The sequence below is a fragment of the Engystomops pustulosus genome, chromosome 11 (genome assembly GCF_040894005.1).
Source record: "Engystomops pustulosus chromosome 11, aEngPut4.maternal, whole genome shotgun sequence".
NCBI lineage: Eukaryota > Metazoa > Chordata > Amphibia > Anura > Leptodactylidae > Engystomops > Engystomops pustulosus.
The window spans coordinates 39,116,977-39,379,205 of NC_092421.1; the positions used below are offsets into that span (position 1 = coordinate 39,116,977).

Here is a 262,229-nt window from a genome sequence, read left to right on the forward strand (position 1 = left end):
TGAAGGTCTCCTTCATTGCCCCTGATTTGATGAATACTGGCACACATGGTCTACGGGAAGTGGAGATGGCCTTAAACATGTGACCTGATGAGTTTGGCGAGTTTATGGGAAAGCAATGCTGTTTCTACATAGAAATAGCTGTTGCCGGGCACAGCTAAAGAATGAAGGGAAAGAGGAAATTCCTTAAAGAAGCTAGCTACGTGAGTAGGAGTACAAAAAGAGGGGCAGGTGAAAGAAGGACAAATGGGGTTACAAAATAGGGGGAGGCATGGTTGGCCAGAATAGAGAAAGTGGTAATATGGTGGGTCTAAACACAGATAGTTTGGACATGAGGGTGCATAATGGAGAAAGAAGGGGCACAGAGTGCAGAATGGAGAAAAAGAGGGACATAGGGGTACAGAATAGAGAAAGAGGAGGGGCATGGGAGTGCAAGCCAACATTCAGCTCCTGCTGCCCTTACAGAAGACCCCCAGTACTGGATTAATAAATATGCCCATTATCCTCTTACTTACACATATCACCACAGACTTTCACATTAAAGGGATTCTTTTCAGAAGATATGCGTGCATGAAATGATTGACATGTCTCTCCTTACTAATCTATAGTGGGAGACCTATCAATCATGCTGGACCGGGCAGGGAAAAACCAGAAGGAAGCTGCTCCACTGATTCTTCTCCACATAAATGTATCTTTTCTGTAAAACAGGATAAAAACTCTGAGATACACAAAGCTATAACGAATAGCCAACTCATATTTCACTGGATAGGCTTATCTCCTTACAGAGCAGAATCATCAAGTAAAATATTATTATATATTATAGGTATGTAATTATTATTATTATTCAATCATAAAGCACAATTCATATGGGGCGTGGCCTGGCTGTGGAGAGCGATGGACGCACACTGACAGCGCTCCTGCACTTACCCCACTTTCTCCCGTTATACCCAGCTATCCAGCGAACCCTCTCAAATCCCGATGGGTGCGAAACGGAGAGCACCATCCAAACCACCCGCGGTGCCAGCAGGCAAGGCGTCCGCCCGTGGAATTGGGAGATATTTGGCAGAGATGGCCACTACTGCAGTCGGGACCCGGGCCTCCAAGATGGCGGCGGGCCCGCCACATGCTGAGGAGAAACGCGCGGGACCCCCTGCTGCCGGACAGACTCCGGCGCTGGCACCGGAGCCAGAACAAGCTCTAAACTGCCCTGCGGGCAGGAGGGGAGGCTCGGAGGCACCCACTGGACCGGGCGAGCATGTGGCATCTACCTCGGTAAGCCACGTGGGGAAGATGGCGGCCGCACAGGAGACTTCCAGCCGGCCTCCCAACAGGTACTGTTATCTCTCCCCCCTGCCTCTGCAGATCCTACAGCTGGGCATAGAGGGGATCAGAAGCTTCCTGCCTGCCTAGACCCACAGTGCAGAGATCCCTCTCCTAGCTCCCCGAAACCGGGCCCTTCCTGGGCTGATGAAGTGGAAACCCAGCAGCGGGGGTACGGGGAACCGGGGACCTGGCCTGGGGAGTACATGTTGGAATCTCCAAGTGGCACTCAGGGGCAGGAGATGACATCAGCTCCCCAATCCCCCTTGCTGTGGCCTGAGAAAGGAGATAACTGGCCAGTCACACCAATGCATAATTCTCCAGCTCCATATCCTATGACTCCGAGTCCTTCCCAGCTCCCAGAAATGGATTCTAGCCTTAATGTTCACAATGGGCGACAGTTACCCCATGCAGCTTTCTCTCCGGGGGGCACCCCTACCTCTCAGCGTATGTTGCTTTCACAAGAACAAGGCGCTCTTGCTGAGCTGCGCGCTCTGAGCTCTTATCTCCGCACTATACCTACTAGAGATGATATGGAGAGCTATATGGCTAGATTGGAACAATCGTATACTATTGAACTTAATGGCGTGCGAGAAGAGGTCCGGCAGCTGGATGGTCGAATATCAGGGGCAGAAGCGGCCCATCAGGTTGTCAACGAACGCCTGGATTCCCATGATGCCACCTTATCTGCCCATGCTTACCAATTGCAATATCTGTCGGATCAGATGGATGATGCAGAGAACAGGGGGCGCCGTAACAACATCAGAGTTCGCGGCCTCCCGGAGACAGTGGAAAACTCTCAGCTTCATGAGACTCTGCGCCGAATCTTTAACTCCATACTAGAAGTTCCGGCTGATTCGCCTTTGGAGTTGGATAGGGCTCATCGTTCGCTACAAACACGGCCACAACCTCAGGAGCAACCTAGGGATGTGATCTGCAGGGTCCACCGTTTTCAGCTAAAGGACGCCATTATGTCTAAAGCTCGATTGGCAGGCAACATCGTGTATGAAGGGACTCAATTGCATCTTCTTCCTGACCTATCCCGTCTGACCCTTCTTAAGAGAAAAGCTCTTACACCTTTGCTAAATGAGTTACAACGAAGGAACATTGTTTATTCATGGGGATTCCCATTTCGCCTGCAGATAAGGAGAGGAGATCGAAGATTTGTTATTCGCCATCCTAGTGAGATTCCAGCTGTGGCCGAGGCGTTGGAAATTCTTGTCCCGGACATAGCGGAGTGGCCGGGCCTTCCTACAGTAGCACAGAGGGGAGCTCCTCCCCTCCCCGAGAGGGCACCCAGACGCCGAGTCCGAGGGGGCGTGGGGCGTGGGAGAGCTCCTGCCAATCGGGGCCCGGATCCTCGGCCTCCCCCTCTAGAATAGGCTAAGCCATATAATGCGTACTAATTATACTGGTTCTTCTTTTTTTCTCTTTTGTGCTAAGATTAATGCCTCAACCTAAGATTAATGGGCTTACGATATTATGCCCCTAGGGGCCTGTGATATAGACGATGTTTAACCGCGGAGGCTTATACTATACTATTCTCTTCCTCTTTCTCGTTTTTTTTTTCCTTCTCTTTCTTTCCTCCTCTTCCCCCTGACTCCTTCCTTTCTTTTCGCTGGATACCTTTAAGAATTCTCCTTTCCGTGATGTGTAATTAACGGGTTTGGTGGGGTGGGTTGGGATCTGTTCCACAGCTAGTCTACTACCCACCGGGGAATCCGTGGTCAGCAGGCTGCTCAAGGTATTGTTACTGTTGTTTCCCCAATATATATATATATTTGTCATTCCCTTTTTAGTGTGGTCTACTGTTTGTTTCCCCCTTGTCCTCGTTGAATTCAGTTTGTCCAAAAGAAGGGCCCTAGAGTGTATAGAACCTTACTAGGTCGGTCCTAGTCCGTTGTCTACCCCCTAGTTGCCTTACCTCTTGTGTTTCCCCCTGGCCGGTGGTCTCTGAACCTCAATATGGACACTCTAAAGATAGGGTCCCTTAACGCGAGGGGAATAAATGTCCCACAGAAACGATCTCAGATTTTGTACGATATGCATAAGCAGAGGGTTAACATTCTCTTTTTGCAGGAGACACATTTCAAGTCTACCAGCGTGCTAAGCATACGTGACCGATATTACACGCACTGGTTCCACAGCGCCAACCCAGAAGCAAAGTCAAAAGGGGTATCTATTGCCTTTCATAAATCGCTACCACATGAAGTGATAGACTCACGCGAAGACAACGAAGGTCGGTATGCTTTTGTGAAGGTTAAAATATGGGGACAAATGCTCACTTTGGCCACCTGGTACCTCCCTAATAACAACCCGATCCCTTGCTGCAGAGAGATGCTAGAGCGACTATCAGATTTTGCCGAAGGTCATTTAATAGTAGGAGGGGATTCTAACTTTACCCTAGACCCATCTGTAGACACCTCCATGGGGCGTAGTAGCACTCCTCTTCATCATATCCGCGCGCTGAGAAAAGACTTGCACGCCATGCAATTGTTAGATGTATGGAGAGTCCTTCATCCCCAGGACCGTGACTACTCTTATTTTTCCCCAGCACATGGCTCATACAGCAGGATAGATTTTTTCCTGTTAAGCCACGACGCGCTGTCATGGGACCCTACGGCCTCAATTGGAAATATAATTCACTCTGACCATGCTCCAATTTATCTGACTCTCACTCTTTCTCGGAGACCTCATAGTCCGTGGACCTGGAGACTGAATGACAATCTTCTTAGGGACTCCCTATGCACCGCAGACATTACAGAGCACATAACATCCTACATACAGTCATTAGGGGCTGAGGATTCATCAGGTTTACCAGATCGGTGGGAATCGCTTAAAGGTGACTTGCGAGGCATCTTCATCAGACATGGCGCCCGACTCAAGAGAGATAATTTAGCTCGGATAACTGATTTGACTACACATATTCAGACGCTGGAGACGCGACATAAGTCCTTTTTAACTCCGACGGACCTGGCCGACTTATCGGTGGCTAGGGAGTCTCTGAGATCACTACTCGACCAGAAATAACTTCAGCATAGGACACGCTTTCAGGGTTACCTATATGATCATGCCGATAAGTGCGGTAGACCCCTGACTCGCCTCCTTCACCCACGGAGTCAGGCATCATATATACCCAAAATTAGGGGACCAGGAGGGGCAGAAGTATATCACCCTGATGAGATGTGTAAGAGCTTTGCTTCCTTCTATTCCTCATTATATGCCATAGATAGGCCCACTCAGCCTCGAGACATCCCCCCCCTCGCGGCCCAAATTGAATCCTACATAGCGGACACTCGTCTGCCGACTTTGGATGAGGAGGTAGCCAATAACATGGAAAAGGAGATTGAGGGAGATGAAGTTCTTAATGTCATAAAAAACACGCCAACAGGGAAGAGCCCAGGTCCAGACGGCTTTACTCCTGCATTTTACAAGCAATTTAAAGACGCTCTCGCCCCGTTACTGGCCAGGATATTCAACGCTGTCTCCGTGGACTCGGGGTTTCCGGAATCCTCTCTGGAAGCACATATTAGTGTCCTGCCAAAGCCAAGGAAGGATTTATCTCTCCCAGCCAGTTACAGGCCTATTTCCTTAATCAATATTGATGTCAAACTTTACTCTAAAATCCTGGCGGACAGGCTAGCTCCTCATCTGCCTTCGATAATACACACAGACCAAGTCGGTTTTGTCCAAGGCAGAGAGGCTCGCGACAACTTGAACAAAACACTTATTCTCATGTCTCACGCTCATGCTCAGTCGATTCCTCTTGCTTGTTGTCAATCGACGCAGAGAAGGCGTTTGACCGGGTCCACTGGGGGTTTATGGAGGCAGCGTTGAAGCAAATTGGACTGGGCCCGAAGTTTCTGGGTAAAATAATGGCACTGTACTCCGGACCTACAGCTAGGGTGAGGGTCAATGGTCACCCGTCCATGCCTTTCCCTATAAAGAACGGCACAAGACAGGGGTGCCCACTATCTCCATTACTGTATGTACTCGTAATGGAGCACCTGGCGGTTGCTATTCGGAAAAATCCTAGCATCCACGGCATCCAGATAGGTTCTCGTCATTGTAAGACAGCCCTATATGCAGATGACTTACTGCTATACGTGTCTCAGCCCAGGATCACTTTCCCTTCCATCGTACAGGAATTTAAAAGGTACAGTGTAGTTAGTAACTTTAAAATTAATTACTCCAAATCTGAGGCCCTTAATATCTCACTCCCTCAGGACGAGGTGCAAGGTATCAGAGACAACTTCCCGTTTCAATGGCAACCAACCTCTATAAGGTACTTGGGGGTCTCAATACCACACGACTCATGGATCGTACCGTGAGAGACCTGCAATCGTATGACAAGCGGAAATTGTCCTGGTTCGGTAGAATCAACGTCTTAAAGATGGATGTACTCCCCAGGTTTCTGTATATGTTCCAAGGTGTGCCAGTAACTCCACCGGCGAGTTTTTTCCGCACCCTGCGCAGTGCTATGATGCGTTTCATTTGGGGGACGTCTCGTCCTAGAGTGGCGTGGAAAGTGCTGATTAGATCAAAAGCTATGTGAGGAGCGGGTCTTCCAGATCTTAAAATGTATCATCAAGCAACAATCCTTTTGCGTATTATAGACTGGAAACATCATACCGTAGATAAGCAGTGGGTAACGTTGGAACAGGCCCTATCTCCGGTCCTCCTTAAAATATTGCCATGGATCCCTATAGGATTAGACATTCATATCCCTCCTCAGGCAACTCTGTTAAAAGAGGCACTACGGCTTTGGAGGAGTCTGATCTCCAGAGGTACCCTGTCCCGCCAGTGCAGCCCGCTTACCCCGATATTTAGGAATCCAGCTTTCCCCCCAGGTATGGCGAGGCTGTCTTTTCTGGGCTGGAAACTCCAAGATGATCCGTGTATGTACGACATCCTTAAGGGTCATCCTCTACCGGCACTGGGGGATTTTCATCCAGGGCAGGACAATGCTGCTGTCTCTTGGTGTGAATACTCACAGTTAAGGTCTTTCATACTCAGCGCGAGTTCGAATGCAAAATACGCAGACTCCTTGACGTCATTTGAGGGACTTCTCTATTCTAAGACAGCTCCAACACACACTATATCGCAAATATATTCGCTTCTCTCGCAGGGATCAGACGTTTCAGAAATCCTGTTTGTTAGGAGTTGGAACAGAGAATTAGAGACCCCATTGGACCAAGACGAATGGGAACGCTCCTTTCTCTATACACATAAGATGTCCTCGGCATGCGCAGCGCAGGAGAAGGGGTACAAAGTAGTTGCCAGGTGGTACCGGGTGCCTACAGTGATGCATAGGGCCTTTCCTTCCATACCGAATTCTTGTTGGCGTTGTGGAACGGGTGTGGGCAACATGCTGCATATATGGCGGACCTGCACGAAACTTAAACCATTCTGGGATCGAGTATTTGAGGCATACAATCAAATGTCCGGAAAGCAAGTTAATCCCTCTCCTGAAATTGCGCTTCTCTCAGCCCTTCCTGGGCCGATAGGTACTCAAAAAAAAGATATTTTGAGATTCTGCTTGGTGGCTGCCAGAGCGGTGATACCACGCCATTGGCGCTCCTCCGTCTGTCCATCCTCCTCAGAGTGGGCCTGAGAAATGTCTCATCTTTTTCGCATGGAGGAGCTAGCGGCGGTGTCTCCGGATGCACATGCACGATTTTTGAAGGTATGGGAGCCCTGGATACGTCCTTCTCCTACTGTGCCCTTATATGTGTGGGTGCTTGTTTCATGTGAGTGTAAAGCAACTCTCTGTACTGACGGCATATGAGGGCCATTCCTGGGGCTTGCTGGAAAAGGAGGGAAAGGAGTGTTCTAATAACTGGTTAAAACAAAAACTTTTTTAGTGTTTGGCACAATCTGCTGCAAATTTTGATACATCAGATGCAAAAAATTCTAAGCCCCATAACATCCTAGAAAACTGAGAAGAAGGATGTACAAACCATGTACAAATAAAGCAGACATTCAGGAAATGTTAGTTATGACTAGAGCTGGGCGAATTTGTCAAAATTCGATTCTACAAGGTTCGCAGAATTTTTCGGAAAATTAGATTCAACCCAAATCGAATCATGGTGAATCTTGTTAAAAAACAGGTATTTCCTGGCTGCAGAGAGCCTGTAGGGTGTTGTAGAACATTGTGCCATGCTCAAAGATGCATAGGGAGCGTGGTTTGTCCGTCAAACAATGCTGTGTTTTAGTATGACACGCACATGACAGCCGCCGCTCTTAGAATCGCTTCACTCTTCAATTCTATGGGCACTTATAGAGGCCAACTTCACCAAATAAGTGAAGCGGGAACGCAGCCTGACAATGTAACGTCTGAGCCAGCTCGAAAATACTGAGCTGAGGGCCAAGATCCCAATATAACATCAAAGAGTGCACTCTTTTTACACTGACATCAGATGATTCCATAGATTACGACAGGACCTGTTCTGTTACATGTAGAAACCCCCCCAAAAGAGTGGAGAGGGTGTCGGCAGTAATTTTGCATTGACGCCACTGATCATTTTGCCCTTCATTTCTCCCATCAGTGTCCTCTTTCAAATCGGTTAATAATCCATCAGTATTGCTAAAGCCAAAAACAAACAGGAGTTGATCCACATCAGAGTGGTGGAGGGTGAAAACAGCATTATGGAAATCACAGGGTGTTCCAGGGTGCAGCAATGTTGTAAGCCACAGAGTGGCACAATGACAAAGTGTGGAGATGGCAGCAGCAGCAGAAGGCCACAGAGTGGCACAATGATGGAGTGTGGGGACGGCAGTAACCTGTTAGGCCACAGAGTGGCACAATGACACTGAGCAGCAAATGGGATACTTGCATGTGTTCTGTATCCACTCCTGCTTTTGGCTATCAATCCTGAGGCTTTTCATTCCTTCTGACAGATGAAATGAAAGGGAAAACCATACATAGTGGCAACATCAGAGTGGTGGAGGGTGAAAACAGCATTATGGAAATCACAGCGTGTTCCAGGGTGCAGCAACGTTGTAAGCCACAGAGTGGCACAATGATAGAGTGTGGGGGCGGCAGTAACCTGTTAGGCCACAGAGTGGCACAATGACAGAGTGTGGAGGTGGCAGTAAAATGGTAAGCCACAGAGTGGCACAATGACAAAGTGTGGAGATGGCAGCAGCAGCAGAAGGCCACAGAGTGGCACAATGATGGAGTGTGGGGACGGCAGTAACCTGTTAGGCCACAGAGTGGCACAATGACACAGTGTGGAGGTGGCACAGAGTGGTACAATGACAAAGTGTGGAGATGGCAGCAGCAGCAGAAGGCCGAAGAGTGGCACAATGACATAGTGTGGAAATGGCAGCAGCAGCAGCATTAGGTCGGAGAGTATCAGAATGATAAATTTTTTAGGTGGCAGCAACATGGTAAGCCACAGAGTGGCACAATGATAGAACGTGGAGGTGGCGGCAGCAGCAGCCGCAGGAGGCCACAGAGTGGCAGAATGAGAGACTGTGGAGGTGGCAGCAACCTGGTAGGCCACAGAGTGGCACAATGACATCGTGTGGAGGTGGCAGCAACCTGGTAGGCCACAGAGTTGAACAATGACAGGGTGTGGAGGTGGCAGCAGCAGCTGGTCAGAGAGTGGCACAATGACAGAGTGTGGAGCTGGGTGCAATTCCAGCGCCTAGTAAAGATGGTGAGGCAGATGGAGAAACTCGCAGCAGATGTGTGGCATCAGGCGGCTGGCCGCATCATAATAGTGGCTGAGGCAGGTAGTTAGAACCCAGACTCATTTCTCAACATTTGGGGAAGGCATCATGGCTGATCCAATCTGATGCATAAGGCTTTGGTGTGTTGAAATCCTGGCCGCGCCCACGTCTGATTCATCTTGTTAAAGGTCAGTTGCTCCACATTACGGGTGGACAAGCGGGTTCACCTTGGGGTAGCAATGCCCCCCGCCGCACTGAACACCCACTCTGATGCCACACACTGGCCGGGCAGGACAGCTTCTCTACTGAAAACTCCGCAAGTTGCGGCCAAGCATCAAGTTTGGCTGCCCAGTAGTCCATGGGATCTTCTACCTGGGGTGGTAGAGTGCTGTCCAAGTAGGCCACCACCTGGTCTGCTCCATGTCCTGCTGGTGGTGGCTACCCTCCTCACTAGGCAGGTGAAGGAAGCTGCTCATTAAGGACACCAGACTTAAGCTGCTGCTGATGGAGCTGCTACTGACTCATCTTCTACCTCCTCTGGATGCTCCTGCTCTTCCTCTCTTGTCACCTTAGCCTAAAAAACACTAATTTCACCAGACTCCGCTTGTGCTCCAATGTCCTCCTCTTCCTCCTACTCCTCCAGTTTAGCACCCACCGGACTTAAGTGGCCATGAGATGTAATTGCCACTTCTCCAGTACCCTGACCAGACAGATTTTTCATCATCAGTTCCAGGACATGAAGCAGTGGAATGACGTTATTCATCCCCCAGTCCTGGCGACTGACAAGTAACGTGGCCTCTTCAAATGGCCTGAGCAAACGGCACGTGTCACGCATGAGCTGCTAGTGGCTGACATTAAAGGTACACATAGGAGTACTGCTGTTCAGTTTGCATCATCAAAAAATCATTAAAGGCTTTTCTCTGTTCATATAGGAGGTCTAACATAGAGGATGGAATTCCAATGGGTGGAAACATTGCATAGCAGAAAATGTTGGAGGAGGCCATTCTGCCACTGCAACTCGAGGAGGGTGTGCTTTGCTTTGTAAGAATAGCTAAAGTGCATGCACAGTTTCCTGGCCATTTTTAGAATGTCTTGCAGATGGGTGGAAGACTTGAGCAACCTGTTGACAACCATATTGAACACATGCACCATGCAGGGCGCATGGACCATCCCTCCAGTGCAAAGCGGAAACCATGTTCCTCCTGTCACAGAACGCACTTGTAGGGACAAGTGTGTAAGGGAAAAGGGAGTTAATGCTAGCCGCAACCTGGGACTGGAGTATTAGTGGCACCTGGTTTCGCCAGAGCCCGCCGCAAAGCAGGATGGACTTGCTGCGGCAGCGTGCCACCAGGTCGTTCCACAGGTGTGACTAGTCCCGTGATGGCAGACAATGTAGGAAGCAGGACACAGTAGCGTATGGACACTGGAGACTGGACTCCAGGAAGGTACAGCAGGAGACACGGAGGCAGACTGAAGACACATATGGGAATGCTAGAGACATCAACACGGAGGAACAATGGTAACACTGGAGACAGGAACACGGAGGAACACTGGTAACGCTGGAGACAGGAACACGGAGGAACACTGGTAACGCTGGAGACAGGAACACGGAGGAACACTAGAGACCCAGGAGTGTATGGGAATGCTGGAGACAGGACCACAGGAGAGTATGGGAATGTTGGAGATTTCCCTAGTAAGCAAGGACGTGCGCAGCCTAGTCGGGGAAGCCGGCAAGCAGCCTAGACGTGACCGAGGCAGCATCAGGAGCCAGGAGAAGTAGTCCGGGCTGAGGGATGGGGACACCGCACCACATAGGAGGGCACAGGTGTACCCGCGATCCGTACCGAGGATCGCGGGTACAGCAGTAACACCTCCCATTGTCTGTCACCATGGTTCTGATTTTCAGTTGTTGCGGAGAAAGCCACAGATTGATTTCTTCTTGCATGATGGGGAGCCGTTCCTCTCCTGTTTGACTTTGTTCACCCAGGCAAGCCAGGTGTAGAACTGCGTGACACTACTATGCCCTGCACATGTGGTATGATGGAGCAGCACTTAGACTTGTGGAGGCTGAGGTGGTGGTGGAGAAGGAGGAGGAGGCGGACATTGGTGCAGGAGCAGCAGTTTGATAATGTGGAGGAGAAAGCGGCGTCTCCTGTTCAAGTTTTTGGTTCAAGGTTTTGCTGGGCAGGAAGCACATTCATCCAGTGGGCCGTAAAGGACATGTACTAGCCCTGACCTTAGTTACAGCTCCACACGTCCACGCTGCCGTGCACCTTGGTACTGCCTTTTTGGAAAAGAAATTTTGGCTTGGAACTCTCCACCTCAGTTCGGCACAAGCCATTAGTTCTCTAAAGGGTGCAGAGTCCAACGACTTGGAAAGAGAGGGACTGCAGTACCAACAACTTGACAGGAGCACGGTCAGCTTCTGCACCTTAGGATGGCTGGACGCATACAGTTATCTCTTTGTAATCGCCTGTGTCAATGACTGCTGGCGCCATGCGTAGCATCTGGACCTGGAGATGATGTCAGAAATGGCATGTGTGCCACTAGGTGCTGCTTCTATTGCTGTAGTGGCAGGATGGACCTCCACATCTGAGACACGTTACTCCCAGGCCATTGGATGGCGACGCTGCATGTGTTAACGAAGGGCCATGGTGCCAATGTTAACTCCCTGACCACGCTTCACTTTCTGCTCGCAGATTCTACATATATACACGCTCGGCTCCTCTGGTGTCTTAACAAAAAACTGCCACACCACAGAGTTGGTGATTTTACCGCCAACACTCTGCACTTATTGACTACTAACGCCGCTGCCTCGCTGAGCCCCTGTGCCACTGGTTACTTGGACCTGTCTTGAACTGCATCACAAAACCCCGCTACCTCAGACTCTACTGGGCCAAATCTTCCATATATGGTGCCTCGGATTGCGGGCAGTTCAAAAGACACACACCTAAAAAGGCTCGCTACATCCTGCAACATTGCATGGCCTGGATAAAAGTAGCAGGCAAATTGCAGGATACAGCCAAGATGGAGGACTTTATTAAATGCAAGAGGAGGCCAGAGCTAATCGGCAACTGCAGCAAGCCATGCTCCAGCAACAGGAGGAGAGGTCTCGCCAGCAGCAAGCCATGCTCCAGCAACAGCAGGAAGAGTCTCGAGCCATGTTCCAGCTGATGATGGAAAAGTTTTCTGGCATTATGACAGCACCGCAGACGACGACTACTGTAGGGTCCCATACTGGTATGCGAGGGTACCCGGTTGTCCAGCATTCCACACGGGCTGCAGTGTAGAAGGCCTTACAAAAGATGACAGCGACCGACGACGTGGAGGCGTATGTCACTGTGTTCGAGCGAGTAACTGAGCGAGAGGAGTTACCAGCTGAGCAGTGGGCAGATGTCCTGGCAGCGTCACGGATGCAGAACCCCAAGTGTGTATGGTCACAATCGGTGGTCACAGGGCGGAAGCCTTGCTAGACTCAGGGAGTCTAGTCACCCTGGTGCAGGGAACTTTGGTTGATCCATGGTTCGTATGTATACATGGGGACACTCGCGAATATCTCACTGCCGTCATCAACCTACATACACCTTGTGGTACTATGACCCATGAAGTGGGGTTGGTGGGGACCCTGTTTCATGAGGCTATTATCGGCATAGACTTACCAGTGTTCTGGGACCTCTGGAGAAGAAGACCCACCTCAGCTGCTATTGCAGATAGTGAACATCGTATATGTCCGGCCATGGCCCTCGAACCCTTTGAGTACCCACACCAGCAGTAGGGGTGACCCCAGGTGATGAATTCTCTCCCCTAGAGGTCCTAGCTGGTGAGGCCGGGGTTCAAAAGGAGGTGGCCGACATGCCGGAATTTGAGATTTCCTGTTGAAATTTTGGAGCTGCACAGCTCCAGGACCCTACCTTGTTTAAAGCACGAGAGAATGTTAAAGTCATAAATGGTGTGCTCCAAATACAAGGGGCTGACAAAATGTACCCCCGAATGGTTATTGTTGGGGAACTGTTGTACAGGGTTGACCAGATATGGGGCGAAGAGGTTGAGCAGCTGGTAGTACCCCAATCTCACCGTGCTAGATTTGGCACATAAACATGTGCTGGGAGGTCACTTAGGTGCTGAGAAGACCCGAGAGAGGATCCTGCAGAGATTTTTCTGGCCCGGGGTGTGGGAGGAGGTAAACTGGTATTGTAGCTCCTGCCCTAAATGTCAATTACTGCCCCGGTGTCCCACTTCAGGACTCCTCTGGTCCCGTTACCAATCATAGAGGTGCCGTTTGAACGGATTGCAATGGATTTAGTTGGCCCCATAGTAAAATCCACAAGGGGGCACCAGTACATCCTGGTTATCCTGGACTACGCTATGCGGGATCCAGAGGTGACGTAGTTAAGAAACACCTCCTCCAAAAAACAATGAATTACTCTTACCGGTAATGTTGTTTCCTCAAGTCACGACGGCACCACCAGAGAGAGATAGGGATCCGCCCTCCAAGGACAGGAAACCTGAGCATAAAAAGAGGCTCCTCCTACTCCACCTCAGTTAGGTTACAGAGAATTTCTTGGAAGAGCCGTTTAGTTAGTAGACAAAACATATACACATATTCATTCAGCATATATATATATATATATATCTTCTTCATGTCTCTTTTTTTTTTTTTGCGACACCCGTGAACCAAACCACATAAAAAAGTAACACCCGGGTGGGAATACCAGGTGCCGTCGTGACTTGAGGAAACAACATTACCGGTAAGAGTAATTCATTGTTTTCCCCTTCATCACGACGGCACCACCAGAGAGAATTGCAGAGAAAATACAAACAATTAGGGGGGGATAATAGAGGATAAGACTTTCCTCCCAAATGAAAGAGAGGAAGAACCCATCACATCCACCCTATAGTGTTTTAGGAAAGTGTGCGGGGTAGACCAGGTGGCCGCCTGGCAAATTTGTTCCAGCGTAGCATCCCTACACTCGGCCCATGATGTAGCTAATGATCTAGTTGAATGGGCACGGATGCCGACCGGAACAGGAATTTCCGCAATCTCATAGGCCATCTGAATAGTCACTTTAATCCATCTAGCGATGGCTGTGGAAGATGCTTTATTCCCCTTATTCTTTCCTGAAAAGAAAATGAACAAGCTATCTGATTTCCTCCAACTAGAAGTGGAATCCAAATACTGTACAATACTCAGTCTAACATCAAGACAATGAAAAGCCCTCTCTTTCTCTGTCTTAGGGTTACTACAGAATGATGGAAGGATGATGTCTTGAGATCTATGGAAATCAGAAACTACCTTAGGCAGGAACCCTGGGTCTGGTCTAAGGATAACCCTGTCATCCAAGACTCTACAATATGGCTGTTTATAGGACAGAGCTGCCATTTCGCCTACCCTTCTGGCTGAGGTAATGGCTGTAAGAAAAACCGTCTTAAAAGTGAGAAGCTTAATAGAAATATTATCTAATGGCTCAAAGGGAGGGCCTGACAAAATCTTGAGGACCATAGACAAATCCCAGGGAGGCAACTTACTCCTAATTGTGGGCCGAATTCTACCTGCTGCCCTAATAAATCTGGAAATCCAGGGATGTTTGGCTAACTCCTGATCAAATAAGGCTCCTAGAGCTGACACCTGAACCTTAAGAGTAGCCGGCTTGAGACCCTTCTCTAAACCTTTCTGCAGGAACTCAAGAATCTTACTAACATTAGGCTGAGTCAACCGCTCTGGGTCCTGACCAGAGAAGGAAAAGTAAGCCTTCCAGATCCTATTATAGATCCTATATGTTACTGGTTTCCTACTCTTTTGCAGAGTGGAAATCACATCACTAGACAAACCTTGCTTTTGAAGAATCATCCTCTCAATAGCCATGCCGTCAGATGCAGGGTTTTTATCTCTGGGTGGAGGATCGGGCCCTGCGACAATAATTTCCTGGATTCCGGAAGCACCCAGGGATCGGCAGCTCCCTCAGACTTGAGAACCATGCCCGATGAGGCCAAAAGGGAGCTATCAAAATTACTTTTGCCCTGTCCTGTCTTATCTTTCTGATAATCCTGGGCAGGAGGATCATGGGGGGGAAGGCATAAAGAAGAGGACTGTCCCACTTTTGAGAAAAGGCGTCCACAGCTAAGGGAAGGTCTGCCCTGTTGAGGGAAAAAAATCTTTCTACCTTGCGATTTTTCCTTGTGGCGAAAAGATCTATCAGAGGCATCCCCCAGAGCCTGACTATCTTCCGAAATACTGACTGATTCAGTTCCCATTCCCCTTGATATAGGGTCTCTCAACTTAAAAAATCTGCTGAAACATTTTCTACACCTCTTATGTGAATTCCTTTTAGAGATGTAAAAAAGGTCTCTGCCAGGGTTAGGATCTGAGTGGCTATGAGCATGAGGCCTGAACTTCTTGTGCCGCCCTGTCTGTTGATATAGGCAATGGTAGTAGTGTTGTCTGACATCACGGCCACCCCATGTCCCTGTAACAGAGGAAGTGCTTGTGTCAGGGCTTTTAAGACTGCTAATAGTTCTTTTTTGTTTGATGACAGGTCCCTTTCTGTCACCTCCCAAATGCCTTGAAAATACTGATTCTCCATGTGGGCCCCCCACCCCCACGGACTGGCATCCGTAGTGATTAACCTGTCCTGACTGGGGTTCCAGGGAAGACCAACCTCTAGATTTGTTAGATTTAACCACCAATCTAGGGAGTTTAAGATTCTTTGGGGGAGGAGAATTTTTACTTCTAAGGAGGCCTGATCCCTGTCCCACTTCTCTATTAGAAAATTCTGTAGACTCCTTGAGTGGAACTGAGCCCAAGGAACAGCAGGGATGGCGGCTGAAAAAAGACCTAGAAGAGACATACCCTTTCTTAAGGAAATCAGGGGATTTTGTTTTACCTCTAGCACTAGCAGTCTTATCTTCTCTACCTTTTCTACTGGAAGAAAGGTCCTCTGTCTCTGTGAATCTAACCATGTCCCTAAAAGAGCTTTCTTGTTGTGGGAACCATAGATGATTTTTCTTTGTTTATCAGCCACCCTAATTTCTTGAAGAACCCTGGATAGTTGAGTTTGTACTTCCTGACTTGATGACCCTACTAGTAGGAAATCGTCCAGATATGGAATGAACAACCCCTGTGTTTCTCGTATGTGGGCTGCCATTTCTGACACTATTTTCGTAAAGATTCTTGGGGCAATAGCAATCCCGAATGGTAGTGCTCTGTATTGATAATGATGAACCTCCGAGTCTACCTGAATGGCCACCCTTAAGTATTTCTGAAAGTCCTGATGTATGGGGATGTGGTAATACGCATCGGCTAGATCTATTGAGGCCATGAAACAACCGGGGAACAACAGGTTTACCGCTGATTTCAGGGTTTCCATCTTGAACTTTGGGACAATCAGGAATCTGTTTAGGGGCTTTAGATTTAAAATGACTCTTAATGAACCCCCTGGTTTCTTTACCAGAAACAGATTTGAATAAAATCCCTGGCCCTGTTCGGCAAGCGGAACTTGACACAGTACCTTTTTCTGGATCAGGGTCCGGACTTCTGTAAACATCGCTTCTCTGTTTTCTCTGGAAGCGGGATACGTGATGGCTAATCGAGAGGGAGGAAGAGATAGAAAATCCATCGAGACGCCCTTTTGAACTGTCTGAAGCACCCACTTGCTGCCTGATATCTCCGACCAGGCTTCGAAAAAGTGGGCTAGTCTTCCCCCTACGGGGAGCCTGGCGTCATAAAGCATTTGGTCTCTGACGCTTTGGGTTTCTGGGCTGATTGAACAGGAGTCCTCTGTTCTTTTGAAAGGGTCTGAAATTCTGATTCCTTTCTGTCCCCCTTCTTTGAGATCTCGGTCTCCGAAAGGGACGAAAGGAACTACCTTGGGTAGAGGGAAAAGATTTTACCCTACTCCCTGCATTCTCCAATAATTCCTCCAACACCTTCCCGAATAACAATTTTCCGTCACAAGGGATTCCACATAGTCTGTTCCTTGACCCTATATCCCCTGGCCAATTTTTTAGCCAGAGGGCTCTTCTAGCAGAATTGGACAATGCTGATGACCGAGCAGTAAGTCTAAGGGCATCGACAGAGGCATCTGCTAAAAAGGCAGCTCCCTTCTGCACATTAGAAATTGACAAGGCTAAAGCATCCCTTGGCACCTTATTTTGGATAGCTGTTTCTAGCTGATCTAACCAAAACATCATAGAACGGGAAACACACGCGGCTGCAATATTAGGCTTAAAGGCCGAGGTAGCCGAATCCCAAGACCTTTTAAGAAAACTTTCAATTTTCTTATCCATAGGATCTCTTAGAGAACCTAAATCTTCAAACGGGAGAGAAGACCTGCGACTGACCTTTGCTACAGACGCATCCACTTTAGGAGCAGAGCCCCATGTATTGGATACCTCTGAGTCAAAGGGATACTTCCTCTTCACTGATCTAGGAATATACGATTTCCTATCTGGCTTCTCCCATTCCTTCTGTATTAGGGATGACACTGTCTCATGAAGGGGAAAAGATAATTTATGTCTCTCTTTAAGGCCCTCGAACATAATATCCTGAACGGATTTAGATTGCTTCTTGACCTCAATGTCCATAGTCATCCTGACCAATTTAAGAAGACGATCCGAGTCGTCAATATTAAACAGAGGACGCCCTGCATGTTCTACTTCAGAGGCCAGGGAACCTGAATCGCTGACTGAGGCTACACCTTCTTCCTCCGATCCTGACCCTTCTGCAACATATACCGTGGAGGTGCCTGGCTGATCCTGAGTGGGTGGGGGTGGGTTTGACAACTCTCTGGCCTTTTGGACTTCTTCTCTAACCACGCTCCTTAATGATTCCATCCAAACGGGAGATTCCTCAGTTAAGATTTTGCCAATACAGGTGTTACAGGTGGCTTTTTCATAACTGGAAGGGAGTTTATGGGCGCAAATTTTACACTCTCTATGGTGCGTCTTACGGGTAGCCTTTTTAGGCCCCTCTTCTCCCTAAGATAGACAAACAATAACACCCGTTATAAGATCAGCACAAAGAAGTAAAAAACACTCACCGCCCTGCAGTATAGTTACCGGGGCTGGAGTCCTGGGTGTATCTGCAAGATCACGTTTGTCTGCCATGCTGCACTGCTGACTTGTAACCAGCACTCAGCAGTTTCCACCTTATCCCATTTAAACCTCCCGCCAAGTGGGCGTGGCCTCTGACCTACTTCCGGTCAGGCTGCCAGCGGCGAGAAAAAATATCAAAAGGTCAAGAAAAATAGAAAGAACACACTTTCCTTTTGACTGATTAAAAATTGTGCGCCTCACCGCTCTTGAAGACATGCGGCGCGCTTTACTGTTTGTTCCGAGCGCCACTTCGGGCGCTCGTAGTTGAAACCGGAAGTGACTACGCGTCACTTCCGGTGCGCGCTTAATCACTCACCCCCGTTGCCGGCAGCCGCAGGTTCCTATCAGCTCCGTTCCGACCGCGGTCCTGCACAGCCGGAGGGAGGAAAAAAACGCCACAACCTCATCCCCACACCGGAGGATAGAACTGCCGGCGTCCCACACTCCTTTCATGGAGAAGGGTAAGTGAGACACCGCAGGGACACCTTCATCACGGCGTGCTCAGGTCTCCTTCCAAGGACAGGAAACCAAACTGAGGTGGAGTAGGAGGAGCCTCTTTTTATGCTCAGGTTTCCTGTCCTTGGAGGGCGGATCCCTATCTCTCTCTGGTGGTGCCGTCATGATGAAGGGGAAACATTGATAGAGAGCTGTTCCAGGTATTCTCCCGCAGAGGCCTCCCCAAGGAAATCTTGACTGACCAGGGGACACCATTCATGGCTAGAGTAATGAAGGAGATGTGTAAATTGCTGCAGGTTAAACAGCTCCGCACCTCTGTATATCATCCTCAGACAGATGGCCTGGTCGAGAGGTTCAACAAGACCTTGAAGGGTATGCTAAAGAGGGTGGTCAGCAAAGATGGGAAGCACTGGGATTGTTTGTTGCCTTATCTGATGTTTGCCATACGTGAAGTTTCCCAGTCCTCCGCGGGTTTCTCACCCTTTGAGCTGTTATATGGCCGTTCCCCACGTGGGCTTCTGGACGTAGCTAAGTAGACCTGGGAACAGGAAAGGACCCCCCACCATAGTGTGATTGAACATGTCTCCCTTATGCAGGGCCGCATAGTGGCAGTAATGCCCCTTGTAAAGGAGCACATGACAAGGGCACAAGAGGCCCAGTGTCGGGTCTACAATAGATTAGCCAGCCTCAGGACCTTTAACCCAGGCGACAGAGCGTTGGTCTGGTGCCCACCGTTGAGAGTAAGTTCTTGGCAAAATGGCAAGGTCCATATGAGGTCATGGAGAAAGTGGTGGAGGTTAACTACAAGGTATATCAACTGGGGAGGAGGAAACCCAAACAGATATACCACGTGAACCTCCTAAAGCCGTGGAGAGAAAGAGAGTCCCTGATAGCCGTGGGAGTAGAAAAAGCTTCTGTCCCCAAGAAGGTGACACCCAAGGTAGGTGTACCCAATGCCAAGGTGCCTGAAATACGGATCTCGGAGTCCCTCTCCAGGGCCCAGATTCATGAAGCCAAGGAGTTTGTGCTCCGAAACGTTGATGTGTTCTCTAAGTTACCGGGTCGTAATACAATCATCAAGCATGACATCATAACCGAACCCCACGTCCGGGTACACCTAAAACCCTACCGGGTCCCTGAAGCGCGCCGGCAAGCTATATCCGTAGAAGTCAGGCAGATGTTAGACTTAGGGGTTATCGAGGAGTCTAAAAGTGAATGGTCGAGTCCTATTGTATTGATTCCCAAGCCTGATGGTTCCCTACAGTTCTGCAATGACTTTAGGAAGTTGAACGAGGTATCTAAATTTGATTCTTACCCTATGCCCAGAGTTGACGAGTTGATAGAGCAGCTGGGACAGTCTAGGTTCTTCTTCACCCTTGACCTGACGAAAAGGTATTGGCAGGTACCCCTCACAGACAGAGCTAAAGAGAAGACAGCTTTTGTTACTCCTGATGGGCTATTTCAGTATGTTGTACTTCCCTTTGGGCTACATGGGGCTCCTGCCACGTTCCAGAGGTTAATGGATCTCGTGCTAAAACCTCACCGTAGATATGCCTTGGCCTACCTGGATGACATCATAGTTTATAGTAACGATTGGGAGAGTTATCTAGCCAAGGTACAAGCAGTGATAGACTCTCTCAGGGCAGCAGGGTTGACGGCAAACCCCCAAAAATGTGCCCCTGGTCTGGAAGAGGCCAGTTACCTGGGGTACCGTATTGGGTGAGGTGTCATCAAACCCCAAGAAAACAAAGAGGAGGCAATACAGCAGTGGCCACGACCTGTGAGCAAGAAGCAGGTGAGGGCTTTCCTAGGCATAGTGGGCTATTTTGCGACAATAGCGGCACCCCTGACTGACTTGACCAAGGGAAACGGGGCGGTGATGGTAAAGTGGAGTGAAGAGGCTGAGGGGGCGTTTCAGCGACTAAAGATTGTTTTGTGCGAGGGACCGGTACTGAACACCCCTAACTTCACCTTTATTGTGCAGACTGACGCTTCTGATGTAGGCTTAGGGGCTGTCCTGTCTCAAGTAGTGGAGGGTGAGGAACATCCCGTGACATTCCTGAGCTGCAAGCTCACACCCCATGAGAAGAACTATAGTATAGTTGAGAGGGAGTGCTTGGCGATCAAATGGGCCCTGGAATCCCTGAGATATTACTTGATAGGGCGACAGTTCGCGCTGGTAACCGATCACTCTCCCCTCACCTGGATGAGTCAGGCTAAAGAGAGGAAAGCAGGGGTCACAAGGTGGTTCCTTATGTTACAGAATTTCAAGTCTTTTTTTTTTTAGTGCAGTTTCATGTTGCCTAGTGTGAACAGTGCTTGAAAGGCTCACTCACTTCAATTAGACGTCTAAGCAGGAACATGTGGACAGCAGATAGTAGATCTTCTGAAGAGTATGTCATAGGGCGTGTGCACACAATTCACTAATGCTCAAAAGACATATTATAAATAGGGTCTGTGCGTTGGGGAGAGACAACTCCATAATATTGCAGTGTGAAAAAATACGTTATTTCTCAAAGGAGGCAGTAGCTCCTCCACACACAGCCTGCTTCTTTGCAAAAGTACAACAATTATTACACAAGTTTTGTAGACGTGCACACTGGGCAACATGAAACTGCGCTAAAAAAAAAAAAACTAAAATAAAAAAAAAAACCTGTGCATGCTAGTAGCACATTTTTGCACATATCTATATGTCTACGATTGTTCATTCTTCAGCCACTGTGATGACACGCTTGGTTGGGCTCTGCCACTTTATTTATTTATATCAAATATGTGGTTATTACTTTGTAACATGTATAGATGTCAGATCAGACATATGTAAAAATTACCAACAAGAATTATGTGGCAACCACTTCATAATATTCATTAGTTTGTTTACAAAACTTGTGCAATAATCATTGTTTCTTTGTAAAGAAGCACACCGTGTGTGTATAATGCAGATAATTTTTATAATTTGTTTCTGTTTACTCTCGTCTAGTGTCTTAGGGCTTGCTCCCCATAGGCCCATGTTCACATTTGTATGATTAGTGATCTCTGTTTAACATAGTCCAGCAATTCAAAGGTTAATGTTGGTTTGCACCTTTTCCCCTCCCACTGCACATGACTAAGGCTATACGCCGAAACGCGTCGATCGCTAATATTACGATGTACCTGTATTTGTGATCGCTATGTCGGATTTTAACCAATAAAGAAAAGGATTTCTTCACCTAAATTGTGAGTGCCGGATTCTCTTTCCATTTGAAGTTCATGTAACACGTTGTTCTCATGCCCATTTAGCTAATAAAGTGGGAAAAAAACTTTGTTCCCACAAATCACCGTAAGCTTTGGATTTGTGACGAATCAAAGTTTTCCTGAAATTCTAACCAATTTCTGATTTGTTAGAATCGATTTGCCCATCTCTAGTTATGATGTTATTTGGGTGTTAGGACTATCTTCCTGAAAAGGCATGTTAGAGCTTGGTTTTTGATGCAATTTTGTTACACATGGTAAGATTGTTGGCTAATTCCTTTATAGAAAATATAAAAACTTCAGATTCTATATTTGTTTTGATGTTCAACTGCCAATTGTTTCAACCTTAATGTGTCAAAAAATGAACTTGAGATGATTGAGTCATTCTAAAAATAGCAATAGAAACTATACAACTCACATTCACGCTACATTAAACATTCAATGTATTGACGTTTTTGCATTAAATATACATATCCTCATGTCCAGCACGGCAATGCTGTGCACAGTAACGGATCCTGCAGCGATTCCGTGGTAATGTTGGATCGACATTGATCTCTTCTACAGTATATAAAGCAAGTCCTAAAAATAAATCTTTCATAAGGAGGTTATGATAATGCTTACATAACACTGAATGAATTATTCAAAAACATATATTTTTTATAATTTTCCAAAGCTTTGCTATATATCCATCTATGTGTACCCCTACATTGCCTGCTTATACAGTAAAAATATATGGTATATACTCAATCTATACCCTTGAAAAAATGAAATGTATTTGCATATTATTTTAACTTGGTGTATTTTTAATGACTATTCCTTTTTGGCGCTAGAGATATGATTGTTTCGGCATTTTTGCTTAAGAAATCCAAGACTATTTTTATATAGTATAAAGCCAGCAGCCCCCTAGTATATAGCCAGTGCCTGTCCCTCAGTATATAGCCAGTGGAAAGGTGAGTACCTATTGATCTGACAGGGGTTGTACATGCACGACAGGCTGTTTTTTATCAACATTTTTCAGGCTTTCACTTTTAAACATACTTTTTTTTAGTATTTGGCACTATATGTGTAATTCTACTGCACCGAGGGAATACCTAAGATGGACTAGGAGGACAGACAAAGGCAGTGAGGCCAAATCATCTCTCCAGGTGTCATTCCTATCCAATGCGGCAGGTAACAACTGGTCGACATTCTCTATGCGGGCCAAAGTGCTCCAAAGACTGGACTATTTTAGATATGGTTCAAAACCAGGAGGACAGTGCAATACAGAATTGATAGACAAAACAGATGGTTGGAAAACAGTTCTTGGAATTCAAAATATATCAAGATAAATGCCAGCTTTGCATTCTTTTGCGACACAATTTGAAAGTTAAATCCCGATCTCAGTCCACATTAGTTGCATGGTACAACGGCACGCCCCCTGATCTCTATTGTTTGAAAGCAGCGCAGCTGTGCCAAAATCCAATCGCATTCAAAACAATCTCAGTGCAGACACCTGTTAAATACCAGTCAAAGCCACCCAAATCCCGAAAACAGCACAAAGTCCGACGAAAGTGCGATCCGCGACCATTAGTAAATAAGCCCAGTTGTCTTATAGGTTACACATAGTGTAATGGCTGCAAAATTTACCCCAGCGCTAATTGACCTGCAGTAAAAAATCCACACATCAGAAACCATCTGACTTTATGCAGATTATCTGTGTTTTATGCAGCAATTTTGTAGTGGCAGGGGGGTGGAACTCAACAGTTCAACACTAGGATTCGCAATATGTAAATGACATGCAAATCTTAAATCTGCTATTCAAAGTGATAGTCAATCAATAAACAAGTGCAGTGTATTGCATCCAGTAAACATTTAAAGGAAATCTACCTTCAAGCATAATAAACACCTACTCTAGGCACCTTGACTGTGGTCATCTTCCATGGCCTCCTTCCTTCTAAAAGCAACTTTTAAAATTATGCTAATGAACCTGAAGTGTTCAACCCCCCAAGCCCGAGTATGGAGGGGCTCTGCTAATGCCCCCCCCCCTTACCCCCTAAATTTTAAACATTGATTTTAGGAGGAAGGAGGCCACAGATAACAAATTTAAGAAGATTACCATAGTTACAGTACCTGGAACTATGAGAAAATGTCGCTAGTTTAACATGCTTTATTTTGATGACTGATTTTCTTTGACATCCACAATAGCAACTGACCACATTGCAAATCATTATTTTATCAAATATAACACATAAGTTATCAAAGAAGTCATTGGCTTCAAGACAAAGCACACATCTAACACCTTAATGTCTTGACCCCCTTAATCTTAAATTTACTGCGGCCTGTGATTTATTATATTATAATAATTAAATTATATTTTCTCTGGAATCAATGACCTGGACTTCTGTCTTACATACTAATCTTGTAATAGAGGGAAGAAAGGCAATAATAATGGAAACTGCTCTCAGATTTCTAGATACAGGGAAGTTTAGATCAGAAATGTAAGTGGCAGAAGGACCAACAAGCGGGCACATTATATTATTAAAATTTGTAAGAGACCAAAGCTCTACATTAAGATAAATAATCTATAATATGTGTATAACAATGAATATTGTTGGCTGGAGGATGGGGGAAGGAAAGAAGAAAGGGAACAAGAAAGGAGGGATAAGGCTAAGCTTTCTTGTAGCAATGCACGTAGACTCAGAAGGCACATAACATATAGGAGAAAAATGTCATTTGTACATATATGGTTAAAAGTTGGGCATAAGAAGGATGTCAAAGAATAGATTTTTAAAGATATGTTACCACCTGATTATTATTACCAGGAGTTTTTAAAAAAGGTAAATTAAATATCGATGTCAGAGGCACCACACAGACTTCAATGTTATAAACATACAAATAGATCTATTGCTATTCATACACTGTACAGTTAAAGGGGATTGGCTTTTACATAAGTTGCCAATGTGCCTTTACTGCCTATAAATAATAATCCCTGAATGTTCATCAAACGATTCAGCAGTCCTGATACTTACATTTGTACTGTCTGCAAACTTTCTGTGGATCTTTGTTTACATGTCTGAGCACTGATGAATAGGAAGGGCTGTAACTGGAGATTATGACTCATCCTGCTCTCCCACTCCTATCTCCCCATATCCATCAGTGAGATGCACAAAGAAAGAGCCATAGCGGGAACGCCATTAGGATCGACTAAAGGAGTGAGAAACTTGAAGTTGCAGAGGGCAGCATGTTGAGAATATGGAATGGCTTAAACTAGCAAAGGAGGCAAAGACACAGGTACATATACATGCAGATATATGACTAATGAAAGAGATTTATTAAAAAGTGGCCAACCCTTTTAAGGGCATAGGTTAAATGGTTAGCCTTGTGGAGGTCACACGGAACACACACAACAGTGGCTCTGCGCCGTGTCTCTCTCTCTATATATATACATATATATATATATTAGGGAAAAGCATACCACATGTTGTTACACCTATAGTAGTAAAGATGGTATAGCAATAGTATCCACCATTGTATTAAAGCAGCAAACAGCATGTGCTCTATGACAGACTGTGAATTAGGCCTTAAGTAGGTTGACTACTCCATTTTATGGACAGGAATGTCTGGCTGATGAGGTTAAAGACATTTTATATATCAAGTAAGCGGAGCAGAACTTTTAATAGATGTATATTTGTAAATGACCTAATATCATAATTACCGAATGTCTCGGATGCACCCGCGATCCTTGTCGCGGATCGCAGGCACCCCCGTACCCCCCGGCTTGGCGCTGCACTCCCTCGCCCGGACTTACCTCTCCACGAGCCTGCTTCCCGACTAGGCCGCATCCTCGCTCCCAACCATAAAGGGCTAGCATCCTCCTGATTGGTGCTTGCTAATCCGGCTCAACCTCCCTTCCTTCCTCGCCCGATCTTCAGCATTGTTCCCTGTGTTCCTCTAGCGTTTCCAGATGCCTCCATGATTCCTGTCTCTAGCGTTCCATATGCTCCTGGTGGCTCCCAGTTGCCTCCAAGCCACCAACTCTCCTCCAAGGACCTCTCCGTTCTTGCCCACCTGGGTCCTGTGCCAGCTGCTGCCTGCTTGCCTGCCATGAGTTCCAGCTCATCCTTCCAAGCCGCATCCTGCTGTCATCCCAGGTTCGGACTGTGTCCTACATCCCGGTCATCCCTGGCTGCCACCGTGGGCCTAGTCGCACCCGTGGAACGACCTAGTTTCACCCCGCCGCAGCAAGACCATCCCGCCACCAGGATGCCACTTAGACTCCGGTCCCGGGTTGTGGCTAAGTACTCTCTCCATTTCCCGCGGTGGTCCAGAGGGTCCACTGGTCCACAGACTTCTCCCTCCGGACTCTTCCCATAGATTACAAAAAACATGAGGTAAAGTGGCCATCCCCTTCAACCCCTTGTTGCCTTTTGTAAAACCTATGTAACCATTACACCACCTGCTTCACCCTGAGTAAAATTTCACTTCACCTACTGTACTTGCATGACTGAAAGGGAACCAGTCACCAGATTTTTCTCCAATGTTCTTTCTACAATTCCCTCTTTTGATGTGAAATCTCATCCATTTACCCAGGGCCAGTGCCGGCACTGGGCATACCTGGGCATGTACTGGGGCCCCGAGCTGCTGGGGTCCCACATAATGCTGTACATAAGGAATCCATGAGAGTTAGGGGGCTGTATCTAATTAATCTATTAGGTGTGAAGGGGGCTTTGCATAAAAATTTCCATGAGGGTGGGGAACAGCAATTTTTCGAATTTTCATGAAAATTTTACAATCAATTATTTTAGGGACCATTTTATTTCTTTAGAGATTTTGGAGATCCTTTGAATAGAAACCCCTCACATATCACCCATTCTATTAACTTCACCCCTCAAACTATTCAAAACAGCTGGTAGGAAGCTTGTTAACCCTTTAAGGATTTTACAGAACATCAAACAAAGTGAAAGTTTGATAAAGAATTTACTAATTTCATCATTAATATGTTCATTTAGCCCTAAAATTTACCCACTTAAGCTGAATAAAAGTAGAAAATGTATCCAGAAATATATTGCGTGGTTTCTTCTGAGTATGAGGACAACCCATATGTGGATGTGACCTGCAGGCCTTTGGGCCTAGAAGGGAAGGAGCACCATCGAACTTTTGAGGGCAAACATTTGCAGAGCCCCTGAGGCCACATTTATACGTGGTTTTGGTTCCAATCCAAAGGCTCCACCTGCGAACACATGTTGAGGTAAGATTGCATTTCCTTAACATTTAGTTAACTCGTTAACATGTGATCACGGGTGATGCCCAGGGCCAGATTAAGGGTCCCAGCGGTATGGAGCACCTCATTTAAGATGGGGCCCCCCAGCTCGGCAGCCAACGCGGGGCCCCCTTCCACAACAATATATGTGAAAAAAAGATACCACATAGTTATCCTATTACAAATATCAGCGCCATACTACTACCAGATAATGATACCACAATACTGTTACCAATTAAAACTATCATAAAACCAATATTCCAAACTATTCCAAAAGATGCCTCGAAACTGCAACCCACAGCATCACCACAACATAAATAAAATACCAACATCCTGATACTGAACACAAGACTCTGTACACAGAGCAGTATTACCAATGATTTACCACATATAAACTCAATTTATTGATGAACTTGATGAACACCACCGAGCAAAGGGCAATATCACTAATGACACCTCTGTACCAGGCCCAAATAATAACATTACATCCTGATTATCCCCACTACATAATGACTGGATAATACTGCAATACTACATAATAACCTATACAGACAGACCAGTATGTACCAGCATATAGTAACTATATAGTAGTAGATCCCAGTCCTCAGGTGACGCCCCTGATGTTGTCTCTTCCCTCCTGTCTAATCTTCAGGGAGACTTCTTGCAGCCAAGACTCATCTCTGCAGGTTTATAAAACAGAACTGGTTGCCATCATCCTATATACATATATTTAATACCCCTCACACTACAACTGACCACACTATACCCCCACATATATATCATATATACCCCTCACACCACAACTGACCACACTGTGCCCCCACATATATCATATATACCCCTCACACTACAACTGACCACACTGTGCCCCCACATATATCATATATACCCCTCACACTACAACTGACCACACTGTGCCCCCACATATATATTATTCATACCCCTCACACTACAACAGACCACACTGTGCCCCCACATATTTCATATATACCCCTCACACCATAAATGACCACACTGAGCCCCCCATATATCATATATACCCCTCACACTACAACTGACCACACTGTGCCCCCACATATATCATATATACCCCTCACACTACAACTGACCACACTATACCTCCACATATATATCATATATACCCCTCACACCACAACTGACCACACTGTGCCCCCACATATATCATATATACCCCTCACACTACAACTGACCACACTGTGCCCCCACATATATCATATATACCCCTCACACTACAACTGACCACACTGTGCCCCCACATATATATTATACATACCCCTCACACTACAACAGACCACACTGTGCCCCCACATATTTCATATATACCCCTCACACCATAAATGACCACACTGAGCCCCCCATATATCATATATACCCCTCACACTACAACTGACCACACTGTACCCCCACATATATATCATACATACCCCTCACACCACAACTGACCACACTGTACCCCCACATATATATCATACATACCCCTCACACCACAACTGACCACACTGTGCCCCCACATATTTCATATATACCCCTCACACCATAAATGACCACACTGTGCCCCCCATATATCATATATACCCCTCATACTACAACTGACCACAATGTACCCCACATATACCATATATACCCCTCACACCATAAATGACCACACTGTGCCCCCACACCACTACCATTACCACTGCATCATGTCTGAATAATACAGCCCCACCACTACCATTATCACTGCATCATGTCTGAATAATACCGCCCCACCGCTACCATTACCACTGCATCATGACTGAATAATACCACCACACCACTACCATTACCACTGCATCATGGCAAATGGAGGGCTGGTGTTGGATGCGTTAATGTGGGGATCCACAGGTATGCATCAACGTGGCCAATAGGAGGGGGAGACAGAAAGCGCAAAGGATTCAAGTGTATTGTTTGATAAGGAAATATATATAATAGAATGTCTCTCACCTGGTTCAGTGAAAGATAGAGCGTAAAATAGATGGAGGGACTGCTGCCGACGGGACTCAGGTCCGGGCAAACCAGAGTTGACGGACTTGGCTGTGTGCTGAAGAACCACGAGGAGTTGTCCCGTTCTGGAGGCGCTGTCACACTCAGATAATAGACTGGGATGGTGTATCCATAAAATCAGTTTTAATAAAAGGTAAAACACTACGCGTTTCGGCCCCGGGCTGGAGCCTTCGTCAGGTGGATAATTATCCACCTGACGAAGGCTCCAGCCCGGGGCCGAAACGCGTAGTGTTTTACCTTTTATTAAAACTGATTTTATGAATACACCATCCCAGTCTATGAGTGTGACAGCGCCTCCAGAACGGGACAACTCCTCGTGGTTCTTCAGCACACTGCATCATGTCTGAATAATACCACCACACCACTACCATTACCACTGCATCATGTCTGAATAATACCACCACACCACTACCATTACCACTGCATCATGTCTGAATAATACCACCACACCACTACCATTACCACTGCATCATGACTAAATAATACCTCCACACCACTACCATTACCACTGCATCATGACTGAATAATACCAACACACCACTACCATTACCACTGCATCATGACTGAATAATACCACCACACCACTACCATTACCACTGCATCATGTCTGAATAATACCACCACACCACTACCATTACCACTGCATCATGACTGAATAATACCACCACACCACTACCATTACCCCTGCATCATGTCTGAATAATACAGCCCCACCACTACCATTACCACTGCATCATGACTAAATAATACCTCCACACCACTACCATTACCACTGCATCATGACTGAATAATACCAACACACCACTACCATTACCACTGCATCATGTCTGAATAATACCACCACACCACTACCATTACCACTGCAACATGACTGAATAATACCACCACACCACTACCATTACCCCTGCATCATGTCTGAATAATACTACCACAACACTACCCTTACCTCTGCATCATGTCTGAATAATACCACCACACCACTACCATTACCACTGCATCATGTCTGAATAATACAGCCCCACCACTACCATTACCACTGCATCATGACTAAATAATACCTCCACACCACTACCATTACCACTGCATCATGTCTGAATAATACCACCACACCACTACCATTACCACTGCAACATGACTGAATAATACCACCACACCACTACCATTACCCCTGCATCATGTCTGAATACTACTACCACAACACTACCCTTACCTCTGCATCATGTCTGAATAATACCACCACACCGCTACCATTACCACTGCATCATGTCTGAATAATACAGCCCCACCACTACCATTACCACTGCATCATGACTAAATAATACCTCCACACCACTACCATTACCACTGCATCATGACTGAATAATACCACCACACCACTACCATTACCACTGCATCATGTCTGAATAATACCACCACACCACTACCATTACCACTGCAACATGACTGAATAATACCACCACACCACTACCATTACCACTGCATCATGTCTGAATAATACCACCACACCACTACCATTACCACTGCATCATGTCTGAATAATACAGCCCCACCACTACCATTACCACTGCATCATGACTAAATAATACCTCCACACCACTACCATTACCACTGCATCATGACTGAATAATACCAACACACCACTACCATTACCACTGCATCATGTCTGAATAATACCACCACACCACTACCATTACCACTGCAACATGACTGAATAATACCACCACACCACTACCATTACCCCTGCATCATGTCTGAATAATACTACCACAACACTACCCTTACCTCTGCATCATGTCTGAATAATACCACCACACCGCTACCATTACCACTGCATCATGTCTGAATAATACAGCCCCACCACTACCATTACCACTGCATCATGACTAAATAATACCTCCACACCACTACCATTACCACTGCATCATGACTGAATAATACCACCACACCACTACCATTACCACTGCATCATGTCTGAATAATACCACCACACCACTACCATTACCCCTGCATCATGTCTGAATAATACTACCACAACACTACCCTTACCTCTGCATCATGTCTGAATAATACCAACACACCACTACCATTACCCCTGCATCATGTCTGAATAATACCACCACACCACTACCATTACCACTGCATCATGACTGAATAATACCACCACACCACTACCATTACCCCTGCATCATGTCTGAATAATACCACCACACCACTACCATTACCACTGCATCATGTCTGAATAATACCACCACACCACTACCATTACCACTGCATCATGTCTGAATAATACCACCACACCACTACCATTACCACTGCAACATGACTGAATAATACCACCACACCACTACCATTACCACTGCATCATGTCTGAATAATACCACCACACCACTACCATTACCACTGCATCATGTCTGAATAATATCACCACACCACTACCATTACCACTGCATCATGTCTGAATAATACAGCCCCACCACTACCATTACCACTGCAACATGACTGAATAATACCACCACACCACTACCATTACCCCTGCATCATGTCTGAATAATACAGCCCCACCACTACCATTACCACTGCAACATGACTGAATAATACCACCACACCACTACCATTACCCCTGCATCATGTCTGAATAATACCACCACAACACTACCCTTACCTCTGCATCATGTCTGAATAATACCAACACACCACTACCATTACCCCTGCATCATGTCTGAATAATACCACCACACCACTACCATTACCACTGCATCATGACTGAATAATACCACCACACCACTACCATTACCCATGCATCATGACTGAATAATACCACCACACCACTACCATTACCACTGCATCATGTCTGAATAATACCACCACACCACTACCATTACCACTGCATCATGTCTGAATAATACCACCACACCACTACCATTACCACTGCATCATGACTGAATAATACCACCACACCACTACCATTACCACTGCAACATGTCTGAATAATACAGCCCCACCACTACCATTACCACTGCACCATGACTAAATAATACCTCCACACCACTACCATTACCACTGCATCATGACTGAATAAGACCACCACACCACTACCATTACCACTGCATCATGTCTGAATAATACAGCCCCACCACTACCATTACCACTGCACCATGACTAAATAATACCTCCACACCACTACCATTACCACTGCATCATGACTGAATAATACCAACACACCACTACCATTACCACTGCATCATGTCTGAATAATACCACCACACCACTACCATTACCACTGCAACATGACTGAATAATACCACCACACCACTACCATTACCCCTGCATCATGTCTGAATGATACCACCACACCACTACCATTACCACTGCATCATGTCTGAATAATACTACCACAACACTACCCTTACCACTGCATCATGTCTGAATAATACCACCACACCGCTACCACTACCACAGCATCATGACTGTAAATACCACCACACCGCTACCATTACCACTGCATCATGACTGAATAATACCACCACACCACTACCATTACCACTGCATCATGTCTGAATAATACCACCACACCACTACCATTACCACTGCATCATGTCTGAATAATACAGCCCCACCACTACCATTACCACTGCATCATGTCTGAATAATACCGCCCCACCACTACCATTACCACTGCATCATGTCTGAATAATACAGCCCCACCACTACCATTACCACTGCATCATGACTAAATAATACCTCCACACCACTACCATTACCACTGCATCATGACTGAATAATACCACCACACCACTACCATTACCACTGCATCATGTCTGAATAATACCACCACACCACTACCATTACCACTGCAACATGACTGAATAATACCACCACACCACTACCATTACCACTGCATCATGTCTGAATAATACCACCACACCACTACCATTACCACTGCATCATGTCTGAATAATACAGCCCCACCACTACCATTACCACTGCATCATGACTAAATAATACCTCCACACCACTACCATTACCACTGCATCATGACTGAATAATACCAACACACCACTACCATTACCACTGCATCATGTCTGAATAATACCACCACACCACTACCATTACCACTGCAACATGACTGAATAATACCACCACACCACTACCATTACCCCTGCATCATGTCTGAATAATACTACCACAACACTACCCTTACCTCTGCATCATGTCTGAATAATACCACCACACCGCTACCATTACCACTGCATCATGTCTGAATAATACAGCCCCACCACTACCATTACCACTGCATCATGACTAAATAATACCTCCACACCACTACCATTACCACTGCATCATGACTGAATAATACCACCACACCACTACCATTACCACTGCATCATGTCTGAATAATACCACCACACCACTACCATTACCCCTGCATCATGTCTGAATAATACTACCACAACACTACCCTTACCTCTGCATCATGTCTGAATAATACCAACACACCACTACCATTACCCCTGCATCATGTCTGAATAATACCACCACACCACTACCATTACCACTGCATCATGACTGAATAATACCACCACACCACTACCATTACCCCTGCATCATGTCTGAATAATACCACCACACCACTACCATTACCACTGCATCATGACTGAATAATACCAACACACCACTACCATTACCCCTGCATCATGTCTGAATAATACCACCACACCACTACCATTACCACTGCATCATGTCTGAATAATACCACCACACCACTACCATTACCACTGCATCATGTCTGAATAATACCACCACACCACTACCATTACCACTGCATCATGTCTGAATAATACCACCACACCACTACCATTACCACTGCAACATGACTGAATAATACCACCACACCACTACCATTACCACTGCATCATGTCTGAATAATACCACCACACCACTACCATTACCACTGCATCATGTCTGAATAATATCACCACACCACTACCATTACCACTGCATCATGTCTGAATAATACAGCCCCACCACTACCATTACCACTGCAACATGACTGAATAATACCACCACACCACTACCATTACCCCTGCATCATGTCTGAATAATACAGCCCCACCACTACCATTACCACTGCAACATGACTGAATAATACCATCACACCACTACCATTACCCCTGCATCATGTCTGAATAATACTACCACAACACTACCCTTACCTCTGCATCATGTCTGAATAATACCACCACACCGCTACCATTACCACTGCATCATGTCTGAATAATACAGCCCCACCACTACCATTACCACTGCATCATGACTAAATAATACCTCCACACCACTACCATTACCACTGCATCATGACTGAATAATACCAACACACCACTACCATTACCACTGCATCATGTCTGAATAATACCACCACACCACTACCATTACCACTGCAACATGACTGAATAATACCACCACACCACTACCATTACCCCTGCATCATGTCTGAATAATACTACCACAACACTACCCTTACCTCTGCATCATGTCTGAATAATACCACCACACCACTACCATTACCACTGCATCATGTCTGAATAATACAGCCCCACCACTACCATTACCACTGCATCATGACTAAATAATACCTCCACACCACTACCATTACCACTGCATCATGACTGAATAATACCAACACACCACTACCATTACCACTGCATCATGTCTGAATAATACCACCACACCACTACCATTACCACTGCAACATGACTGAATAATACCACCACACCACTACCATTACCCCTGCATCATGTCTGAATAATACCACCACAACACTACCCTTACCTCTGCATCATGTCTGAATAATACCAACACACCACTACCATTACCCCTGCATCATGTCTGAATAATACCACCACACCACTACCATTACCACTGCATCATGACTGAATAATACCACCACACCACTACCATTACCCATGCATCATGACTGAATAATACCACCACACCACTACCATTACCACTGCATCATGTCTGAATAATACCACCACACCACTACCATTACCACTGCATCATGTCTGAATAATACCACCACACCACTACCATTACCACTGCATCATGTCTGAATAATACAGCCCCACCACTACCATTTCCACTGCATCATGACTAAATAATACCTCCACACCACTACCATTACCACTGCATCATGACTGAATAATACCAACACACCACTACCATTACCACTGCATCATGTCTGAATAATACCACCACACCACTACCATTACCACTGCATCATGTCTGAATAATACAGCCCCACCACTACCATTACCACTGCAACATGACTGAATAATACCACCACACCACTACCATTACCCCTGCATCATGTCTGAATAATACAGCCCCACCACTACCATTACCACTGCAACATGTCTGAATAATACCACCACACCACTACCATTACCACTGCATCATGACTGAATAATACCAACACACCACTACCATTACCCCTGCATCATGTCTGAATAATACCACCACACCACTACCATTACCACTGCATCATGTCTGAATAATACCACCACACCACTACCATTACCACTGCATCATGTCTGAATAATACCACCACACCACTACCATTACCACTGCAACATGACTGAATAATACCACCACACCACTACCATTACCACTGCATCATGTCTGAATAATATCACCACACCACTACCATTACCACTGCATCATGTCTGAATAATACAGCCCCACCACTACCATTACCACTGCAACATTACTGAATAATACCACCACACCACTACCATTACCCCTGCATCATGTCTGAATAATACAGCCCCACCACTACCATTACCACTGCAACATGACTGAATAATACCACCACACCACTACCATTACCCCTGCATCATGTCTGAATAATACTACCACAACACTACCCTTACCTCTGCATCATGTCTGAATAATACCACCACACCGCTACCATTACCACTGCATCATGTCTGAATAATACAGCCCCACCACTACCATTACCACTGCATCATGACTAAATAATACCTCCACACCACTACCATTACCACTGCATCATGACTGAATAATACCAACACACCACTACCATTACCACTGCATCATGACTGAATAATACCACCACACCACTACCATTACCACTGCATCATGACTGAATAATACCACCACACCACTACCATTACTACTGCATCATGACTGAATAATACCACCACACCACTACCATTACCACTGCATCATGTCTGAATAATACCACCACACCACTACCATTACCACTGCAACATGACTGAATAATACCACCACACCACTACCATTACCCCTGCATCATGTCTGAATAATACTACCACAACACTACCCTTACCTCTGCATCATGTCTGAATAATACCACCACACCACTACCATTACCACTGCATCATGTCTGAATAATACAGCCCCACCACTACCATTACCACTGCAACATGACTGAATAATACCACCACACCACTACCATTACCCCTGCATCATGTCTGAATAATACAGCCCCACCACTACCATTACCACTGCAACATGACTGAATAATACCACCACACCACTACCATTACCCCTGCATCATGTCTGAATAATACTACCACAACACTACCCTTACCTCTGCATCATGTCTGAATAATACCACCACACCGCTACCATTACCACTGCATCATGTCTGAATAATACAGCCCCACCACTACCATTACCACTGCATCATGACTAAATAATACCTCCACACCACTACCATTACCACTGCATCATGACTGAATAATACCAACACACCACTACCATTACCACTGCATCATGACTGAATAATACCACCACACCACTACCATTACCACTGCATCATGACTGAATAATACCACCACACCACTACCATTACTACTGCATCATGACTGAATAATACCACCACACCACTACCATTACCACTGCATCATGTCTGAATAATACCACCACACCACTACCATTACCACTGCAACATGACTGAATAATACCACCACACCACTACCATTACCCCTGCATCATGTCTGAATAATACTACCACAACACTACCCTTACCTCTGCATCATGTCTGAATAATACCACCACACCACTACCATTACCACTGCATCATGTCTGAATAATACAGCCCCACCACTACCATTACCACTGCATCATGACTAAATAATACCTCCACACCACTACCATTACCACTGCATCATGACTGAATAATACCAACACACCACTACCATTACCACTGCATCATGTCTGAATAATACCACCACACCACTACCATTACCACTGCAACATGACTGAATAATACCACCACACCACTACCATTACCCCTGCATCATGTCTGAATAATACCACCACAACACTACCCTTACCTCTGCATCATGTCTGAATAATACCAACACACCACTACCATTACCCCTGCATCATGTCTGAATAATACCACCACACCACTACCATTACCACTGCATCATGACTGAATAATACCACCACACCACTACCATTACCCATGCATCATGACTGAATAATACCACCACACCACTACCATTACCACTGCATCATGTCTGAATAATACCACCACACCACTACCATTACCACTGCATCATGTCTGAATAATACCACCACACCACTACCATTACCACTGCATCATGTCTGAATAATACAGCCCCACCACTACCATTACCACTGCATCATGACTAAATAATACCTCCACACCACTACCATTACCACTGCATCATGACTGAATAATACCAACACACCACTACCATTACCACTGCATCATGTCTGAATAATACCACCACACCACTACCATTACCACTGCAACATGACTGAATAATACCACCACACCACTACCATTACCCCTGCATCATGTCTGAATGATACCACCACACCACTACCATTACCACTGCATCATGTCTGAATAATACTACCACAACACTACCCTTACCACTGCATCATGTCTGAATAATACCACCACACCGCTACCACTACCACAGCATCATGACTGTAAAAACCACCACACCACTACCATTACCACTGCATCATGACTGAATAATACCACCACACCACTACCATTACCACTGCATCATGTCTGAATAATACCACCACACCACTACCATTACCACTGCATCATGTCTGAATAATACAGCCCCACCACTACCATTACCACTGCATCATGTCTGAATAATACCGCCCCACCACTACCATTACCACTGCATCATGTCTGAATAATACAGCCCCACCACTACCATTACCACTGCATCATGTCTGAATAATACCGCCCCACCGCTACCATTACCACTGCATCATGACTGAATAATACCACCACACCACTACCATTACCACGGCATCATGTCTGAATAATACCACCACAACACTACCCTTACCACTGCATCATGTCTGAATAATACCACCACACCACTACCATTACCTCTGCATCATGTCTGAATAATACCACCACACCACTACCATTACCTCTGCATCATGACTGAATAATACCACCACACCGCTACCATTACCACTGCATCATGACTGAATAATATGACCACACCACTACCATTACCACTGCATCATGTCTGAATAATACCGCCACACCACTACCATTACCACTGCATCATGGCGGAATCATACCACCACACCACTACCATTACCACTGCATCATGACTGAATAATACCACCACATCACTACCATTACCCCTGCATCATGACTGAATAATACCACCACACCGCTACCATTACCACTGCATCATGACTGACTAATAACACCACACCACTACCATTACCACTGCATCATGACTGAATAATACCACCACACCACTACCATTACCACTGCATCATGTCTGAATAATACCACCACTACCATTACCACTGCATCATGACTGACTAATACCACCACACCACTACCATCACCGCTGCATCATGACTGAATAATACCACCACACCACTACCATTACCACTGCATCATGTCTGAATAATACCACCACACCACTACCATTACCACTGCATCATGTCTGAATAATACCACCACACCACTACCATTACCACTGCATCATGTCTGAATAATACAGCCCCACCACTACCATTACCACTGCATCATGACTAAATAATACCTCCACACCACTACCATTACCACTGCATCATGACTGAATAATACCAACACACCACTACCATTACCACTGCATCATGTCTGAATAATACCACCACACCACTACCATTACCACTGCAACATGACTGAATAATACCACCACACCACTACCATTACCCCTGCATCATGTCTGAATGATACCACCACACCACTACCATTACCACTGCATCATGTCTGAATAATACTACCACAACACTACCCTTACCACTGCATCATGTCTGAATAATACCACCACACCGCTACCACTACCACAGCATCATGACTGTAAATACCACCACACCACTACCATTACCACTGCATCATGACTGAATAATACCACCACACCACTACCATTACCACTGCATCATGTCTGAATAATACCACCACACCACTACCATTACCACTGCATCATGTCTGAATAATACAGCCCCACCACTACCATTACCACTGCATCATGTCTGAATAATACCGCCCCACCACTACCATTACCACTGCATCATGTCTGAATAATACAGCCCCACCACTACCATTACCACTGCATCATGTCTGAATAATACCGCCCCACCGCTACCATTACCACTGCATCATGACTGAATAATACCACCACACCACTACCATTACCACGGCATCATGTCTGAATAATACCACCACAACACTACCCTTACCACTGCATCATGTCTGAATAATACCACCACACCACTACCATTACCTCTGCATCATGTCTGAATAATACCACCACACCACTACCATTACCTCTGCATCATGACTGAATAATACCACCACACCGCTACCATTACCACTGCATCATGACTGAATAATATGACCACACCACTACCATTACCACTGCATCATGTCTGAATAATACCGCCACACCACTACCATTACCACTGCATCATGGCGGAATCATACCACCACACCACTACCATTACCACTGCATCATGACTGAATAATACCACCACATCACTACCATTACCCCTGCATCATGACTGAATAATACCACCACACCGCTACCATTACCACTGCATCATGACTGACTAATAACACCACACCACTACCATTACCACTGCATCATGACTGAATAATACCACCACACCACTACCATTACCACTGCATCATGTCTGAATAATACCACCACTACCATTACCACTGCATCATGACTGACTAATACCACCACACCACTACCATCACCGCTGCATCATGACTGACTAATACCACCACACCGCTACCATTACCACTGCATCATGACTGAATAATATGACCACACCGCTACCATCACCACTGCATCATGTCTGAATAATACCACCACACCACTACCATTACCACTGCATCATGTCTGAATAATACCACCACACCACTACCATTACCACTGCATCATGTCTGAATAATATGACCACACCACTACCATTACCACTGCATCATGTCTGAATAATATGACCACCCCACTACCATTACCCCTGCATCATGACTGAATAATACCACCACACCACTACCATTACCTCTGCATCATGTCTGAATAATACCAACACACCACTACCATTACCACTGCATCATGTCTGAATAATACCACCACACCACTACCATTACCCCTGCATCATGTCTGAATAATATCACCACATCACTACCATTACCACTGCATCATGACTGAATAATACCACCACTACCATTACCCCTGCATCATGTCTGAATAATACCACCACACCACTACCATTACCACTGCATCATGACTGAATAATACCACCACACCACTACCATTACCCCTGCATCATGACTGAATAATACCACCACACCACTACCATTACCACTGCATCATGACTGAATAATACCACCAGACCGCTACCATTACCCCTGCATCATGTCTGAATAATACCACCACACCACTACCATTACCCCTGCATCATGTCTGAATAATATCACCACACCACTACCATTACCTCTGCATCATGTCTGAATAATATGACCACACCACTACCATTACCACTGCATCATGACTAAATAATACCACCACACCACTACCATTACCACTGCATCATGTCTGAATAATACCGCCACACCACTACCATTACCACTGCATCATGGCGGAATCATACCACCACACCACTACCATTACCACTGCATCATGACTGAATAATACCACCACACCACTACCATTACCACTGCATCATGACTGAATAATATCACCACACCACTACCATTACCACTGCATCATGACTAAATAATACCACCACACCGCTACCATTACCACTGCATCATGTCTGAATAATACCACCACACCACTACCATTACCACTGCATCATGTCTGAATAATACCACCACACCACTACCATTACCCCTGCATCATGTCTGAATAATACCGCCACACCACTACCATTACCACTGCATCATGTCTGAATAATACCACCACACCACTACCATTACCACTGCATCATGTCTGAATAATACCACCACACCACTACCATTACCCCTGCATCATGTCTGAATATTATGACCACACCACTACCATTACCACTGCAACATGACTGAATAATACCACCACACCACTACCATTACCACTGCATCATGTCTGAATAACACCACCACACCACTACCATTACCACTGCATCATGTCTGAATAATATCACCACACCACTACCATTACCACTGCATCATGTCTGAATAATACCACCACACCACTACCATTACCACTGCATCATGTCTGAATAATACCACCACACCACTACCATTACCCCTGCATCATGTCTGAATATTATGACCACACCACTACCATTATCGCTGCGGTATGACTGAATAATACCACCAGACCGCTACCATTACCACTGCAAAATAATACCACCTAACACATACTCAATAAAAAACCAGTACCAAAAAATGCATTAAAATTAAAAATGAAATGCTCTGCAGATAAACAAAAATATTTTAATATAATTATATCTGATTACTCACTGTTTACTGTCTTCTTCATTACAACCTCATTACAGCCTCTATAGCGCCCCCTGTAGACTGGGATCTCTTCTTCATCCGGTGTAACTCCTCCAGCTGTGATGAATTCACCCCTAGATGTCTTCAGCTCTTGGCAGCACATCTGTGCCCTTAAAGATACCTCAATTACTGACAATATCATGGATATATATAGACAGCACCTGCTTACTAAAGCTATATATGGCACCACCATTTATGAATGAACAGTACCCCTGCTATAGGCCACTCACTGTACACTGCCATTTACATTCATTTATATAAAGCTGCCCCTGGTATACAGCAACCGCCACTTAACAACTAAACCCAAAACATATAAATGACACCTACTCCCCTATACAGTGGCTCCTCTATATATAAATGACACCTCCTCCCGTCCCCTATACAGTGGCTCCTCTATATATAAATGACACCTCCTCCCGTCCCCTATACAGTGGCTCCTCTATATATAAATTACACCCCCTCGTCCCCTATACAGTGGCTCCTCTATATATAAATTACACCCCCCTCGTCCCCTATACAGTGGCTTCCCTATATATAAAAATTACACCCCCTCGTCCCCTATACAGTGGCTTCCCTATATATAAAAATTACACCCCCTCGTCCCCTATACAGTGGCTTCCCTATATATAAAAATTACACCCCCTCGTCCCCTATACAGTGGCTTCCCTATATATAAAAATTACACCCCCTTGTCCCCTATACAGTGGCTCCTCTATTTATAAATTACACCCCCTCATCCCCTATACAGTGGCTTCCCTATTTATAAATTACACCCCCTCGTCCCCCATACAATGGCTTCCCTATTTATAAATTACCCCCTCCTGTCCCCTATACAGTTCCTTCTCTCTCTCTCTCTCTCTATATATTACACCCTCTCCCGTCCCCTATACAATGGCTCCTCTCAATATAAATTACACCCCCCACTCCCCATACAGTGGCTCCTCTATATAAATAACCCCCCTCCACTATACATTTGCTCCTCAACATATATAAAATACACCCCCCATATACAGTGACTCTTCTATATATAAATTACACCCCCCTCGTCCCCTATACAGTGGCTTCCCCCCTCGTCCCCTATACAGTGGCTTCCCCCCTCTGTCTCCTATACAGTGCCTCCTCCATATATAAATACCCCCTCCACTATACATTTGCCCCTTAATATATATAAATTACCTTCTATCTTCCTTTCTGGGCCCCTGTAAAACAATAAAATAATAAAAGTTCACTCACCTTTCCAGACGATCCCTCGTAGCGCTGACAGGATGATCTGCACCCAGGCTCTTCATCTCCCTGCAGTGTGGAGACACAGACGGCGCGATCTATGAGTCATAGATCGGCCGTCTGTGGAGGACTGAAAGTGCAGGCAGAGGTCACTCTACCTGCACTTCTGCCACTCTATGGTATCTGTGCCTTAAAGGCACAGTACCATATAGTGTGTGCGTGTCAGTATGGGGCTGCTAATAGCGTTTAGCAGCCCCATACTTAGCAGCTGATACCTGCGGGGGCCCCTGTAGCATGTTCTTGTGTACAGGGCCGGATCTACAGCGCCAGATGCCGGGGCCCCATAGAGAGAGGGCTGATCCCGGGGCCCGGCGCAAGTGCTCCAGGAGCGCCAATGTAGATCCGGCTCTGGTGATGCCTTTGTATTTTGTTTCAAAACCGAACCAAAATGTGTGGTTGCGGCCTCAGGTACCACAAATACGTTATCCCAGAGAATTATGCAATTTTGTAAACTTTTTATCATGTGGTATAGAGTACATTTAACTCCTTGTCACTAATGGGTTTTTTTCATTTTATTGTTTATTGCTACCCACTTACAAAAATTCATAACTTTTTTATTTTTCTGTATAAAGTGTATAGCTGTATAAGGGCTATACAAATTGTACTTCCTATTTTCAGTATTTTAGGTCCCATGCCATGAACTGGGAAGTGGAAATGAAATGCAAAATGGGGTAAAGAACCCGCTTTTTCACCATTTTTGTGGTCTCTATTTTTATTTCTTCCACTGTGCCGCTAAATAACATCACTAATTTAGTTTTTGGGTCCGTACAATCACAGGGATACCAAGTGTATATCGGATTTATTAGGTGTTAATAGATTTTTTTTTTAAAAAATGAAATGAAAACCTTTCATATTAATTTTTTTTTTTTTATCATTTTCTGACACCAATAACTTTTTTATACTTTCATGTACAGTGCTGTGTAGAGTGAGCTGGGATGAGCTGATGTTTTAATTGTTACCATTTTGGGGACAATGCGTCTTTTTGATCACTTTGTATTCAATTTTATGGGGCACATTTACTAAGGGTCCGTCGGACGCATTTCCGTCGGGTTTCTCGATTTTTTTCCGATTTGCCCTGAACTGCCCCGGGTTTTTGGCGCACGCGATCGGATTGTGGGGCATCGGCACCGGCTTGCATGCGACATAAATCAGGGGGACGTGGATGTCAGACAACCCGACTGATTCGGACAAACTGCGGAAGCAACACATGAAGGAAATTGGACGCACGATCTTAGTAAATCACGGCTGCTCCAAATCCTTGTCGGACATTCCGGATCGGCGCCGTCAACGGGATGGGTAAGTAAATGTGCCCCTATGTGTTTTAAAATGGCAAAAAAGTGGTGATTGGGACATTTGGGTGTGTTTTTCCATTACAGGGTTTACTGCTGGGAATAACTGTGTTAATATTTTAATAGACTGGGAATTTTGGGACGCGGTTATAACTAATATGTTGTGTTTTTTTAATTTTTTCACTTTAATTATATATTGTTTTTATTTTTACTATAATCCTGCATGAACAAGTGATCTGATCACTTGTTCATACTATTGCACTGCAATAACCATGTGCAACATCCCCCTCTGGTGCCTAGCATTTCTTCGGTGGCTGTAGACAGCTGGGGCCGAGAATACTGGAGTGGCTGGCTTATGCAGCCTTGCGCACGCTATGGTCACTGTGCTTGGTATTGGGACCGGAGGATAGGTCTGGCAGGTCTCCAGCAGGTGGTGTGTGCAAAAAATATGGATCGAGATGCTGATGCAATAAGTTTATCCCTGGGGTGTATGTAGAAATCTCTGGATGATGGAGGTTGGGGAGACCATGATGGTGAGACACCCTGATCCAGGGCTTACACGAAGGCACAATGTGCAAATCAACTTACAGTTCTTTATTCAACAGCGGGCAACAGCCAAACAGTAACAGCAGATTCAGCAAGCTTGAAGGTTGATGGCGATATTAGGTCCGCAGGATGATTTGCTCACAGCCTGGTAATAACTTCTGTCTTTGCTGGTAAAGATGGGGCCGAGTCTGATTCGTGGACCTCTGCTCTGGGGGCTTAGTTTCCTGACTTGCACTGGGTGCTAGGCAGTGGCCTGAGGCACCGGTGGTTCCTGGTGGTATGTCTGGATGGCAACTCGGCAGGAACTGCACACTGGACCTGCTTCTCACTCTGCAGTCTAGAATCCAAGACGAAACTGCAGGACCTTGAAGACTTGTGATGCACTCTGACCGAGTCTGGCCTGACTCTTCTCTGAAACTGTGCTCCCTCCCACCAGGGGTTTTCATACTCCGTTGGTCAGTTCATAGCACCCTCCAACCAGCTTCCAGTTTGCTTTACAATACTACAAAGAATATCATTGGACAATAACATCTGGCATGCTTAACTCTTGCCTTACCAGGCAGTGCCTACGGCTGCAATTACATAGTTTTCCAATTTTTAGAGACTTCTTGCATAGGCTGACAGGCAGACTGCTAGGTCTAGCCCGGGGCTGGGTCGAGCAGGTACATTCCGTGGACAGACCCGTGGACCATTATTACGTCCCTTGGCAGTCCAACAGAGGAGACGGGACCACACAATGGCATCATGAGGTGCCGATAGAAGAGGGAGGGAGCCCCCTCTCTCACCAGGCACAAATATTCCTGGGCTCACAGCATTTACCACAGGTTCCAACAGATTAAACAGTCCAGATCGGGTTACGGCACTGACCATTGTGGTCTATGGCAACTGTTCACAGTGTCGTGAGCACACCATGCTTCAAAAAATAGGACTTGACCTACATTTTGCTAGATTTGCGGCTTCCCAGCTACTATGGAGAGGGGAGGGATGGGAAGGCGTGAGGAGAGCTCCCCTCCTCTCTTCTCCTTCCACCCATATACAATGGGGCACATTTACTCACTCGGTCCGCGGAGTTCACTGAAAGTGCATTGTCCAACAATAATGCAATAATGCCGCGATTCACTAAAATCTTGCGCCCAATATCCTGCATGTGTTGCTTCCCAACTCAGGTCTGCCCGACTTCAACTTCTTCTTTCTGGTGCATGTAAGTTCATTGGATTGCGACACAATTTGAATATTAAATCTATAGCTTGTTTTGGCACTATGGTCTAGGTGTGACTTCACAGAAGGTAATGCCTCTGGTCAAAATCCGCCATATAGATAATCAAACAATTTCTATAATCAAAAAGACCTCTAAATAATTCTGTACAATCTATTCACAATGGTAGAAATAAAAGCAGAAGCTCATGTTACAGTAAATTGTATGAATTTCACTAACAGTGACTGGTTTACTTCTAAGGCTCAGTTCAGCCTTGCTTTGTGTTTTTTTTTTTTTTTTTTAGAAAGGTGAAAAAAATAATTAAGGGAGGTGTACAGATAGTATTACATTAAACTTCCATACCCCATAGACTTTAATGTACCTACTGCTATCTTTCGTTACATATTCTTTATTAATATTGGCATAACATATTGTCTAGTGAGTGGAGCTCTACCCACATAACTCTCTCAAATTAGAGACTTAAAAGGGTTTACCCATAAAAGAAAGTGATGTTTACACAATAAAGATTATTTTTAACTCCTTACAATTTTACTCATTTTTATTGCTCCTTTCACAGAGCTCTCTAGGTGCGATCCCAGAGGAGAACGCACAGCAGCGTGCGCCCAATATCACCTATATGCCTCCCTTGGATAAATACCTTCTCTGTCTGTAGCTTGTAGAGTAAGTCTCTGCACACTGCTGCTTGCCAGCTGGAAGTACCTGTGTCTGAGCTGGTCTTGTAATGCAGGGGGACAGGCAGGAAGCAGAGAGCACTGCTGTGTGCAGACAGCAGAAGATATTCATGAGAAGTACATAATCTGAAGGTTCATGATTGGATCCAGGGCCAACCAAATTATAAATAGCAATAGAGACAGGTTGGAATTATATCTGTGAAATGCTGTAATTTTTAATAACAGTGAATTAGAGAAAGTTTTATTTTGTTATACTAAGTAAATTTAAGAATTGTGTCTTCATGGCACTGCAGCTTGTCCTTTTGAAGTGAACAGAACTTGCTGCAGTAATAGGTACAGCCACCATTAAATACAAGTCATTGTACCTGCTCAAACATTGATGAGAAATATCCGCTTGGGGAACCAATTTAGCCTTGCACTTGAAGTACTGCAAATCACACTTCTAGGGATCAAGGCAGATTGGGCGCCCACCAAAATTATGGACCTGGCCAAAGCTATTAGCAGGTCCGTACTGTAATAAAAAAAAAATCAATAGCATCTGCATCTGTAAGACACAGCGGCACAATGAGGTACATTTATTTATGTCTGAGAAATGGATCCTGATGATATGAACTATACACCCCAATGTCTCTTAAAGGCACCAAAACATATGAACATAGTTCTTGTAAGCACAGTGTGCAGTCCACAAAGGCTCACTATATATCTTATGTATATGGCATATCAAATCTGGCATACCAAATCTGTCAAAGTCTTCTAGAGCCAAGATAGAACAGGTATCTCCAGTTCTGTAGCATGCAGAAACACCATCATAATGTTTAAAATGACACCAAGATAGGGGAATCTGAAGTGACCCCCCTCCAGCTTCTGCAAAGGATATTTCATCCACTGCCTGGGAGTGTGGTAAAAGCTGGTGACAGGTGGTCTTTAAGGATGGCTCTCAGTCCTTCATAGGTACTTTCCCATAATTATCAACGTAAACTGTGGATATCCTGTTATTTTCACACACATTAGATTGTAGTGATCCTTGAATAGTTCCAGCTACAGAAACTGGCAGTAAGCAGGAGCCATCTGTGTTTTAGTGAGCCATTATTATCTTGTCTCTCCTATTTTAAGCTTATTCCCATTTCCTCAGCCTATGCGCTTGTAATATCGTGAAATTCAACAGTCTGGAATGGAATGGAATGGCATGGCACAGTAAAGCTGGTGCTAATGAGGTAAGGAGACACATGATTTCCAGATTTTTTGGATGACCTTTGAGGATTACTCTTGCATTTGATCATTTTGCCAATCATATCACAGTCATCCTCAAAGCAAGACAACATCATGGGTGCTTCAGTAACTTTAAAGTACAATCTCTTGAACTGGAAATGAACCGATGGTAATTTTACAAATTTATACAGGATATAGGAGCAGATGCCGTAAGACTAGTAGAGTGGTCGCTTTCATACAGGATTTATAGGAGGTGTTTGTGTGGAAGAAAATGTCAAAAATGCTGATACGAGACATAAAGAGATGCTCAGCTGCACTGAATTATGTGGAAGCTATAGCTAAACTGAAGAATAACAACTATATATTGTGTTGTGCTATCCATATTTTATAATATCATAATTTTAAAGCATTTTTTAAGCAATTCATAGATAAAAATTATAATGGTAAGTTTCTTCCACTTCTAACGTAGCTCTACTGCATACAGTTCATGCAAGTCATAATGTACAGTTAGATCCTAAGCTTCCCATAATGGTTGGAAAAACAACACTATGGTTGTTATAATAATTATATAAGGAAATTAATTTAAATAGGATATTGAATTTAAAAATGATTTGGTGTTTAAATATAGTAAGTCATGGGGGCGGTCTAGCCATGAAGCGGCACAGACGCGGGTGAACTCAGCTCCGTGTCGGGCCATAGTACTGGGGGCTTTTATGCACTGCTATAAATCAGGTTCAGATGTTCATCCAGGATCCTGCAAGGGAGGACACCGATATTTAACTTTTTTCACCGTCTCCGCACCTGCTCAGTTTTCTACAAAGTGCAAGTCCCTCCTGAGCCCACCACGCCGCCGGCCATCTTGCACACATGTGGCACCTGCACCTGACTCCAAGAAGGGACATCGAGGCACACTGGGGGGCAAAGAAAGTTAGCTCCTAGAAAGGAACAGGATCAGTGCTCCTTCCTCTCTGCCCCAGTACCTGAGCCAAGATCAGAACCCTCAGCTTACCAGCCTTGCGGATCTCCAGCAGCAAAAGGCCACCTTCAGCCCTGCCAGCCTGCCAGCCCTCCAGGACAGGTTAGTGATGTCGTCCCATCCATCATCCTCCGTCCTGCCAGAACACCGATTGGGCCCTAGGGATTGACGAGAAGCAGGGCACCACCTGCAGCCCCCCTCCCAAGAAACCCCAGCTGTGTGAAGACCCTTCATTGGCCACAGCTCGCTTCCTGCAGTACCACCTCGTACCAACACCATACAGTCAAGCATCACTGGGCATCACAGGGCACCCCACAACTTACTGAGGCACAGGTCACTGTTAGCCTCCCACAGCCTGATCTGCTCCCTCCAGAAGTGGCACTCACTATGCCTAAAGATTACCCTGAGCTGCAGGATCTCTTAGCCTTTCTCCACTCCAGGAGGGATATGCATATTTAAAGGGGGCCTGGAAACAGGACCTGCAACATGTCCAATCTAATCTCTCACAACTACAGGAAAACACAGATGACTTTGACCACTTCAGAGCTGATGTAACTTCTGCCATACAGTCATTCTATCGGAATGACTTGTAAAACCGCAATAGACCTAATAAGATCTGCTTCTGTGGGCTCACTGAAGCTACACACCCTAATGACCTCATGCCTACCCTCACAGGTATTTTCAACACACTATTAGGTCGCCCTGCGGACACTCATATTGAGATCGACAGAGCTAAAGGGCTAAAAACACTGACCCTTCTCACCCCAAGAGACGTCATTTTCCGCATCCCCTACTATGGCCTTAAGGAAGAAATTATGCAAAAAGCTATGGCCAAGGGAATTTTGGACTGTAATGGGGACACAATCTCACTGTTTCTGGATCTATCCAGAGGCGCTCACCACCAGTGTGCACAACTACACCTGCTCCGGTCTATGCTGCAAGCTAGAAATAAACCCTATTGCTGGGGCTTTCCCTTTACCCTTAATGTAAAGATTGGAAATAGGCAAGAATTTCTGCAACACCTGGAAGATCTTCTATCCTTTCTCCGGGCCCTCGACTTTCCACACAAGGACCTGCTGCACTGGGAATCACTTTCAATAGATCTGCCCCCACCAGACCGCTGTAGCGCCACCTGGGAAGCAGACTCACCTCCTGGTCCTTCTACCCCATGACCACAATGTCAAAGGAACCGAAGACCTCCTTCAGCTGAAGCTTCACATGAGACCTAGGAAACTGCTATCTGATGGCATGGCCAGTTTCAGCCCTTAATACCATATGTGTTTGTTGACCTTCGTATGGGAGGTGACATCACTTTGGCGCTTGAGTAGTCGCTTCCACTCTTTTTCGCAGATGGGGTCGCCTGCCCACCACCTACATTTTTGCCATATTCCTCAAGGCATTTGTTTAAGCCTTGATTCAATGCCAAGGGACTCAATGTTCTTGAAAAGAGAGACAAACTCTATACTCCTTTCACAAAAAAAATGTCAGCATTCTCTGCCTACAGGAGACTCAATTTCACTCTGCACACACCCCATCCACAAATAACAAATACTACCCTAAGAGCTACCATTCACCTAATCCCAAAGGCAGATCGAAAGGGGTTTCCATCTTCATCCACAATTCTCTACAATGTAGAGATGAAAATAGACCCCAATACCTGATACTTGTTCCTGGTCTTTATGATTGGCACTCAGGTCTTTAACATCACCAACACATATACACCCAACATAAATCAGGTGGACTTCCTTCTCCGCGCACTTGATGACCTTGGCGCCTTTGCATGGGGTTCCTTAGTTCTGTGTGGAGATTTTAATCTTCTGCTAAATCCACTCTTGAACACATCCTCTGGTCAGGGTGCCATATCCTACAGTAAGATTAACAGGCTGTGCAAGTCTCTCCATAATATGCAGCTGTTCAACGCGCCACACCTGTAGCACCCTGAAGAGGCACCATGCCTGCAGCACCCTCAGGAGAGAAACTACTCCTTCTACTCTGCCCCCCATAACTCACATAGCCATATAGATTACATTCTCATGGCCCATCCTCTCCTCTCTCATGTCACCACTACTAAGATAGGCTCCATTTTCATCTCTAATCACACCCTAATTTTTTGCTCCATCACTCTGTGCCCTGCTGCACATCAGCGCTGCACTTGGTGCATCAATGAGTCCTTCTTACAAGATGCCTTTGCTCAGCGGACCTGAAAAAAAAACAGGTTTGCCACTGACTAAGCAGATTCTCCTACCTCAGTGCCCATGAAATGGGAAATTCGGAAGAGCATGCTGAGGGGAACCCTTATTAAATATGGCTCCATACTCAAAAAAAACCCTACTTTTAAAACCTTTTTTAAAAAACTACTTTTTAAAACTTTTAAGTCCCTCCTGTCCAGGCTCCAACACCTGGAAGCTAAACATTAGCGATGTCTCCAAGAGGAAACCCTACGGGAGCTGACAATAGTATGCCATAGACTGTAAGAACACTTGAAGCATGGCCTGAGGAGGCTCCTACAATTATGAACCCGCACCTGTTACGAGTGGGGCAATAAACTGGGCAGAATACTTGCTAAGGCCCTACGAGATAAACAAGCCCTCTCTTACATACCCACCATCAAAGGGCCCGGAGAAAAAAAAACACCACAGAAGGCATTGCAAAAGAGTTCACTACTTTTTACAAAGCCCTGTATAACCTCCCTCCTCCTTCTGATCCCCCACAACTGCTACTGACCTCTCTGCCTACGTAGATAACACTGCCCTCCCCTCTCTCTTGAGCAGTCATTGCAAAGCTAGATGAACCCTTCACACAAAAGGAACTCTTCCAGGTGATCACATCCCAGTTGACTTGAAAAAGCCCAGGCCCTGGCTGCTTCACAGCTTCCTTCTACAAACTGCTCTCTGAGGAGTTCTCTCTGTACCTCTTAGGAGCATTCAAGACATAGTGCATGCTGGCCATATGATCTCATGCGAGGGATTAATATTGATGGCCACCAGTACAAATGCTCCACTTTTGCTGATGTAGGTGATGAGCTGTCTGTTGTGGCGCACACACAAATTCAGGTATGGTACATCGTGGCAAGAAAAGCATTTATTTGAAAATCTCGGATCACAACGTGTTTCGGAGTAGCGAAGACTCCTTTCTCAAGTCGTGTGAGACTGAAAATGAAGTACATGTACAAAACATACAAATAAACAAACAATAAAAAATAAAAAATGGAGCAAATTAAATTTTAGAAGGAGCTGGTAAGGGTGCTACATATCAGTAAGTATAAAATAGTAATATTAGTAATAAAATTGATAATAAAATATATAGGTTTATAAACAGATGATTGGAAAAATATTTTGGTAAATATAAAAATATTTTGGTATATAAAAAAGTAAAGGGGTATTTTGGAAGGTAGGATACATATGTAGACCATTGTTGGCTGTGTATATGATAAAAATGCATCACTAAAGAGTGTAGAAATATATATACAATATTAAAAGCTGAACCAGATCGTGATCTAAATAGATATATTAACCCCTTAAGGACGCAGGGTTTTTCCGCTCATTTCTCGCTCTCCAACTTCAAAAATCCATAACTTTTTCATTTTTTACGTGTACAGACCTGTGTGAGGGCTTATTTTGTGCGTAACAAATTTTACTTTCCCGTAATGTTATTTATTTTAACATGCCGTGTACTGCGAAGCTGAAAAAAAATTCCAAATGTGAAAAAACTGAAAAAAAAAACGCACGTTCTTGTGGGCTCAGTTTTTTCGACTTTGACTGTGTACTCCAAATAACACCTCAGCTTTATTCTTTGGTTCGGTGCGATCGCGGTGATACCAAATTTATATAGGTTTTATTGTGTTTTAATACATTTTCAAAAATTAAACGAATGTGTACAAAAACAAAAAAGACAAAAACATTTTTGCCATCTTCTGACGCTAATAATTTCATTTTTTAAAAAGGTATAAAAGTCACATTTCGGACATTTCCCGCCTCGGAGGTCACCGCCGCCGTAACCGCTTTTATATTTTGATAGATCGGGCATTTTGGGACGCGGCGATACCTAATACGTTTGTGATTTTTACTGTTTATTATGTTTTATATCCGTTCTAGGGAAAGGGGGGTGATTTGAACTTTTAATATTTTATATATATTTTTTTCTTTTTTTTCACTATTTTTTAGACCATCTAGGGTACATTAACCCTAGATGGTCAAATCATTCCTGCCATATACTACAATACTTCTGTATTGCAATATATGGCATTTTTGCACACTATACATTACAATGAGCCACAGGCTCATTGTAATGGATATGCAGAAGCCATGTATCCTCGGGTCAAACGAAGACCTGAGGCTACCATGGCAACCGATCCCCGCCCCCGCGCGCCGCCGTCTTTTAAATGCCGCCGGCAACTTTGGGGTTAATAGCTAAGGGGTTATTAGCGGTGGGGGTTTTCTGCAATATGCAAAAACCCCCACCTTTGTATGAAGAGGACTCAGCCCGTGAGCCCTCTTCATACACTCCTTATACCTCTGCGCCGTAGAGCTACGGCGCAGAGCGTTAAAGTGTTAATAAATGCATACACAGATTAATAGGTGAATCATACAACAATTGTGGCACTTAGAAAAGCAGGTAAGTTGGTTAATAAATAGATAAATATATATAAATAAACCAATAAATAAAAAAGCAAATAGACGTGACTTTCAAATTAATTGTCATATAGGAACCTGGTAATATGACAATTAATTTGAAAGTCACGTCTATTTGCTTTTTTATTTATTGGTTTATTTATTTATATATTTATCTATTTATTAACCAACTTACCTGCTTTTCTAAGTGCCACAATTGTTGTATGATTCACCTATTAATCTGTGTATGTATCTGTGTATCTGTGCTTTTAATATTGTATATATATTTCTACACTCTTAGTGATGCATTTTTTATCAGATACACAGCCAACAATGGTCTACATATGTATCCTACCTTCCAAAACACCCCTTTACTTTTTTATATACCAAAATATTTTTATATTTACCAAAATATTTTTCCAATCATCTGTTTATAAACCTATATATTTTATTATCAATTTTATTACTAATACAGGCAGTCCCCGGGTTACATACAAGATAGGGTCTGTAGGTTTGTTCTTAAGTTGAATTTGTATGTAAGTCAGAACTGTATATTTTATCACTGTAATCCCAGCCAGAACTTCTTTGGTCTCTGTGACAATTGGATTTTAAAAATGTTGGGTTGCCATAAGAATCAATATTAACACTAAAGCTTCATTACAGACACCTGTGATAACTGTTATAGCTGTTTATTGTAGCCTTGGACTAAAGTACAATAAATTACCAATATCCAGAGGTCCGTTAGTAACTAGGGGTCGTATGTAAGTCGAGTGTTCTTAAGTAGGGGACCGCCTGTATTACTATTTTATACTTACTGATATGTAGCACCCTTACCAGCTCCTTCTATTCTTCAAAAAATAGAATTTGCTTCATTTTTTATTTTTTATTGTTTGTTTATTTGTATGTTTTGTACATGTAGTTCATTTTCAGTCTCACACGACTTGAGAAAGGAGTCTGCGCTACTCCGAAACACGTTGTGATCCGAGATTTTCAAATAAATGCTTTTCTTGCCACGATGTACCATACCTGAATTTGTGTGTGCGCCACAACAGACAACTCATCACCTACCTCTGCATATTCCAATCGCGATCGTCTTGGCAACCGAGTCCCGATGCCTATTGTCTGAAGGCAGCACCTCATCACCCACCAACGTTATACCAAACGCTTATTAGTGTTGTGCCTAATATAGCACAACCCCATCTGGTGAGCCTCAATTGTTACTTTCTCTCTATTTGCTACCACCACTCATACTTGAATAAGAAATACTACTCTATGAGCGCTATTCGGTTTCCCCTTGTTTGCCTTTCTATCCTCTCCCACTTTTGCTGATGATATCCTCCTTTACCTTACTGATCCTCATCCGACACTGCCGTCCTGATGGATTGTCTACAAACATGTGTACATTTTTTTAAATTTACGATGATTTAGACAAAAAAATGTTAAATTGTACACAATTTTGTTTTGACCCCATTAAAACTATTAAAGGGTCAAAAAACTTCATAAACATTGCTTTACATATGTTAAGGGGTGTAATTTCTAAAATGGTATTATGGGGTTTTACTATTATTTAGGCCTCTCAAAGTAACTGGACAACTGAGCAGGTCCATCAAAAGTATGATTTTGCTTTTTTTAATGAAAATGTGAAAAATTGCACTTAAAGTTGTAAAGCAGGATGCACCACTGTAAAGAAGAAAAGTCCTAGATTTACCAAACAAGTGACTTTTTATAACTACTTAAATAGGACCTGTCACCAGATTTTGACCCCCCTGACTAACAATGCCTGCTGATAAATGGTTGCAAGTCCTCCCCATATCACCTTAAATTAGCTGCCAGTGGTGCACTGTACCTTAATTGCATTTTTTTTTATATGGAAATTAGCTTTTCTGATTTGTCTCTGGCAGCCTGAGAGAGGAGATGAGTCAGAGATACCAGTGGGCCACGCCCCATTATTCTGACAGCTCTGTGTCTCTTCAAATCACTGCTCTGCCTCCTTGTACTTAGGGACCGTCTGCTAATATTCAACTACAGACACATAAAGCTCTATGTACAGATGGGAAATATTGTTTCACTTTTTTTACACGGTGCCTTGTGTTACATTCATGACATGTGACCAGTGACATCAACTCGGGTCCCTCAGACTTCTAAGAATAGCAAACTGTACACCATGTATGTGATTACATGATTACACAGCAGCCTCCATGGAGGATGGATAGGGGTATAAGTGTAGAAGTCCATGGAGGTAGCTGTGACTTCATGTGGTCAGGTACATGCATGGGGAATGGGGCTATAGTTAAGAGGCTAAAGTACCGGAGATGATGTCACTCTGGTCACATGACATGAACTGTGACCAGTAAGGAAGTATAAGGCATGGGGAGGATTAGGAGGGAGGGGCCGAGCAGGACATGCCCCTCTGATGCCAGGGAATATAAGATAAAACGTGATTTAGGTGGACGTAAGCAAAACTTTTTTTTAGCGAAGTCTGTCAATAGAGCTATATGTCACTAACTGTGCAAATGTGGTGACAGGTTCCCTTTAAAAAAGTTTCAATATATCTTACACAAGCTTGAAAATATAGACTGGAATGAGTGACATAATAATGTAAACTTTAAAAATATTGACTAAACAGACATAATAACGTATTTGGTTACTATTGGCATGTAGAGCTTGATAAATTTCCTCGAGTGTATCAAAGCGATAGCATGACAACCAAGAATGCATGTTTTTTTTTATTTTTATATAACACATACAACATATAACAACATATACAGCTGATACAGATGTGGTACAGGGATGTGGTGCTTACTTATATGCAAGTACATTATGTATTATCATGCCAAGAGCTTACTCACATCCTTTATCCATCTCCCCCGGTCTATAGGTTGTACCTAAATGACATCCCTGTGTAAAACTGTTCTAAATAAATCCAGTGATGAAGTAAAGTATGCATGAAGGACACTACACGGTCCGGACATTATCGCCAATGACATGTTCAGGGATAGCTTTTCTGCTTAGGGTCCATACAATACAAAGACCTTGAGAACAACAATGACGACAAGCAATTATCGGCACATTCACACGTAACACAGCGAGAAGTAGTTCAAGGTTCTAAAAGAAATGTATGTTCCAGTTCTTTATGTGCAGCTGCAATAGTGCAGTGTGTCATTCATAACATCCGTGTAGGAAGCGGACAATACAGTATAAATCAAGAATAAACGGCAGTAGAAAACAACAGATAAATTTCATTCAAAAGGTAATAGCATTCATTTTCAGTTTCATAAAAATAAAGTCAAACTACATTTATAATTTTGGATAGACACAGGCTATGAAAGTAATTAATAAAGGAAAAAACTGCATTGTGCACCGTGAGACAGTACAACTTTGCTACAGAATCCATTTACAGAACTCTATGTGGGTTTGTTAATCTTTTTAATTTTTTTTTTTTTTCTGCACCGCATTATTCTAAGGCCAAAAAAGTGATGCGACAGAGCAGGTCCTATACACGGCACGGGCATCCGTTTTCAATGGACATGTCCTGCGGGCTGCAAGTGATGAAACACAGCTGTTGCCTGAAGGCTGGTAATTGGACATGGTTGATATTGCGTAGGTAGGTGAAGATACTATTATTTTGTAATAAATGGGCAAACGTCTGCCTTGGTTACAACAGTATGCAACAAACTGCAGCAAAAGCAAGGTGCCACACAGCAGAATTTTAGAACTGTTCCAACTGTCCCCTACTGTAGCCTACAAAATGGTGTGCTTCCCTTGTAGGGTCACCTGATGTGTCCAGCTCTTGGTAACATATACACATAGTAGTATAGTGTGTGTTTATGTGCATTAGCTAAGCAGTTAGATACATTGGGTGGCATTTATTAGGGTATCTACATCAGAAAACTGACATAGAAGCCCTGAAACCAAGAATCGGCAGGAATTGCAATTATTTCCTTTACACCACGGGCATAGAGGAGCATAAAGGTGGCGTGGGAAGCAATAGAGCGGGCCAACAGCGGGCTTTCCTGCCTCGACCCTGCACACATGGCCGCCCCGTCAGATACATTAGGAAGCTTAAAGGAAACCTACCACTTGTAGTGGCAGGTTTCTGATGGAAGTACCGGGCACCAGCTCAGGGTGAGCTGGTGCCGGAGCTTATTTTTGTTAGTGTTATAAACCGCGGTATCGCGGTTTAAAACACTTTTTAAACTTTATAACTGGCGCAGGGAGGTACGCGCATAGCGCGGTTTAAAACACTAACAAAAATAAGCTCCGGCACCAGCTCACAAGTGGTAGGTTTCCTTTAAGCCTGAGTGCCGACTCCCCCATTGTAATGTATGCAAAAGTGAGTACAACCCTAACATTTTTGGAAATGTATTTTTATTTATTTTCATGAGACAACACTTTCATACAGTGTAAAGTATGATTGGTATAACCAAATTTGATGTGCCCTCAAAGTAACTCAACACACAGCATTTTTTAAAGGGTAATTATTTTTTTTTTACAGGGTTCACTGTGCGGATCCAGTAATGATTCTGTTTTATTATACGGATTGTCACGGATGCAGCAATACCAAATATGTGGGGGCTTTGTGTATTTTCTTTCAGTTTACTGAATAAAAACTAATTTGGAAAAAAAAATCTTGTTCATTTTAGCATCACTATATTTTCATATTCATAACTTTTTTTATTTTTCAACTGACGAATCTGGTTAAGGGCTTATTTTTTTGCAAGAAAAGTTGTTCTTTTTAGTAGTCTAAGTAGTGCCTAACATTTTTTAATCACTTTTTAAAGCATTTTTTTAAGGATATTAATAAAAAAATTCTCTATTTGCGTGTTTACCGTACAGGTCCAGTAATGATTCTGTTTTATTGCACAGATTGTTATGGACGCAGCTAAATTAAATATGTGGGGGATTTTTTTGTGTATTTGTGGTTTTTCTTATACTTTCTAAAGTGTTGTTATGGGAAAGTGACATTTTAGGGGCTTATAATTGTATGAATGTTTTTTTTAAAGTTTATTTTAATGTTTAAACTTTACATTTTTTTAAACTTTTTTTAACGTATGAAAACTTGAACTTGAACCAGCGATGCTCTGACATTTAGTACCTTACAGGTTATGATCTGCTCCATCAGGAAGAGGACAATTTCTCCCGGACTTATTTTTTCTCTGCTAAATTCAAAATCAAATGTCTTAAGCTCAATGCAGCACAACTCCACACTGCCCCAGTATGCACAGCCTCTCTCTCTTCTGTATACACAGCCTCTCTCTTCCCCTGAATACACAGCCTCTCTCCTCCCATGCATACAAATCCTGTTTCCCCTGTATACACAGCCTTTGCCCCCTTTATAGACAGCCTCTCTCCCCTGCATACACAGCCTATCCCTACTTTCCTGTATACAAAGCCTCCACCCCCCCCCCCCATATACAGAGTAGATAGGAGAGTGGATGCAGGTGTGTATCAGAACATTCTTCAACTGCTCATGTTTCCTTCCTTGTGTTCATCACTAAATCAGCCAGGAATCTTCATGCAGGACAAATCTCCCCTATCACACTGGGTATAGAAGTTCCTTGAAAGAAAAAACATTGAAACAATGAAATGGCCAGCCCAAAGTCTTTATCTAAACCCAACATAAAACTTCTGGAAAATCCTTGGTGACAAAGTTATTGCCAAGAAACCTGTGACAACGGGTGTTATGGATAAATGATTATGATTAAGGATAAATAGACCCAAATGGCAAAATTCAGGTATGGTTACAATCCAGTTTAATACCCCGGCAGTTAACTATTTAAATGCTCCTGTCAAAGTCGCTGGTGACATGTAATTTATCTGGCACATGTGTGCTGCCATTTTGGGCAGGATGAGTGCTCCCCAATGACGTTTTAGGAATCAATTAAAATTTAAACAGTTAACTGGGGGCGTGATCCGAATTCAGTACCTGAAGCCTTGCCCAAACAGGATTTTTAAGATCTGGTCCGCTCATTCCTAGATATAATCTTTACCTGTGCTACAGTCATTGCTGCTCTAATTATGAGCATCACATTTTTTGGTAAAATGAAGACTTCAAGTTGATATACTTTAATAATCTGTTCTAGTGGCATTGTGTACTGCTTACAAAAAATCCATTAAATGTTGATCAATGAAGATAACTTTATTTCTGAAATAATCAAGTGATCATACATTGTTATATTACATCATACGTTCTTTATTTCATACATTTTTTCTTATTCATATTTATATAGATAGAAAAAACTAATAATTACATAAAAGAAAAACAAAAACTGAATTGTAGTCAGTTATACCCTAGTTCTAATGATGACCCATTTTCTGCTATACTTATAACATCTCCGAGTTGTGTCTGTCATTAGCCTTAATATTCAGGTTAGTTACCCAACTATTCGTATACAAGAGGATAGATTAATTATAAGTGATATTTTCTTCTCAGACAGAAGATTTCTATTCTAGATCAACATGTCTTATCAGTTGACCTTGAACCACATTAATACTAAGGCTCTGCACTGTGACATCTAATTTGCTGAGATCAGAAGTAGTGTAGACCTGTTGTGTCTGTGAGTGGCGGAATATAATTGAAGTATGAATGACTCCAGGCATGGAGTGAGCATGTGCGGACACTACATGCTCTTATATTTAAGGGGAGGTTGAATCTCTGCCTCCCAGCAGCACATGAAAACAGCTATCTGCAGCTGCACAGATATGAACTTCACATCTCAGCTTCAGACTGAGCTAAAAATAATTTAGACTTGATAAACACTGAAAAGCCAACAGTTCACAGATATTATCTTAATTCAAGGATGGACTATCTATCAGTTCGAAAGGGCATCACCTGCCCACCTTACGATGCTAACTGTACCAAGATACTAGAGTCTCTGAGCACCTGGAATGATTCCGAAGTCAGTTCATACAAACTTGTAGAACTGCCACCAATAGCAACCACGGTAAGTTCCTTATCTGATGCTTTTATACAAATTTATCTTCTTCACCAGCAAATAACTTTTTGTCTTTTTTACTTCTACTTTACTTTTAGCTTGTAAGTTATTTGATATTGTTGTATTTTTCTTCATATAAAATGTACCATTAACCTATTGATATCTCATTGAATTTTGCACAATAAGCAACAAAGGAAATGTTTTAAAATAATGTAATTTGTTAACATTTTAGTTAATTTTGATATACAATATAACAATTTAATGTAATATAATACAATATATTATATTAACACAAATATAAAATGAAAGTATATAAAAAAAAGGTAATGATGAAGAAATTTCTATAGCAGGAATGACAAATTTTACTGAAGGACTATAAGGATCTGAAGCTGTAAATGTGACGTTGAGGTGAAACATGCAGAATGAAATCTGTGAATACCACAGGATGTGCTAAGTGGTCAATGCTGCAAATCCAAAGGGAGGGGGGATGTAGGTCAGTGATACATGGGAGCATCCTGCACCGGCTTGTCAGTTTCCTATACATTAGCTGTGTGTATTGAGCCCTAAGTATTAATGAGATTTGGGGCTTTAAGGTAACAGTGCAGCCTGTAAGCCATGTAATACTAAGTAGTTACCAGAACCCTAGCGGAGGGAAGTTGTGTTAGATGAAGTAGCTACACATGATTATTGCTGGATTTATATTTATAGTTTTCACTATTTTATCAGATATTGGGGCAGATTTATCAAGCTGTCTGAAAGTCAGAATATTCATAGTTGCCCATGGCAACCAACTACAGCTCAGCTTTCATTTTACCAGTGCTCATGAATATTTTAAAGGGGAGCTGTAATTGGTTGCCATGGGCAACTAGGAATATTCTGACTTTCAGACAGCTTGATAAATTTGCCCCATTATGTTAAAAGGATCATTTGAATTCTTTAGTCTGACACAGCTGTTATCTTGCTTGTATCAAAATTTACTACAAAAATACTTTATATTAGGTTTTAAAGAAAATTTGAAATGATTGATGTTAGCCATAAAATACTATTGAGATTCAGGGGTTATATTGAATATAAAGTAATTTACGAAGGTGTAAAGAAGGTCCACAAACTACATCCTTATCCAACAACTCTTATAATTAATATTAAAAGTAAGAGATACAGGCGGTTCCCTAATTAAGAACACCCAATTTACAGACGACCCCTAGTTACAAACGGACCTCTGGAAGTTGGTAATTTACTGTCCTTTAGTCCCAGGCTACAATAAACAGCTATAACTGTTATTAAATATGTCTGTAGTTAAGAGTTATTGTTAATCCTGGTTCTTATGACAACCCAACATTTTTATAATCCAATTGTCACAGAGACCGAAAAAAATTTGGTTGGGGTTATAAAATATACAGTTCCGACTTACATACAAATTCAACTTAAGAACAAACCTACAGACCCTATCTTGTATGTAACCCGGGGACTGTCTGTATATGGGAATATTATAAGAGATAATGTGTAATGTACTGAAATAATGTATATGTTTTCTTCCTTGAGAATTCTATTTAATGAATTCCCTCCATTACCCAAAGAGAGGTGCAACTTTTGTAGGATATAGCAATAACCAATTGTAGTGTAAATATAGTATAGCTATATAAACTCAACACAAATGACGTAAGGTAATATAATGGGTAGATATAATAAATGGGTAGATTTACTATTATTTTTATATATATATTTGTGGTAGAATATTCACTGCCATTTTTAAATTAACTATATCACGGGTGAACCTAAACTTTTCCCATCCAGTAGTAATATATGAGGTTATTTTTTTGTAAGTGTGTTCTCCATGCAGTGTCTCACACCCATGCTGACATCGGGTGTGAAGAGACACTATTTTTAAGAGTCAAGTTCTGCTTTGTAGCAGGTGACTGCACCCCTCATGCTGCCCCTAATTTTGCTGCAGGTTGTACTGTCTAAGGCAAGAGGTTCAATTCGCCTCATGGCTGATGTACCCCTGGGTGGTATAAACCTCTTGTAAAGCATTGTGAGTGCAGTTATTTCACTACTCATTGTACAAAATTCCCTTTCTAAAGCTGTTCATATATATAATATAGCTGTTATTTGAGGGATCTCAGCCGATACTCACATACACGTATGCAGGTAGGCTGGGCTCAGCCAAGCAGTTAATCTGATACAAATACTCTTATTAGGGGAAGTAGATGATTCCAGACAGTTATATATAACTTCTTAGGCTACCTGCACAAAACAGTCTTTGGGAAACAGTTGGGAAAATGGCTGATAAAATAACGGGAATGTACAAAGATCCATAAAAATATAGTTTATTTAGTGCAGCTGTGTGCCCTCTGTTCCATGCCCATTTGGATCCCCTTAAATCTGTCAGTGAAGAGTCAGGTGGCCAATATACATATTAGATGGTTTACTAGTTCTTCTAAAATCGTCTAATAGGTGCTTATGGGTAATATGTAGGCGAGTCTTCATAAATTCTCATGTTTTTTAGTGGATAACCTGATGTTTCTAGCTGTCTGACAGATGATTAGAAGTGGCTTATATCTCTGAGAATAAAAGGATTGAGCAGTCAAAGTCCACCATCCACAGCTGTGGGCGAATTAGGAGGACCCCATAGGAAATAGATAACAATCATATAATAACTGAAAAGCCAAGTTAAATTTACTCTAATATTAATAGTGGACTAGTTACTTATAACCTAAATTGAATTTTTTGACCACTTTGTTCAGGTGACAGATATGTACTGGTTAGTAACATTTTTTCACCAAAATAATACATTTCTGCTGATATGTTGATCCTTGTTATTACATTTTAGAGAATAAGAATAGGAAATCCTAAATCAACACAAACAGAAAAGCAACACAAAATGTTAATAAATAAATGTACTCAATGAGATTCTGAAGCACTACACACTTACTGACACACACACATATATATATATATATATATATATTACAAAAAGTGGTACAGGAGCTTTATATACATGGCATTTGGCTACTATGCTAATAGTTAATATAAATACAATTATTACCCTTGGAAAGGTATACTGGCCCCCCGCCTTTCTACCATGTAGCCTCCGCGGTTCTCTAGAGAGAGCGGATCACAATAGTCAGGGATGTAAAATGGTGTTTTTGCTGTTCTAGTGGTGACACATATATGTCCACTGTGAAGAAGTAACCTTTTACATAGTGCTTATAATTCTGACTTTCCTTGTTAATCTGATTCTATAAAAATTAGCATTGTGACACACTAATTACTTAATTTAGGTGGAGTTTAAAGGGGTTGTGGTAATGATTTCGGTGTTAAAAAGGGATAGAAATGGTTTATTTACTTATTTATTTTTAGATCAGATTTACTTCACTTGTTCCTGGTGGCAACTATTCTGATACTTTTGGGTCTCCCGCTGGTTTGTACTTCCTTTCTTTGGCTCAAGAAAGCTTAGGTGGTTATTAAGAAACATCAGAAAGAAGTGGCAGGGGATCAGTGACATAATAGGATCATTTACATTTCTTTTTCAGAATTTTGAGCATTTTTTTTTCCAGACGAGCCCTAACAAAATATTTAGAACACACAGAAATATTGGGATAGATTCCATGTGGCAGATTAGTATTAATTCTTCACTGACAGACAGTAAATTACAGTAACTCATATAAATGCAGAGCTCAAAGTGTTTTAGGCAAATTTAGTGCCAGACTCAACATTGATTTAATATTGAGTTATCATATTAAATTCTAAACACTCTTAAAACTGACAAGTAATGGCAAAAGATGTATCCCCTAAGATTTCCTAGTTACCCTTTATGTTACTGAATGCTACACCATGCAGGTTAAGATGTACTAATGTCACTACCTGACCCAGCTAAGCACTGTTATAAAATGAAGCATTCATTGCTAGGGATGAGTGGTTGGTTTCCTGAATGCTTACCTCCGCTGGTAAAAGCAGTGATTGGTTCTGGCACTGATTGAGAGTGTCACCTTTTAATGTCCCTGGCAGCGCCATAAAAATGTGCCTGTACTGCAGGGATTTAAATGCTGGCGGCGACTTTGTTGAACAAAAAGTTAATTAACACTTGGTGCTGACACCTGTTGTGGTTGTCAACGGTCTGGGTGAGACCAAACTATGTTTGGCACGGACCTGAACATTGTGGTTCAGCTCCACTCATCACTATTCCGCAAAGCAGATTGGACTTGCTGCGGCAGGGTACTTACAGGTTGTTCCACAGGTGCGACTAGCCCCTGGTGGAAGCCGAGGTCGAGGTACCTTAGCAGGAGACAGACTCATGGTCAGGTCCAGGCACAGGGTCAGGGCAACGTCAAGTTGAATCCGGGGTCAGCAATGGGAGGTCCAGGCAGATGGGTACGGGAACACAGGCACGCAGGTCACAACAACATGGAGGAACTCTGGTAACACAGGAACGCAGGTGACACAGGAACGCAGGATAATCGCTATTTAGCTTTCTCTAATGCTGTGAGGCACAAAGATCCGGGAGGGGACACAGAAAGGAGCTGGAATTTAAGCAGTATGGCTGGCCGGCCAGCGCCTATTATCGTTTCACGAGTTGTGCCCAAAGTGAGGGACAAAAACAATAGTAGGAATAAAAGCTAATTAGAGTCACTGACACGTAATAAATTAGGTGGAGGTGATGGAGGAAAAAAAAGTATCCACCAAAAAGCTGGCTGAAAACAATAATAATGCCCCCTTCCATCCCATGTATTGGTGTACATAATGGTGTTTATTTACTAAGGGTCCGCAGATTGCACTTTTGCTGGATTTTCAAAGTTTTCGGGATTTAACTGGGGATTGTGTCGCACGCGGATTGTGGCGCAGCTGTGCTGGCTTTCATGCAACAGAAATTGGGGGCGGGCCATCGGACGTTCTGACTGATTCGGCAGGATTTAAGATTCAAATTGTGTCGCAAGACAATGCAATTACATACACCGTGAAGAAGGTGAACTCCAGTGGAGCTGTGCAGGAAAGCGACACATGCAGGAACTCCGTGGATGGGTAAGTAAATGTGTCCCATTGTAGTGAAATGTCTATTTACCTGCATAGAACTAAGCTTTTACCCTCGCCAGCCTCTATGAAGTCTCCAATATAAAGCAAAGTTTCAGTCCACTGTCTTTCTCCTTATTTATGCCATTAATAACCAAATGTACATCTAGTCCCATTCTTACCCAATACTATATTTTAGATTTAAAAGACCTTACACGCCATTCACTCATACCTTCAAAACATTTTAGATTGTGAAAAAAGGGCCATCAATTACCTAGTCCACCATTCGGACTGTGCCACTGCATTCTATGGCTCTGGGGCCGGCAGGTGGTGCCCCTAGATACGGTATAATAATGTCTTTATCATAAAATACAGTTCCTGGTTCATGAGTTAAGGTTTGTGGAGTGTCTATATAGACGAGAACACTAGTCACAATAACAAACTGGTGGTTTTTAGCTAGAGTCCTATGACCAGTTAATTATATTAGCTCAGCTTTTTATCTAAGAGAAGTTAGCGCAATAAAGTCACATGTGAATGGCAGTGAACTACTGTCCTATAAATCAGAATGATAAGAGCATTTTCTCTCTGTACATACATGAAAAACAATGTATAGTTTATAAGTGTTATTGACAGCCATGTCCAAGAAAAGTTGACAATTATAACATAAAATTATTAACATTGCTGGACATCAGAAGCTGTAGATGTGGTCAAGGAGCCTTCCAGGGACCAGATAGACATTACTTAAAGGTTGTGGTACTTATGTTCTGTCTGGCAACTATTTTTCTTGGAGGACCACTTTATATATTAGAAACCTTATCCTCCATATTTATGTGTATGAGAATTGGATCACTTTTTTCTTTTTTTTAATATCAAAATATTGTATATTTGTTTTTTTCCTTTAGACTGCTACAAAATCAAACAAGTACATATTCACAGAGCTGTTCGTTTTCGGTTATGGAAAATTCAAATATTTTCAAAAGTTACAATTTCTGTTTGCGATGCTGCTCAGAGAGGTAGACAAGGGTTAAAAGCTGGAGTAGTTTGTTTGGTTGCTCTCAATCATATCATTAACTTGCTCTAAAGCTTCCTGGGCTCTGGATTCCTGTGCCAGTTATTGGTTTACTTACTTGTGTGTTCATTCTAGTTGAAATGGATTCGAACTTCTGCTATGTTTTCTGACCACCTTTGGATTTTGTAATGTGCAGCCATTTGATTGTAAAGATATTTTAGTACCTCTAAATATTCTCTGGACTATGATTATGTCTATGACATACGCTCTCTGTTTGACTCGGCATGCTGACCTGGCATTTGTTTTCCCTTCTCTCTTTCCCTTACATTATTTAATGTAGAGAATAGCGCTCAGTTGTGTCTGACATCTATGGAGGATGTCAAATAGGCAGGGACAGTGATAGGGGGTTTTATATCAGGGCTCCATCTCCCCCTTCAATAGAAATGTCATGATAGGCTACAGATTCTCTTTAATATTACGGTTAGAATTTTTCATGTGCATATAGCAAGAATCAAATTAACTAAAAAAGAGAAAGCCTTTAATAGAAATGAGATTGAATCAGTGGTTATCTAATGAAATCCATCTCTCTGATTGCAGGGCACTGATCCCATCACATTTGATGAGTCAAAGACTAATTTTTTCAGGGCATAAATCTTCTTATGAGATCAGGGATTTACTTTCAGTGTCAATAGCGTTAAGGCGTCTAAATTCTTAAGATTAATATCTTTTGCCATATAATGTGTAATGAAAATAATTTGAGCTTTAAATAAGGTCTGCATTAAAAATCAACAAATAAGTAACATTTTTATTTCTTTAAAAGATTGATATTTATATAATAAAGCATTATTTGTGACATACATGACAAGAGACTGAAATGTAGATGAGTATTTAAGCATTTTATCCTCCATTGTTTTACAGTCAAATTCTGCCCTATTACAAAAAATTACAAGCCACCAATGCACAAACACCAATCTGTGTGTCACAATCACTATTTCCTCATATATACAGGTTTATACCTTGAGGTAGATGACTCACATTGACACTATTGCTCAAGGCAAAGTACAGGACAACAACAGAGGACTAGATGAGGATAAGTGAGTATTTCAAGAGGGAAAATATGCAAATAAGTTTTGCAGAATGGGATAAGGAAAACCACACCTCTTTTACCTACCTTATAAGGCAGCTCCCTTGACATCAAGCTTTTATCTTAAATCCCACATCATGTCATTAGGCTTCCTGAAAGTATTGCTTGACATCAAGGGAGCGGACTTATGAAGTAGCTAAAAGCTAAAAGCATGGTTTTCCTTTTCCTATCCTGGAATACTTATTTGAATATTTTCAGAGAATTCCATAGTGGAGCGTTAATGGATATAAGTCTCCACACACCTACAAGGTGGCCTTAATTTTCAAAGTCTTGGTAAAGGGACCTCTTACTTCCTAAACCTAGTCAAAAGCCTCTCTGTTCTTTCTGGAAAAGATATACTGGTTTGGTTTTAATACCGCATCATGTCATTAGACTTCCTGGATGTCATGCTTGATGTCAAGGGAGCTGCCTCACAAGGTAGCTAAACGAGGCATCTCATCCTGGAAACCTTATGTGGATACTTTCCCAGAATCCCATAGTTGAGCATCAATACCTATAAATCTCCACACTCCTACAAGGCGGCCGTAATTGGCTAATTCCCCGAAAGGCTGCATTTATACATCGCGCTGGATAGGAGGAGGGTGACCTCACCACTCCCCATAGAGATGCCAGCACAAGGCTGTGCACATGGGGAAAGATAGGATATGTCCTATCTTTTCCCCGTGTGCAGGGCAGTACTGTGCCACACATATATGGGACTGTATCACTCTGTGTGCCCATTAACTATGGGAGACTTATGTACGGCCTCAAGCTTGTCACACTCACGTTCGAGTAAATACAGCATAAGGAGAACACTTCCTTAACCTATACCAAGAAGGAACAGTAGAGCACAGAATTAGAAAATTCACAGTTGTAGACAAGCCATTTATTAAGCCACATGAGGGCAGGGAGATCTAAAGAAAAATAGACAATGGGGCTTATTTACTAAGGGTCCCGCAGCCGAAACGTTTCGGCGATCGTGCTGAGGATTGAGTCGCACGCGATCAGATTTAGATGCATCGGCCCCAGCTTTCACATGACAGACATCGTGGGCGGACCGTCAAACGATCCGACGGATTAAGACTAAGCGCGGGATTTAACATTTAAATTTGTGTCACAAGCCAAGCACTTACATGCACCGGGAAGAAGGTGGTGAACTCCGGCGGACCTGAGTGGGGAAGCGATACATGCAGGATATCAGGCACAGGATCTTCTTGAATTGCAGCAGGATCGGGGATCGTGCAGGACCAGGTAAGTTAATTTGCCCCAATAAGTTAGTTCAGGTATGGTAAATGGACAAGCTGTTGCTTTGCTGGCCACTGTTTTAGTGCTGAAACATACCAGTGCAAAACACCATTGGTCAGGCAAAGAGTGGTTAAATACAAGGCAGGGTCAGGCATGTGCAGGTCTTACAAATGTGTGACTCAAATTGTTGGTCAGAGTAAGCACCACAAATTTATGTCAGGATCAGTGGATCCTCTCAACCACCACGGGAGGTGGTACTAGCCGACACTTGGGACCGGAGTGGCACCTGGTCTTCACCAGAGCCCGCCACAAAGCAGGATGTTAAGAGAGTCTGGCTCTGTCCACCTCCATAGGCTCTTCTGCAGATGGTACAACTGGAGGCTGGAGCGGCCTTTGGAAAGCAGGAGACAGGCGAGGAAGACGTTGTTGGCGGACCTGGGGTTGTTCGAGGTGTAACTCATCATCACGCTCCCTAAACCGCACGTCAATCTGGGTTGCTAAGGTGATGAGACCACTCAGGGTAGACGGCAGATCCCGAGCGGCCAGAATGTCCTTAACAGACAGGGCCACATCGTTCCAGGAGAGTTCCGAGGCCAGGGTATGGAACTGAACAGCATATTCTCCCACGGAAGAGTTCCCCTGGCGCAGATTCAACAGTGCAGTCTCAGCAGAAGAGGCCCATGCAGGTCCTTTAAAGACGGACTGGAATTCCGCCTGAAATGCTGTGAGAGTAGCCACGACCGGGTTGTCTCTGTCCCAAAGAGGAGTAAACCAGGCCAGGGCTTTCCCAGAGAGGAGGCTGACAATGAATGTCACTTTGGATCGCTCCATGACAAATTGAGTAGGCATGAAATCTAGGTGCAGGGAGTACTGGGTTATAAAGCCCCTGCACAACTTGTGATCTCCATCATACTAGCCGGGCACAGAGACGTAGCCTGGGTTCAGCGGCAAGAATACAAGCCGGGGTAGCAGGAGTCGCAGGAGCAGCCTCAGGAACCTGTTGCTGATGCTGGGTAGCTAACATCTGTTGCATGACCATCTTGACCATGATGGTGGCAAGATCGGGCAGACCGCAAAGAGGAACCTCGGCGGGATCCATGGCTGGATCTTACTGTCAGGATCAGTGGATCCTCTGGACCAGAGCGGGAGGTGGTACTAGCCAACACCTGGGACCAGAGTCTAAGTGGCACCTGGTCTTCACCAGAGCCTGCCACAAAGCGGGATGGACTTGCTGTGGCAGGGTTCCACCAGGTCGTTCCACAGGTGCGACTAGCCCGTGGTGGCAGCCGAGGTCGAGGTACCTTAGCGGATGACAGTCTCGTGGTCAGGCACAGGGTCAGCGCAGGCGGCAGAGATGCAATGTCAAGTCCAATACGGTGTTAGCAACGGGAGGTCCAGGCAGATGGGAACGGGAACACAGGCATGCAGGAACACAGGAACGCAGGACATGGGAACTCAATAGCAGGAACACATGGGAGCAAGAACACAGGATACACGAGAACACACTGGAATGCAGGAAACACAGGAACGCAGTAATATCGCTGGGGAGCTTTATCTACGGCATAGGCACAAAGATCCGGCAGGGTTTGCAGGAAGAGGCAGGGTTAAATAGATTACCTGAAAATGGCCAGCACCAATAAGTGGCATTCTGGCCCTTTAAATCTCCTGAAGCTGGCGCACACGCGCCCTAGTAGTCGGGAACGCGCGCGCGCGGCCGAAAAGGACAAAGCAGGAGCCGGGACCCGTGAGTTGGCGGGGAGAGCAGGGCACAGGTGAGCCCACAACCCGCGATGTAGGTCACGGGCCACCCGTGACAATTTATAGTTAAAGCAAAGTGTGATCACACAGGAGGTGAGCACGTCAACTACAAGTGCTGTAAAAGAAAGGAGTAAAAAATAAACAAAATACAAAATAGTCAGCAAGACTGAAAAACCTTAAGAAGATCTACATTAGTAGGTTAGGTATGTCTAGTAACCCACCGCCACAGTAACGCCCACGATCAGTGCTCCCGGTTGTTAACTCTTTAAATTTTCCCGGCAAACCTAAATAGACACTAAATGAACATGTGTTTCTTCTAAGCCTACGCAATGCATATATTTTTATATTAATGAGGGTTTCTTCATCTTGACTTGATTCTAGACAATAAATAAATAAATAACATTTATTTATAAAAATATGTTTTGAGAAAATTATTGCTGGAATTTTATTTACCATTCCAAAGCTTTGATTGGAATATGGTTGTGCCTTCTGCTAGTTGGAAGCATTAGACAGGCTGCTCATTCATTAAAAGTCTTCTGTGGAAATTGGCCTAAGGCTTACTGGTCTACCACAAAGTCATGCTGAATATGACACAATGGTGCTTCAGTGAAAATACAGGATACATGTAAATGATACATTTAAGAAACTGACCATCTATTTAATAATTCTATTAGATACCTTTGCTAAAAAAAAATTATTTGGATCAGCAAGGGGTTACTTAAAGAGCTTTTGCCAAGTTGGACTGTTATCTCGAAAAACAGGATATGGGATAAAAATCTGGGGTCTCATTGGTGAAACCCAAAAGAATCACACGAACTCAGAAGAACAAAGGGATCAATCAATTGAATGTAGTGGCAGGTCACACATTCTGTTGCTCTATTCAATACTGTGGTAGCGTCAGAAATAGAGCACAGCACTGGGCTATCTCTGGCACACTGAGACAGTAAATGGGAGCACAGGAGATAGTTGTGCTTGCCAATCTTAGACGCTCCGAATGCTCAACCAGCTGCTCCACCAATTATCATACCTGCCAACCATCCCAGATTCAGTGGGACAGTCCCATTTTGTCCCGGAGATTGTCCTGGGCTGCTCCTCTCTCCCCCACATAGTCCTACCTCCTCCTGGTCACGTACAGCCAAAGCTATTGGGCCAGGAGAAAGCTGGATCAGCTCTCTGCTACCTCTGGCCACAGTAAGGAGGCAATATTACACAATGCTTGTGTCCCTCTTTGTACCTCTTTCTCTTGCCCAAAAGTTGGGAGGTATGAATTAGTGATAACAGGAACCCCCTTGTTGCGTTTGGCAGGAGTCCATTCTCATGATAAATGGAGGTTGTAGAAGTTAGACCACAGATCAGATTATTAGAACCCTATTCTTTGGCAGAAGAGGAGAGCAACAGAACATTGAAAAGCGACAATTTTTCCAATTATTGATGATATGTTTTTTTCTGGCTTCATTAGGAAACTCCTAGAGAAATTATACACCATGCCTACCCTACAGCTGATGTTCCAGATCATGTCCATTATACAATTGGAGCTGTGATCCTTGCAGTGGGAATAACTGGGACACTCGGTAACTTCTTGGTAATCTATGCTTTCTGCAGGTATTTCTATACTATTTCAATATATGCTGAATTAAATGAATGGAAATAAATTAATAAAATGCTGAAAGTGTACAGGTAAAAAATTAGCATATGATACCCTGTAGATTGACACTAGGGCCGCAGGGTAGATGCACATGGTCAGGAAAAAAAATCTGTAGCAGATTACAGTAGCTTTGAAATAGACAGGGAAGACAATTTCCACATATCTGCCATGGATTTCTCCTCTCTGTTTGGTGGGGGTCCTGCAGTCAGCTTTTCGAAGAGACCAGTTGAATGCTGCTGAATTAATTACATCAAATTTAGGCTAGAAGCACATAACTTTTGTCAGTCCATGAGTCACTGACCACATCCTGGCTGGATTTCACAAATGGACCACAGTGTTGAGGGATTCCTTGCATCATAGATCACTATGATACCCTTGGGTGGATTTAACAATGTGCCTCAGGTTCCACCAGTCTCTAGCTAGAAATCACTTGCCTTTTGCTGTACTAGATTTATCACTGTGATGATGAATTCTGGTGTAATATAAGACTGTCAGCTGCTTTAGACCTAGTTTTAGTTGGTTTAAACTGTGTGCCAGAATTTTTGGGATCCTCTTTTTCCCGAGCTATCAACCCTGAGGCAGCGATCCATACATTATTCATCTTTGTTAAAAAGAAAGCTATTGTGAATTGTGAGGCTAGGTCATCTGGTTCCTTTAGAATAAAAAGTCAACCTGTATAAATTGTCCTGGTTTCAGTTATTTTTATAAACCCAATGAAGGCTTAAGTCCTGTTCATCTGATACTGGAAGTCGTTCTGCCTGTGGATCTGTCTTGGATCTACACTTTTTTTTTTTCTTGTTGCCCATCCCCTTTTACAGGAGGCCAAACCCACTTTTCAACGGCCAATCCCCACTAAGTTGGACAAAGTGGAAAAGTGCCAAAAAAAAAAGTTCAAAAAGGTGGCAGAAGGAATTTTTGACAATTTTTTGGGCATACTGTAAATCTGCCATAATTCTGGCACAAGTTCGTTAATAAATTCTCCCCTGCAAGTCCCTTCTTACCCATAAAACAACAGTGCTGAACTTGATTACAGTTTGTCGCTGCTGTTCCTTTGGGAGGAAGGGTCACTTTGTATCATATATCACTATCATGGTTGGAGTCCCATCCTTGCCAATGTGTTTGTGAAATCTGGACAGTTAACAGTCAATGATTAATGTGTCAAGTGCTTCTAGCCTTAGACTACATTCACACGAGCGTGTGACCGCCCGGCTGTAGCTGGACAGGCACACATCCGGCACGCTGGAGAGGAGCTGTCCCCTCCCTCCCTTCTCCATAGAGATGCACAGCAGATGGCTTTGCACACGTGGAAAGATAGAACATGTTCCATCTTTTCCCCGTGTACGGAGCGGTATGGTGTCGCCCGTCTACTGTATCATTCCGTGCATCCCATTACTGTCTACGGGAGACGTATGTGCGGCCACAAGCTTGCGACCGTACATACATCCCCCAAACGTTCATGTGAATGGGGCCTTACTTAAACAGGTACAAAGGAACAGTGGCACAGTTAACTGTAACAGCCATCCAGGATTCGGCTATATATAATAAAAAATAACCTCTGACAATGCATGCATTCTGATATATTCCCCCATAGCAACACCATGAGCTTTACTGCTTACCCTGGAGACAGGGACTCCCTGCATCATAGCTCTCTTCCATCCACTGCACTGTGTATGCCATCTGACCAACACACAGGTTTACTTCCACAGCACCCTTGTGTGCAGGGGGGCTAAAAGTGAACACAAATATAGATTAAACTGCAACATACGGCAACAATTCCAAAGTCTGAGGAATAAGAAGTGGTCAGATACTAAAGCTACAGATTATTTCAGCACTAGATGTTATGTATGGTACTTTGAATCCAAGTCCAAAGATTAAAGTTGGACTAATTTGGAATCTTCATATTGGGAAGTAGTAATCTTCTGAAGCTCGCCATACGTTCAGCCCAAATCCTGCAAATGAATGAATGAGGCCAGCATTAATTTCCTCCTACGATAGAAGAAAGCCTGCTGTAAGGCAATACTCAGGCGGGATAATTAAAAACTGCTGAGTTGAGAAAACTAATGTGGAATAAATTTTGTAGCTGTTGCAGGATGTGACAACGTAGTCAGGTAATAATATACTGCATTATGTTCATCTACAGGAGTCGGAGCCTGCGATCACCAGCAAATATGTTCATCATCAATCTTGCCATCAGTGATTTCTGCATGTCCATCACTCAGGCACCGGTGTTTTTTGCTACAAGTTTACATAAAAGATGGATCTTTGGCGAAAAAGGTAATGGCGAAATGGTTTCTGAGCTTGTTTAAAAGAACAGTTTTATCCTAAATTAAAGTTGGCCATATCCAAACCTATCAACGATACTGTTGGACTTCTTTTATTATCGATATGACATATAAGGAAAGAAATTGTATGACTCCAAAACCAGGACCATATCTCTTGACAGGTTGTGTGTGGCAGCTCTATTGAAGTGAACAGGGTTGGGTTACAATGCTAACACACAACCAGGTATGTAATATTGTGAAACCATTAAATACCCCCAAAGGAGTATTTCACTCTAAAACATTGGATCAATGTATGGTCTACATAAATATATAGAATTCTTCATATTGATTTCACTTAAAAAGGTTGTGTGGGAACATAAAAATATGATCTCAGCTGCCAGACAGCCTGTTATTTGATCTCAAAAAAACTTTTTAAGGTTTTGCCCACATAAATGCATTAGAAAATAATCTGTTACAGATTTGCACTATATATTAAGCATAATTTTGCAGATTTGCAACTGTGTCCACAACGGTTTTAAGGCAGAATGCTTAAAATAAGCCTTTTAATAGCTCAAAAGTCTACTGTGTCAATCTTTATTCTGAGTTCCCTCAGGGCTGGTGGGAGCCTAGCTGCTATATTGGGGCATATTTACTCACCTGGTCCAGTCGCGATCCCTGATTCGGACGGTCCGACGAGGATGAAGTCCGACGCGATTCATGAAGATCGTGCACCCGAGTTCCTGCATCCGTTGTTTCCCCGCTAAGGTCCGCCGGAATTCACCTTCTCCTTTCCGATGATGTAAGTGTGTTGCCTTGCAACACAATTCTAAAATGTTAAATCTTGCACGTAGTCAAAATCCGTCGGGTTGTCCGATGGCACGAAAAAACGAAATCGTCGGGAAATGTTTTGCGTGTTCAGTGCTGGTGGGAGCCTAGCTGCTATATTGAGGCAAATTTACTTACCTGGTCCAGCCGCAATCCCTAATTTACTTACCTGGTCCAGTCGTGGTCCGATGAGGATGAAGTCCAGTGTGATTCATGAAGAATGTGCGCCTGAGTTCCTGCATCCGTTGTTTCCCCGGCGAGGTCCGCCGGAGTTCACCTTCTTCTTCCCGCTGCATGTAAGTGTTTGTCTTACTACACAATTCTAAATATTAAATCTTGCACGTTGTCTGAATCCGTCGGGTTGTCCGACAGCACGCCCCCCCCCCCCAGATTTCTGTTGCAAGCCGTCGCTGATGCTCAAAAATCTGATCGCGTGCCACACAATCCCTGTCACGAAGCAGCACAAAACAGAAATCGTCGGGAAACCAGATGAAAATGTGCTCCGCGGGGCCCATAGTAAATGAGCCCCATTATCTCCAATATACTTCACACAGATAGTAGAGAAATTTGGGGTAAATAAGTGTACAGAAATATATCTTTTATTTCTAGGATTTTTAACAGATCTTCCAATATTTGCCTGTTCTACGGAGTCTTGAAAAGAGGCTGCAGCCTCTTAGTAAATGTGTAAGGGATTTCCGTGGCTCTGCCCTGCTTTACACCAGGTTTGACTTGTTTAGACCAAATCAAAATTGCTCCAGAAAACAGGTGAAGTGTGTGCCATTCTATGGCAATATTGATTGCTGCTGGTGCTCCTATGTTGTAGAATTATGCTATGCAACAAGTGACTGGTGTTTTTTCAGCTATAGACTTACAATTCTTTAGGCATCTGTTTTGTTAGACCTCCTCTGAATGATTTAAGTCTGTCCTTACCATTTATGACAGTGAATAACACTTGCTATTTCTGTTTTGTAGAACAGCTCTAGTATTTTGGAGAATATGTTAAACGATTTGAGCCTTTTGAGGAGGTAGCATCTGGGGAATTGGGTGTGGTATTGGGAGTATATTTGCCGCATGTCTGTATATTGTATGGGATTTTATGTATGTGTGTATAATGTGTATATGGTCTATATGTGTGTGCATTTGCGATGTGTATATGTGATGTGCATATGGTGGATGTATCTGTGGTGTGTATATGTATGTACACACCACATATGTATGTTTACTCTGGATGTGTGTATATGGTGTGTATATGCTGTATGTGAATGCATGTATATGAGTTTATAAATGTGTGTGATTGTCACGCACATGTGTGAGCATACAAATAAGTATATTTTTTTAACAGGGAAGAGGGGAACCATTCAGAAGTCTGCAATTGGGCCCTGTCTCTACTAGTTGTGCTCTGACTCCTGCCCTTCCAGCCTGGCTTTGTGTGCTAGACCTTTTTGCGATAATTTAGGTGAGATAATTTAGGAAATGCTGCATAAAACTTGTCCACGGTGAACGTTGAAGGGAGATAGTCTTAAGCTCCAAAACATTTTTTATGCGCATGCGCCATGAAAAGTTGGAAATAAAGAAGAAACAGATAAAAATTTTACATTTGTGCCCCAATGTAGTCAAAAATTCCCCCCTGCTCTGGTCTAAGATACATTATAATGTTTTTTGTATTCATATGAACTATTATTTATGCAAAGTTTGTTGAAAAATGAATGATCACTGAAGTATTGGATACACATAATAAAGAATATGACTATTGCCATCTTTCAGCTTGTGATTTCCCCTTTCCTCTTTCCATAGGTTGTGAATTGTATGCATTCTGCGGTGCGCTTTTTGGAATTACGTCCATGATTACATTGATGGTGATTGCTGTGGATAGGTATTTCGTAATCACTCGACCACTTGCCTCCATTGGAGTGATGTCAAAGAAAAGAGCAGTGTTAATCCTTTTAGGTGTCTGGCTGTATGCTTTGGCATGGAGTCTCCCCCCCTTCTTTGGCTGGAGTAAGTTTGGATGACTGGTTTGACAGATAATTTTAACTTTGCACTATGATGGGCCTCTCAGAATCAGACAGGATTTGCATGACAGGTTAGAGAAGCAGATTATGCGCCTGTTATTCATTTTCTGATATTTTATCAAGGATTAGGCTTCTATTGAATATGGTCGTAACATTCTATTTTGAGATTCTCCTGTACAGAATAATTACAAAAGTGGATTCAATAAACGCCACCGCAATATATGTAACAATATATGAGAATCTACTGACATCAATGTGATTGATTTCAGAAATAGATTCATATAGTAATCCAAAAAAAGATCAGATATGAAGCCTCTAGGAATGTTCTAGTTAGTAAGGTTACATATGAGTAATATATTTATGAGAAGTAATGGTTTTATTGTGTTTATTTGAGATATAAAAAAACAAACAAATAAAAAACACATAGGGGCACACTTACTTTTCCAATCCCGTCGCGATTCTAGAGGTGCGTTGTCCGATGCGGATGAAGTCGGGAGCGATTCATTAAGATTGTGTGCCCGATATCCTGCATGTATCGCTTCCCCGATGAGGTCCGCCGCAGTTCACCTTCTTCCCGGTGTATGTGAGTGCATGTCTTGCAACACAAATTGAATTTTAAATCCCGCGCTTAGTCCGAATCAGTCAGGTTGTACAACGGCCACGACTTCCGATTTGTGTCGCATGAAAGTCGGCCCGACTGCGTCAATATTCGATCACGTGCGCCAAAAACCCCTGTAAAATGCGGCGCAAAACAGTGTGTGGACACTTAGTAAATGTGCCCCATATTGTTTAGTGCAAGAACTGCACCTATTTCAGAGCTAGTACAACTGATTTCAGGTGCACAAGAACTAAATTCTGCCCATTGATTTCTTTTTACTTCATTGACGTGACTGACTTTGTGAAGTTATTTGTGTTATAATTACATAATTATTTGCACGTTACATAACGTTATATAACGTTGCTTAAGAGCAAAAGATTTTGACCCACAGAATTGACACAGGGATTTTTTAGCATTCAATAGTAATAATAATAGTAATTAATCCCCTATTTCTTGGAAATATGCAAATACATTTTTTTAGAAGGAAAACCATGCTTTTTTTCGTACCTTGTAAGGCAGCAATCTTACCATAAAGTATGACATTCAGGAAGCCTAACGACTGCTAAACCAGTATATCTATTCCCGAAGGAACAGATTCATCACTGTTTCAATGTGGTTGTGTTTCTTCAGTACAGTGTAGGGAACTGGTTTGGCAGAGTGAAAGGCTTTTGATTAAGGTATTAGGCTTCCTGAAAATCATACTTTTCCTTGTTTTCCTTGTTCCATCTAGGAAATACTATTTGCATATTTCCCAGAATCCCCTAGTGGAGCATCAATGGCTATAAGACTCCACACTCCACAAGACTCCACGCCTGCATGGTGTTCTTAATTGGCAAGCTATTCATAATGAGAACTCTAAATCCCTGACTCCCATTTCTTGGGATCTTTAATTAACGGCGGCGCGTCAGAAGAAGATTTCGGGACACCGTGTCTTGCTGGTGCCGGTGTCGGGCTGGTGCCAGTGCGGATGCTACAGCCCAGACCGGGCACTAACACCCGGGATTGGAAAAACTCTGACCCCAGGTGTTTAACCCCTTACACGCCGCGGTCAAGCACGACCGCGGCGTGTAAGTGTGTCCACTGTCGATCGGACCCCCCGGTGTGCTTACCGGGGGATCCGATCCATTCTGCCTCAGCCCCGGGGTCCGGTGAGTGACCCGAGGCTGTCGGCTCTTCTTGCCGGGTTCTGCCTTCCTGGCAGGACCCGGCTTTAAGTATCTGAGCATGCTCAGCATGCTCAGTTACTTACACTTTACACTGCAATACATGTGTATTGCAGTGTAAGGGCTTGAACAAGTGATTGGATAAACGCTTGTTCAAGCCCAAATATGGTGATCAAAAAAAGTTATGTGCTCTAATATGATACGACTGAAAAGAACAGCTCTTTTTGCAAAAAATAAGCCCTCAACCGGAAAAATACAGAAGTTATGGCCCTGAAAAGTTGTCGATAGTAAAAACAATGCGATTTTCTAAAATATTGGTTTTGCTCAGTAAAATTGAGCAAAGATAAGAAAAACTATATAAATGAGGTATCACCGCCATCGTAATGAACCAGAGAATAAAGATATAATATTAGTTTTACATTATGATCATTATGATCACACTGATGTACGAAGCGCCGCTCTAGATAACTACAATGAATATCTATGTATATCAATTTTTTATGTTAAAATCATAAGAGAAGATAGAAATGACAGATTAATATTAATATGGTCTCTTTCTTTCCTTTTTAAAAGGTGCTTATGTCCCAGAAGGACTCTTGACCTCCTGTACATGGGACTATATGACCTTCACACCATCTGTTAGAGCATACACAATGCTCCTTTTCTGCTTTGTCTTCTTCATACCTCTTTTTGTCATTATATATTGCTACATATTTATCTTCAAGGCCATAAAGAATACCAACAGGTGATTTGTATTAAGCTGTTGAAATGTATATTGAGTGATAAACATATCATCCTATAGAAATTGGTTTTGTAACCGAAGACTACAAACATCAACACCAGCACTATGGCCAACCAAACACAGCAGCTTGTTCTATTGCAAGTTTAATGAATTAACTTTGCTCCTTGGAGATGGTTTTGGGCAAAAATAAAAAAATAGTAGACATAGAGGGCATTTGTCATGGCTTGTACAGGTTTACAAGCCATGAAAAAGTGGAGATTCCTGACGGATGGCCAGGAGTTGTGACTTCCCCCATGCCTTGCACCACTCAGGAACTACAGACTGATGGGTCCTGGAATACAGTTAGTGTATCTGGCATCAGGGCCAGCCCTTAGGGTGGCAAACTGGGCATTTGCCTCCTGCATGTGGACTTTTGTGGGCAGAGGATGTATTGATCTTTTAATACCTCTTGGTTGAATGTCCAGGTGAAGATGCTTATCGTCCATCTCCTGTCTATATATCTATTATCTATCTGTCTATTTATCTATCTACTATAATTTATCTGTTTTCTATCTATATATCTGTCTATCTGGCCATTTATCTATCAATTTTTTTTGTCTATTTATCTATATATCCTCTATCTACCCATTTATTTCCTACCTATTATCTATCCATCTATCAATGGATCTTCTATATCTCATATCCATCTTCTATTTATTTATGCACCTATAAATATATCATCTTTCTATAAATCTATATAATCTTTCATATTTATCTTCTATCATCAATCTACCTATCGTCTGTCCATCCCTACAAAATATTTCTACAGTCCCATGTCCTTGCTATACTACTTTTTGTTAAATGCAAAGTGTTATTACTGTGCAGGGATAAAGGAACCTCTTACTAAATGAGTCTGTTCATAATTAGTTTTATTTTGGGGCTCCACTTTTACTTTTGCCTAGGGTCCCACTTAGTTTAAAACTGACCCTTTCTGGCATGACATATGGGGAAGATGGAAGGGGCACAATGCGCCAGCTTTTGATAAGTTCCCTCCATAGAGATGCAACAGTTAAAGTGGTTTTTCCTTGAACAGGGGTTTTCTGTCTGCTCTATTACTCTGACGGAGTGACGAGGGGCCCCTTACGGAGGTACATGGGATCTCATCGGACCCCTCGTTATTGTGATCTGTGGGCGTCTCATCACTGAGACCCCCATCAGTTAGGCCCTATCGTGTGAATAGGGCCCAACTCGTGTTTAACTAGTTACTTGTTAACATGACTCCGTTGATAGATTTTGTCAGGTATTTAATGCTACCTTATCTATTACAGAGCTGTTCAAAAAATTGGCTCCGATGATAACAAGGAATCTCAGAAACAATATCAGAAAATGAAAAATGAGTGGAAAATGGCAAAGATTGCTCTAATTGTCATCCTCCTATATGTCATATCATGGTCTCCTTATTCAACTGTGGCTCTGGTGGCCTTTGCTGGGTAATACTATCCTTCATTAAATGTCATTCAGAATTTGGAGTAGTTACTGTTGTCTACACTCATGAGACCACGCCTTTCATACTTAAGTGTGCACCACATATCTGTTACAATACATTTTACTAAATAACGTCCAAATATTATTGGAACTTTATTATTTCAACTATATAAGTCAGCTACGTTTTACAAACTGATAAGACCCATATAATGTAAATAACAGCCTTAGAAAGACAAAAATATAATTGCTTCCTAGAAATGAAGCATAGCAAGGGCTAAGTTTACACAAGTTTTTGATACAGTTGTGAGTAATAAAATGAATAAAGAGTATTCCTTGTGTACAGTATCCTTAGATTGTTATATATAATAGAGTTGCCACTGGAATCTGTAAATCACTTTCTATATTGGTGCCAGGGGCTTCTTCTGGGTTCTGTACAGCAGACATACTGTACTGCAAAAATAAACTGTTGCCTTATGCGTTATGGTGCACCCTTACCAAGGGGTAACTGAGGATATCACCGTGGAAGGGATATGGCCTTCCAGGCAAAAAAAAAAAAACCTTACACTTGGTCACTAGGCCAGATGTTTCCCTCCCCCTTCTTCCTCTGCCCCACGAAAAGCAAATGCTAATTAATGTAGACATAATGGGGGAGATTTATTAGAAGGTAATCTGAGGTAAATCTGTTCTAGTTGCCATGGAAACCAATCAGAGCTCAGCTTTTATTTTATAAACAGCAGTAGGAAAAAGAAAGCTGAGCTCTGATTGGTTGCTGTGGGCAACTATAACAATTCTGGTCACAGACACTTCTGATAAATCTCCTCCAATGTCTTTGCCATCCCTTGTGCTGTATCTCAGGTCTTGGTAATGGCTGATTATGTAAAATCTATACTTCAAATCCATCTATGTCATAATTCATAGCTTTTAAGCACTACTAAAATTTATAACCGGGTCCTAAGCAACTTCAGGGGATCAGACACCAAGAGTTTCAGAGTCAGGAAGTCAACAAAATAAGAATTAGACAGTTGGATCAAAATTGATATAAATTTACCAAATGCATGTTGAAACTCTCTGACTAACATAATTGTGTTATTTCATCAATTTATGACAAAATATTGGCTAAATTTCAAATGTGGCCACACATGCACAAAAAAGATTTATAGTACATTCTCTGCACTTATGTGGTGTTTTATATGCTTTATAACAAATGGGGACTTACCTGTGAATTGGTTGTATCTTAACAGTTAAAAAGACCCTGTCACTAAACTAACAGCTCCCTCAGGTCAGGTATGAAATGTCCTTTCTAGAATGCCCTCTTTTTTGTGAAATTTCACACACATTTATCAAAAATCTCCCCCAAAATCTGTCAAATATGTCTCTTCCCATCCCAGGTTTACCCATGTGGGTAATTGGAGGGAGTCACTTCAGAAGCCCCTATCTTTGGTTCTTTAGTATACAGACACATGTTTTGTGACCTATAAAAGATAATCATCTCATTTTTCAGATCACATCAAGCTTATGGGGTCTGTAAGCTACAGAACTGGACATACAGATGTGTCTTTAGTTGCTCGTGTCTCTGGTTCCATAGCTAACAATGCCATGATCTGATCAGAAATATGACATGATTATCTTTAATAAGACACAAAAAGCATGTTTCTAGGTACTATAGAACCCAAGATAGGGCCTCTAAAGTGACATATCCCCTGCAACCACTAAACTATTTAATCTTACGTGCAAATGGGATATAAAGAAGATTATTTTCCAGACTTTGGGGGGGGGGGGTGGCTTTTTTTTTTTTTTAGAGGTAAACGGGTAAGATTTCACATAAAAGAGGAAATTCTATAAAGGACATGAGGGAACTAGCAGTAGTGGGGTACAACCTGGTGACAGGTTCTCTTTAAGGGATTGGGGTCATAAAATGTAAAAATGTATGCAAATTCATTCTGGTACAAGACATGATAGTATAAAGATGTAACAAAGTAATCTTTCACCGTCAACCACTGATCAGTATGGCACACTTTCTGTGTAGTCTAACTTTGGCTTCCAAGTATAATCTTGGCAAGATAAAAAAATTCATTAAAAATTTTTTTTTGTCAGATATTCCTGTCTGGAACATATTTCTTATCTGGGCTTATATAAACTGTAATTCATAATATATTACATTCAACTATTATATGAGGTTAAGATGTTGGAACACTACTATAAAACTACAACAACTATATTTGTTCACACATTTGTGATAATTGATTTATAACTTTATATATTCACATGTTTTTTTCCACAGATATGCAAATATGTTAACGCCATATATGAACTCAGTACCAGCTGTGATTGCAAAGGCATCTGCTATTCACAATCCTATAATCTATGCCATCACTCATCCTAAATATAGGTACGTCTCTTCAGAGAACATCACGTATAACAGATTTATTTAGAAATGCTTGTACAGTATATCCTATTTTATAACATTTAGACTATGCTTTTTATTTCCATGACAACATGTAGATTAGCCACATGTAATATGCATAAGTGGTGATCAGAAAATGCCTTTGAAAGTAGCCTCAAGTCAGATGGGTTTAGTGGCATACTGGGTAGAACATAACAATTGACTGTGATCACATGTGTATAAGTAAATTAAGACTGATGTTGAAATATAAAAGCAATGGTGCTTGATTTCTTAGGTAAGCAGTATAGACAGAGAATAAGTGCCTGAGCTTCCAACAAACTCTGTTCCTGCGCTAAACCACAGGCAACAATTGTGTGACCACCCTACCCTGGATTAGTGTACTGTACAGTAAAACAAGCAAAGAGACACAAGACTAACAAGCCAAGTTAGACAAACTGGGTAATAAAGCAAGAGGGCAGCGAGGTACAAAATCATTAGGCAGAAGAATAATCAAGGTTCAGGATAAAGTAATGCAAGGAAGGTGCAGAGGGAGTCAGTTCAAACAGTTTTGACGTAAGCATTTGCCACCTATTTCCCTTTGCTAGATTTTGTCATATCTCAGAAAATCTTTGCAATGTGATTTTTAGTGCTGGTCACCAATAATGAGTGATAAAGCCAAATGGCAACCTATGAAAATCCTACAAGAGAGTAATTCCTAAATTTTGATGCAACACTAAAAAAGTTAGCATTTATCTGGCATCTGCTTAATCTAAGACCCAATGATGGATTCACCTTTGCAGAGAAATTTTATCACATACTTTAATCTCTGATCTAGTCGGATATATACCATTGTTTCTGGTTTTCTATCAAATTGAAACCCATTTACGCCGCACAGCCTATAAGTAGCTGCTCACATCAAGGCATGGACATGTACAGTATACATACAGTTTCAGCATCAGGGTTGGTGTCTCTGGTTGTGAAATGTAAACATGAGATATAGATGTGTATGAGTCTATCTCATAAATATATTCAGCTCAGGTTAATTCCTTTCTGTTAGTTTTGGAGAATGTACTTTGTTTACACAGCCTGGCACAGCAGGTACCCCCTTATTGTCTGCCTGACGTTATGAAAATCTTTCTTGGCATTGGACCCAGGACAAAGACAATTGCTCATGTCTAATAGTGTAAGAGATGAAAACCAAAAACTATGCTCTTAAAATTTGGATCCATTTGTTACCTTCTTAGGACAAAAGATGGCTTCTTCTGATCTAAAAATAAGATTCTTAGTATGAGAAATAAATACACTGTACGCTGTATGCTGAGAAAGTTATACGCTGTATTAAAGTTATTAAGGCAATAATTGCAATGGGCTGAACACAGTTTTGACGTTTGCTGGGCATAAAAGGTATTTTACCCATAAATGCATCGCACTGCATAATGAAAAAGGGATGGTTAAATGCTTCAAGCTAATAAAATTACTGAAAAAATATATGTACAGTACAAAATTTTCTCATTATTATTATCTTTAATTTCATTTATTACATACAACTCTATGTAGCACTTAGGTTTTAATGCCACCAGAGATTGAGATTACCAATGATAACGACTACAGCTTCATGATTTCTCACCCCTTCCATGGTCATTGCCATTATTTATAGCTGCCTGGATGCTTCTTCATTACATGGTGTCGCAAAATGCTGAAACTATACACTATTTTTACATAAAACACTGATCCCAAATTGTCATGTTATGCACAATTTTGTGACGTAGAATAAAAAGTGAAAGCGAATGGGAGTGGCGATGAGGGCAATGTGCTGTATGATATTTCATGCAAAGTGGATGATGGCATGGACTGGGGTCTTTTTCCATCATTATCTACAGTACTAAGGGCAATAGCTCACAGTATTGTAGATAAGGATGGAAAAAGACACAAGTCCATCAAGTCCAACCTTTAAGTTAGGTAATAACTCCCTAGATAAACATCAAATATACAACGACCAATTTGCACCAATGATTATTGGGTCATTTATTGGAAACTACCATTCCTAGAAATGATTGTTGGCCTGTATAAAGGTGCTGGCGAGCAAAATACACATTCATTTGTGAGTGATGAACAATTTGTTGAATCCTGTTTGACAGTTGCAAAGGCTGCACATATATGCGGTCAATGAGGGTGCAATGATGAAGAACTAACCATCCTAAGAACGTTCCTACTCCCCATCAATGCTTTACTCCCCTGAAAAAGGGCTTTTATGCATCTTTCTAAAAAGGACAATATAAAAATCTACTAGATTTTTTACATTATACAACACTGATCATTACAAATTAGTAGTCCTAGGATCTGTCCTATTCAGCTTTTCACTTTTTATTTTCGTAAATTGTCTATTCCACTGTGTAGGAAGTGATTGGAAGGGTAACAACTTTAAAACTGATCAACAATTTTGTGTCCTAGGATGGCAATTGCAAAGTACATCCCTTGTCTGCGGTCAATACTAAGAGTATCCCGTAAAGACTCTAAATCCTACAGCAGTTATCCATCATCTAGGCGTTCCACTGTTACGAGCCATTGCAGTCATTCTTCTGATGTCAATGGGCATCCAAAACTGAAGGGACGTTTACCCTCTGTCTCAGACAGTGAATCAGTAAGAAATTTTAATTATACTACAATTAACACTGTATACTACAATAATTGCAGATTGTAGCCGAAAGCAGATGTAAATTTAACTGACCTAATATTCAGCGGTGGCCAATTCAATTCTCAGAGTCACACATGAGTCGATGTTTTCCACCCTTTCAACTTTTTGTAAAGGAAAAAATAATGAATTGTGAAAATGCAAAAACAAAAAAGAAAAACTTGAACTATTGGTAAATCTTGAGAACCTAAATCTTTAGTGTCTTTTATATAGCAGCATGACTGTGAAAAATTAATTTATAATTCATGTAGCTGCATTGGGAGAGTCTCCTTCAACAGCTGATCTCTGCATCTTAACCCCCCTCCCATCAGTTTCTAAACTTATATGCAACTTACCTTATGTGAGCCCAGTGATATTAATGGAGTCCCACATATAAAATTTTACTCACATGGCCCTGTCTCCTTGTTCCTGACAAGTCTCACTGCAAGGACATGCTTTTGTCTGGAACAATGAGAGAGCTTTGTTACATCATTGGGCATTTTATGTCATGTGACCAGGGTGATATCTTCTAAGGTCATTTTACCCAGTTACATTGTCTACCACATGTATATATCTGATCACATGAAATCACAGCAGCCTCCATACATGATGGAGAGGAGTAGAAATCTATGGAAGCTGATGTGATTTCATGTGATAAGATACAGGCAGTCCCCTACTTAAGGACACCCGACTTACAGATGACCCTTAGTTAAAGACGGACCCCTCTGCCCACTGTGACCTCTGGTGAAGCTCTCTGGAAGCTTTAGTATAGTCCCAGACTGCAATGATCAGCTGTAAGGTGTCTGTAGTGAATTTTAATTGATAATCCTTGGTCCAATTACAGCAAAAAATTTTGAAACTCCAATTGTCACTGGGGCAAAAAATTCTTTTGTCTGGATCTACAATTATAAAATATACAGTTTCGATTTACATACAAATTCAACTTAAGAACAAACCTATGGAACCTATCTTGTACGTAACCCGGGGACTGCCTGTACATACATGGGGTTGACGTTGCAAATGTAACTGAATAAAGGGACCTTAGTCACCCTCGTCACATAACATTAAGCACTGAATGCTGAAAAGTGGTATGGGACATAGGGAGGCCAATTAGGACACACCCCCTTTGATGCCAAGTGATATCAAATAAAATTGATTCATGGGTATGTAAAGGAAACAATTTTTAGTTAAAAAAAAGTTATGGGAACCTGTCAATAGCTGTATTTGTAAAAATGTGGTGACAGGTTCCTTTCAACAGCTGCTTTGGCTGTGCCTTCAAAGAGCAACCATTGCACATATTCAGAAATTATAGTCATATGAATTATCGAAGCAGTGACATGTGCTGTCACTGAAGTGCACCAATAACCGTAATTGATTGTCCCCCGGCCCCTATATTAGCCACGCACCCCCCATTAGTCAAATAACAGTTCTATGACACTGTTAAATGCTTTAGTATGTCTTTTCATAGTAACTGTGGTCACAGACCATCACTGCTAAAACTCTAAAAACAGGGTTGTCAAAGGGACTATGCTGTATGGTTAATATATCCCTGTTATTTCAGAATTCTTTCAATTCAAGTAAAAAAATCTCTGTTTAGTTTTAGTTTTTTGTGAGAATTTTTTAGCATTGCATACAATCAGAAAACCCATAGAATGACTCAGATGTGCCCACAGCCAACAACTGTAGATAAGTAACTAAAATGCATTAATTGCAGTACTGTATTTTATCAACTACAAGACAAACTTTTTAGCACAAAAAATCTTGCTAAAAAGTGCCTTCATAGTCCAAAGGTAAGAAGGATCCAGCACTGCCAGACGCTCATGACCGCTGCAATAGAGAGTGGGTGAGCTGCTGACATAACGCTTCACATGATCTCCTAGAGAAGAGACTACGCCCTTCTCTCCTGGGTGTCCTGACATAGACACTGCCTACAGGACCTTGGGTAATGTCAGAAGCATGTAACTGTAGAGAAACGTAGCACACATCCTGTGATGAATTTTAAATTATCATTTATTTCATATCATACATTTCATAATTACAGCTCCACCGGGTTTATGAAAATAAGGAACTTTTTTTAACAACAGATCATAAAGTTTCCTTGGTGACGTTTCGGTCTGAATCGACCTTTGTCAAGCAAGATCTGAAATGTGGACAGTAGCTGTGTTCCAGTTCGGGTGGAGAGAGAAGCACGATCTGAAATGTGGACAGTAGCTGTGTTCCAGTTTGGGTGGAGAGAGAAGTTTCTCTCTCCACCCGAACTGGAACACAGCTACTGTCCACATTTCAGATCGTGCTTGACAAAGGTCGATTCAGACCTTAACGTCGCCAAGGAAACTTTATGATCTGTTGTTAAAAAAAGTACCTTATTTTCATAAACCCGGTGGAGCTGTAATTATGAAATATATGATATGAAATAAATGATAATTTAAAATTCATCACAGGATGTGTGCTACGTTTCTCTCGACTGTCCATTTGGGCTAAGTGCCCGACGTAAGCACCATCCATATCCCACTAGGAGTGCGGTACCCCTGTTTCCTGAGAAGCATGTAACTGATCACATGCTTCTTATATTACTCAAGGTCCTCATACTGCTGAAGATGGGGCAGAGAATTTAGAAGTTAAGGACTGAGAAAGGCGAAGAAGAAGAAGAAGAGTGTATATGTTTCTGTGTATAGCAGTGCCTAGTCAGTGTGTGTGTTTGTGTGTGCAAACCAAAGCCAGTGTATGTAGCAGTATGTAGCAGTGGGTTCCTATGTATGTGTGTATAGCAGTGCTGAGAGTGTTCCTATTTCTGTTTGTGTGCATATAGCTGGGCTGTGTGCATGAATGGATGTAGCAGTGCTGTGTGTGCAGATATATGGATATAGCAGAGCTGCATGTATAAATGTATGGATGTAGCAGAGCTATGCATGCTTTTATGTGACCAACAGAGATATTTTAATTGGTGTAAAATATATTTTTCCTTTTTTGGAAGACTAAATCTGGGGTGTGTCTTATAGTAAGAAGCACCTTATAGTCTGAAAAATACAGTATTTCTCAATATATTATTGAGAAAGTTGCTAATAAATTCTGTCCATTCATGATCCATGTAAGCTTGTGTTCTTTACGCATCAGCCACATTATGAAATAATGTTTAGTATGTACTTATTACAGGGTTGGACAGATACTGAAGCCGATAGTAGCGTAACCTCCAGACCAGTTAGTAGACAAGTTTCCTATGAGTTGAGCAAAGACACCACCGACAGCAATGACATGAAATCTAAGGCAAAGCTAAAAAGTCATGATTCTGGAATTTTTGAAAAGGTGAGAACACATTATAGAATTCTGTGTGTATGTATCAATTTGTCTTTCGTTCACATCAAATCCATATTACTTGAAAATGGCTTGAAATATCACATAGCTTTTCTTGCTTAGTGAATATAGGGATCAGAATTTGGCTCTGTGAATAGTTTGGCTCTTAAGAATTACAGCAACATAATTAGCATCATTTTAAAAGTTGATTTTAGAAGGAAGGCCATGGATAACAAATATAAGATGATTATCACAGTCACGGTGCCTGGATCTATAAGTAAGTGCCCCTGGTTTATCAAGATGGATTTTTATCTCCTTTAACCCCTTCCCACCGATGCCCTTTTTCATTTCTGCTTTGCCATTTTATGTTACCCTTCAAAAAAAAATAAAAAGTTAGGTTTTTAAAGAACAGCCAGCCAGCCCCTTCCTTTGACCCTATGCCGGATCTTTGTGCTCTACGGCTCTGAGAAAGCGTTCCCATTATGCCTGGGTGATTCCCTTTGTGACCTCTTGCTACATTTCTGACTCTGATCCTTTGCCGCCTGTCCTGACCTTCCGCTATGTCCCTGTCTCTGATTCCGTGCTTCCTGTCCTGACCTCCTGCCTATCCACGACCAAGTTTCTGCTCTGTGATTCTGTACTTAGCCTTCGCCACCACCACGAGCAAAGTCGCGCCTGTAGAGTGACCTGGTGGTATCTCGCCGCAGCAAATTTAATTCACTTTGCGGCGGGCTCTGGTGAAAATCGGGTGCCACTTAGACTACGCTCCCAGGTGTTGGTTACGCCATCGCTCACGGTGGTACAGTGAGTATGCTACCCCTGGTTCCAGACAGTATTTAATTTTTAATGCTGTGTATTAGGAATCAGGAAAATAATTCCAAAAGCAGTGAGCTTGACAAAAAAACGTTTTTGCACTATTTTCTTGTGGGCTCTGTTTTTCCGGATGACAGTTCCCCCTTAATTCTTTGGGTTGGTGTGATTACGGAGATACCAAAGTTATATAGTGTTTAATACATTTTTAAAAATTAAAACTTTCTGTATAAAAAAAATATTTCTTAATTTTGCAAGGACTTGATAACATTTACAATGATAACATTTTTGGGACTGTAGGACTTGTTTAAATTTTTATGCCAAAAAGTGGCATTTCAGACATTTGGGTGCTATTTTCCATATGGGGTGATAGATCAGGACTTTTAGGATGTGGCGATAATCAACCTAACAAACATTTATTTATTTATTATTTTTAGACCCCCTAGGCCAGTGGTGGCGAACCTATGGCACGGGTGCCAGAGGGGGCACTCGGAGCCCTCTCTGTGGGCACCCAGGCCATTACCAGAGAGGACTCCAGGTTTCTTCCTGAAGTCCCAGACAACCCAGAACTTGCTGTGCACAGAGCTATTTTAAAGTGACAGAGCTACCTGGGACTATTTCCTGCTTTATTGGTGTCCTCAGGGTGCTTTTATCAATGAAAGTTGCGACAGAGCAGGGAGTATAAATTTCTCTGGTGGCACTTTGCGATAATTAAGTGGGTTTTGGTTGAAGTTTGGGCACTCTGTCTCTAAAAGGTTCGCCATCACTGCCCTAGGCTGAGCATCACAGGTGTTATTGCAGGGTGTTTGTTACAATATGCAGCATATTCCCGATCTGTATGGAGAGGGCTATTACGTTGGTTTGATAGTTTAGCCTATTCCATTCCTACAAATGGGTGGATTCCCAAACAGTTATAATCCAGGATTTTAAAGATTAGTGTATGGAAGGTATGAGATTATGAGCTTTTGCCGTGATACTGGTGACAAAAAATTGTGTTTTTGTGACATGAATTAATTTGTTTTACAAATAAATTTAATCTATTTTAATGCAGCCATCTACCTGAATTGTATCACCATACACAGTATACTTGATACTCTTAGATCATTTAAAGAGTTTCAGTACATGCCATCAAGACTTTCTTTATGTTATTATTTTAAAGAACTCCATGGACGCAGATGACATTTCATTAGTAGAAATTGGACCATCAGATCGAAGTTCTCCTCTTGCTGTAAGTATCATGGACAACCAAAAAAAAAGGAATCAGGAATTTAGTAAGACTGTTTTTCGTTCTAGTTTAAACAGAAGTGCACTACAGTACTATTGAGAACACTTACCATTGTGGTTGCCTATTTTTGTCAATCATACTTAACCCATTAAAGTATAGTATAAGACCCTAATTGGCTCATCTATATTATACTTACTCTGTTAAATTTTGTCATTTACCTGCAGGAGCCCCATGTCTAGTGACTCCTCTGGAGGTCTTATTCTCATGGGTGGAGTGGCAGGTTGAGCACGCTTCCTGGTGCTCCATGGCATCTCAGAAATTGCAGAGCACTTTGCTTGGTTTTGCAATCTCCTGTTCTCCCATAAACTGACTATGTGAGTGCCTGGGATAACTGAGCACTATTCTCTGCAGTTGCCGAAACCCCCATGATATTGAATGGAGTACTTGCTAGGCATGGCCAACATGCCATTCCAGCCACAATGGTGAACATGACCGCCCCTTATTCTCAAGATTACTGGGGTCTTTTCTCATGTTTGGTTGATGTCCTAGTAATAGGACCCTTACGAATGAGCTTGTTTTAGCTATTGTGTGAATAGAGGACAATCAGAAGGTGCTGGTAGCGTCATTGTCACAGTTTATTTGGTGTATAAATTGTTGTATAAGTTTTTTAAGATGAAAAATTTTTTAGCAATGAGAGCTGACAATTCAAAAACAAATATATGACTAGATAGATAATTAAAGATGAAAAGGCAGCACACAAAAGAGGAAAGTTGAAAAACTGTTTTTTTTAAATCCATAATTGACAAGATAAATCAATAGATAAGATAGAGGCCACTTTTATAATAAAGATATTGAAGTATTATAGAGAATACCTGAGACGCTGATTAGTGCTTACAAGTAGCAGCAGACTAGTCAGAAATGTGTCATTGTATAAATTCATATGGTAACTGTGAGCATTTCTTATGGCCACCAGTGGGGGCTATACCCTTAGAGAGATTCATATAGACAAAGTTGACGTGCTATTTCAGCTAAATTATGTCAGTCCTACATTAGTATATTAAGACATACCTGCCAAACGTTGCTGCATAATAAGAAACAGCTGTCATGTGTGTATATATTCTAAGACTCAGCTATAACTTAACTAAACACACTGAAGCAATGTGTTTAAATGTTCTTTTTACTTTTTTAACCCTTAGACAGGAAAGTATTTAAATGGCTACAGCCAAAGGAAAGGCGATCCTATAACCCGTGTAGCAGCGTCAAGAATTCCCAGTATCATAGTGACTTACAGCAATCCACAGGGAGGCCAAGCAGCAGCAGCAGAACATAGTTCAATCCTGCCTTGCCATCGAACAAACAGCCAAGATCGGGAGAAAGATCTCAGAAGACTAAAGCAGAACTCGACGATGGTCATTACTGACACTATACCAGAAAATAACCTTGAAACGTCCGCAGATCAGTCACCACCAAGTAATGCTTTATGAAACCCCCATAAATGTAACACAACTGGTTTATATATCAGCGTCATTGCTATCATTGCCTCTGGTTACACTAAACAAACAATAGCTACGAAAATGTGGCTAGATATAATATAAAGCCAATATATAGTACTATACATTCAACATAACCATCAAATACTCAGTAGTAGAGATTGGATTAAGACATTGCTTGGGAAGGATAAAACATTGCTTTAGAAAAGATATAAGAAAGCCTCTAAGGCTCTACAAAACTATATGTAAATAGATGAAAAATATTTTCATAGGGTGGACGTATTGTGGAAGATATAATGAAAGATGTCTACCAAAAAGCGATCTAAACACACATAATGAAAGGTGTAAATGATAAATAATATCAAATTATGGGCTGCAATATTCTAAGTGATATCCAGGTATAATGTTAGAATGTTAGAACCAATTGTTTTCATAAATAGCTTTTTAATGTCCACCATAGAAAACATGCAGAGGTGGACGCACATGCTCAATCCTGCTTCTCTCTCTCTGCTCTCGCGAGTATGCAGAGTATGCAGAGAGTTTTGTGGCGGTTGTTATCATCATATAGATGATATATCTTCTCTGCCCGTTTTCTCATGCTCTGAGCACTAGTAAGTAGATGTACCCACCTGTGTAGAAAATGTCTCCAATTATACAATTTTTTTCTGTTCTATTTTTCAGTTTTTCGTATTTATTTAAAATTTTCTTGCCTGGGCCATTCGTACCAATAAATATTCCCCTTGGGGATCAATAAAGTTGTATCGTATCACAAATGCGTAGCAAACAGAATTGCAACATCTCCCTTAAAGTAGACAAGAAAATAGATTGCTGTATTAAAACTTGCACATTGTGCACCAGATAAATATCATTGGCACAACCGGCACCTATTAGTAACTCTGTCACTTCCCTCCGCTCCCCAAGAGTTACACTGAGCAAAAAAGGTTTCTAGCCGCCTGTGCAAATCAGTCAGTAAGAGATGACCATGTGACTTCCGCTTCATAACAAACCCCATTGTTAGTATTTTTTAATAAAACTGCAGAGATCCAGATTCAGGCTGGATTCACATGACCGGTGCCCGCCGTACCGTAGCACGGCGGGCACACGGCAGCGCGCGGGGAGAGGAGGAGGGGGAGAGTGCTGCTCACCCCCGGCCCTCTCCATAGGGATATATGGCGCACGGCGCCGTATGCCCTGATAAAATAGGATATGTCCTATTTTTTCACGGGGCATGGAGCAGTACGGTGCCGCACGTGTGCAGCACCGTACCGCTCCCGTAGGGCGCCGCGCCCATTGCCGTCTATGGGGGACGTATATCGGCCGTATATACGTCGGCTGTATATACATCCCCCTTGCGGTAGTGTGAATGCAGCCTCATATGGACATTAAATACCCTAAAGTTAACTCCACATATTGCTGATCTTCATGTGGGAAACAATATGGAAAATGTACCCAGGTTGTTGCCAAATACTGATGCATTTCAATGCAGATTTTTTAAGTCAATATTGACTTGTGGAAGCTAATAAATCCACAACAAAAGTCAATTCCTGCACTAAAAATATGTACTTTATACATTAGATTCTACACACAAGTATTAAAAGAAGTCTACAATTCGTTTTTATGCATTGTGAACCAAACATACCTTGAAAATGCTGTAGCTACATTGATGCAGCAGCATATCTTGTTTAATCCCTGTGCTGAGTGGTTTTGCTGAAAAAGCAATTATAAAATTCAGGACCTTGGGAAAGCTCGCATGCATACTGGTTGCCCTTCATAAACACATTACACAGAGCTTTCTGAACTGTCCAGACAGGACTAATCAACCTGAGCTGGATGATACACAGCAGCTGGTGAATGGTGCAGTGATTGATAACTTCTGCCTGTCAGGGACAACTTGGTGAATACAGCGTTCTCTGTAGCAGTGCATAATTAGTGTAAGAGAAGACGTGCGGAAGCAGCCACAGTATAGACTGAGCCTCATTATCATAAATTTTATGATAATAGCAAAACCACTCTGTTCAGGGATTAAGCAAGATAGGTTTCCACATCAGTGTAGCTACAGCATTCTTAAGGTATGTTTGGCATAAAATCAATTTTCTTGTTTATAATAAACCTGGTGTGCAGGCAGTCATAGGTGCTCATACAAATTAGCTCAATAAATAATCTGATTTGTATATGCAGTTTCGGTATGCATGCACATATGTAGAGAGGAGCAAACTATTCACTGCCTTGTGGATTCTGTATTTTTCTGGCAACAAATTGAATCAGAATTTTTCCTACTTTTATAATGGCAGATAGTTACTGCTGCCAGTATTCATCCATAAATGAAGTAACCTAAAAAGCACAATCTCAGAAAGTCTGTCCTTTGCAGGGAGCATTGAACAAACTTTATGTCTAGTTTGCACGGCTTAAAAAGTCCCCAATTATCAAACTACTTCTAACCATTGTTTATGGTCACCAGGCCCATGGAGCACAGCGCATTTCCGTCGGGTTACACAACTATTTCCGATTAGTGCAACATTTAACATAGTTTTTGGCGCACGTGATTGGATTTTGGCGCAATCGTGACGACTTTCATGCGACAGAAATTGGGGGCGTGGCCATTGTACAACCTGACTGATTCGGACTAAGTGTGGGATTTAAAATTCTAATTGTGTCGCAAGACATGCACTCACATACACTGGGAAGTAGAAGGTGAACTGCGGCAGACCTCAGCGGGGAAGCGACACATGCAGGATCTCGAGCGCACGATCTTAGTGAATCGCGCCAGACTTCAGGACCGTTTAAGTAAATGTGCCCCTATAAGTCCTTTATTTGCTGCCTGTTGAACTACACAGGAAGTTTAGTTTTTTTTGTTTTAGTTCATTATATTACATTTTTCCAAGAATTTGAAAGGAAAGCCATGTTTGCAGGTTGAATCAGTGGCAGAGGCAGTATATGTTATGTCAGTTGTGTTACTGTAGTATGGTATGTGGTCATTATATGGTAGCGTTGATATGTAGAAATTCATTGTAAATTGATATGAAGAAATTCATAATAAAATTAAATTAATAGGAGTTAGTGATGACCTTTCCTCAAGATAGACCATCTCTATCCGATTGGTGGGGGCAAGCTTGGTGCATGGAAACTACTGCATCTGTTTCTGTCCTACTGAATTAAATGTGTTGTGCCTGTCATGATGGTAAATGGGCCACTAGTGCCCCCAAAACATACTGATTTGTCACCATCCCTCATAAGGATGTGCTTTTGAACAGGACCTCAAATTCTATATTTAGAAAATTGTATATAACTGTATTTTGACTTGCCTTTTTAATTGAGATCAGTCTAATGCATTTTGTGCAACTACAGTCTGTCTAGATCAGTAACTTTCTTGTGCTGTCACCAATTCATAAATTCCGGATTAAAAATAAAACCCTTTAGTTACCCACCAAAGAAAAGTAGCAAAAACTCCAACAAATGACCAGCCGATCTATTGAAATGTCAAACAAATATGCCACGTGTGAATGTACCATTATTTCCAATTGCACTGAATCAAATAAGGACCATTTGTAACTTTGTCACTGATTTCCTTACTTCCAGGTGTATGTGTGTTCAACAAAATAAACTTATTTATGACAATGCTACTAGGAACAAAAATAAACTCTAGAACACAATGTAAGATTTATGCCATTTAATCATTAAAACAAATTCCAAAATATTATTGAATTATAAGTGCAAAGCCTGCATGGCTATCAAGATGAATATTGTATGTGATCACAACATCTTTTGGAGCTTCTGCCTTAGATGTCATCACAAACTATAAAAAAAAGTCCTGCATGCAAAATGTTGGACATCAGAACTGAAACCAAGTAACACACTGTAGTTTTTGCGGGATTTTTAGTTGTTTTTGTGCAATCAAAAATGGTAAGTAATAATGTACTTGCAGATTGATTTCCATGATGACAACCCTGACTACCTGCATAAGCATTACAACCAGATCCAGCGGCACGTTCTCTGCACAGGATTCGGGTCCGGACGGGATTTATGAAGGTAGTTCCTCCGCCGTCCACCAGGTGGCGCTGCTGCGCTGAAAATCATCTGAACGCGCCGGAATACACCGAGCTGGACCAGGTGAAGGTAAGCGCTTCCCAAGCGACACATTTTCAGTTTTTAAATGCGTCGGTTTTTCCGAATACGTTGGGTTTTCGTTCGGCCACGCCCCCGATTTTCGTGGCGCGCATGCCGGCGCCGATGCACCACAATCCGATTGCGTGCGCCAAAATCCCGGGGCAATTCAGGTACAATCGGCGCAAATCGGAAATATTCGGGTAACACGTCAGGAAAACGCGAATCGGGCCCTTAGTAAATGACCCCCAATATGTACACTCGTTTTTGGTATGTCTCAATGGGATATAGCAGAACATACAAATGGAAAATTACTATGTGAGAACACACAGTGGATTGAGTCAAGGGGGTTTCTGTTACAAGGCTGCAATGATCATCATTATCTCCTCTCTGAACTGCTAGATCTTCCAGTTTCCTCCATCCACCATTTAGGTCTTCAGGAAGGAAAGGGAGGAAGGGCTAGATGATTATGATAAAAAAGAAGGGATTCACAATTCCTCTATGTCTGGATACAGTGAACCAGATAAACTTTTAAAAGTGAGTGAAACCATTAATGGTAATTATAAAAGGAGTTGGGAAATAGTATTGAAAAGGTTATGTGGAGCCATCATTAAGTAAAAATTTGTGTCCTGATGACAGGTTCCTTTATGGTCCAATACTCAGTACTTGGCAGTACAGAATAGGTGCAGTGGTTCTAAAACTGCTAGCATCATACATTGCAATGCTTTAATGGCTATATACATATTTATCAACCTTTATTTCTTTAGTCAGTATATAAAAAATACAATAGAGATGCCCGCCCCCTGTGTATAACACTTATTCACTGATCAGTCTCCACTCCCATATCTAGCAGGGTCAGTTGTTAAAAGACAAGATTGTGTGATAAATTACTCTTTGAATATAAAACAGTGGAGTGGGGAGAATCTACTACATTATCTTTTCACATAGAGAAGAGCAAGTTCAGGCATGTGTGATAAGGAGAGATAGCTCAGTTTGCTTATTTCTGTGAGACCACAATGTATTTGCATAAGAAATTGGAAGTATTACTTATAACTGGTGTTATGTCATAAGAGAAAACAAGGCAAGGGCTTCTTATAATTGACTCAGCTTCAGGGCAGATACAGGAAGAAATTCGTCTCTGCCAACTGCTGCTGAGCAAGATTTCTGTCAAGAGCTTCAGAACAGCTATAGTACTCTAGGAACCAAGAGTGACTGCTACAAATGTCTCTTACATATATTGACCTCTTCTCTTTCATTTTAGAATACGGATTCTCTGACGTGTCTGTCTTTTTAATTAGCACTTGAGCCAGCTCTGCCTTGTAGGGCATTACATGTTTTCTTATTCTAGATATTAAGACCCCTCTGGGAAAAGCAATAAAAGATTATCTCAATGTAAAACTTAACTATTAAGTGACTAATTGTGAGATATCTAAGCCCTTGACCGAAAAATGATTTAATCCTCCTATTAACATGTGATCATTTCCCAGCTGCCTCAAAGCTACAAGGTTAAAGACACAACTTGACACTGTCAATTTAAAAGCTTTGCAACTAGAGATGAGCGAGCAGTAAAATGCTTGGGTGCTCGTTATTGGAGACAAACTTTTCCTGATGCTCGAGAGCTCGTCTCGAATAACGAACCCCATTGAAGTCAATGGGAGACTCGAGCATTTTTCAAGGGAACAAGGGTCTGCACAGGGAAGCTTGGCCAAACTCCTGGAAACCTCAGAAAATGATGGAAACACCACAGAAATGGAAAGGAAACAGCAGGGGCAGCATGTATGGATGCCTCAGAGACTGCTTAATCGCACCATTATGCCAAAATTATGGGCAACAGCATGGCGATGACAGAGTGACCGAATGAGGCTAGATAGCATCTAAAACATCCAATAATTGACACTGACACTATAGAAGACGGCATGCAGAGGCAGCGGTAGCAGCGGCAAGCTAGAGAGTGGCATGGCGACATACCCCAAATGGACTCAGGCTTCAAACCAATGGGTGGCAGAGAGGAACCAAAGGAGGTGAGCAAGAAGCGCTGAAATGATTTCCTATGTGAACAAAAGGTTGACGGTATATTTAGTTGATAAGACAGCATGGTGGTGACATAATGACCAAGTTCCATAACGTATCTGGTGAAACACCCGAAAAATGAGCCTGACACAGCTCGTTTGATAAGGGGACGACATGTGGAGGCAGCCATGGAGACGACTTCCATGATTAAGAGCGACAGTATGGGGCATTCATATTGCGCTACTATGATTGAAACTTCAGGTCTCCAGCATGGCGGCGACAGATGCGCAGAGTTCCATTATGTATCTGGTGAAACACCTGAAAATTCTGCCTGACAGCTCGTTTGATAAGGGGATGATGTGCTGTATATCCTCTCGCGCTCCAGCGTCTGGGGTATAGACAGTTGAAATTTGCGCATGGAGGCATTGGTGGACGCTGTGGAGGATCGTGGAGGCGAAATGGACAGGAAACAGCAGGGGCAGTATGCATGGATGCCTCTAAGGCTGCCTAATCTTGGGATGGAGCTGGCGGTCCACTGCCAGGCGTGCTTTCGCCTGTCCAAGCCCCTGTCTCTCAGCTCCTCCCCACCCAAAATGGGCCTGGGGGCCAGAAGCGTTTACTTTGAAAAAATTATCATTTTCAAAGTAGGCGGGGGCTACAAACAGCACTTCTAAGAACCTTTTGTATAAGATCAAGTGTAGTACTGTTCTTATAAGTAATTGGCTTGGTTATGGCGGGTGAGGGGAACGTAAACAGATGCGCAAGAAGCGCTGAAATAATCATCGGTAAATGATAAAAGTTTGCCAGTATATTTTGTGGATAACACAGCAGGGTGGCGACAAAGTTAACAAGTTTGATGTGGAAGCCATGAAAACAACCCAAAATTCTTCCTAACACAGCTCGTTTGCTAAGAGGACAATGTATGGAGGTAGCTATATGGACGACTTTGAGAGGCAGCTATGGAGATGATGTGTTGAGGTAGCAATGGAGACAACGTGTGGAGGCAGCTATAAAGACGACGTGTGGAGGCTGCCATGGAGACAATTAAATTTGGATAGTGCCTGTATGTGGCAGTCCAAAAAAGTTTTCAAACCAGAGGACCGGGTGGGTGGCCCTCCAGAAAAATTAAATACATAGAGTACCTGTATGTGGCAGTCCCAAAAATTGTTTAAAACAGAGGACCGGGTAGGTGGCCCCCCAGAAAAATTAAATACATAGAGTACTATAGCTAGAGCCAGTTGGCCCTGGCAAAAAATAGCCAGTTTCCTCTGCTTTAGTGTACAAAGAGGAGGAGAAGGAGGGAAATGAGGAGGAGGAGTGCATACATTATTCAGGTTGAGCTTCTTTCACCTGGTGGAGAATGTAAATCCTGAGAAATCCAGGCTTTATTCATCTTGATAAGCGTCAGCCTGTCAGCGCTGTCAGTCGACAGACAGGCTTGTACGCTTATCAGTGATGATGCCACCAGCTGCACTGAAAACCCGCTCAGACAACACGCTAGCGGCAGGGCAGGCAAGAACCTCCAAGGCGTACAGCGCCAATTCGTGCCACATGTCCAGCTTTGAAACCCAGTAGTTGTAGGGAGCTGTGTGATCATTTAGGACAATGGTATGGTCAGCTACGTACTCCCTCACCATCTTTCTGTAAAGATCAGCCCTACTCTGCCGAGACTGGGGACAGGTGACAGTGTCTTGCTGGGGTGACATAAAACTGGCAAAGGCCTTGTAAAGCGTACCCCTGCCAGTGCTGGACAAGCTGCCTGCTCGCCTACTCTCCCTCGCTACTTGTCCCGCAGAAGTACACCCTCTGCCCCTAGCGCTGTCAGAAGGAAAATACTGTTTCAGCTTGTGCACCAGGGCCTGCTGGTATTCATGCATTCTCACACTCCTTTCCTCTCCAGGGATGAGAGTGGAAAGATTTTGCTTGTACCGTTGGTCCGGGAAAGTGAATACCCAGTAATCGGTGCTGGAATAAATTCTTTGAACACGATGGTCATGGGATAGGCAGCCTAGCATGAAATCTGCCATATGCGCCAGAGTCCCAACTCGCAAGAATTCACTCCCCTCACTGGCCTGCTGTCCATTTCCTCCTCCTCCAACTCCTCTTCTTCTGCCCATACACGCTGAACAGTGAAGGACTGAGCAATGCTCCCCTCTTCTGTCTCGCCAACATTCTCCTCCTCTTCCTCCTCATCCTCCTCCACCTCCTCCGATATGCACTGAGAAACAGACCTGAGGGTGCTTTGGCTATCAACAAGGGAATCTTCTTCCCACGTCTCTTGTCTTCATGCTGACCAGAGCGGGATGGTGAGGCTGATGATGGCGGCATCGCCACTGACCATCTGTGTTGACTCCTTAAAGGTACTCAGCACCTGACAGATATCATACATCCATGTCCACTCCTCATTGTAGACTTGAGGAAGCTGACTGACCTGACTACCAGTTCTGGTGGAAGTTGACATCTGGCAGTCTACAACTGCTCTGTGCTGCTGGTAAACTCTGGATAACATGGTTAATGTTGAATTCCACCTCGTGGGCACATCACAAAACAGTCGGTGAGCGGGCAGTTGGAGGCGGCGCTGCGCTGCCCTGAGAGTGGCAGCATCTGTGCTGGACTTCCTGAAATGCGCACAGATGCGGCGCACCTTTGTGAGCAAATCAGACAGATTGGGGTATGTCTTGAGAAAACGCTGAACTATGAGATTTAACACATGGGCCAGGCATGGCACATGTGTCAGTCTGCCGAGTTGCAGAGCTGCCACCAGGTTACGGCCGTTGTCACACACAACCATGCCTGGCTTCAGGTTCAGCGGTGCCAGCCACAGATCAGTCTGCGCCGTGATGCCCTGTAATAGCTCTTGGGCGGTGTGCCTTTTATCGCCTAGGCTCAGCAGTTTGAGCACCGCCTGCTGTCGCTTAGCAACGGCACTGCTGCTGTGCCTAGAGCTACCGACTGATGGCGCCATGCCCACGGATGGTAATTCAGAGGAGGTGGTGGAGGAGGGGTGGGAAGAGTAGGAGGCATAGTAGGCCTGAGAGACCTGGACCGAGATAGGCCCTGCAATCCTCGGCGTCGGCAGTATATGACCAGCCCCAGAGTCAGACTCGGTCCCAGCCTCCACCGCGTTAACCCAATGTGCCGTCAGCGATATATAGTGGCCCTGCCCGGCAGCACCCGTCCACGTATCCGTGGTCAGGTGGACCTTGTCAAAAACGGCGTTGGTCAAGGCACGGATGATGTTGTCTGACACGTGCTGGTGCAGGGCTGGGATGGCACATCAGGAAGGCTGAGGACCGAATACCGAGGGGCAGCTGCCGCCATGAGGTTGTGAAAGGCCTCGGTCTCTACCAGCCTATAGTGCAGCATCTCCAGGCTAAGTAGTTTGGAGATGTGGACGTTGAGGGCTTAAGCGTGTGGGTGGGTTGCACTGTACTTCCTCTTGCGCTTCAGCGTCTGGGGTATGGAGAGCTGAACGCTGCGCATGAAAACATTGGTGGATGCTGTGGAGTATCGTTGAGGCGAAGGTGTGGTTTTCACACGGGAGGTGTTTGGGCCGGGGTCCTGGGCAGGGGGCTGACTAGCAGTGGCAGCAGATGACACAGGGGAAGGAGCAGTGGTGTGCCCGGCCGGAGGTGAACGGCCTTGGTTCCATTGAGTGGGGTGTTTAACATTCATATGCCTGCGCATACTGGTGGTAGTTAAGCTGGTAGTGGTGGAACCCCTGCTGATCCTGGTGTGGCACAGGTTGCACACCACAGTCCGTCGGTCATCCAGTGTTTCTTTAAAGAACCTACAGACTTCCGAAAATCTAGCCCTCGCCACGGGAGCTTCACTACGTGAAACATTTGGCGCTGATGCACCAGCTCTTGCCCTGCCTCTCCGTCTGGCCCCACCACTGCCTCTTCCAACCTGTTCTCGTCGAGGACTCGCCTCTGTCTCACAAGCACTGTGTTCACCTGGCCTATCAACCCAGCTTGGGTCTGTCACCGCATCATCCTCCGATCCCTCAGTCTGCTCCCCCCTCAGACTTCCTGCCCTGACAACAACTTCACCACTGTCTGACAACCATGTCTCCTCATCGTCCGACACCTCTTTACAAACTTCTTCCACTACGTCATCATCACCCACAGACTGTGACCGGTGGAACTCTGGGAAGGGTCCAGTTCCTCAGAGTATGCCAGTTCAAATGCCAAATTTTCCTGGGAGGGGGCAGACTGGGGGGAAGGAGGCTGAGGTGGAGGAGCTGGAGGAGTGCTGATTTCGGTGACATGGGTGGACTGCGTGGAAGACTGACTGGTGGACAAATGGCTAGAAGCATTGTCCGCAATCCACGACATCATCTGTTCGCACTGTTCAGGCCTCAACAGTGCTCTACCACGAGTCCCAGTAACTTGAGACATGAACCTAGGGAGTGTAGCTCTGTGGCGTTCCCCTGCTCCCTCATCAGCAGGTGGTGTCTCACCCCGCCCATGCCCTCGTCCTCTACCCCTAGCCCTCGGGTTCAACATTTTCAAAATTAAAGTGTAAACTGTAAAAAATTTTTGTGTTTTTTTGTGTTTTTGTTTTTTTAACAAAATGATGCTATCCTATTGCTATGGCTAGTTTCTAACCTACACTGACAGCACACAACAGGATTTTGTGCTGTGCGTGATGACTTTTAGTTTTGGAAAAAAAAAAAAAGAAAAGAAAAAGCAGACTGTGCCTAATTCAATCAAACCCCTAATAAATTGTCCTACTTAGGTGTTTGAGATGGATATGTGTTTCACTATATGCTAAACAGAACGTTCGCAAGTCTTCCTGCAAATTCGTCACAATATGGTACTAGCTGCACTAATAGTGCCAGCAAGGCCAGCCACAAGCAAATCAACCAAAAATAAAATATATAACGCTATTGTAGCCCTAAGAAGGCCTGTTGGGTTCTCGTATGGCTAGTTTATAGCCTACACGGACAGCACACAACTGGATTTTGTGCTGTGCCTGATGACTTTGAGTTATAAAAAAAAAGAAAAGTAAAAAAAAAAAAGAAAAAGCAGACTGTGCCTAATTCAATCAAACCCCTAATAAATTGTCCCACTTAGGTGTTTAAGATGGATATGTGTGTCACTAAGAGCTAAACAGAACGTTCCCAAGTCTCCCTGCAAATTCCTCACATTATGGTACTAGCTGCACTACTAGTGCCAGCAAGCCCAGCCACAAGCAAACAAAAAAAATATATATATATAACGCTATTCTTGTAGACTCACTCCTGCCTAACAGTAAGCTAATATAACACCCCAACGCTATCCCTGCAGCAGCAGCAGCTCTCTCCCTAACTGCATCCAGACAGAGAATGATGCGAGCGGCGCGGGTAGGGGCTAGTCTATTCCAGGGTTACCTGATCAGGCCAGCCAACCACTGCTATCGACGTTTAAGGGTACCACGTCATGCTGGGTGGAGTGCAGAGTCTCCTGGCTTGTGATTGGCTCTGTTTCTGGCCGCCAAAAATCAAAACGGCGGGAGATGCCATTTTCTCGAGCTGGCGAAGTATTCGTCCGAGCAACGAGCAGTTACGAGTATGCTAATGCTCGATCGAGCATCAAGCTCGGACGAGTGTGTTCGCTCATCTCTATTTGCAACCATTTTTTTATGATAGGGGTTTTTGCAACTGGCTGGCAGTGTTGTTAGTTGCATAGGGCACATAAATGTGCAGTTAATGGAACTCAAGTCTTAGCGTTCTTAACATACTACTGAGTTGACCAGTAGGGACAAATGATGGCACTTAGCCAACATATACAAACAAGCTCTAATGCCTGTATAATTTCATTCAGACTACCACTGATGTTAAAAGTTCCATCCTAAGTGTAAATTCTAAAATTTGGTACCTTACCTGTGACTTGGAATAGTTGTCATTACCGAAACACCCGGAGTTCTACATTTTAATGGTGAGAAATTATAAACTTTGGTCATGTCAAAAGGGATTTAGAGACTACTGTTTATTACAGTGCAATCTGATAATGGATATAAGACATGGACGTCTTAGACCAGTAAATGTTATAAAAAAAAGTCACAGCCCAGTACAGGTTAATACAGGATGCTAATTTACCATGCTGACCGGAGACAACTCCACTTCACACAGCAGACTGATCAGAGTTTTTCAACACGGTCTCACAGGACGCCTTGGACACTGCCTTTAATGGAGCTTTAGTGTCTGCAGCCAATGACCAGAAAAACACACAGTCCAAGTACACAGTGGTAGTTTCCTGATACCAGGCTAGATGGAAAGCACTATGAATGGAAGATGATAGCGATAATTCTAATTGGGTGGTAATCACTAGGATCCGGGCAGTAGGTGGGTTCTGGGTCAAGGCGTTTCATATGTACCTCGGTGGAGCTTTGTTTCTTTTGTGATAATCTTTGGAAAAGTAGAATGAATTGTTAATAGCATTCTTGATGCATTTGGGGAGATTCATTATGCCAGCTTTCTGGTGGAGTAGACACATGAATCTCCCCCTCCCAGACAGTTTTCTGGCTTCTTTAACCCGAATGCCACTTTGGGCATGTCAGGTGTGAAGGGGGGTGGGAGGTGGGCAGGCGGAGATGTAAACGCCCAGCCCACCTGATTTACTACAGTCTTCACTGAAAAACCAGTGGAGACAACAGCAAACAAATCTGGTAGTTCTAACCTGGTTCTGGTTCCAAACTGCTGGAGTTATTAGTAGACATGGTTGACGTAGAGCCAGCGGGGAGAATTTTGAGACTAGCGTTCAAAATTCCAGTCTTAATGAATTAAGGGTGTTTTAAAAAAGTTTTAATATACAACTGTGTTAATTATTCATTAACATTATTCATTTCTTTTGACGTACTGTGGAATATTTGTTTTTTTATTAAGATTTTGTGAGCGGTCATGAATAGAGATGAGCGAACACTAAAATGCTCGGGTACTCGTTATTCGAGACGAACTTTTCCCGATGCTCGAGTGCTCGTCTCGAATAACGAACCCCATTGAAGTCAATGGGAGACTCGAGCATTTTTCAAGGGGACCAAGGCTCTGCACAGGGAAGCTTGGCCAAACACCTGGGAACCTCAGAAAAGGATGGAAACACCACGGAAATGGACAGGAAACAGCAGGGGCAGCATGCATGGATGCCTCTGAGGCTGCTTAAACGCACCATTATGCCAAAATTATGGGCAACAGCATGGCCATGACAGAGTGACAGAATGAAGCTAGATAGCATCTAAAACATGCAATAATTGACCCTGACACTATAGGGGACGGCATGCAGAGGCAGCGGCAGCAGGCTAGAGAGTGTCATGGCGACATACCCTAAATGGACTCAGGCTTCAAACCAATGGGTGGCAGAGAGGAACCAAAGGAGGTGAGCAAGAAGTGCTCAAATAATATCGGTACATGATAAAAGTTTGCCAGTATATTTTGTGGATTACACAGCAGGGTGGCGACAAAGTTAACATGGAAGCCATGAAAACAACCCAAAATTCTGCCTGACACAGCTCGTTTGATAAGGGGACCATGTATGGAGGCAGTGAACTAGTAGTAGATTAAAGGTGCTGCAGTTAAAACTATGTTAGTTGGATCTTGGCATGGAGCTGGCGCTCCGCTGCCAGGCGAGCTTTCGCCAATCCAAGCCCCTGTCTCTAGGCTACTCCCCAAACAGCACTTCTAAGAACCTTTTGTATAAGATCAAGTGTAGTAGCGTTCTTATAAGTTTAGGATATGCCGGGTGAGGGGAATGTAAACAGATGCGCAAGAAGCGCATGATGCGCATGGAGCTGGCGCTCCGCTGCCAGGCGAGCTTTCGCAAATCCAAGCCCCTGTCTCTAGGCTACTCCCCAAACAGCACTTTTGTATAAGATCAAGTGTAGTAGCGTTCTTATAAGTTTAGGATATGGCGGGTGAGGGGAATGTAAACAGATGCGCAAGAAGCGCTGAAATAATATCCCTAAATGGTAAAAGTTTGCAAGTATATTTTGTGGATTACACAGCAGGGTGGCGACAAAGTTAACAACTTTGATGTGGAATCCATGAAAACAACCCAAATTTCTGCCTGACACACCTCGTTTGATAAAGGGACGATGTATGGAGGCAGCTATATGGACGACTTTTGGAGGTAGGAATGGAGACAACGTGTGGAGGCTGCTATGGAGACAATTTAATTTGGATAGTGCCTGTATGTGGCAGTCCCAAACATTTTTCAAACCAGAGGAGCAGGTAGGTGGCCCTCCAGTAAAATGGGATAGATTGAGTGCCTGTATGTGGCAGTCCCAAAAATTGTTCAAACCAGAGGAGCAGGTAGGTGGCCCTCCAGTAAAATGGAATAGATTGAGTGCCTGTATGTGGCAGTCCCAAAAATGTTTCAAACCAGAGGAGCAGGTAGGTGGCCCTCCAGTAAAATGGGATAGATTGAGTGCCTGTATGTGGCAGTCCCAAAAATGTTTCAAACCAGAGGAGCAGGTAGGTGGCCCTCCAGTAAAATGGGATAGATTGAGTGCCTGTATGTGGCAGTCCCAAAAATGTTTCAAACCAGAGGAGCAGGTAGGTGGCCCTCCAGTAAAATGGAATAGATTGAGTGCCTGTATGTGGCAGTCCCAAAAATTCTTCAAACCAGAGGAGCAGGTAGGTGGCCCTCCAGTAAAATGGGATAGATTGAGTGCCTGTATGTGGCAGTCCCAAAAATGTTTCAAACCAGAGGAGCAGGTAGGTGGCCCTCCAGTAAAATGGAATAGATTGAGTGCCTGTATGTGGCAGTCCCAAAAATTCTTCAAACCAGAGGAGCAGGTAGGTGGCCCTCCAGTAAAATGGAATAGATTGAGTGCCTGTATGTGGCAGTCCCAAAAATTGTTCAAACCAGAGGACCGGGTAGGTGGCCCTCCAGAAAAATGGAATAGATTGAGTGCCTGTATGTGGCACTCACAAAAATTGTTTCAAACAGAGGACCGGGTAGGTGGCCCTCCAGAAAAATTAAATGCATGAAGTATAGCAAGAGCCAGTGGGCCCTGTCAAAAAATAGCCATTTTCCTCTGCTTTACTGTACAAAGAGGAGGAGAAGGAGGAAAATGAGGAGGAGGAGGAGGAGTGGATCAATTATTCAGGTTGAGCTTCCTTCACCTGGTGGAGATTGGAAATTCTGAGAAATCCAGCCTTTATTCATTTTAATAAGCGTCAGCCTGTCAGCGCTGTCAGTCGACAGGCGTGTACGCTTATCGGTGATGATGCCACCAGCTGCACTGAAAACCCGCTCGGACAAGACGCTAGCGGCAGGGCAGGCAAGAACCTCCAAGGCGTACAGCGCCAGTTCGTGCCACATGTCCAGCTTTGAAACCCAGTAGTTGTAGGGAGCTGTGTGATCATTTAGGACGATGGTATGGTCAGCTACGTACTCCCTCACCATCTTTCTGTAAAGATCAGCCCTACTCTGCCGAGACTGGGGACAGGTGACAGTGTCTTGCTGGGGTGACATAAAGCTGGCAAAAGCCTTGTAAAGCGTACCCTTGCCAGTGCTGGACAAGCTGCCTGCTCGCCTACTCTCCCTCGCTACTTGTCCCGCAGAACTACGCACTCTGCCGCTAGCGCTGTCAGAAGGGAAATACTGTTTCAGCTTGTGCACCAGGGCCTGCTGGTATTCATGCATTCTCACACTCCTTTCCTCTGCAGGGATGAGAGTGGCAAGATTTTGCTTGTACCGTGGGTCCAGGAGAGTGAACACCCAGTAATCGGTGCTGGAATAAATTCTTTGAACGCGAGGGTCACGGGATAGGCAGCCTAGCATGAAATCTGCCATATGCGCCAGAGTACCAACGCGTAAGAATTCACTCCCCTCACTGGCCTGACTGTCCATTTCCTCCTCCTCCAACTCCTCCAACTCCTCTTCTTCTGCCCATACACGCTGAACAGTGAAGGACTCAACAATGGTCCCCTCTTGTGTCTCGCCAACATTCTCCTCCTCTTCCTCCTCATCCTCCTCCACCTCCACCTCCTCCGATATGCGCTGAGAAACAGACCTCAGGGTGCTTTGGCTATCAACAAGGGAATATTCTTCCCCCGTCTCTTGTGACGAGCGCAAAGCTTCCGACTTCATGCTGACCAGAGAGTTTTTCAACAGGCCAAGCAGCGGGATGGTGAGGCTGATGATGGCGGCATCGCCACTGACCATCTGTGTTGACTCCTCAAAGTTACTCAGCACCTGACAGATATCAGACATCCACGTCCACTCCTCATTGTAGACTTGAGGAAGCTGACTGACCTGACTACCAGTTCTGGTGGAAGTTGACATCTGGCAGTCTACAATCGCTCTGCGCTGCTGGTAAACTCTGGATAACATGGTCAGTGTTGAATTCCACCTCGTGGGCACGTCGCACAACAGTCGGTGAGCGGGCAGTTGGAGGCGGCGCTGCGCTGCCCTGAGAGTGGCAGCATCTGGGCTGGACTTCCTGAAATGCGCACAGATGCGGCGCACCTTCGTGAGCAAATCAGACAGATTGGGGTATGTCTTGAGGAAACGCTGCACTATCAGATTTAACACATGGGCCAGGCATGGCACATGTGTCAGTCTGCCGAGTTGCAGAGCCGCCACCAGGTTACGGCCGTTGTCACACACAACCATTCCCGGCTTGAGGTTCAGCGGTGCCAGCCACAGATCAGTCTGCGCCGTGATGCCCTGTAATAGCTCTTGGGCGGTGTGCCTTTTGTCGCCTAGGCTCAGCAGTTTGAGCACCGCCTGCTGTCGCTTAGCGACGGCACTGCTGCTGTGCCTAGAGCTACCGACTGATGGCGCCGTGCCCACGGATGGTAGTTCGGAGGAGGAGGTGGAGGAGGGGTGGGAGGAGGAGGAGGCATAGTAGGCCTGAAACACCTGGACCGAGGTAGGCCCCGCAATCCTCGGCGTCGGCAGTATATGAGCAGCCCCAGGGTCAGTCTCGGTCCCAGCCTCCACCAAGTTAACCCAATGTGCCGTCAGCGATATATAGTGGCCCTGCCCGGCAGCACTCGTCCACGTGTCCGTGGTCAGGTGGACCTTGTCAGAAACGGCGTTGGTCAGGGCACGGATGATGTTGTCTGACACGTGCTGGTGCAGGGCTGGGACGGCACATCGGGAAAAGTAGTGGCGGCTGGGGACCGAATACCGAGGGGCGGCCGCCGCCATGAGGTTGCGAAAGGCCTCGGTCTCTACTAGCCTATAGGGCAGCATCTCCAGGCTAAGCAATCTGGAGATGTGCACATTAAGGGCTTGGGCGTGCGGGTGGGTTGCACTATATTTGCGTTTCCGCTCCAGCGTCTGGGGTATGGAGAGCTGAACGCTGGTGGATGCTGTGGAGGATCGTGGAGGCGACGATGGGGTTTTTGGGCCAGGGTCCTGGGCAGGGGGCTGACTAGCAGCTGACACAGGGGAAGGAGCAGTGGTGTGCACGGCCGGAGGTGAACGGGCTTGTTGCCACTGAGTGGGGTGCTTAGCATTCATATGCCTGCGCATACTGGTGGTAGTTAAGCTAGTAGTGGTGGAACCCCTGCTGAGCCTGGTTTGGCAAATGTTGCACACCACAGTCCGTCGGTCATCCGGTGTTTCCTTAAAGAACCTCCACACTTCTGAAGATCTAGCCCTCGCCGCAAGAGCCCTCACCACGGGAGCTTCACTAGTTGACAGTGGCGCTGATGCACCAGCTCTGGCCCTGCCTCTCCGTCTGGCCCCACCACTGCCTCTTCCAACCTGTTCAGGTCGAGGACTCTCCTCCGTCTCAGAAGCACTGTGTTCACCCGGCCTCTCAACCCAGCTTGGGTCTGTCACCTCATCATCCTCCGATCCCTCAGTCTGCTCCCCCCTCGGACTTCCTGCCCTGACAACAACTTCCCCACTGTCTGACAACCGTGTCTCCTCATCGTCGGACACCTCTTTACACACTTCCACTACGTCAAGAAGGTCATCATCACCCACAGACTGTGACTGGTGGAAAACCTGGGCATCGGAAAATTGCTCAGCAGCAACCGGACAAGTGGTTTGTGACTGTGGGAAGGGTCCAGAAAACAGTTCCTCAGAGTATGCCGGTTCAAATGGCAAATTTTCCTGGGAGGGGGCAGACTGGGGGGGAGGAGGCTGAGGTGCAGGAGCTGGAGGAGTGGGGATTTCGGTGACATGGGTGGACTGCGTGGAAGACTGACTGGTGGTGGACAAATTGCTCGAAGCATTGTCAGCAATCCACGACATCACCTGTTCGCACTGTTCTGGCCTCAACAGTGCTCTACCACGAGTCCCAGTAACTTCAGACATGAACCTAGGGAGTGTAGCTCTGCGGCGTTCCCCTGCTCCCTCATCAGCAGGTGGTGTCTCACCCCGCCCAGGACCACGGCCTCTGACCCCTGCAGTAGTTGGACGCCCACGTCCCCGCCCTCGTCCTCTACCCCTAGCCCTGGGGTTAAACATTTTTAAAATGAGAGTTATAACTTTTTTTTTTTTTTTACTTTTTTTTTTTTTTTTTGTGTGTTTTTTTTGTGTTTTTTGTTTTTTTTTGTGTTTTTTGTTTTTTTTTGAGTTTTTAGAACCAAACAATCCTATCCTATTGCTATGGCTATTTTCTAGCCAAGTATCAAAGGAAGCACACTACTATGCCAGATGAGATGACACTGAGTTATTGCCTAATAGAAATCCAACCCCTACTGAATTTTGCCACTTCAGCCTTTGCTATGGATATGTGCGCCACTAAGCGCAGAACACAGCGGTCGCAAGTCTCACTACAAATTGCTCAGAATTGGCAAGTACATGCACTGCAGAAACTACAGCCACCAGCAGATCAACCAGAAATCAAATATATAGAACGCTACTGTAGGCTTCAAGAAGCTATTTGTATTCTCCTATGGCTATTTTCTAGCCAAGTATCAAAGGAAGCACACTACTATGCCAGATGAGATGACACTGAGTTATTGCCTAATAGAAATCCAACCCCTACTGAATTTTCCCACTTCAGCCTTTGCTATGGATATGTGCGCCACTAAGCGCAGAACACAGCGGTCGCAAGTCTCACTACAAATTGCTCAGAATTGGCAAGTACATGCACTGCAGAAACTACAGCCACCAGCAGATCAACCAGAAATCAAATATATAGAACGCTACTGTAGGCTTCAAGAAGCTATTTGTATTCTCCTATGGCTATTTTCTAGCCAAGTATCAAAGGAAGCACACTACTATGCCAGATGAGATGACACTGAGTTATTGCCTAATAGAAATCCAACCCCTACTGAATTTTCCCACTTCAGCCTTTGCTATGGATATGTGCGCCACTAAGCGCAGAACACAGCGGTCGCAAGTCTCACTACAAATTGCTCAGAATTGGCAAGTACATGCACTGCAGAAACTACAGCCACCAGCAGATCAACCAGAAATCAAATATATAGAACGCTACTGTAGGCTTCAAGAAGCTATTTGTATTCTCCTATGGCTATTTTCTAGCCAAGTATCAAAGGAAGCACACTACTATGCCAGATGAGATGACACTGAGTTATTGCCTAATAGAAATCCAACCCCTACTGAATTTTCCCACTTCGGTCTTTGCTATGGATATGTGTGCCACTAAGAGCTAAACACAACGGTAGCAAGTCCCCCTGCTAATTCCTCACAAAATGGTAAAAGATGCAAATTAAAATAAAAAAAGTAGAACGTTATTGTAGCCCTAAGAAGGGCTGTTGGGTTCTTTGAGAATCACTCCTGCCTAACAGTAAGCTAATAGAACACCCTAACGCTTTCCCTGACCAGCAGCAGCTCTCTCCCTAGCGGCATCCAGAGACAGAATGATCCGAGCAGCGCGGCCAGCGGCTAGTCTATCCCAGGGTCACCTGATCTGGCCAGCCAACCACTGCTATCGACGTGTAAGGGTACCACGTCATGCTGGGTGGAGTGCAGAGTCTCCTGGCTTGTGATTGGCTCTGTTTCTGGCCGCCAAAAAGCAAAACGGCGGGAGCTGCCATTTTCTCGAGCGGGCAAAGTATTCGTCCGAGCAACGAGCAGTTTCGAGTACCCTAATGCTCGACCGAGCATCAAGCTCGGACGAGCATGTTCGCTCATCTCTAGTCATGAAGTTTTGGAGGATGCAATTTATAGGTTTAATAGAGAAAATTCCAAAATGAAACCTATAGTGTGATTACAGGGATTTAATATGCATTTTGTTTCATTTTTTGGTATACCAACAAGTATACATTTGATATTTGATAAACATAGACACAAAAATAAGTATGCTATGAAAAAAGCAGACCTTCGAAACATCTTACTCATCTTTGTCTGGACAATGACAACTTCATCCTTCTGACAGCACTTCCATATAATAATAATTTTTAGATTCAACAATGTAAGCAAGTACTAAACTAAAAAAAACATTTAAACGGACAATTACCTATCAGTTTACTTGAAGTTCATGAGCAACATCGTTCTTAAGGACTTCTTTTTGCGACTGCAGAAATATAGGGGTTTATTTACTAAGGGTCCACGGGTGGCATTTCCGTCAGACTTCTCAACATTTTCGGGATTTGCGCCACTGTGAAAGGGATTTAGCAGGGGATTGTGTCGCACGCGATCGGATTTTGGCGCAGCGGTGCCCGTGTTCATGCGAAGGAAATTGGAGAGGCGGCCGTCGAACGATACGACTGATTCGGACTGAGCGTGGGATTTAACATTCAATTTGTGTTGCAAGACAATGCACTTAGATACACCAGGAAAAGAAGAAGGTAAAGTTCCTGAGCGGAGAAGCGACAGATGCAGGATATCGGGCGCACGATCTTCGTGAATCGCGACAGATGTGCATTCCGGTCGGACAATGCACTTTTGGGGATCACGTAGGATGGGTAAGTAAATGTCCCCCATAGAGTTATAAAAGTTATGCAATGTCTTATATTAGAGGTTTTAAATTAAAGGACTTCGAATGTTCCTAAAAGGAACATTGATGTAGCCTGAGCCTGAGCACATACACATAACTCTATATTTCTGCAAGCCCGTCATATAGAGTTAAAATAAAAGATGTTACTCAGGAATTTCTTATTAGGACACATCTACCATCAGTAAACTGATAGGAAGAAGTCGTTTAATACAAGACAATAAAAAAAAAAAACTTATAAAGCATCCACATGTTTCTGCACAAGATGATAGGTTAGGACTTCATGTTTGCATCTTCTTAGAAAATAGGTCCGTAAGTCTCAGCCTGACAGATAACTACAACTGTAATGAGTCCACCTTAAGAGTTCCCTCCCTCCTCATCCCCTCTCCGCTAGAATGACGTCACACTGGATACACGGATCAGATAAATGTGCTTATGGAGCAACTGTTGAGCCACAAGAGCACCAGAGGGGATCTGCAGAACAGCTCCCAGGTAGAATCTAATGCCTTAAAGGCTGTGTGACTAAACTAACACCTATTCTAGAGGCAGGGTCTTTACTCTGCTAACTTTCTGCCTAGCTTTTAGCACTTGGTGAATGGCTCTAAGCTGCGTTTGACAGTCTGATGTTGTTTTTTGTGTGCTTGAGCTTACTGTGCCAGCTGGGACTTACAGTAACCCATTTGTTCACTAATCGCAGGGGATCAGCTGTTTTCATAGCTCTAAAGAGAGAAGAGGAGCTGCCTGCAGCTCAGCACTATGACTGTCTATTACTGGCTTATCTCAGCCACCAGTATCTGCGCCTGGTAACTGCTATCTATATGCCTTTTTATGGACAATGGATTAAAAAAAATAGTTTGAATCATTCCATGTCCGTGCTCCATAGCATATTCTTTATTTATGTTTTAAATCAATATCCGTGCCCCCACCAATTTAGTAATTGATATTACCTGTTGTATTTAGTGAAGAAGTTCTAGATGACATAACTCAGTGTACATGTACTCAAATCCCACGCTAGACGCATCCGATTAAAATGTGCTATCCTGTTAGCTGAACTTCCAAAGATCTATTCTTGGGGTCTGAAGAATAAATCGGATACAAGGTGCAAGGGTAGATATTTAGTACAAGCTATTCATAGACACTGTTAACGAAGATGTCTGTGATCCTAGACTTTTGCTGAACTAATTTACCAAATGAAAATATACAATATACTGTATAGTCCATGGGGTGTGATAGAAAATGAGAAGCCCTGGCGTTAAAGTTATCTATTCACATGTCCTAGAAGATCTACTGGCGATCCATTTGTCTTGTAGATCGAACCTGCACTCACATGGGAGCAAATAATCTTTATGGCTTCTTCACTAATATTTTCAATTAGGGGCTAACTCGCACATCTATATATTATGGACATATAATTTATATCTTCCCTATGGTCACAATACAATTCAGTAGATTTTCACTACTGTGATAAACACAGCTCATCTCTGGATATGTGACTTATAAGCTGATGGGTGTGATAGGCCCCTTTAAATTAAAGGCACATCAATATGTCCCTGGTTTTACAAATGGTTAGAAAGGACTTCATTATGTACCAGTTTTGTACCATTGATTTAAGTGGTTCAATTCTTGTTTTATTATTGGAGTTTGAGTTGAGTATAAATGTTGGAAGGAAGGAAAAACCCTCAATCTGAAAAAGGAAATAGCACTATCATATATACCTATCATAAAGCATAATACACAATATTATTTGAAAGTAACGTGACACAGATTTCATCTCACATTTCTCAATAGACACACTTCCTATTTTGAAAAGTGGAAGAGATACTTAACTGGTACTTGATCATAGATATTAAAAATGTCTCTATACTGAGTGTACAATAACCTTAAACATGTCCCTTAATGATGTCTTAAAATGTTTCAATGAATACATTTAAAATATTTAATAAATATGATGGTCATTTCTATAGCTTAACTTTATAATATAACCAGATGACCATCAGTATACTTTATACTGATGGTCATCTGGTTATATTATAAAGTTAAGTAATTCCACAGTAAACCCATAAACTCACTGAAACCTATTTATATTCCTTGCTACAGCGCAGAGAAAATATACCCAGCTTTCAGAAAAGCTTAGACTCAACTTTCACGCAGTCTATGTGAAGGCCTGATGGTCTGACCAGCTGCCCTGGACATCTCCAAGGAGCTGTATTCTATGAGATCTACTCCTTGACTTCCTCCCCTCAGTGTGCCAGCAATGAATGCTGTACTGTCAGATGGATTACACCCGCACCTGTCACATAACATACATTCAGGGCTGCCCTGTATGACATGCCCCTAAGAGTGGCTCAGACCAAGAACTATAAAATTCAGCCGTAAAATGAAATATTTGGACATACGTAATGTGGCTAATTTGATAAATGTCCGACTTCCCTTTGTGTATAAAGGGCATCTAAAGCTGAACCAAAATCATCAAAGTCTTATATAAAAATACAAAGTTACTAAAGTAACTAATATTGTAAAAATATTGGTAAAAAATTATAAAAAATAACTGCTGATACATTTAAACAGTAAAGCAGACTGGGCTCGGACTGGCTCACAGGGGATTCCACCGGTGGGCCCATTAATTTGGTGGCCCTCACAGTATGTCATAGATATATTATTCAGCATACAGCAATTAAACCACCCAATAATTTTATGAATACAGATGCATTGGATAAAATATAAATATATAAAGAGATTTATCATAAGTCTCTTAGAGCAGAACTGTTCTAGTTGCCCATGGCAACCAATCAGAGCTCAGCTTTCATTTTCCAACAGCCGTTTATAAAATTACAGCTGAGCTCTGATTGGTTTCCATGGAAAACTAAAAAAGTTTAACCTCAGATACTTGATGATAAATCTCCCCCATAATGGATGTGCCCATCCTCCATGGGCCTTCTCAATCACACTGCAATCACATCTTTCAACTGCCTGATGCCTATTACTTTGTGAGATTACAGAGCTTGGAGGGCCACAGTTAAATGCAAAGGCCAGTCAGCAGATTACAGACAGGACTCCAAAGACCATAACAGAAATTTTCCACAAATTTATTGGTCTAAATTTTTTTTTTTTTTAATGCTACCTTACACATTTTTGCAGCATTTTTTGTAACACATAGGGCCACTTAAAGAGGACTTAAAGAGGATCTGCCCCCCTTATAAAAGCTCTAGAAGCTGCTTAATAAAGTCTACTTGAGTGGGCGGGTGACAGGCGCATGAAGCCTGCCAGTCACCGCCAGACTATGACGTGATAGGGGCAGTCAGGGGAAGAAATAGCGCCTCAGACCCGCAAACCCCCCCCCCTCATGAATATGACGGACCGCTGTAAACTCGGTTCTGTCATTCCCAGGGTATGGCAGTGCAGTGCTCGCTAGCTTTATTGCAAGGTTCCGATAAAGCTAACACTGCTGCAGCTCCTAGAGCGTTTTTTTTTAGGGTGACAGGTCCTCTTTAAAAATTAACAAATGTTTAATGGTTTTTGTTTCCAATTTTATTTTTTGGGGGATGGGTTAAAGTTACAAAAAGTGGGGGAAAATACTATTGTAATGTATAGTATACAATATAGTGTATACTATATATTTTTTAGTTTTTAAACTTAAAATGACCATGAAATACCAAATAAATAAAAACAAGAGGAAAGGACAAGGCTTCAATGCAACAACATAAAAGGGAAAATCTTTATTTAGTAAACAACAATGGTAATGCATAAAATAGACTGAGAAGCATCTCAGAAAAGATACAAAAAAGCACGCCAGGTAATATGTCCTAAAATACATAAACAAATGTAAAATGTACAATATAAGGGACCCAAACATGTAATGAACAGTAATGAACGACAATGGGTGTAAAGTAATAATGAGGTAGAGCCCTTATATAGCTAGCAGGTATACTGTAATAATGACAGAGGTCACAGACGCCAAATGATAAACATGGATAAACACATACAAATAGTGCAAAATGAGTGGAAGCTAGTGTGACCAAGAGGAGGACATGATATTACCTGGCGTGCACCCCGACACGCGTTTCAATCGCAGCAGGTCTTTGTCAAGGGATTTCCACCGTTGCAAGAGAAAAACGACCCCTTCTGGGGGCAAATGTCAGGGGCAGAGCTGTACTGGGCCTATTGCAGCAGCTCTGCTTAACCCTTTCAAGTCACCACCGGTCTATAGAGAATAGCGCGACTTCTGACTTTTACTTTCTTTACTGCATAGCCCTGTAGTGGTAATAAACAGCTTCTCCCTTCTCCCTATGGCCTCTGCAGAAATGTCAAAAGATGGCATTGTAGATGTGTCAAAAGTCGTGGGTGGTCACGATTGAGTTAAGGGAAAGCCTAAGAAGTCCTGATAATGTTAAACTAGAGTATAATATAGTTTTTCTTAAAAAAAAAGTCCAAGTTCAAAAGGGAGGTTCCTAAGGCTAGATGCACACCACAGAGAATAATGTCAGATAAAAATGTCATAGTAATATGCAATACTTTATAATGGATAATTATTCAGTATTTCCTAGTCATATTCATATTTCATTGATCACTCAGGCTATAGTTCATGAGGGTCAGCAAAAAACGGATGCCAAACTGATGCAAGAATACCATCTTTTTCACAGCTAAGAAACAGCTTGTTTATGTGCATCTAGCCTAACTTAAAGAGATTCTAGCAAAGCATTGAACCACCTTGATTTTTGGGGGGATTTTTACATTGTGGTGTCTTATTTTTCGGCTACTAATTCAAGTACACTGTGAAGTTGGTGGTCTCTATCATTAGAGACCACCAATTTGAATGTCTGTTATGTTGTATGTCAAAGGTCATGGCACTGATACCTCTGGAATGGGGTTGCTAGACCAGAAATAAAAAAACTAGTGGGATTTAGTGCAGATGTAGCAATGTAAAGGTGAAAGGTTTAAAGGACTTGACAGGTCCTCTTGAACCATACAACTTTACATCATACATCAGAGCACATTATAGGATTGGGGGGGGGTTATCATAAACCTTACACTGCATTGTTACTGTTTTATGCTGCAAATTAACTGCAAAGAAATTCAGAACTGTAAATACACAGGTAGTAGGCTATGTGTGTGGGCGTTGTTACGGTGAAGACAGGAGAATCTGGTATCTACTTGTTTCATAGAACGTATTCTAACTAGAACAGGAAAGCAGACTATTTCTAGGACAGGCTACTAGGCTAAAACTAGCACATAGAAGACGACTATTCTCATCTTTGCTTTTGGGCACAATGATGATCTGGTTCAGGATCGGAGTTCTGGGACTCGTCTGGCCAATCATAGCCATGGCTAGTTGCCAGGAATGTGAATTTGCCATTTTAGTTCTATGGCCACCAATCTAGGCAATATTACTGGGTCAAGCGGCCAAACCCAAACCCGATCATCAGGACCACGCATCTCTAATCACAAACAGGCCTACTGACAGCAAGATCCAATCTCTCATTCATTTGAATACAATACCAGTTACAACCTGAGGTCAGATTTAGCACTTTTTCTGGAACAAAGCAAATCACCTTAAAAAAACTATATGGGGAACATTTAAAGGAACATTTCAAGCACAGCTGATTCAATGAATTATGCCTTCTACAGGGTCTGAAGAGAGGAGCAGGACTCTAGGTTCTAGAAAGGTGCTAGGAATACAATGAAAATGAGTCATGCTCCTCCCTTCAGGCCCTGCACCAGCCATTATTCAATGAATTAGCTTGGACTGGACTGTTCCTTTAAGCTGCCGTTGGATGAAGCGGGCTGAACTCTCTCTATATACAGCGGGTTTCAGCTGTATAAAGCCCGTTCCACACCTGCGAGTGTGATGCGATGAATTCGCATCACACTCGCAAACCGGAACTGAATGTCAGTTCAGTTCAGTTCCGGTTTGCAGCGTTCAGGCCAGGAGATACAGGCAGCACGCGTTGCGAGTGTGGAACGGCCTAACACAGCTGACACCCACCTGTATCTGCCATAGTCAGTGCTGGCACCGACTCATCAGCTCACCTATGTCATGATTAGATTAGTCATGACTAGTCATGTGTTAAAATGTCAGCATGTACCTCAGAAAATGACACCTTAAGTAGCTAAGTACGAATAAGTGTGAAAAAGTTGTAGGCCTCAGAATTTGGCAAAATGCAAAATTTTTTGTTGTACAAAAGATTTAGTTTTTTTTAAATATACTAAACTCACATGTATATATATGCACCTATCGGTACTTGTGATAGGTGCTTACATACTTTTGCAGTGAGATTGTTGTACTTTTCATCTGGACCCGCTGCCTGGATTGTCCGTTGTGTGCTACTTACCCTAAATTCTTTGATGAATTTTTATATATACAGGCAGTCCCATACATACAGGATAGGTTCTGTAGGTTTGTTCTTAAGTTGAATTTGTGTATGGGAATTGAATAAATTATAATTGTAACCCCAGGCAAAAATTTTTTTGGTCTCTGTGACAATTGGGTTTTCAAAATGTTGAGTTGTCATAAGAAGCAAGATTAACAATAAAGAAGATGCTTTTGATAACTGCTATGACTGTTTATAGTAGCCTAAGATTGAAGTACAGTAAATTACTAACATACAGATGTCCGTTTGTAACTAGGGGTCATCTGTAAGTGAATGGAGGGACAAGTCACATGGAATCCTGTTGTCCCACTCCCCAAACGCTTTAAGGAACCTTCAACCATAATACAGATACTAACATGTGGCCACATTGCAGCCATGTGGTAGAAGCTTTCAACTGGTTTTAAATAATGCAAATTTGGTCAATGTCTTCTATGCATAGTTTAAGCCAAATTGTGAGTTAAGCATAGAAAACATCACAAAATAGTGTTTGGGTTTTTACACATTTATGCTTTCAGTTTAAATATGTGGATGTAAAATACAGAACATATCATCACTGTGTAAAAGGGGTTTAAGACCAGGCTCATTAATATGGCTTCTACACAGACCCCCATTTATAGTAAATGCTTGCATTTTGCATTAAATCAGCTCTGTCCTATGTAATTCTTCCTAGAAAAAGGATACATTGAACCATTCCCCTTGTCAAAGGATTGTATCTATGTAAAGTTTGACACTGAACAGTACAAGGACACATCCACAAATGTTAACATACATTTGCCATATAATTCAGATTTTTCAAGAAGTAATAGCAGAGGAATGACACAGGAAAATGTCCTCTGGAATACTTTTATTATGGGGAATACATGACATGCCAGGACAGTTGACAGGTCCTCTTTCATGTATTATAGGCAAGAATTCTTAGGTTTATTCACATACAAGTTGTCACAAAGGAATGTATATAACCCCAAGTCCTCACTATAAAGGTTTATTCAACCCGGTCACTGTCACTGTTTACATGACATACAATAATATTTATTGATCTAGATACATTTTCTTTTGCATATCTGTATATAAAGTTATTCAAACAATGTGCCACCCAATGGCACAGAATGAAGTCACCGATTAGCTTTTTTAAAACTACTGTGAGTTTATTTTGGAGAAAGTATGTGGTGTTTTCTATGTCAGAAAACTGTTCAGTGGAGATAGGGGAGTTGGATGCCTGGAAAGATCCTCTTGACTTGTATGAGGCAATAATAGATCTCTGAGTCACAGTATCCTTGCATGGGAGGTATTTGGTTACATACCTTTTATGGATCCTGCTCAGCTGGGATATCTGTATCCGCATTATACATCCCATCTATTCTTAGGTGGCACTTCAAGCCGAGTGAACAGGCAAGATTACAATTACCTTATAATTTCTAGATCCTTAAGCTTCTTCTGCTTTTCCCTTTTGTTGGACCTTAGTGAAAACAAAAGTTTTCTTGTCTGTTTTGTTCCTTTAGAGCCTTCAAGTGGCTGTACTACAAAAAAGTTGGCAAAAATGGCTTACAATGTATCCCTCGCTGGACCTGGCCCGTGGGGATTCCGTCTGCAAGGAGGAAAGGACTTTAACATGCCCTTGACCATCTCCAGAGTAAGTGCAAAGAGTTGAGACACCTTGAGTGAGTGATATGTGTGACTGATATAAGAACATGATATTCCATAGGGTGAGATGTGTTTGGAGAAGAGAGAGACTGTATGGAGCTTGTGAAATGCTGGAGAAGTTTAGCAAGTAGAAAGATTCTTAACTCTCTGAAGTTTGTACAGGAATAATCTGAAAATTATGGGCATTTTAAGATGCAGTTGTGTTAGTAAATTGTGTAGCAGAGAGAATATGGAATATATTAGCTTAATGTTATAAAGAAACAAATGAAATTAAATAAATGACACATTCAGCCCTGCTACATCAGTCGAGTATATTGTTTGCAGAAATGTTCTATGTTTAAAATGTCAAATGCTTTTGTGTCTTTTGAACCATCATTTTTTGACAGATCTGTAAGGGTGAGCATGACATGGTGTCTAGAGGACAGAATTATTTTACACGGTTTTGTATGTATTTATACACTTTTCTTTGTATAACTTGTGCTGTGGTCTTTTTACTATTCCAAGCTGGAAAGATATATGGCAGTGTAACTCTTTGCTTATATGGCTCTTAATATAACCCTTGCTGGTTGTCAACAAGTTTTCTGAAAAATTATGCAAATTATGTATCTGGCATAGTAGAGTAACTACTCAGGATGACCACTGAATTATGATTTGTGTTTCAGGAGCCAGAGAAAGCTGTGTGTCAGTTCTTAAAGAGAGCCTCTCACTAGGTTTTACCCCACTAAACTACTAACCCAATCAGATAGGTGATAAATTTGTCCTTTTATGTGAAATCTCTCCCATTTATCTATCTATAAAAAAAAATCAACTCCTAATTTTGGCAAAAATGACTCTTCTCATCTCATTCACACATGTGAAGAGACAAGTTTAGTGGTTGCAGGGGGTGTCACTTCAGATTAATATAAGGATCTCATCTTACAGATTACATCAGGCCTGTGGCTTTGTAATTTACAGAACCAGAGCTACAGGCAACTAAAGACATAGTTCGAAATGCAAGATGCATATTAAGATCCAGCTCCCATCTATTTTTTAACTTCCTGTAGGCCCAATTTTATAATTGACAGGGATCTGAACTTTGATGTGGAAAAGATGGGATTCTTATCTTTCATATGATACAAAGAGCATGTTTCTTGGTTCTATAGAACACAAGTTAGGGGCTTCTGAAGTGACACTACCCCTGCAACCTCTAATGTTCGAGTCTCGGACAGCAAAGCAGTGAATTCTAGATAAGAGACACCTGTGGATTATAGGGGGGCCCCCGGGGTGCATGCCCCAGAGCCCCCACCACTTTGCCCTTAAAGGGGCCTCTACCAAATGTGAGCGATTTGGGTGGGTGCATGATCGCCAGAATCGCCTTCAGTTTATTTGGGTCCGGGCTCCCCGGGCTGTGTCCTGCAGATATGATCCGACTTCAGTCTATGGCAGAGCAGGGAACTATAAGTTCCCTGCTCTGCCATAGACGATCGTCGGAGGAATACAAAGACGGCGGTGCCCTGCTGCTGGTGGCGCGGCGTGTGCCGGCGGCAGGGCGCCGCTATCTTGGTATACCTCTGATGTATAAAGACTGATAGACTGACACCTTGAGGGAAGGGAAGGAGGTTGGCGAGCATCGGGTGAACGATGGAAGGTGAGTACAAGTTATTGTTTGCCCCGGGACTGTATATAGTTATAAAAGGATTCTGTATATAGTTAGTTATTATAGTGTCGTTGTATATAGTTAGTTATAGGGGACTGTATATAGTTATTATAGGGGGATGTATATAGCTATAGTTATTATGGCGGGGGCTGAATACAGTGGTTCCTGGGGGAGCAGTATACACAGTGGTTGCTGGGGGGACTGTATATAGTGATTGCTGGGGGGCTGTATACAGTGATTGCTGGGGGCTGTATACATTGATTGCTGGGGGCTGTGTACAGTGATTGCTGGGGGGCAGTGTACAGTGATTGCTGGGGGGCTGTGTACAGTGATTGCTGGGGGGCTGTGTACAGTGATTACTGGGAGCTGTATATATTGATTGCTGAGAGCTGTATATAGTGATTGCTGGGGGAGCTGTGTATAGTGATTGCTGGGGGAGCTGTATACAGTGATTGCTGGGGGAGCTGTATACAGTGATAGCTGGTGGAGCTGTATACATGGATAGCTGGAGGAGCCATATATAGTGATTACTAGGAGGCTGTATATAGTTATTGCTGGGGAGCCGTACATAGCAATTGCTATTCCCTGTCTGCACTACCTTCAATGGGGGTACTACCACATTTTGCACCCAGAGGCCCCACCAAACTTAATCCGGCCCTGATTTTCAATAAGACAACGTTTATCGGGGAAAGCAAATGCAAACATTTTTTTAAGACATTAAAAAATAGAAACGGGTATCCCCAATTTGAAATTGCTGGGATTTCCTGTGATTCTGATCGGTGGGAGAAAGGGATCCCCTGCAGCACCACCCTTGGTGAATTTAGGTATTACACTATTTCATTGCACATGTAATACAGTACATGCCAAATCTTTATTCATTTTACTTACAGAAGAGATGAAAAAGTAAAAAAATTTGATTAAATGTATCTTAGTCTTATTTGCAAATAAAGACACATTTTCCTTCATTCACTTTCTCGCAGAAGATAATTTCCTTCTTCAATTACTTAAAATCCCTGAGACAGGTGAAAGTAAATGCTGCACGTAATTGCTGGTAATACTGAGAGCAGTCATGCAGATAACAAGCCCAGGTATTGCACATGGTAATCAGAAGCGCCTGGAATTGGGCAGATCTGTTTGCAGATTGTGAAATGTCTTGGGTAGAGCACATTCCATGTCTAGAATACACATATGCACAGGGAATGATAATTATACTCAAGATTATATCTATTATCTATGTTTAAAATTCCCACTGTTAAATGGTACCCCGCATTTAAAAAATAATCTGACCTGCCCCATTGTTTCTAATTAGCTTTCTATTGTATTATGGACCCTGAGCAGAACTGTACATCATATACAGAACTTGTCTCTCTGAGGAGATCAGCCATAGAGAAAACCAGCACCTGGACACTTACCAGTCCAATGTGCAGATTCTAGAGATAGAACTTAGGTACATGGCTGATATAATCCACTTTCTCCTTATTCATCCAAGGGAGACATGACAGATGAGATTGTTGCGGCTTAAAGAAAACCTGAGATTTTACCCCATTACCAGCCCCCTCGGGTACAGTATGACATGTAAAACCTGATGACAGGTTGCCTTTAAGGCTAGATGCACAACATAAAATAAGGGTGGCTTCACACTTGCCAAGTTTTGTCTAAGCACCACAGACCATGCAAGGTTGTTATCCATGAACCAAACCCACTTATGGGGTTGGGGCTTCGTGCACCGCACCATATTATGCACAGAGTTTCTGCTTCCCTGGTATGCAGGAGAGCCAACACGGTTATCATTAAAGTGATTCATGGACCTAACTTAACAAGTGCAAATCTGAATTGTAGGTGACTGTTTTTAAAATGAATGGCCCATAACTGCAATAAAAGCAATAGTTTTGAATAGACCAGTGGCAACAGTCATTATTTTAATAGACTATGTAAAAGATCTGTTACAAAGTAGAGCATGTCCTTGTCAGTACCATTATTTTCATTGATTACTTATAGACTATAATTTATGAGGATCCATGAAAAATATAAGAAAATATAACTCTTTTAATGAAGGAGATGCAGCTTTTTTGCATGTCTGAAGCTACTAGAACACAACCTTTTTTTTTCAACTTGTATATTTAAATAGATTGTATACAAAGGGGCAAGTTTAGGAATGTCTAGTTTAACTTTGCACCTCATATTAGCCGGTAAATAAAAATCAGCATTTTTGTAATTTTATTGCCCCCCTTTACCCGAACCCATGCCACTTTTGTCGAGGACACTGCCCTTTTTGTGCACTAATTTCAAAAGTGTCTGTAACAGAATTTCCAGAAATTTCAGACAATTTTCAAACACTTTTGATATATCTGCCCTACAGCTGTGGTTTCAGCAGCACTGTTTAGGAGTCGATTGCCCAAGCCACAAATTTTAGAGGTGATGCTATTCCTAACGTGTTCTCTATAGGCATTATTGCATGAGTGGATCCTCACACACCAATGTCACACGGGCCACAAATAACAGGTCATGGATTTGTTGTTTGCAGCCAGAAATTGCTGGTAGCATTACTTTTATTCTATGGACTCTAATGTAAATAAAAGGTTACATTTGGCTACAATATTAGTGTGTGCTGCTAACATATAAACATTACATGGGCAACTACCATTTATGAGGATGGGTTATAGACATTTGTACATCTAGCAAACTAATGGTACAGGTTTTATTTCTGCAGTTGAATTACATTTTTAAATATAAAAGCAATACATTATCATAAAATTTTTGTGTGTGTCCTGTATATATTCACAAATATAAGCAGACCCTAATATAAGCTAATATAAACACCTAATTTTACCACACATAAAACTGGGAAAATGTATTGCCTAGGGTAGGAAAAACAGTGGTCATAGTCTCCCCTCACTATTGAAATGTATAGCAGCCCCCCCTGTAAAGAAATGCCCAGCAGCCTACCCCCACTAATGAAATGCCCAGCAGCATGCCTACACTAATGAAATGCCCATCAGTGGCATCCCCTCACTAATAAAATATCCAGCACCCTCCCATCACTAATTAAATGCCAAGCAGCCTCCCTATACTAATGAAATGCTCAAAAGCCCCACCTTTTAATATTAAACTCAGTGCTTACCTCTGGCCCTCCCCACAGCTAATCTTTTCTCTCAGCTTCCTGTGTAACAGCTTGGGTGGAAACAGGTCCGTGTACCCATTCTGTGCACGCACTATGATGTCATCAGGCGGCAACACCACTATGACATAGTCTGTCTGTTGGCTGATTACATCTACTCATGGTGTTATACAGGAAGCTGAGTGAAGAGGACCTGTGGAGACCCCTGAGGTGTGTACTAAGTTTATTTTTTAGATAAGCCAAGTGAGACCTTTTCAGCACAAAAATTGTAGCTTATACTAGTGTATATTTTTATATTTCCTAGGTTATTTGTGGAAATTCTTTGCTTGTATAAACATTTAGAAGTATAAACCTATGTGGGGTTTAGGTTTCCCTTTCTTCTCTAACCCTTTCAAGTTCTGTTATCTCCTAATTATAGATGCACAAGATTAGGGTAAGGTTCAGGTGATTAACAAGCTGCAGGAGGTCCCAGGGTGATCAGTGCAGGAGGTCAGAGTCAATCAAACAGTGACAGGTGACGATCCATTTGTGCACTCCTGTCAGAGAGAGCATTGTGCCTCCTTCCCGCCACCTAAAAATAAACCAGGGGCAAATGAGAACATTCATGCAAGATAGCTAGCTGTCAAGTTATCCCAGACACTATCCGGTAATCTCATGTTATAGGGTAACCTGACCGAGTGAGGTCTTTAAGTAACTTTAGTTATAAACAATACATCTCTCATTTCCACAATTTGTATTATTTAGACTACTGCTGTTATGTTGGGCTAATATAGTTTTATATATGTTCAATAAAAAATATGTAAACATTTTCTAACACTTCTAGTCATGTATTTTAAGAAGATAATAGTTTTTAACAACATCATGTAAAAAATGTATCAATAGCAATTTGTTCATGTAATTCTGAGTTATTAGCAAAGATTTAGCAAATTTTGGCAACATTTTCTAAAAGGTGCATTTGGCATGTATTTGCTCAAATTTGCTGGGCTTACTATCCATTTTCATTGCTATGATGGGGGTTTTTACTACACCACTACACTTTAAAAATAAATAAATAAATAAAAGTGAAATAATATTATTTTAGCCTTCTCAGGTTTTAATTTCGTTATTGTAGCAGAAGTCAATAAGGGGGATTTTTCAGGGCTTGTTTGTCTGAAATTTGTCATACAAGCCCTGAAATAAGTGCAATTCCTGGCCGTGCAGCCATTTCCCATTTACTCCTATTCCTCGTGGTTAGAAGTTACTGCCCCGGGACTGCCACTTACCCATCCAGGCGGAGACTATACTATGCCAGGTCCGGCAAAGGCAGCACGCCAGCCCACTGATATTTATCAGGAGGCCAGAGCTGGCAGACAAAAAACTGGCAAACAAGTTCCCCCATTAATTGTCACATACATACATCCTTGTTGATTTATATGTCCTTTTCTATAATATGGGTTTGATATGGTTTAAAAAAAGTACTCAGTAGGTGATGTGAAAGTTCATCCCAGAACTTCTATTGAAGATGGTCTGGGACAGCTGGGTTTTCAGAACAGCTATTTTGTCGATTTGCGCCGCATTTAGAAGGGCTTTTTGTCGCATGAGATCGGATTTTGGCGCATCGGCAACAGGTTTCATTCGACACAAATCAGGGGGCGGGCCGTTGGACGATCCGACGGAATTGCACAACGAGCGGGATTTAACATCTCAAATTGTGTTGCAAGACATGCACTTACATACACTGGGAAGAAGAAGGTGAACTACGACGGACCTCAGCCTGAAAACGACACATGCAGGATCTCGGGTGGACGATCTTGGTGAATTGCGCTGGACTTCATCTTTGTCGGACCGTCCGGATCGGGGATCGCGACAGGACCAGGTAAGTAAATGTCCCATTGGAATGATGTCAGAGGAGCCATTATAATTACAGGTGGTCCCCTACTTAAGAACACCTGACTTACAGGCAACCCCTAGTTACAAACGCACCTCTGGATGTTGGTAATTTACTATACTCTAGCCCTGGGCTACAATAATCAGCTATAACAGTTATCACAGGTGTCTGCAATTAAGCTTTAGTGTTAATCCTGGTTTTTAAAACAACCCAAAATTTTTATAATCCAATTGTCACAGAGACCAAAAAAATGTAGTCTATTTAGTCTAGGGCTATTGGAATATATTATTGCATTTGTTGAACAATTATCCAGACTCTATCATACTGGCTAATCACAAGATGTTTATTCTGAATGTGCGGGGGGAATGTGCGGGGGCTACATACATTATATACTGTATAGGCAGTGTTAATGTATTTTGCCCTTTGTTATATTATTGTCAGTCAGGGACCCCAAAATTCCTAGTGATGGCCCTGGGAGTGAAACATTTCCCTTCTGTACATCATGTGCTCCAATCTTTCTTTTCGCAGAGAGACTATCCTAGAACATTTAAGGAAACCTACCATTTCAAATGGTAGGTGTAAGCTGTAAACACCGAGCACCACATCAGGGTGAGCTGGTGCCGGTGCTTAGTTTCGTTAGTGTTAAAACCGCGGTATCGCGGTTTTAACACTTTTAAAACTCTATAGCAGAAACTGCTTCGGCGCTGCGTGCGCACGACCGTGCGCGCGCCTACATAGGAAATGCCGCAGGCGTTGCGCGCGCACGGTCGCACGCAGTGCCGAAGCAGCTTCTGCTATAAAGTTTAAAAAGTGTTAAAACCGCGATACCGCAGTTTTAACACTAACGAAACTAAGCACCGGCACCAACTCACCCTGAGCTGGTGCTCGGTGTTTACAGCTTACACCTACCATTTGAAATGGTAGGTTTCCTTTAATGTATGGTGAAATATGGCCATATTTGTGATACATTTAGAGTCAAACTTGGAAATGTATTGTAATAGATTCATTTTGGGGTACAAGGACAGTTTAAATATTTCAACAACCCCCTTGTCAGAAGCTCAATAATCCATAGGGGATTATTACCTATTGTTTTCCTGATTTGTATCTCAGTTCTATTAGAGCAGAGCTGTAGCCTGTGAGTGCAGTCTTTTTATACCCCCCTGGTCATTTATTCAGGAATCATTGTGAATCCAGGTTCAGGAGTCAACTAAAAAAATATACAGCATTCTAAGGCATTAAAAAAATTATTGTCTTGATAACCCCTTTAAGAGAAAGTTTTGATGCAAACCAGTTGCAGAAATGTCTTCATCAATCCTGCCACTTATATTTTCACAGGCCAATTACTATAGAGGAAATGTTGTTCCAGGTGCTGGAAAAGCTTTTTTTTTTTTTTTTTATAAATTTGCTAATTTTTCATGCCAAGAATCTTAATAACCCCCAGTGGGTCCATGAAAATCATGAAAAGTACAGAGAAAAAACATGGACAGCACATATCTATAATATAGTGACATTGGAATATGGTCTTAGGGCATTATACTGTACATTCAGTGTAGATTTGACTGTATTGTCTCCAGTATGTACTTTAATGTATCATCAACATAAAAACTATTCAATATTTTAGTATATGTCCTTGGGCCACATTTATTAGGGGCTTGTATGGCTGAAATCTGGCATACACAAGGGGAAACATTTATCATACGCAAAGTGGGTGTAGAGAGGTGTGAAAGAGGGGTGTGAACGGTAGATCAATGGGCCGCCGTGGGGGTAGCCTGTGTCTGTTCAGGCACAAGCTATGACGCAGTTCTACAAGTGCCCTGCTGCTGCAGCGCATTTCTGCCGCCTGTCGGATTTATCAAGAGTCTGGAGCTTTCTGATATATCCAGCAGTTGCCGGGAGATAGGGGGCACCATCATACACTTGTTCACTTAGCGACAGCATGTGATTTTTCTGGAATTTCATAGATCTTTAGACATGTGATTGAAATTCTAATGGAACACAACCAATCTTATCCAAAATTTGAAACCAGTAGTCCATCAGAAACCGTTGGATTGTGCAGCTTAAATCTTAACCCCCTATCTTTAACAGTTACCATAATTGCAGTGATTCATGACGGATATTTAAATAAATAACAAATAAAAATATAATGCGGCTCTAACAAATTGTAAACCCCTCTATATGACATCCATATGGCATAATGCAGTTTTACTGGCAGGGTGGCAACAATTCTTAGTCTTTCTTTCTAGTCACATGGCTATTCTTTATGTCCCTTACTAAGCATTCCCCTACTACATTACTGATCACACTATAAATTGTATAAGGAAGGGGTATTTTAAGTGTATGGAGGTGATGTAATCGACAACCAGCCTAACAAGCAAAGCAATTGCAGTCGGATAAGACATAGATGAGAAACTAAACCAGTACAAGTGACATAGTGGAAAGCATGGGGCTATATATAATACACACTGGACACAGAAGTCTATTTCAGAAGTGCGAGTCATTACCTTAACCTTGCTGGAATGTACACCGAGGACAGAACAAACCAAACCAAATACATGTGCTGCCAAGGTAGGATTTCGGAAAATTCAGAAACACAGACAGACATACCAACGAGAGTGTTAACTGTGCCATCAACAGATCTGCAAATTCTGCAAAAATAAAGCCTCATCCAATTTACTTTATACTACAAGTTACTGTATGCTTATTGAATAAGTAATGACCTCTAGTGTCCTCATTATAGCCACAATGATATCCTTTCTGCATTGTTAAAATTTTATTTGGATTTTCAGAATTTGAGATTAAGAGATACTCCAAGTTTTATTTAAAAATAATAAATGAATGAAAATAATTTTGGAAATCTCTGCGATTTATCTGGTCTTAAGGACCATGAGATCAGGATAGAAATTTTCCCCAAATTGGGACAAAGGGGATTAATGGACTACTAACATCAGATCTACTGATGGTAGAGAGCCCAAAATTACATGCTCGTTATTTATAAAGTCTTTATAAAAATATGACAATGAGACAGTGGTGCTCCGGTCTACATCACCAGAGCTCCATCTGGTAAGATATGCACGACCCTACTCTCTTCATTTTAGCATGGTCCCCCTGCTGATCATGACACCACCAGTTGTCTGCAGATTGGTGGGCTTGTCCATTAAATTGAAGAGAGTGGGGGAATTCATATCTTAAATGATGGTAGAGCTAAAGGCTGATGGATGAGCATTCGGCTCATTTCATTATTTTTATAAAGTATTTTTCAGAAGAAACTAGCCAATCCATTACATAAGAAAAACTGTAATTGACTTTACAAAAGAACGAGCATGTAAGTTTGGCAGTCTACTATCAGTAAATCTGATGCTAGATGTCCTTTAATACCCTTTATGAGAAATGTGGGAATGTGTCACCATGAGAATGAGCAGACCCGTTAAAATTAAGAAAACCTGTTTGCTTGTGTACCCGGACATTTTTTCCTTACTTATATTTGTGCTGCTAAAATCTTATATTGTTTTCTGTCCATAATCATGGGGGTTGCCATCTTGCTTGATCTGTAGTAACAAGGTTCTGTGATATTATTCATGGCCACAGGCAGCACTAGGTTGAGGCCAACTCAAGGAGGCCTATAGAAAGTTTTCTAGGCATAATCTGTGCAGATAGTCCTTGACATCATCTATCAGCAGTGGCAGTAATGATGGTGCTTTATATATAGTTGTTTAATTTAATATACATAGTGAGTGTGGCATGTACTGTACAATAGTTTTTTTTTAAAAAATTATAAAAAAATAAGTTACTTTCTAGTGATATTCAATAATTTCCCTTCAATTTCAGAAATCAAAAGCAAAATCATACAAAAATGTGGAGATTGCTTGTGGCTAGTGTATCCAGCAAATATTAAAATATTTCTACAGGACACCCATGGAGGCAAATTTGTATGCTGTCATAACATATAAAAAGTTGTTATCAAAGGCCTTGAAGGGAGAATTCCATCTCACAACTTACCTCCAAGTAAAACCAGATTTCGTAGGGCCCTGTATAAAAAGTTCATGCTCAACTTTCCTGTTTCCCTATCATCTTTTTAGAGAAAATGATTTTTTTTAACTAGTGCACCTATTTCTTCTTTCTATACTCACAACCATTAAGAAAAATCAGCCTTTTGCACTGTGTCTAACACTGAGGGTGGGTAAGTAAGGGTGTTGAGAGAGAAGCTGCTGTATGTAACACTGAAGATAATTCCTGAGTGTGGGATGAATGAAGAACTTAAGTGAGATGCTGCTTTATGTAATGCTGAAAAGAACTCCTGAAAGAGGGGTGAATAAGGGGGGGGGGGCTGGGAGTGATGCTGCTGTATGTTACTTGTAAGAGAATCCCTGAGGAAGGGAGTTGATGTTATCTTTACCCAACTGACTCATTCTCACCTCCATCAGGAATTCTCTTCAGCGAGTCACACAGCCTGCATCTCTTTCAACTCTCTAATTTCTGAGGGCCTGGTTAGCAGTGTCAGCCTCAGTTAGGAGGAGGGGTAGCTTAACTATATGTTGGAGCTTGTCCCACCTCCATTAATGGATCTTTAGTAACAGAGGGCATCAGTAATATTATTTTTTTGTAAGAATAGTGGCTTTAATCCCATGGATAGGTACATGTGGTTTGTGAGGTAAGTTCACTGTTGACAGGTTCCCTTTAAAGAAACAAACTGAATTTTCTTTAAAAAGGCAGATGGCTTCAAAAAGAACGGTATGCCTTGGGAATTAGTTAGTGCCCCCTTTAAAGTGACACGGCACCAATCACAACTTTGATCCTTCTGTGTGTTGATAAAAACCCTTTAAATAAAGACCCATCAATGTTAATAATTCCACGGTTCCAATGGATTACTATGGTGACTGGGTTAGCCAATGTTACATGCCTATTAAGTATACTCCTGGTGGGAATGAGAAACAATTAAAAAAAATCATAAATATGATGAACTCACTTTGTATGTGGCTTTCACTTTATGCTTGGCAATGATCTTAGAAAGGACTGTGTGGCTCGGTCATTCAGAAAACAGTCTAATAGGTCAAGGATAGGCAAGCCTCCTTTACTTCAGGCAACCCAAGTCCAGTGAGTCCTATCGTATGAGTAATTTAGTCCAGGCTTGGAAATTACCATTCTATGTTACATATCAGTCATTTGCGGAGATGTCATTTGTTTTTAAAGTGCTAATAACTTGCACAATCTCCAACATACCTTAAAAATATCTCTTGTCAGGCAGAACCACTCAAAGACAAAAGTGTGTATTTATATCTCTGATCTTTCTTCCAAGAAAACAGCTTGGCTTGTTACTGATATGTAGAAGCGGTCATAGTTATATTATTATAATTTGTTAGATCAGGTGGGCACTTTGCCTGGTTTGTCACTTGACTCCTCTCTGTCTCTGTTAAAGTGGCTCGTTTCTAGGACATATCATTGTTTGTATCCCATACAATAATGAATAACTGTAGATGTTAACCCATAACTAGTATATATGTCTGTTGACATTGAATGATGTAAATTCCAAAGTTTGTTTCTCTTAAAACAAAAAAAACATGTTCATCTTGAATTACAGGCAGTGTAATCTGTAGGTTTGTTCTTAAGTTGAATTTGTATGTAAGTTGGAACTGTATATTTTATAATTGTAACCCAAGACAGAATTTTTTTGGTCTCTGTGATAATTAGATTTTAAAACTGTTGGGTTCTCATAAGAACCAGGATTATCAATAAAGCTTAATTACAGACACCTTTGGTAACTATTACACCTATCATTGTAGCCGAGGGCTAAAGTACAGTAAATTACCAACATCCAGAGGTCCGTTTGTAACTAGGGGTCGTATGTAAATCGGGTGTTCTTCAGTAGGGGATTAATAATCCCTGTAGTTTTATTATTTTTAATTTTAAATATCCCAAAATTCTGTTTAATCATTATTAATCCGATCATTAGTACAACTAAAGCTTCAAATTGTAAAGTTGTGATAGACAGGGGATTATACCATATGTATAATAATTTGGAGACACGGCAAACAACAAATTGCTTACATTTATCTTTTGTTTTATGCAAAAGTGGTATAACATTTGGCTTTCACCAAAATAACTCAATAATATATTCATGTACAATGAAATATATTACAATGTTTCCGTCATCCCGACCTTTTTCCAGTAAGATCTGTATAGTAAATGGTCAAGTGTATTGTATCCGGTCTAGAAATCGTAGACTATTCCTACTTTCAAGCTCCTGATGAATCGTTCTTATCAAAACGTTTTTTTTATAACATTGTATGCCGCAATTTCGTCAATATAGTCAAACATTATAATAATAATAATAATTCTTTATTTATATAGTGCACACAGATTATGCAGCGCTGCACAAAGCATGTCAAATTGGTCCCTGTCCCCATGGGGCTCACAATCTAAACAACCTAACAATATGATTTGGAGTGTGGGAGGAAACCGGAGGACCCGGAGAAAACCCACGCAAACACGGAGAGAATATACAAACTCTTTGCAGATGTGACCTGGGTGGGAATCGAACCCAGGACCCCAGCGTTGCAAGGCAGAAGCGCTACTCACACAGTCACCCTATGCCCTACATTTTGCTTATCAGTCTAAGGCGATCCGGCATATGTCATTGGAGCGCCTCAATTTATTCACTCCCCCTTTAGTCGTCCAGTTCCGCCTTGGTCCCTGATGTAACCTGCTCCCTTCACTCTGAACAGTGGGACCAGGCAGGACTGGAAGTGCAATTAACTACTTTGAGTGCTTTGAGACACTCCGGTGACGTAAGCTAAAGCCCCTTCGACTGATTAGCATAATTTTTATAACTATATTGCAGAAGTTTTGAAAAGAACGATACATCAGGAGCTTGTAAGCAGGACTAGTCTACCAGTGAACCAGATGATAGATGTCCTTTAACTGTCTGGAAGCTGGAGACTAGCTGCCATCATGTATGCAATAGACAGAAAAATAACTATTTACAGATCCTGGGCTACATATAAAAACAGAATAAGACATTACAAGGTAATAACTATAATATATAAAACTATAATATAGTAAGACCCTTCTTGCAAGAGCTTACAATCTATGAGAAGAAATCGCTTTAAGTTGTGACTTGTATTGATGAGAAAAAAGGAAGAGGGGATACATACAAATGCAACTGCTCTCACTCTGCACATGCTAATGTTTTCCTTCCTTTCTAAATAGGCTTATTAAGATTATTCCTGTGTATGGTGTTAAAGTTGATCTTGTTCTTGCAAGGTGGATTTAGCAGCGGTTTAGGAGCTAATGGCCATTTACTTGTGGTGAGTGGAGGAGCAAAAAGCCAGATAAGTAGGGAAGGAAGCAGAAAGATAATGAATGATTGGACTCACATGGGGTCACTTACATGGCTGCTTGGCTAACTTTACAAACAGACAGGAACTTTACAGACATGGAGAGATACAATATAATGATAGTGCCAGGCTCCAGCGGTAGTGGACCCACTGGACCACCGTGGATGATGACGTAAGCCGACACCTGGGAGCGGAGTCTAAGTGGTACCCAGTTTTCACAAGAGCCCACCGCAAAGCAGGTTGGACTTGCTGTGGCATGCTACCACCAGGTTGTTCCACAGGTGCGACTTTGTCTGCAGTGGCAGCCAAGGCGAGGTACACATACGTCAGACAGAATCGTAGGCAAGAGGTCAAGACGCAGTAGCACGGGATCAGAGTCGGGGACGTAGAAACAGGTCAGGACAGGTGGAACAGGATCAAAGCCAAACATGGAAACGGGGGTCACAACGGGAAATCAGTACACAAGCGCAAGGCAGGGTTTCTCAACGGCATAGAGCACGAAGATCCGGCAGGGTGTGCGGGGAGATGATTGGTTAAATAGGATTCTGGATAGAGCTTACAGTCTATGAGGATGAGGTGGTGACACAAGAGCTTACAGTCTATGAGGATGAGGGGGTGACACAAAAGCTTACAGTCTATGAGGATGAGGGGGTGACACAGGAGCTTACAGTATATGAGGATGAGGGGGTGACACAGGAGCTTACAGTATATGAGGATGAGGGGGTGACACAAGAGCTTACAGTATATGAGGATGAGGGGGTGACACAAGAGCTTACAGTCTATGAGGATGAGGTGGTGACACAAGAGTTTACAGTCTATGAGGATGAGGTGGTGACACAAGAGCTTACAGTCTATGAGGATGAGGTGGTGACACAAGAGTTTACAGTCTATGAGGATGAGGTGGTGACACAAGAGCTTACAGTCTATGAGTTTGAGGGAGTGACACAAGAGCTTACAGTCTATCAGGATGAGGGGGTGACACAAGAGCTTACAGTCTATGAGGATGAGGAGATGACACAAAAGGTATTAGAGCTTGTATAATGGTCGAGCTATTCTTAATAAGGGAACAGAATACGGTTAAATAATTAAATAAATAATAATGCAATGCAGAAAATAAAATGATTGATCAAGTTATTTCTCTCCCATGGCTTTTGCGTTTTTATTGTATGTGTTCTTTTTTTAACATTGAACTCAAATGGTTTACAAAAATCAGCTTGAAGTCCACATCAAATCCAACAGCAAACTCTGCTTCTTGTTATGACGTGGATTTGTTGCAGATTTTTCCTGGACATTGTGGCATATATGGGGAGGGTGTATAGTTAAAAAAACACATTCAGAAAAACTGTATGTAAATCTGCTTCAAAAATGCCCTACAAGTAAATTTAAAACAGGATGAAATAAGCTCACATAAACACACCTATTTAATGCAAATTTACAAGTTCAGGACTCAACACATTAAATAGGACGAGAGTCCTTGCATCATACAGATCATGTTGTAAGTTCTTACAGTAGGCATTGGACTAGCATTTGGGTTGTTGCCATAGACTGAACAATATGCAGCCGGCCTAAAGCATATTTTGACCCTTTTGTAGAAGTTTTATACTTCCATAGGGGTTGGGGGGGGTCGTTTGTCATAAAATTTAATACAAAATAATCTTTACTATATGTTTTTACTACTAAATCTCTAAAAAGTACAAAAAAGTACATTAATACCAACAAACCCCTTTGCAAGTGACAAGAAGCTGTATTGTAGACTGTTCCCCAATTCCCCATTTACCAGCATGTAGTATCTGGACACAGCATGGAGAGTGGCATTGCTGTGATGACAGATCAATTAGCACATTTATTAGCCCGGGCCGGTATGGATCGACCTCTTTATCTCTCTTGCATCTCATATGGATAGAACTGACAGATTTATTTTAGTCTTGGTATCAAATGATATATCTTATATCAAACGTTTATTAGGAGATACTTTTGAAGCATGCAAGTGTAGCCAAGGTAGAAAGATCTAGAAGATGAACCTGCGCCTATGTCTTTAATGCACAGCACCTCCAGGAATTCCTGCCCGGCAGGGTCTGCAATGTGAAGTCTCACTTGAATGTGATGACAGTCTTGCTCTGTTTTTAGCATAGCTGCTCTGAAGGTCAGGAGAACTTTCCTAAGTGCAGAGGGCTGGTGAGATTTTCTCTGTAGACTAAGTGACTTTTTTATGCTCGCTTCAAGTTTACTTGGCATCTAAACATTTTATATTCTACTGTAAGATTTTCAGTTCTCATTGACCTTATGACTAATAAACTAGCAATGATTTATGAGGATTTCATTCATTTCCTAAACATTTTCAATATGATAATTTAATCTAAAAGGAATAAATAGGGATGGAAAGGTGTAGTTAAGTGGGTAATTGTTATGACCTGGTAAATGGGGGTCTCTGGGAATACCTTTTTAAGGGGGTTTTACAAGATAAAAAATATAGATGGCAAATCTTTAAAACATACCAGATTGGATGCAGTCTGACACCTAGCCCTCCTATCAATTAGTTACCCTTAGTTGGCAATATACAGAGAGGGGAAAACAGACAGCTCCATTCTCTGCGCCGTGACCAGACCTAGTTACCGCACATTAGCTCCCATTAACTTTAGCTGCCTGGTTCCTTCTTCATTCTCTGTGTATTAAAGGGAACCCATCATCAGAAATTGGTCTAATAAACCACTAGCATTATGTTGTCAAGCAGCCGAGCAGCTTGTAGATGAGGTTTCTTTCATAGCTCGGTGTGGTGGCATCATCCAGAAAATTTACTTTGAAGTGAGATATAGATTACCTTATAACAATATAACTTTTTAAATTTTCCACATAAAGAGCTCTGTGATGGCTTATTTTCTGCGTAAGAAATTGCACTTCGTAGTGACGGTATTTAATATTCCATGCCGTGTACTGGGAAGTGGGAAAAAAATTCCAAATGCAGTGAAAATGGTGAAAAAACACATTTGCGACGTTTTCTTGTGGGCTTGGATTTTACAGGTTTCACTGTGCGCACCAAATGACATGTCTACTTTATTCTTTGGGTCAGTATGATTATGGGGATACCAAATTTGTATAGGTTTTATAATGTTTTCATACATTTAAAAAAATTAAAACCTCCTGTACAAAATTTTTTTTGGGGATTTTGCCATCTTCTGGCGCCAATAACTTTTTCATACTTTGGTGTATGGAGCTGAGGGTGATGTCATTTTTTGCAACTTTTGATGGTGTTTTCATTGCTATAATTTTTAGGACTATGCTACCTTTTGATCACTTTTTATAAATTTTTTTATATTTTTCAAAATGGCAAAAAAATGCCATTTTCAACTTTGGGCGCTATTTTCCGTTACGGGGTTAAACGCAGTGAAAAACCGTTATTATATTTTGGTAGATCAGGCATTTTCAGACGTGGTGATACCTAATGTGTTTATGATTTTTACTGTTTATTAATATTTATATCAGTTCTATGGAAAGGGGGGTGATTTGAATTGACTTTTTAAACTTTTTTTTAATGTTTACTCTTGCTATTTTTAAGACTCCCTAGGGTACTTTAACCCTAGGTTGTCTGATCGATCCTACCATATACTGCCATACTACAATATGGCAGTATATGGGGATTTTACTCCTCATTCATTACAATGTGCTGATGGCACATTTTAATGAATGGACTAAAACGAGACAGCTTCGGGCCTTCGTGAGACCCGAAGCTGTCATGGCAACGGATCGCTGCTCCCCGTGACGTCATCGGGGAGTGACGATCCGTGGCAAGATGCGCCGCCATCTTTTTGAAGCCACCGCCAGCATTGCCGGCGGAGATCGACATGAAAGCACCCGCGGGTGTTACCGGTAAGCCTTTGCTGCAATATCCAGCAAAGACTTACCGGCTATGGAGAGGGCTCGGCCTGCGTGTCGGGAAGAGGGCTAGTATGGCGCACGTCGGGAAGGGGTTAACAGTGAAGTCAATCTTGCCCTACCTTAAAATGCCCTCTTCCCTGTAATTGATGGTTCTGTGTCCAAGGAAATAATTGATCAAAGCTCCTGAAGTCCGGTGCATGATGTCAATCACATGGGAGGAGGTGTTCAGAGGCAAGGAGAGCTTGACTTCAATGATAAACTCTCTGCCTATCTGACTTTATAAGAGGCAAGGAGAGCTTGACTTCAATGATAAACTCTCTGCCTATCTGACTTTATAAAATATAACTTACATCTAACTTCAAAGTTGATCTTATGGATGATGCCACCACACTGGGTCATAAAAATACATGATCTAGAAACTGTTCTTCTCCTTGAAAACATACTGGTAGTGGTTTATTAGGCCAATTTCTGAAGACAGGTTCCCTTAAACTTTTGAGAACATCTGATCATTGGCATGATGAGTAGATGAGCAAACTGCACATAGAGTGCTATCTGCAAGCAGCATGTTATTGAGCAGGAGTAAATGTGAAAATTGCACATGGCGTTCTATCTACAAGAAGCATAACAGAGAGCATGAGTAGATGTGAAAATTGTACATAGATTGTTATCTGCTAGCACCATGTTTAAGAGCAGGAGGGACTGAGCAGATTACATATTTTCTCCCATCAACGGGCAGCATACTATGGAGCAGGAGGAGCAAAGAAGATTATTCATAGTGGACCATACTGGAAACTAAAAGCTCCATCCATTGTCAACTGGATTTTGATGGGCTACCCAAGGCATATGTTATCAATATCTTTAGTCTGGAGATCCACTTTAAGTTGTTCTGTCACAAGTTCACAAGTGCGAATGCTGAATATCTTTTACTTCACCTCTTGGACTCTGGTTACTGTTAAAAATATTCTCTGTCAGGTGCATAGTAATTAAATCCCAGAGGTAAAGAGCATGGGGGATAGTAGGATATGGTACCAGTGCCCTTCGAGAGACCCTCAAATTTTTGTTATTGTGTGTGACCTTTAAATAACACGAAATATGAACAGACCTGGAGAACCTAGCAGTAAGCAGGACTTCTGGTTCTGGCAAGAAGTCAGAAATGATAGAGTCCTGACTTATATAGACACCGATAAGAGTAGTAGCTCTGTGCCACTACATGGATACACGATGAACAAATTGTCTGCATGTGACATTAAAGTATAAACATGCATAAAAGGGGAGAAGATTAGGGCTGCACTTGCCTGTGACATTTATATTTAAGATAAAGGAGGCTTATTTTTAAATGAACACCAAATGTGTAATGAATGACAAAAGTGAAACAAAAAATAGATTCCAATGCTCTATGTCTGTTTCAGGGTCATTTAAAATGCTACAGAGTAAAAATCTTGTAGACGTACTAAAAACCATGGTTTAGTATATTTAAAAATAGTTCATTTATAGACTAGCAGATAAGGAGGTCCTTGGGAGGTCCTTGGGAAGGGGCTTAATCTTTAACCTCTCACAGACAGTGCAAAGGAAGGAGCTTCTTTCTCCAGCAATTTGTTTTACAGACATTGGGCTTACTCCTGTGTTGTTGCTTGAGAGGAACTGGTCATCTCTCTCATGCCAGTTTCTGAAGGCTAGCTCAGTAATTTCTAAAACTGAGCAAAGTAGAACAACTTTGCCACCTACTTGCCTGTTTCTGCATTTAATATTCATTCATTAACATATTTTAATAGACATGTTTTGTGTTTGACATCACCTAGTAGTGCAGAACTTTCTAGGGGGAGAATCCCACAGTTTATAATAATGGGGTTCTCTCCCTAGCTCTGGGTGTGGGTTTTAAAGAGCTTTTCCCATGAACAAAAGTCCTTTGGATAGGGCCTAACTTGCTGATCAGTGTGGGTTTCAGTGATGAGACCCACACAGATCATGAAAACAAGGGGTCCGATGGGGTCCCACATACCTCCGTCGGACCCCTTGTTCCTCCGTTAGAGTAATGGAGCAGTTGGCTGCACGTTACCGGTCTGCTCCATTAATCTCTATGGAGCTGATTAAAATTGCTCTTGTTTTAAGAGTGAATGTCAATTTGGGGGGCAAAGAGCATGACAAGTGGAAAAAGGAGAATTATAAGTGTACAATTATATGAGAAAGATTCTCCTATGCTCATTGATTTCTGTAAAGTGTATTTAAAAGCTTAAGACCAATAAACCCCTAAGAAACTATAGCCATAATTGATTTCTTGTTTACAAAGCTATAGGTGTGCTTGGAATATGTTATATATGTTATTTTCTAGTGGCACCATTTAATATTTTATGCCTTTATATTTTATGTACTGGGAATCCAAAAAAAAAAAATTCCAAAGGTGGTGGGAAATGGCAAAAAAAAACACAGTTACGCCATATTTATTGTATGGCTTTCAATGTGTGTTTGAGATTTCACCTGTTATTTTTTTGACCAGTATGATCCCAGTCATACTAAATTTACATAGTTTATCGTATTGTATACCGTATCGTCATTTCAGTGAAATGAATGGGTGGGGTATTTGTAGGAATACTCTAAGGCAGAAAGTACTGTGGAGGGGTCCATGGAGGTTATGAATCTGCTCCAAAATGACTTAAAACCAGTAGATTTCTGTTAACCAATAATAGATAAATGGCACTAAGTGTAAAACTTCTAGTTCGAACTCTTAAGGAGATATATACAAACCATGACCCATATGGGTAACACAGAGTAGTAGATCAGTTTGGTTGTATTCTATTCTTATAGTAGCAAAGTGTGACTTCCAGAAAAACAGGTGAGATGATTGGCACTCCCAATTCTATATCTGCGAAGTGGAGGTTTATTCAATAAATATACTCACATAAAAAAAATGATGCAAGAGAGGGACGGTTGTGAGGACACCTCGTGGTATAGAGTGACAGTTGTTTCACGGTATGTGCTTCTTCCAACTCTACTAAAAAGTAGAAGCATAGGCCACGGAGCAGTTGTAGCTCTATACAGTGCATTCTTTTGTTGTATGTGAGTATGTTTATTGAATAAACCTCCAGTTTGAAGATATTGAGAAGAGGTACCTGGAGTGTGGGGCCACAGGGGCATGAGTCGTGCGACCAGCCACCAGGGGAATAAGCACAGGAAAAAAGGGGGTGCAACCCTAGTATGATATTGTATGTGCAAGTCAAATAGAAAGATATTGATGCAACTCTCACCTGAACTCCAGTGAAAGTAGCCCTTGAATATAAACCCTAGAGGTAGATGGCGGCCGGTCCTTATCACATCCGCGTTAAATCCAGGCCAGTCGTCCTTGGTAACAGTGGTAGAGAATGCAGAAAAGCCGTAAATGAGGAGAAGGTGGCAGAACCAGCGCTCGAACAAAACCACAAAGGGATCAGTGCTTCATCAGTTTGAAGTCACTTTTATTGGGACAAATACAGTATGTGACGTGTTTCAGCTCCGGACACCACACTTGCCCACAACCCTGGAAATGAAGGAGACCCTGGCAGGCATGTGTTTAAGTCCTAGATCCCAGAAATATATCCAGTATCTGGCTAGAAAATACTATAATTCCATAATGTACCAGAAAATCCCCTTGAGGCAATATCTCTAGGACGATTTTGGTTCCAGGTAGTCTGAGAAGGACTGGAAATCAGCCTTTGAAGGCAGACTCCTGTAGTTTAACAACCTGATATTCTGTGTAGGATGCATATGAATATCTAGCACATGACCCCTTGCTATATTCACCATAAAATTCATCCCTGGTCCCATTCCTGCACTGTGCTTGGTTTGTGAAATCTTACCATTGCGCAATATGTGTTTTATGGTCCCAGGACAGTACTAGTCTGAAGAAGGGTTACAAATTGGCATGTAGTGATATCATACCAAATATGCCACCACCTACAAATATTAGACATGATTTGCCTTAAAATACCTATTTTTATGCTTGCCAGCCATAATCATATTAAGAAATCCATGTTCAATACTCAACAAAAATGTGATTGTAGAGTTGTTACTCACCTAACACGTGAGGGTGGGGTGGGTGACAATGAGAGCGCTCCTGCAGATTTTGCATTGTGATCCAAGAGCTTAATGTTATGAAGCTGTTTGGGCAGTTCATGCTCATAAAAATGATAAACACACTTCTTCCCTTATAAAACAGCATTTTATATTTATGTAAACTATTCAGAAAAGCTTTTAGGGGGTGTCACCAGAGCCCCCTGGTCTCTGGCTTTACTACCTAGCCAACGGCCCCTTCAGCACCTCCAACACACCTGATGTTTCCGCTGTCACTTCCCCTAACACAGTTCTCTCTTTCTTTGCTAATCCCGAAGTGGTATTGACGAAGGCTTGCGCAGCCACGTTTATAGTGTGCACACAGGAGGTCATCTGCTGGGGGAAGCGCTGGAGCAGTCAGAGGTGAAGGTTTATAAAGGAAAATAGATTTAATTTTATAACTTAACACATCACTTTTATAAAATAATTTAGAAAAAACGTAACTGTCTAGTTAATACACAGACTAAGAAAAATGTTATCATTTTTAACTTAATGCAGCCCCTTTAATAAATAATAATTCCTCTACGTATATAGCACACACAGATTATGCAGCGCTGCACAGAGCTTGCCAGATCAGTCTTTAATCTTCAATGTAAATACCTCAATTACAGAGAAAGTATGTAGGTGGCAGATTGTCCATTCTATTTCTGGACCATAAAATAAAAAAAAAACAAACATGAAATTATGAGTTATGAAATACTGCCAGAAATATGTTAGGGCATCCACATGGATGCTTCATGCTGGATTGACAACCTTTTCAGTATGCCAGCAATGCGGTCATGATAAATATTTTAGGGATGAACCTGAAGATCACTGTGAGTCTACGAATCCTTTTGATTCTAGTGAAAGTAAAGCAAGACGTCCTTTGCATTATGCAGTAATGGTCTTGTGAGATCTGTGAGAAACTGGAGATATAAATACCCCATTGTCTTGGGAACGCCAGGCAACCAATCAGACATGTGTGTACGCTGGCTACATTTGAGATACTCATCATCATCTCTCTCTCTCTCCATGCTGCATAGCCGCCTTTTGTTTATTCACTAATTGCCATTTAAGGTGGATCATAGGAGATTATTTACTGGATGCCTGTACGGTGTAACTGCAGCATTCATAGAAGTAATTCATTATTAAGTAATGTACTTACAGGCAACATTCTGAAACATGGACTTGTATGACAATACACTATCATATTCTTAACATGCCAAGAGTGTCATACCTTACATGTCATGGTAAAGATATTTAGATACAAAGCTGTGTCATAATACATTCATCAGTTGATATAAATTGATCAAAATAATTGTTTGTGATTTTCTGAATACAATAATATGTCTCCCAAGGCCAGATTTAAGGACACCATTTTAATTAATATTTCCCATGGTATACCCTAAGTGGGTAAATAAAAGCAAATGTGTTATAGCAAAACCTAAAGCCTTTTTATGCACAAGGACAAGGCAATTATTGGGAAAAAACACAGCTGGTCTATTGCATCCATTCGGGTTCCTTTTTGGGTCTGTTGGTCTGTTTTTTGTTTTTTTAACTTACTCTCAAGAGTGTATCCTTGCTAACACCCGTTTTTCACAATGGTGCTTGGATGACTATTTTTTCATTGCCTCTATTAGACAACGTATCTGTCAAAACGGTTCTAAGACAAACTCTTCTTTTTAATGCAACAGATGTAAGGTCCTGTGTATCTAGACTGACGGCAAGTTCTTGGAAATCCAAGATTTTGGATCTTAGTAATGTTGTTACATTCAACTACAACTCCCTCAAGTGAAATGAAGAGCATTGATATCAGCAAGCTTACAGATTTACCCACCCTTACCTTTCTTAAAGTTTATATCAGTGGCGCAAGATGATCAACTTAAAAAAATGTTTTTTTTGCTCTATAAAAGGCACTGGTTCACATATATTAAAGCCAATAACCCAAGGCATACTGCCAAACTGGTTACAAAGTGGCTTACAGTCAATGGCCCACATTTGCACCAGTTTTCTGCCTGACTTTGCAGACAAATTGTCTGTTTATAAATTGTCTGCACCAGTTTTGTGGTGCGGCTGCGTTGTGTCCGACAAGATACCTAAAGGGTTGTGATAGTGCTTAATTAGAGATTGTGGCACAATTCTGCAGCAAAAAAATGGTGCAAACCCTCTGAGAAGTGTAGGGGGCGCCTGGCGCCTATCAAGAAACACTTGACGGATATTGATCAGGATTATGACAGTGGTGACATGCTGCCACCTGCTACAGTTTCTTTAGCCCTATAACTGTTCTGAATATGTTCAGTTTGAGTGTGGATTTCGGTATGGTATGTTGAAGTTGGAAATATGTGAATCCTTGTACCCAAAAACAGAACCAAAAACACAGGTGTATAAATCACCTATCCACTGGCTGTATTCCAGTGTGTTTCTTCACTTCTGGTGTATCATTACCAATTCATCATTAGATGAGCAAAAGAATGCGTTAAAGGAAACCTACCACTGCAAACCTACCATCAGAAGTAGATCTGATGGTAGATTCTTCCTGCCTGCATTTCCCCTAATTTGTAATTAAATAATCCTGGAACATAACCTTATTTAACCTAATTTGTTAAAAGACTTAATTAACAAATTACTAAAATAAACTGCAGACACTACTGAGGCGTGAAATAGCCTTAGCTCTCAGTGCCCGGCCAGGCTAGTCCACGCCTCAGTAGCCTCTGTCGTTAAATTTACATATTACTGAAATAAAGTGTTTAACAAATTAGTTTAGGATTATTAAATTACAGATTAGGGCAGAGGCAGCGGGAGGAATCTACCATCAGGTCTACTTCTGATAGTAGATTCCTCATGGTAGGTTTCCTGAAATTTCTTCTTGGTAGTTTTATTTTCTTAAGTATGTTAATGGTTAAGTGTGTATTGCCTTTTAAAGAATTATATTCCCCTTTTCTGATGATATTAGTATTTCCTAAACTAGATTTAAATCCAGCATTCTCACATGTTATAGACTGGTCGGTAGCCAAAGCTATAGCAATATAAATCTACACCTGATATACTAATAAATGTATGCTGTTAATTTTTAAGAGATGTCACCAATATTATATGATGTAAAAATTTTGATTTTTCTAACTCCAGGTAACTCCAGGCAGTAAAGCAGCACAGTCCAATGTAAACCAGGGGGACCTGGTGGTGGCTATTGATGGAGTAAGCACAGATGGCATGACACACTTAGAGGCCCAGAATAAAATCAAGTCTGCTAGCTACAACTTAAGCCTCACTTTACAAAAGTAAGTCTGATTTAAATGACAAAAAAATGATAAAAAAAACAACACTATTGTAATTTTTATGTAATCTCTGGTGCCACGGCTAATGGGGTAGATTTATCAAGCTGTCAGAAAGACCGTTGCCCATGCCAACCAATCACAGCTCATCTTTCATTTTACCAGTGCTCATGAATATTTTAAAAGGGAGTTGTGATTGGTTGCGGTGGGCAACTAGAAATATTCTGACTTTCAGACAGCTAGATGAATCTGCCCTAGTATGTGATACAAGGGACACATTCTGGTATCATTTTCCTTTCCCCATTGGTAGCTTAAGCTATTGTGGCTTTCTACTTCCTATACAAAAGAAGTGTTTTTCATTATTACTACCATATCACTGGAGAAGAATTGCTCCTTTCCAGAAAAGCAGGATAAGATGCTATTTATATTGGCCACTGTGTAGTGAATAGACAATCTAAGCATGCCCATCTGAAGTGTGAGAAAATTTCCATGCACTTTACTGAAATAAAGCTTGAATAAATCAATAAATTATACATAAGATATATGTTATACTGTATAACATATCTAATCATCTAATCATCACAAACACAGATTAAAAACTAATGTGGTGGTGGTCAAGGTTACAGCAAAAATATTACCTTGTGCAAGAGATACATAGGGGGTCATTTATCTTAGCATTTTCTCTTATTTTTGCCACGTTTTTGGCCACACTTGATATATTTGCACTTAAGTTTGGGACATTTCCACTCACCTAGCAAAATTTGGCACACAAGTATGTTTATAGTTGCGTCTGATACATCTTTAAAATCCAGATGAGAACGTATGAAAAAGTCATAAATAAACTTCAGGCCTGACCAAACATAGGAAAAACTAGTAGCAGAATAGTTTGAGACTTTGTGCAACTTTTTAATAAAAGTCACAAAAACCCCATAGACTCAGCTGCTGATATATCAACCTTTAAGATAATTCAAGGAATACTACACGATCTACCACCAGATAAACCACCACTACACTCTGACATGGATTTTGGCATTATCTTTTTGTAGGTGGGTGGTGGAGATGTTACATAGAAAAATAGCAAGGGATATCAAAAGTAATGTTTTTTAAGATGCTCGCTACAAATTGAAAGAAATCACTGCTTGGCATTTCCACCCCACTGCAATGCACAAAACAATAACATCTGCATAACTAAGCATGCATGAGATGGCCAAGATGATAGTCTATAAAATAGTGGTGGAATTACATTCAAGGTTTTAGTGGATGGGGGTGAGATATGGGGCCTGAAAATTACAAGTTAAAACATAGTTAAGCTTTTGCTCGTCAGTTAATATTTTCAAGTGAAAAATGAGAATACAATCCATAAATTGCATATTTAATCCTTCTATAAAACCTAAGTATTAAAATAAAAGAAGTGTTTTTGACTTTGTTACCTTACATTGTTGAAATATATAGGGATATATTAGAGACTGTCGGAAGGTCACGTCATTAAATTAAATGTTTTATTTGGTATCTCTGGTCACAATGCGTTTCGGAGTTCACAACTCCTTTATCAAGTGAAATGAGAATAACTCTCTCCCGCTCCCCAATGGCTGATTAGCCAAAGTCAATCAGTTATGATTGTTATACTGGGGTTATTCATGTTATATGATAGTTAAGTATATACTACAGCTTCCAGTTAGATATTTATATGTTCCATGGAAATCATTCTTATTCAAACTTTCATCTTTAAAAAAAATATAGGTACCAAAAAATCAATAGAAAACACGCTACAAAGCACATTTTTAAGCTGAAAATAAATTTTTATTGAGAGCAGACAATACATCTAGTTCATATGGCACCACTTTGATTCTAACTAGCAGCGATAAATAGAAAAACGTTGTGGTTTCTGCTTCGAACAATTTCTGGCGATTTGCAGCTACAAAGGAGAACTGAAAATTCTCAAGCCATAAAGAACTCAGGGTAGATTATATGTAATTCCTAGGTGATTCCATTGTGAAATTGTGGATGGAAAAAACTAGACATAAAATAACTAAGACTCAACAATAGGAAGCAGGACGCTGTGATCAATAAACAATTTCTTTATGGTTGCTCTGAAAAATGCCAGAATAAAAAAACCTGCCTCTGTGTGATGTGGCCTGTAGGGAAAAAGTAATAATTGATGATACATTAGTGAATGTGTTTGTTACACAAAACCACATTTCAGATGTAAAGAATACATATAGTATCTGATACAGTCCCATTAGTGTTGACAGTGTCGTGAAGTACCATCTAACTCCAGAATTTTTTTACAAATAAAAATGTCTGCCATGGTCTCACCACTCAAGCGATTCAGCACATTAAAAATAACATACGAATGGAGGTAAGAGTTGCGTTTCAGCACTCAAAACTTTAGGTCTGTGCCTATGCATAGAAGGACCTTTCAGGTCATTTTGACAACTAAGCCAACAGCACAACATTATGTATCTGGGTTTCAGGCTCCCCCTGCCTGTTTAACTCTATACCACCTGTTACCCAAACCTAGAACTGAGCTCCCTAGCATATGTGTATTCTGCCCCGTGAAGCCAAGATTGCCAATACAACACATATGGACTACAAATGGCGGTAATGCACATGTACCATGGTTTAAAATGCTATTTTTGAAACCGCACACCTCCTGGAGACACCATGTGCCTTCAACTATTGCATTGCAGAAAAGTTAATACTCAGTGTCGGAGTAACTCACCAGATGATCTTCCGGTGAGCAAAAGCTCTAACACAATATTGGACCCAATAGATACAGCAGAAGACAACTTAAGTTGGAGTTTGGTAGGATCTTTTTACCTAGGGGTTTATAAAGGGTGGGCGTGAATACAAGCCTCAAAGGTTCCCATTTAAAAGCTATAAGAGACCTTACAAAATAAATAACTAAAGTAAAGTACTGTATATTAATAAAGTATATATTTTCATTCTACATTTTTATTCCCCTTGTTATAGACATATGATAAATATCAGCTAAAACCACTGATTTCAGAGGGACCAATTGACCATATAATGTTTTTTATTCACCTTAACCCATTTGTTACCAATGGTCATTAGTGCCTGAATGTCCAGCTCAGCTTTTGACATTCTGCTTTGCACTTCTCTAAATGACAATATTTGTGCAAAAGCATTACATTTAACAATCTTGCTTTTTTTCATGACATGTGAGACTAACTTGATGGGATAGTTTTATCAATTACATATTTTTTTCTTCATAAAAAATTTAATACAAATGTGAAAAAAGAAACTGTCATTTATGATTAAAGTTTTTTTAATAAGTAATAACTTTTACCATATGTTATAAACATGTACAGCATCATTCCATCACCCTTTCCCAGGTTCAGGAGAGTCTCTGCTTTAAAGGGGTTATCTGAGTTTAATAAATAAATTAGGCCTGGGCAGGGGTGGGCATTTTAAAAATAATAAATGTGTACTTACCTCCTCCGGCGCTGCTGATGTCCAGCACCACGGTCCGTCTGATCAATGCCCCTGTTCGTTTACAAGGGCTCAGAAGCCGCACACATGGAGCTTCCAGCGGCTGATGTGGACTGGCCACTCCCACCCCTCCCTATCTCTCAGCATTGTAGAGAGCCGGGAGATGGTGTCGGAAGGGATGGAAGCTCCCTGTGTGTGGCTTCTGTGCGCCTAGGGGTACAGATCAGACACACCGGGGCGTGGAACTTCAGCAGTGCCGGAGCAGGTGAGTACATGTTTATTATTTTTAAAAAGCCCGCCCCAATCAATCTCAGATAACCCAGTTGATATGATATAAGGATTTTGTATGGTTGCTTAAGAGAACCGGAGATATCCACTGCTAAAGTTACAATAGAAGATAGAAAGCTGTACATAAAAATAATTTTTAGTACAACTTTAAGGGTAGATATCTCTGGTTCAGCATCCATACACAATCCGTATATCATATTTAAATGAAAATTCTCCTGTTTAATATGACACCTAGATGTAGTAGGAGATGTTGTTGTTTGAAGTTGGTCACTGTCATTAAGTTTTTCATTTGCAAATAGGACTTATATAGCTGTATGGCAGTCGTGAAGAAGTTAATGGCAGATTTTGGTCTGAAGAAGGGCGATTCATGTTGAAATTCACTTTGCTCGTGTTCTCATGGGAAATAAGCCCCATCATTGCATTCCACTCCCTACATAAATCAGGTGTGGGGAGTTTGGAGAAATAACTAAACTAATGTATATATGTCCACTTTAAAAGGGGTTGGCCACTTTATCTCACGTTTTGTGTACGTGTGGGGGCAGGAGATTAGGTAATGTACCAATGTACATATATTACAAGTTATGCTCCGATTTGTTCAAGGACTGTTAGAGATCACATGACCCTCCATCTGCAGCCATTTTATGAACAGGAATGTCTGGCTGATGAGGTAAAAGACAGGAGGATTCACTTTATCAAGAAAGCGGAGCAGGACTTTTAATAGATGTAAGGGGCAGCAGGTGGCTTAGTGGTTGGCATTACAGCCTTGCATATTTTGGGACCTGGGTTCAAGTCCCAGGGTCAACATCTGCAAAGAGTTTTTATGTTGCGTGGGTTTCTTCAGGGTTTCCTCTGGTTTCCTCCCACACTCCAAAACATACTGGTAGGTTGATTAGATTGTGAGCCTCATGGGGACAGGGACTGATTTGGCAAGCATAAGCATGTAGTGCTGCATAATCTGTGTGCACTATATAAATAAAAGAATTATTATTATTGGTAAATGACCTAATATCCTTCCCCCGACACTAAGAAACATTAAGGTTGGGAAATGTATCCTGTGTCTGACCTCATGCTATGTATTGTAACCCACACATGGATCTAAATGGTCTCTTCACAGGTCAAAGCGCCCAGGACCAGTTCCAATAGCCACACCAAGAATTGACTCTCCATTGCCAGTAATCCCCCATCAGAAGGTACGTATCCCACATAATATGTATATAAAATTGCATTTCATAGTCCTCTATGAATTGTTTCTATATTTTATATGTCATTTTGATGTTTTATTTTTTTAATGGGAATAAAATCAGTTATATCGTTTAATGGATCGTTCACCCAACACAAAACAAAATCAAGGTTATACACAATATACAGCAACATTTAAATGTAATTTGTACAAATCTCAACCACAATATTGTGCCTGTAAATTTCTGCAAGCTAGCTGCTGGTTATGAAATGTGTGTCCCCAGACTGCAAACAAACTAGAAAAAAGGCCTGCAGCAGTTCGGCCAGCAGACGGGGAGTCCTTGCATCACATTTCTGTATGATGCAAGGACTGACAGCCACTGCACTGTGTTCAGTCTATAGGATCGGACCAGCACACAGATCTGTTTCCACAGGCCAAACAGGATTATTTCCAGCTGGACTAATGGGTATTGACTGAAAAAGCTAAAAGATACTTGTGATATCGGAACTGTGACTCTTATCTTTGGAGATTACTAGTAATGTAGCAGGTCAGCCCATTGTCCTAGGCCATGCACTGTAGCAGGTAAATTCCATGGCCAAAATCTACATTTCTTATTTTCCAGTAGACATATATACAAAATGAATAGAAGTCACTACTCGCCATTCGTGGGCAGTATGTGTAGAGTTTTCTAGAGCATTTTCTATTTATATACATTATTACACAAGCAACATGCCAATGTGAGCAGCCCAGTATTGTCTATGCTTTAGCTATGTGCATGTCTAATTAATAAATTGCTATGGTGACTTATTTCATTGGCTATAATTCAGGGTATATCAATTTCCTTGGTTCTTGAAACACAATCCCACAACACGTTATTATATTTTTGCCATAAAATTTGCAACCTCTTGTATGCAGAGGTCCTATATTTACATATCCACAAAGTTATTGGCAATGGATATTGCTATTATTATAATTGTTTCTCTTGTGTAGTCACATTCACATATAATATACTGAAATTATCATTATATTGAATAAAATATCTAAAAACCAGACCACAGACTAGTTGCGTATGAGTGAGTTTGGTTCGACAAATATTCTTCATGTTTAAGGATTTCACATGACCAGACCTAGAATCACCAAACTAAAAGGATACGCGGTGTTCTGTGCGCTAAATCACGGAAGCAAGTTTGTTGCATCAAACTCACTCATAGGCAACAGATTTATGAGTGGTTCCATCCAACTAGGCTGCAATGTCAGACAACTTACATTGCCTCTTGCTCCTAGATCCACTCTTTGCTTTTGCAACATAAAAATAACAAAAACTTTATGTGTGTCTCCACCCTTTTCCAAGACATTCAAAAAGTTTTCAATTGCCAGGAATTGTGGCAATAGACAATTATTTATCCGAAATTTCTGGAAATGGACAGATTTCCATATCGTAACAGCCGTTTTAAAAAAATCTGGTTGTGTACTTTTAATATATGGATTAAAAAACCAAATCATTAATAAAGCCGCAATCATGACAGGTTCCTGATTAGGAACGGGAACATGGCCCAGATTTGTTAAAGCCCCTGCACCAGTTTGTATGAATTTTTACACTCTTTTCAGTGCAAACTGCTTGTGCATGTATTTATAAAGTGTCCGCAACAATAGCTGCGCTATTCCCGGTGCGACACAACATTATGCACTGTAAAGGGTGCCATGGTGCACAGTCGGACTTTACGCCAAATTTAGCATGCAGTGACCATCAGAATTGTGTTTCCCACTTTATGTTACGATAAAAACTGGATTCTGCCAGAGCAGTGGGGGATTTATGAAGAACGGGTGGCACAATTCATGAATCTGTTGCACATTGCACCATCTACAGACACATTTATGATAAATGTGGGCCAGCATGGGTTAATAACGTACTCTTTTTTTTGGACCGATTTGTTGGTGCACTTTCAATTTTTGATTCTACTTTATTAAGTCCATGATGTGCACCTGCTGCTGTTATATGGTGCTACTGGATACTTTTTGATAAATGCCCATATATTAAAAGTGTATAAAAATATTCTTATTATTCTCAGACTATTGCAAAGTTAACACAAAGAGATGCTGCCTTAGAAAAGAAACCTTGTATGATGTGCTAAAATGTTTGGCTTGCTAGAAGCAACATATTGCATCTGGGATATGAATAGTTTGCTTGGAATGTTGGTTCGTCTAGAGACTGTTACAAGTTTTGCCTCTTCTGCATGTTTACTCTGATTACTGTGTTCTTCTCTCTTGGCCTGCATGTACGCTACAGGACCACGCTTTGGAAATTAATGGCAGAACAGTCTTCAGTGCTCTGTCTAACACAAGTGCTATGCCAATGAGTGGTGGCGTGACCACCAATGGGACAATGTCAGGCTACCTCAACAAGCAAGAGATCCAACATTCACATAGCAACTCTTTTGTAAAGACATCACCACTTAGATCTTCCATGTCGTCTCATTCTATTTCTTCTGAAACATCATCCGTCAGGCGTAGCATAGGCCCCAAGCCTGATGTTTTAGTCAATGATGAGAACACTACCAACAGTCAGTTTAGCCCTGCTAAGAAAAGACTGTATAACAATCCCATTGGGCTTTATTCAGCAGAGACTCTTAATGAAATGACTGAGATGCATAACATGAGTCTCAAAGGAAGGGCTTCAGAAGGTTTTCTCCTTAGAGGGTACGTAACATGAGGATTGTGTTCAATTTTACAATGATTTCACCTTAAGATATTATCACAAATTTGGGTTTCTTTTTATTTTAAACACTTACTACTATTTATGCCTGGCACAATTCATCAACTTTTTGATTTAGTTAATGAAACTTCCATGTAAAAAATGGCACTTGAAGAACACAGATTTTCTCACAGATTGTACTTCAAATCAAAACTTCAAGTCTAAAAAAAATCAGGTGTGTCTGAAGTTTACTCCAATATTTTGTAAATTAATAACAAGAATGGTGATAAAATCTGTGGTCAAGAAGTCCACCAAGGACCACTGCGTTATCTCCATGTCACAGATAGGTATTGGGGTGCACTGAGCAATCTATTATGGGTTGTTATACCCCCGTACAAAGCTCACTACTTCTGTACCCCATCTGAAAGAAAATATTTTGAGGTGAGCTACAGTCACAACTGAATTTTGTAATGGAGTTAGAATCTAAACTAAAGTGGTTTTGCAGAATTTTGTATATCTTAAATTGGGATGTCCACTTTAAGCACATTACAGTGAATAATTGATATTGTTTGTGTAATGAAGTTATTACATTTTCCAATATAATTTCTGTATCAATTCCTCACGGTTTTCTAGATCTCTGCTTGCTGTCATGCAACAGGAAGCTTCACTGTTTACGTCCTGCAGATAAACACCGGTCCATGGTCATGTGACACAGGTACATGTCTCAATAGCATCAAACAGCTTACTACAATGTGTGCGATAATGAGACATTGGGGCAAATTTACTTATCCGGTCCATTCACAATCCAGCGGCGCGTTCTCAGCGGTGGATTCGGGCCCGGCCGGGATTCACTAAGGTAGTTCTTCGATGTCCACCAGGTGGCGCTGCTGCGCTGAAGTCCGCCGTGGCGCGGCGGAATGCACTGAAGTTCACCGGCCTATACCTGGTGCCTATAAAGTGCAAGTCCCGCAACACTTTTTTCCAAATCCGTCGGGTTTTCATTCGGCCACGCCCCCCGATTTCCGTCGCGTGCATGCCAGTGTTTATGCGCCACAATCCGATCGCGTGCGCCAAAATCCCGGGGCAATACAGGGAAAATCATCGCAAATCGGAAATATTCAGGTAACACGTCGGGAAAACGTGAATCTGGCCCTTAGTAAATGACCCCCATTAACTTGTGTGAGATCACATGTCCATGGACCGGTGTTTATCTAAAGGAAGTAAGAGATGAAGATTTCTGTGGACTATGTAAAGAATTGAAAATAAATTGGAAAATTTTAGGTATTTCCATTACACAAACCATATCAATTATTTGCTACAATGTGCTTAAAGTGGACAACCTCAATGTAAACGTTTTACGTTATTTGCCACTATGTAGCTGTTCAACAAATCTTACGTTTCAACAAATGTTGATGAATTTGGTCAAAGACAATAAAAGGTTTTTCATCCATATTTATAGTAGATTTGATAACTGTTGGTGTTTGTGAATGTATAACGGAGTAAGGGCTACAACCATATATATGGGACTCCATGCATCATATATTGCTTGTCCCTTGCTCTGCTAAACAACAGGGCATGGTCCATCATTTATGGACTGAACGCAGACATGGGTTTCAGCCCTAAAAGACTGGTATTTCTCTGAGGCATGAGCTTGTTGGAACAATGTTCAAATAGCAGTTTTCATCTTTCTAGATACATGAGGTATACTGTATACTAGGTATAGAAGTCTCCCTAAAGTCTATAGTTTTTATGACTACTAAGTATTTATGCCTTAAGTATTTATGCCTTAATTACTATGTGTAACTAAAAGCTTAGCGAATCGATTTCATTTCCCAGCTATCGGCTAACCCTACCAGTTACCAAGTTGGTAGTGGTTGTATATCTCTTCTTTAATCTCCCATTCCTTATAGTACAGTGCAAAGCCTAAAATAACACAACCTTCATTTATGTATATGTTTCTTAGACAAATTCTATGTTATTATTTATATTCCATCAAATGAAACAAAGCTGAAACATAATTCTGTTTTCCTTGTCGCCTCTAAATTGACATAAAAAGTGTATATATAGTGTTCCTGTACAAGTAGGGGCTCTACTACTGCACTCACTGAACTCCTTGTGGAATCTGGTAATGGATTCCTTGGCGAACCCAACAATCTGCTGCAAATGGGCATTACTGCTGCCGAGGCTTTAGAATAAAAGAAAACATCTGGACTATGTGCACTTGTATATACTCCTTCACTTCCACTTTATAAATAACAGATTCCTTTTTCCACCTTTTCCCCCGGATCATAAATTTGGTTACCCTCTAAACGTTTACCTTCTGTTCTACCTTAAAAATGTCAGATGACGTGCATGGATGAGGTTCAGAGGATTAAAACAGACACAGGGTCCTTTTTTACCAAATGATACTGTTACACCGTGTTTGACTGTAAGGAGATGCTCAGCTGTTGAACACATACCAAAAATGGCTATATGACTATCTGCTTACAGGCTCCGGCGTGTTCTTAATATATCTCAGTAGATAATATAGCAGAGCAGATATTTTAGAGGCTAGGAGAAATGGCAGAATAGTTCTCTGTGTAAGAGGGGAACACCATGCACAGTGAGAAGTAGCAGGGCTTAAAACTAAGAAAATGACAACACAAACTAGACAAGAAAGCAATGCTAGGATTTATGATACACAAGCCAGGTAAGGGGACCAAGCCATTGGGCTGCTAGGTTATGTGTCCTGGGCTTTAAACACAAATTACTAACATGCCATTATGTCTAGGCAAGAATATCTAGATACAGGCAGTCCCCGGGTTACGTACAAGAGGTTTGGTCCGGAGGTTTGTTCTTAAGTTGAATTTGTATGTAAGTCGAAACTGTATATTTTATAATTGTAGATCCAGACAAAAAAATTTGGGCCCCAGTGACAATTGGAGTTTAAACATTTTTTGCTGTAATGGGAACAAGGATTATCAATAAAGCTTCATTACAGACACCTTACAGCTGATCATTGCAACCTGGGACTATAGTAAAGCACTTAGAAAGCTTCACCAGAGGTCAGAGGGGTCCGTCTGTAAGTATGGGTTGTCTGTAAGTCGGGTGTCCTTAAGTAGGGGACCGCCTGTAAAGAGTTAGGGCATCAAATGATTTTGTGGCCTTCATCAACCACAAAATAACTATTTGTTTGCATCTTTTGTTGCCCCATTTTTGCCATCATTCTGCTATTCGACTCAGGCCAACTCCACTTGTGCATGAACCGTGGTTCATTGTTGCCAGATCATGTGCCAATGACAGAAACCAAGGCGCAAACTTGGACAGAAATAGAACCTGTAGCTAGTTTAGCATCTCAGGTGGTAGATAGGGCTGTAGAAAACATGGCCTTGAGCATGAGGCCCATTGAAAGATAGGAGGATGTGTGCTGGCTGCTGAAACAAGACAAGCGGATCCATTACATACAGGGGAGGATTAAGACTGCCATAGTCTGCCATATTCATACTGGGTTGCATGAATATTATAGACAGTACAAGTCTGGAATCACTTCCTACATATGGTACTAGAATCAAGCTTCTTGGGGAATGGAGGATGCGCCCCTCCTGCTGCTTTCAATCTGTGTTTTCAGAAACTTTAGGGGATCTTCAAAAGTCCTGAAATGGGTCTTGTGTACATGTGTATTGAGAGCAGGAACAGATGTACAAGGTGGGTGAAGACCTGTCTCAATATAAAATTTGGGGGGTGGTTTGGGTGGCCATGGGCCCCCTAGAATCATAGGGCCCTGTGCTCCTGGCCAAACTGCCTATATTATAATCTGGTCTAGAATGGCAGTGCCCGTCACCTTCAGTCTCTGTTTGTATACAGATACTTAGCGGTGATGTCACATCAGCAGGCGCATACACACTACAGTGTACAACTGCAGCACAATTACAAAAACATATTCTGTGAATCTATATGCCAAGTGTCAGGAAAAGTGTTCTGGCTGAAGGCCATATTTACTGAGCCAAGAACACCAGAAAACCGGTGCAATTAACTTGAAAAATGTGCCTCTGTGTTTTTCCCTTCCTTCTTCACTCTACATTCCTTTCCTTATTCTCTCTTTCTGCCCGCTTAGCATAGTTTCCTACAGGAACTATTTAACCGAACACTTGATGGAACAACTTAATGGCAAACATAAGTCAGTACAGTAATACATTGATTAATATAGCGTGCTTAAGGATGTCTCACTATGGTATGTATGAGCACTCGCTCTCTGGAGCAGCCATTGCTGCATAATCTATGTACAGCACCGCATTGTACGTTCAGTGGGAGAGATTTACTGCCTTCTCTGACAGTTTTCTGGTGAAGACGGCATACAAATCTCCCCTTCCCCTCCAGTTACAGGTCTTTTCTGCCCTGCACGACACTTTGGGTGTTTTGGGTCAGGGAACAGGGCGGGTGGTGGACGAGCAGGAATGCTCCAGAGTGCCAGATTTACTATAGGCTGCTGAAAAACTAGACTATAGTGGAAATCTGAGCCTCTTAGTAGATCCAGGACGCTGCAGAGAATTTTCAATCTAGTGTTTAAAATGATTGCGTCAATAAAGAGTTATACAAATTATTATAATTAGCCTGGCCGCTTCGGGGACACCAACGGGGTGCCTCAAAGTGCCTTGCATTGTAATTTATTTTTAATTTATTGTTGCTTTAGCAGTATCTCCCAGTACCAACAGTGCACAAAGCAGCTGACAGGCAGAACCGGATGGGACCGTGAGCGCAAAGGGGGAAGAAAATTAATTAAAAGACGAGGCACGCATGTCCCCGTCTCCTAGGGTGCGCACGCGCCGGCTCGCAAAGATTTATAGGGCCAGCATGCCGATAATTGGTGCTGGCCTGACATAAATTCCTGCCCCTTCCTGTGACCCTTGCCAAATCTGTGTATCCTGCGTTCCTGTGTTCCTGATCCGTGTGCCAGTCCGTTACTTTGTTCCTGATCCGTGTGCCAGCTTCTGCGATTCCTGACGTGAGTCCTAGTGTGCCTTCCTGTGCTGTTCTCCCGCTGTCACCCCAGATACAGACTCCTGCATTACTACCTTTGGCTGCCACCGCGGGCTAGTCGCACCTGTTGAACTGGTGGTACCCCGACGCAGCAAGACCATCCCGCTTTGCGGTGGGCTCTGTTGAAGACTCCGGTCCCAGGTGTTGCCTAGTACCATCTCCTGCGGTGGTCCAGAGGGTCCACAGACTCACAGTCCTGACAACGGGGTTAAACACAGAGAGTAACCGTTATTATATTTTGACAGATCAGACATTTTGGGATGTGGCGATTATGTTTAGCATTTTTACAGTTTTTTTATATTTATATCAGTTCTAAAGCAGTGATTAGAATTTTTAGTTTTTTTTATTTAATTTTTTTAACAAAATTTTTCTTACTATCTTTCAGACCCCCTACGATACTTTAACCCTAGACTGCTTGATTGATCCTACCATAAACTGCCATACTGCAATATGGAAGTATATGGGGATTTTCCACATGATGTATTATAATGTGCAATTCGCACATCGTAATAGATAGCCTAAAATCAGCCTGTCATGGTAACAGATCAACGCTCCCTGATGATATCTTGCGGAGTGACGATCTAAGCCAATATGGCAGCGCCCACTCAAAACCGGTTTCTCACCGCAGTTATTACCGATACAGCAACCACTCACCATGTATGGAGAGGGTTCCTAGCAGACGTCTGCTTATATATTTGGGCATCTTCAGGCATCATGTATCAGATGTGCCTGCACGCTCTGAAAACCCTTGTAAAACCCCTGTAATTGGAGTTTTTGACCCCATCACTCACTAGATACATATGTGTGTGTAAAACAGTTTTTAGCCTCAGTGGTTTCCTTGTCTTGTGTTGAATAAATCAATACAATTATCAGTTTTATAACCCTCCAATGACCGTAGTTTCCTCCTTCTACTCACTATACAGGGATAAAGTATAGTAATATGCAGAATTATTGCACTGGAACTCTGGGCTTAACATAACATACTGTGTCCTTGGGGGAAATGTCTCTCAAAAATACTTTTCATGGCTAGCCAGCAGCCATGAACCTTCTATAAGTCTTACTGGATAAAAGAGTAATCCTCACATTTTCTGTCTATTACTCATAGCAGCAATAGAGCAATACAGTTGTTTTCCTCTTCTATTTGTGGATGGTATGAACAGCGTGTAAGCTTTGGTTAATGTCAAGGGTCTTTCTGTTAAGTGCCATCATACAATATAGATACTACTCCATGCACCATGCAAAGAGAAAGATTTCTAAAGCACTTTAGATGTCCTTTCCATGTAGGCAATCAATGTTTTTTTTTACACAATGTTACTAGGCAGTACATGGGTTTGAATGACTTCTGATAAAATGATGTGGTCTACGCAGATGGTAATGCACGCTAGATTTATCTTGGACAAACCCACTTTATTTGAAAATATGAAATTCTCTAATCAAAGTTGAGATCTGACACCAGATTTATAGTGCTGGCATAACCCGTGAGCTTACAATTCTGCTCAAGTCAGAGAATATGTTCTCTTCTCCTAGGAGGGCAATCTATGTTTTGGTTCTGTATTTATGTAGTAAGCTTGTTTCTGGTTATGCATCTATGTATTAAGCTTGGTTCTGGTCCTACGTCTGTGTAGTAAGAATGGTTTTGGTATTGTCCCCATGAAATATGTTGAGGTTTGTTATATTACTGTTTTCATGCACTGAGGGAAAATAAAAGGAACATTTACTAGTATAGGAGACACTGAGGGGGTTATTTATGATATGCTGTTGCTAGTTGCGTCATATCATCTAATCCCCTCCGCCTCCCTGATGTATCTGGTGAGTTTCTGTGAGCAATTCATGCAATTCTGTGACAGGACCTGCCTGGCATAGATCTGCGCCTTATCCTATGCCCCTCCAGCAATGAACAAGTGCAGGGTATAGCGAGTGTGCAGTTTTAAGGCAGAAACACGCCATAACAGCCAACTCTGTCACTGTTTGTGCCACTTCTACCCCACCCTTCACACTCTTTGACTCCCACTTGCCATGGAGTTGGCATAAAGGGGGAATAATCTTAATTTCTGCCATTGTGCCATTAATTACGAATAATTCAGGTCTTGTATTCCAGAAAACTGATGTACAAGCCCTGATAAATAACCCCCTAATAATCAGGGCAAAAGAAGAGGGTACTTCCTAAAAGAAATGGGGATTGGACAAGAGATAGATGGAGGCAACAAAGAAGGGGTCCGTAACCCTGAAAGAAGAACACAACCTAAGGCCTTAAGCACAAAAACATGCCTTGGTGCTAGATATTTTTTGAGTGGCGTACATTATATTGGCTCATGCACATGGGTATAAAATTCCTAGAAGATGGTGCATGAGCAGACTCACAAAAGATAGAGCAGATCCTATTCTTGACCCGGGTAGTGTTTTTCCATTGACATCGGCGATGAGTGATGGGCCACAAAATAATTGTGGCTTTTATTAAGTATTGCACTACAAAAAAAAAATTGAAAGTGGGGGGTGCAAAGGGTTAAATTGGGGGGGGGGGGGCAAAATGAGTCGGCACCCCATTAAGAATTTTTCCCGAGGGCCCAGAGAACCTCAGTTATACCACTGCTCTTATCTATTTGTTTAAAATAATATCTTTGATAATGATTTTAAATAAAGCTATAAAGAAAAATACAGGCAGTCCCCGGGTTACATACAAGATAGGGTCTGTAGGTTTGTTCTTAAGTTGAATTTGTATGTAAGTCGGAGCTGTATATTTTATCATTGTAATCCCAGCCAGAACTTTTTTGGTCTCTGTGACAATTGGATTTTAAAAATGTTGGGTTGTCATAAGAACCAGGATTAACACTAAAGCTTCATTGCAGACACCTGTGATAACTGTTATAGCTGTGCATTGTAGCCTAGGACTAAAGTACAATAAAATACCAATATCCAGTGGTCCGTTTGTAACTAGGGGTCGTATGTAAGTCGAGTGTTCTTAAGTAGGGGACCGCCTGTATCTGTAGGAGTTTGAAAAAAGTTAGAGGCACATAGTGGTGGAGAATGAATTAGAAGCCATCAGGTCTCAGGCAGTAGAGTGCAGTAAATGAAATGTAAAATTTCTCATATGTCCGCTGTATGAATAAAGGTAAATGTGTGTGTATATACCCTTTTACATGTATACAATAGATGGTGCAGAAGGGGCATTTGATGTCTGATGTGGAAAGGCGGTTGTATCTCTGAAAATAGGTTATGGGTTTTCTAAGCTAAATTTAAGAGAGTTACACCCTTCCACAGAATAGAGAAGCCGTACTTCACTCAAAATAACCCAAGGCTTATGCAAACTTCAAGCAAGAGGTTATAGTTACACAAACAAGTATTGGGTGATAGACCTCTCTAGTTCTTCTAATTTCCGTCTTTCTAATTCACAGCACTGGACACAGCCCCAATATTAATCCATGTCCTCTGACAATTTTTTGTGTTTATTTTAACTTTTTCTATTTACTTTGTTTCTTCTTTGCCTCTACAGATCATTTCCAACACTGTTGCCAAGTTAGTATAAGCGTTGTTTTCTTTTGTGGGTTTTTTGTGCTCGTGTGGCCTGTTCCTCTGATCAGCATGTACTTGTGGTGATAACCCATATCTGTCTGAAAATCAGGGGTTACAAGAGCATGCTGATAAAGTTTATTATGTTTCATAAATAATCTCTTGGAAAACCTACTTTTGGTGTGTTTGGAGTGTCTCAAACAAGGTAAACCAATAGCAGACTGCATTCTTTTACATTTTACAGCAAAATCTTTATTAGCCGACCACCTCCTTTTGGAGAGTCTTATTAAGTATAGGTAAGCCCTATAACATCCCAGATAGATTAAGGAGGTAAAACTGTTCTAGTTGCCCATAGAAACCAATTTCTGATAACATATAAAAAGTAACTGCATATCAATGCCATTACATTTGTAATATACTACAGGTCTCTACCGCATCCTTAACATGTCTTCCCATAAACCATGTAATGTAGTTCCCATTATAGTGGTCAGAAAAAGTTACTAAAGGTCAGCTTCCATTTGGCCACAAAACAAAGAACAGAGCTGTCCGACTCCTGGTCGATTCTCCATTTATCTATGGAGGTGCTGTGTGTGATCCACAACAATTTGATATTAAGGACCTTTTCTCTGATCCCTCAGATAATCCAGAAAATGATTATATGAAATGTGACACTTATTGCACTTTGCATCTTAGTTTATTACTGCATCAACAATGACAACTTCTCAGACCAAAATAAATTGGTTTCATAACCGATATAGTATCTTCTGTAATTATTAAACTGCTAGTCTCAAGCCTGGCATGGTCTTAAAAAGACTATTATTATGAGGTTGTTTGAGAAAAGAAAAAAAAAATATTTTTCACGAAATGTTAATCTGCCATCAAAATCCATCATGGATAAACCAGGGACACTTACTCATCCAAGCACTGTGACTTTGGTATTATTCTTATACTTGTTATCCTTAGCCTCCTTCCTTCTAAAATCAATTTTCAAAATGATTTTAATGAGCCTAAAGGGCCCTGGGGGCAGCTTCCAACGCCTCTCAGTGCTATGGCTTCACAGGCTGTTACACTGTATCTGCCTGCTCTTTTATCACTCCCCTCCCTCTGTCTGATGTAATCTCATGGCAGCAGAGCAAGTTTCAGTACACAGTGAGAGAGGATGTGCAGAGGGAGTAAGGGAGATGGTTAGCAGTGTAACAGCCTGTGAATCTGTAGAACAGAGGGGTTCGGGTAACACACCCCCAGGGCTCTTCTGACTCTTTAGCATAATTTCAAAAGTGTATCTTTGAAAGAAGGAGGCCATGGATAACAAATATAAGAAGATTACCACAGTCACTGTGCCTGGATCTATGAGTACATTTCTCTGGATTATCATGCTGGATCTTGATTGTAGATTTAAAATTTAACTAATACATCCAAATTGGATAAAAAGTATGAATTTTGGTCCCCAAAACATTTAGTATCTGGATTTGTTCATGAACGATAGAAGGATAATGAATCATGACTCAAGCTGTGGCAGTGAGCCTTCTACATCGTGTCACACAGAGGAGGTGAGGGAACTCATTTCCATGTTGGAACATCACAGCTGCTGCAGAATCAAAGAACTTCAGGGAGCCGCTGCCAGGATATGAATGGAGTAGTATACCTCTTTCACAGCACAATACAGCAAAGTACAGTGTTTAGGCCACTCAACAAAAATAGTGTTTATGCCACTCAACAAAAACTTGATTGCACTAGATTCTTTTTTTTTGGGGGGGGGGGCATTTTCTATGTTTAGTGTTCCCTTTAATGATAAAATGCTGTTTATGATAAAGCTTAAAATATATATATATATGTGTGTCATCCACCGGAAAGTAACACACAGGCACCATCTCTAATAAGAGTCTAATATTGTTTGGTGTGTTTTATGTAGAATAACATGTTACAATTGCATGTGATAGGATGTGATAACCTTGCTATACCCAATATTTCTATGGATGATTCCATAACTTATCTCAAAGAGTAGTTGTCATTTCAAATATTTTCTTTAAATTAATATTTCAGGTGAATATAAAAAAACATGTAACATTTTATTTAGGGGAAAATACCTGTCTTTCCATCTCCTGTTATCAGTCCTATCCAGTCTGCTAAACTTCTTAGATCACTTTCCAGTGAGAAGCAGATGAGCTACTAATATACAGACAAAGACGCAGAGGTCTTGGAGCAGATTAAGAAAGATCATAAAAGCCTCACAAGAGCTTTTTCACATCTACGCCACCCAGTATTGCCAGGACCTTAGTGTTCAGTATTGCCAGGACCTTCTGATAAGCTGCTAAACACTTACTGTTGTCCTCTGTAGCATGACTGTGTCTGTTTTCTACCTCTTCCACTCCTTCCCTCAAAAACACATTTACTAAACACAGATCTGAGCTGTGGACTGAGCTGTTAGGCAGGCAGGAGAGGACTGATAAGTGGGAATGAAGCCATTTATCCTCTGACAAAATATGTTGCAAAGTTTTTTATTTTCACAAGGACTATTTATTTACAAGAACTTTTGAAACATATACTCTTTTATACCTTTTATCCTTTTGTATTCTCCTTTTCTTTTACACCAATCACTACTTCCTTCACCTCCTCTCAGCTCTGAGTATGTGGAAAGATTCAACCCTAATGTCCTGAAGGACTCCGCCCTCTCCACCCACAAGCCCATTGAGGTGAAGGGTCCTGGAGGCAAAGCCACTATTATTCACGCCCAATATAACACCCCAATCAGCATGTATTCCCAGGATGCTATTATGGATGCTATTGCTGGTCAAGCACAGGCCAGAGGCAGTGATCTCACAGGGTAAGCAATCTATAACACTTTCTTGCATGCTTGGTAATAAAGAAAGCACTTCAGTCCCATTCACACCATCCTTATTATCAGCCACACTTGGTACAAAAATGTATGGAATGTTAATGGCAAAATACTAGATTTTTTGTCTCATAATAGTTCATATACAGGTTTAATTCTCAATTAAAATTTTGTATTTAATATGAGAAATGTTTGTACAAATTTTATACCTAAGACAATTTTATAGAACTACACGACTAAGAAAGAACTATATTGAACTTTACATTTTCAAAGTGTCCTTGTACATGTAGAGCACACATTTTGTTCATTTAGGATATTTGGGTGTAGCTAGAGGCTTGTCCACCTGTATTGCTAAATAACCATGCAGTTTTGCAGGCAAGACTTAGCAAGACATTAGGCTTCATTGGGAATCATAGATAAGTGGGGTTTCAGCCACACATTTGGTTGAAGAAATTTGTGGAAATGCCTTAAAGGACATCTAGCACCAGGATGAAGGATTGTAAACCAAGCACACTTACATGCTGATGTGTGCCCCTTCCGGAAGGATCCGCTCTTCTTTCAGATTCTTATGTTCTTGTTTTTAGAAAATGATGAAAATAAGCCTGAGGGGCTCCATAGCTGTTAATGGATCCTGCAGACTTCTCATTTGAATAATTTCTAAAGCCTTTTTTGTTTTGGAAAAACAAGGGCATAAGAAGCGAAAAGAAGAGCAGATCCTGCCAGATCAGACACACGCTGGTATACAAGTGTGCTTGGTGTACAATCCTTAATCCTGCCGGTAGATTTCCTTTAAAGTAAACCTACTTTATAAACCACACCTCTACAGGATTCTCAGAAAATATTAAATTATGTAAAAGGGCAATTTCCAGGACAGTTTGTTTGTAATGTGTCTCAAATCATCCAAAAGTCACCAACTGGACAACTGAAATTCTATGATCTCTTAAGCTACATAACAGTGTCCAAAATTGACTGTGAAAAATTGATGCTGAAACCTTTTTTTTAGGGCTGATTTGTTTCCGTCTGTCAGCAATTTCTTTATAGTCTTTGAGAGATTGTTAAAAAGGCTTTGGAACATCTTTTCTCTACTTCTTTGAGAAAATGTATGAATAAATTGACAACTGGGTGTTGCCACTCATAACTGTCGTCATAGCTGAATCGACTATGTCAGACACGCCCCATTGATAACATTGTAACGTCCAGTGGTTGATTTATTCATATGTTAATAGAGGAATGGCATAACCCAAACAGAAATGCCAGGTTCAAATACAAAACAATAAAGAAATATATTTTTTTTTAAACAATCACCCATTCTAACATGTTAAGTACTCACTGTTCTACTTTATTACCACGTCTTTATCTCATAAAGATATCACCCTCTGTTCTCCTTCTAGGAAAGCTGCAGATAAACCTCATAAATCTGAATATCAGTCATTGTTTACACCAGTTTACTTTTCTCCCATGATTCCTGACACATAGAACTTCCAACTATGCTGAATGATAAACCGTCAGAACCTAGATTGATTGAGTGACCTAATAATTATATATACTTAGGAGGTCGAGTAAAATATCGGAATAGGTGACATTTCTAAAGTTATTGTCTTCGGCAGCTCCAGAACAGTAACAAAGCAAAGATTCCCTCTCCAGCCCTAAAATAAATATAGCTAATCTCTGCCCCCAAGTGGCCACCAAGCACTACAACTAAAGTCAAAATTTCAAAGGATCTGGAGCCAAAAGCCCATTTATATACATGGATTCAGAAGCAACTATTCGTTCAATGAGAATTTTTAGCACCTAAATAAAAATTATTACTGTCATGTCCAGAAGCAAAAATAGTCCTTCGTCAATTTTAATCAATGGTGTCACACTGCAAGCGCACTCATAAAATACAAACTTCAGAACCACTTACCAGCAAGCTGAATGTGCAAAAAGCCAAGTAAAATGATAGCATAAACACATACCATAGCTATAGTAAACTGCCTGCAGATGCAGAATTAGGTACAGATACTGTGTCAGGGAAATACTGTCTACAAGACAGTCACAGTCTAGAATCAGCGTTGCAGACGAGCTGACACGGACAGTTTCAATATGCTGCAGAGAAAAAAATAAACTGGACATACCGTGCACAAGTAAAAGAAGCTCATTAAGTCATCACAAGTGGTCTGTAGCCATTGAGTGTGCAGTGATTGTATATGATCTGTGTGTACAGTCTATGAAAGTCATGGGGCTTAGTAGTAAAGGTTATCGCAAACATATCCTCGTATGTAACTACAGTGCAAAGAACAGACTTCCATCGGGCTAGACTAAACAACGGAGGTAACGAGGGAGATTATTTCAAAACATTGTGCCTTTCTTAGGTGAATGTGTCGAATGTATATGTTACCATCGACTTTATTCTATCAACTCATTTGAGCAAGAATTATGCCGGTTCACGACAAGATCCTGGACCCATTTATAAAAACATGCAACCAAGTTGAGAGTGCGATTCCAATATTATGTCAACAGAAAGGTTTCTAAATTTGTAGTTCACAGACTGCTTGGGACTTTCCTTTTTTTTTCCAAGTTGTCATATGAGAGCTTACTTTTAACAGTGTTCGGATGACCCAAGCCCAAAAAGATCACTAATTGGGTCCACATAACACTAATTAACAGCATTATGCTCATAGGTGTACTAGGTCCTATTTATAAATTCAGTCACTGTGACATCCTATCAGTCCAACATAAGTGTTTCACAGGGAAAGGGGGGATGTCTCCAATCTCCAGCCATTATAGCAAAGGTCCTTTTTACATGATAAATTGGACACTGGCAAGTCAGGCTTGTGCATAGCTCCTGTGTCATGTAATACTGCCTGCTCAATTGAAAGGTCTAAATGGCCAGGACTTGTGTTCTTTGATCCTAGCCATTTACGCATAAAACTATTACGGTCACATGCATTTCTCTTTAGGGAAAGGACATGCTTACCATGAGCACCATGGGATTGAAAAGGCTTAAATGAGGTTGATCTAGAAGTAAATGGAAAACCCTAGGTTCACCAACTAGTGACTTGTAATTTTCAAACAGTTACCTTTTGCTGATACTATGGTGTATTTTAGAGGAACCTCAAATGAGTGCCTTTCTAGAACATGCTTCCAGGATCACAACCATAAAACTGGCAGTTAAAACTTGAATTAATTCCTATTAATTGGTCGTTTGTTATAGACTTTTTACCTTTTTGTTGTGTTTAACTCCAATCTACTTAAGTTTTGCCCTATGTAATTTTTTTTAAAGATTAGATAACAATAATTCCCAAATGAAGCAAAGTGTGGGACACATTTAGATATCTTTTTAACTTATCAAGAAGTAAAAAAAAAACATAATTTACCATTTTCAGAAGTCTTCCCTCAGATACTACAGTGCACACAATGCTTATGCTTGTCAGAGTCATCTGTAAAGTGTCCACCTGCAGTGTTGTTCCATTTGCAGTAACTTTTCCTACCTCTTTGTTGTATTGTCTCATTCTTCTCACATAGTCGCTGCTTTAACTCTGGGAAAATCAAGAGAAGAATAGTTGTCAGAGATAAGTGAAAGTCTTAGTGAAGCACAGATACGAGAATGAACAAATATACATAAAAATGTAAACAACTGTATGATTAAATATTAACAAATCTGATAAAACAATTGCTTTACCTTATCTATGAGTTTACAAGTGGAGCGCACATTGACTTTAATAACTAGCGCTCAGGTCAATAACTTACGCTCTGTGTTTTAGGTTCACTATGGCTACATCATAGCCGTACCAGTTTTGGGGACCCTTTTCCTTTTGTATATAATAACACAATTTGTTCTTCTCTGAGGCAAATATGACTTGTTAACTATGCTTATGTTTTCCTTTACTGACTATATTCTTCTTTTTTTCCTTTTTTTCCTTTTTTATCCATTCTTTCCTTATTCACTTTTCATACTAACTTCACTCTGTTGTGCCCATCACATCACCATAATGATGGCTACCAAACCTCAATGCACTGGTCCGTTGGGTTTGGTCGTATCAATCACAGTGCTCCCGAAGCGCCCGCGCTGTAAGTAGACATTTTTTCACTTAATCCTACAAAGGCTAGGTTTATTCCTCTGGATATTCATCATGTTTTTTTACATTCCACAGGGATGTTTTTGTATGAAAGAGCCATTCTAAGTATTCCTGCAACTTTAACTTTCCTGCAACTTTAACATTAAAATGTATTAACCTGTTACATTTCAGATAAAACTGAGTAATACACAGCACTGATGTAAAATAATTACAGGTAAATCAACACAAATGACCACTTTTGATACAAAGCTCACAAACATCCCTTATAAGTTACAATTGAAAGTCTGAGGTGATAATTGGAAAATATACTGATAAAAGCAATCCACTTCATGAAGCCCCCAACCTTCTCCACTAGAGTGTACTTGATGCTCGTGTTGGACTGGGAAGGAGACAGAATTAGAGTAGGTGGGCCATTTGGATGCATTTTAAGATGGTAATTAGCCTTTAATCTTGCTTCCACTAAAAAGTACGGATATGCTGTTACTTTATATTTGGTTTGGCTCTGTACTCTGGAAACCTAATTGATCCTGTCTATAAAGGGGCAGCATTTCTTCTACTTTCTGTCCCTGCACAGCTGTACCCATGACCTCCAGTCCTATCTAATTGCCTGTACCGACAGCTAGCCTAGAGTACTGCAAAGGGAGACACCGTGACCCTTTGTAATCAGGGGTCACGGCATATTCTAACATGCAAATGAATAAGATAAAACATCTATGTGTATAGGAAACAACTTCCCATTGATGCCCTTATTAGAAGGATCTGTCTTTGTGATAGACCCCCTTTAATAAGATGTATGTAGACTTTGCTACACCAAAGTTCACATTTTCATTCATTTACATTTTACCATGTGTTCGTAGTCTATGTCAGTGATTTAAAGGTTGAACTTTAACTTTCTAACTTTACAGCATAGGAGGGTGCGGTCATTTCATAGTTTACCCCCCAATTCTAAAAAGGTCAGCTGACCTTCTCTTTCACTGACCACACTGGCCATAATATGATCACAGTCACATTTAGACACTTCCATGTGCTTGCTTTAGCCTGTATGTTCCTGTCATATGTCTAAATACTGCTCTCTTTCTACCATGTGTGCTTCTCTAGCATGTTTTACATATACCCCATAGTCACAAATTAACTGGCACTAAATATTCACTACCTTACCTTTGAGAACTATGGTTTTGTTGGGTTTTAATGGTATCCTTCCATATACATTATTTCTAATTTATTTATTTATTATCACTTGTGAAGTAGGAAGTCTGTTCCTTACTGCATCCATCTCAGCAGTGTCTCTTGGACAGTAGGCACATACCATTAAGCTAGGTTGTGTAGCTTTCAGTAATTGCTAAAAACAATAAAAATAAAAAAATTGAAATGACCAAGTTAATGAACGAGGTTAATTTAGTTTTATCCAGAACAGATATAGTTTAATTGCCTTTGCTTTATATAAAAGTAGTGTGTGGCTCTTTTTAGCTTTTCATCAACAAGTGTGGCCAACAATGCATAATCCATGGTTTGAGGTAAAAGAGGTAAAAGTCGATATAATTCCTAAACGAATTATACAAAAAATTTATTCTATTGGGCAGTCCCCAGCCATCATCAACAGGGGCAATAAAGATTCATTTAACCTTTATATATGTTTTACAAGCTCATGCCGGGAACTTTCAGTCAAACCTGCTCCGGGTAAAGTACATTTAACAAAATTGTTAAAAATTCCTAATGTGGCAATATATATACCAAGAACCAACAGTCTGTCATATATCTGTTATGTCAATGACACAATCAAACCTTCATGTCACTACATATCAATGTAAACTTATGAAATAATGTAGTTTAGTAATGAGGTTTGATTGTGTAATTGATTTTTATTTTTCATTATTATGTCTATGCAAATATTTTATAAAAAACAATGCAAACAAAGGCTTCTTAAAAAAAATCAAATATATTGCATTTATCAATAGAAATAATGATTTGGTGCATACATATAGTCTCATTTACGAGATCATTCTCACTTTTTGAATATAAAATCAAAAAAAGTCTAATATTACATGCATTCAACCAATTAAGAAAAGTGGTACTCTATCAAGAGAAAGAAACATTTAACTGTGAAGTTAAAAAACCTTTGTTTGCATCTTTATTGCCAAGTAAAAAACATAATTTTAGTGAATGCGAGTTTAATTAACTTGGGAGTTTGGGAGTTTAAATTCACTTGGTGACATTTTTTGCACTAAAGAATAGTAGAATACAATTTTCAAAATGTCTTGAATCTCACATATTCATTCATTTTGGACATACTAGCAGAGTCTTTTTTTTTTACTAGGAACAATGTTTTTGTTTTTTTTTTAGACCTACAAGTTATGCACCTGTGGTAATCTGGTCAAAATAAATGTGCAAACTGGAAAGTTGTTAAGACATAATACATTATTTTTTTGTCAAGATCTTGCACCTTGGTAGTGGTTATAGGCTAGTCCAACTCTTGGTATGGTATGAACTAAAAAACGGAATAATACCTTGCCAATCCCACCTTTCCTGGCTTCCACTGATGATGTTCCATTCCTGGGCTACAGTCATGACTTTGCAGTGGTTGCATTTCCCAGGAAATTGTGGTACAGAAGTGCCAATGGATTGATTAGGAAAGTATTATTTAGTTATTTTGTACCATTTTAAAGGAAATCTACCACCAGAATTAAGGGTCGTACACCAAGTGCACTTACATGCTGGTGTGTGCTCCCTTAAAGAGAACCCGTCATGCAAAATAACCCCCCTAAACTAAATATATTTTCATAAACTGCCATTAGAGAGCATTGCCTCTATCCCTTCATTGTCCCCCTACATGCCTGTAAACCTAAGCAATGAGGTCCTAAAGCTGTATGCAAATGACCTGTGAAATGTCCAATGAAGCATTAGCATATTCAAGCTGTCCACTCTATTCATGAGTGGGAGGCACAGCCACACCCCCAGTGCTTGACTGACAGCCTGTATAATGATGTGAGGCTGTATAATGATGTGCTTCCTGGTGCTGGTGGCCACGCCCCCTGCAGCCTGTGTGTGTGTGTATATAGGAGAGATACAGCAGCTCCAGGCAGCCATGTTACAGCAGAACATGTCAGATTCATGTGTAGCTGATGTCTGTGTCTCTCACCTGTATATTAGGAGGATGCAGCATGTCAGCAGATGCAGCACTCACACTAGCCATGCTTTACTATACATTACACACAGACATGAGCAGGGGGAGGAGAGGGGAGGGGTAACAGGGGTGACATCACTGCCTCTGACCATGTGACCATCCTCATTTACATGATAAAGAATAGATGATTTTACAATGAATAATGTATGAAATAACTAGATAAAGGCTGGGATGGGATCCTTGTGAGCTGCTCCAACAGGTAGAGGTGACAGGACTAGTGGCACAGACCTGATGACAGGTGTCCTTTAAACCCTTGTTTTTATGAAAGGCTCCATACCTGTTAATTGAGCCCAGAGCCATTCAGGCTCATTTGCATAATAATGGAGTGGATCCTGCCAGAGGGGGCACACACCTGCATGTAACTGTGCTTAGTTAACAGTCCCTGATCCTGGTGGTAGATTTCCTTTAAAAGGTTTAAAATTTTCCAAGCACATTTTGGCAAAGTTTAGGGGTTGTCAAAATAGTCGCAATTCCTGGTTGTATGTATAGAAATATTTGTTTGAATAGGTCACTATGACACTATTCCTGTATACAGAATCATATTGTCAAGTGTAAGAAACATGGCCAGTGAAGCCTGAGCTAATTCTTAAAATTTTTCTAAGTATATTTATTACCTTATTTTAAAAAAAATGAAAGACTTGCATATCCCTTTAAAAGCTTGAGATGCTACAAATCCACAGGCCATAAAATTAAAAGTGTTTAATCATATATATCGTTCACCTTCTTCTCAGATATACTTCCACATAACATGGACATATGAATTACTTGTAGCAAATATTCAACTACCCTCTTTCTACATTGCAGTAACCTCCCAGTTAAAGATCCTCATGTAGACATTGCTTCTCCAGTATATCAGGCTGTGCTTAAAAATCAGGGCAGAAGTGAACATGAGATTGACGATTGGGCACGTCGTGCTGCCAACCTGCAGTCCAAGTCATTCCGTGTCCTTGCACAGTTGACAGGAACAGAATACAGTAAGTATACTTTCATGCCTTTTATACTTTCATGTCTAGGATTTTAATTACTGGAATGTTAACTACTTTTGTATCCACCACATAAACAAATACTGCACTGGACATTGAGTAATAGAGAAAGCATTGTTAATGTTAATATACTATGATATAGGCCAGGATGAGCTTAACAGACAAGCTGAATAGATTGTGTATTCTGTGCTTTCTAAAATCAGCAAGTTAGAAAACAGAATGGGCTAAGCTAATTCTATAAAGTATCCTAGCAGCCAGCATATAGTAGAACAGTAGGATCTGCACATATTGCATATTGTGTCCTGTGTGTAGGTACATTAACATGTTATAGAGCAGGAGGAGGTAAGCAGATTGTACATATGCAGGCAGTATGTTGATTTAAAAATTTATAAAGATTCAGTATAAGACCGCATTCAGACATTGTGGGGATTTATATACATCTCTACAGATGCCTATGGCGCCTGGGCTAGGTACGGTGGGCACAACCATGGTGCTGTTTCCTATGGAGAGAGGAGGGGTGAGTAGCTTTTCCCTCCTCCTCTCCAGTGCGTGTAAATGCACCCTGATTTATATTTCATTGATGTAAGTATTTGCTTATTTCCTTAAAACAATCTGCTTAGCTACTCCTGTTATATAACATATTGCTTGCATAAAAGATTGCAATGTGACAGGATTAAAGATGGGCGAATTGATTCTAACGAAATGGAATTCGTTTAGAATTTCAGGAAAACTTCAGTTTGTCACGAATCCGAAGTTTACGTTGATTCGTGGGAACAATTTTTCCCTTGCTTATTTGGTGAAGTTGGCCTCTGTAAGTGCCGTGGAATTGAAGAGTGAAGCAATTCTAAGAGCCGCGGCTGTCATGTGCATGTCATGCTAAAACACAGCATTTTTTGAAGACCAAACCACGCTCCCTATGCATGTTTAAGCATGGCACAACGTTCTACAACACACTACAGGCTCTCTGCAGCCAAGATATACCTGTTTTTTTAACGTTATTGGGTCAAATAGAATTATGATGGAAAATTCGCCCATCTCTAGACAGGATCCATTATTAAAGAAACACTCCATTCGGAGCTAATGCATTGAACAATGCCTGGTGCGGGGGCTGAAGGCATTCCCTTCAGGGCCTGCACAAGGTATAATTCAATGAATCAAAGTTGTCTGGAGTCTTTCTTCCTTTTTCAAATATTTGAAAGGTTTATCTAAGGTGTTCCCTAATGTTTAGACCACATGGGCTGGAAATGTAGCTCTATGGTATGGTGGCATACATGGTGTCTAGGGGTAATATTCTTCATTAGAAGTTAAGTGTCTATGGAAAAAAGCTCCATTCATATTACACTGAAGCACCATTAAGGCCCTAGGAATTTCTAAGAGTGACCTATTTCTACTTCACACAACAGCCAGAATAGAATATAACATAAGTAGGAAGTATAAGGTGCAAATTGTAGGTGATCTGGATATCATATTTAGATATTTAAGGTTTTTGTTGTTGTAAACATTTACATATTCATTTTTCTACATACTTAAGTGCTTTTTTCACTTCACTTGCAGTGCAAGACCCTGATGAAGATGCCCTGAGAAGAGCAAGGTAGGCAACTAGCAGCAAAACCATGCGGCCATCTTAATTGATAACCAAATGCCTAAAGCTCTCATGCAAAATTAATAGACAGAAACATAAACCAGATTTAACACTTTGGTTAATCTGCTATTGGCTTCTTAATTTACTATAATCAAAATGTGACTATTTCTTCTTAAAAACATAAATTCTAGCAAATTCATCTATATATGATGTTGTGGCATTGAGAAAGCAATTTATTTGGATAGTAACTTAACTTAACTTACAATAATGTTTTACCACTTAATTCATTTACACTTCAACATTTGAAAGGAAAGTCACAATGGCTTGTAACTATTTAAGTCAGTTTTTAATAGAATAGGGCATGTTCAATCTAGCTCAGGCAAGTGCAGACCTCCTTTCTAATCCATGAGTTGTGAAGTAAACCAACTCTTGGAAAAGAGCTTTGTATTATTTTTGTGATTAGGCCTCTACATACCTAGTGGTGCCTGTGTGTATAGTCAGAGTCAGGGCCGGTTCCAGGTTTACGTAGGCCCCTGGGTTTAATTTTGCAGTAAACCTACATGGTGGCAATAACATTCTTCTAGTGTCAATAGGCATGAAAGCATAATTTTATAAAAAGGGTTCGCAGCCCTAATTCCAGTCTTCTGGACTGGTTTGGGCCAAACTGTGACCTCCTCAAATGAAGGGACATCACTTGTGACATCAGAGGTGTATAGCCCTGTGTTAGCGAGAAAACTAAAGATTGGCCAAAGTGAGTCACTTGACACCCCCTGACACAGGTTCTCCTCAAATAAAGGTGTCAACATCCACAATTAAAGCATACCTCACCTTTGAATATTTTTTTCAGAAATCAGTAGCACACTTTGGGGAAAAATTTATCATACAACGGGTCCGTACAGCGACGTTTGTTGAAAGCCCCACCCCTTCCTGCCATTTGTCATTTAAAAAAAAAAAAAAACAACCTGCAAACTTTCAACGGTGAATGTTCGCTTGCTATAGCAACTGTGCAGGCACAGGGCAGGAACACCCCATGCCAACCCACTCTGCCACTGACCACACTCCCTTAACTCACCCTCCTGGAATGGAGGTGATGTGAATGTAAAAATAATTGCAAATTACTAGCGGGTTGCAAGAAAATGCGATGTACAAGTCATGATCCTATTCCCCGTGTGAGCACTGCTTCTTTTCATGGTGGTCTCCTACCAAGTGTGCTTTTCAGTTCTTCCCTAAGCTGCGGGTAAAGCTACTGCAACTCACTGATCCCCACAACACTTCATAGATTTTGTATGTTATCTGTGTTACATCAGTAAAGTTCTATCTGTCTTGCTAGCAGGATAGAATTCAGCAGGGATATTAGAATTGAACACATTTTTATAGGAGAAGAGCCAAGGATAATTGATATTACATAGAAAACACATTTATATTACAATTTGTCTGGTGGAAAGGTTAGAGAACATTGAAAGCAGCTAAGACATAAAGGCACCAATTATTTGACACCCAAATCCATCAAAACTAGGAATGTTCCTGCATAAATGTTATCAACAAGACACAACGAGACACAACAAGGCGTGTACATTTCCAGCAACTCAATTGGCATATTAGCAAACATTTTCATTGTTATACTTTAGTATACCGCCAACTTGGCATAGTGAAAAATCCAAATAAATTGCCATGTATACAGGCAGGGGAGTGAAGGTCACTGTCCCTAACCCCTTTATTCCTCCTTTCTCTCTCTCTCTCTATTTTTCCATGCCACAGGGAAAAGTTTGAAACGGAACGTAACAGCCCACGCTTTGCCAAATTGCGCACCTGGCATCATGGCCTTTCGGCACAAATCCTTAACGTTAAAAGCTAAATGCCCACGTGTAACACAATATCTATTGAAAGGCAATGAACATAAATATCCATTGCACACCATATACATAAAAAATATAAATATATAAATAGAAAAACACAAGGGCTTGTTGTTACAGTGCCTGACTTTAGCTGATTTGACCCCCCACCCTCACCATCTATGATACCATGATAAGAGTGGATATCTGCTTTGAGTTTGCATTGAATATGCTGTTTGGAATCAGAGAAAAACTAGCTCTTGTATTTCATTTCTTATAAATAAAAAACCTGTAAACTAACATGTATCAGGATTTGTGTGATCACTGTATATGCTGGTAATTTAGTATGTAGGGCTGAAGCCTTTGCTGTAGAGTGAGGTACATGCCTGCTATGCAGGTGAATAATGGACACTGGCTTGATGGATTAGCTGTTTGACTATAGAGCATGGATGGCAGACGCCATGAATATGTGCAGCCTAAATAGCTTAAGTGCTTTTACTAGCACTGCTAGGGATATGAAGGAGTGATAGGCCAATATGAATTTGCATTGTTGCTAGATGACAGCTCCTGAAGTGAATTAGAACCTACGGGTTACATATAGCATTAACAACCCTGGTCAGCAAGATTGCTTATAGCAGAGTTGTGCCTTTTATTACTCCATGGGGTAGGTGCTGACAATATCTGTACATTTAAAAGCCCTGCAACGATTATGCACATAGTTGTCTTAATTGAGTTTTAAGCTTTTACCTTTGTACAGTGTGTGTAGATGGTTTTGCGCTTAAATGATGATCCTATGACCATCATTTCTTTGAGAGCAGTTTTTAATTTATTAAAAGAGCATTAACCCTAGAAAGTAGCTGCTACATGTAAACATGACATAATCTACTATTTGAAGCAAGCTCTTAAAATCCTGAACTGTTTTATCTTTGGCTGGAGACTAAGAAACCCTGACTTAGTATAGGAGGCAGGACTTATTGATTTATTTGTCCCATTGAAGGCAGATTAGAAAGAGAAGGTTCCTGCTGCAGCCAGTTGTCTTACTCCTCAACACAAGAGGAGGTCCTGGGCACATAGTGAATACTTTTTTACTCTTTAAACATGAGTTACAGGGTGAAAGGATAATAATCTACTGGGAAATGTATTGTTTATGGCATAGCTATTAGTTCTAGTGTTCCTTTAGGTGTACTGAGAAGTTAGAATATGGCTTTTGTAGCTTCTCTAAAAGAAATTAAACTAAATGAATGTAAACAGTGAAGGAAAAGTCTTCCATAGAAAGGCAGGTCAGGATCACTATATCAATGAAACAGTTTTCTGTAGACAATTTATAGTAGAACGGTAGCGGTTTTTCAGGAATTCTACTGTTAGATCGATGGATTGATGATGTTTTCTTAGGTAGTTTAAGACAATGATGTAATATAAGATATTCTTGTATTGGTTTTGATGTTGGTTTGCTTTAATGTTTGAATTACACTTTAACTTTCTTGTATTGCTTTTGCTTATGATATCCTGTATTAATCGAGCCACAATATGTGCTTGTGTTGTGAAAATAAAGTGGTTAATAAAAAACAAAATATTCTTCTTTGTGGACTGTTTGACAATGATAAAAAAAGATACAGGTATCCTAAAGTAACTACATGGGGTATGAACTATTAGGCAGCTGCTTTATTGGGACATAGACTCGAAAGCTTACATATGGAAGTATTCAGGGCACATTGCAGCCGTGTAGATGAATCACCTTATGTAGTCATTTAGAGGTGGTAGACTGTCACCAAATGCATGCTCGTTACCTTAAGGGTTACAGGGACTGCTGCCATGTTCTGGAATGTCTACTACACTGAAATAAAGACTTTATAACTTCATGCAAATGAGCCAGGAGCGCTCACCCCTCCGCTAGCTGAGCGTCTCCTGGCTCCATCTGAAGATAAAATATGCACGCCACCTCATTGATATTCCCCAATGTCACCTGGCTGTCTGCTAACCACCACCTCTTGCACAGCCGCACTTCTCTCCAGCCAGCTGTGCAAGGTAGTTAGCTGAAGCGCATGCACAAGATTAGTAGACAGCCGAGCAACATGGGGGAATATCAATGAGGGGGTGTGCATATTTTCTCTTCAGACAGAGCAGGAGGCGCTTGGCTAGCGAAGGGTTGAGCGCCTCCTACTCATTTGCATAAAGTTATAAAGTGTTTATGTTGGTGAAGCAGACATGCCAGAATGTAGCAGGAGTACTCCCCCTTCACCCCTAAGGTAACAAGCATGCATTTGGTGAAAGCCTCATTGTTCCCTGATAAGAGAAACAAGAATAGCATCCAGGACCATTACATGAACCCTGCTGTTCCTGGGACTGAATATCATGAAAGATAAAGCATAGCACTAAATATGACTTCAGTCTTCTAAGATATGAGTGGTTTAACTTGACCCAAGAAAGTTTAATAGACTTGTTCCCATACATACAGATTAAAAAATAAAAAGTTAAAGCAATTGCAACTCCGATCTTTTCCGCATTGCTGTATAATGGTTTAACAAATACACTTGGTACATTCGAATACTGATCACTTCTGAGTTTAGACTTGAGTTTAATCACTTTACAAATGACACACCCAATTATGTACATTTGACACCAGAATGCTCTAAAGTCAGCTAACAACAACATGTACATGGAGATATGAATCAACAGCTTTTTATGGCTGCTAACTTACGCTGCCTGTGGTTTTACATGGACAGAACTGAAGACAGGTTCCCTTTAAGGTTGTTTGCCATGCAAAGTCACCATCATTCAGAGTCATAAGAACTGATATATACAATAGAAATAAAATGAATGCAGTCAAATATCTAGCTGAATATTTTGCAAAGTAGAACATTTGACTAACGTACCTAGGCCAACTATTGTTTAAACTTACCAACACAAACAGAAAGAAAATCATTGTACATGTACAAAACTATCAACCAATTTAAAGCAATGGATCTTCTACTAGAGTGATTCCCATTTTAAAAAGAAAATTCCACTTTCAATTTTAAATTCCTGAAATGATCCCAACTCTTCCAAATGACACATATCAGGAAACAAATAACCTTCATATTAGATTTCAATTACCTAGTGAGATAAGCTTCTGCCACACACCTCCGCTCTTTCTATACAGAACACACATGAGCTTGGCCAAGGCAATTGTAAATGCCTACTAGGGTTAAAAGAGATAGGCAAGTCTTCCAATGACAACTTTTTCTAATGTGTATGGCCAACCAAACTCTTCCATAACTTCAATGAATGTATCTCTTCTAAACTACAATCCCCACACACAGTTCAGGTTCGGGGGAACCGCCATGGCCCACTGAAGCATATTTGGGAAAGTACTACATATGTGAGGAGTCCTTTTAAGACACAACAAAAGCATTCTTAGTCATCACTTCATGTTGTTCAAATCTTTGGCTTTGTTTACCACCTAGAAAAGTTGTTTGGTTGCAGGCAGCAACTCAGTCAGATTCAAGTGTACCATACCAGCTTCAGTAGATAAAATGTAGCACGTGGGCAACCTATCCTTCCTGCAATCCCAAACTGAACCAATAAGCCGCAAGCTTGTGCATCCGTCAAGATGCTTCCATTGGGCTGCCAGTCTTAATCTAAAACAAAACAAAAATATCGGCCTTCAAGGTAAATCTGCTTGATTGCATATGATATAGGGATATACCGTTTTCTGCTGTGGCCTGCGCTTGTTTAATTTCACTAACATCTTATCCCTTTCCCTCATTCTCGCTCACTATATCTTAATTCTATTCATACTTAACAGATAAGCAGGCAATGCAATTCAGTAGGACTGTGCAATGCACGTATTGAATGCAGTAAATGTCAACTGCATGCATCATAGAATATATTGTTATTAAAATGATAGACTAGTGGTATTCTTCAAGTCAGACTGTGAGCACCTTGTAAGATCTGAACTATGGCATGGATATTTATGGCTTGCACCGAGTCTTGAGATGTTTTGGGCATTAATTGCATTATTAATTCCCATTTCCTTTGCTTATGTTAACACACATAATTACACCAGTTAATGTGCCCAACAGGGTAGTAATCCTTACCGAAATGTCTATGGTGGTCATGTCCAAAATGTATGGCCATGTTTAAGGCCATCCATATCCCTCTTTAACTCTTGTAGTCATTCTCGATGCCTATACATACATGTGTATCTTATTAATTATACATTCCCAAAGTAAATTTACTTAGATTTATATAATATTTGTCTGAATTATTCCATGTGTCTGCCTATTCAAATGATATTTTTGTCTAGTGGGCTATTCGCTTGTCAAATATATTGCGTTATTCCTTATGCAGGACTCAGAAAGGTGGTGAATGACTTTGGTCTTTGGTGTTAATTTTAATCCCTCGATTTTGCTCCACCCTGCAAGGTCCTGCACAAAGTAGAATACAATGCATTTTATAGAAGAAAAGAAATATATAATAAAACCATTATAAATTAAATGTAGTTTTGAACAAAGCCAGGAAATGGTAAAACTGAAACTCATATCGAGAACAATTGGTAACATTGATATAGGACAGACTAGTAGAACACACTCAAGTCAACAACTTTTCAGAATATTTCCCTCTATAGAAGAGATTTGTCGTCAAAGGCCGGTAGCGTGGGCTGTTCGTCTTTTGTGGCTGAGAAGAGAAAACGGCTAATTTTTCCTGAATATCAGTCATACATTAAATTATGCATGTGACTTAAATAAATTAGAGGTCTGCTTCTATATGTCCTCTTGTCTTTCTTAACATTGTGTTGTCTCGCTACCATTAAAGTGCCTATAACTCCCACTCCCAAATTTTGTTAGGTTTCTTATAAAGGTAGATATTAGGAATTATTGTAAAAAAAAAAAAATTAATAATTACATTTTTTCTTTTCAATTTCTGAAATGGCAAAAGAGAATTACACATTAGTGATACATCAAAATAACTAATAAAATTTTTATAAAAACTACTATTTAAAGGGTCACTTAAGTGTTATTATTGATTAATAATTGATATCAATTACTTATTGATTAACATTTAAGTGACCCCTCAAATAGTAGTTAAATAGTATATGTAAAAGATTATGATATGTTTTGGTCACATCTTTCATTGGCCAATTTAAAGGGGAGGGAAGCTTCCACTTTTCCCTTTGTTTATTAGAATTGCAGTGTATAGGAGTAGGGGTAAATGTAGTATTTAGGAGTTAGAGAGACCAGCAAATAAATTATAATTGGGGGCCTCTTTGGATCTGTTAAATGGAAGTCATAGCTGTTGTACACAAATATCCTGAAAATGGTTTGTTTAAGAATGGCATATCAGGAGTATGATGGATATATATATATATATTTAATATACTAAAGCATATTCACAAAACAATCCCTCTCATTTATTGCCTTGTGAACAATTGGTGACAGTAGTTTATGTCTGCCATTGAATAAAGTGAAAAATAAAATTCACAGCATAGTATTTTTTAAACAATAGAAACAAAACTTGTAGACAACTACGACTTTGGATTTTTAGGCAAAAGATTTAAAGAATTCAAATTTAATTCACAATTACTGGCACAGAGCCAAAAATTCCAACCACATGAACAGGGAGGTAGTGGTAATGCCCTGCTTCTGCACAATGACTATAGTCTGTGCCTGGTGCAGCTGCAGGATATAGTACACTTCTATACAGGAGCAGGATCTGCAGTAGAATGGTGTTGGCCATATGATGGTGCGCCCAACTTGCCAGAGGTGGGCCAATATCCAATGCACAGAACGGTGCACAGAGCACCAGTATTTGATATGTTGGCCCTATATATACACATTTAGGGGGGTATTTACTCCGGCCTCTGCGCCACTCCAGTGGCATAGAAGCCCTGAAATAATCGCAAATGCCAGCTTATTACTAGCACTTGCGATTTTTTCCCATTTCCGCCACCTTCATGCCAGGGTGACATGGAAAGGGGTGAAGGGGGCATGGCTTGCCAGGGGTTGGGCGCAGCTGGCGGGGACAGGGCTGGCGCGGGGCGTTTCTGTCCCCGCAACTACGCACTCAGTGTAGCGGGCAAATTTTCTTACCTGAAATTTTGCCGATTGCATTTTTTTATAATACTGCACAGGCAACCCCTGGATACATTAAGAGGCTGGAGTATCTATGTATTTGGCTGCACTGAATGCTTGAGTGCCGGCGTATGATAGATAACCCCCTTAATATCCACGTTGGGAGAATTTATTATTTTCAGGCACCTAACATACTAGTTTTCTAAGCATCAATAGCAAAGAATAACATGTTACTATTAACACCATAGTTGACCATAATACTTCTACTCAGTCCAGTGTTTGTTTTAGTCACTTACATTTATGTTCCTGTTTTTACTACCATTCCTCTTAACGTTTGTCAATTACCTGCTACGTAATAGAAACATTTCCCACACATTATGTATAGGTGAAATTTTTTTTTTCTATTTTAAATGTAAGATGATTTTGGGCAAAATCAATGTAAAAAAAAACGGCCTAATGCTGCTAGGAGCCTTACCATGCTACTGATTAAATACCTGGACTACTGATTCATCTGGAACACCCTGCTTTATTTCACACGCTTTTCACTTACTTGCTTTGAGAATGATCTTTAACTTGTATTGCATGATTTTAGGAGGTTCTTGGTATATTATTGTTTCACTTTTCTGTTTTCCACCATTTCTTTCATCTTTCCACTTCAGCTTCACCAAACACATTAAAATCCATGACTCACAAGCCAAGGAAACTTTATAACTGCAGTAGATTTACTTTTTTTCGAGCGTTTCTCCTGCAGTAAGACGTAGTAATTACCCAGGTGTTTCCTCCACAAGAAATTTCATTCTGTCCGCTGATCAGCATCAGCAAGAATTCCAGTATACCGTACAGGACTATACCAGAAGGAAAAAGCTGATGAGTGTCAAATCACACAATTTTGATCATAATTTGGTCAGATTTCAGTCGTAATGCTAAGCAACCATCTGTTTTTGTAGTTCTAGTGTCACGCTAGTTGTGTCAGGATGTAGCTCAAAGCTGTGAAAATTATATGTAAAAGTCTAACTCCTTGCAGGAATCTGACGCAATAGTATGTCGGCTTGCGGCAAGGGGTGAATGGAGAGGGCGAACGGGCTGAGTCTTCTCTATACAGACTGAGTGTTTGCTGCATACCACTGCAGATACCAATTGTTAATACCCTCAATCGGTGCTGACACCAATCAAAGGTGTTGACCCTTTACACACCATAAAGCATGGGCACCATGACCTAATTGGGGCGCAACTATTTGTCATTGTGACAGCCTGGGGTCTTTGTAACAGATCATGTGCAAAAAATGCCATATACTGCCATGCTTTAATACGGCAGTATATGGTAGGATCAATGAGACAACCGAAGGTTAAAGTGCTCTATGGTGTCTAAAAGAAAAAGTAAAAAATAAATTGGAAAAAATAAAAGTTCAAATCACCAATAACTCATAAAAATAAACAAAAAAAATGGCAGGTTTCACTGCATCAAAAAGTCCCAATTTATGAATATATGAAAATGGATTTTGCAACTAATACAAACTAAAAGGTGATCGAAAGGTCGTACAGCCCACAAATGCTTTCAATGTTAGAACTCATGCACACAGCTTTTTTAAAGATGTAAAAACGTCCACTACAAGTTTTTTTGCATCAAAAAAATTGCCCAATTGACTTACGGCTAAGTATCAAGGAATCAAATTTCCAGGACCAATGGTAGATGGAAAAGTTCTACGGCTTGACATGAAGCCAAGAGTATAATATTAGGTATAGCTCAGTAAACCTATCAATTATCTTGACTGAGTGAGTCATGGCTGAAATGTGCATCACACATAGCAGGTATGTCCATCATCTTAAACGTTTGGGATATTTGCATTGGGCAGGTAATAAGCACGTTCACCTTATGCTCTTCTTTCACAGCGGCAAGGAAAATGCACCCAAATCTCCAGAAGCAAGGTAACTTCTGCCGTTAATTGCGATACCTTCAATACAGCATATCGTCTATTACTGTAGAAATGATTAAACGGAACCTGTCACCAACGGAACACCTGTTAAACCCCTAAACATACTGTAGTACATGCTGTCCAGGCATATCCTTATAACGCTAGTGTGCTGGCCGCATGCTGAAATATCACCTTATATTCCAAGTCATCTACTAGTCAGGGGTGTGGGCTTTAGGGTTGACTAGTCAAGTGTGCACCCAGCCTTCGGCCAGGTGCCTCATCAAAACTCCACCTTTATTTCTCTTTTCAGGTGATTCCTGCCCTTCCTCTGCGATCTCGTCCGAAATCTCGGACATGCACAGTGAGTTTAGTATCTCCTCTCCAGCCCTGTGCGTAGCCGGAGGGAGAAATGCACATAGAGAATGCGCCCAAAGCTGCGCCCCAAGCTGCGCACTAGCTTATGCGCTGTGCACCTTTCTCCCTCTGGATGCACGCAGAGACAGAGAGGATGGAGAAGAAAAGAAAAGAAAAGAGAAATAATGGTGGAGTTTTGATGACACACCTGGCCGGAGGCTAGGTGCACACTTGACTAGTCAACCCCAAATCCCCCCACCGCCCCAACTAGTAGAACACTTGGAATGTAAGGTGATATTTCAGCATATAGCAGGCACACCAGCGTTATAAGGACATGCCTGGACAGCATTTACTATATCCTCTAAAGGTATGTTTAGGGGTTTAACAGGCATCTCGCTGGTGACAGGTTCCCTTTAATAATGAAGTATTGGTACACAATGCATTTCACTCAAGGAATAAACAAAGTCTTTGAAATTCAACTAAAGGGCTAAATTATGTGCTGAATGCACACTGTAATTTTTATCACCCAGTCCTGCAGGAACTTCATTGCCACAAAGTGCCCCTAGGGTTTGGCAACCTTCTAAGACTTCAACCGTGAATGGCAATTCTATCCAGACAAATGCATTACCTGCCAGAGGTTATACCGTGAGGTTTGGTGCCGACAAAAATCCAAGACAACCCACTTATACCAGCCAGAAAGTACTTAAACCTTCACCCCCTGTTACATCCTCTTTTAAAAGGTATAAGGTAACAGGCATTAACCTCATAACATTTTGAATATTGTAGTTTTCGTTCAGCACCTACTACATTCCTAACAATGCTTTTGTGGCATTTTTTTTCATTTACAGATTTTTATCATTTATTTTCATGTGATTTATGTTCTTTGAATAGGCATTTTTAGTTCTTCTGACCACTGGAGTGGATATTTACTTTAATGAGAGTCCCTATTCCTTGACTTATTGACTGTCGAGGGTATTTGTTGGTTATAAAGTTATTGGTTTATCATAATTTAAAGAGGACCTGTCATCCATATAAAAGGCACCAGGAGCTACTTACTTATCCTTCCCCATTATGAATACGCCCGACCACTTAGAGGGCAGTTCAGCGTTTCTATTGTACATCGCGGCAGTGTCTGCTAGCGTTACTGGAGGGTTCCAATAAAGCTAGAAGTGTAACACTGCTACATCTGTTGTATGGGTAACAGGTCCTCTTTAAGTGCTCAAGTCTGACTTTCACTATTAGGAGGATTCAAAAATGCCCCCAAAATTTGGCATAAAAATGCTGAAAACCCATTTTAAGGAAACATTTGAAACTTTTTAATATTTGATGCCTCTTTTTTAAAAAGAGAGCATAATATAGGGCAAGGCCAGATTTCCAATGGCCCAGTAACTTTACTGCTGAAAAATGTAATGTGAATATACACTAGCTCTTAACCAGCATTAATGTAAATTTCTGTTGCAAAGGGCCAGAGATGGGAGTCGTTATTAAAAGTCATGTGCCTCTAATAAATTTGGCACATTTCACTCCAACACCCAATAGATAAATGCTAGCGCAGGAAACATTGCTGAGAAGTTATTGGGATATAAAATGGGCAGTAAAAAATGTGGCAAACCATTTTTCAAAAGTTCTGCAGACTATGGTATATTTTCTACATAGAGGCAACGTGCAGTATGATTTATTAAAAGGACAAAATTTCATTCCAAACAGTGAACGGAACAGAAACGGTCAGACTATTGTAAAAATTTGTGGGCAGTGTCAAAACCGCAGGATTTTTTTTTTCCATGGAAAAATTTTATAAACATGAAATTTGAATTCATAAAAACATGATTCCAAACATGGTAATTCATGATCATACATTTCCTGTAGACACACATTCGGGGAGATTTATCGGAAGTGTCTGAGGTAAAACAGTTCTAGTTGCCCGTGGAAACCAATCAGAACGCAGCTATAATTTTATAAACATCTGTTGCTATGGGAAACTAGAACAGTTCTGCTCTCAGACACATTTGATAAATCTTTCCCATTGAGTTGCTTTTTTATACTCATAGTTTGGTGGTTTAGAAAGCCTAGTATAGAATCTGGTGGCACCTCTCCTGCTTTATTCTGCTGCTTGTAAATGCTGCTTACGTGCACTGAATATTCCAGATATCCCTAAACTTTCTTGCACTCTATCACTATATTTATCTATAGCTGCCTTCATTGGAGTTATACACATCATACATAATACTGAACATCAGAGTTCAACCACATAAAGCTGTACTAAGGTGAAAAAAACACTTCTCTATAGAATGTAATCCAAAAATGTTTGACGGAATTTTTTTTCATCCTTCCTGTGTACTGTTAACAATACTTTCCTCTCCTATCTATTGTATATTTTCTTCTTTACAGACACAGTATTTTCCATTGCTTTACATGTCTGATTATCTAATTTTCCTCTTCCATCTATTATGTGCACCACTTTATCTGTAGACTGTAATCTCTATGTCATTTCCCTCTACTACATAATGTTATCTTGGTTTTTTCACACTCTGAGGACCAAGTCTTGTGCTTCCCATGTATAGATATACCAGTTAGTGCAACGTGCCATTTTATCTACTGCAAACATATTACATGTATAGATTATATCATTGCGGTTAATGCTTAATGGCATACAGTTAATGCAATTATTGTCGATGCCTATGACTGAGTGACATACTGTAAAATGCAGGAAAGCTCACAAACTCCCAAGATTACTACAGCTTCTGTTTTGTAGCTTCCAATGACAAAAATAACTCTTCCAGACCACCTTAAAGAAGTCCTTTCCACACCTTCAACAACTCCAACTTTTTGAATTATTTTAGAAAATAATTAACATAATGGCCCAGAACAACATCCAACCTGTTTCAGGTTATACACCCTTAATCATGAAACATTGGACATTATTCTGGGCTATGATTTCAAACAGTTTCTAAAAGAGCATACTTTACTGTCAGGTGGGTGGTCCTGGACCATACCTATTACATATTAAAAAGGATATTCCCAGCTGGGCATTCACATTTTATTTAATTGATCTGCCATAAACACACATTTCTTTAATTACATGTTATTAAAAAATACTAGTGTGAAGATAATTTTCCATAAATTTAGTCGTTCCTTAGACTACCACTGCCCTCATCCAGCAGTGACCAGACATGCGCTATTGAGGCCTCCCTGACCACCTGCATTCAGCGTTCATTACCACAGGACAACTGTAGAACATGCAGTAAATCCTTGCCATTTCAAAAACTTTGTTTATTTTTGCAATCACTCCAGCAGCAGTGGTCGTATCCAAGGACAACAATCTAGTGACAACATGGTTCATTTATGGGAAATTATATTCACGCAGGAAATTTTTTTTAAATAACCTCCAATTGAAGAAATGTATGTATATGGCAGAAGAATTTTATTAAAATGTCAATGCCCAGGTGACAATACCCCTTTAAGTGCCAAAAGCAGTAGCACTAATTGCATAAGAATCAGCTGAGACACACACAAATAATATGTATTATTCACACTCTTCCTCTCCCTAGTCTTACCTTATTTAAGGTTACAACAAATTGGGTGTCAAAAATCGTTTCAGAAAAATGATAAGATGTTTCTGTCGTAGGTATTTACTGTCATCTAAAACTTTTTACGCTTAATTTTCATAATTTTCTTATGTAGTCCATATCCTAACTCCAGTGCAGCCATATGTTTCTTGTATTGTTACAACAAATACTGCATAATCCCCTTTGACTTTCAGTTTGCATGGGATTTTACCCTATATTAGTGAAATGGATATCTATTGGCACTTTACAAAACAAAGTTAAGCTTGTATTCAGGAATGTGCATTGCAGGGATACTTGGAATGGCTTTGCAAAACAAATCTTATAATGATACATTTGGTATAACAGCACTGCATACTGAAATTATCTAATATATCCTAGACATTTTATGTCAATGCAGAATATATGACTGATTTTTGCTCAATAATATCTTGGCATATCAAATGACCTTATAAGTACAAGTAAGACCTCATGCACACAGCCGCGTTTGTTGCTCATTAGGTGGCCGCACTAACAGCAGCCTACTTACAACCCCCATAAACTAATATTGTGCAGGGTCACGGTGTGGTAAGACCTTAATTATGCCAAGTGTCAAAATATTGAGCAGATCCTTTTCCTGTCCGGATTGTGGACACTCCCCACCAATATCCACACACACATTCGTGTGCATGAGCTCTTACACTGGTTAAATATGCCTGATATATAACTATTTTTATTTCAGGTAATGTAAATAAGCTTTTCTCATACAGAGCCACAACAACACTGTATAAACAAAGTTTTCTTGATGTTAAGTACTGTTGTGCTCTCTATTCTGCTTTTTATTGCCTAGTGATTTGAGCAGAGCGGCAGCACACTTGCAAAGAAGGGAAAGAGAATTTCTTGCCCTAAACAATCCAACACTATGACATTATCTTATAAGCTAGAATGTTTACATGCAAGTTTTTTGTGCTCTGTATCAGAAAAATTGACCTCAAACTGCTATAAAGATATAATTTCATAATTTTGAGATGTTAACCTGATGTTAAGAGTTAGAAATTTGCTCTAAAATAATGCTTATGCTTTACAGAAAAAGGACTTTTCCAGCTTTGGATCAGATCACTAGAGAGTTTTGATCACCATGATCAGCTTCTGGTGCCAGAATTGGAGTTGGAAGTCCAGCTCCATCCTCTTTGCAGTGGCCTACCCCAAGAACTGAAGCTGAAATCCCATTAAAGTTAATGGAGGCTGCAAATTAGAGAACAGAGCTGGACTTCTGTCCCTTCTTTGTGCTATTATTTCGATGCTTGAGGGTGGAGGTCAATGATATCCCAAAGCCGGAAAAACCCTTTAACCACAGAACTGAAAATATGTTGTTTTATATTAATGCTGTTTCTTAACTAATTTAACCACAATCAGTAGCCCAGTTGAGCATGCACCAGCATCAGCCAGCATAGACCATGCCAACGTGTCAGCTGCTTCTTCACATCAAACCGCTACTGCTGAGCAATACATCACACATCATACAGTGTCACCGCTTCCAGCTGCAGCTCCCGCCTATGTCATGCCTGATGCTTTTTCACCTTCCATTGAGAGGTAATACATCTTATATTTGTGATGTGTAATTTTTTTTTGTTCACCATCAGGTTTCAATAGTGCTTTCTTTACAAATTGTTCTTAATATTTGTACCACCGGTCACAAACAAAAATTTTAAAAGAAACTTACCACTTGGAATCGTGCTTCTAAGCCGCAAATACCGTGCACCAGCTCAGGGTGAGCTGGTGCTGGCGCTTATCTTCCTTATGTTCTTAAACAGATGTAAAGCGTTTAAAGGAAGTAGCTTCACCGCACCGTGGTCCACGCTCGGCGCACCATGCGCACAACCACTTCCTATTCAGACACACGCACGGTCGCACGTATGGTGCGCCGAGTAGTGGACCACCACCGATGTGAGAGTGATGACAAGTGTTGAGAAAACCTGAACTTCAGCAAAAAGGGTTTGGCTCAAACCCCCCAGTAGTAAATTCCACAATTGATGTCAGCACTGATTGTGGCCATTACTAGTGGGGAACTGTTTTTTTTTTATTTAAATTCCAGTTATGACAAATTGTAATGGGTCCAATGACATATTCTCACAATATACCATCTATTTGTGTCGATGAGCAAAGTCCTTTTACTCCCCATTATGGTGTTTATTACATTAAAGATGAGTAAATAAGTCCATAAGTTGAAATCCCTTCATTAATAACACTATGAGAAGAGAGCAACAATAAATAGGGACTCTCAGGAGGAACATACAATTATTACACACTATTAGATGTTTTGCTTGCCCTGTCGTCTGCTGTATCCTGCAAGCTTAAGATGTTCAAGAGTGTTACCATTTGCTCAACTCTTTTTCCAGGGAACCTTGTGATACACATTTTGAATTGCCTACAGATTAATATTTCAAAGGTGTTAAGACTGCCAACTATAAATAAATATAAAGGAAATTTTGCTAATTTTGTTTTCAGATACCATGAAGTCAAGTAATGTGGTGTCTGTCTATGTAACTTATTGTAACAGCTTTGTTGTTTGTTTGATTATAACGTGCATTACTAAAGAATTGTGTGTTAAGATGTGGTTCTACTTACTATAAGTATATATATATATCCTCAATATACACTCCATTGTTTAATATTTTCCTGAGAAGCAGAACTTTAAATACGGAACATTTAAAAATAAAAGTCTTATTTGACAAAAAAAATTTGTACACGTTACATTTTGTCCCATCTAGTAGTGACAGTGCAGGGACGAATTCTATACTGCTTCGAGAACATTGTACTGTAGTTTGTGTTTCCATACTAGGAGTTAAATAACAGGGTCACTTACAGTAGGGATAAGATAAAACTTAAGTTACTAGGAAATGCTCCACCAATTCCAATGTGCTCAGTCGGACCGTGTGCCAAATATAACATGGAAAGTCCGACAGAAATGTGATAAATGTGTAGACTACGTTAATGGTGCAAAAAAAGTGCATCTGGCGCCCTCTACACTATTCACGGGCAAACTGAACATGCAGGGCAGTTTGTACTATACTTAATAAATATGCCCAATTGTGTTTCAAATCTCACAGAACGGATTGGTTGGGAATTGTGGGGATAGTTTAAAAAAATATTAACTGCATCCGAGTAAGTGGAGCAACATCTATTACAAAGAGTTGGTGGACATAGTGAAAGTTAAGCAACACATGGTGGATCTATCATCACTTTGTATGGTTTCTTCTACTAACATCTTTTTTATCTAAGGTGAGACATATTTGTCTTAAGTGAAATATGTTTGCCTCATTTGAAAACTAAAAAGAAGGCTTCTAAAGATTATTTCAGAAAAAATTATGATATAACAGTATGATTCATTGGCCTAAGGCTACATTCACACACATGTATGGAGGACGTATATACGGCCGACGTATGTACGGCCGATATACATCCCCCATACACTTCTATGGGCTGACTGCATCGCACGGAAGCGGTACTGTGCCTCACACGTGCGGCACCGTACCGCTCCATAACCCGGGAAAAGATAGGACATGTCCTATCTTTTCCCATATTACAGCGCCGTTGCCCATACTTTCCTATGGAGAGGGGCGGGGGTGAGCTGCGCTCACCTCCTCCTCCTCTCCCCGCACTGCTGTGTGCCCGCCGTGCTACGGTGCGGCGGGCACACGGCAGTGTGCATGTAGCCTAAGGCTGTAATTACACAACCATTGAGGGGACATATGAACGGCCGCAAGCCATGCGGCACCATACACGGGATAGAGATAGGATATGTCCTATCTTGCCCGGTGGCCATACGTTCGTGTGCATGTAGCCTAACTATTCCGAAGCAATTACTGCGGTTACTTTTGGCAACTAATATGCTAATTAGTCTCAGTTTTAAATTGGGTGGTCCTGGGTTGGAGCAGACAGCCTGAAACCACTTACCTAACAGACAGCCTAATAAGCATGATGGGAATAAATGGTATGACACGCATTTAAGGATACAAATATGGTGAAAATAGTTCTCCTTTCTATTATACAATGGAAAGTGTATGAGAACATTGGGCAAAATTGGAGGTGGCGTAAGGGGGTTCAAAGCTGCCAGGAATTGTTACTCATTCAAGGCTTGTAAGCCATATATCTTTTACGTAGTAAGTAGATCATCATCTAAAGTCTTGTAAATGTTTGTTACCATGTCTTACCATGAGTGTTATTGTCGTATTTGTGTTTGTTCTGTGTCTCATGCTTTGCCGTATCATTTTCAGAGCACCAACAGCTGCCACCATCTCTCCTTCACAAATCAAACCCAGCCAGGGAGCTAAGAACTTGTCTGCTGCAGCCTCCACTATATCATGTGCCATATCAGCGCAGTCTAGGTATACATACAATTCATTTTTTGCTTCTATTCGTTTATCTGACTTTTTTTTCCCTAACACATTCACACTTTAGCATCAAGACTTGACATTTATAAATATATTTTTGTGGTGTTTGATTCTATTTAATTACTAACTTTTTTAGACATATTTTTTTCATCTGATTTAACATCCCGTCTGTGATTTGAACATGTGGCAAACTTCTAAACACTCAACTCTACTCCATTTAATACTTTTTTTTCCAGTTTATGAAACTGTAGGAAGCAGATGCGCAGAATTTTATATTTCCCACAATGAAACTGCAAAGAATTATAACTTAGAGTCATAAAAACGTATTGATCGTGGCTACCACTTTGAGTTGGTCTTTAAAGGGAACCTGTCAGCAGAGTGCCATTTTTTTTATCAGGGAACAGTTTGCTATAGACTGTAAGTGCTGTATATGCCAAATATGTTTTTTTTTTTTTTTTTTTTAATGTCTGTGTTATATGGTATTTGAAATAAAGAATTTGAAACTTAACCTGGCTCCCTGCCAGATTCTTCAGAAGAGTCCCAGGGGTGGAAATTTCAAATGACAAATTCTGTCTGCTCTATAATATATATACTGCTCTTTTTGTAACTCCTCACTGCAGACAATCGCTCTCTCCTGTATATGGGAGGGGGGTGTCTGGAGAACAGTGCATATATTATAGAGTAGACTTAAGTTGTAATTTGAAATTTCCATCTTTGTGAGTAACATTTGACATACTTTATGTCAATTACCATATAACAGAACTACGCTGTGGCAACCTGTCCCCTAATAAATAGCACTCTGGTGACAGGTTCCCTTTAACTATAAATATATCATTATCATCATCATCTGCAAAGACTTATTAGTGTTGAGTGAATTTTCTTTGGTCTCTTATAAAATGCCCCATCACTCTATACACCCGATACTCAATCTTTTGTCACTGTAGAAACCTGTGTTTAAACAAATTGTGAGTAAATGTTTAACAGTTAAGTTTTCCTTCAGGTTTGTGATTCATAACATTTATTTCATAAGTATCTCATTTCTCTTCCCCAACAGAAACATTTTATAAATAATGTTTTACAAGATTTTTTTGCAGGATTTTTCTACCAAAGAATGTTATAGGAGTACTGGAGAATTTGGCTATTTAATTTTGAGATTCCAGGTCGAATTCAGACCCATACAAAATGTCTAAACACAATGTAAACTTAAATTCTATAATCCTGAAAACATTTTTAAAAAACACCAGAGATTTATCTACAAATGTCAAATCACAATATATTCTCCATGAATAATAATGTTAGTTCTAAAGTGATTTAAAAAAAAATCTGCTTTTGTTTTGCAAAATATATTTGGTCTGTTTTTCTACAAGTTAAGGATTCTAAGAGCCCTTTACTAATTTATTTGGTAATAATAAGTAATGAACACTGCCACTTCATATAACAGCCGAGTTTCTGCAACCTTAAATGGAACGACAGGATCTAGAGCATATAAAAATGCAACATATGGTCTTGTTACATGAAAGTTAGATTTTTTTTGTGTTTTAGGTGTATTGTTACATAGGTACAGTACATCCTCTGGTGGTTATGCTAGGGACTCACGCACACGACTGTATGTTTCTTGCTGTTCTGTGTATACAGTTTTATTTTGTAAATTCAAAATGTTTTTCACCCCTTTGATCACTGTATAGTGGGCTGGCAGATGATGATGGCTATTGGCTGGCTGACAGTATTCTCCTCCCATTGGTTCTGGTCTCACTGGATACTGCACGTATATATGGCAGTATACGATGCACAACCTTATGCAGCACATATTTTAAACATTTCTTTAAATGGGGCATACGTGACAGAAATAATGGAGAAAATAGGGCACACTCTTTATTGTTTTATGTCTCGCTCACGGCACAGAACGTTTCATTGCGCAATACACCCATTGAAATTAAAAGCCGTATTGCACATTGTAATGACTGGGCCGTATGCTACACGTAAATACATTTGTGTGCATGAGGCCTTATGAAGTACTTATTTTTTATATAGTTTAAGATGACTTCATTCAGGTTACAGATTTCTCAAAAAAAAAAAACCCATGATAGACATATGGTGAAGGGCAACTACAAAACTGCACGCTTAATTAATATGAGACTAGGAAGCTGATAAGGGTAGATTCAGTCAGGACAGCTCCTGTCAAATATGTTGAACATATCCATATATGGTAGAAGATAGAATCATCCACTATAAGTCGCATCCTACAAAAAACACATCATAGAAATACTTAGCAAGCTGAGTATTTCCATCTGGTTTCCTCACGCTGAGGGACTTATAAGTTCAGAGCATAAGACCATAATATAGGGGGTATACAACATCCATCCTCAGCCTCTGTTAGGTATACTTTGGGTATACTCCTGGTAGGTCCCCAATGAGATAACTGTTTATATAAAATCACAAAACAACCTTATAACAGAAGGCTAAATGTACAATATATGTAGCCTTAGGAAAACCTTTTCATTCGTTTAATCCAAAAGGCAGGTGTGGATTTAAAATGGCTTAGAAAATAAAGAAAGGACGGACTAAATCTCCTTTTTTTCTGGATGCACTAAAATTTGAGTTCTAAAAACTGAACTAAATGCTACTGGCAAAACCAGTTTGGAGAATCTACAGAATAACAATCTATATGGTCAGTGGTATAACTATCGATTTAGTTAACCCCAACAATAAAACTTTGGAAAATCCTTCAGCTGTCACTCCATGGTTATAGTGGTGGGTAAAGAAAATGGAATAGGATCCCACTATATGTGTTTCCAAGCATGTATCCAGTCAATACACTACACCCAATAATATTGTATCCTACAAGAAATTCCAGACATTTCAAGCTTACACTTCTATATAAATCTTGAAAATATGATATTGAATTGTCTGAACACAATGTTAGGTCAGTATTTAACATTTCATTCTCACAAAGCACCTATTTTGTATACTGACATGTTCCTTTTGTTCCCATTCAATATTTTCAACGGGTAGACACAAATATAAGTCTCCCATGCTGCCACCAGCCTTAGAAGCACTTTCTATTACACCTATATTTACTACCTCACCTCTGCTCAAGAAGAGAAACATACCCAAAAGAACTGGTGTGCCCAAAAGAATTGGTGCCTCATATCTATCAAGAAAAGTGTATCAGAGGTACAGCTACAAAGCTGGCTGGTTATTAACAAAATCCTTTCCTTTAGTGCTAAGAGGTCAGCAACTCTTCAGCTATGGTCTGACAAGTGGAAAGTATGGAAATGGTATTACTTTTCACCCCATTGTCAGACAAAGGTACAAGGAAAATTATCACTTTTATTTGCATAATTTTTTGATTTTAAGCCATTATTTTGCAAACTAACATTTGTTTACTTTAAATGACTAAATAAAATAAAAATATTATTAAAATCATGTAAATTTACTAGCATTGCAAATGATTGATAACATTTCTGTTTGCAGAAATGGGAACAAAGACAGTGGGGGAGATTCATCATGGCTTCTCTGACAGTTTTCTGACTCCAAAACCACATGAATCTCCCCATCCCGGACAGTTTATGGCATTCTCAGACCCTCACGGAAAAACAACAGAGACAATAGCAAAAAATCTGCCATTTTCAATCTGGTCTAAAGGTCGAAGTGGCGAAGTAGATTGCCAACAGGAGGAATTTTAAGACTTGGGTTCTAAACACAAATCTTAATGAATTCCCTCCAGTGGGTCCTGAAGCCAATACCTTTCCCAGCCGTTATTGCCTAATAGCTCTACCTACTCTAAATGGTAGGAGACAACTAGTCGATGTTCCCTAGTCAGTGTTCAGACCTTTAAAAGACAGAAAACTTATCAGCACATCCTTAGCCGTACCGTACTGACAGAGGATGATGTAGAAGTAACACTTTCCTTATCTTGGAGGTTGGATCAATGCACTCCCACCAGTCACCTGATTGACAGAGCCACTGAACAGTAAGCTGCATTGGCAGGTACGAACGGGTAAAAAATAATGAAGATGCAACAGTTGCCCTCTTCATCTAGCTGGTTACTGGGTGTGCCGATTGTCAGAATGACAGTAATCTGTAATTGCTGGCCTTCCAGAAAACTGCTTTTAAACATTTTGATCTAAAAATCTATATATATATATATATATATATATATATATATATGCCATTGATCAACTCTCATAGAGAACCACAAGATTGTCATTGACATCAATGGGCTACAAGTGTAATGCAAAGCGACTCTCCATAGATAAGGAACAGGATGAGAAAGCACTTATATTAACCATAAATGATGAGTCTGCTAAACTAAGGATTTTTCACTTTCTTAAAAAAAAATAAACAAACAAATAACCAAACTAAACTTAAACATTTTTTTAGTATAAAAGTGATTATTTCTCTTGAAGGAGTTCAACCTAATTTAACACCTTGACAGCACTTAAGGGTTTTGAGTGTAATATATACATCCTCAACATGTCTGCTCCTAGTGGTGCGGTTCAGATACCATGTTGAGAACTAAGTTTGCTCTTCCATTGCTTAGTAATAATGGCTAACAAAGCTGCAAGCATTGTCCATTGTGCCTAGTAACTAGTTTTGGTCACCCTCATCCCACCATCGCTCCATTTCATTGGACCACATTGGCTGTTTACAAGTTTTTATCTTTATCTCACAGCAGGAACATCCAACAGTACATCAACTATAAATATTAAAAAATATGCAACTTAATTTAAAGAGTTAAATCTAAAATCATAATTTTAATACAGGAATTTGTTTTTTAAGGTCATATGAATGACATTCAGACATCGCTCCTGCATGAGAGCTCCTGCTATGAGCGGCTGTTGACAGGTGTTAAGGGTCCTACAGTTTGTTTGGAGGTCACCCAAGGACCCTTATCACTTGTCGTGTATTGGATCTATCAGAAGTTATAATGGTTTATGCACTTATAAATTTCATAAACAATCATATTAAACCACACAAATATCTGACAAGCATTTTTTAATTGAGAACGTTTTACAGGATTTAAAAATGTGGAACAAATGTTTTTTACACCCCTTTACATAGAGTAGGTGTTGTGCTATCATATATTTAGCCAACAGCAAATTTCACAATTCATGATGTCAAAAAAGGTTGACTTTGTGACACCTTTATTTGACACGGCATCCAAATCTTAGAACAAAGGCAGCCATTTTTTAAGCACTTTTACTAGGGGTGCACCAGCCATGAGGCGAGTTGAGACTCCTGCCTCATGCAGCACCATATGAAGCAAGATGGGGGGGGGGCAGTACCAGGAGTACAGTCACAAAGCAGGACCTCACACCTAAAAATAATCTCTCACACCCATGGAGAACATGCGTTCCAAAAAAGAACCTGATATATTTCTACTGGTTGGGGGAAAAGGGTGGCGCTATTCTACAGCTCACCACAGGCAGCAGAGAGTTTAGGATCATCTCTGACTGTTACAAATTTTAGGTAGAAACTAAAAACCCATCCTAATGCAACATGAGGATAATAATGCCAGACTGGCTTCCAAAAGTGCCAGTATTTCCTATTGCGTATAGCACAATGCGGACCAAGAGGATATGTACAGGAATGGTTGTGGATGGACAAGAAACATTTTATTATTTTAGAGGCCTCCTTATCTATTCCTTTTTTTAGTGCACAACCCCTTTAACACTTGATTGTTATGGATGACCTGCTGTTCTCTCTTCCACTCCACATTTATCAGGAATTCTAAGGATAATCCTTTAGATGAATATAGACAAGTATGATGCAAATAATTTATACTACAATAAATTGTCTTTGGCAGAAACAATATCACCATGAACTCTCCTGGATGAAAACGAACCACCACTATGTATTATTGGTCTGCAGATTACATGGAAACATGTCTTGTGCTCAGCTATTTGGTTGAATAGATATACATGAATTATAATTAGATGCAATAATATGAATGTGATGTCCTTAGTTGCCATTTTTATTTTGGACATTTTGCAAAGGTTCTTTTTTTTTCTTTGATTGCTTTAATACATAAAAATGTAAGTTGACAAGCCTCAGAATTAACCTACTAAATGCTTATTTGACATGTCTATCAGTAATAGTCTGATTAAACCTGGAGGGTAACAGAAGTCATCATTCTTTCATATGCTTCAAGTTGTTGTTTTGTGACTATAATACATTCTGCATTTTTAATCTGTTTTTGTATAAAATGAGACATAGAGGCCCAATTAGGAAAATCTACAGTCAAAACCAAGCATGATAAACCAGGGACATTTACTCATAGATCCAGGCACCGTGACTGTGGTAATCTTCTTACATCTGTTATCCAGGGCCACCATCATTCTAAAATCACATTTTAAAACTACGCTAATGCGCTTGAGGGGCTACCCTAGCCATTCTGTGATCTGGCTTTACAGACTGTTACACTGTGTCTCCCTTATCCCTGCTCCCTCAGCACTTGTACAGTGAGCACTTCCTGCCAGGGGGGAGGGTAAGACAATGTAACCGTCTGTAAAGCCAGATCACAGAGGGGCTAGGGTAGCCCCTCAGGTGCATAAGCATAGTTTTAAAAGTTGATTTTAAAAGGAAGAAATCCATGGATAACAAATATAAGATTACCACAGTCACAGTGCTTGGAACTATAAGTTAGTGTCCTATGGTTATCATGCTTGATTTTGATGGTAGATTTCATTTAAGTGTATGGATTTTCATTTTTTGGTCTGCACTATAATGTAACAAAGGTGAACTCTTATACTTTTTTAGCCTCCACCAGCAAACATCCTTTTCTTCCAACTACCAGTCAAAAATAAGGTATAAGCAAAAAGTGGTTTGTGTTAAAATCAGAGTGTGAAGTACTAACAAATAAGTTCTGTTCTGTGTGAGACCTGTCACAAATTAACCCTGGATAAATCCATATTTTTGATAAACTAAAAGTATTGTAGTTCAAATAGACTGTCTGCATGGTCTCTTAAACTATAGTTACATAGTTACTTTCATTGTGAACACAAGTGGTTGATTGCTGGTGGTGCCATGATTCCCATGTGTGAATGGAGCAGTAGTACCCATGCACTAGGACAGTGATGGCTAACCTATGGCACTGGTGCCAGAGGTGGCACTCAGAGCCCTTTCTGTGGGCACTCAGGCCATCACCAGAGATGACTCCAGGTATCTTCTTGCAGTCCCAGACAGCCCAGGACTTGCTGTGCACAGAGGTATTTTAAAGTGACAGAGCTACCTGGAACTACTGGAGGAATGGGAAGGTGTGGACAGATCTAGATTATCATTGTAGCTACTGCTCCGGCCCTGATAATTCTTGTTTATGGGACCCTGGAGCAAAGCTACAATGATCATCCAAATTTCTTCTATTTTCTGCTTTATTGGTGTCCTCAGGAGCTGGTATCAATGAAAGCTGTGACAGAGAAGGGAGTATAAATCTCAAATTAAATTTCTGTGTTGGCACTTTGCGATAAATAAGTGGGTCTTGGTTGTAGTTTAGGCACTCGGTCTCTAAAAGGTTCGCCATCACTGCACTAGGAGATTAATAAAAATATTCACCCAGTCCATCACATAGGTAGAGGAGCAGTGGCCATGCATGAACTCCGCCTCTCTATTTACACATGGAACTGAAAGACCCCTATTCTTGTAATTTGTTGGGTTCCAGCAATCAACTATGCCTAACAAACAGACTCTTATACCATAGCCTGTTATATCTTAAACTGAGTCAACAACCTCCCCCAAACATTGTAATCTGTTAGCAGTATGTTGTAGAGAAATGCGTTTTAAAATCCTTATATACATACAGGCGGTCCCCTTCTTCAGGACCTGACTTACAGACGGACCTTTTTGCTCACTGTGACCTCTGGTGAAGCTCTCTGGATGCTTAACTCTAGTCCCAGGCTGCAATGATCAGATGTAAGGTGTCTGTATTCATAATCCTTGTTCCCATGTCACTGGGACAAAAAAAAAATTTGTCTGGAGCTACAACTATAAAATATACAGTTCCAACTTACATACAAACTTAACTTAAGTGTAGAAACCCAAGGAACCAATCTTGTACGTAACCTGGGGACTGCCTGTATTCTATTTCTTTTCATTTTGTAGGTTTTGATAAATTCTTGTTTTGATCCGGATACTTATGAGGCAGTTAGTGCACACAGAAGGTGCCCTCAGCAAACACTGCCATTCCTCTCTGAACCACTTCTGTCTCCTCTTTATGTTGCTCAGTGCTTCTTACCAGACAATCTTCTTCTCATCAGATGAAGAAGGGAGTGGTCCCGTCAGGAATAGCACTGCTCTGAGAGCTAAGGAGAGAACCAACTGCCTTATCAGCATACAGATTTGGATGGTTATTTCTCAGAAATTGCTTAATAGAATAGAATAATATAGGTATGTTGGAAATTACAGGTCTTTTCTTTATAACATACTGACTACAGATTAAAACTCTTGTAGAAGGTGGTAGGTAGACTGTTTAATAGAGTTGTCCATATTTTCCATTGGCCTGTTGACCTATTCTCTCGATGCATTACAAGGAAAATGACCAGTAGCATTATTCTCTGCTGATTAATACCCAAATTGGTGTAGGTGTAGTATGTATGATGGATCTTGTATAAATGCATAAAGTGTGCAACTGACTCTCTAGTGGAGAGTAACTGTAGTTATTTATACAATGACTGTGTCAGCTGTGGAATTAATATTCAGTTCTCACCAATACTGTAACAATATATAACAGTGAACATTTTATTTGCTTATAGTTCTTCTAGCCAAGCTTATTCTTCAGCCTCTACTGCCAAAGGTCCTATGCCTTATGGTGGTTACAATGAGCCTGCAGCTCCTGCTGCCAAGCCTCGAGTAGTGACGACCGCAAGTATCAAACCATCTGTCTATCAACCAAGCCAAGGTAAGACAATGTGATATTCCACAATAATGCTTATATAATTGCAGTGTTCCCAGTTCACAAAAAAGGCGCATTCATTTAGGTAGTTAAATAGAGGTGATTTTGACATTTGGCCATTTCTTTCTTTTGTGAGTTAATAAATAACCTGTTGGATAATATTTTAGTTAAAAGGTTAACATACAAAATATATTTTGCATAGAATAAAATTGTTTAACCACATATTTAACATAATGAACCAATAACATGATACAAATCTTAAACAGTTTGAAAGTTTTGAGGCCCTAAAGTACCTGAATGCTTGATCTCCAGTTGCACCATATCCACTTATGGATAATTAGTCTCTCCAGTTGCCACCAAAATGCCTTTTATTGCCAGTTCACTGGGATAACTGTAGAAAAAACATATCAGCTGATTACCAAACCACTAAACCAAAGTAGGGTTACAATACATCCAATGGACACCAACTGTATCGAGTGCGACCACATAATCCCTTACTAATGAGACAAATTTTATTTCCACCATTGAAAATGTCACAGGTTGGACAGGCTGTTTCTGGCTTAGTGTGAAGCACGGTTGTCAAACACAAGGCCTGCGGGCCAAATCCGGCCTACGACCTTGTGTTATTCGGCTTGGGTCTAGCTCCCTAGCCACTATGCTGCGCTTCCCTAGTGGAAGGGTAATTATGATACATACCTTTCCACGCGCCCGCAAGCCCACAGACATCCCCTTTGTCCACGCTCCTGTGTGCGCTCGTAGTATGTGCTGCCATCTGACGCTTTGGGGGAGCAGGGAAAGGTGTATATTTTCCCACAGCGGGGCACTGTGGCTGCTGCGGGAGGGGTCAAAGATGAGGGGCACTGATGAGGGGCACTGTGGCTTCTGAGGGAGAGGGGCATAGATGAGGGGCACTGAGGCTGTAGGGGGAGGGGGCAAAGGTGAGGGGCACTGTGGCTGCTGGGGGAGGGGTGGCAAAGATGAGGAAGATGAGGGGCACTTTGAGGGTATTCTGGCTATTGGTTGCTCTGGGGACACCTACTGGCCATGCCAATGTCTAAGGGCGCATTCACACGTGACTATTACGTGTTCTTCACATTGTTCTTCATAACGCAGGCTCTTCACCTAATGAAATAAGATTGTATTCGTATCGCATTTAATAAATGCAGAAGGAGTCTGAGCCTCAGATTATTGTTATTTAACAATACGTTCTGCTTTGTGGCATCTAGAGGGTGTCAGTTCCCTCTCACTTTCCTTAAAAAACCCTACTACGATTATTTAAATGGTATTCCAGGAATATGAACGTCTGATACAAAAACCGACAAGCCTATAAATAAATGAATATAACAAAACTCAACTTTATTAGTCACAAAATGGAGCTTTTGCTGGAGTTTTATTTTATGATTCACAAAATGTTATAGGCTTCCTATAGTATGCAGAGTTATCACTAAGATGGCCGCCACTGGAAACTAAAAGTCCCATAATCCTTTAGTTTTCCATAACTCTTCCTCCCTCTTAGGCTCTGCTCCCAATGATGACGTAACAAACTGTACTGCTCTGTTACCATAGTAATAATTTGTAACTGCCATTACTGCATTACTGAGATGATGTCTCACCACAACACCGGCCATACTGGATCACATGACCTCCCCAGACAGGTGCAGGACATATGACCAGCAGCTGTCTTCTGTCCTGTGTCTGCTCCTCGCAGACGAAATTATAATAATAATTATTATTATTGGACTGATTAAAGGGTCAGTAGCATTTTAAATCTTCATTACAGTGTATGTCACCAGCATTTTTCTGCTAAGGGGAGCAACATTTTAACCAACAATTAATTACATATTAGCTTACATTTTAAGGACCCATTTGTATATGATTTAGGCTACATTCACACTGCCATTGCCCGCCCGTAACGTACCGTATCAGGCAACGGCAGTGCACGGGGAGAGGAGGAGGAGGTGAGCGCAGCTCATCCCCGCCCCTCTCCATAGGGATACATGGCGCATGGCGCCGTATTACGGGTAAAGTTAGGACAGGTCCTATCTTTTTCTGGGGTACGGAGCGGTACGGTGCCGCACGTGTGCTGCACCGTACCGCTCCCGTAGGGCGCTGTGCGCCCATTGCCGTCTATGGGGGACGTATATACTGTAGTTTGAATGTAGCCTTATGCTTATTCCTGGAATACCCCTTTAAATATATTACTCTTAGCCAGTCCGATACTTCCAAGGCCGATTGAATGAAAAAGACAATAGGTCCAAGTGGCCCCCAATTCAACTAATTAACCCTGGTCTTATAAATACCCTCTTTATATTCCAAGGGAATTATCCAAACCTAGTTATGGTGAGGCCTGTACTACACTGTGCCCGTTTTGACCCATTCTTTATAATAGCTTCTACTACTTTATTCATACAACTTTCCACTAGGTGGCATACAAACACACAAGTTTAAGGATTATGAGAGAAACTATTCCACAGCGTAAATGAACATTCTACCTCGTTGTAAAATGTATTCCAAGGCTGCAGCAGTAATGGTTTTCAATATAAGAGGGCATAAATGGTACTTTTATTCAATGGTCATTGCCAGGAAATACAGCCAAGGAATTTTATTTCTGCACCTGCTCTCTCATATCTGCCAATGTTTTTTGCTTGTAAAGAAAGTGATTTGGCTAATAGGTAGATATTAGGTAATTGCTGTAAGTTGCAGCCTATAAATGCAATATTACAGCAAATAAAATGAAAGAAAAACACCCTCTTTGCCTCAACATGTTATAAAAGAGCATAACTATACATGAATAGAAGTTGCTACACAGGAATGAGCCTTATCTTGATTTCTCAATTATATCAATTGGGTTGCGAATTATGTGAGCTCCAATGCCCAGTCCATACACATTATAACTCCCTGCAGCCTACAGATATAGACAATGGCCATTATCTCCAATTCAATATGCCAGGACCCCCCCATGATCCCACTCTTATACATTATGGATAATTAAAGGAATTAATTAATGCTTATTGAAAATTGGTGGGTTGTGTAAAATAAGTGATTATTAACAGCACACAAGTGGAGGAGGTTTGTGGGTACAAGTATTTGGGGGCCAATTTAGACCAGAGATCGGACTGGCAGTGGCATGTAAATAAACATATAAAGAAAAGAAATAGAAGGTTAACTTTTTTGAGGTCCCTCAGGGCGTCTAACATAAGTAGGTCTTTATTGTGTCATTTTTACCAGTCAATAGTTGAGAGCGCAACTTTATTTTTTGCTGTTGCCTCGTATTGCCTTGTATTACAATACAGGACAAATCCAGGCTGAATCAGCTAATCAGGAGGGCAAGTTCTGTAGTTGGGCAGAAATTAGAAGATTGGGATGACATAAGAGATGGCCGAATTTTTCAAAAATTTGTCTCGCCGAGTTCGCCAAATTTTTCGGAAAAAATCTGATTCGACCCGAATTGAATCATGGCTAATCACGTTAAAAAAAAGGTATTTCCTGGCTGCAGATAGCCTGTAGGGTGTTGTAGAACGTGTGCCATGCTCAAATATGCATAGGGAGCGTGGTTTGGTCTTCAAACAATGCTGTGTTTTAGTGTGACACAGTATGACAGCCGCCGCTCTTAGAATCGCTTCACTCTTCAATTCCATGTGCACTTACAGAGGCCAACTTCACCAAATAAGCAAAGCGGGAACACAGCCTGACAAGGTAACGTCTGTGATAGCTCGAAAGGACTGACCTGAGGGCCAAAATCAAGGAGTGCACTCTTTAAACACTGACATCAGATGATTCCATAGATTATGACAGAACCTATTCTGTTAAATTTTGATAAATGTAGAAACCCCCCAAAGGAGTGGAGAGGGTGTCGGCAGTAATTTTGCATTGACATCACTGATCATTTTGCCCTTCTTTTAGTCCGTCAATGAACGCTTTCAATCTTTCAATAATCCATCATCAGTATTGCCAAAGCCAAAACCAAACAGGAGTTGATCCAAAACAGAGAAGAACAGTGAATTGGATATTTGCATGTCCTCTGTGTTCTGTATCCACTTTTGGCTATCAACCCTGAGGCTTTTCATTCTTTCTGACAGATGAAATGAAGGGGAAAGCCAAACATAGTGGCCACGTCATAGAGTGGTGGAGGGTGTAAACAACATTATGCAAATCACAGGGTGTTCCAGGGAGACAGCGGTCAGTTGACAGCAGCATGAGTAGGCAGCAGAGTGGCACAATGACAAATTATGGAGATGGCAGTAACATCATAGGCCACAGAGTGTCAGAATGACAGAGGGTGGAGGTGGCGGCAGCAGCATGAGGTCAGAGAGTGGCACAATGACAAATTCTGGTGGTGGCAGCAACATGGACTTTGAGCACAATGACTCCAGCAACTATGTTGTTTTGTCACAGATTTCTTGATCAACTTTAGCAACAAAAAAAGAATACAAATTTGGGGTATACAGATCTCCAAAATGGACACCCTGGACTTTGAGCAAAAATCACTCCATCAGATACCAAGTACAAGCAGCTAGACACTAGAGACCACATGCCGTCTGTTTTTATAGGGCTGTGACATCACATAAGCCTGCCGGTCACTGATTAGCTTACAGGTCTGCACATGTGATCGAGGGTGTTCCTTTCTTGTTCTCAGAGTTCTCTGCCCCATGTAAAATGTTGTGCTCGCGGCCATTTTGCTAATAAAGGGGGGGGGGGGGATTTGTTCCCACGAATCCCACTTCGTTAGAATCGATTCGCCCATCTATAGATGACATGTTAGAAAAGAGAGTTTTATCTAGGTTCAGGAACATTACTGAGATTTGGAACATCCAATCTGTGATATATTAGAGGGACAAAAAAGTGTTTTTAGTAATCGGTTTATACAATTGAAGTGTAGGACAGATAGAGTTAGAAGTTCTTTTATACTTGCATCTATTAACCTGGTGAATTTTATGTATGATAAGGAAGTGAATATGTGTATATATCTTTATTAATATTTTATTAATTTTATACTAATTCTATGTTTTTATGGTATGTTTTAAATGGTTGTGTTGTGTGGTGTATCTCGTATATGGTTGTGTTATATAATTGAGCTGTATGCAGTTATCAAATTTCCCCCTGAGGATAAATAAAGAGTATCATAATTGAAATACTCCTCAATACATTACTTTTTATTATTATTATTATTTATTCCATGGCTCTATAAATCTGAAAATAGGTTCACAAACATTGCATACAGATAATTACAAATGACTCAAATTTAGACTTACATTGCACAAGGTGAGGGAACACAGCACTGGGGATATTGAGTGTTGGAGACCGTCCGAAGTATTTTCGATACATCAGAGAATTCTTGTGAGAAGAGCTGAAAGTACCACAGCAAACAAAAGGTTGCGTCAGAGATTGTGTATGGAACGGCATTGTGTCCACAGTTCCACTCATTATTAAAGGGTTTGTGATGAGACACCCACAGATCACGAAAAGAATGGGTCCGATGGGGTCCCATGTACCTCAGCCAGTAGCGCTGCCAGTTAAATCTCTGGTCTAAATTGTCCCCCATATACGTGTAACCACAAACCTCCTCCACTTGTGTGTTGTTAATAATCACTCTGTCGCTCCATGAGAGTACCTGACCGTTCTGTTCGATACATCACAAAGGAGCCAACGGAAATTACCAAGCACGGCGCTTGGCGATCTCCGTCAGCTCCATAATTGATAGGAACTAACTTGAATTGAATTTTTGTTAGGGGTGAGTAAACTTGTCCTAAAGGGCCCCCCTGCATGTGGACTTTTGTGGACAGAGGATATATTGTTTGGTTAATCCCCTTGGTTGGATGCCCGGGTGAAGATGCTTATCATCTATCTCCCATAACTGGTCTATTTCATATCTATATATCTGTCTGCCTAACAATTTAGCCATCTAGCTCTTTATCAAGTCTAGGAGATAAATAGGAAGAAGATTAAGAAGATTAATTGCTAGATAGACAAAGACTTCAGTGATTAGGAGCCGAAACGTAGTCCTCTTGTTTTTCACTTGACCTGTGGTTGGAGTGCTGTCTTTCATATCTATCAGGCTATCTATCTATATATATATATATAATTTGTGGGGATTTGGCCCAGTAGAGACCGTGGTAGCGGGGTGCTGTGATGCAGTTCAAGACAGTGACACCAAGGTACAGTCCAAAACAGGTCTCGCCTGCGTTTATTGCAGCAGCAAAATAAAACAGACTTTACATTCAGGCATTAAACAAACAAAATCCTACCCGTCAGGGTGCTAACTATACAGGTATTCCACTAACTCACCACTATACAAAATCACTTGGCTGCTCCAGGCACAGAGGTCAGGGCTGTCTGCTCTCCAGCCTCCTTACAGAGAGCCCCATAAAGCCGCTCAGCAGAGCTGGAAGTGTGGTCTAATTGGGCTGTTCCCACCACCTGTGTCCAAGGTGCTGGACACAAACCTCAGCACTAATGCCTTGCATAATAGCAAAACCTAGGGGAAACATACCGCCCATCCACAGTTAACCCCTTCAGTGTCTCACATACCCTCCCCCTCTGTTTGACCCTGTGGGGGCGAACACCTTTGGCCATCAGACAGTGGGTACGAGACAGGGCATCGGCATTCCCATGCAGCTTTCCTGCTCGATGTTCCACCGTGAATTTGAAATTCTGCAACATTAGGAATTACCTTGTGACCCTGGCGTTCCTCTCTTTGGCCTGACTCATCCAGGTGAGGGGAGAGTGATCGGTCACTAGTGTAAACTGTAGTCCTATCAAGTAATATCTCAGGGATTCCAGAGCCCATTTAATCGCCAAGCACTCCCTCTCAACTATGCTATAGTTCTTCTCAGGGGGTGTGAGCTTGCGGCTCAGGAATGTCACGGGATGTTCCTCACCCTCCACTACTTGGGACAGGACAGCCCCTAAGCCCACGTCAAAAGCGTCAGTCTGCACAATAAAGGTCTTGGTGAAGTTAGGGGTGATCAGTACCGGTCCCTCACACAAAACCGTCTTAAGTCGCTGAAACGCCCCCTCAGCCTCTTCACTCCACTTTACCATTACCGACCCGCTACCCTTGGTCAGGTCAGTCAGGGGTGCCGCTATTGTCGCAAAATCGGGAATAAATCGGCGATAGTAGCCCACTATGCCTAAGAAAGCCCTGACTTGCTTTTTGCTCATAGGTCGTGGCCACTGCTGTATCGCCTCCACTTTATTTACCTGGGGTTTGATGACACCTCGCCCAATACGGTACCCCAGGTAACGGGCCTCTTCCAGACCAAGTGCACATTTTTGGGGGTTCGCTGTCAACCCTGCTGCCCTCAGGGAGTCTACCACTGCTTGTACCTTGGCTAGATGACTCTCCCAATCGTTACTAAAGACTATGATGTCATTCAGGTAGGCCGAGGCATATCTTCGGTGAGGTTTTAGCACGAGATCCATTAACCTCTGGAATGTGGCGGGAGCCCCATGTAGCCCAAAGGGGAGTACCACATACTAGAATAGCCCATCAGGAGTAACAAAAGCGGTCTTCTCTTTAGCGCTGTCAGTAAGGGGTACCTGCCAATAGCCTTTCGTCAGGTCAAGGGTGGAGAAGAACCTAGCCTGTCCAAGTCGTTCAATCAACTCGTCAACTCTGGGCACAGGATAAGAATCAAATTTGGACACCTCATCAACTTCCTAAAATCATCGCAGAACCGTAGGGAACCATCAGGTTTGGGAATCAACACAATAGGACTCGACCAGTCACTTTTAGACTCCTCGATAACCCCCAGGTCTAACATCTGCCTGACTTCTTCGGATATGGCTAGCCGGCGCGCTTCAGGGACCCGGTAGGATCTCGGAGAGGGACTCCGAGATCCGTACTTCAGGCACCTTGGCATCGGGTACACCTACCTCCGGTGTCACCTTCTTGGGGACAGGCGCTTTTTCTACTCCCACGGCCATCAGGGACTCTCTTTCCCTCCATGGCTTTAGGAGGTTCGCGTGGTATATCTGTTTGGGTTTCCTCCTCCCCGGCTGAGATACCTTGTAGTTAACCTCCCCCACTTTCTCCATGACCTCATATGGACCTTGCCATTTTGCCAGGAACTTACTCTCTACGGTGGGCACAAGAACTAACACTCTGTCGCCTGGGTTAAAGGTCCTGAGTCTGGCTGATCTATTGTAGACCCTAGACTGGGCCTCTTGTGCCCTTGTCATGTGCTCCTTTACAAGGGGCATTACCGCCGCTATGCGGTCCTGCATAAGGGAGACGTGTTCAATCACACTACAGTGGGGGGTCCTCTCCTGTTCCCAGGTCTCCTTAGCTACATCCAAAAGCCCACGTGGGGAACGGCAATATAACAGCTCAAAGGGTGAGAAACCTGTGGAGGACTGGGGAACTTCACGTATGGCAAACATCAAATAAGGAAACAAACAATCCCAGTCCTTCCCATCTTTGCTGAGCACCCTCTTTAGCATCCCCTTCAAGGTCTTGTTAAACCTCTCGACCAGGCCATCTGTCTGGGGGTGATATACAGAAGTGCGGAGCTGTTTAACCTGCAGTAATTTACACATCTCCTTCATTACTCTAGACATGAATGGGGTTCCCTGGTCAGTCAAGATTTCCTTGGGGAGGCCTGTGCGGGAGAATACCTGGAACAGCTCCCTAGCAATGTTTTTGGAGGAGGTGTTCCTTAACGGGATTGCCTCTGGATACCGGGTAGCGTAGTCCAGGATAACCAGGATGTACTGGTGCCCCCTTGTGGACTTGACTATGGGGCCAACCAAATCCATTGCAATCCGTTCAAACGGCACCTCTATGATTGGTAACGGGACCAGAGGACTCCTGAAGTGGGACACCGGGGCAGGAGCTACAATACCGGTTTACCTCCTCCCACACCCCGGGCCAGAAAAATCTGTGCAGGATCCTCTCTCGGGTCTTCTCAGAACCTAAGTGCCCTCCCAGCACATGTTTATGTGCCAAATCTAGCACCAGCCTACGGTGAGATTGGGGTACTACAAGTTGCTCAACCTCCTCACCCCGTACCTGGTCAACCCTGTACAACAGTTCCCCAACAATCACCATTCGGGGGTATATTTTGTCAGCCCCTGGTATTTGGAGTACCCCATTTATCACTTTAACATTCTCCCGTGCTTTAAACAAGGTAGGGTCCTGTAGCTGTGCAGCCCCAAAATTTTCACGGGAAATCTCAAGGTCCGGCAGGTCGGCTACCTCCTCGTGGCCCTCGACCTCACCAGCTAGGACCTCTAGGGGAGAGAATTCATCACATGGGGTCACCCCTACTGCTGGCGTGGGAACACTGGCCTCAAAGGGTTCAGGGGCCAAGGCCGGACATAACTGATGTCCATTATCTGCAATAGCACCTGAGGTGGGTCTTCGTCTCCAGAGGTCCCAAAACACTGGTAAGTCTCTGCCGATAATAGCCTCATGAAACAGGGTCCCCACCACCCCCACTTCATGGGTAATAGTACCACAAGGGGTATGTAGGTTGATGACAGCAGTGGGATATTCGCGAGTGTCCCCATGTATACACAACACTCCCACTTTCCGCCCACTGTATAGTCCAGGATCACCCAAAGTTCCCCGCACCAGGGTGACCAGACTCCCTGAGTCTAGCAAGGCTTCCACTGTGTGGCCCCCGATTGTGACCATACACACTTGGGGTTCTGCATCCGTGACCGACTCGGCTGTCAGAACCGGCCGGGCAAACAATGACACTCGCCGGGTCTGGTTGCAGTCCATTGGCTCCACTGACAGTGGACAGTTGGCAGCAATATGGCCCATTTCATGGCATCGCCAGCACTGGATACGGCTATGACCTCTGTCACGAGCCTCACTGGGTTTCTGGGTATCCACGCCCCCCAATGAACCTCCTCCCAACCTGACCTGTCTCCCCTTTTCCGCAGTAGCAGTCTTGCCAGATGGTTTGGTGACCTTGTCACTGGCACTGCTTCGTGTGGGAGAGGTAAGTAGAAGATCCTCCGTAGCCCGATATCTCTCTACTAGGGACACGAGTTCCTCAGCATTTGTGGGACCGGCCTGTCCAACCCACCGCTGGAGCCGAGAGGGCAGAGAACGGGTGAACTTGTCAAGAACCACTCTCTCTACCATCTGTGCTGGGGTGCAGTCCTCTGGTTGTAGCCACTTCCGGACAAGATGGATCAGGTCATGCATTTGGGAGCGTGGGGGTAGTTTTTCTGAGTATGCCCACTGGTGGACCCGGCTGGAGCAAACTTGAACGGTGACCCCAAGACGAGCCAGAATCTCCGCCTTTAGCTGGGGGTACTCACGGGCCTCCGTTTCACTCAGGTCGTAGTAAGCCTTCTGCGCTTCGCCCGTCAGGAACGGTGCCAGGACATCTGCCCACTGCTCAGCTGGTAACTCCTCTCGCTCAGCTACTCGCTCGAACACAGTGAGATACGCCTCCACGTCGTCGGTCGCCGTCATTTTTTGTAAAGCCTTTTGTACTGCAGCCCGTGCGGAACGCTGGACAACCGGGTACCCTTGCAAACCAGTATGGGACCCCTCAGTAGTCGTTGCTTGCGGTGCTGCCATAATGCCAGAAAACTTTTCCATCATCAGCTGGAACATGGCTCGGGACTCTTCCTGCTGCTGGCGGGACCTCTCCTCCTGCAGCTGGAACATGGCTTGCTGCTGGCGGGACCTCTCCTCCTGTTGCTGGAGCATGGCTTGCTGTAGCTGCCGATTAGCCTGGGACTCTTCCTGCTGCTGCTGCCGATTAGCTCTGGCCTCCTCCTGCTGCTGGCGGGATCTCTCCTCCTGTTGCTGGAGCATGGCTTTAATAAAGTCCTCCATCTTGGCTTTATCCTGCAATTTGCCTGCTGCTTTCACCCAGGCCATGCACTGTTGCAGGATGTAGCGAGCCTTTCAGGTGTGTGTCTTTTTGAACTGCCCGCAATCCGAAGCACCATATGTGGGGATTTGGCCCAGTAGAGACTGTGGTAGCGGGGTGCTGTGATGCAGTTCAAGACAGTGACACCAAGGTACAGTCCAAAACAGGTCTCGCCTGCGTTTATTGCAGCAGCAAAATAAAACAGCCTTTACATTCAGGCATTAAACAAACAAAATCCTACCCGTCAGGGTGCTAACTATACAGGTATTCCACTAACTCACCACTATACAAAATCACTTGGCTGCTCCAGGCACAGAGGTCAGGGCTGTCTGCTCTCCAGCCTCCTTACAGAAAGACCACACTTCCAGCTCTGCTGAGCTGCTTTATGGGGCTAATTGGGCTGTTCCCACCACCTGTGTCCAAGGTGCTGGACACAAACCTCAGCACTAAGGCCTTGCATAATAGCAAAACCTAGGGGAAACATACTGCCCATCCACAGTTAACCCCTTCAGTGTCTCACAATATATATATATATATATATATATATATATATATATATATATATATATATATATATATTATATATATATATATATTTATTTATTTATTTTTTAAAAATAAAAACTCCTGCAGCTCGTCCTCTCACTAGGCACAGGTCTTCTGACGCCTTACAACAAGAACCCTTCCACAGATTGCATGAATGCAAATTATGTTTTGTCACCAGCATTGCGTGATCCCTGTTCTACATACATACTGATACATCCCTGTAGCTGAGCCATGTTTGTGAATAACTAGTGCACTCATATAGGGGTTATATCATGTTATTCATCTGTGCTATATGTTACTCAGCTACCTCATATATACAGAGGTGACAATGCAGTTTTCTGAAAAACAGATATTTTATAGAAATATGCTGTGATTTTCCTATCAAAGGATTAGTGGGTCTGAACCCTGGGACCCTAATAATCACATTTGGCTTCTTCCCTGTTGTGAAATTTACATACTGGGTTGTGTTTTAGTACAATGCACAGCAGATGCCTCTGACAGAAAGTAATGTTATATCCTAATGATATGCTGTCACTTACTAATGTTTTCCACATTAGTGAACGCTTCTAAGGAATAATTTACTAATGTAACTTAGGGTGCAAATACCCTGTGCGGCCAGGATGCAGCTGTGATGTGGCCGGCAGCATCCAATTAACGCATTTTTCCAATAATTCATTACAAAATAATGTAGTGACCATCCGATGTACTGTTAATATGAAACAGTCACTAAAAAACTATTTTGTAATGAAATAAAATGAGTTGATCGGATGCGACCAGCTGCATCACAACTGCATCCAGGCCACAGCATGTCCACACAGGGTATTTGCACCATTAGCACAAAATTAACAATTGCCCTTCCAGTTAGACAGTGGCTATCTATTGACCGATTCAAAATATGCATCCCCTGCTCACATGCACCTATAGGACACCCCTTTTTCAATGTGCCAGATCTCATACATATTGGGGTAAGCTCAGTGTCAGACTAGGGTTCCGTAGACCCACCAGAAAAAAATTAATCTGTGTGTCCAATTTTCATCATCTGCCAGCAAATAGAGTCCAGTAGCCTCCAAATTGAATAGTTTTCTGCTGGGGTTCTGTATTGGGTTGAACCTGGGCCCCCTGAATGATCCTCTAGTTTTCTGGTAGGCCACTCTGACAGTGGGTAGGCTAGTTCCCCAAATTGATGGGTTCAGACAACTTTCATTTAAGGTGAATGGGCAGTAACCCCTGACGATTTTTTTTTTTTGCGTTTCAATTTTACAGTTACAAACTGTTTTATTTGTTAGAGCAACACAAAATATAAAGTATCTGTGTGTTAAAAAAATTATATATACTTCAAGCAAATTTATATTAATGAAAAAATTGTGTCACGTGAATATGGATCAAGTCCAATTGTCTTTAGAAGTCTGTATGTAATTTGTTCTCAGTTGCTTTGTGCAGGCCTTGTAAGTGTTAGAGAGCATTAGTGAACAACATCTGACAGCTCAGTGATAATTGTTTTAATAAATAATTTATAATAAAAATAGTGTCCTGCTGGGCTAGTTTAAAAAAAAAAAATAGCCAAAGCTGTGAACATCTTATAGTACCCGGTTTAATCCATCATCTGAATAGAAGGAACATGGCACAACTGCTAACCTACCAAGATATACGAGGGCAATTCAACATAGTCCACTTTTAGAAGGATACACTTCTCCCAACGTTCCTACCATTTTATTAACCTCTCCAAAAAATAGGATTTGTTGAACTCTCCAAAATACGCATCTGTCTCGGCATCTGTTTGAGCTACATTTTTTTCCCGCTAGCCATTTCTTCATGTTGGAGAACAAGAAAAAGTTGCAGGGAGCCAGATCAGGTGAATATGGTGGGTGCAGCAGCAATTCATAACACAATTCATGCAGTTTGGCAGCGACAACTCCGGATGAATCTGCTGGTGCGATATCGTGGTAAAGGGCAGTGTACCCTTCAATTTTTTGTCGAAGTGGTCCAATAACTCACTGTAGTATTATCATTTTCTAAAAAATACAGGTGGATAACGCCGTTCGCATCCCAAAAAATCGTCGCCATGACCTTTACGGCCGATGGGACCATCTTCGCCTTCTTTGGAGCAGATTCACCGGGAGATATCCATTGTTTTGATTTTTGCTTAGTTTCTGCTGTGTAATGATGAATCCAGGTTTCATCAACAGTGACAACTGACACAAAAACTCCTTCGGATCTCACTTAAATTGTTCCAAACACTACTTCGAAGTTAACAGCCGCATCCACTTGTTGTCCACCGTGAGCAATCGCGGCACCCATCGGGCCGACAATTTTTTTTATCGCCAACTTATCATGTAAAATATTAATTGCTATTCTTGTCAACACACCTACGGCCTCTTCTACTTTGCGCACTTTCGTTCGTCGATCAGCGAGTATCATGTCGACTTTTTGAATGCTTTCCTCGGTAACCACGTCTACCGGGTGTCCTGGTCGCCCACGTTAAAATTTGTTGAACCAATATCTAAATGTGGTCATAGATGGCAAAGCGTCCCCATAAACAGCATCCAACTTTGCTTTTATCTCCTCACATTTTTTCCCATCCATCTTTTACCATCTTAGCGAAAATCATGAAACACGTCTTACTCAAATGGCTGCCAAATCCAAATTATCTATCAATCAATCTGCAATTTCTTTTGGTAGCACACAATGATAACACCAACTTTCCTCAGGAACGCCCTCTGTCGTCAAACATGGGTACTTATTGAACCGCCCTCATAGTTGTCCTCCTAAACTGACAGCCCAGAAAAGGAGATGTAGCCAAGACGCCCAGGGACAGTCTAGAGGAGCTGCAGAGATCCAAAGCGCAGGTGCAAAAATCTGTCCATGGGACAACTATTAGCATCAGCGGCCTATATATATATATTCCTAATATTCACTGTTTTGTGTAGTTTTGTTATATCAAATAGAAGTATTCCTTCCAGACAGAACAGCACATTCAGTCCCACAATGATACAATTCTGCACAAATTATTAATGTAAGGCAAAGCCAGCGTGAACAATGAGTGGAGCCTGTTCGCTTTTATGTAACTGAACAATGTCTGGTTGCTCCTAAAATTCTGCACATACACAAAAGGTATTAAATCATACGCTGTCCATGTGACCTGGAGGACACATCCTTTTTTCTACATAAACTGAAACGCATGAAAATAATTATCGGGAATATATAATTCACTAATGATGGGCTCCATAAATTGCTATATAACCTTTGGCTGTCAGTATTATGTATGAGCGCATCAGGCCTGCCAGAGCGGTAGATCTTACAGCCTTACTTACAACTCCAAAAAAAAAAATCACAAAACTTAAAAACAAGAAATTATCATGCAATAAACTCCTCTTAAGGTGCTGCTAACATATAAAGCAATATAGGGAAGAGAATTCAGAGCCCTGCAGATAAAAAAGCACTCTCTTCATGTACAACTAAATCCATTTTTAATTATATTAACAGGGTTTTCCAAGATTTATATACTGATGACTATTACTAGGATGGGTTATCAGTATCAGATCTGGCGCAGCTCCCTACACTCCTGATCAAATAATAGCACGAGTCATGGCTTCATTGGTAGCACAGTATGTGGAGATGGAAGCACACAGCACTGTACACTATTTTGGGTTACCGCAGATTTGTGCATATTCAAGTAAATGAAAAGTCAAGCTGCAGGACCTGGTTCACCACTACATAGTAGACTGAGCGGGGTACATACACTGCATTGTAGATTATTCTTACAGAAAATGAACAGGGGTAACAGGAAAACCTCTTCTAAGGCTACATTCCCATGACCATTGGGTGACATACATACATCTGCCATTGGCCGGCAATGAGCGCAAGGAGCTGTACAGAGTGGTACGGTGGCGCACACATGCTGCACCATACCGTTCCTATCTTTCCCCGTAATACGGTGCTGTGTATCTCTATGGAGAAGGGCGGGGGCAAGCAGCGCTCCCCCTTCCTCTCCCGTGCGCCTTGTGAAGTCGCCCTAAGGATAACTAATCAATGTCTAAATCCTGGATAAAAAATATAGGAAATAAAATCACATCGTTATTTCTGCTATGTACCTTTTTATATAAAAGCTCCACTAATTGTCTTTTCAACTTCAATTAATCCTACCATAATGCTGAATCATATTTATACCTAGAGGAAATGGGCGGAGTATGCTGCAACAATAACATATATACAAGACTGTAGACAAAGAACAAGTCTCGGCACCTGAATCTTCTCCATGGTCTATGTGCATTTCCTCTTCCTACTTTTGGCTCAAGATGTTAGGAAATATGCCACAACATGCTGAGACCTTCATCTAAGGAGTATGATGATGTGACATGCATTTTATTTTGCTTGTATTTGAATGATTCATCCAGGGTAACTAGGTGCTTTTGAATACATCTTGATACTGCTAACGAAATTTTGCTATAAACATATTTCCTCCAATGATTAAGAATAACTTGTTATAAACAAAAAAGGAGCATGAGAGCTTAGAGATTTTCCAACCACTATTTAATAATTGAGGTTTCCTTAAGAAGCCCATTATATTCGACAGTACTTAACAAATTGTGGAGTTCATACAAACAAAATAAATCTGTACAGGGTCCATGGTACATGTGGCTATGGAATAACCTATGGTATGAAGTGCTGATAGATTAAATTATGTAGATAAGTGGAGTACACTGGGGTGGTTAGTGAGAAAAGTCAAAGTTACATGAGGACAGGTAATTTGAAAAGAATTCCTGAAAACAAAGGTTTATGCAGAGCATGTTAGTCTGATAGTCTGCAAGCATCCTAGAGAATTGGTAAAGTTGAGTGGAAGCTTTGATTAAACAAGAGATGAATCTTAGATTGTTTGCAGATTAGTTTCTAGACTGAGATGAGGGAAGAGAGGTAGGGAGGCACAGGACTTTGGACAGCTTTGTGAATGAGGATAAAGAGGAAGATTTAAACAGTAGAATCACTGAAATAAGCACAGCAAGAAATTGCAATTCTTGTGACTACGCCACCTCCATGCCATATATGAGAAGGGGCATGGCCGCCGGCGGAGTGGGCTGTAGGTGGGCGTTCCTGCCAAGTGCCTTCAAATATTCACTGCTGAATGTTTGCAGGGTTTTGTGCAAACCTACACCAAGCAGAGTTTTTCCCAGCAGTGCGGCCGTCTGTAGGATACATCTAGAGGCTTAGCCCTTGATATATGCCGCAATGGGAAGGGGGGAGGGTGCATGAAATGATAAATTCCCCCGGGTTATATTGTATTCAAAAGACAATGGATAATGAGACTGGACGTGATTGGTTTTGGTTATTCCCTTTATGTTTTTAGTGTGCTGAATAGGACAAAAGGCAATGAAAATAACTTTTTTATAACAAATTATCCATGAAAAGATTTTTTTGTGGGGCATTTTCTTTCTGTCTCTTTAATGGCCTCATAGAGTCGTTCGACTTACTCTTCATTCACAGCTCCCAAAATTTAAAAAAAAGTAGTCAAGGTGGGAATGGAGGAATGCACTTTCAAACTCATGAGGCAACGTAAAGCGTGAATGCTTTTAGCATCTGATGATCTTGTAGTCAGGATCCTTATTAATTACCTAATTATTTCTCTACAACCTCTTAAATCCACAGTTCATTTTGAGTATCTATCATGTTATTGACAAACTATCACCTATGAGCCTTCTAATATCTGATCAGATTAACACATTGATGCAATTAACCAACTTGTCTTACTGGACAAAGTAAGGAACAAACTCCATTTCACGATATCTGAACCATGAAAAAGACCCTTCTGGTAACACTAAATTCCTGCTTTTGAGCCTGGATCTGAGTGGAACTCAGTGGCATCTTTGAGAAGATACAGGTCTCTTATGTATCATCTTCAAAGTTTCCGAGTGAAGATTGGGGTATAAAATGGAATGCTTCCATCTGGAATTATACCCTTTCACATTGCATGAGTAAAAGTAACAGTCGTCTCTGTTTCTCTTGTTCTAGTCCTGCCCTAAGAATCCCATAACAGAGGGCTTTTTTTTCTTACCTTTGACCTCATTTTAGAGGTCCACAATACACCTTTTGCAAACTTAATGAGGCACCCAAACTTTGTCTTCATTGTATACTTATAGGTATGTGGCATGTTCTGACATCTAGGGTTTTTTCAATATTTTTTTTTTTTGTTTTCAACACACCAAAATATATGGAAATTATATGAAAATAATCATATAGCTTTTAAACTTCCTGTGTTAAATGTGATCAAATAATGAACAATATGATCGTGCAATGTGTTGCATTCAATATTACATGGTGACAGCTACACTATTACTAATTACTAATCTATTACCAATGTAATTTTATGTTTCAGCTCCTTCTCCAGGTTTTGCTCCATCGCCTGCCACTGCTTATGCACCCCAGCAAGAGCCAGCCAATCGGCCTCCATGGGTAACCGATGAAGACTTTTCTCAGAAATTTGCCCCTGGAAAAACTACAACTTCAGTTTCTAAACAGATCCTGCCAAAAGCAGCACCTCCTCCACCTGCTCCAATCACCACACCAAGCTATACCCCTCAGCCCCCTAGCCATCCACCAGCACAAGCCCCTAGAGGAATGATTCAACGTGCTGAAAGATTTCCAGCAAGCAGCAGAACCCCTCTTTGTGGACATTGCAACAGCATCATCAGGTAAGAATGTCAAGTAGTTTGCAAATAAGCCTATTCTGAGTTAAGAGACCACATTCAAGGCCATGCCAAAAACAGACATAACCTAGTTTAACCCATATTCTTTTGCTTGCATCAAAAACTGCACTATCCAAACAATAGTTTTTTTGTATAAAAATGCAATAAAATATGTTTATGATTAAATATGTGGGATACATTTAATTTCCAGGGGTCCCTTCTTAGTAGCTATGGGACGTTCATGGCACCCAGAAGAATTTAACTGTGCTTACTGCAAGACTTCACTAGCTGATGTGAGCTTTGTGGAGGAGCAGAAGAATGTCTACTGTGAACGATGCTACGAGCAGTTTTTTGCTCCAACCTGTGCCCGCTGCAACACTAAAATTATGGGGGTAAGTTAATAAAAGTATCCGAAACAAGGGATCTATCTTAACTACTAATGCCTTACACATTAGATCGCTATTGGCCAAACACATTTAGTTATAACGTATGGACACTTTGCTTGGTCAAGTGAGCATAGAGTCGCATAGTGAGTGGCAAGACCTATTCTCCATCTGCAGGACAAAATACTTGATTAAATGCCAGTTAATGGAGGGACTTTATCTTTCAGACACCAATTTCCTTGTGACAACCCCTTTAAGAAAGAGTCCAACTGTTGCAACCCCCACCAATCTCGAAAATGTGACCCCACGTGATATGAAGAATGCAGATTACATTCTCTCTAAATCATGGAGCTGCACCCTGCCACTCAATTCAGTGACAATGTGAGTGCCCAAGATCTCCAGCAATTCTACAGAATTGAATGGCAAATGCTTATCCTACCACTCCATCTATTAGTGAGAATGGCATCTCTGTCCTCCAGATCACAGAGGATCTGTTCTTATGACCAGTGGGAGTCCCAGCATTCGAACCCACACTGATCACCTTATTATTTACTAAACTGTGGACAGGGGATAACTTCTAAAATTGTGAAAACACATTTAAGGCCTTCATGCACAGAGTTGACCCCACCATCCTATTTTGACGAGATTGAAGAACTATGTTGTATGTATGGGGCCTCTTGGCATCTTGAATTTCAACACCTGAATTGTGTTTGCTATTGCTGCCACCAGAGTCAACTGAAATTCAGATGTATGGAAAAGACTTTTAGCTGCAAAAATTTTCAAAAATAATGTGCTGCATGTGAATTTATCCTAATTTACTATTGTGTTAAAATAGATATTCATGGGTACAAAGAAGCAAACATTTACATGGATACCCCATATTTTGCTTATCCTCTATTTTTGACTTATATACCTTGCGGAATAGTTTGTTGCACACTAGACAAGCTTTGAAGTCTACAGTGCCCGCCACTACCATAGATTATTACACCCGGCCTTGATTTATAGCTTTGAGAAATTGCTTGAACACAGCTACTCCTTCAGTTTACTGTAAAAGAACGCTCAGTGCCATGTGTTAGGTCATAAACTTCAGACAGACTGTCCAGATAACACTCCTAAACTGTGAATAGACCCAACAGTACGTTACAAGGTCACAATGCACCATTAGCAAGATTAGAAGAAACCTGGCAGTACTACAGAAAAGCAGCGTGACCTTATCTCGCTTTACTCACTGGGCCGTTTGAAGAGGAGGCTAGAATATTTGGGAACCAACTTATGAAAACCATTCTCTTTTCTTTCTATGTAGAAGATTAGACAATATTTCAAGCAAATATTGAATAGTAGAACTATCATTCCTATCCTTTTAGGTGTCTGGTGTAAATAACACATGGTTTATAAATTTGATCACCAGTCAGATGTAGCAACCTTCAGCTTATTTATATTTAAGATAATGCATAATTGTGAGAATTTCCCATTCTTGCACATTTCCCCAGATCCCTGCTATTCCAGCATGGACCACTCCCCTCTCAGTAACATAAGCAAGGAAGCATGGGGGCGAGAACGGAAGAGAAGGGAAGTGATTTAGGCGGGAATAGTACTCCAGTGCTGCACCAACTTATTAGCACCAGCTTTAAACCCAGAATATCTTGAAAACTGCAAAATGGGCAGACATAATAAAAACATCAAGAAAATTACAGTGCATTTCTCCATAACGATTGTGCACAGAGGTAGACTACATTGGAGGTTAGGTTTCTCAAATCGGTAATCATTATCCATTTCGACTCCCCTGTACAGAAATATGTTTGACTCAACTCAGTCTGTACCTCCCTGCAATTGTTTATATGAAGTATAGAACTTACAGTATCTTCAGAAAGAACAAAGGATAAGTTAATGAAATTTAACATTTTTATTTTCCCAAGCATTATCTGTCGGACCCAAACACATTAGATAGCCTACCAATACTGGCAGTACCACCTGAAATGTCTGTAAAGCTTGTGGGCCTTAAATATGTTTTTCTGTGTTCAGGAAATTTGGCTTATAGACAGTATAATATACAACGTCTGACAATTACACCTACCGGGAGACCAACATTTGACAGTAAAAAGCCCCAGTAATGATTAATGGGCTGGTCAGTGCCACAGGGTGCACTTCACATTTACAAAGTGTGTCCATTGTGGAAATTATTATATATTTTGTTTTAATGATAAACTTATATTTAATCATTTTTAAGTATATTTCATTAACTAACTTACACTTTTATAATTACCATCCCAGGAAGTGATGCATGCCCTGAGGCAGACCTGGCATACCACCTGCTTTGTATGTGCAGCCTGTAGAAAGCCATTTGGTAACAGCCTATTCCATATGGAGGATGGAGAGCCATACTGCGAGAAAGGTAATTTATCACTAAATAGATTTCCTTGTTCTACAGACAGGACTGAGAGAATGGTAGAGACTGGCAGCAAGTATAGACCTAATGTGTAATGATTCTTACCATCAAATTGTGTGATTCTTACTTTCTAAACAAACAGAATGATCCACATATTATGTTTCTCAGCTTTCTAGAATTATGGCATATTTCTGTTCTAAAGCTACATGTCTAAAATTATCCTTAGGAGCAGTGAAGCGGCCAGAGACCAACCTCTTCCTGTCTTTGCCCCAATTACAACCTGCCCATAGTTTCTATGGTGCTCATGAAGTAACTAAGCAGAAAATCCAGTCAGATTCCAACAAGTAAATCAACTAAACACGGCATATTGTGTACGTACAGGATCAATGGAGCATGGAATAATGTAGTTGAATGCAGAATGTAGATGCATTGGGGCGTAACTACAGCGCTAGCAGACAGAGCAGCTGCTATGGGGCCCGCATTGTCAGGGGGCCCTCACATCCAACCTCACACAATAAAGAATGGAGAATGAGCACCATTGTAAATCAACTAAACACGGCATATTGTGTACGTACAGGATCAATAGAGCATGGAATAATGTAGTTGAATGCAGAATGTAGATGCAGGGGCATAACTACAGCGCTAGCAGACAGAGCAGCTGCAATGATACAATGATACTCTGATACAATCCTATTTTTTAATAACAAAAAATATTTGTAACTTAAACATCATGTCATTGCACCTAAATCATGCAATAGTCAAAATAAAAGAGATTCACAGACTTGTAATTTCTTTTAACTTTGTTTTGTAAGAATCCAGTTTTAACAGCTGACTGACTGCAGCAATCGTTTTGCTCAACTTAACTTTTGCAATTAACAGGTAATCTACCGTGAAAGTCTTGTCTGGCTTTGTGAAGAAAGCAAAGACAGACATGAGGGTGAGGAGAAGTAAATAAAGCAAAACAATAGCACTGATATCAGTCATTTCAGTCACCTAAATGTTCAGTCCTTTGTGAGACTGAGGCAAAGCTCAAAGCTAAAAATACACATAATGCGTTAGTAATGAAAGCACAAATAGCAACTGTTTATATTCTGTGTCAGTCGTAAGACACAACGCCATTCGCTATTACCCTACAAATGTGCAATAAAAGGGTTTTTAAAAACTTGTCTATGGATATCAAAGCTTAATACATATTCATAGAGATTTAACATGGCATCAGAATGTCAGACCACCTGGCCAACGACGAGAAAAGGTTCTAGAACCGTCACTTTATATCGGATGCAATGGTTGTATACTAAGGCATCAGCGAAAAAAATCAATGAAGCCAGAAAGAGAAAATATAAATAGATAGAGAAAACTATATATGTCTGTAAGCTGAAATGACTTTGGTGAAAAATCACTGATGTGAAAAGACGCCAGTCTGAATCTGCCCTAATGGCATTGGTACAAAAAGACTTTAACAAGTTCAATGAAATTAATGGACGTTTTAGCAGATCTGTTAGAATTCAGTTATTTTCTTTTATATAAAAGAATGTTTGCTTACAATCACTTTGTTTTTTGCAGATTACATTGCTCTGTTCAGTACAAAGTGCCATGGGTGCGATTTTCCTGTTGAAGCAGGTGACAAATTCATTGAGGCCCTTGGACACACTTGGCATGATACCTGCTTTATCTGTGCTGTGAGTACCTACATCACGTCTTAGCAGTCCATATCAGAACCACGTCCTCAGTTTAAAAATAGACTAAATGAAAGAATTCCAGGCCATTGTATTAAAGACTGTAAATGGTCCCTCAATATCTTATTGCAACTAAAGGCTCTATCACATGACAAAAAAAAAACTTTATGAGGAAAGGTTACTCAATTGTTAGTGCATAAAAAATGGCAGCAGTCAGCGACAAGCATTCAACTAAAATCATTGTTTGGCAGCAGCACATCGCCCTGTATAAACATGGCATAGTAAGGCAAACTGCATGGGGATGAACATGTAATTGAACTCCATCCTGTCATAACTGCTGCATTAAAGTGAAGCCAATGGTGCCCTTTAAAGAGATGACTCTGCAAGTTACACACCTTTAACTTTATAAACTTAATTAACTCTTTCAAAGAAAAACCTCAATGGAAAGTTATGTATTTTAGAACACAGCAATGAATATCCTAAAAATAAATAGCTGAGCAGGGGTTTCCCAGGGGTTTGCCTTGCTCCAGCTCCGGGTTTCCATATTATACCATGGACCAGGCGCAGCTCAATCAGCTCAGACCTATCCCAGCTCCCCAAGAGTTTTCCAGAATTCCAGGAAAAATCACTTTAAGTTAAAAATGGAGTAGTTAAAAGTTTTAGTAAATTCCAGCAACTAATTAATATTATTTATGTAACGAAAAGTTATACAATTTTCCAATATACTTTCTAGATCTCCGTTTGTTGTCATTTAACCAGAAGCTTCATTGTTTACTTCTGATGGATAAACATTGGTCCATGGTCATGTGATGTCACACAGGTGCACGGCTGTGATTAACATACAGCTCTGATTACTCCTGAGGATATAACAAACTGTGCACCCGTGTGACATCACATGACTATGGACCAGCGTTTATCCGCAGGAAGTAATCAGTGAAGCTTCCTGTTGCAGCAAACAGACAACAAGCAGAGATCTAGAAAACTGTGAAGAATTCATAACAAAAGTTTATTGGAAATTGTGGAACTTTACATTACACAGACAATATCAATTATTTGATGGAATTTTCTGAAAGTGGACATCAGCTATACATACAATTATGAGTATAAATAATGTATCTTAAAATAGTTTTGTTATTAAATCATATAAAAATAATAAAAATCCTGTGTTTTTTTTCTAGGTTTGCCATGTGAATTTGGAGGGTCAACCGTTCTACTCCAAGAAGGACAAGCCACTGTGCAAGAAACATGCCCATGCTATTAACGTTTAACTTGATTTAACACTTGGGACAGTCCGCTCCCAAAAATACGCATAGCAAATTTTATTACTTTGAAAAAGTGATGCACATTATGATACAGTGCAGTTGAAATCTGGTTACAAGAGTAACAAATAACAAACAAAAAAAAAGAAATATAATGAAATATAAACAAAAAAAAACAAAAAAAGAATACATGAATCAAACACATTTTTGAAGACAAATTTTACAAGAACGGTCATTATCTAACCACCTGAATGTTTTTGGATATCAGTTCAAGGGAAACCTAGGCCATGAAAAGATGGGGATAGAAAAGAATCCCCAGGTCCTGGTAATCAGTATCGTGTGGGTGACATTTTGCTGGTCGTCTCCCTTAAGTATTGGTCCCTACTGGTTTAGTCACTATTCATAGACACACTGTAATACAAGAACTTTTCCAAAACCCATAGGATCCTCATGCTATGAAAAGATCATTACAAAGATTAGATAATAACGCGAAAATTATTTAGCTACGTGTTTATGACATGCTCAGAACAGTATCTTCTTCAGGTCACCCACCCAAGGTGTGGGGTCCATGAGTGATTACATAAAATGTGTTAAAACCTCGGCCCTTGTATACATCCTTTGCCTAATATATATATACTTTGAGAAAGCAGAAAGTATCCCTGACGCCAAAAGAGTTTATTAAACACATGGTATTCGACTAAGTAGCAGCCCTGCTCGAGTATGTGGAGAGATTATTGTTCTGATGACTCTGATGGGAGATTGAACACAGAGCTACAGTCCTTGCAGAAAAATAAGCAGAGTGCCAAGCAACCAGATGTATGGTATTTTTAGAGCTGCCGCGGATAGGGTTTTAAAATAAATGAAGTGTATCCTGGCCAAAAAAGGAAGCGCTGCTCCGCTGTTTATATCATGGCCCCCCAGCACCTTTCTAAGTGTAGGGAATTAACCAATATACAGTCTGAATGCCAGAATAAAATGGGCTGGAAAAAAAGACACACAAAAAGTGTGTACTTTCTACAAATATAGTGGGATGCTATTACGACTATTGTACAGCCTGTAGATTACTCATTACCCGTGTGTAGAATGTCTCCAAAAGAATCCCAACAGCAGAGGAAAGGCAGTTATACTGCAAATCAATATTCCTTTCGTATACTGTGGTTTGTAACCATTCCTGGTTGGCTGAAAACTTGTAACCTCATTGACTAAAATGATGTAAAGGTGGCAACATGCAGAGGAACCAAGGATTTTATTGGTTCTGCTCACTTGAATGGGTTCTGTCAGGGACATAGGCCTGGATAGGACTTCCATCCGGGATTCCTCTATGAAGAGTGGGGGGCGGATGCGGTAATTGCAAGGATATTTTTAATATTTCTAGAAAAACTGCTAACATGATATACCATTGATAGTGAACCTTTTGGAGACAGAATGCCCAAGCTACAACCAAAACCCACTTATTTGTCGCAAAGTGCCAACATGACAATTTAAGCAGTAACTTATTGATCCCTGTTGTATCACAGGTTTTAATCATATTGGCGTCCTGAGTTCACCAATACGATAGAAAGATGATGGCGAAATTTGAATTGTAGCTTCCCTCCAGGGTCCCCTGAAGAGGAAGAATCAGGGGAGCCATATAATCGCTCTCTATCCACACCTTCTTGTAAGGATGTCGCTTTAAAATAGCACTGAGCATGGCACGTCCTGGGCTGCTTTGGATCACAGGAGAAAGCCTTGAGTCCTAGCTGGCAAACTCTGTGTTGGGGTGAACGCTTAGGTGCCTACAGAAAGGGCCCAGTGCCACCTCTGGCACCCGTGCCATAGGTTCGCCACCACTGATATAGACCCTTTCAATTGATTAATGTGATTTGTAAGTGGACCACCATAACTATAACAACAGTTATAAAGCTTTCAGGTGCTTTTGGTTTTTATGATGCTGTAAGGTACATATGTTGCCACCTCAATAGGGAATAGGGCCCTGTAAAATTATTATAATTCCTTCTGTGAGATTGACAGTTGTCATTCAATTTTATTTGACTTGCGGGTGAGGGTAGTTTTATCAGAATAGCTAAGCATGTATCTAAATACCAAAGCTTACACTATACACGGTAAAGAAAGAGCAAGGTGTTGATGTACAGAGAAATAAAAATAACGGAGGTAAAAATATGTAGAGAATGGATGGCCGATAGATTGTAGCACTGAAATGAAGTAAGTCAAGTGTGATAATAGATGTAACTCAAAGCACCATTAAAGACACTTAAGAAAACCATAACTATGGGGTCATACAAGTATCTGGCCATATTAAAATGTCATGGAGTAAGTGCAGATCTACACATGGGGCCAGATTGTGCCCATCTGGATGTCCATGGGCCTAAGAGGAATCATGCTATGACTTTATGCCAAGAAAAGCCCATCAAGCCCTCAACTTCTCGTTCCAGGAATAAAGTTAATCACATGATCAAGGTCAAGAAGCTGACCTCCATCAAATTAGTTTTGTAGGGAACCACACCTCTCATTAGGTATTTTTTGTTAGTGGTAGCATATACCTTCTTCTATAATTTTATAATGGACACCAAAATAAAGATTTATAGGCCTATATTTATTAATTCTAAAGAATGTTTGACAATGTGATGGCAGTGTAGCGCATAGTCTACAGTATATAGCTCGCACAATTAGTTTTGCTTTGAGTTTCCATATTGTGTTTTTTTTAGGTTAAAATATGAAAAGCTTGGTTGGATTTTCTTTACTGCCGATAATTATGAAAATCTGTGTTTTCTGAAAACTGCTTTCACAGTTTTTATAGTTCTAGTTAATTGATTTGAGTGTCGTTTGAGGTTTATTTGGAGTGTACTGCAATGAATGGTAACAGCCTGTTAAGTTGAGTGCATCTAGTACAATCATGCTATAGACCACTAGACGGACAATTGCTATAGCTCGATTTTGCTACTAGAAATCACCTATGTAGCTTAGACCCAAGTATTTATGATATAGGTAGACATTGAAGGTGGCTGTCTTGATTATCCAAAGACGGCTCATTATGTTTCTAATACTTTCTGTTGTAGTTTGTGATACTAACACAACATTTTTTACCATGAGTATTTATGCAACAAATGGTGGAGAGATGTAGGCAGAAAATTGAAGATTGTGAAAAAATATTTTTGTGAATTATTTATGTGTGTGAGGGACTATTTTATAATATATAGCGTTGAGGATAATATGCGAGAATGACATTTTCACTATAGAGTAGATGTTTAGTACTTAAAGGCAGTGGTTCTGTCACATGACTAGTGCAACTTATAGGATCACCATTGAATAAATCAGCAGGTAAATGACATTTCCTTGTAGTATTGAATACAGTCACTAGACATGAGCACTGATAAACCAGAGTCCATTTGGTACAAAGGAGGAGATGGCAAAATTGGACATCTCTGGTTACTTTCCATTAAAGCCAAGTGACTTGACAAATGGGGTCCAGTTGGTACGGTGGGCCAATAAAAATATACAAGGCAGACAAATAATTTTCCAGAAATCTCCATTTTTATTTTGGTCGTAATATTGGGACAACACACACCAAGTTATGAACGGTTATACTCTAAAATTGTAAAAAAAAAAAAAAAAAACATAAAAAAGCAATGCTTAGGTGAACTGTAGTGTCAGCATGACGCTTGATGGCAAAAATGAACAGCATGGATTTTGTAACCAAGTTAAAACACAAAAAAAGAAAAAAAGGAAAGAGCTGCTAACCACATGGACCTTAAATTGGGTCTGATATGGTTCCATTGTGGCATCTGGATTGGTTTTCACTCTAGAAATCATACTGAATTCTCCCTTGCCAGCTCAAAAGCTAAAAAATACAAGCACTATGCAGAGGTGAAGGGGAACCGTGGCAGCTTAAAATCCTCCCAGAGGAGGTGAGCATGTGCTTTTTTATCATTTATACAGCGCCCCAGCCCTGCATAAAAATCTAGAAAATTGATCAAAACTTGACCTAAAAGTTGCACAACCTTTCCAGATTTGTCCACAGCATAGAATTAAGGTGTTAAATAGATTTAAATGTTAAAAATCACATTTACACTTATTCGTGTGCTTTATATATGCTCACATTTATTTACTTTTTGGTTATACTGTTGCACATAACACTTGCTAAAAAAAGAGAAATATGTACAGGAGGTTCTTAGGTTAAATAGACGTCTGTTTTATAAATTACCAAAACAAACCTTATGGTAGTGGAAACACACATGAGTTTCAGGAAAATTGTAGAAAGACTTTGTTGTAACATGGTGATGGCCCTTCATTTCCTGTATTAAACAATCAAAGTTAGCAACTGGTGTCTCTGGACATCACATCAGGACATCAGAGTAGATGTAGGGTGTCCCCATACAGATTAGAGGTCTGTGATCAAAATAATCAAGCTCCACTGGTAAAATAATATGTTTTCTTATATGTATGGATATGTATGGGATTATTTTTATCAGTTGAGCCTGATGATTTTGATCCCACAAAACTAACATATGGGGTCACACTACTCTCTCCTGGTGGCGGACATCACAAGAGACAAAAGTTAGAATTTAGGAGAATTGGGGAGGTCAAGAAAGTATTTATCTACCAAATTCTATCTTTATCTCTGTTGCAATACACCATCTGGAGAGAAAAGGGAGTCCTCATATATATTACAATGTTATGGGATCAAAATCATCAGGCTCGGCTGATAAAAATCTGGTACATATCTACACGTACATAGATATTATCAGTGAAGCTGATCACAGAACTCTCTACTCTGTCCTGGAGACAGATATGATTAGTAATGGTGTTATATCAGAGAATTGGGGAAGTCAAGAAAATATTTAACTACAAATATCTTAGGGAATCTGATTCTTGATGCTTATGTTTCACAGAAACATTGGGGGGAGATTTAGCAATGTGTCTTTGGTTCTGCCGGTTTCTAGCTGGAAAACACTAGTCTTGTTGCGCCAGATTTATCTGGTCGGTTCCTATTTAGACCATCTTTTAGTTGGTCTAAACTGTGCACCAGAACTTTGAGTGCACTGACGATTTCCCATAAGCCGTGCCCCTTTCTAACCACAACCATCTACCAGAAAGACACGCCCCTTAATCGGGCAAGTTGGAAAAGTGTCAGAAAAAAACACCATTGTGGCACAAGTGTGTTTATAAATCCCCCCCATTGAGTCACTATAACATTTATAGAGTACACCGTGTCTAAACACAAGCATTAGGGGAAATTCAAGAAAATATTACTTAAGGATCAGACTACACAGGGTTTGTTTGTCGTCTGTTTCCTTGGAGACACATGTTTGCAAAGCAGCTGTAGACTTTCCATTGCATAGATTTTGCCATTTATATTCCTTTCAACTTGTATTTTTTTTGTGCCTAAATTGATTTTGTTGTTCTGCGTTGAAATGATTTATATGATTCTGATTGTTGCAATTGAGTAGAGTGGTATAGAAGGTTTGACAATTAGCAGCCCCTATATGTGTGTGGGGTCATATGGCTTTGTACATTGAAGTCAGCGGAGACTACAACTCAAGTTGCATACAATTTAACTGAACTCTGCCATGAGTTATCTATTGGTGAGACTTCTTGATCTCATCTAAAAACTACAAGATGTCATTTGCATTTGACTTCATAGGATAAGTCAATAGAAATATTATGTTCGCCAAACACTGCCTTTACTGCACCAAGTGCTCTTGCTTTTATAGTCTCTATGTGAACTGCAGTTTACAGTATTAAATGATGTGTGAAGGTATATTGCATGAATTTTGTTCTGTAAAAACACAATTCTAGCAAATACAATTGTGTAGACATACACTGAACAAATAAAAGTGTTTTTTGTTGTTGCATTCTGTTGTCACAGTTTTACTTTCTAAGCTTAAATTATCTATACATTTGCACTCCTGCATAAATAGAAGACAAAATGCAGATGTATACAGCTATACAGGCCTGGACCATCCTTACAAAGAGATAAAGGCAAACTGTTCCTTGCCCATCAAGAGGGGTCAGAATTTTTTAAGTCTGGTATCATTTTAAAGATGTCCTTGGCTGTGCTGTAAACAGTTGAGAATGTCTAATTCCTGGCTCTGTATACACCTGCTATTGAATATGCCTTTAACTGTCTGTACAGCACACCTAACCACAACCCTGATGTTTTCGAAATTGACCACAAAGTTATAGGAGCGGGCCGCTGCGAGGCCAGTTGCCCTTCTCTATTTATTCCCAGCCCCTTCTTGTCTTCCCTGCCGGACCCATGTGCCTCACAGCCTTAGAAAAAGCTCCCTAGCAATTCCCTGCATTCCTGTGTCTCCTGCGTTCCTGCTCCTGTGTCCTGTGTCCCGTGTGCCAATGTTCCCGTTCCCATCTGCCTGGATCTCCCATTGCTGACCCCGGATTGAAATTGACGGTGCATCTCTGCCGCTTGTTCTGACCTTGTGCTTGGACCTGACCATGAGATGGTCTTCCGTTAAGGTACCTCGACCTTGGCTGCCATCGCTGGCTAGTCACACCTGTGGAACGACCTGGTGGTACCCTGCCGTAGCAAGACCAACCGGCTTTGCTCAGGGCTCTGGTGAAGACCTGGTGCCACTCAGGCTCCAGTCCCAGGTGTCTGCTAGTACCACCTCCCGCGGTGGTCCAGTGGATACACGCATCCCAAATCCTGACAGTGTTCCTACCTTCTATTGATAGAGAAGAGTTAAATCTGAAAAGGTTATCTGAAATAAGACTAAACATACCAATATTGTCATTTGCCAAGTTGGATAACTGGAAGTTAAATATACTTGCACCATTTGCAAATTAGGTGCTAAGTGTTTAGTGGATTTTACCCTCCCTGACTACTTACAATCAGTCCTCATCAAAAATATATACTACTACAACAATACACAAATTTATGTCTCAGCAATCATTTTGGAAGTTCGACTTCCTGCTCCCACACCGAATTGTAAAAGCTTAGTGTGACACACAAAAAGTGCACATAAATCAGGGAAATGGCAAGACCCGTATTAGATACAAATACAGAGCACAAACTCATAATAAATAATTATTTTGCATAGTGCAATAAAATACATTACATGTTAAAATGCACATTTGTAATCAAAACTATTTGTATACAGAAGTTAGATAATATTTATATGTGATAGCCAGTGCCTATATAGGGCCCCCCTACCACATTGCCCAGCCTGTGATCTTACCAATGTTAACAGTGACATATATGTCCACTGCCAAACATTAGTTATATATTCACAGTTCATGGTTTACAATTCATGGTTGACATTATAGTTACTATTATGCACTATATAGGCACTGTCTATCCCATATAAATATTATCTAACTTCTATATACAAATAGTGGTGATTACACATGTACACTTTAACATTGTAATATAGGTATAATAAATAATTCTTTTGCAGAGTGTGAGTTAGTGCTTGGTATTTGTATCCAATACATCTCTCCTTGTTGTTTAGTACAGGATAGACACCAGTACACTACCGCCAGCACCTCCACTATCATATTGTTACTTATCGTCAAGTGGGTGAGGATAGTTCAGAGATATATATTTACTAATGGCAAGACCCACTGATAAAAGGTATGTATCTATGGAAATTCTTACCTAACCTAGGAGTCAAAGCCTTGCAAGAGTCAGGGATCAATGGTCTTCTTGGTGAAGTTTGGGATTAGTGTCCACACTCCTATGAAAATAAGATGGGGTTACAAAGGGTGATACTCTTAGATTTCTCAGGTGTTCTACACAGTAGTGTAGTCACAACTAAAAGAGTCCTTGTAACAAACATGATAAAATGTCAAAATAAAAAAGTAATAAAAGATGTGTTCCACCACAGGATGACAACTTTGGGTGCTTTATGCTGGGGGCCTGAGCTGCAGTCTGTCTTCCGGCCCTCAAACAGCACTATGTGCATCTAAGACGCACACAGCGCTGGTCAGGGCCATGCAAGGGGAGGCGTCAGCACACGATAAAATAAAATCAGTATTCAAATTCTGGAGCCGCTTTGCAGCTCAACTTCTTCCTGCATTGCTCAGTAGTAGAGCAGGCAGAGCCGGGTGTGAGCGCAGGCATGGAGCTGGTTCTGTCCGCTCTACTGCTGAGTAGAGAAGCTCCACTTTACCAGAAGGTAAGTACTGTCAAGGAAATATTATTCTTGAATGTGTAAGATTTGTTGAACTATTGGGCAATTACAAACTAGGTTGAAATATGTGGCATCCATTGAAGCGTCCAGGCCTCGTTTACAACATCCTGGAGATCCTTACAACCTGATAAACTCTGACCTGCAGAATGTTCTCTGGTGACCTCAAAAGCCATTTGGTCACCTCTAGAGATGAGCGAGCACTAAAATGCTCGGGTGCTCGTTATTCGAGACGAACTTTTCCAGATGCTCGAGTGCTCGTCTCGAATAACGAGCCCCATTGAAGTCAATGGGAGACCCGAGCATTTTTCAAAGGGACCATGGCTCAGGAATAAAATGTGTTATTTAATTGAAAAAGAATGTCTTCTGATAAGTTAGCAGATGTATACAAACATCTGCAATCTATTCTTCACTGTTCCGCGCATATATTATCTCCCGACAAGTTAACAGATGTGAAGAACAGTGAAGAATAGAATAAAAACAGTGAACACAGGATGATTTAAGTGAAAAACGCAGTGAAAAACACAGTGAAGAATAGATTACAGATGTTCTGCACATCTGCTTACTTGTCGGGGTGATACGCTGTCCTGGGATCGCTCCTCTTCTTCCACTGAAGTCTCCCCGTGCTGCCCGATGTCTGTCTCCCCCTGTGCTGCCCGATGTCTGTCTCCCCCGTGCTGCCCGATGTCTGTCTCCCCCGTGCTGCCCGATGTCTGTGTCCCCCGTGCTGCCCGATGTCTGTGTCCCCCGTGCTGCCCGATGTCTGTGTCCCCCGTGCTGCCCGATGTCTGTCTCCCCCGTGCTGCCCGATGTCTGTCTCCCCCGTGCTGCCCGATGTCTGTCTCCCCTGTGCTGCCCGATGTCTCCCTGCTGCTTGATGTCTCCCTGCTGCCGTTCCGCGCGTATCTTCCAACAAGTAAGCAGATGTGCCGAACATCTGTAATCTATTCTTCCCTGTGTTCTTCACTGTCTTTTTCACTTAAATGATCCTGTGGTCACTGTTTTTATTCTATTCTTCATTGTTCTTCACTGTGTTTTTTTAATTAAATGCTCGATCTCGAGCAGGGGAAATACTCGTCCGAGCAACGAGCCGTTTCGAGTACCTTAATACTCGAACGAGCATCAAGCTCGGACGAGTATACTCGCTCATCTCTAGTCACCTCTCCTCTGCGCCTACCCCCACCCCTGCATCTAGGAATTTGGAAACAAAGAACTGTTTAAATATTCCTGGACTCTCCCCCCTCATTAAAACTTTGCCCAATCGTGAATGACCCTCTGGACTAATTAATGAATGGGAAGTTCTGAAATCTGAACCAAACTGAAAAGAAATAAAACAATATGAAATCCAAGAAATGGTGTTCACATTCTGGGGTCTGCTTGACAAGCTGAGTGTGTTCCTTATTTCTCCCACCTCCAGGGATCAGGTTTACTTTAAGTTGTAAGTTTCTGTTATTTTTCTCCCTTTTTATTTTATAACTGTTTTGCCTTGTTGTGTGTCCTTTTATTATGTAAGTCTTTTGTTTTTAATATCTTTTTATGCACTGATCAACTTTCTGTAATTAAAGCTTTTCACTTTAATTTTGGTCCCTGTATGCTCTGTGAACTCATAGCCTTGTGAAATGTGGTTAGCTGTGTGACTGCTAAAGTGCTGAGTGTGCATGTCTAGTGGTGTGACAAGGTGACTGCCTGAGAAGCAAGAGTTGCTGTAGAGTGGGATACTTATTGGTCCCAGTATAAATGCAATTAGTGGTGGCAGCGGTTCTGGTGCTGGATCTGTATGAGGTGTTATTTATGCTCAATTTGTGTCCTGAGTGAAAGGTGAGCGCAAGTTTGAGTAGGCTAAATTAACCCGTACAGTTGCACTCCACGTCACGTGACGAGGCGGCGGCGTCCTCGCCGCGACAAGTACCAATTTTATTTTTTTTATGTGTTGGAGCAGTGTGTGCTTGGCTACCTATCTACTGCGGAGCAGTATGTACTGAGCTGCTTTTCTACCCTTTTGTGAGGTTGAGACTCATGGCTCAGCATTCCCTTATAACTCTTTTCAAATGACAAATAAATTCCATACAATTCAGATCCAGTATCCAGTCAGGAAGGTGGATATGTCTCCTTATGTTGAGTTGCTGGTGTATGTAGACATTTTAACTAGAGATGAGCGAACACTAAAATGCTCGGGTACTCGTTATTCGAGACGAACTTTTCCCGATGCTCGAGTGCTCGTCTCGAATAACGAACCCCATTGAAGTCAATGGGAGACTCGAGCATTTTTCAAGGGGACCAAGGCTCTGCACAGGGAAGCTTGGCCAAACACCTGGGAACCTCAGAAAAGGATGGAAACACCACGGAAATGGTTAGGAAACAGCAGGGGCAGCATGCATGGATGCCTCTGAGGCTGCCTAATCGCACCATTATGCCAAAATTATGGGCAACAGCATGGCCATGACAGAGTGACAGAATGAAGCTAGATAGCATCTAAAACATCCAATAATTGACCCTGACACTATAGGGGACGGCATGCAGAGGCAGCGGCAGCAGGCTAGAGAGTGGCATGGCGACATACCCTAATTGGACTCAGGCTTCAAACCAATGGGTGTCAGAGAGGAACCAAAGGAGGTGAGCAAGAAACGCTCAAATAATATCGGTACATGATAAAAGTTTGCCAGTATATTTTGTGGATTACACAGCAGGGTGGCGACAAAGTTAACATGGAAGCCATGAAAACAACCCAAAATTCTGCCTGACACAGCTCGTTTGATAAGGGGACCATGTATGCTTACAGTTCATGCCAGTCGCTGCACTGGCTGCCAGTCTCCTTTCGAATACAGTTTAAAATAATAATAACCCTCATCCATAAAGCTCTGTATAATGCTGCACCCCCCTACCTCTCCTCTCTTATCTCAGTCTATCGCCCAACCCGTGCTCTTAGATCCGCCAGTGATCTTAGATTAACCTCTACCCTAGTGCGGACCTCCCACTCGCGTCTCCAAGACTTCTCTAGAGCTGCACCAATTCTATGGAATGCTCTGCCCCGGACTATCAGACTAATACCTAACCTCCAAAGTTTCAAACGTGCTCTTAAAACCCATTTCTTTAGGCAAGCCTATAACACTCATTAACTGCATGAAGTTTTAACTCTTCTACTAACCCGTCCTGTGTCGTCCTCCCATCTGTTATCCAGCAACCAACAGGCACCAGACTTCTCTGCAGTCCCATTCACCCTGGACCTGGTATATAAGATGACGGCTGAGTGGTTCAAGCGACAGCAATTCCATTTATTATATTTTTTTCTATTCCCTAAGAAGAATGGCTTGACCATTAAATATTCTTTTACCTCGTGTTACCCCATCATCTTCATAAACCGTAAGCTCTGGCGAGCAGGGACCTCACTCCTGTTGTTCCATACAAATGTTGTGCTCTGTTACATTACATTTGTATTTGTTTCCTATGATTTGTAAAGCGCTACAGAATATGATGACGCTATATAAATAAAGATTATTATTATTATTATTATGGAGGCAGTGAACTAGTAGTAGATTAAAGGTGCTGCAACTATGTTAGTTGGATCTTGGGATGGAGCTGGCGCTCTGCAGCCAGGCGAGCTTTCGCCAATCCAAGCCCCTGTCTCTAGGCTACTCCCCAAACAGCACTTCTAAGAACCTTTTGTATAAGATCAAGTGTAGTAGCGTTCTTATAAGTTTAGGATATGGCGGGTGAGGGGAATGTAAACAGATGCGCAAGAAGCGCTGAAAAAATATCCCTAAATGGTAAAAGTTTGCAAGTATATTTTGTGGATTACACAGCAGGGTGGCGACAAAGTTAACAACTTTGATGTGGAATGCCCTGTAATAGCTCTTGGGCGGTGTGCCTTTTATCGCCTAGGCTCAGCAGTTTCAGCACCGCCTGCTGTCGCTTAGCGACGGCACTGCTGCTGTGCCTAGAGCTACCGACTGATGGCGCCATGCCCACGGATGGTAATTCGGAGGAGGAGGAGGTGGAGGAGGGGTGGGAGGAGGTATAGTAGGCCTTTGAGACCTGGACCGAGGTAGGCCCCGCAATTCTCTGCGTCGGCAGTATATGACCAGCCCCAGGGTCAGACTCGGTCCCAGCCTGCACCAAGTTAAGTGTAGTAGCGTTCTTATAAGTTTGGGATATGGCGGGTGAGGGGAATGTAAACAGATGCGCAAGAAGCGCATGATGCGCATGGAGCTGGCGCTCCGCTGCCAGGCGAGCTTTCGCCAATCCAAGCCCCTGTCTCTAGGGGCTAGGCTACTCCCCAAACAGCACTTCTAAGAACCTTTTGTATAAGATCAAGTGTAGTAGCGTTCTTATAAGTTTAGGATATGCCGGGTGAGGGGAATGTAAACAGATGCGCAAGAAGCGCTGAAATAATATCCCTAAATGGTAAAAGTTTGCCAGTATATTTTGTGGATAACACAGCAGGGTGGCGACAAAGTTAACAACTTTGATGTGGAATCCATGAAAACAACCCAAATTTCTGCCTGACACACCTCGTTTGATAAAGGGACGATGTATGGAGGCAGCTATATGGACGACTTTTGGAGGTAGCAATGGAGACAACGTGTGGAGGCTGCTATGGAGACAATTTAATTTGGATAGTGCCTGTATGTGGCAGTCCCAAACATTTTTCAAACCAGAGGAGCAGGTAGGTGGCCCTCCAGTAAAATGGAATAGATTGAGTGCCTGTATGTGGCAGTCCCAAAAATTTTTCAAACCAGAGGAGCAGGTAGGTGGCCCTCCAGTAAAATGGAATAGATTGAGTGCCTGTATGTGGCAGTCCCAAAAATGTTTCAAACCAGAGGAGCAGGTAGGTGGCCCTGCAGTAAAATGGAATAGATTGAGTGCCTGTATGTGGCAGTCCCAAAAAATTTTTAAAACAGAGGACCGGGTAGGTGGCCCTCCAGAAAAATGGAATAGATTGAGTGCCTGTATGTGGCAGTCCCAAAAATTTTTCAAACCAGAGGAGCAGGTAGGTGGCCCTCCAGTAAAATGGAATAGATTGAGTGCCTGTATGTGGCAGTCCCAAAAATGTTTCAAACCAGAGGAGCAGGTAGGTGGCCCTGCAGTAAAATGGAATAGATTGAGTGCCTGTATGTGGCAGTCCCAAAAATTTTTCAAACCAGAGGAGCAGGTAGGTGGCCCTCCAGTAAAATGGAATAGATTGAGTGCCTGTATGTGGCAGTCCCAAAAATGTTTCAAACCAGAGGAGCAGGTAGGTGGCCCTGCAGTAAAATGGAATAGATTGAGTGCCTGTATGTGGCACTCACAAAAATTGTTTCAAACAGAGGACCGGGTAGGTGGCCCTCCAGAAAAATTAAATGCATGAAGTACTATAGCAAGAGCCAGTGGGCCCTGTCAAAAAATAGCCATTTTCCTCTGCTTTACTGTACAAAGAGGAGGAGAAGGAGGAAAATGAGGAGGAGGAGGAGTGGATCAATTATTCAGGTTGAGCTTCCTTCACCTGGTGGAGATTGGAAATTCTGAGAAATCCAGCCTTTATTCATTTTAATAAGCGTCAGCCTGTCAGCGCTGTCAGTCGACAGGCGTGTACGCTTATCGGTGATGATGCCACCAGCTGCACTGAAAACCCGCTCGGACAAGACGCTAGCGGCAGGGCAGGCAAGAACCTCCAAGGCGTACAGCGCCAGTTCGTGCCACATGTCCAGCTTTGAAACCCAGTAGTTGTAGGGAGCTGTGTGATCATTTAGGACGATGGTATGGTCAGCTACGTACTCCCTCACCATCTTTCTGTAAAGATCAGCCCTACTCTGCCGAGACTGGGGACAGGTGACAGTGTCTTGCTGGGGTGACATAAAGCTGGCAAAAGCCTTGTAAAGCGTACCCTTGCCAGTGCTGGACAAGCTGCCTGCTCGCCTACTCTCCCTCGCTACTTGTCCCGCAGAACTACGCACTCTGCCGCTAGCGCTGTCAGAAGGGAAATACTGTTTCAGCTTGTGCACCAGGGCCTGCTGGTATTCATGCATTCTCACACTCCTTTCCTCTGCAGGGATAAGAGTGGGAAGATTTTGCTTGTACCGTGGGTCCAGGAGAGTGAACACCCAGTAATCGGTGCTGGAATAAATTCTTTGAACGCGAGGGTCACGGGATAGGCAGCCTAGCATGAAATCTGCCATATGCGCCAGAGTACCAACGCGTAAGAATTCACTCCCCTCACTGGCCTGACTGTCCATTTCCTCCTCCTCCAACTCCTCCAACTCCTCTTCTTCTGCCCATACACGCTGAACAGTGAAGGACTCCACAATGGTCCCCTCTTGTGTCTCGCCAACATTCTCCTCCTCTTCCTCCTCATCCTCCTCCACCTCCACCTCCTCCGATATGCGCTGAGAAACAGACCTGAGGGTGCTTTGGCTATCAACAAGGGAATATTCTTCCCCTGTCTCTTGTGACGAGCGCAAAGCTTCCGACTTCATGCTGACCAGAGAGTTTTTCAACAGGCCAAGCAGCGGGATGGTGAGGCTGATGATGGCGGCATCGCCACTGACCATCTGTGTTGACTCCTCAAAGTTACTCAGCACCTGACAGATATCAGACATCCACGTCCACTCCTCATTGTAGACTTGAGGAAGCTGACTGACCTGACTACCAGTTCTGGTGGAAGTTGACATCTGGCAGTCTACAATCGCTCTGCGCTGCTGGTAAACTCTGGATAACATGGTCAGTGTTGAATTCCACCTCGTGGGCACGTCGCACAACAGTCGGTGAGCAGGCAGTTGGAGGCGGCGCTGCGCTGCCCTGAGAGTGGCAGCATCTGGGCTGGACTTCCTGAAATGCGCACAGATGCGGCGCACCTTCGTGAGCAAATCAGACAGATTGGGGTATGTCTTGAGGAAACGCTGAACTATCAGATTTAACACATGGGCCAGGCATGGCACATGTGTCAGTCTGCCGAGTTGCAGAGCCGCCACCAGGTTACGGCCGTTGTCACACACAACCATTCCCGGCTTGAGGTTCAGCGGTGCCAGCCATAGATCAGTCTGCGCCGTGATGCCCTGTAATAGCTCTTGGGCGGTGTGCCTTTTGTCGCCTAGGCTCAGCAGTTTGAGCACCGACTGCTGTCGCTTAGCGACGGCACTGCTGCTGTGCCTAGAGCTACCGACTGATGGCGCCGTGCCCACGGATGGTAGTTCGGAGGAGGAGGTGGAGGAGGGGTGGGAGGAGGAGGAGGCATAGTAGGCCTGAAACACCTGGACCGAGGTAGGCCCCGCAATCCTCGGCGTCGGCAGTATATGAGCAGCCCCAGGGTCAGACTCGGTCCCAGCCTCCACCAAGTTAACCCAATGTGCCGTCAGCGATATATAGTGGCCCTGCCCGGCAGCACTCGTCCACGTGTCCGTGGTCAGGTGGACCTTGTCAGAAACGGCGTTGGTCAGGGCACGGATGATGTTGTCTGACACGTGCTGGTGCAGGGCTGGGACGGCACATCGGGAAAAGTAGTGGCGGCTGGGGACCGAATACCGAGGGGCGGCCGCCGCCATGAGGTTGCGAAAGGCCTCGGTCTCTACTAGCCTATAGGGCAGCATCTCCAGGCTAAGCAATCTGGAGATGTGCACATTAAGGGCTTGGGCGTGCGGGTGGGTTGCACTATATTTGCGTTTCCGCTCCAGCGTCTGGGGTATGGAGAGCTGAACGCTGGTGGATGCTGTGGAGGATCGTGGAGGCGACGATGGGGTTTTTGTGGCAGGGTCCTGGGCAGGGGGCTGACTAGCAGCTGACACAGGGGAAGGAGCAGTGGTGTGCACGGCCGGAGGTGAACGGGCTTGTTGCCACTGAGTGGGGTGTTTAGCATTCATATGCCTGCGCATACTGGTGGTAGTTAAGCTAGTAGTGGTGGAACCCCTGCTGAGCCTGGTTTGGCAAATGTTGCACACCACAGTCCGTCGGTCATCCGGTGTTTCCTTAAAGAACCTCCAGACTTCTGAAGATCTAGCCCTCGCCGCAAGAGCCCTCGCCACGGGAGCTTCACTAGTTGACACATTTGGCGCTGATGCACCAGCTCTGGCCCTGCCTCTCCGTCTGGCCCCACCACTGCCTCTTCCAACCTGTTCTGGTCGAGGACTCTCCTCCGTCTCAGAAGCACTGTGTTCACCCGGCCTCTCAACCCAGCTTGGGTCTGTCACCTCATCATCCTCCGATCCCTCAGTCTGCTCCCCCCTCGGACTTCCTGCCCTGACAACAACTTCCCCACTGTCTGACAACCGTGTCTCCTCATCGTCGGACACCTCTTTACACACTTCCACTACGTCAAGAAGGTCATCATCACCCACAGACTGTGACTGGTGGAAAACCTGGGCATCGGAAAATTGCTCAGCAGCAACCGGACAAGTGGTTTGTGACTGTGGGAAGGGTCCAGAAAACAGTTCCTCAGAGTATGCCGGTTCAAATGCCAAATTTTCCTGGGAGGGGGCAGACTGGGGGGGAGGAGGCTGAGGTGCAGGAGCTGGAGGAGTGGCGATTTCGGTGACATGGGTGGACTGCGTGGAAGACTGACTGGTGGTGGACAAATTGCTCGAAGCATTGTCAGCAATCCACGACATCACCTGTTCGCACTGTTCTGGCCTCAACAGTGCTCTACCACGAGTCCCAGTAACTTCAGACATGAACCTAGGGAGTGTAGCTCTGCGGCGTTCCCCTGCTCCCTCATCAGCAGGTGGTGTCTCACCCCGCCCAGGACCACGGCCTCTGACCCCTGCAGTAGTTGGACGCCCACGTCCCCGCCCTCGTCCTCTACCCCTAGCCCTCGTGTTAAACATTTTTAAAATGAGAGTTATAACTTTATTTTTTTTTTTACTTTTTTTTGTTTTTTTTTGTGTTTTTTGTTTTTTTTTGTGTTTTTTTTTTAGTTTTTAAAACCAAACAATGCTATCCTATTGCTATGGCTATTTTCTAGCCAAGTATCAAAGCACACTACTATGCCAGATGAGATGACACTGAGTTAGTGCCTAATTGAAATCCAACCCCTACTAAATTTTCCCACTTCGGTCTTTGCTATGGATATGTGCGTCACTAAGCGCAGAACACAGCGGTCGCAAGTCTCACTACAAATTGCTCAGAATTGGCTAGTACATGCACTGCAGAAAGTACAGCCACCAGCAGATCAACCAGAAATCAAATATATAGAACGCTACTGTAGGCGTAAGTAAGCTCTTTGTATTCTCCTATGGCTATTTTCTAGCCAAGTATCAAAGCACACTACTATGCCAGATGAGATGACACTGAGTTAGTGCCTAATTGAAATCCAACCCCTACTAAATTTTCCCACTTCGGTCTTTGCTATGGATATGTGCGTCACTAAGCGCAGAACACAGCGGTCGCAAGTCTCACTACAAATTGCTCAGAATTGGCTAGTACATGCACTGCAGAAAGTACAGCCACCAGCAGATCAACCAGAAATCAAATATATAGAACGCTACTGTAGGCGTAAGTAAGCTCTTTGTATTCTCCTATGGCTATTTTCTAGCCAAGTATCAAAGCACACTACTATGCCAGATGAGATGACACTGAGTTAGTGCCTAATTGACATCCAACCCCTACTAAATTTTCCCACTTCGGTCTTTGCTATGGATATGTGCGTCACTAAGCGCAGAACACAGCGGTCGCAAGTCTCACTACAAATCTCTCAGAATTGGCTAGTACATGCACTGCAGAAAGTACAGCCACCAGCAGATCAACCAGAAATCAAATATATAGAACGCTACTGTAGGCGTAAGTAAGCTCTTTGTATTCTCCTATGGCTATTTTCTAGCCAAGTATCAAAGCACACTACTATGCCAGATGAGATGACACTGAGTTAGTGCCTAATTGAAATCCAACCCCTACTAAATTTTCCCACTTCGGTCTTTGCTATGGATATGTGCGTCACTAAGCGCAGAACACAGCGGTCGCAAGTCTCACTACAAATTGCTCAGAATTGGCTAGTACATGCACTGCAGAAAGTACAGCCACCAGCAGATCAACCAGAAATCAAATATATAGAACGCTACTGTAGGCGTAAGTAAGCTCTTTGTATTCTCCTATGGCTATTTTCTAGCCAAGTATCAAAGCACACTACTATGCCAGATGAGATGACACTGAGTTAGTGCCTAATTGAAATCCAACCCCTACTAAATTTTCCCACTTCGGTCTTTGCTATGGATATGTGTGCCACTAAGAGCTAAACACAACGGTAGCAAGTCCCCCTGCTAATTCCTCACAAAATGGTACTAGATGCAAATAAAAAAAAAAAAAAAGTAGAACGTTATTGTAGCCCTAAGAAGGGCTGTTGGGTTCTTGGAGAATCACTCCTGCCTAACAGTAAGCTAATAGAACACCCTAACGCTTTCCCTGACCAGCAGCAGCTCTCTCCCTAGCGGCATCCAGACACAGAATGATCCAAGCAGCGCGGGCAGCGGCTAGTCTATACCAGGGTCACCTGATCTGGCCAGCCAACCACTGCTATCGACGTGTAAGGGTACCACGTCATGCTGGGTGGAGTGCAGAGTCTCCTGGCTTGTGATTGGCTCTGTTTCTGGCCGCCAAAAAGCAAAACGGCGGGAGCTGCCATTTTCTCGAGCGGGCGAAGTATTCGTCCGAGCAACGAGCAGTTTCGAGTACCCTAATGCTCGACCGAGCATCAAGCTCGGACGAGCATGTTCGCTCATCTCTAATTTTAACCTTTACCTTTAGACTTTAAATGGGGTATTCCCATCTGGGCATTCACATTTAATTTAATTCATTTGCCTTATGTAAGCGTTTCTTCAATTGGATGTTAATTAAAAAAAAAAGTTCCTGTGTGAAGATATTTCTCATAAATGTAGTCATGTTGACCCTTAGAAACGAGATGGCTTCCTCAGATACAACCACCTCACAGACATACATTATTGAGCCCTGCCTGACCACCTGGCTTCAGCCATCATTACCGCATATCCTACAGCCTTCCTGTGGTAACTCCTGGACATTTCATATACAAAAACCTTTTGTTTCTTTGTGCAATCACTCCACCATAGGTGACCGTATCCAAGGACACAGTCTTGTTTCTAAAGGACCAAATCACTACATTTATGAGGTATATTTTTTTAATAACATCTAATTGAAGAAATGTATAAATATCGCAGATTAAGGAAACTGAATGTCAATGCTTAGATGAGAACACCGCTCTAACAATGTATAGGGGAATTACAGAGTAACCCCAGTTACCCACAGATCCAAAATGTGGCAGAAAATACATAACGATTTGAAGGAATGAGAAATAGGTTCTATTGATTAAAGCTACTAAAGTTTTTTGCATTGTACAATTTGTTGGTGCAAAACAGAATGGTTTTAATATTTCAGAAGCTGTTAGTTTGGTTTTCTATAATTTTTGCGCACAGGAATTGAGAAAAGATTTTAAATGTTTTTCTGGATCACTCCCCCTAGTAAAAATAGTTCAACAATTAGCAAACAGCATACAGCAATTTTATTCAGCCACAGTAAAAGTCTCTGATAGCTTGTATGTTTAAGGAATTTCGAATGTGAATCCCCATAGAGTGTAGGCGACCATTTAATTGGATAAGAAAATAGGTGTGTCTCTCACTAAACTTGGATTGGGCACATTTTGAGTGCCACTTTCTCTATGGAGATTTCAAAAGGTGTTCTTTTCCTGCACAAACTGTTGGCGCAGCCATGATTGGTTTGACTTGTAAAAATAAATGGAAATCCCAATAGGAGGTAGGCACTAATTTCAATGGTACAGAAAGAAGGCGTTTCTATAATAAAAGTTTCGGATAGGTGGAAGGATTTGTGGATTTTAAAGGTGAATCCATAGAAAGTATAGGCAGCCAAGAAAATGGGTGTGCTTTTTCTCCAACACAATGATTGGGTAATATTAGAGTGGTTTCAACCACAGATTTAAGATGTAAAGCGCTACGTAATTTGATGGCGCTATATAAATAAAGATTATTATTATATTATTATTATTATTTCCCCATAGACTGACAGTACAGCTGTGAACGGTTGCCAAGACTGCACAGAAATCCCAATAGGATGTAGGTACTAATTGCATCGGTATAGAAAGTAGGAGTCTATAAGAAAAGTTTCTGAACGCAAATTCATCAGAGTGTAGGCAGCCACGAAGCTGGTTAAGAAAACGGGTGATTTCTTTTTATAACATACAGATTGGGTAAATTTTGAAAGTAGCTCAGAATTATTTTCGGATTCTAGGGCTCTAATGAGATAATGCTTTTTAACTTACTATGTATTAAGTAAAGATTAGCTGAAATAGAACTTATGACCTGATAAAATAAATTACTGAGAATTTTAAATATATGTAATATTTGAAACATGTGAAAACTATATTAAATTAATGTTTACTGTGACATTGTAAAAATATTAGAACAAAGTAAGATCTTTGTTGTTATGTGATATTTGTAAAAAAAAAAAAACATTTTAGTGAATAAAAAAGGATGTGAAGACTAGACAGGGACATGCCCCAAAAGAAGCCCAAGGTTACATTAAGACGATGGTAGTGGGGACCCATGGCTTTACCATTTGCCCTTTCATGGTGTGGTGAGCACACGTTGTCTCACCATGACCGTACATGGAGAAATATGGGACATCTTCTATATTTCGCTGTGTTTTACGGCATCGGCTGTCTACTTCTCTATAGAGACAGGCGCAGTGAACAGCATTGACTCCTCCTCTCTACTGTGCGCAGCTGCATGTTCACCTGGGCCATAGCATACGTTCGTCAGAATGCACCCTTACAGCGATACCCAGGGTAGGGCTTTGATGTTGATGGCTACCACTGTTAATGGTTTCTATACAATACGCTTAAATTGTACATTTGTGAGGATAATAAATCGTTTTTTAAAACAAGTTTTAATGATCTCCACGACGGGTAGGTTCTCCTTAAACTAGCCTCTTTTAGGAAACAGAGTTTTGACTTAACTACAAATGAGCCTCCCAAATTGTTTTTTTTTACCAAATTCTATTTTGTTGGTTTTAGATTGGTGTCTGTAGGAATATAATGCTCATTTGTCTATGGATAGGGGTGTCACAGGTGCTCCTGCGACCCATATTCCAGGCCGCAGGCGCACCCGTGTGCCTCCCTGTGCCCGGACCCAGCCTGAAGTCTCACTCATCTTCCCTGGCTCCAGCAGTGGTCCCCGTCTCCTAGGGTGCTTGTGCGCCGTCTCGGTAGGATTTAAAGGCCCAACGCATTGATAATTGGTGCTGGCCAGCCACCTGCCCTGATTAATTACAAGCCCCTTCCCGTTTCCCCTTTGTGCTTCCATGCCTCAGGGAAAGCTGTATTCCAAACCCTGTGAGCTTATCCTGATTTCCAGTTGTGACCTCGGTTCTGTTCCTGACCGCACTTCTCCGCTGTCTGCCCTGACCTTCTGCCTGTCCTCTACTACAAATCTGCGCTACGACTCTATAATTCGCCTTGGCCACCACCACGGACAAAGCTGCGCCTGTGGAGCAACCTGGTGGTACCACACAGCAGCAAGTCCAACCCGCTTTGTGGTGGGCTCTAGTAAAAACCGGGTGCCACTTAGACTCCGCTCCCAGGTCTCGGCTTGTCATCGTCCGCAGTGGTACAGTGGGTCCACTACCATTGATCCTGACAAGGGTATGTTCTTCTGGCATAATGTAAGGACTACGGTAGGAGAGGAGGGGATAGAAGCAATTACATTAACGAAAATTAAAGTAACAAAACCCTACTCTCTGCAGACTCTTAGTCTTTACCACAAAGGTGAAAAGCAAGTAGCATAAGAAGGAGGACTTATTGTATTGTAGAAGTCAGGGTGACAAAAAAAAAAAAAAAGTTAAAAAAATCTAATAACCATGTCATAAAATACCTTTTATGATTATATTTTCCCATGATACCACCTTTAGCAGGTAATGAAATGCAAACATTTCTGAATGAATGTGAGACTATGGAGGAATTTCTCACGGCCTGTAAATAAGTGTTCAAACTTGCGACTAGGATGCGCCTGGCTAATGCACTCATAATAAATGCGGTGGGGGTAGGGTTCAAATCATGTCCCACCGTACGCTATATCCCCCCTAAGTTTCTTTGATGCCAAACAGCAAGAAATCATAAGGCATGTCTGTAAAATAGAAAACAGGGTGATGCCAAGACTATATATATTTACCCAGCAGAAGTCTGAACATATGTTAATATTCATATTGTATAACAGTGCTTATGAATTAGTGATGAGAACTGCATGGTAATTGGATTGATGTACACTCCAGGGCAGTACATTTTGTTTTCGCACATAGGCATTGTGTTGAGTTACAAGTTGTATTGTAATCCAAAGTTGTACTGTATTGGGCATAATATCATCTCATCTTCTATAATGCAATGAACCAACTTGAAAGGGAATCCATACTCAACACAAAGTATAGGAATAATAAATCTTTATTTCTATAGCGATATCATATTCTGGAGCCCTTTACAGATCATATGGTACATTTACAAACAAAACAATATTGTTACATCTGTGCCCATGTCCCCTGGCAGCCTTAATTTGAACAACGCACGCCTGTCTCCTGCAGACTCTGCTCTGGTTTACTAATAATTACCTTCATGTAACTCACTAATCCTTCTCCACTGCACATGAGCTGCTGCAGTTGATAAATGATAATAATAATCTTTATTTATATAGTGCCATCAAATTCCGTATCGCTTTACAAATTATATGGGACATATACAAATATAATATTCTATTGTTCCATATGACTTTTGTACTCTGCAATAGGAGTGAGGGTACTGCTCGAAAGATCTTACAGTGTATGAGGAAGAAGGGGGTGACACAAGAGGTAAAAGAGCTTGTATAATGGTCCAGCCATTATTTATAAGGGAACATTATAAAAATAAATAAAAAATTCTGCTGCTTGAACCAGCCATCAGCCACAATTTTATATACAAGGCCCAAGGTGAAAGGGACTGCAATGAAACCTAGAGCGTGGTATATATCTGGTATTTGCCGGATAAGCGACGCAAGGAGGACAGAGTATGGATTAGTAAAGGTGGGTTTTAAGAGCATGTTTGACTTTGGAGGGTGGATATTAATCTAAGAAATAAGGGAAGGGTGTTGCAGAGAATTGGTGCAACTCGGGAGAAGTCCAGGAGACGTGCATGAGAGATTCGAATTAAGGTAGAGATTAGTTTAATATCACTGGCAGATCGAAGAGCACAGGAAGGGCGATAGACTGAGATGAGAGAAGAGAGACAGGGAGGTGCAGTATTATGCAGAGCTTTGTGGATGAGGATTATTATGCAAAACTGAATTTGGAAGGAGACAGGCAGCCAGTGCAGTGACTGGCACAGACTGGAGGCATCTGTGTAGTGTTTGGTCTGAAAGACAGGCCTGGCTGCTGCATTAAGAATAGATTGTAGAGAAGAGAGTTTAGTGAGAGAGAGTTTAGTGAGTGGAAGACAAATTAGTAGGGAGTTACAGTAGTCTAGTCGAGAGTGAATGAGGTCAACAATTAGCATTTTAGAAGTTTCAGTTGTCAGAAATGATCATATAAAGGCTTGCGACACATTCTATGAATACAAAGATCTGCAACACTTGCAATATTTGCAACATTTTTCGGAACTTTTCTGAGACTTAGACCTACTAAAATTGTTGCTATAAGGTTGCCTACACGTGTGAAAATGGCCATATGCTACCCATATCGTACCGATGTGGTAAGGGTTGCATAAGGTCCTCATGTATTTTAATGGGAAATACATCCATCCATTTTGAGGGCTGCATTGCCCACCTTGCCGTACCACACTGGAGAGCAGGCTTTATTGTTCCCCGTAAGTATGGCTGTGCCACACTTTTTCATATGGAGAGGGGAGGAGTAAGCAGCGCTCTCTCTCCTCTAAGCATGCATGTCCAGGCTACAGCACAGACGTGCATGTTAGTGTGAAAGTAGCCTTAGAGTGAACAATGTGGGTTTTGACATGTTATGAGTTATACAAATTTATAGATTGTTTTATAACACACACACCTACCAATAGAATGTATATATTAAGCATAAGTACAGGGGCCCTGCAATTTTTTTGAAATTTAGTTTATACATCTGACTTGTCACAACACCATAGTGGCACCAAAATGTATTTAATAAATTATATTTCCTCTTACTGCCAGAGATACCCTAAGTACAGTACTTCATTTGGGCACATCTAGTGGTCATTCCTCTTTAAAATATTTAATCTGAAAGCTAAAGCAGACTAATCACCATATGCTCATTGTATGAATGAGCATTAACAGTAGTACAACTGGTTTGTATTGGCCCACAAAGTAGAATAAAGGAATTATTACCGTATACACTCGAGTATAAGCCGACCCGGGTATAAGCCGAGACCCCTAATTTTAACACCAAAAACTGGGAAAACCTATTGACTCGAGGGTGTAGTATAGAGCCAGCCAGCTCCCTGTAGTATACAGCCAGCCCCATATAGTATACAGCCAGCCCCCTGTATGCCAAGGCTGGGCAGGGGGCTGCTGGCTATGTGCTGCGGGTCAGGCAGTGGCTGGTTATAGAGAAAGGGGCAGTGGGCTGCAGGCTATATACAAGGGGGCAGGCACTAGCTATATCCATTGGGGCTACTAGGTGGCAAGGGCTAACAGGCTATACTGTGATGCATTTCCCACCCTCGGCTTATATTCCAGTCAATAAGTTTTACAAGTTTTACCGGGTCGTCGTATACTCGAGTATATACGGTGTACTGAATTTCTTATTGAGAATTATCTATTAGACCTATTTTGAGTCATTATAACTATTTAAAGGCCACTGTACCTATACACAAAAATGGAGGCCTCTGTCTGCCAGTATAGTCTATGGATATGCTCACTGAACATACATAAAAAAAATAAAAAAAAAAAATAAAAAAAGAAGTGTGAATCTAGCCTTACCTGAAAATGGTGCGAACCTCTCATCTTGCACCACGCAAACCCTTACACAGCTCTTGAAATGCTAAATTGTAAAACGGTGTGTGTGTGTGTGTGTGTGTGTGTGTGTGTGTGTGTGTGTGTGTGTGTGTGTGTGTGTGTGTGTGTGTGTGTGGGGGGGGGGGGGGTTATAACTGAGAAACCATTAGAGCTTCTTTTGCTATAAAGACAGATTCATCGGAAATAATTTCAGTTCTAGTAGTTTTATAGATATTTACTTTGACGCTAAAGCCAATTTGTTTCCAAATTAATTTATTGTGACAAAGCCGTAATTTACAGCACAGTATGAACTATGTAGGCTTTTGTTTTTCCAGAAAGCTTAGCCAAACAAATGATATGCTAAATAGTTGTAGGGAATTTGAGAATCTAATTACCTTTCAATGAATACATAGATAAATACCTGGATTTGTAAACAGGACAACCCAGTTTTGCTGGAGGCCAGACTCCGGATAACGTCCCCAGGGAAACCATTTGTTTTAATCACTTGTGAACTTTTGGCCTTTGTGTAAGGTTACAGCTTCACCTCAATCATTTAAAATAAATAAATAAATCTTTCCATAGCGACATCATATACTGCAGTGCTTTACAGATCATGGGGTAAATTACAAAAATATTACAAAGATATTTTATGCTCAGAAAAAAAAAAAAAAGAGGGAAGGCCCTGCTCTCAAGAGCTTGCAATCTATGAGGATGCCATGCTGAGCAGGTTACATACATAGTGGGGGCTAATATACACTGGCACATCATGCACCGGTGTTTGATCGAAAACCCCGCCGGGTGAATCAGGAGACTTGGGTGCATTTGCTAGGTACTTTCTTCTTGGCATACAACTGTGATTTAGCCTCCGACCAGCCCCCTTTGTTGTGCCCACCCAGCCTGTACAAATGTTACCTTTTTTTGGTGCAATTCATTAGTGAATAGTGTGCCAAAATCTGAATGCTGGTGGCAAACAAACAAATATGGCATAAACCAGGCTATGTGGTATAGTTCGATGACATAATAAAGTCGGAAACAAAAATGCAAAAAAAGATTACGAATACCACAAAAAGCCACCTAAAAAAAAAAAATTACAAATAAAAGTTACAAGCAACAAAATGGTACCACTAAAATAACAACTTGTCACGCAAAAAATAAGTCCACAACCAGCTCTGTCAACCAAAAACGACTATATAGTTATGCTGATGTAAAAATGGCGATACTAAAATGAGAAATTTCTAATTTTTCTTCAATAAAATTGGACAAATAAATTAAGCTATATAAATGATGTATCACCGTAATCGTAGTTAACTGTAGAATAAAGATAATATATAATTTTTAAGCTACAGTGAACGCCTCCCCCAAATTCTAAAAATGAGAAACAGAGGGGTTTCGTGCCCCCCCAAGTTCATTATCACTGATATTGGCTCAACAATGCAGACCAGGCAATAGCTGCCAATTTATTTATGACTGTTCCTGACAGCCACCAATTTTGCCTCGGGGTCCAGAGGGGTTTTGCTGCCCCCCTCTGTTCATGTTCGTCGCTATTGGCTGCTTGATCTGGACCACCCAATAGTGGAAAGCTCCAATTTAACCATCTGTGCACCCACTGCTGGATAAGGGTTACCTCTTTTATGCAGATAACTTTTATCCCAGCATTCCACTATTTCAATCCCTCAGTTCAAGAGCTTCTGTAGCGTGTGGCACTGTATGCAAAAATGATAGTGGTCCCCTGAAACCCTTGTTAGGCATCAAGGCACTTAGCAATAAGAGCAAGTTGTTGGGGACTCCAGCACACTCACCGCTGTACGAGTTGCCACCACCGTTGCCCCCAAGCCAGACGGCATCCTGGTTAACAATACATAGGTAGAGCACCCTACTGAAAATTAAGATATGGTACAAAACATTGGCCATGTACATGGTACAGATGATGCTGTACAACTTTTACGTGCTGTTCCAATGTGCAGGTCCTGCCATATGATTCCTCAATTTTCAAAAGGCAGATATTAGGAAACTAATATTTGGACAGGAAGAATAGGGACCCAGTACTTCAGGATTACATGTCCCTTGTGTTTTGCCAGGACAGCATTTTCCCGGTGAATTCCGCTGCTTCAAAAGGAAGGACTCAATTAAGAGGAGGAGGAGTTATTATGGACACTATATACTACTATGAGGTCTGCAAGATTTTAGTTGTCCCCTGGTATATACCACCTGCTTATACGCAACACATTCACAATTCACGCCCAACCTTTGTTGTGAATTCATTGCGGGGTGTAGTTTGCAAACTAGGGGCACTTGTGGGTTTTATGTTTTTCATCTGGGTTTTCCATTTCCCCTCCAAGCCTCTGGATTTGTTAGCACATCCTTTATAATTCCCCAAGTTCTTTATTTGATTTTATTATTTATATATCAAGTACTTTATCATTGGGCACCGAACAGAAATAAATGCAATTTCCGTCTTGGTCTCCATTGCACATCATATTTGGAAACCACCTCTATGTTCAAAATGCGCATTTTACCACTTGTATTACACTACACCACATATTACACCTTGCTAAATTCCCCAAGGGGTGTGCTTTCAACAATTAGGGTCACTTTTCGGGTTCCCCTCTGTTTTTGTACCACTAGGGCTCTCCAAATGCATCCTGACACAAGTAAAGGATTTCTGTCAAAGTTGGCTTAAACATCCCTCTTTCCCTCTACTGTGCGCCCATAAAGTATTTTATATGCACAAGTGGGGCAATTCTACACGAAGAAGAAATAGTTTTACATATTTTTGGGGGTTGTTACATCTTTTATCCCTTGTGGCTTGCAAAGTGACCTTTACAGGAAAATTTTCATCTTTTTACTTTTTAGGGCCTAATTGAATCATAAATCTGTATACACATATAACACCTTGCTAACTTCTCCAAGGGGTGTACTTTCCAAAATGGTGTCTCTTGTTGGGGCTTTCCTCTGTTTTGGTACCACTAGGGCTCTAACTTCATCCTGACACAGGAAATCTTTTTCAGCCATAGTTGTCCTCCAAAAAATTAACAATGCTCTTTCCCTTCCAAGTTCCCCCCCTGTGCCCGTACAGCAGGGAACAGTGACAAAATGGGTATTGGCATACTCAGGAGGAATTGCACTAAACATTATAAAATGCATTTTCCTTTTAAACCCATTTTAAAAAATGTTAGTCTTCAATGAATATATTGTTAGATAAAATTACATTTCTTTAATTACAATGCATTTATTTTTTTCCCCTAATTAAATGCTTATAGGGTTAACAAACTTCCAAAGGTTGTTTTGAATATTTGAGGGGTGCAGTTTCTAAAATAGTGTCATTTGTGGGCCTCCAAAAATAGTGTTTGGGTAACATAGAAGACAGGGGATAGTGCGCCCTGAGCTTGCCGCAACCTCTGTCCCTTCCTATAGACACCCCCTCCCACAGTAAACCGTGGGGCGACTACTTGAAGACTCGGAATACACTAGATAAGTGTGGGAAGGGAACAACACGAACAGACTAACATACATAAAACACAAAAGAGTAGCAAACTAGCCGGAGTCACAACGAGAGGGTAGGACAAGAACAAAATCAGGAAGCAAAGGGGTCAACGTCAAAAACTAGCCGAGATCACAACAATTCAGACAATAGAGCAAGTCAAACCTAAAGCAGAGAGCAAGCGATGAAAGGGATTTCAAACACTGGCACAGGTGACTAGCTGCAATTTCAGCACTTCAGAAGAAGCCATACAGGGCCAAACCCAGGGTCGGGTGAGAACGTGTAGCTGGCGTCCCATATTGGAGTTTTATATGCACATTTTTATCGCTCTTTAGAGAGTATGTTTTTAACTCCGGGAGAATTTCTTCCAGCGATCTACTGCAACATATGTTGCATACGGAGGAGGTCACAGGAAAAACGCAGGAGTGTTGGTCTGAATAGCGGTATATTCTTATCGGAGGATTCAGGAATTTGTGCTGGAGGAGTGTGAACTACTCTATTTTGTGAGTGACATATTGGAAGAGAAGGACACACGGAAGCAAGAGAATCGGGAGCTCCGGTCAGAACTTATTTTCTATGTTTTACAATTTGGGTTTACTGGATCAACTCTTGACTGTTTGTAGCTCCATGAGAGAGGTGTGCAGCACATAGCTGTTATTGCTGTATTTTTTTCATTTATATTGCCATAGTTAAGCTCGTACAGTACCGTACCTTATGCTAGCCGTAGAAAAATATATAGGATGTCCTATTTTCACCCATATATGCCGTATCCATGGTGACCAGAACAAGGGGCAGGGTGACCAGAAACAGTAGCAAAACCATGCTGTCTGGATTGTCAGTCTGTGGGATTGTAGCCATGTCTTTCCCTTCTATGGAGCGGCTTATTACCCTTGTCCAGGCTAATCCCATTTTATGGGATAAGTGGCAAGAAGGATACAGTGCCCGCGGTCTGAAGAATCAGGCCTGGGAAGAGGTCACAGCAGAAGTTATTCCGGAGGAGAAACAGGCTCTTGGTGAGTATGATTTTCTTGTGGTCCTATCATGTTCCCTAATGCACGTCACCCCTGCAGCATCGTGCTTTATGCATCCCCCCTTGTTTTTTCTCCGGTTTTTGGACACCACGATGGATCTGAGAGAGAAAGTATTTATTAATCTTGCCACATGTTAAACATGTCGTTTATGTCTAGAGGTGTAATCTCTCCAACATGCAGAATGGTATCCCTCTTCTGGCAACATTCATTCTGTATGGTGGACAGTAATCCATTGAATATGAACGTCAATTGCTAATTTAAATTGGTCTTCCCACAGAACATCAGATAACTTAAAATCAGACAGTGGAGTGGCTGCGCAGGTGTCTTCACCGGAGAAAGCGGAACACCAGGCTGAAGAACCCGATGTTAATTTGCCCACAGGGGCTTCTTCAAGTCCACCACCTCCACCAGCAGCACCTACTACTCCGGTCCTTCTTAGACGCCGCAAGAAGACCCTACCATCGCTAATGCAGCTCTAATGGAGGTTCTGCAGCAGCTGAAACAATGTAGAGGACACTCCTGAGGACGCATACATACGGGCATTGGTGCCCGAACTGCAAATCGTTCCTATCGAAGATAGGAGCGGTTATAAGGCTGCAATGTTTGCATTCTTGCACCCCTATGAGGGACATAGCCAGGCGTCCTATGCAAGGGACTTTTATGATTTGTTATGTAATTTTTTATATAGTTAGTTATAGAATTTATTACGAAAAAAATTGCTAACTGTGTTCTTTGCTTCACATTAAAAACATGACATATACATACATACATTAAAAAATAATCCCTGATTTTACACCCCCATAACCAACAAAATACACAAGATACAAGCGTTAATGAACACCAATTGATGAGGTCTTGGTTAACTCCTTTGACCCCCTTTTATTTTTTGTGCAGAATCAACAAATTAAAAAGGGGTCAAAGAAGTATTAAGCTCACAACCCGCGTCAAGGGGCCCCATCTCTTGCGAGTTCCTACACTAAACTACCAAAACAATAAAGGTGAAAAATAATAAAGCCTTTAATGTACATCTGCCAGGGAACTGAACCCTCTGAACAAAATTGTGAAGAATAACGCAGGCTTGCACTACCTTCTTAACATTGTCCGGGTCCATCTGAATTGAGCTGTGTAGAACCCACCACTTGCTGCTAAGAATCATGAAAGCACACTGTACACACGTCTCGCTCGGGTGAGTCGATTGAAAATACGCCTTCGTTCATCCAAACCACGCTGAGGGAATGGCGGCAACATATGACGGGAAAGTCCAAAGCCTTCATCAGCGACGATAACAAATGGTGCAGGAGGTCCAGTAGATCCAGTTAGACATCTTGGCTCTGAAAGGGCGAGCTGGTTGGAGCAAAGCCGTTCACCCACTCTGGAAGCCCTGAAGACCGCTGCATCCGCAGAACTTGCATAGTTTACAATATCCACAATTATAAACTTGTAGTCACTGTCAGCCAAAGCCAACAAAACCACAAAAAAATATTGCTTATAATTGAAGAATTGGGACCCTGAGTGAGCCGGATTCTTCACACGTATGTGTTTCCCATCCAGCGCCCCGATACAATTTGGAAACTGTGCCGATTCCTGGAAACCATCAGATATCCAGATCCAGTCTTCAGCAGTTGGCTCAGGCATCACCGCAGCTCTCAGTCGCTCCCATATAACTTCACAGGCCGCTCAGCGACAATGGGATGAACCAAAAACCTGCATAGTCCTATTCAGCTCCTCCACCGGCATTGCAGAACACCTTTGGAGAAGCGTCAGAAGGGCCCAGTCCAGGAGAATATCATCAGTAAGATTGTATTACATTGCAAGAGCAATGGAAGCCTATTGCAATGGAGTCTAACCTCGCTCTCAGAAAACAGTCATTTTTCATAATTTGCCAGCCCACTGAATTTTATACATACACAGTACGGATACTGTGGCATACGTGCACATATGAATTAAAAACGGCCAGTATATTTACGAACATACAGCCCATAAATACGTGACTGGAGAAATCATAATACGTTCCTGTGAATGTAGCCCAAGACTGTCGGTTCCTACTTTTGACCTACTTTTAGGTCTAAACTGTGCGCCAGAATGCACGAACGATTCCCTGCAAGCCACGCCCCTTATCAAGAGGTCACGACCCTTAATTGGACAAGTCGGTAAAGTGGCAAAAAAAAAAAAAAGCCTTGATAACTGTGGTGCAAGGCATTTTAGACAGTGTTTTTGGTGCGAAACCACCAGAATTGTGGTGCAAGTGAGTTTATAAATCCCCCTTTCCCCAAATGTGTCACGAAAAAAAAAATCTCAAAATTCACTGGATATGTTAAAGCATTCCAAAGTAATGACCACTTAAAGTGACACTTTAAAAAAGGGCCGTGTCAGGAAGGTGCAAAATGGTCATTAAGGGTTAAAGAAGTTTTATTGGCATTTTATGTATAAAAAAAAAAAAGTCATACGGACCTTGAATGAATACATATTAGGCCTCATGCACATGACCATATGGTCTTTTCTGTTCTGTATATACAGCTTTATTGTACTGCAACAGTATGACAACGTATTGCACAGTATCTGAATAAAATACAGTGGGCTGGCAAATGAAGGATGGCTGACAGAATGCACCTCCCACTGGTTCTGGATACTGCGTGTATATACGGCAGCATATGGTGCACAGCCGTATGCAGCATGTATTTAGCCTGTATTTTATATGTTCGCATTAAATTCTATGGGGAGTATGGAACGGAAATACGATGGAAAATAGGACATGCTCTCTATATTCAACGGTGGCTGAGTGGGTAGCACTGTCTGTCAATGCTGGGGTCCTGGGTTCAAGTCCCACCCAGGTCAACATCTGCAAAGAGTTTGTAGGTTCTCTCCGTGTTTGTGTGGGTTTCCTCCCACACTCTAAAACATACTGGTAGGTTGTTTAGATTGTGAGCCCCATGGGGAAAGGGACCAATTTGGCCAGCTCTGTGCAGTACTGCGTTATCTGTGTGCACTATATAAATAAAGACTTATTATTATACGGCACACTTACAGAAGGGTGGACAATACAGCCATGTACATGGATGGCCGTATTGCCCAATGGAACGCATGGGGCCATAATCCGACCGCCATGCGCACGACCATATAAAAACTGCTGTATATACACTCACCGGCCACTTTATTAGGTAGACCTGTCCAACTGCTGGTTAACACTTAATTTCTAATCAGCCAATCACATGGCGGCAACTCAGTGCATTTAGGCATGTAGACATGGTCAAGACAATCTCCTGCAGTTCAAACCAAGCATCAGTATGGGGAAGAAAGGTGATTTGAGTGCCTTTGAACGTGGCATGGTTGTTGGTGCCAGAAGGGCTGGTCTGAGTATTTCAGAAACTGCTGATCTACTGGGATTTTCACTTACAACCATCTCTAGGGTTTACAGATAATGGTCCAAAAAAGAAAACACATCCAGTGAGCGGCAGTTCTGTGGGACGAAATACCTTGTTGATGCCAGAAGTCAGAGGAGAATGGGCAGACTGGTTCGAGCTGATAGAAAGGCAACAGTGACTCAAATCGCCACCCGTTACAACCAAGGTAGGCAGAAGAGCATCTCTGAACGCACAGTACGTCGAACTTTGAGGCAGATGGACTACAGCAGCAGAAGACCACGCCGGGTGCCACTCCTTTCAGCTAAGAACAGGAAACTGAGGCTACTATTTGCACAAGCTCATCGAAATTGGACAGTAGAAGATTGGAAAAACGTTGCCTGGTCTGGTGAGTCTCGATTTCTGCTGCGACATTCGGATGGTAGGGTCAGAATTTGGCGTCAACAACATGAAAGCATGGATCCATCCTGCCTTGTATCAACGGTTCAGGCTGGTGGTGGTGGTGTCATGGTGTGGGGAATATTTTCTTGCCACTCTTTGGGCCCCTTGGTACCAATTGAGCATCGTTGCAACGCCACAGCCTACCTGAGTATTGTTGCTGACCATGTCCATCCCTTTATGACCACAATGTACCCAACATCTGATGGCTACTTTCAGCAGGATAATGCGCCATGTCATAAAGCTGGAATCATCTCAGACTGGTTTCTTGAACATGACAATGAGTTCACTGTACTCAAATGGCCTCCACAGTCACCAGATCTCAATCCAATAGAGCATCTTTGGGATGTGGTGGAACGGGAGATTCGCATCATGGATGTGCAGCCGACAAATCTGCGGCAACTGTGTGATGCCATCATGTCAATATGGACCAAAATCTCTGAGGAATGCTTCCAGCACCTTGCTGAATCTATGCCATGAAGAATTGAGGCAGTTCTGAAGGCAAAAGGGGGTCCAACCCGTTACTAGCATGGTGTACCTAATAAAGTGGCCGGTGAGTGTATATGGCCATAATATGGCTCAATGCACTCCAATGGGCAATACAGCCATTCATGTACCGTACCAAGAGGCCTTAGGCTACATTCACACGATGTGTGCCCGCCGTACCATAGCACGCGGGAAAACGTCAGCACAGGGGAGAGAGGGAGGGGATGAGCATCGCTCACCCCCGCCACTCTCCACAGCGATGCAAGCGGCATGGCCCCGTATTACATAGAGACATGTCCCATCTTTCTCCCAGCTACAGGACGGTACAGTGCCGCACCTTACCATTTCCGTATGGCGCCGTGTGCCCATTGACACCTATGGGGGGCGTATACGTGTCGGACGTATATACGACCCCCAAACGGTCGTGTGAACATAGTCTTAGTCTGTACTGGACTCTTCCCGTGCGGACTTGAAGCGCATATTTCCCTAGGCCTTTTTTAATTGCTTTTATGTGCATTCATCGTTATAAGATCTACTGGACCTCTTTTTAAATAAATAAATCACCAATCGAACTTCATTCTCTGCGTTCTGTCAAAGGGATTTACCCCCTGTCGGAGGGTTTTTGGATTATCAAATCTTCTATAGATCTGGCACTGACAACTGAGCCAGAAGTGCTACCCAGCAGCAAACCATTACCAAATTAAGGACAGATTTCGCTTATGAGCTGTGCCATAGTGCACATAATGAACTAAAAAAAAGGTGAGAGCATATCTATACCAAAAAATTCTAACACTTATGCTATTAGTCTGCACATTATGGCGCCAAGAATATATTTGCACAACACCACAATATTAAATATATTCCTTTCCCAGAGCAAGCTGGTAACCAAACCAGTGCAGACACCAATACTTTATGTAAATGTCGCCCAGTATGTCTAGTGAGCTGACTGACTCAAAGGAACAGATCCCCATACAAATCTCTAAAATGCCTACTTAATGGCCAACAATATAACTTCTGATTAACAGGAGCTTGTTTGATTTATCTTAGAGACTGTAAAATCTGGAATCTCAGTCTGTAGTTTTTTCTAAACTTTTCCTAGTAGTTTTTTGC

At 41.7% G+C, this 262,229-nt stretch overlaps 2 protein-coding genes and 2 long non-coding RNA genes across 23 annotated transcripts; 3 read left to right on the top strand and 1 right to left on the bottom strand.

Moving 5' to 3' along the window:
- The first annotated feature begins 24,910 nt into the window (after positions 1-24,910).
- Positions 24,911-58,530, top strand: LOC140105973 (uncharacterized). 2 transcript variants are annotated; one of them, XR_011850692.1, is made up of 3 exons: positions 24,911-25,038; positions 57,421-57,560; positions 58,452-58,530. It is a non-coding gene; the product is annotated as an uncharacterized lncRNA (long non-coding RNA). The 2 variants fall into 2 exon arrangements; XR_011850691.1 differs by lacking the exon at positions 24,911-25,038 and adding an exon at positions 48,300-48,375.
- Positions 27,564-43,575, bottom strand: LOC140105971 (uncharacterized). Its single transcript, XR_011850690.1, has 3 exons — positions 43,389-43,575; positions 42,120-42,265; positions 27,564-27,687 (listed from the first exon to the last, which is right to left on the bottom strand). It is a non-coding gene; the product is annotated as an uncharacterized lncRNA (long non-coding RNA).
- Positions 58,531-60,610: 2,080 nt separating the features above from the next.
- OPN4 (opsin 4) lies at positions 60,611-93,639 on the top strand. Its single transcript, XM_072129954.1, has 11 exons — positions 60,611-60,900; positions 72,493-72,635; positions 74,819-74,952; positions 77,559-77,762; positions 80,111-80,282; positions 81,587-81,748; positions 84,025-84,132; positions 86,578-86,767; positions 89,951-90,100; positions 92,058-92,126; positions 93,320-93,639. The coding sequence occupies exons 1-11, from the start codon at positions 60,757-60,759 to the stop codon at positions 93,605-93,607; spliced, it is 1,764 nt and encodes a 587-aa protein (XP_071986055.1). The 5' UTR covers positions 60,611-60,756; the 3' UTR covers positions 93,608-93,639.
- A 21,313-nt stretch (positions 93,640-114,952) lies between these two features.
- Positions 114,953-233,107, top strand: LDB3 (LIM domain binding 3). Of its 19 annotated transcripts, XM_072130753.1 has the most exons (20): positions 114,954-115,063; positions 122,439-122,569; positions 147,594-147,745; positions 152,595-152,670; positions 163,859-163,881; positions 166,496-166,699; positions 170,741-170,761; positions 174,755-174,924; positions 176,488-176,524; positions 186,288-186,323; positions 187,195-187,404; positions 194,484-194,594; positions 197,613-197,774; positions 201,363-201,410; positions 203,351-203,496; positions 221,242-221,557; positions 221,763-221,943; positions 224,206-224,326; positions 225,884-225,999; positions 227,175-233,107. In XM_072130753.1, the coding sequence occupies exons 1-20, from the start codon at positions 114,967-114,969 to the stop codon at positions 227,262-227,264; spliced, it is 2,448 nt and encodes an 815-aa protein (XP_071986854.1). In that variant the 5' UTR covers positions 114,954-114,966; the 3' UTR covers positions 227,265-233,107. The 19 variants fall into 19 exon arrangements, with proteins under 19 accessions (XP_071986856.1, XP_071986851.1, XP_071986852.1 ...); XM_072130755.1 differs by lacking the exon at positions 170,741-170,761 and having other exon boundaries at positions 114,953-115,063; XM_072130750.1 differs by lacking the exons at positions 163,859-163,881; positions 166,496-166,699; positions 170,741-170,761 and adding an exon at positions 154,948-155,357 and having other exon boundaries at positions 114,953-115,063.
- The last annotated feature ends 29,122 nt before the right edge of the window (positions 233,108-262,229 follow it).

Bases quoted from the DNA above. Each gene is read 5' to 3' on its own strand.
- OPN4 (XM_072129954.1), top strand. From the start codon at position 60,757: ATGGACTATCTATCAGTTCGAAAGGGCATCACCTGCCCACCTTACGAT. The intron at 77,763-80,110 runs GTAAGTTTGGAT...CCTTTTTAAAAG, and splicing joins CCCCCCCTTCTTTGGCTGGA to GTGCTTATGTCCCAGAAGGA. The intron at 90,101-92,057 runs GTGAGAACACAT...ATTATTTTAAAG, and splicing joins ATTCTGGAATTTTTGAAAAG to AACTCCATGGACGCAGATGA.
- LDB3 (XM_072130750.1), top strand. From the start codon at position 114,967: ATGACGTCACACTGGATACACGGATCAGATAAATGTGCTTATGGAGCA. The intron at 115,064-122,438 runs GTAGAATCTAAT...TTGTTCCTTTAG, and splicing joins ATCTGCAGAACAGCTCCCAG to AGCCTTCAAGTGGCTGTACT. The intron at 187,405-194,483 runs GTATAAGGTAAC...TATCATTTTCAG, and splicing joins GTTACATCCTCTTTTAAAAG to AGCACCAACAGCTGCCACCA.